The sequence below is a fragment of the Lepidochelys kempii genome, chromosome 2, assembly GCF_965140285.1.
Source record: "Lepidochelys kempii isolate rLepKem1 chromosome 2, rLepKem1.hap1, whole genome shotgun sequence".
Taxonomy (NCBI): Eukaryota; Metazoa; Chordata; order Testudines; family Cheloniidae; genus Lepidochelys; species Lepidochelys kempii.
Genome location: NC_136381.1, coordinates 210,514,759 through 210,758,551, shown reverse-complemented (window position 1 = coordinate 210,758,551; position 243,793 = coordinate 210,514,759). Strand labels below are relative to the sequence as shown.

At 43.3% G+C, this 243,793-nt stretch overlaps 2 protein-coding genes, 2 long non-coding RNA genes, 1 other non-coding gene and 1 pseudogene across 7 annotated transcripts; 3 read left to right on the top strand and 3 right to left on the bottom strand.

Moving 5' to 3' along the window:
* Positions 1 to 3,184: 3,184 nt before the first annotated feature.
* LOC140907548 (uncharacterized) lies at positions 3,185 to 127,246 on the bottom strand. Its single transcript, XR_012157530.1, has 6 exons — positions 127,109 to 127,246; positions 12,090 to 12,782; positions 7,972 to 8,043; positions 5,818 to 6,058; positions 5,535 to 5,712; positions 3,185 to 4,885 (listed from the first exon to the last, which is right to left on the bottom strand). It is a non-coding gene; the product is annotated as an uncharacterized LOC140907548 (long non-coding RNA).
* A 19,119-nt stretch (positions 127,247 to 146,365) lies between these two features.
* Positions 146,366 to 150,071, top strand: IL6 (interleukin 6). Its single transcript, XM_073333744.1, has 5 exons — positions 146,366 to 146,443; positions 146,564 to 146,751; positions 147,458 to 147,571; positions 147,745 to 147,891; positions 149,646 to 150,071. Exons 1-5 carry the CDS (start codon positions 146,425 to 146,427, stop codon positions 149,835 to 149,837), a joined length of 660 nt encoding a protein of 219 aa, XP_073189845.1. The 5' UTR covers positions 146,366 to 146,424; the 3' UTR covers positions 149,838 to 150,071.
* Positions 150,072 to 162,477: 12,406 nt separating this feature from the next.
* On the bottom strand, positions 162,478 to 179,597 carry TOMM7 (translocase of outer mitochondrial membrane 7). The gene is made up of 3 exons (XM_073333739.2): positions 179,362 to 179,597; positions 165,018 to 165,066; positions 162,478 to 162,708 (listed from the first exon to the last, which is right to left on the bottom strand). Exons 1-3 carry the CDS (start codon positions 179,462 to 179,464, stop codon positions 162,693 to 162,695), a joined length of 168 nt encoding a protein of 55 aa, XP_073189840.1. The 5' UTR covers positions 179,465 to 179,597; the 3' UTR covers positions 162,478 to 162,692.
* Positions 179,598 to 188,286: 8,689 nt separating this feature from the next.
* Positions 188,287 to 230,699, top strand: LOC140907544 (uncharacterized). 3 transcript variants are annotated; one of them, XR_013635393.1, is made up of 6 exons: positions 188,287 to 188,630; positions 190,647 to 190,703; positions 196,062 to 197,621; positions 206,852 to 217,188; positions 224,186 to 224,616; positions 225,058 to 230,699. It is a non-coding gene; the product is annotated as an uncharacterized LOC140907544 (long non-coding RNA). The 3 variants fall into 3 exon arrangements; XR_013635394.1 differs by lacking the exon at positions 206,852 to 217,188 and having other exon boundaries at positions 188,288 to 188,630; XR_013635395.1 differs by lacking the exons at positions 206,852 to 217,188; positions 224,186 to 224,616 and having other exon boundaries at positions 188,289 to 188,630.
* Positions 190,787 to 190,875, top strand: LOC140908005 (small nucleolar RNA SNORD93). Its single transcript, XR_012157716.1, has one exon. It is a non-coding gene; the product is annotated as a small nucleolar RNA SNORD93 (small nucleolar RNA).
* LOC140907543 (ferroportin pseudogene) lies at positions 205,353 to 207,164 on the bottom strand (annotated as a pseudogene).
* Positions 230,700 to 243,793: the final 13,094 nt, after the last annotated feature.

The window sequence follows — 243,793 nt, the reverse complement described above, 5'->3', positions numbered from 1 at the left end:
AGTTGCACTTTCATGATAAAGAGATTGCATTATGACACTTGTATGAGGTGAATTGAAAAATACTATTTATTTTGTTCATCATTTTTACAGTGTAAATATTTGTAATAAAAATAATATAAAGTGAGCACTGTATACTTTGTATTCTGTGTTTCAATTTAAATCAATATATTTGAAAATGTAGAAAAACATCAAAAAATAGCTAATAAATTTCAATTGGTATTCTATTGTTTAACAGTGCGATTAAAACTGCAATTAATTGTCATTAATTTTTTAAATCACAATTAATCTTTTTGAGTCAACTGTGATCAATCGACAGCCCTAATACAAAGTAAATATCCTTAAACTGAATTCTAGTAAGTTTTGAGGTAAGGTAATGCTGCTTATCTGTGAATTTTGATTATCAATGGAAATTTTTTTCAATCAATATGTGTGTACAGTGAAATTGATGTTCACCAACATTTACTGTTAAAAATCTAATTAATCCAACCCTAGTTACAAGGGAGGTCATTCCCCTGCACCTACTCTCCTGACCACCATCTAAAATGTTTTGTGTGGAATAAGGAGGCCTCTAAGCGCACCTACCAGATGGAGCCCTGTAGTGAGTTCATGGATCACAAGCAGAGATAGGCACCTCCTTGCAGCCCAGACTTAGATACCTTTCTCTGTGAGAGGGGAGGGGCTTAACACACACGCTGCCTTTTGTGGATCACATGCTAAGGCACCTATTTCTCCCTATTCTTTATATAGGAACCTAGGCTCTTCACTCAAAATTTGTTCAGTGCATTGTTGTTCTGTGATTTTCCAAGTTTTGTGACACTGGGGTCATAACAAATCCCTTTGTGGATCTGGGCCTTTGCGGTTTTCTGCAATTATGTTTTAAATAAAGTGATAGACCACCTATGCAACGTTATAGGTATCAGGTTGTATAGAGAGGGCTCCCTTGTCATTCAATAGAAACTTTGACTACAAAAGCTACAGCATTCATGCTAACTATGTTTGTTCTTCTAGTCATAGCCACATTCAACAGAGTGTTGGTCCGTTATGTGCATGTACATTTCAGCAGAGTGTGGGGACTCAAGGTCACATGACTGCAGCCAAAGTCTTGAAACAGGGCAATGGGAAATGCACATGCACCTAAGTACAAGCACTCAGTCATATCACATCAGCATGCATGCAAAATCAGTTAATGGAATCAGACTTAATTCACTATGGGCTCAGATCACTTCCCTAGATCTTACTATAAAAGGGACATGTGGTGGATCTCCCCTTGCCCATGTGAAAAGAGGGAGTGCTGTCACCACAGCACTGTCATCATCCCCCCTATTGGATCCCCAAGAAATGCCCATTTGCTGGGACTTTTCATGCAAGAGCTTCCACAGAAGTGTGAGCACAATTGAGACACATCAACCAATTGTTAACTCTTAACAACTGTAATTAAAAATTACACAGATATTATTAAATCATTTCTAACTTAACAGATCACATTAAAATAGGGTAATATCAAATCAGACTAATTGAATTAGGTTAAAATCAAATGGATTATTCCTATATATACTTGATCGAACAATTTGGGGAGGTAGCAATCTGTTTTGAAAACAGCTTAAACAGGGCACTATCATTGCCAATTTAATCTATATGTATATTCCAGGCAAAGGGTTTGGACTAAACTAATAAATCCCAAGCTAAAGCTAATTTTTGAATTACAGCTCTAATATTAGTTGTGGCTGCCTGCCTAGATTTTAGTGGTTAGATGACAGAAAATGGAGAAAATTGCTAGTATCTTGAGTCACACAAGATGTTGCAATACCATTTGTGAAAACGACTTAAGAAATCCACCTTGCTACCTTTAACAAAGATTTTCAGGTCAAAGATAATACAGTTTGTGGTTAAATATACATTTTTTTCTTTGATTCATAAACCTTTGACCTCTTCAAGGCAGCAAGAGGTTTAACAAAGCTCTACTATTTTCTTGAGCACCGTCCTCATATGGGTCTGCTGCTCAGTCACACATTCACTTCACCACGCTTGGTGGTGAAAACACAGAACAAAAACAAAGACTTAAAAATGAGAGAAAAAAACTTAAGTGGCCATTTGAATGTCTCAGATCTGATTCTCAGTTTTTCTAGAAAGGTATTTGCCACAGAAGATGGTCTTTGGGGATCGGTTGGTCATTCACTAGCTACCTGATCTTCTGGTTGAAGATCGATAGGCTAATCTGGCCTGCATGCAATGAGTCTTGATGTTGCTGGTGTTGTTAGTTTCCTCCACCTTGTCAATGGCTGGCTGGCCTAAACAGGAAGGAGCCTAGGCCTCAGTCATACAGCTCCTGAAGTGATGATGGTATGGCCAAGGAAACAAAGTTTGAAAAACTCCTTGTAAAGGATTATGAGTTTCTCCCCTCCCTGGAATGCCCTGACAAGTCAGAACAGGGCACACCTCCTGGAGTTACTAAACCCCTCATTTTATCAAATTTGATTATGAACATTAGGATTTTGGCAAGACAGCTTTTCTTCAAGTTAGCAGTCTAAAAATACTAAATGTTTCACATTGCACCCAGGTGGTTTATCCAGTGGTCTCCAGAAATAGTCAAGGTTCAGACAATTTTGAGTGTCATTCTGGCTCTAAGATAGAAGCACTCAGCCTCCAGCCTGGCTCCTCTGGAGTATCATTCTCAGCTCCTGCCAGGGTCGATTCCTTGCATCCTTCCTATCTCCGGTATAGAGCACTGGACCCACAGCCTGGTTCCCCTGGAGTACCCAGCCTCCTGCTGATCCTGGCTCAATGCTTCTATGAGAATCTGTCCACACCCCCCAGATTGCTCTATCAGTGCTTTGATGTGGCCCGGATGTCTATTAAGCGATCCCCTGAGCCACCTTAGTCCCACCCCCTTAGGCTGGAAAGCAGCTAGTCAGTTATGGCCCAGGTGGGGCTGTCCCCACCTTCCTTTAAAGGGGCCAGTACCCCTGGCTGTGACAGTCTGTTCCACAGCTGCTAGTCAGCCACTACAGGAGACCGAAACCGACAGCAATACAGCTCTGCTGGATAGACCAGAAGCAGGAGCCATCCATGCAGCTGTTTCATTTGCTTTTCTTGTTCTATACACAGTATTGAATCCCCTCTCAGAAAAAAAACCATAATACAAATCCATATACTAAGATGTTTATTATTTTTAACAAAAGTTGCATTGATTTCACAAGCACTGTATGAAGTTGTAATTGACAGTGTATCAATTGCAATCACTGCTGGATCTGTGACAAAAGAAGTGTTTGAATAACTTCAGCCAAAGTTAACAAATCTCTCAGCTACATTTGTATGATACATGAGTTTCACATTCCTCATCCCAGATATCAATAATGCACATTAATAAATCATACAAGCCGTGCATTCTTTTAGCTCCATCACAGAAAAATAAGATCCAGTAGAGAAGAGCAATAGCAGCTAACTCAAAGTTCAGAAGTTTTGGCCAGAACCAAACCTTTCTCCTCTACCCATTTGTCCTTTTTCTCTATTGTGATGCCATAAATCATATCTTTAGTCTGGAAGCAAAGAGAAGGTGATCTGTTTATGCAGCCAAACTATTAAAACTCCCCATCTAGCCATCAGTCACACTAGCTGGGCAAAGCAAGAACATTCACAATCATAGTTCATGGCCCTTGCCAGTAAGCAAAATAGAAGGGAAAGAATAAATCATTCCTTTAGCATATGGTTCAGCATACTAATGACTTCTGACCAAAATCTAAGCAAAAGACAACATTCAGAAATTAAAGTTCTTTAAAAGGTACCAGTTAAATATAGTTCTGCACTTTAACTGATCCAGAGGGCTTAATATAATTAACTTTACCGGTCTGTGTGGAGAAATTGATAATCCTAGCATTAACAGTTAACAATTCCCCAGCTACCCCTAAAGTTTGTTTCAGCTTCAGCATTCAAATCCTGTTCTTGGACATGACTTGAACCTTAACACAATACTGTAGTACAGAAGGCTTCTGGGAGCCCTTGTTAAAAGTTCTGCCACTAAACCAAAGGACGAGATAGGGCAATTTCCCTTATTCTGATGGAGACAGTCCTATATAGACACTGTTATTTACACCTGCCTGGGAACACTTATCCTTGGGGTTTATAAAAGTACTTTGAGGAGCCAACACTGCCTTTGGAATGAACTGGGTTGCACCAAATGATAGGTATTTTCAAAAACTTTGGCAAGGGAAGGTAAGCATAAATGTTGGCCGTCTGGTACATGGTGGGCTCATTGTCACAGACAAAGGAATCCAGCAGCGGATTAGAAGAGAGCATGCATAGGGCAGTGACATAGTAAAAATCTCTTAGGAAGCACTAAGGGGGAGGCTGTGGTGTCTACTCCAAACTGTAGTGGTAGGTTATGCAGATCCATTTATCATTTCCATCCTCTTGATGGGAACAGAGACTTCCAAGAAAGACAGGATCAAGCACTACTCTGTCCTGATAAGGGTCTCTCCGTTCTTAATCTCTGGCCTGATGTTTTCTCCAAAATCCACAGAAACAGTAAACAGGGACTTTGTTCCCCCTTATCAACTGCAGGGCCTTGAGATGATGGAATATAAGCTTAGAGCTCTAATAAAATTCTCATTTCCCTTGGAGCACTCCATTCAACTCTGCCAAACTTTAGTGTTGCTTCTATATTGGTTATTCCCTGTTCCCTTAGAGAAAAGTCCTTGGCTTTTGATTAGTTCAAGATGTCTCTGGAGACCTTACCCAGCTTTCCGTTGATTACCTTTTGAACAGCTGGGTTCTTGTAGATATAGTAATTGAATCCAAAACCAGTGCTCCAATCAGAAGTGTACAGGGCAGTTTTTGTCCTGGAGTCCTTGCTGCAACTGGGATTGTAGTTAGATGAGCCCCCTTGGATCTGTAAGGAAAGATTGATGGGCTCACAAGCAAACGGCAAACCCTCCGGGAGTTATATTGGTATTAGTGAAGCTTAAGTCCCAAGTTGCTGCAATACATTTCAATGGATTTTTCACTCCTCTTACAGTGAAACTTCAAATGGCTCATAGTGAAGTTTCACTCCATTATAATTAAGGTTAAGATTTTGTCACAGTTATTTTTAGTAAAAGTCACAGACAGGTCATGGGCAATAAACAAAACATCATGGGAATATGACCTGTGTGACTTTTACTAAAAATAACAGGGGAAGGGCACGGGGGGGAAGGGGCGAAAGGGAGGAGAGACTAACAGCTGGACTCCCATGGGGGGCAGAAATGACAGGCCAAGCCCCATGGCTTGGTGGGGGCAGAGCCCCTGGCCCCAGTGGCCATGCAGGGGCACATAACCCCAACTCTGGTCACAGCTGCTGACAGCTGAAGCCAAGGAAGTCACAGACATCTGGTAAAGTCATGGAATCCGTGACCTCCATAACTAAATCATACCCTTAATTATAATTGTGCACCACTGTGTTAATCCTCTTGCAGTTGAGCAAGCACCAGAAATCAGGAAAGTATTCCAATGGAGTTATCACCACATCCCCATCCCACACTTCTCTGAATGTTGCCACATACCATGAAAATGGGGTCAAGAGGAATCCGCTGTCTCCCATTCTTACTAGAGCTGCTTCCATTGGGCAGTGAGTGAGGCTAAGGCTTTATACAGCAACTTCTCCATCCCTAGTAAAGTTGCAGGGTGCACTGGCAGCAGGGGGTGAAGACACCAAAGCCAAGCCACTGCTTCCTGCCAACGCTGTGAGGGTGAAAATGATGGGGGTCTATTACCAAGTCACAAACTTGGGACCTCAGCATATGCTTGTGTTTTGCTGAATGAGGATGGACTTAATTATGTGCTTACATGCTTTGCTGAATTGGAGCCTCTAGTAGCAGATTTCTATCCTTATCGTAATGCCTTTGGGCCTGCAACAGGTAACATGTGGAGAACCTTACTGTGTCAGAATCCTTCACAATATCGCTTGCCTCCAGGAATATTTGGAAATTCTGCCACCATCTTTTCCAGTTCTTTAGCAAGTTACCATCCAGCCTGAAGGATTTGGGTGGCTTCATTTGCTCCACCTTTGCCCAAAATTTGTTTCTGTCTGACACCATGTAATAAAGAAAGCACACACAACAGACATGCTAGTAAGAAACTAAGTCTTTGAAGCAGGGACTTTCTTTTTATTCTGTGTTTGTACAGCGCCTAGCACAATGGGGTTCTGATCCATGACTACAGCAACATAAATAAATAATAATAATCCCTTATTTCCAGGTAACTGTCACTTGATGACGTTACAACATTACAAAAAGGACTATCACATGTCCCCTATCCATTAATTTCATTGGCTGTTACAATCATATTTTGTATGTGTTTTTCACTTATACTGTATAAGACAATGTGACAGTTACAATTTTACGTCTCACTGACAAAGCAATGCTGCTTTGTTTTCTGAATGATTGCACTTATTTTATTTGTTTCCAGAATGGCAGGTATGGTAAAGCACAGAGCACTTTTGTTGATTTTAGGAGCTGTCTATCTTTATAAGACATCGCTGCATCCAGGTTTTCAAAAGTGAGTGCATAGGCTGTATAGTTTCCTGGAATCTCTTTTGCTTCTGTGAATAAGGGGGAAGTAGTAGAATGTGAGAAGGAATCATCACAGCACTTACTGCTGCCATTTTTATTCTGGTCCCAGCAGAAGGATATGGTCAATTTTCAGGATATAGAGAGTTTTCTAAACCCTTTGCATGCACTTTCCTGCTGGATATTCTTTACAGGCTCTCACTTCCCTCAACAAAAAGGGAACTTGCCTTTCTTTGACGGAGTCAAACTGTATCCAACTTTAAAAAAAAAAAAACGCCAGAAACAAAGGTCTACGATAATTGTGTTTTCAGAGGAGTCTCAATAGGAGAAGAAATTAATATCGAGTTCATCATGCCCAGTGGCAGATTATCCACGGGGCCCATGCCCAAGGCCGCAGCCAATTGGGAGCCCCCAGAAAAAGAGGCACCCCAGTGGAAATCCACTGCAGAGTGGCAGGGAAAGCCCCAGGGGCAGCACCTGCCCCTTGTCCCCAGAAATGCCTGGTAGGTGGGGCAGCCCCCAGCGTTCCCCTAACCCCGGCACGGGGCAGCAGGCGAAGCCTGAACAGTAGGGGAAGCCCGCCATCCCCAGAAGTTCCTGGCAGGTGGGGCAGCGCCCAGCCCCCCCCCACCCTGTCCCCAGCAGAATCCTTGGGATGGGGGCAGACTCAGCCCCCCACTCTCCGGCAGAAGCCACAGGGTGGCAGGGGAAACCCCCGTGCCTAACCTTGCTCTCTGGCAGAAGTGCCAGGCAAGAGAACCCCAGCACCCCAACCCTGGTCCCCCCGTGGAAGCACAGGGGGTGGCAGGGAAAGCCCCAGCACCCAGACCCCACTGCAGCCCAGGGACTGGAGAAGCTCTCACTCTGCGCTGCGGCCCTGGGGCCGTGGTGCAGGGAAAGAGGAGAGAGGGGGGAGAGAAAGGAGCAAATGGGCATTATCTGGACCGGTGATCTGCTAGGTCACTCCAATCCTTGACTCTGGGAGCCAGCCTTACCCCGCTCTGCTGTGAGAACCCCCACTTCTGGGCTGTTCACACACAGCCTCTGGCATGTAAGCTGCTCCTTGGATTGTGCAACTGAATGACACTAGCCAATATCTCCTGTCCCAAACACAACCCTACGAACCTCTGTCTTGCAGTGTCCAGTTATGCCCACTGGACGCTGCAAGCTTATATGAATTCATCAATTTAACAAACAAATTGATATGCATCAATGATAGGCTTGTTATCCCAAGGGGAGTTTCTGAAATGCTTCAAACAAAACACACTGCTTCAGGTAGAATAAACAAGCAGATTTAGTAACTACAAAGATAAATTTTAAGTGATTATAAGTCAAAACATAAGTCAGATTTGGTCAAATGAAACAGAAGCAAAACACATTCTAAGCTGATCTTAACACTTTCAGTTCCCTTACAAACTTAGATGCTTCTCACCACAGGCTGGCTGGTTGCCCTTCAGCCAGGCTCTCTCCCTTGGTCAGCACTTCAGTCACTTGATGGTGATGTCTGTAGATAGAGGTGGAAGAGAGAGGAAGAGCATGGCAAACATCTCTCCCTTTTATCATGTTCTTTCCTCCCTCTTAGCTTCGCCCCACCATTCAGAGTCAGGTGAGTATTACCTCATTGCAGTCCCAAACCGACCAAAGGAAGGGGGGTGACTCACTTGAGAGTCCAACAGATCCTTTGTTGTTGCCTACGCCAGTGTCCTTTGTTCTTGTAAGGCTGGTCTGTGTTTGTCCCATACATGCCCTGATGAGGTGCGAACGGCCCCTCTGCTCTTGGAGTTTTTGCCTGGGCTTGCTTTAAACCATGAGGACACTTTTCAGCCTCATAACTATATACATGAAATTACAACCTATAACAATTACTATAACATTACCAAAAAGAAAAGGAGTACTTGTGGCACCTTAGAGACTAACCAATTTATTTTAGCATGAGCTTTCGTGAGCTACAGCTCACTTCATCGGATGCATTCAGTGGAAAATACAGTGGGGAGATTTGTATACACAGAGAACATGAAACAATGGGTGTTACCATACACACTGTAAGGAGAAAAGGAGTACTTGTGGCACCTTAGAGACTAACTAATTTATTTGAGCATGAGCTTTCGTGAGCTACAGCTCACTTCATCGGATGCATACCGTGGAAACTGCAGCAGACTTTATATCTACACAGAGAATATGAAACAATACCTCCTCCCACCCCACTGTCCTGCTGGTAATAGCTTATCTAAAGTGATCATCAGGTGGGCCATTTCCAGCACAAATCCAGGTTTTCTCACCCTCCACCCCCCCAACAACAAATTCACTCTCCTGCTGGTGATAGCCCATCCAAAGTGACAACTCTTTACACAATGTGCATGATAATCAAGTCGGGCTATTTCCTGCACAAATCCAGGTTTTCTCACATCCCCCCCACCCCCATACACACACAAACTCACTCTCCTGCTGGTAATAGCTCATCCAAACTGACCACTCTCCAAGTTTAAATCCAAGTTAAACCAGAACATCTGGGGGGGTGGGGTAGGAAAAAACAAGGGGAAATAGGCTACCTTGCATAATGACTTAGCCACTCCCAGTCTCTATTTAAGCCTAAATTAATAGTATCCAATTTGCAAATGAATTCCAATTCAGCAGTTTCTCGCTGGAGTCTGGATTTGAAGTTTTTTTGTTTTAAGATAGCGACCTTCATGTCTGTGATTGCGTGACCAGAGAGATTGAAGTGTTCTCCGACTGGTTTATGAATGTTATAATTCTTGACATCAATCGCTTAAGATGCTAATACCAGCAGGAGAGCGGGGGTGGGGGGTGTGAGAAAACCTTTTGTAGTGAAATGGCCCACCTTGATTATCACTAAAGATTTTCTCCCCACCACCACCCGCTCCCGCTCTCCTGCTGGTATTAGCTCATCTTAAGTGATCACTCTCCTTACAGTGTGTATGATAACACCTATTGTTTCATGTTCTCTGTGTATACAAATCTCCCCAGTGTATTTTCCACTGAATGCATTCGATGAAGTGAGCTGTAGCTCACGAAGCTTATGCTTAAATAAATTTGTTAGTCTCTAAGATGCCACAAGTACTCCTTTTCTTTTTGCGACTACAGACTAACACGGCTGCTACTCTGAAATATAACATTACCATAACAACAATGCTCAATACATCATGAGCCTTCCAAAGACACCTGACATGACAAACTTTGCATTAGATACCACACAATCATATTATAAGGATGAACATGGGGGTGTATGGTGTTCCCATGAGGTACAGAATGTCACAATGGGTTGGGACCCACCGTGGTGGGTGGAATGAGGGGACCCTGGGTGGAACAGGGACAGGGCAGCGGGGAGGGGCAGAACAGGGACGGGGCCACAGGTGGAAGGGGTGGGGGGCCCCCCACTTGCTCTGGCGCAGGGCCCCAGGAAACCTTAATCCATCTCTGATCATGCCCACCCCTAATGCTGGGTTCATTTTGTTTTTAGGGCTGGTCTGTGTTAGAAAAACTTGCACTTGTATAATAAATTGATTAAGTTACCGAGGTGCAAACCCACACAGTCACTCTTACACTGTTTTAAATTTCATGTATACCAGTTTGTCTTAAGTAAATCACTGTGCTTAAACCAGTTTAAATCCATGCCCATTAGAGGTTTGCATTGGTATAGACATAACCAGTTTAGATACACTAGGTTCAAAAAATCCATGGGCAGACTAGCCCTTACTGGACCTACAAACTATATACAAAATAAATGCCCTATTAGCTCCACCCTCAAACCAGGTTCTCTTTTACAGCATTTCAGCCATTATAAAAGCCCTGGATCAATATAACTATTTGTGGTAAATGTATCCATCATTATAAAGGACTTTCTTTTTAGACCACTCAGTCTTACAAGACTTGGCTTGTAAAATCTGAGCTAAAAAGAACACACAGTGTACGCAGCACTATTTTATTAGTCAGTAGGATACAATGCATTTTTATACAACGTACAATCTATACTTCTTGTTAGGGATACACTGAATACTGATACTTGCTTAACTGGGATGCTTCAAATATTGTGTGCCAGGTAATTAGGGTGAATGGAGGCTGAACAGACGTTCATGATCACCAAATTAAGGCTGGAGATAGGAGCACAGCTCAAGTGCTACTATTCACTGTTGCTCCAGGCAATGGTCCACAATCTGTCTCCACTGTCTCCTACTGGAGAGAACAATAAGATTCCACCAGACAGTGAAATATGAGTCAGGCATTTGGCCCATCCAGAATTTCACTCTCAGACAATTATAAAAGTGTTTTATGGCTGTGCTTAGTTGTCTGATGTGGTATTTGTGTTGTCTGCCAGTCTTCCCCCCATAATGTTTTTTTTAATGCCAATTAAATTTCCTCTTTTATCCATGGAGTCTGTTGGTTTAAAAAAAAAAAAACGCACAACATTTGGGTACTTTTCAGTTTCAGACTAGCAGAACAACCAAAAACTTTCCATTTGCAAAAACAATCTTGTGGCCTTGTTACATGTCAAAAGTTCTCAGGATGCTGCCGCCTGCCACATGCACTAGTTCAGAGGATGCATGAATCACAAAGCTTATCATTCAGCAGTGGATGGAGATTTGGGACAACAAGTTTGGACATGGTATGAAAACAAACAGTCATCTTGACTGTGAGACAAGGTCCACGGGAGTTGGGGTATTCACAGTTTAAAAGTCCACACTAGGTTTCAGGTTGTGGGCCAAATCATAAAAACAAAAAGCAAGAGGTAGTTTGTACATGCAGCAGAGTTGTACAGAAAACTCCCTCCTGCAGACGCCATATACTTGCTGCTCCGTGGAACTTACAGTACTGTGAAATTTGTAGTGCTGCAGCACCATTACTGAAAAGTGAGTTTTCTGTTGTGGGGATTCCACAAAGCAATACAAGCAAATTCCCCTTTTGTGAATGAGGATTTTTTTTAAAATGATTTTGTTACTACAGATTAGAGTTAGTCAGAAACCTAAATGTCTCTTCTGCGGGAAATTCCAACATTTTGAATTTTTTCTCATTCTGAATTGTAAAGAAAAGCCAAAGTTTCAAAATTTCCCACTACATTAAAAATCTGAAAAATTTAGATTTGGGACCATCAAAAACTTTTGCTTTGATAATGTTGAATTGTTTAATATGGATATGGTAAAAACACTTTATTTTGACTTTATCATTTTGATTAATTTCATTTAGACTTGTTTTATATTCAGATATTACATATAATATATAAATATATAGCAACATTAACATATTTAATATATTAAAAGTCCAAAACAAAATGAATCAAAACATCAAAATAAAATGCTTTTACTTTATCAAAACATTTTTACCTCATTGAAATGACAATATTCTGATTTAGACTTAATTGTGGTGTTGTTTTTTTTTTAAAGAAAACTGTTCTGTCAAAAAGGTTTTTGACCAGCTCCACTATAGATAACGCTGAAACGATAGGTGTGGGGAGGCCCTAGTAGAAATTGTGCACTGGGTACAGTGTGCCAGATGTGTGATTTGTGTTCTCCCTCATGCCCACAGATAGTAACTCACCTATCAAGCGTTGCACTGGTGCTGCTTCTCTTCATGTCAAGCACAGCGTCAAGATCCCAACAAGGGCAGTTGGGGCCATGGGTCAGAGTGGGAGCAAACCAGAGGCTGGGAGTAACAGAGGAGTTCATAGTCAGATTCCAGGCCAGGGTGAATACCAAGGGTCAGAGTCCGAGTCAGGTTTCAGGGTCCGAGTCAAGATGCAAAGTCCAAATCAAGCTCAGGTCAATCCAGGAAATCAAAAGCAAGGAACCGAACCAGTTGTGGCAGCTACAGAAGACCCACGCTGTGGCCTGGATACTTCCTGTAATGCCCCTTGGGTTTTTATAGAGCAGGGAGCCAATCAGGAGCCATGGGGCTGCTGGCTGTCAAACCCTTGAGGTGAAACTTCCCACGGGCTATATCCACAGAAGGCTACATCCACAGAAGGCTACTGGGGCAGCCAACAGCTGCTAGGTAGCACTACAGGCCTGGGTTTTTGTCGTAGCCTTGAGGAGGTGTTAAGAAGAGGTTAAACTCCCATCACTCCCTAGCAAGCAAAGCCATCCTCATCATAGTTCTAATATGGAGGTCAGGTGGAATGATCAGAACTTGCTCTTTCCTCAGTGAGCTCCTTTTCCACTGCAAGTCCTGAATTTGCTGCATCAAGGCTCTCCTGATGGGTCAGATAAGCAGTGGAAGAACTGATAAGGCTTTCTGAAATGACACAAATAAGTGAGAGATATGTTGATGCAGATGTCAACTGACAAAAGAGCTATTTACAAATGATGCATCTCCTCACTTACAAAATGATGCTAATTAAGTAGATTTGTGGTTAAATGGGAAAAATTAGTTGAAATGGAAAGTATTCCATAGCTTGTGATATTTTCTTAGGCTAATCAGAGTGAGAAAACCTACATCTTTGTTATAGGATGAATCATTCTAAGTTATTTTTCTATTTTTTAAAAAGTTTAGCATATGTTTTAAAGTCATGAAAGCACAATCCTTAAAGTGCAATTTTTTAAATGTATACGATTACGTACAATGCAGTTACAATTTAACGTGAAAAGTGCCTTATAATCCTTAAATAATGCAAATTATAAACTATTTCATTCTATTCTATATAGGTTTTTATACTACCCTCAATATCAAAATATCAGAGCACCTTCCTGTACTGTAATCAGCAACATGACTAACATCTGTCACATGCAGTTTGTTCCTTCTCTTTCATGATTATTCGTGATTTCTTTTGTCTGTTTAGACTTTGAAATATAAAAAGCCTAACTTCTTTTGTTAGAGACATTCAAATAAACAGGATGGTTTCTCTTTCCTCCAGTGATGACAGTCACATTAATCTGAATTCCCCTGTAAAAGGAGATTGCTATTGTTAATTACTAGGTTTTCCAGCAAACAAAATCAAACCCTTATTCTAAATGACTAAGTAAAACAATTTTGTCCAGATCCTGTTGGAAGAAACTCCTATTTGGTTTTAATTTTATCTAGTATCAGCAAATGTAATTTACACAACTATTCTTTAGGAACTGATACAAAGACTTTAGTCTGTGAGAGGATGTAAGCATTGTTTCTTTCCGGGCTGATTCTCTCTTCTTTTTTTTTTAAAAACAAGGTCATAAATCAAGGCTAAAGAGAGAACAAAATTTGCCCTTCTGAGTACAAAATAAACAGAAAAATCTGTCATTTGAAACAAATTCCTTTTTTCCAAAGTGCTAGCTCCCTGCTGTACAAATCAAAAGTGTGAGTAAAGATATAAAATCTTTTATTGAATGGGCCTTTCACTTGCATTTTAGTGGATCTTGCTGTGCATAGTAAAGATTCCTTTTAGTGACAGACAAGCAGAACTCTGCAATTAGGGCCAAATGCTCAATGCAGCACCCAGCCCGAGTACTTGGACTGGACAATGGGCAGATACACTGGGTATGGGAAGAGTAGCTTTCCATGTCTGTATGCACCTCAGTCATGGAGCAAATGATCCAGGCAGCAGTGGATGCTCTGACTTTGCTCCCTCTCTTCCCCCAGTCTATCCTCACACTACCCCACCTGCCTCTGTTGCTCTGCTGCACTGTAAGACCTCAGTGGGTGTAAACACACTGCATTACTCCTTCAAATCCTGGCCCCTTGCTCAGTGCAACTGTTTCAGTTCTGCTGCCACAGTTATCTCTGCAGCCCGGTATAGAATACACCTGTGTGGACATTTGAGGGTTGAAATAATTCCTTCATTTATAGATAAATTGTTGACATTCACATAACACAGGCAAGGCTGCCTTGGAAAGGGATCTGATCAATGCAGCTCACAAGGGAGCCTCCTCACAAACATATCTAGCGCCAGCCTTCAAAGCAGCCCCCTCAAGCCAAAAACAGAAAAAGTCTACAAAAGATATGCCTCCCCCAGCTACCGTGTAGCATCCCATGTTCTATCAGAAAGATAGCAATAGAAAATCTGCCCTAACTAGATTCAAGAAAGGCATTGAAGTAGACGCCTCTGGATTCCCTGGGAAACATAAAATACTCCAGTGAATATGAGAGAAACCTTTCTGCATGGTATATATGTTTAATAATGCAAAAGCTGTAGAGGCTTCATCCAAATATTTGTTTTATCCCCTTGTAGCTTAGTCTGGCACCGTTCTACAAACTAATCCTGCTTTACTGTCTGTCTTCAGCTTGGAATCCTTTCCTTATACTGTATTTTATTTTTCCTCTCTAATCACCATATTGTTTAGGCATCATAATTTAATCATGTCACTTCCAACTTTAGCCATAAATAGATCTGGTATTCCTTTTAAACCTTTCACCCTCAATAATTGTGTATATTGTAATGTCTTGACTGTATCTTGTTCTTGCTTGATATCAGTGATAAGCTGCTTGTCAATATTTGTATCAGTTTTAACTGTTTTGCTAATTTTCTTCTTTAAAAATATTTCGATAGCTTAATTTAAATGGAGAAGATACAACTCTAGTGTACAGTGCTGCATAACATGACTTTTCTTTATCCTGTACCTTTACATTTCTAAAGGTTTGTCTGGAGGGGCAGCTACCATTTTGTGAAGCAGTGTTGATGCAGTCAAGCAGATTCTTTAGAAAATAAAGGCACAGTATATGGAAAACAAAATCTTGACAGTTATGCAACTAGGTTCCAGATTCTTTAGTCTGTATTGTTTTTCATTCAAGTCTTTTACTGAAGTGGTCTCAGTCAGCCAAATCTATTTCTTAAATAAAGTTTAAGGAATAATTCTTCAGTAGTTTTCAGTAAAACAGATGTAAATCTATATGAGCACAGAATATTTGCAACATAATGTTGCTGAATTCTACCTTTCTTCCCTATTGTTCTTTTACGTTTCTGCACAATGATTTTCCTTCTGATTGTGTATCTGCTATCAGAAGCAATCGGGATAGTATATCAGCATTTGATGTTCCTGTGAAGATGTGTACCTGATATACTGATGTATGCAGCTAAGATCCAATTCCATTCCTGCATTCTAGCTGACACTGAATCTGAAATATTTGTTTTGGACTCAGTAACTTTACTAGGGACATCATTTGTGATTTGTGAAAATGGTGATTTTTTTTCCCCCTCTGCTTTTTCTCTGCAAGAAAAACACTGTCTTTCTATGGGGAACTGCAAAGGATAAGACAGGTAAAGCCTTTAGAAATGGCATTTTCACCACATGTAGATTTGCCATAAACAGTTGTCACTAAGCACACGTCCGAATTAAATATAGAACTATATTTTGCTTTTAATTCCCCCCACTAGACCTAATGTCTAGTACACAGAACTCTAATCTATTTTAGTCTTGTACAGTCAGTTTCTACCAATCAGTGAAAGCTCACTTCCTTCTGTCATAATTAACAAGAAGAATAAAAAGGTACCTTTGTAATAGTGACTTGCAAACATCCTATTACTATTTAATTGTTTATTCTCCCAATCTCTAGTTTATCAAATCTATCAGTTCCTTCCAGAAATCACATTCCACATCTCTGGTAATCAATTTCCATGCTCATTTGTACATAATTTATATTTACACTAAGCAAAGTACTTACAAAGCCCCCAACAACTTACCAGTCAGCACATCTCAAAAAATAAATAGTAACAAAACAATTTTTCTCTCCCTTCCCATAGATAGGGGAAACTTGCTTAGTAGAATATTTATTTTTCCTAAAATTTATGTGTTAGAGCAGTGGTGCACAGATAGTCCTGTGATGAGGGTGCTATCAGAACCTGAATATTAGAATAGAATAAAATAGAAAAGAATAGGCGAGCTGTGTGTCTGTGAAGAACAAGAACTCACTGTGGGAAAGCTTAGTCAAAGACAGGCATATTTACATTTAGTTTTGGATAAGAACTTATTAACAATCAATGCTGAGACAGCCCTCTGAAGAATCAATTTATTTTACATGGAGCAAGATCATGCTAGAACAGGACAAAGTAATGCATAATGGAACAGAACATGCAGATTCTGTCACTAAGGGCGCCAGCCAAGCATCAGGACCCCAATGTGTCAGTCACTGTTCCAGGCTGTGTTCCAAGCACTGGTAAAGATGCATGTATGTGAAGCTGCTAATTGTTTATCTTATAGAGCAGGTTGATTACTGCAAAAGCAGGGGTCACAAACATTAGCTGACATTCTGTCTGACTGTTCAGATTTGACCAGGACTGTGCTCCTTTTTATTCACTATTTGTGAACATTTGCACAAATGGATCTTGTCTGCATGAATGTTTGGGGAATAGCTGTTCTCCATATTCACCTGTGAAGGAGAGACAGCTCTCGCCCTTTCAAGGCATTCTGTAAGCAGGAAGTCAGTCAAACTGCCTTCCACGTCTGAGAGGAGCTCAGATAGGGAGAAACATAAGCTGTTTCTCATTCCTGAGGGGGCTGGGTTAACTTTGGAAACAAACGAGATGAGTAAGTTTTGGAGAACAAGTCTACTGATCCAAGGCTGGTTTCAGAGTAACAGCCGTGTTAGTCTGTATTTGCAAAAAGAAAAGGAGTACTTGTGGCACCTTAGAGACTAACCAATTTATTTGAGCATGAGCTTTCGTGAGCTACAGCTCACTTCATCGGATGCATGCCGTGGAAACTGTAGCAGACTTTATATATACACAGAGAATATGAGAAAATACCTCAATAAGGCTGAGGTACTGTAATTCAACTTTAGCATTTGGCCTTTACTGTTGTTAACCAATGCCTTCTATAGATTTGAATAATTGCCTATTAGTTAGTATGTGTGTTTGTATAGTGTGCGCCATCTACGCTCGTTATTTTACACATTGAATAAGCCCCACTGGGTTTTTTGTTTACTAGAGCTTGCTGAACCAAGTTCAGGCTTGGCAAACACCACTGATGTCAGCTTATGCCCGAGCTGAATTTGGTCCTTTGAGACAGTTTCCTGGCACTCTCTGCAGTAACTTCGGGCTTTACTGGAGGTACAGCCATAGGCAGCTCCACAGAGCAGATTTTGTTTATCACTGGCTTCAGTATGAATTCAGACAATATTAAAAGGCACATTACTCTATGTATTTTACATGTGTACCATAGTCCACACATGCACTACACACCCACAGTAAAAACACTTGTAACTTTTTTAGAAAGTCTGTTTTAATAATATGCAGGACTCACCTCTAAAACAATATATTTCAATTCATGATTTACAGGTTGGAAACAAATATGTCTGTCTTCTTCCCCCCTTAAGCATTTGATGTACTGCAAGTCTAAAACATTGGCATTTTCCAACGGATGATTTTTTTAAACAAATTTCCAAAAGCATTTAGCTCAGATTATAGGCTAATCCACTTCCAAATTTCACAATTCACTGTCAATGTTTTTTAGTTAAATGACTCTTCCCCACCCAAAAGCTCCAAACTCATTTTTCAAATTCTAAACAACCAAGTTGATTGGAATGATTTCTCTAGACCTGACAGGTGTCAGCCAGCCTGGAGCAAATTCCAATAGTAGTTACATAAATTCCTGAAGTAGGTATGCTTAGAGAAGAAATATGGACAGTCTGTTAACCACGGTTGTGTTACCACAGGTGTTACTATAATAAAATAAACAGCATATTTTAGTAACCCACATTTTAGCAATTCTAATTTAATCTTGGATTGATGTGATGTACAGAACTGCATGCTACATTTCTCCAATGTCCCAAATGTATCTTCAAGAAGACATTAAACAAATTTACCTTATCATATATACAGTATTTTCCATAACGACACAGTTGTTTCTCTTCCAGCATAATACAAATAAAAAGCAAAGTGTAATCAAGAAGTAAAATGATCTTTTTGCCAGTTTGGTTATGCAATAATCCAGTATCATTAACAGCCAATCCAGTATCACTAACAGTTGTCACTGCTGAAGGACTTTTACACTTGATTTTGCAGACTTAACACATTGTACGATGTTGTATTATGTTCTGTTCACACTTTGGTACAGAACATCGCTTTTTAGTAACTGGCAATTACTTGCAATACTTAAAAAAAATGTTTAACTACTCCACATGGGAGGGGAGAGAAAACTTGTTGTGCACAAAATAATTACTGCATTCATCACTTTAATTGATTCATTCATTTTGGTCACCGCAGTTCAACAGATTGTCCCAAGACACCTTGAACCACTAACGGTTTTATAATGGGCAAAAGAATTCTTGTCATGTAAGGTAAAACAATGTCTAGCTCAAGTGTATCAGGAGCCCCCTGAAAATCATTTCATTTATTTGCCTAGCGGCAAGGCCCAAGATTCAGTGTCTGTCTGACCCTTTCAGATCTCATACACCGTACAAACTGGGAGACACATGGGGGCTGTCAACACTGGGACATCCAGGAAAGTTAAGCCAACTGAACTAAAGGTGTGACGTCGATGCACATAAATTAAAGCACATAAAGTTAACTGTTAAACTACAGCAAACTAAGACCACTTCTCTCTGAAGGAAAGCATCCACATGGCGGTTTAATGAACTTTATGCACATTGTCCCTAATGTTCCTGAGTGTCCCAATGTAGACACGCTGATCCCATTGTGGGGAACAGGACTTGCATCAGGAATGTATGTGCATGGAGGGAGTTAGTGTAATAGAGGTTTCATGTTAAGCAGGCAGAGGGGGAATGTGCTACTGCCCAGTCAGGGGCATGATAGAAAGGGAGACCTCCTAATCCTCCCGTGGGCTCCATTTACCATGGCCCAGGTCTCAGTCAGCACAAAGCAGCATTGGAGCCTGAGTAGTGTTTGTCACACAAGTATGTTAGTCAGTCCCAGGGGTGGGGGAGTCTCCATCACCTAGGGACTTCCTGCAGGAGCAGAACTGTCAATGCTGTCTGTTTAGCCCCTCTGTTAAAGACAGTAGGGGTCAATCCCACACAAAATAGCATGACCACCTCGGCTGTAATTTCATGTTGGTTCTGAAAAGTGACCTCTTCAGCAAAAACACGAGTCTCCTCCCAAGCTGCTCAGAGGAAGCAGAACCCATAAATAAGATCCCTGCCTCCAGCACACCATGACTGTGGATTCTCTGGGTCAGTGCAGCCTGTAATTATTACCTAGGGAGGTACAAGCCCAGCATCCCGCCAGAGAGGCTCAAAAACGTCTCTCTTTTGGGTGTTGAGTGGGAGCGGCTTTCTGCCCTTTCCCCCGCTTGTTACCAGGGGAAATGCCTCAGATTGCTGTTGTTCTGCAAGTAGCGTGACCATATTTCCCAAAGGGAAAACAAGAAAGCGTATGAGGCTTGTCCAAGCCTCCATCCCCGCCCCACAGGGCTGGCCCGAGCCACTTGCCTGAGCCCCCTCCCCACCCTGTCCCCCTCAGGGCTGGCCCAAGCTGCTCACCCAAGCCTTGCCTGCCCTCCACACAAGGCTGGGGTTGCCGCTCACTCAAGTCCTGCCTGCCCCTGGTACTGAGCCCTGCCCCCACACATTCCTCTGCACCCCATTTTTGGACATATATTGACAAATATTGCTCGAGCATGCAGGAGTGAAATCAGGAAGGCCAAATCACACTTGGAGTTGCAGCTAGCAAGGTATGTTAAGAGTAACAAGAAGGGTTTCTACAGGTATGTTAGCTACAAGAAGAAGGTCAAGGAAAGTGTGGGCCCCTTACTGAATGGGGGAGGCAACCTACTGATAGAGGATGTGGAAAAAGCTAATGAACTCAATGCCTTTTTTGCCTCTGTCTTCACAAAGAAGGTCCGCTCCCAGACTACTGCACTGGGCAGCACAGTATGGGGAGGAGGTGACCAGCCCTCTGTGGAGAAAGGTGGTTAAGGACTATTTAGAAAAGCTGGACGAGCAGAAGTCCATGGGGCTGGATGTGCTGCCCCCGAGAGTGCTAAAGGAGTTGGCAGATGTGATTACAGAGCCATTGGCCATTATCTTTGAAAATTCATGGTGATCACGGGACGTCCCAGACGACTGGAAAAAGGCTAATGTAGTGCCCTTCTTTAAAAAAGGGAAGAAGAAGGATCCGAGGAACTACAGGCCAGTCAGCCTCACTTCAGTCCCTGGAAAAATCATGGAGCAGGTCCTCAAGGAATCAATTCTGAAGCACTTGGAGGAGAGGAAAGTGATCAGGAACAGTCAGCATGGATTCACCAAGGGCAAGTCATGCCTGACTAACCTACTTGCCTTCTATGATGAGATAACTGGCTCTGTGGATGAGGGGAAAGCACTGGACATGTTATTCCTTGACTTTAGCAAAGCTTTTGATACGATCTCCCACAGTATTCTTGCCAGCAAGGTAAAGAAGTATGGGCTGGATTAATGGACTATAAAATGGATAGAAAGCTGGCTAGATCACCAGGCTCAACAGGTAGTGATCAATGGCTCCATGTCTAGTTGGCAGTCAGTATCAAGCGGAGTGCCCCAAGGTTCGGTCCTGGGGCTGGCTTTGTTCAATATCTTCATTAATGATCTGGAGGATGGTGTGGGATTGCACCCTCAGCAAGTTTGCAGATGACACTAAACTGGGAGGAGTGGTAGATATGATGGAGGGTAGGGATAGGATACAGAGGGACCTAGACAAATTAGGGGATTGGGTCAAAAGAAATCTGATGAGGTTCAACAAGGACAAGTGCAGAGTCCTGCACTTAGGACGGAAGAATCCCATGCACTGCTACAGACTAGGGACCGAGTGGCTAGGCAGCAGTTCTGCAGAAAAGGACCTAGGGGTTACTGTGAACGAGAAGCTGGATATGAGTCAACAGTGTGCCCTTGTTGCCAAGAAGGCTAATGGCATTTTGGGCTGTATGAGTAGGAGCATTGTCAGCAGATGGAGGGATGTGATCATTCCCCTCTATTCGGCATTGGTGAGGCCTCATCTGGAGTACTGTGTCCAGTTTTGGGCCCCACACTACAAGAAGGATATGGAAAAATTGGAAAGAGTCCAGTGGAGGGCAACAAAAATTATTAGGGAACTGCAGCACATGATTTATGAGGAGAGGCTGAGGGAACTGGGATTATTTTGTCTGCAGAAGAGAAGGATGAGGGGGGGATTTGATAGCTGCTTTCAACTACCTGAAAGGTGGTTCCAAAAAGGGTGGAGCTAGACTTATTCTCAGTGGTACCAGATGACAGAACAAGGAGTAACAGTCTCAAGTTGCAGTGGGGGAGGTTTAGGTTGGATATTAGGAAGAACTTTTTCACTAGGAGGGTGGTGAAGCACTGGAATGGGTTACCTAGCCAGGTGGTGGAATCTCCTTCCTTAGAGGTTTTCAAGGTCAGGCTTGACAAAGCCCTGGATGGGATGATTTAGTTGGGGATTGGTCCTGCTTTGAGCAGGGGGTTGGACTAAATGACCTTCTGAGGTCACTGCCAACCCTGATATTCTATGAATCGTCCCGTTTGCTCTTGCCAACTGATCAAGTCAGCATGAGCAAGTGGGAAAAATGCCCACTTTTGTCAAAAAAGTCAGGACAGCTGGAACAGGATTTAAAAAGGGACTGTCCCAGCCAAAACAGGACATATGGTTACCCTAGCTGTAAGGGAGTCCCTCTTCTCTTTATTTATTTATTTTAGAGTGGATGGGGATATGGGAGGGAGGTCAATTATCAGGCCACATGGACTCATTCTTCTTCTCTTAGCTGTCTTAAATCTCTATTACAGAGCAGTCAGACAGAGGGAGTCTGGTAATCACAGCCTCCTTAAAATCCCTCCTTGCCTGACAGTCAGACAGTAGGAAAGAAATCGCATTTGGACACTGGGGACTTGCTCAGGGTATAACCATTCCCAGAGCCCATATGCTATATGCGTCACAGACATTACCCCTAGGAAGGGGAGCAGCTATGGATGCTTAATCCAATGTTCTACAGCTACCCTAAAAGGGTACTTATAAGAGCTGTGAAAACACTTCAGATTCCCAATAGATCTAGGATCAGCAACAACATCTGTTGGCTACATTTCATGTGTAATTTTACCTAGGGAGTTTGAACTCGATAGATTCCTTGAGGTTCTATGCGTTCGCAACATTGTTCAGGTTCAAACAAAATTGGATGAAAGAGGAGAGCCTTTATGGAAAATATGGTGTGTTTTGGGGTGAACTCAAGTGAAGAATAATTGTGGCGGGAGCGAGACATGACACAGGAGAAATACCACACGACTTTCACCATTGAACTAGCCCAGATGGAGAGGATTAAACTAGAAATGAACTAACAAAGAAAGCAGCTGAAATTGTTTGTCAGCATTGATACAGATCAAAATAACCCTATCCACTTTAACAAAAATTCCTCAGCTCCAAATATTTGTCGGACACTTGCTGTTGGTTAGTGAATGCAAATGGAACTTGATTCAGGGCTTATTTTAAGGGAATTTGAGATCCAGTGTTTCACACAGCTCTAATATTTACCCTTCAGCACAAGGCGTAGCCTCTTTGGATGTTGGCCCAGCAACCACAGAGGCTAATCGTGATAAGTATTTATGAACATTTGCATTAGCATTTTGTGAAGCTTGAATGTTAACATTTCCTTATTTAACATTAGGTGCATACATCTGCCTAATTAAATGCCAATTCAGACACACTGGATTTAAAAGCCTTGCAGCAGCCAGCTTTATCAAAAGCAAAGTGCTTATTTCTGCAAGTTTCCGAATTCATGAACTCATCTGAAAATGCAACAAATGTTATAATATTCTTCCAACCTTTAACTGCTCGTCTCTGTAATTTACATCATTAGTACTCTAAAAAGCTGCTGGGACTGACTACGCATGGCACAGGGGTGGCCAACCTGAGCCTGAGAAGGAGCCAAATTTACCAATGTACATTGCCAAAGAGCCACAGTAATATGTCAGCAACCCCGCATCCACTCCCCAGCGCCTCCTGCCTGCTGGCAGCCCCCACCAATCAGCGCCTACTCCCCCCTGCCCCCTGCCCACCGCAATCAGCTGTTTTACGTGCGCAGAAGCTAGGGGGGGAAGGGGGTAGGAGCGAGGGCATGCAAGGCTCAGGGGAAGGGGAAGGGATCTTGGGGGAAGGGGTGGAATGGGGGCAGGGCTTGGGGCAGAGCAGGGGGTAGAGCAGTGAGCACTCCCCAGCACACTGGAAAGTTAGCATCTATAGCTCCAGCCCCAGAATAAGTGCCTAGGTAAGGAGCCGTATATTAACCTCCGCATGCGGCTCCGGAGCCACAGGTTGGCAACCCCTGGCACAGCACTTCATTATTGTTGTTCTTGTCTTATTCCTGGGAGTGATGTTATGAGATGTGTCACTTTGAGAAGAAACAGAGCTATACAGGTTGCAGGAACCTTATTTACATGGTTATAATATCGCTTTGAAGGCCCATGTTCTAAAACTTCAAATGGAATTTTCCTCTGTAAGGGGGCGGGGGGCGAGCTGTAATATTATAAGTTATGATATCTGGCACTCAGTGTCTAAAAAAGCACACTGGGTATGTCTACACTGCAATGTAAGCTCTGGCTCAGACTCAGGTTTGAGACCAAGCTCCCCTTTTGTCTACACACAAATCTCTTGGACTTGGGCTCAAACCTTCCACCTTCATGGGGTCCTAGGACCCTGGGTCCAAGCCCAACTCAAGCCAGGACACAGGGTTCAAGATCTATCACTTTGCAGTGTAGATGCAGCCCCACCCTGGACTCAGGTCCTGGGAGTCTTCCAAAGGTATCCCACAATCCCATGGGCCAACTTCCTTCATCCTCTCCATCCCCAGAATCTCCAATCAACTCAAGAGAAACAGAAGCAACATCCCGTCTTGCTGTAGCATAGCAGCTCAGTGATTTGGCATTTAACCCTTCCGTTATATTCTGACCACCAAGCTGCAAAACACACCTTCAGAGAACCTTCTGAGTTTGCAACGGACACCAACCAGAAAAAAGTCCTTTGCAAAGCATGCTGCTTCATGGTCATGGGAGCACAGCCAGATTTTGGTTAAGCTCTGGTAAAAGGCAGGCAAAACAGTGGATTTTAGTGAGAGTACCAAGAATGACCACACATACCAGCAAACAGAGAAGAAGCTGGCAGCGTTGGAAATTTACCAGACCAGAGAAAAGTGTAGGGAGTGGATTAAGTGGCTCAAGACCAAATACCAGGAAACCAGGGACCAGAATCACACTCGCTGACATCATGCCTGGTTTATGAGGAGTTTGAAAGGGGGGTTGGTACTGCACCAAGCTTGGAACCAATGGCGGTGCACATTGACCTATCTCAGCTGGGAGGGCAACCTGCTGGCCTGAGAATCAAGCATGGAAACTGATCGGAGCCAGTAGCAGATGCTGAATGAAGCCAGTGAAGTGACTCTGCTGCCGACACTGCTGCCTCCCACAGGAGGCTTTGCCATAGAAGCAGCATTACATATCCTGGGGCCATACTCAGAGGAGATTTTTAATACCCCCCAACTCCTCAGGAGGAAAAGTCTGCCATGGAACCACCAGCAGAAACAGAAGAGGCAGAAGCCACCCCAGAGCCTGGTAAAATTTTGACTGCATTTTAACGTTTATGAATGTAGGAATGGGAGAGATTTCTGTTCTATGAACCAATGCAAAAGTTATTCCAAAGCCCGGCTAGCAGCATGTATCAACTAATGGCAGCTTGTATGCCAGCACCTTGGCATCCCCTGCCCTTTCCCCCTCCCGCTGTGGAATTCAAAATGGTGACCAGGAAATGCAAACATTAAAAAATGTCTTGAAAAGTGAATTTTTACTGGAAAGGCACAGATTTTTGCTAGGGCATTCCTGTTTGTTAAAAATCATAACCTTACGTTGCCATGCCTGTAAGTACACTGCTCTGTAACCCCTCAATGGTGTAACAAGCCATCTGAAAACAGTGAACTGGCAGGGGGGATGTGTTCAATTTACAAATCTAGTCAATTTCAGTTAAATGTAATCCATAGGTGACAAAATAATTTGTTCTAAATTCGACTGGGGGTTGAACTTTTGTTCACCAGAAATGTGCTGGTGGATGGAGGTGTGGTAAGGGGGATGGCAGTGGAGTTTTGTATGTTTTCATACAGTCATAACAGGCTACTCCATGTGGAAGCTAACCAGCATCCTGTTGATTCCCTCATGAATTCTGAAAGTTCTGATATCTGCAAATTTTTCTTTCAGCAGGAACTCCAGATAGGTAGTCACATTTTGGGGAAGGGCGTATTTTCCAGGGCCACGTACATGTGCTGTTCAGTCTCTATATGTTGGACTACTTCAGTGGCATACACTGCTGCTTTCCCGCCAGCAGCTTGGAATAACACTGCTCTTTGCCAGCCAGGCACCTCAAGAACTGTTATGTTCTCCAAAATGTGGAATGCCTGAAAAGATGGAGAAATCTTCTGTAACATAGTCACCAATTCCCCCCACCCCAAGTTATTCTGCAATTTTTAGGGGAAAAAAAATCAGCTGTGATTTTTTAAATTTACCATTGTTTCTGCACTTCTTTCACTGTGGTTAACCCAGCTCTGCCCAGGGAATTTCTATGCTCTGAAGCATCCCTCCCACAATACACTGAAGTTTAGTATGGAAAAGTAACATTTTATGTCCTTGAAATTCCACACTTTTTTTCTGTGTTCCTGCACTGAGCTATTTGAGACAATAACCCTCTGTGTCTTGTCCTGTTGCAGGCTCCTCAACCTCTAAGGGCTCTAATACCTCCACAAATTACCCATACTGTGCCAAAGCTTGGGCCAACGCACCTTCATGGACTGTTGCAAGAGGAAGCATTTCCATGATGAACTTATTCTTGAAATTCTGGACAGAGCCAACGAGCAGGTCCAGTACTAAAGACAGAGGGACTTATGGCAAGAGGAAAGGCTTGGAGAGAGTCAAGCAGAAAGGCTCAGGCTGGCTCCAAAAACCCTTGGCATCATGAATGTTTCCAGTGCAGCCCATGTTGACGTTCATAAATTGTCCTCTGTGGTGCACGAGAGCCTGCATAACAATAGAGTAGCACCATTTGCAGTTTATGTATGCATATACTTCTTGAGGAAGGCAAATTATGGAAATGAGTCCCATCAATGGTCCAGGTACAGTGGGAAACCACATTCTCTCAAAACCCTCAATTACTTCAGGCATATCTTTCATGCCTGCCACTTCGGGTAAACCAGATGCCTGCTTGCCTCAGGTGCCTCTGTCACCATTTTACCACAGTTGACTTTCCAACACAAAACTGATTGACAACAACAGACCTCTAGCAATCTGAGGTAGCCAGTTTCCAGACAGTTATAGCAATCCATTTCTGGATTGGCATGGCCACCCTCATGCATGTGTCCTTAAGGTGGAGGGTCAGGACTAGTTGCTCACAAAGCCCCAGAAATGTATCTTTCTTCTTGTGAAAATTTTGTACCCCCTGCTGGTTATCCCAGATCTCCAGGACGATGTGGTCCACCAGTCTGTGTTACTGCTCCAGAAGCATCAGTCACAGTAGGGGCATAAGCAGCTGTACCAAGTGTCATGAGAAGCATCATGGCAGACTTGAACTGACTATCTGTGTCTTCCTCCTCCTGCTCCATCATTAGCTCTGTCAGGGCCCTTTGGTGCATCAGAAAACATAAGCCCTGCCTGCATCCTGAAACAGAAGTGAAAGCAAGCAAAAGAAGTTCTTCAAATGGCATCTCCTCCATGTTGTTGGCTCTGTCTGCTAGGAGCATACAGACCAAAGAGACTGATGGGCAGGATATGTTGGCAGGCAGTTCAAACTTCCCGTAATATGCGAGGTGGACAGTCAAGTTTTCCTACACTGCATCACAAACAAAGGGCTAGAGTGGCCACATTTCAGGAGGGTGCTAAGAAATCTGGGATTTGGTTGGTGGGACTCAGGTGCTGCATTGTGGACATCAGAGTCCTGGGTTCAAGCCCTGCTCAGAAAATTCTTAACCATGGGTTGACAATCAGTATAGATGCTCAAGCCTTGGGTTTTCTAACTCAGGGTCTGCTGCCTGGTGTCCCACTAACCCTGGGCTTATGTTGCACAGTAGACATATCCATTGTGATCTGTATCCAAACTTACCTTAGTATTAATTGAGACCCAAAAAACGGTTAAGTGCAATTAACAAAAGATTGCGCAGTATTAGATCACTGATCAACATTATTTTGTAAGTAGAACCTTCAGTATCATAGTACCTCTTTGTAAAGCACATGTTAAAGACAAGTCAATTGAAATATTATAAAAGAAAATATCAATTAGCCATATCCAGCTCTGTACACTCCTCTAACTATTCTGCCCTTATTCCAGTTAGCAGCATTTCACACACAATCAGGACAAGCTGAAACTGGCTCCCAATTACAAACAAGCTAATTAGTTCAAATAAAAACAAAAACCAAAAACCTTTTTTCATGATTTAAAAAAAAATCATTTAATTTCCCCACACCCAGTTCCCCCATTTTTGCACCTAGGTCAATCTCCTGGTTCTCAGATCAGAGTGGACAACCAACACATTGCGAGAAAAGCCATTCTGAGATTATATCCAGTACAACCAAGACCTTACATTTCTATGCCTGTGTCAAAGCAGGTTTGAAGGTTTTAAGAACTGGAAATTCTCAACCAGCTGTTCATTGAGTTCTGGGCAGTCAGTGAAAGAGACACAAAATCAGAGAGAGTGTGGATTTTGATTACTGTCAGCAATGTATCTATGGCTGAGTATATATATTGAATAAGCCCCTTCTTTCCCTGCTGTGATTTCTCTACTTGAGATAAATCCCTCATCCCCACAGCAAATACATACAGTTAAGCATAGCTAATTCAGTAGCAGACAGACTTAGGGTATGTCTACGCTACGAAATTAGGTCGAATTTATAGAAGTCAGTTTTCTAGAAAGCATTTTTATGAAGTCGATTGTGTGTGTCCCCACACAAATGCTCTAAGTGCATTTAGTCAGCAGAGTGCGTCCACGGTACCAAGGCAACCGTCGACTTCCGGAGCATTGCACTGTGGGTAGCTATCCCACAGTTCCTGCAGTCTCCGCCGCCCATTTGAATTCTGGGTAGAAATCCCAATGCCTGATGGGGCAAAAACATTGTCGCAGGTGGTTCTGAGTACATATTGTCAGGCCCCCCCCTTCCCTCCCTCCCTCAGTGAAAGCAATGGCAGGCAATTGTTTTGTGCCTTTTTTCCTGGGTTACCTGTGCAGACGCCATACCACAGCAAGCATGGAGCCTGCTCAGCTCACGGTCACCGTATGTCTCCTGGGTGCTGGCAGACGCAGATACTGCATTGCTACACAGCTGCAGCTCATTGCCTTTTGGCAGCAGACAGTGCAGTATGACTGGTAGCCGTCATTGCCGTACTCCAGGGTGCTCTTTTAGCTGACCTTGGTGAGGTTGGTCGGGGCACCTGGGCAAACATGGGAGTGACTCAGCCCAGTCATTTCCCTTTTAAGTTTCTTCTCATGGCGATTCAGTCCTGCTGGCAGTCGTACTGCACTGTCTTCTAATGAGCAGCCAGGAGACGACGATGGCTAGCAGTCATACTGCACCATCTGCTGCCAGCAAGATGTATCAAGATAGATGAAGTGGATCAAAACAAAAAATAGACCAGATTTGTTTTGTATTCATTTTCTCCCTCCCTCCCTCCCTCCCTCCGTGAAATCAACAGCCTGCTAAACCCAAGGTTTTGAGTTCTATCCTTGAGGGGGCCATTCTGTTTCTCCTTGATGCAAAGCCACCCCCTTTGTTGATTTTAATTCCCTGTAAGCCAACCCTTTAAGCCATGTTGTCAGTCGCCCCTCCCTCCATCAAAGCAACAACAGACAATCATTTCGCACCTTTTTTCAGTGCAGACGCCATAGCACTGGGAACATGGAGCCTGCTCAGATCACCACAACAATTATGAGCACTATAAACACTGAACGCATTATCCAGCAGGATATGCAAAACCGTAACCTGCAAGAAAAGCGAAAGAAGTGACTGCAGCACGGTGATGAGAGTGATGAGGACATGGACATAGACTTCTCACAAAGTATGGGCCCCTGCAATGTGCACATCATGGTGTCAACTGGGCAGGTTCATGGCATGGAACACCAATTCTGTGCCTGGGAAACAAGCACAGACTGGTGGGACCACATAGGGTTGTGGGTCTGGGACAATTCCCAGTGGCTGCAAAACTTTCACATGTGTAAGGGCACTTTCATGGAACTTTGTGACTTGCTTTCCCCTGCCCTGAAGCGCAAGAATATCAAGATAAGAGCAGCCCTCACAGTTCACAAGTGAGTGGCGATAGCCCTGTGGAAGCTTGCAACGCCAGACAGCTACCGGTCAGTTGGGAATCAATTTGGAGTGGGCAAATCTACTGTGGGGGCTGCTGTGATGCAAGTAGCCAACGCAATCACTGAACTGCTGATATCAAGGGTAGTGACTCTGGGAAATGTGCGGGTCATAGTGGATGGCTTTGCTGCAATGGGATTCCCTAACTATGGTGGGGCGATAGATGGAACACATATCCCTATCTTGGGACCAGAGCACCAAGGCAGCCAGTACATAAACCGCAAGGGGTACTTTTCAGTGGTGCTGCAAGCACTGGTGGATCAGAAGGGACATTTCATCAATATCAACATGGGATGGCCAGGAAAGGTACATGACGCTCCTTCAGGAGCTCTGGTCTGTTTCAACAGCTGCAGCAACGGACTTACTTTCCAGACCAGAAAATAACCGTTGAGGATGTTGAAATGCCTATAGTTATCCTTGGGGACCCAGCCTACCCCTTAATGCCCTGGCTCATGAAGCCATATACATACACCCTGTACAGTAGTCAGGAGCTGTTCAACTATAGGCTGAGCAAGTGCAGAATGGTGGCAGAATGTGCATTTGGGTATTTAAAAGCGCGCTGGCGCAGTTTACTGAGTCATTTAGACCTCAGCAAAACCAATATTCCCATTGTTATTACTGCTTGCCGTGAGCACCACAATATCTGTGAGAGTAAGGGGGAGACGTTTATGGTAGGGTGGGAGGTTGAGGCAAATCACCTGGCCACTGATTATGCACAGCCAGACATCAGCGTGGTTAGAAGAGCACAGGAAAGTGTGGTGCACATCAGAGAAGCTTTGAAAACCAGTTTCAAAAAAGGCCAGGCTACGGTGTGAAAATTCTGTTTGTTTCTCCTTGATGGAAACCCTCCCCCGCCAGGTTCACTCTACTTTCCTGTAAGCTAAGTACCCTCCCCTCCCCCCTTTGATCACTGCTTGCAGAGGCAATAAAGTCATTGTTGATTCACATTCATGCATTCTTTATTTATTCATCACACAAATAGGGGGATAACTGCCAAAGTAGCACAGGAAGGGTGGTGGAGGAGGGAAGGACAAGGCCACATAGCACTTTAAAACATATTGAATGCCAGCCTTCTGTTGCTTGGGCAATCCTCTGGGGTGGAGTGGCTGGGTGGCCGGAGGCCCCCCCACCGCATTCTTGGACATCTGGGTGAGGAGGCTGTGGAACTTGGGGAGGAGGGCAGTTGGTTACACAGGGGCTGTAGTGGCGGTCTGTGCTCCTGCTACCTTTCCTGCAGCTCCACCATACGCTGGAGCATATCAGTTTGATCCTCCAGCAGCCTGAGCATTGACTCCTGCCTTCTTTCAGCATGCTGACACCACCTACCATCTTCAGCCCACCACCCCTCCTCACAGTCATGTTGTGTTTTCCTGCACTCTGAGATTGTCTGCCTCCACGTATTTTGCTGTGCTCTGTCAGTGTGGGAGGACAGCATGAGGTCAGAGAACATTTCATCTCGAGTGCGTTTTTTTTGCCTTCTAATCTTCACTAGCCTCTGGGAAGGAGAAACATATACAGCTGGTGGAGGAAAAAAAAATGGGAGAGTGGTAGTTAAAAAGACACATTTTATAGAACAATGGGTACACTCTTTTCATGGTAAACCTTGCTGTTAACATTACATAGCACATGTGCTTTCATTACAAGGTTGCATTTTCCCTTTTATTGAGGGTATGCCGGTTTGGTGTGAGAGATCACTCACGCAGGGCCGGGCAACAGAATTCGGCTTGCAGGCAGCCTTGGTAAGCCACAGTCTTTTGGCTTCTTTAACCTTCATAACATGTGGGAATGGTTTCAAAGTGCAGCGCCCTCATTTCCCATATGAAGTAGCCGTTGGGTTGGCCATTAAAAATGAGTTGGCAATTTAAAAGGAGGGGCTGCGGTTTCCAAGTTCACGTGCAGCAGAAACCCAACTAACTCCCCGGACACACACGCACACCCCCAATTCTCTGGGATGATGGCTTCATCCATCCCCCTACTGCGTGGCTAACAGCAGGGAAGATTTCTGTTCAGCCACAGGCAAACAGCCCAGCAGGAACGGACACCTCTGAATGTCTGCTTCCTAAAACCATCCTATTTCAACCAAGTAACCATGAATGATATCACTCTCCTGAGGGTAACAGAAAGAGATAAAGAACGGATGTTGTTTGAATGCCAGCAAACACTGGGACCATACACTGCAATGCTTTGTTATGCAATAATTCCTGACTACGTGCTACTGGGCTGGCGTGGTAAAGTGTCCTACCATGGAGGATGGAATAAGGCTGCCCTCCCCAGAAACCTTTTGCAAAGGCTTTGGGAGTACATCCAGGAGAGCTTTATTGAGATGTCCCTGGAGGATTTCCGCTCCATCCCCAGACACATTAACAGACTTTTCCAGTAGCTGTACTGGCCGCGAATGCCAGGGCAAATTAATCATTAAATACGCTTGCTTTTAAACCATGTATAATATTTACAAAGATACACTCACCAGAGGTCCCTCCTTTGCCTTCAGGGTCCAGGAGCCCACCTTGGGTGGGTTCAGGGGGTACTGGGTCCAGGTCCATGGTGATAAACAGATCCTGGCTGTTGGGGAAATTGATTTCTCTACTTCCTTGCTGTGAGCTATCTACAACCTCCTCCTCCTCCTCCTCCTCATCATCTCCTCGCCCCAAAACCCGCTTCCATGTTGCCTCCCACTCCTTGGATGGAGTAAAAGCACAGGTTTGGGGTAGTGGTGGCTGCACCCCCTAGAATGGCATGTAGCTCATCATAGAAGCGGCATGTCTGGGGCTCTGAACCAGAGTGGCCGTTTGCCTCTCTGGGTTTTTGGTAGGCTTGCCTGAGCTCCTTAATTTTCAGGAAGCAGTGCTGCAGGTCCCTGTTATAGCCTCTGTCCTTCATGCCGTTGGAGATTTTTTCAAATATTTGGCATTTCATCTTTTCGAACAGAGTTCTGCCGGTACGGATTCATCTCCCCATACAGCGATCAGATCCTGTACTTCCTGTTTGGTCCATGCTGGAGCTCTTCAGCGATTCTGGGACTGCATGGTCTGCTGTGATAATGAGCTCTGCATGGTGACCTGTGCAGGTGAGCTCGCCATGCTGGCCAACAGGAAATGAGATTCAAAAGTTCGCAGGCCTTTTCCTGTATACCTGGCCAGTGCATCTGAGTTGAGAGCGCTGTCCAGAGCGGTCGCAACTGAGCACTCTGGGATAGCTCCCGGAGGCCAATGTCATCAAATTGTGTCCACAGTACCGCAAATTCAACCTGGCAAGGCCGATTTCAGGGCTAATCCCCTCGTCGGGGTTGGAGTAAAGAAATTGATTTTAAGATCCCTTTAAGTAAAAAAAAGGGCTTCGTCGTAACCCTTTAGTTCAGGGTTAAATGGAGTTAACGCTGCTAAATTCGACCTAAACTCGTAGTGTAGATCAGGCCTGTGTCACAGCCAAGATTGCCACATGTCAAGACCCTGAGATGGACTTAGGCAAGATTCTAGGCAATGTATGTGAATTGGTTGTATTGGAGTGGGGTGTAAGTGTCAGGAAATGAAAACACAGCATTGAGGTGGAGGGGCATAGGAGTTATTATATGGATGTTAGGGTGATCAGCTAAATAGATGATTGTACTTGGAGATAGGACTGGGGAGTTAAACAAAAGAAGAATGGGGACTGTGGGAAGAGAGCATTTGAATGGATAAAGGAAGAGAAAGAGAGAGAGGAGCATGGGATGCAAGAAGAGGGAGGAAAGGAGAAGACTGACAGGTTTGGATACACTCTGATAAAGCTTTCAAAGGCTTATGCAAAGTGAAGTTCCACAGCTTTTAAGGTTGCCCATAATAGTTATCACCTGCCTTGTGCTCTGCACTACACCCTTGTGAGATTCCTTGCCTTTTCTTCCCACTTTGAACATTTGTGACAAAGTGACATCTTTGGCCCTAAGCAGGACAAGGGTAGAGCAGGCCCTTTGACTAGGAAGCATCAGCGTACGGTTACTGACACCCCTATGTAGTTGAGAAGGTGGAGGGCATCACCACTACTCTCAAGGGCACACTAGAAAACGGTTCAATGTTTTCCCCAGTTACACTGCTGTTTCCTTAAGCATTTCTTCAGAAAGGACATTTCTAACACATACATGGCAAATTTAATGAAAAAATCCTCCAGAAATTTCATATTTTAAAAAAATAGATGGCAGCCTGGATGGCTATGAGGTCAGGGGGATTAAATCACCAGCTGAAATGTGGTGCAGGTTGGTACTGAAAAAGCCACTCATTGCCATCTGACCTGACGATTCATGAGAAATGGGTTTGTGGCTTCTGGCCAATACAGAAGTTTCTATAACAAAATCCACCATTACACTTAGCACAAATTGGTGTCATTTGGGCAGCCTTAGAAGAGAGGCCCAGAACTGAATGGGCACAGAGACTGAAATACCCTCTTACCTCAAACAATGCTGTCGCTGGTTGGAGTTGATGAACTTTAATGGGATAGGTTTCAGAGGAACAGCCGTGTTAGTCTGTATTCGCAAAAAGAAAAGGAGTACTTGTGGCACCTTAGAGACTAACCAATTTATTTGAGCATGAGCTTTCGTGAGCTACAGCTCACTTCATCAGATGTTTACCGTGTTCTGGTTTAACTTGGATTTAAACCTGGAGAATGGTCAGTTTAGATGAGCTATTACCAGCAGGAGAGTGAGTTTGTGTGTGTATGGGGGTGGGGGGGATGTGAGAAAACCTTGATCTATGCAGGAAATAGCCCGACTTGATTATGTAAAGAGTTGTCACTTTGGATGGGCTAGCACCAGCAGGAGAGTGAATTTGTGTGGGGGGTGGAGGGTGAGAAAACCTGGATTTGTGCTGGAAATGGCCCACCTGTTGATCACTTTAGATAAGCTATTACCAGCAGGACAGTGGGGTGGGAGGAGGTATTGTTTCATGATTTCTGTGTGTATATAAAGTCTGCTGCAGTTTCCACGGTAAACATCTGATGAAGTGAGCTGTAGCTCACGAAAGCTCATGCTCAAATAAATTGGTTAGTCTCTAAGGTGCCACAAGTACTCCTTTTCTTTTAATGGGATAGTTTGGGGAAGCTTACACTCACCTTGCCAGTGTATAAACAGATGGATAAACAGAGGAAGAAGAGCCCAGGGTTAGGGCACTAGTCTGGGACTTGGGAGATGGGGATTCAATTCCCTGCTCCATCACAACCTCCCCTTGTGTGACTTTGAGAAAGTTACTTAGATTCTCTGTGCATCAGTTCCCCATCTGTCATATAGCGATAACAACGCCTCCCTACCTCACTGGGATGCTGTGAGGATGAATACAGTGAAGTGCTTTGAGATCTATTGGTGAAATCTCAGTATAAGAGCCAGGTGTTATTATAGTAACCAGGACTGTCAATTTGCCACCTTTCACCAGCACAAAATTCAATTTTAAAAGATGGAGCTTTGGGAGAGAAAATGAGACACTTTGCAAACTGCACACAGGTACTGAGAGACTTGCAACAACTATCAATAAAGAATGCCCAAGCCAAAAAGGGCCACCCACATACCCTGGGAGAACCTCTTTCAATACAGCAAAAAGAAACCCACTGACTGCACACCCCTTAGTGTCATGTACCACTCCACACTGGAACCCATATGGCGTATCAACAAACAATTACAATCCATATTAGAGGGAGACCATATCCTGAAAGAAGTTTTTCCTGAATTCCCTCTTCTAGCTTTCAAATAGGACATCCCCAGAATACAGGACATCCCTGTCCTCAGCAGCGTGACCAGGATTGAGGGGAAATTGGGCTAATAATAATGTATACAATTAAGAGAATGTGATGAGATTTGCATCTTATTAGAAAACACCATATTGCCTTGATTTTTCAAGTTATGTATGTTATTAAAAATCGATAGACCTGTAGGAAAAAATATAGGATGAGCCAGGAGTGTTAATATCACTCCAACCTCAAACCAAAAAATCCACTGTTAATGAAGCAATATCTCAACCAATCTGAGGCACAATTTAACTTGTCCAACAAAAAGCTTCAATCTGTCTTAGTCACAAGCTATTTGAACAAGATAGGGGATAACTGTGACAACTGCATGGCCTGTCACTGTGTGCCGATAAAAACTTTATTGCAAACAATCCACAAAAGGGTGGCTGTCAAGTTGCCTTTCCTGTTGTACATGGCGTGGTTGATTACAACCCAGCTAAAACTGTCCTGCAGAACAGGATGAGAACCAGCCCTCAAGGTCAGACACACACTGGCAGGCAATCCGCCATAGGCTTCAGACCATTTCCTTCATCAGACAGCTGTATCATTCTCACCAGAGCCAACAATTGTTAAAATATCAGTAATCAGCAAAGTGTTAATGTTTCCACTGTAGGCAGAAGGTGAGTGGTGTACAAAAGCCTAAAAGAGCTTCAGGCCCTGCTGGCTGATTATTTTCTGTGTAAAGCCAGAACTGAAATGCATGGAAGAATAAACCTTTCAGACTTATATTACACCTAGAAAGGACAAAAGATGCAGCCTGGAACAAAAGCTAGGCTGCTGAATGCAGACATATTTAATACTGCTAAGCAACTAGTGTAAACACCCGATAGATATATTGTAGCCAACGTACAGTTTTTCATTGCTAGAATAGATTAAATCAAAGATAAACTGATACACTTTTCATTGGATTAAAAGTTATTTTCTTTTTTCCACTCCTGTGGAGATTCATTAGGTTTTAAATACCATTTAAATGTAAATTTCAAACACAAACAAACCATGTTATCCTGCCTCATACAATACCAACCTGCCTCTCTGACATGTTGTCATGCAAACACTTACATAAGAAAAATAGTAATCAATAAAATTATATTGAATGTAGTGCTGAAAACAAAGACAGTATTCTTTGCAGGGTAACAGTTGACATCCTTTGAGTGTGTGCTCGTATTCAGACCTCATTAAATAAAAGTAGCATTGGATTAATTATTTGATGTCGGTTAAGATTTTTGAAGATGAAAGGTAATACTGTATATATCAGAGTTGAGTATTATTTATTTTAAAGATCTATATAGAGCTATATAGACATTTATTTTGGACCCAAGCAGCCCTCATGGACTTCAACCATGTACTTAAATGGAGTCGCAGTGTGTGTAAGGTCAGGGCAGAATTTGGTCTTTGACCTTTTTGAAAGTTTCCTTATTATCTATAGTTTTTCTGCCTTTACATTCTACCCTAAAGCACCTAAAACTAAGGAAACTATCCATTTTACATACACAAAGTTATTACATTCTGCAAACAGCTGACTTCCCTTATCTACAACTTCCTCATAAGCTATAAAATAATACAGTACTCTTCAAAAGGCAAGGGAGCTTAGACATCAACAAGAAATGTGAAACAAAACTTAATACAGAATAAGGGTATGGCCAACCAGAAATACTATTCAAATGATTGCCCTACTAACTCATGAATCAAGTACATAGGTCCTTGGTGGCTCTTCACAAAATATGATTTAGAGTCACCAATAATTATGGTGATGTCAAAAGGAAAGAGAAATGTTCACATACACTGTACGTAGGTTTGAAGGGATTAGATTTTTATCAGTAAATACTGGTAAAGATTGATTTCACCGTACACATGCCAATGAACAAAAACATTTCCATTCATAAAATTCACAATTTACAGATAAGCTAAGTAAGAAAAATATTGCTTGAGAACTTAGAGTTTGATTTAAAGCCATTTTCTCTGTATATTTTGACATGTAATGTTGACAATTTCTGTTTTAACAGATATAAATCTTTTAACTTTTTGAATCTCAACGTCTGCTGTCATTAAATAATTATTGTCTGACCCCCAATTTGTCTGACCCCTATAATTTCCTGTAATTTTGAAAATTTAAATAGATTTTAAAAATTAAATGCTTGAAAGTAAACATTGATATGGGATTGCCTTGACATAGTGAAATACTGGCTAGAAAGCTATCAACCAATGTAAATCATCCTGGACAAGTAACATTAGCCCCATCCTATGGCTCCTTAATAATTATACTGAGATTCTGGCCCCCTCCGCATTTCTTAGGCAAATGGCTGATGTTAGCTAGGATCATAGCCAACATACCTTTATATACCGAATGGCTAAAATCAATCATGCATATGTCATCCTTGGACGAATTCATCCACAAGACAAACTAGAAAAAAAAATCAGCAAAATGTAGGACCACTTCTTAGACTATATGAACTCCACGTAGAGAGACACTTCCTGAACCACACAAACATTTACCATTATCCTTTCATGCAAAATATACATGTAGGCAGCCCCTATTAATGTGTACGGACATAATTCATAAAGCCGAACCCCTGGGAGTGTCCATATAGATGACGAATGACTACATCTGCATCTGAAGAAGTCTGTGCAGCTCTCAGTCCCTTGGAGAAAATGTAAAATAAATGGTATGGTATTAGCCAATACATTAATATATTGAGCTAGTACTGTTTGCTACTTAGATATACCCCATGTATATCCACCTGTCTAATTTCTATGCAAAATCTCAAAGAAAATAAAATCTAACACTTTTTTAAAAGAGCTTTTCATTGACAACTGTTCAGCCAGATTGCTGAGAAGGCCAAATGTTTTGCTTTCTCTGAAAATTAGATTTCTTCACTCAGCCAAGAGGCTGCAGCATTCAGAAAATCTAGAGTATGGTTTACTACCACTGGGGATTCAGAAGCAACAGCAATTAGGCTTTTTATTTGTTATAGTAAATCCCCAACACCATTTTGTAGAAATCTCCCTATCAAGTGTGCATCAAAGGTCTCAAGGTAAACATTCGTCCAGAACATACTGAGGGAAACTGAGGCATTCTACTGCATTAATCAGGAAAGGATTCCTCAAGCCAGCTGCCTCAGGGCTCACAGAGATGCATTCCAAACACATACTGGATTTGTGTCTGAGGGGAAGGGCCCAATCTGGTGGAAAGTACAATTTTCCCCTGAACTAGCCATAGCCATCCCTCTCAGTGTATAAAGGGTCATCCCGCAGTCCAGCTGAGGCTGTGTCACATATTCCCTGAATTTTTTCCCCTGAATTAATCAGAGGTGGCATTTAAAAGTTATCTTGTTCCAAAGCCCAACCAGAGAAATGCTACCAAGTTGAGTGGAAGCCCTTGCAATCTAGGCCAACAGTCTAACTGGCTCTGGAAGATACTGAACCAAAGGAGCCCCTGGCTAGCATTCACAGAGGCTGTTTCTGGCTTTGAAATTCAGACATGAAAAGTAATGAGTTTTTCAGCTAATTCCAGTTTGGTTCACTGTTTAGTTCCAAAAACAGAGCTAAGTTTTATTTTCTTCCAACTCTGCTCTGCAGTTCTTAGCTGAGGAGCATTAAGGATATATCAAATGGCGGGGGTGGGGGAGGGGGAGAAGGGGAACCCAGTCATCATCAGGTGCTTTTGTTTCGCAAGCAATTTTTAAACAGATGTTCTGTTGTCGTAAAACACATCATGCTAGTGGGTTGGGCTCTGCTACAATGAATGGCCAAGGATGCAGCAACAATTGTACAGGATTGATTAAACTTCCTGGATGACCTCATTCAGAGGGCTCTGCAGAGGCCAGATAAGGATCAGACAGCTTTGGCAGAGAGCCTCAAAAGGGAAAGGAAAGGGAGGGAAGGGACTTTCCGTAAATGTGTACTTCTTTCTCCGGTTTGTGCTTCAGAACACCTGCAGTAACCAGACACAGCATGAGGCCTTTATGGGTGTTCTTAGTACATTTAAACAAAGAGAGCCAAATAGGTCATATGTAGGAACAGAAGAGCATGGGCAACCTTGTGACCTTATAATGATGCACCATGGAGCTGCATTCCACCTCCTCTTTCTCAAGTATTTGTTTTAGTTTAGCTAAATGCTTTGCACTTATGTAGCACTTCTCATCCAAAGATCTCAAAGGTCTTTGCAAGCAGTAGCTAAGCTCTACAACAGGGCTGAGAGGTAAGTAACACAGTAGCATGTGCACAAAAGGATTTCAGGAGTTGGCCCTAACCAGGACAGGTCTACACTAGAAAATTGTGTCATCTTAACTACATTGCTCAGAGGTGTGAAAAATCCACACTCCTGAGTGGCATAGTTAAACCAACCTAACCCTGGTGCAGACAAAATTCTTTCATTTACCTAACTATCACCTCTTGGGGAAGTGGATTACCTACGCTGATGGGAGAACCTCTCCCGTCAGCATAGGTAGTGTCTATCAATGGCTATTAGCCAGGATGGGCAGGAATGGTGTCTCTAGCCTCTGTCTGACAGAAGCTGGGAATGAGCGACTGGGGATGGATGACTTGATGATTACCTATTCTGTTCGATTCCCTCTGGAGCACCTGGCACTGGCCACTGTCAGAAGACAGGATATTGGGCTAGATGGACCTTTGGTCTGACCCAGTAGGGCCATTCTTATGTTCTTATGTACACTGGAGCACTACAGTGGTACAGTTCTGCTGCTGTAGCATTTCAAGTGTAGACAAGCCCTCAGACTTTAGTTATTCCTCATTCAGGCAAAACTGCCATTGGCTTCAGTGGGAGTTTTGTCCAGAGTCAGGATTCAAAGAACACTTAGGATATAGTCCCTAGTATTTAGAATGTCCTCCAGTGGTAGTTTTAATTATCATAATTCTTAGTATAGGGAATGCCTGTTGGCCTATATTACCCAGAATCCTTAAGAGGATATTGGCTGTGTCTGTTTGGAGAGTGAAAAATAAAGCACTGTGGATTGTTAGTAGCTCACCTTAAGGTCTGTTTTTCTTTAAATAAAATTTCTATATTATTATGCATTCACAATATACTACTAGGTAGTGATGTGTTATCTCCATTTTACTGCTGGCGAAGCAGAGATAGAGAAGGGTTAAATGACTTGCTAAAAGCCAAACAGCAAGTCACTGGCAGAGTCAAGAAGAGTACCCAGGGCGAGATCCTGGCCCCATTGAAACCAATGACAAAACTCCCACTGATTTCAATAGGGCCAGGACTTCACTCTAACTTCTAATCCCCTGTTGTAGCCATACAGCACACCAGGTTACTTTGTGAGCAGCTGTTCTATTTCTGACTGACAAGGCATTCAAACACTTGGAATACAACTTGAAAGGAGATTTATATTATGTTTTTAAACATTGTTAAATGAAACAAGTCTAGTGCCCACTGCAGACTTCAAAACAAGAAGAGGAAAAATGTTTATATTTCCCCAGTTTTATCATTCCTATATTATTCATGGATCAAATCCTGCATTCCTTATAGAATCCAAAATTCAGGAGAAATCATTGGCTTCAACTAGAGTTACAGTTTTCCTTAAATAAGGATTACAGGATTTGGCCCTATAATTATTACAGTACTAAATTCAAATAGGGCTAACCAATTCCATGAAACTTTTAACTTGGATCTAACCATCTCATGCTATTGTCTAAGAATTTTTCTTCTCATAAAAATGAGTCTGTGTGTTAGCAAGAAGTTTTTTTGGTACAAATTATAAGAATCCACTCTCCTTAAATATGACAAAAATATCACTATGTGGTCTCTTTTGACAAGTTGCTTTCTAAGTCAAGGAAAATGCAACATTTCAATAATGATACAGTGAGAAATTATCAGTAGTACATCCTCCTTCAAGCCATAAAATAACAGCATCCATGTCCCTAGTTATTTGGTATTAAAGAGATAGTGTCATTGGAATAGAAAGTGTCACAGAACACATTTCCAGCTTTGAATATGTCAGAGCTATTTGCTCTACCAAAGGTTTTAATTAAAGTTTAACTAAAACGTTTAATTTAATTAAAAGCATGCACACTGAAGCTGACCAACCTCATTTGGATTATGTATGACTGGAGTTTAGCACGAGGCACAGACATTCTCAGTTACAATGGAGGTTTATGAAAAGCAATTCAAGGAAATTAAAAAAACAACAATATTGAAGCTGTAATTCATTTGTTAAAAACAGTCTGTTAAATTTACATCAAATCCAGAGATATAGTGCGCTCTTACACACACACACAGTCTGATTCTGATCTCACTTCACCAGTGTAAATCAGGAGTAACTTCCACTGAAGTCATGGATGTTAATTAAATGGAATTAGTCTGAGAGACTCAAATGCTGATCACTGTCCAATTTGGTAAAATAGTAATTATGGAAACACAGTTGAATCCAGAGATGCCCTCAGATGAGAAATTCATATTGGGTGGGAATTTATGCGAAGGCCAAAGGTGTTGGGTTCCAAAGTTCCAGTTCAGACCCATCTCTAGAAGTATCGAACTTGTTGCTCTTACACTGAAAGCCACCTGTATTTTAAATATCCTTAGCTTTATCAAAAGCCCACTGTATAACATATCAGTATGCCCAAATCCTTCAGTCCTTATGTAGTGGAGAGTACTCCATTGCCTTCAGTGGGGCTTTGGCCTCAGTGACTTCAGCAAATGTTTTTCTTGAATATGGACCACCAATTTCAACCCATAATGAAACAATCAATATAAATAAACTGATTAACTAAAAATACCAAAAACTCATGGTTTTTTTAGCTATTTAGATAGCCTTTAAATATAATCAGCTTTGTCACCTATATTCAAAATGACTCAGATAAAATAAGAGTCCCAAACCATCTGAGTCTTTGCACAAAACTCAGACCCAATTTCAACCTTCTTGGAGTTTTGAAAAAAAGGCTGCTTAACTTTTCCACTATTATTTTTCTTTGATGAGCTCCATTGCCCTTCTAGGTGCCACACTGACTGGCAGCAGGAAATACTGTAAATTGCACAAGGAAACCTGTTCCAGTGAGATTTCCAGCCCAAATTTTGCAGAACCAAACAGTTCAGATAAGCTTTAGATAAGCATCCAAATTTTTGCTTATCTGAACCAAACCGCAAACCTTTTGAAATTCTCCCCAGCACCATATTTTACATTGCTGTCCCTGCCAGAGCATAAATGTCCATTTGAAATTGTCTGGATTCTTCCATGTGACTGCAGGATTACATGACATTCCTGAGCAGGATGACTTCCAGGGATTTTCTACAACTCTGTGTTGTTACCTCCATGGCTACTATAACCCTTCTCCTATCTAGAAACTAACGGTGGTCAACTGGCCTTGGCCAAACCTGCATTGATTTACTTTTTGCAGAAAATAGAGCAGAAGTGAAAGGTAGAAAATTCTGGTGTTTGCTGGGAAATGGAAGCAGTCAAATTTCAATAGAAAAATCTTAGAGAAAAATCTGTCCTCCTTCAGATGAAGATTACATGCCATTTCTTTTAGAAATGTTTCCTGTAAAACAGATTCTTTAGTGTAAAGCCCAAATGGAGAGCAGATAAAACTCTTCTTAGTATCGCCATTGGCTGAGGCACCTAAGAAGATGGTGGGATCTGTCAGAATAGCAGCATATTAGATAGGGTCTCACAGAGTTACAATCTGTGTCACTAGGTGAGATTTCTGAGTCCTAGTCTACACTTAAAAGTGTTGTCAATATAGCTATAGCAACACAGCCATGCCAGCAAAACCCTCTTAGTGTAAATGCAGAAAGGATGCTTTTTTCTGGTATAGCTTACACCAGTTCACCAAGTGAATTAAGCTATGTTAGCAAATGCACCTATATGTCAATATAACTGAGTCTACACTAGGGTTTTTGCCTCAAATATTGCACACCCAAAAAATCACATCCCTCACTGACATTGCTATACCAGCAAAATTTTGTAGTGTAGACCTAGCCTGAGACTGGACCCATTCCAGTTAGAAGGATTTCAAATTTACAGTGTCAGCAAAAAATCATCTGAAGCATTTCTAGATTTTCTTGTTGGTTCAGATTGTTTTTGGGATTTTTTTTTTTTAAATTGGAACAAAGATTTTTTTCCTGGGAAATCAATTCTCATCCTCCCAACCTTACATTATGTATGTTTTTAATATGTTAAATAGGTAAGTTATTATTAGTTTGAGCAGATATCCTCTATACTCAAAAAGTGGTATATCTGTTCAAACTAGCAATAACTGGCCTGACCTTTAAAAAGCTAAAAGAAAACTTTTCAACTGCTTTCATGCATGGGTGATAGGGTGACCAGACATCCCAATAAAATCGGGACTGTCCCAATTTTTAGGTCTTTTGTCCCGATTTGTCCCGATATTGCGGCTTTGGTCGCTCTGGCATTTTTTTTTCTTTTTTTGTGTGTGTGTTGCTTCCCTCGTGTGTCCCGATATTTTCTCCGTTGAATCTGGTCACCCTAATGGGTAAGCATGCTCTTCCTAACAAATGGGCCTCTGCCTAGATCTTTAATAAATGTGTCAGTTCACTGTAGTGTCTAAGGGTCTATTTAAATAATTAGCAGTTATTTGATATGGTCCCTTTAAGAGGAATGAGCTAGAAGCAGTTCAGAAATAGGATGCAGGCTAGTCTTTCTGGGGGCAGTTTTGTGTTACAGTTCAACAAGCACTGTTATGCTAGCCCAGTTCTCCAAGTGCAGTCTCTTCTTTATGTACTAACCTCAGCAAATATAACATTCACTTTGGCATTTATCAAGCAGTGTGAGAAGGAACCCAATAACACTTTCTATTTCATTACAGTCGTTTCCTGGAACACGCTGGAAATTTTGTGTGGCACCAACTGCACTAATTTAAAAGTTTTAGTCACACCATTCCATGATTAGTACCATTCCCCATTAGTACTAGAACATGTGAAAGAACAATTACTTGTCAATCACTCAGCAGCAATGCCTCTATCTTCTTGCCAATGGGGCACATGTCCCCACACCAATTTTTCCTGCTTCTTTTAAGTGCCACGGCATACTTCTTGCCTCAAAGCATCGGCCTGATCTGTTCTGCTTCTTGGAGATGCTGTTGCATTGCAGCAAGGTAGAGAGAATTCTAGGGTGCATCTTTCCCAGAATGCTCTTTGCTCTTCAAACATGTGCCAGCCTTGCAGTTCTTTCCATTGGCATGAGTGCCCTGCTGCGGATGTATTAGTTCAGTACACAAAATCAGTGAGAAGCAGCAGCAGATACAAAAGGAAGCAGTCAACAGAAGTCAGACCAACAGGATTTTTACAGATCTTTTTACAGATTCTACAGATCAAGGGTTCTCAACCTTTTTCTTGACAAGGCCCCTCCAATATACTATAAAAACTCCACCGCCCAGCTGCGCCAGGTGTTAGGGGGTAGCAAGAAGGGCAATTGTCCAGGACTCTACACCATAGGGGGCACCACAAAGCTAAGTTGCTCAGACTTTGGCTTTAGCCCCAGGTAGTGGGGCTTAGCCCTGGGCTGCAGCTTCAGCTTTTTGCCCAGGGCCCTAGTGAGTCGAATGCCAGCTGTCCTTGGCGGACCCCCTGAAACCTGCTTGTGGCCCTCCCAGGGGGCCCCAAGCCCCTGGTTGAGAACCACTGCTATAGATCATAGTCTTGTCAGCTAGCCTGAACTTTAACAAAACATCAGAGAAGCAGTTAGCCAGAGGGAAGCACCTGCAGTCCCTTCATGGGCCCTCAGCTTCGAGTTTGAACTTCTTTGTTTCTGTGCTTTAAATTAGACTATTCATCAGTAACATGCTGCAAGTTTTAACAAGTGGCTTCTAGAAAAATGTGGCATCTTAGCCTGCGATAAACCCCATGTCACAAAGATGCATGTGCTGAACAGAAGAGCGGGTGAGGGACAGTGGAATCTATTCACTTGTTTTCACATTTAAACAAAAACTCCTCATCCATAACCAAGAAGGGAGGGAACAATACTGTGCAAACAAGCTGGGCAAAACTACTGGATATGTATGTCTATTTTTCAGGAACAAAGTGTAGAGTATATTGTTAGTATAGCACATCATTCACACAGGGGAACAGGAATGTGTGTGAAGACACTGGGGGATGGGGGGGGTAAATCTGGGAAAATCAGCCTAACCTTCCCTTCAGTCTGACAGCAGAATTTTAACCAGGAGCAGAGCCCCCATTGCCCACTCCAGTGTATCTGAACTATTAGTACAAGATTTTAAATAAATGGAGAAAACATTTTACACTATCTGCCCCCTATGGGCACTTATCCAGAGGGAGAAAGGGCTATTGAACTATCTTCTTCAGTCATGTTATTTCCTCTGCAGCCATATTTCATTCATTAATCCCACAGATCATTCTGCACTGGTTTAATCAGAGATTGGAGTGAGATGCTCTGGCTGGGGAAGGCCTGAAAAAAACAGAATATTTTAGAGCTCTGTTTTTTAAAATATGTGCATTTCAATACTTTGGGAGCCAGAATCTAATGAAGCAGCATCAAAGTGATGTATTTCTTCTAGCAGCTAACACTGAACCTTCGGCTATATTCCATTTCAACCCATGAGCTTTGTGTGCTAGGAGAACTTTTTTTCTGAAAGATAGAAAAAACCTTCCGAAAAACCAAAGTAAGCTATTGTCTGAAAACAGATGCATGGATATTTCCAAGGGCATCTTCCTACTTCTTAAGCCCCAGCAACATACACTATATTAAATTACTTTTGTTGCATTTATTTGCTTTAAATGATACTTATGATGACCATCTATAAAGAGAGGGCACTGTTTTAGCTTCTTGAGTTTCACACTACATGCATACTCAGGGACCACATAGGGGTCATGTGAACATTCAGTGAACCATGTGAGCATGTGCTACATGACTATAGGGGCATATTTGTAGGTGTGCGCAAGATGCCCCTAGGATACCAAATCAGTTATAAGATTTATATAGATCTTAATCATGCCAAGCATTAACTCTTATCATGTCAGTTCTGTCACAAAAAGGAATATGTTCACGAGCTTTTCTATTAGATGATTCCCAGTGGCCCAGGGTTGCGCAATCACAAGTGATTTAGTAACAAAGTAAGGACCTATATAGTTTTAAAATATATTATTAAACATTTGGATGACAGCCATTCCAGGAGGGACCCATGACGGTCTATGCAAGCAAGAGCAGCATCGGGCCCATTTGTTGAAAACCTGACCATGTCCCTTTAAATATTTATTGTGCTTAGTTATCAAGAAGACACAGTGATTCAAGCTTCCAGCACATTGAATCCACTGGATTCATTTTATAGTCATCTTCTCACTAATATGACACAAAGCCAGAGGTGAAAGTAAGCCAGTACGGTACGGCATACCAGCAAGAGCTAGTACGCCGTGCCAGACCGGACCAGCTTCCCTAGGCTGGCGCTTTAAAGGGCACTGGGCTCCCGCAGCGGCCAGAGCCCCGAGCCCCGCTGCTGGAGCCCCTGGGGTAGCGGCGGCAGGGCTCTGGCAGTGATTTAAAGGGCCCGGAGCACTGCTGCAGTAGCGGCGGCCGGAGCCCGGGGCCCTTTAAATCACCCCTGAGCTCCCAGCTACCTCTGCAGCTGGTAGCTCTGGGAGTGATTTAAAGGCCCGGGAGCTCCCAGCCACAGCCAGGCCCTGGGGCCTTTAAATCTTGATTTAAAGGGCTCGGGTCTTTAAAGGCCCCACCTCTTCCTGTTGAGACCATGTCTCTTCCGGTTGAGGCCACGCCCCCCTGCTCAGGATTCTGGCGTACCAGTAAGTCCTTTAAGTTACTTTCAGCCGTGCACAAAGCTACAAATATGAAACCTTAAGCTTCTTGGACTTAAAGGAGAGAGATCGAACAAGAATATAAGTAAAAGACAATCTCTCACAAAATGGACTTTAACAATCAGTAGAAAAAATTACTCCAGGAATATGAATTTATTTAGTGCAATATAACAATTAAGAATTAGAGTGTTTTCACTGGACCAGATTCACAGAAGCTGAGGCAGGGAGCTATAAATTCTATCTCCCTGTACCAGTGCAGTCTCCTGGGGTTGCCAGCACTACCCTTTCCTGGGGTTTTTCACCTAGGGGAGGTGGTTGGGAGGGCAGTTTTATGTTATATAGTCAGGAATAAAGCCCTGCCAGCATCTGTCTACTCTGCAGCTGGAAGTGAACCTCCGAGCCTGGGGCAGACAGACTCCTGCTAACAGTGCTTGAGCTAGCATGCTAAAAATAGCCGTGTGGACATTACAGGTGGGCTGCAACTCAGGTTCTCGAGTCTAGGAGTGTGGGTTGGGCTTGAGAGCCTGAGCTGCAGCCTGAGCCACAACATCCACACTGCTGTTTTTAGCTCAAGCACTGTTAGCACAAGCCTGTCTACCCCGGGCTCGGAGGCTCGGCCCTAGCTGCAATGTGGACATACCGCCAGTTGCCCAGTGGGCCCCTTGGTGGAGGAGAACTTGTGACTACGTACATCTCCCTCAATCTCTATTCTCCAGTGACTTTCCATTTCTGGAGTCCTGAGCTTTGGCTTACACTGGCAGCAGCTGATGTAAACCCAGACTGAATCTAGCACACAATATTTCGTACCCTCCACAAGTTTTGAGCCCACTGTGTCAAGCTATCAGGTTCTAGGCCTCTGCCTGACACACAGGGTTACTCTGCTGATTCATGCTGGCAGTCAGACCAGTTGGATCTCATTAGCTCCAATTTCTGAGCACTAGAGGGTTTGTACGTCTCTCTGAGTCAGACAGGACTAGGGGTGAGACAGGTGGTCTTCTGGAGAAAAACCCCTAAAAACAGCCTACTCTGGGAGAAGCCCAAGTGAAGATTTATATTTGTGGTTCTCAAGTTAAGAATAAAGGAAAATCACAACTAGTGAAGGGAGCACTGTGCGTGCTGTTTTGAGGAGAGTAAGGGCTTAGTTCATATACACTCACAGCACTGCCAGCCAGCAATGCAGCCCATGGCGCCAAACTGACACAGCCAATTTTATAAAAACCATAGCCAGCGACAGTAGATGAATAGACAAAGGATTTATGTACTAACCTTTTACCCCTAGAGCCCTGCACATATATACCACTTAGATAGGACACACATGAAATTGAATTTTTGAGGTCTCATCCCAGCTTCATGTACCTGTTTGTCCACATCATAAAACTGCCCATAGTTTGGTACTTTTGCCACTATCTGATAGGCAAATGTCAAGGACTGTAGCTAGCATGGGTTAAGAAAAAGAGTAATTAACTGTGTAGGGAAGATATAAAGTACAAATTTTCAACAGTGAGGGTAGTTAACTATTAGAATAATTTACCTAGGGATGTGGTGAATTCTCTGCCTAATGATGTCTTTAAATCAAGATTGGATCTCTCTCTTAAGGACATAATCTAGTTCTAAAGCATATAATGAAGTTATGGGTGATGCAGGAATTACTGAGTAAGGTTTTATTGCCTATGTTATGCAGGGTGTCAGTCCAGATGATCACAATGGCCCCTTCTGGCCTTGAATCAGCTGCCTACACCATGCTTAGATGTAGCCAGCTTTGTTATGTTTGTCTACCCCAGGAAAATGGCACATCAACTATGGTTGTTAACAACAGGTTCCCCCTTTTACTGATATTTGAAAACGGTTTAGATGGGACACAATCTATTTTTAATACAGTTCCTGAAAGCATGAGGTCATCATGATCCACCAGGACTTTATCACACTTTCAGTAATGCTGTTAAAATGGATTTTGTCCTATTTAGCAGGTAAACATTCTCCTTTATTATCTAGGCCAAAGGAGACCTGTTATTGACAGCTGTTCTCAACAAGATGAACATTTTCCTAGTGTGGATGAACTGTGAGCTTTGTCTACACCAGAGAGCTCAATGAATTGTAATTGATGTGATTGGTTGGTCTCTATTGAAGGACAAATGGTTCAGTGTATCTACAGTAGCCATGCTGAATCATAATAAGAATCACTAGCACTTTTGCCTGCACTACTAAACCAATACAACTCTCTGGGATATTAGTTCCCAGTACAGCTGCCAGAAGTAGTGCATTCTGGGATACTTTCAGTAACCATTGTGGGATACTCCTGGCGGCTGAGAAAAACTGTGGGAGCAGAGCACTTCTCCTGTTGGGTAGGGGTTTTCCCATATAGTACAGTTACATAGCTGTGAATGTAGGTGGCCTAAATATGCTACAATATAGTCTCTAGCTTATATAGTTAGCAACAGACTCAACTCTTCCATGCACCTCATGTAGTCATTTATACCTGTGCAAAGTGAATACAGAGAGGATGTAAACCACAGACAAATCTTTCACTCACATTAGTTTGCAGTAATGTATTTCACCTTCTTAGCACATGTTATGATACATGGTGCAAAGCAATGGCAAATCAGGCCCAACTAAAACCTCTCCAGCGCATCATCAAAGATCTACATCCTATCCTGAAAAATGATCCCTCACTCTCAAAGATCTTGGGAGACAGACCAGTCCTCGCTTACAGACAGCCCCCAAACCTGAAGCAAATACTCTCCAGCAACCACAAACCACACAACAAAAACACTAACCCAGGAACCTATCCTTGCAACAAAGCTCGATGCCAACTTTGTCCACATATTTATTCAAGTGACACCATCATAGGACCTAATCACATTAGCCACGCAATCAGGGGCTCGTTCACCTGCACATCTTCCAATGTGATATATGCCATCATGTGCCAGCAATGCCCTTCTGCCATGTACATTGGCCAAACCGGACAGTTTCTAAGCAAAAGAATAAATGGACACAAAGCTGACATCAGGAATCATAACATTCAAAAACCAGTAGGAGAGCACTTCAACCTCTCTGGCCACTCAGTAAAAGACTTAAGGGTGGCAATTCTGCGACAGAAAAGCTTCAAAAACAGACTCCAAGGAGAAACTGCTGAGCTTGAATTAATATGCAAAGTAGATACCATTAACTTGGGTTTGAATAGAGACTGGGAGTGGCTGGGTCATTACACATATTGAATCTATTTCCCCATGTTAAGTATCCTCACACCTTCTTGTCAACTGTCTAAATGGGCCATCTTGATTATCACTACAAAAGTTTTTTTTCTCCTGCTGGTAAGAGCTCAACTTAATTAATTAGCCTCTTACAGTTGGTATGGCTACTTCCACCTTTTCATGTTCTCTGTATATATATCTTCCTACTGTATGTTCCATTCTATGCATCCGATGAAGTGGGCTGTAGCCCACGAAAGCTTATGCTCAAATACATTTGTCAGTCTCTAAGATGCCACAAGTACTCCTGTTCTTTTTGCAGGCCCTTAATGTGCACTACGCGGTGTAAGTATTCTTTACTGTATATTTCTTATAAATGACTATCATGGACTGACACACAGAGTTGGACTATAAAGCTGCACAGTGGCAATTTGAATGTTATTTTTGCTGAACTCCAGCGTGATACAATTTGAAGATGAACAGCATTTAAACACGCACATTCAGATATGGCTGTAGCTATGAACACCCATTCAACAAACAGTATTCAGTGAAACAGAAATATGGTCCAGTCAGCATTCAAAGTAAAAATAGTTGCTAATGAGATTAAATGGAGGCTCCTAAACTCAGCAGCAAGCAGTTCTGTAACTAATAGAGCTCTGACTTCTCATCTCAGGTGATCAGTCTTTGTAACATTTCAAACTCTTTGTTCTACATTTCAATATTTTAATATTAATGTATTCTAATGCAGTCTCAAGTGAATAATGAATGATAGAGTGTGGTTTTAAAAAAGCCCAACTTTACACACATGTGGATCAGCCTGACCTAGTTATTCCAAGAAAGAGAATACAGAGGAAACATTACAAAATACCTTCATGTCCCATTTACCTTCCAGGGGTTTTTGATGCTGGCAGATCAGGTGCCAGCTCGTGCTAAGGCCCCAGGCCTCACTAAAACTGACAAATGCATAGCTGAAAACCAGTCTGGCGTTTACCTGTGGGTAGTATAGTTAAAATAGATATTAGTATTATAAGAATGTGTTTAGACTCATAGAATGCTGCATGTATTAACCCTACTTATAATATCTGTATCCCATGCTATAAGGTAATACTTAAATGTTTGCTCTACACAGGTAAAGTGTTTGTTCTGAAACTCTCAAAAAGAAAAGGAGTACTTGTGGCACCTTAGAGACTAACCAATTTATTTGAGCATAAGCTTTCGTGAGCTACAGCTCACTTTGAAGTGAACTGTAGCTCACGAAAGCTTATGCTCAAATAAATTGGTTAGTCTCTAAGGTGCCACAAGTACTCCTTTTCTTTTTGTGAATACAGACTAACACGGCTGTTACTCTGATTCTGAAACTCTGTAACTCACCAAATGGGAAAAACTGCACCTAATGCAAAATGCTAGATTGGGTTATCTCCTGCCCATCAGGAAGGACTATTGATTCCAAATGGGCCATTGTGGAACAAAGACTTTGCCGATTGCTCCCCCCACTCACCCATGAAGCAACTTGGACTCTAGGGAAATGGTTGATAAAAATCCCTGACCAGAAGGAATTGGGGTCTTTTTATGCTTTTTGAACTCTAAGGGCAAGGATACCCTACAAAATTAAGTCTACCTAAGATACATTGACATACAGCCACCAAAATAATGAAATTGCTTTTGCATTTCCACACTACGCTACTTGTGTCAGTGGTCCTCACCAGGAGCACTTGCACTGATTTAACTGCCAGTGTGGGGCATTGTGGGAGGGCTTCTGAAAGGCAGCAACAGTCGATGTAAGCAACACAGTGTCTACACTGACACTGCATTGACCTAACTACATTGACCTAAGCACTATGCCTCTTGCAGAAGTAGAATTATTATGTTGGTGTAGTGGGCAAGTTACATCTATGGGAGCTACAGTTTAGTATAGACGCTTATAGAGTTAGGTCAACGTAAGCTGCCTTATGTGGACCTAACTCTGTAGTGTAGACCAGGACTAAGGGGCAAAGATTCCTAAACATAAACAAGAGATCCGTAAGACTAACCTGGGTTAGCTCTAATGGACATATAGAGCTGGCATATTTCAGCAATTCTATCACTATCTGAAACGCATTTGTGTGTATAGTTATCTGTTTTAACCTTGTAAATAGCTCATTTATTTTTCCTAGTTAATACATATTTAGTTAGTTTATTACAGAATTGGCTATACCTGTTGTCTTTGGTGCGAGATCTAAGGTGCAAATTGACCTGCAGTAAGTGACCATCCTTTGTTGTGTGATCTTTGAGGTAAGGTGACCATCTATCACAGAGTCAAGCTTGCCTGGTAGGAAGATAGTTCAGAATGCCCAAGAGGACTATCTGACTCTATGTTAAGGCTGTATATTGCTTAAGGCGTTTACACTTGTTACTTGGTTGGTGAAATCAAATTATAGAACTCATAACCAGGTTGGGGTTTTTATATAAGAACTGAGGGGGCGTCCAGACCCATGAGTTCCAGGACCAGCTGACCCTACCTAGTATAGGGGGAAAACCAACATACCCCAGTAGGATCTCAGGTAAAGGGAATTGACTGACCACCCCCACCAGATTGAGTGAACTCTGGTGCAATGCTCTGTCTGGCCAAAGATGGGGCTATTGCATCAACACACCAACTCATATGGCCAATCACATGTTCCTGGAATACTGGACATTCTGGCACTTCCAGGAATGGCATGACCCCATCCCTGCCTGCATGACCTTGTACACACATTTTCAAGAGCATGCTGCCCTGCCCCCACCGGCCTGCGTGTACAAGGTCATGCTGGAGGGGGCAGAGTGGGGCACTGTTTAAAATGGTGTCTCCTGTCTGACAGACAAAACCACATCTGGTTTTCTCCCAATACCTGATGGGGGACAAACTTGCCAAAAAGAGGACTGTCCAGTATAAAACTGGACAAGTGCCCTCCCCCTCTATGAGATTGTAGTTAGGGGAAGTTGATAATAAAACACAGGCATTCAGACCTGCAGGAAGCTTCTTCATTGAAGGCTCTTCCTCTGTCCCCCCCTCCTCAGCAGTTTAAAAAGAGAGGAATTGGCAAGATTCCTTGGCCCTGAGTCCATTATGAGCGATTGGTTTGCTCTCCCCTTGCTCTGCTGTCAGAACAGAGAAGCTGTCAAACTACTTTTCCTTCTGCTGGTGGGAACTGCAAGCTGTGCAGAAAAGACCCCAACATCAGATGGAAGCGATTTCTCCTTAGTGGAAAGCACAATGTTGTGACAATACAAAATCTAAAACAACCCTCATAACGTATTTGAGTAATTTCCCTAGATGCCACTGGTTACAACCGTGGTGTTGTGCTGTAGAATACTGTTGACTACAAAAAGCACTCTGTAAAGTATACTTTAACACAGGTAATAAAGGCTTAACATTCTTCTAGTCAACATAGGCCTGATTCTCCTTTGCCTTGCACCTCGTTTTCTCATTTACACCAGTGTATGCATCTAGCTACCCCTGTTTTCAGTGCATGGAGATTTCTGATTTGATAGCATTTTAAAATTCACATTGTACAACTGTAAAATGACTACATGAGGTGCAAGACCGTGGAGAGATGGTCCCCTGGTTTAAACCAAGCACTAGTTCTTACTGGTCAAGTGCCAATAGTTAAACCATTTGTAATGTGGGCAGAAAGAGGAGGTCGGCTCTTAGAAATGCTATAATGTAAAAACAGTAGCACGTGGACACAACTGGATGTGCCACTGATGCAATGAAAATACATTTCAACAATTAATTAGCTTTAACTTTTATGCCACAAAATGTAATTGGGGCAGCAGATTTGTATACTTTTTGGTGGTTCCCAGAATGGGTCCAAGCTCCCCCCACCACATACACACCCCTGCCTAAGGCTCTGGGCGGGAGTTTGGGTGCAGGAGGAGGTTTGGGGTGCGGGCTCTGGGAGGAAGTTTGGGTGTGGGAGGGGTGCAGGCTCGGGACAGAGTTTGGGTGCAGGCTCTGGGATGGGATGGGAGTTTGGATGCGGGAGGGGGGTTTGGGGTGCTGGGTGCAGGCTCTGGGCTGGGACAGAGGATTGAGGTACAGGAGGGGGTGTGGGGCATGGGGCTGAGCCGGGGATGATGAGTTTGGGGTGCAGCAGGCAGGCTGCCCCAGGGCTGGGGCAAGGGGCCAGAGAGGAGGAATCCTTCCCAGCCCTCTCCCTGCCGGCAGCAGCAAGCTCCAGGAAAGAGCGGGCCCCTCTCCAACCCCCTGGCATGACACTCACCCAAGCCTCCACAGACTGCTGCTCAGGAGGTCCAGCCAGGATAAACCCCCCCTTCGGGGTCAACTCAGAGTTGCCTGCTGGGGTGGGGGTGTTTTGCGCCTTCTCCCTCTGCAGGCACAGCAACCACCTCAGTCTTCCCCGGCACCACTTCCTTGCAGCCGGCAGTGGCCTGCGAGGGAGTGCAGTGCAGAGCTGCAGGGGGCAGCTGCCTGCTGCCCAGGGCAGGCAGGGATGCTTGGAGGAGGGGGCGAGCGAGGATGGCAGGCGGGACTAGGGGAGAGACCTGGCTCCTAACATTGGTGGAGCCAGGCCCCCCGGACCCTGAATATGCTGGAGCCCGGGCACCACAGTCCCATACAACTCGTTGCCCCTGAATGTAATTACAATTTAATGGTTTCAGAGTAACAGCCGTGTTAGTCTGTATTCGCAAAAAGAAAAGGAGGACTTGTGGCACCTTAGAGACTAACCAATTTATTTGAGCATAAGCTTTCGTGAGCTGATGAAGTGAAGTGAGCTGTAGCTCACGAAAGCTTATGCTCAAATAAATTGGTTAGTCTCTAAGGTGCCACAAGTACTCCTTTTCTTTTTACAATTTAATGCAATCTAACTCACAGCTCCCTTAGCTGTATGGAGCTTCCAGAGTTCGTTCTAACCCTTAGCAAAGCTCTTTAGTACTAGCTTTCTCTAACGTTCATTTCTCAGTTTCTACTTTCAGGCCACTTTCTCCCTTCTCTCTCCCTACAGAGTATAGAGTCTCTATTTCTGTTCCAGGCTCCAATCTTATCTTTACTTCTCTTTCCCAGTGCTGCTTGAGGTCTGCTTCCTTTTGAAAGACAATGCTTTTCTTTCTTCTAACACTGTTCACATAAAGGAAATATTTTTTCTGAGTAGTCAGTGGAGTTAATGCACGTGAATCTCAGAGGAGAATTTAGCTCATTATACATAATTACAACATTCAAAAGGACTCCCAAGTAGCTCAGTGAAGTCATGCCATTGTTGCTGAACATATTCAGATATATAGCCCCATCTGCCCTTTTAGTGAATGGCATCCATGCAGGAAAAAGTTACACATGAATGCTTACAGGACCTACCTTCAGGGTAGAAGCGACCTTTCAAAAAGCCCAATTCTAAGGAAATTTCAAACCTATAAAAAACAGGTGGATTCAAAATTTGCTTGAATGGGTTCCATGGTCCATAAGAGGCCATTTCAGCTCATAGAACAGCCCTTTTGCTTTTCTCTTGTGTACCTTCTAGCCCTATTGAGTTCTCCCATTTACTGTCTTTTGGGGGTCACCTTTATTAAAAAAAATAATAAAATGAAAAAATCTCAGTAATCGTTAATAATGGATTGAATTTTCACATCACCTAGGTCCTCTTTTGGCACCTATTGCCAAAATATGTGAGCACTTCAAGAGTTAAATGAACAACCATCTCTCTCTCTCTTTTACTTTCCCAGCAGATGTGTAGTAAGAATTTATTTATTTATTTAAGGGCATTGGGAGAGGCATCAGGAGGAGGAAGGATATTGTATTTGCAAGTGAGAAGAGATATGGAGGGAAAGCTAAGTGGAAAAGATGAGTTTTATATTAAGTTTGAACATTGCAGGTCTGTGGGTATTTTTAGCTCTTTGGGTAGCGAGTTTCACAGGAGCCAGATCTAGACTGGAATTTCTGTCTCCTGCATTCACCAGTCTGCCCCTATTTGTCAATAGGTTTCATTGTTTCAGTGGAATATAGCTGTGGTGGGAGGCCAGGGTGGGAGAGGTGGTAACAGGAAACTAGGATTTACCCCATGAAGAACACTCAATAGTTTGTAAGTAGAGCCCACCCCCAGCCCTGAGCCCCCTCCTTTGCCCCAAACCCCTCATCCCTGTCCCCACCCCAGAGCCCACACTCCCAGCCAGAGCCATCACCCCCTCCCGCACCCCAAACCCCTCATCCCTGGCCCCACCTCAGACCCCTCCCCCCACTCCCACACCCTAACCCCCACCCCCTGCCCCCGCTCGGGGAAAGCGAGTGAGGGTAGGGAGGGAAGGAAAAGCGACAGAGGGAGGGGGGATGGAGTGAGCAGGGGCAGGGCCTCAGGGTAGCGGTGGGGAAGGGGGCAGGGCGGGGCAGAGGTGTTCGGTTTTGTGCAATTAGAAAGTTAGCAGCCCTAGTCAGTTTGCTGTTAGTGATGTCCTGTGAGATCACCCACATGCAAGTGATCTTCTCTGTGAAGTAAAATAATTCCTTGCAGCAAGAGTGTTGGTTTCTGTGGTTAAGTGGAGACAGTCTAGGTTTATAGTCTTCCATTGTGAACTTGCTGCTTCTATGTCAGAAAATCAATATCTCTGTATGGCAATGGCATAGGTTTGCAGAAACTTCTTTCATACAAGTCTGTTTGCGTCAGCAGATACTTTTTATCACTGACACTTGAGAGAACTGTAGTGTTCTGGACTCACATGAACTATTTAATTCAAGAATGAGCCTTCATGATAGTGGTGGTGGAAATGGATAATTTCCAGCTATTGAAATCAATGGCAGTTACATTTAGCAAACTGCACGTTTTGGAGCTCACCCTGGGAACTGCTGGCCTCCACAACAACTGCTGCTGCATCTTATGAAAGACTACTCGATTTCTGTGCAGCAATGCCTCATATTCTTTATGAGTCGTGTTTTAAAAGAGAGTTACCTTACAATAAATAATTATCCAGCCACAACTTAACCCAGAAACCACAATTCCAAATAGAGAAGATGCACAATAAAAAGACAAGGGTTTCAATCCAGCCCTCTTTTACTCTGTGCAATCCGACTGGCTGCACAGCTTGTGAAGTCAGCATGCAATGCTCTCAAGGGTTTCACACTATACAGTAGTGCATATCTATGTGGCTGAGGCGTGGCTCAACCCCTTAGTGTTGCAGGTATATTGCAGGGTGTTTTGATGCTTGCACAAGGTATTACTCAAATGAATAATTAATACTCCCCACACACCACAGCGAAATGGTAAATCTCACTCTAATTATCAAAGTCATGTCTTGGTTTCCAGGGATCATTTTGAGATTTGTTTTATAAACTTTGTTGCAAAGTCATAATATTTTAAAATGTCTTATTAAAAGGTTTGTTTTCTCATTACACTATGAGGGGGTCTTTTCTCCATTCAGTGCTTGCCCATTAGGGTGAAAAAGAATTACACACCCACATCAAAGAAAGACTAGTCCCCTACACAGTCCCCTAGAGCTATAGATCACCCTGCTGCTCCATGTCTGGCAGTCACTCCACTCTGCAGGTCAGAATTGAACAGACATCACTCCTGAGTAGCCAACACTCTTCCCTCTGTTCTTCCTGTTTTGGGGCTAATTTCCTAGTGATTTTTACAGACAACTTTTTGAGATTTTAAAACAGGGCAAGGAAGTAACTAGCTTAGTAGGGCTAGCATGCTACTAATACGTAAACTTGTTGCTCCACAAACTGACGAGAGTTGTGTTACTCTCAATCCTCGACTCTCCCAACTCTATTACGCTTCAATAATACACACAAGTTTGTATTATTCAATATGTCAGATGGAGAACTATCCAAGCACTTAAGGTCAAGATTTTTAAAAGTCCCTACTGATTTGGGGTGCTCCAGTTGAGACCACTGAGATTTTCAGATTGCAGGTGCTCAGCATTTTATTATAATTAGGGCCCTTATAAACGGTCTCCAGTTGGATTTCCCACAAATTGATATACCCACAAATTACTAGTCACTTGCGAAAAACTTGGCCAAAACCCTTTGATGCAGTAAAGTGTTTGAGGGAAAGAAAGCATGTTTGTAAAACACGCTGGAGAATTTGTTCAGAAACAGTTCACCCTAGCAGAAAAATTTTGATTTAAGATTCTGCCAGAAATCAGGGGAAGCCTGTATTATAAACCACATATGTGCCAGCTATGTATATTTTTATTCCTGTCAATTCATATATGAATATAATAGCTACATGTGTTAGTAGAGCCTGAAAGGAGAAATTTAAGATTCCACATGCTTGCTCGTTAGGAGATGAAAAACTACATAGAAAAAAATTCTAATAATATTCTTACATTGGCCTTTCTATCCCAAAGGATTCCAGGGCACTTTACAAATTTCAGTGGGGCTCTGTGCAGATTCAGGTGTTCCATTCATGGTGTTTGGGGCCTAAACTCAGATCCCCAATAAGGCAATCCATAGACCAGGGCTGGCCTCACTCCACACACATCTGTAACTTTTTTGCATAGGTATATGCTTTGATCACAAGATCATGGAGAGTCAAAGAGAGAGAAGAAAAGACAACCAAAGATGACTAAAACCAGTAACTAATGTCAATCCTCTATTGCAGGGATTCTCAAACTTCATTGCTCCGCAACCCCTTTCTGAAAACAAAAATTACTACACAACCCCAGGATGGGGGACTAAAGCCTGAGCCCTGCTGCCCCGGGGGGCAAAGCCGAAGCCCAAGGGCTTCAGCCCTAAGCAGGGGGCCTGTAATATGCCCAGGGCTGAAGCTCTCGGGCTTCGCCCACAAGCCCCAGCAAGTCTAAGCCAGCCCTGGCGACCTCATTAAAATGTGGCCGCAACCCATTCTGGGGTCCCGGCCCACAGTTTGAGAACCACTGCTCTACTGCTTTCCCACCAATGAAAGCAGAGATTTTAGTTCTTCCTTTCTTGATCTGTATCAATGGGAATAAAATGAGGATAAACCACCAGAGAACTCTATTTGTAGAGGTAAGCATAAGTAGTCATTTGCTTTACAGGCATCTCCACTTGCTATCAAGTTATTTCTTACATAACAGGTTTTGATTACTGCTTGATACTGCAGTCATGTATGACCAATTTTATGAAAGGAAACACTAAGCATTTTTCACTCTGCAGTATACAACCTCTAGATAGTGACCACCAGTAATGTTACTGATCTAAATCTGAACCTGCTCTTAAAGTTAATACCATTTTATCTTCAGACTGAGTTCTCAACACTAATCATGCTTCATTAGCACTCCTGACCTTTAGGAATTAAGTTAGAAAAGACATCTAGAATATAGGGGAAAGGAGAAATACCCAGTAGAAATAATCTTTAAGAAGTTTATTATATGAGAGTAGCTCAAGATTTATGATATGATAAGCAAAAATCTTAACAGTTGAAGGAATTCCTGAAACAATCTGGCATAAGACCTAGAGAACATTTCAGTTGAATCACATATGTGAAGCAAGTGATGTGAATGGCAAAAGTTAGGAGTAAACAAGCTAAGAATGATCTGAGTGAGGTTTTTATACCTCCTGAAGGCAAGAGACATTTCTGGGAAGTTCTATAACCTTGCACCTTGAGTTTTTATCAGAAACTCAAGACAGTGAATCTGAATGTTGGGGAAAATAGTTGGAACAATGGTTGTTGGGTGGGGAGATGTCAGAGAGGGGTTTATGTGACAGCAAGAATATGCTCCATTGAAAGGAAGAACAACAATGGCATACAACACTGTAAACTATGCACATTAGCCCTACATTGTAAGACAAGACTCCTGATTTATGCAATGAACTAAAGTAGTGTTTATTGAATAATTTTAATCAATTATCTTTTTTTTTAAAATAATTCTAAATGCACCAAAATGTTGAAATGACTCACGGGTGCTATGTCTTTGTCCTGCAGCATGGAATAACTTTCCAGGGAGACTCAGGAGCACAGCAGGAGAGATCTCAGTTTTGGACGGTACAGCCAGCTGAGGAAGCTGGCTGTACCATTGAATATTTACCAATGCATCTTGTGTCCTGTTAGCATAGCCTTGCATGCATCTACACTCAAATTGGAGTCCTGACAACACCCGAACTTCTGTCAGTGAAGTTAAACCACTTCCCTGAGTGACAGAAGTCTCTACTGGTATTCTTCTACGGGGACAATGCCTGTGCGGATGCTATGCTATGTGTATCAATACAAACATTCCTCCAGAAACAAGCCTACAATGCCACTGTCCCCTCAGCGGTAACAGCTGGGGTGGAATTTTGAACTCTGCTGCCCAGGCAGCAAAAAAATATGGTGCTGTCCCCCAGACCTGTCTCTACTATGCAGTGCTAGATGCCATACTGATCGGGGATCCCACCTGTGAGTTGTAGCAGACACCTCGTGGTACCCAGAATCAGGCACCCTAGAATTGCACAGTGAGGAAGAGCTTACTGAGGAGGGGTCCATGGAGGATTCAGAACCAGGCAACCAGGACCTCTTCAAGACCAAGTTGAACCCAGAGAGAACACACTAAGAAAAGGGACAGGGGCTCCAACTGGTGTGGTTTATTGCCCTGGTTAATGCACTTTTTTCCTCCATAGCCTGAGAAATTTTATCCCTGTTTCCTTCCCTGCCCTCCCCTTCTCATAATGGCAGCTGACTTCACATGGTCAGGGAGCAAAGGAATTCTGTTTTAAAGTAGCCAGTTTATTTTAAGAGCATGCACTGTCAATACAATGCACAAAAAAAAACAAAAAACCAACCACCTATAGAAAGAAAACAGGATATATACTTTTGCAAATACCTTAGGTGCATTCAAAGCACCTCTGCAGGCAAACCTCTGCAGGCAAAATAATTCAAATAAAATTACAAAATGCAACTAATAGTCAATGCATTCAGAACAACAACAAAAAAGAAATACTTCCAGTGATTGGAAGCTACATGAACCAACACCTGAGCATTCAAATTAAACACACTGAGAATTCAAAAGAATGTTTCCAAGCAAGCCAGTAACGGGGAATTCAAACTACATAAGTTGGCAGGAAAAAAAAAAAACCACTAACAATATTTAAGTCCAAAACAAATTACTTGCTGTGGTCAGATTCAGGAAAAAGAGAGAACAATTTGTGGCTGGTTTAGGGGGCTTGTCTTGGATAGGCTCACAAAGCTAGTCAGCACTCATGACCTTCCTCCACTTGCAGCGATGCAAATTTGTCTTGATCTGGACATCTTTCCTGTTCTCTGGCACAATTTCACTGAACTTTTCAAGCAAGTAGCATTTGAGCTTTGCTCACACATTTCTAGCCAGAGCAGCCTTTTTGCTCCTGCTATTGTAGGGCACTCCACAATGAGCTCTGGGAGGACATGGGGCTGGTGGTATATGGGCCCAGGCAGCCATGAGCCATCTCAAGCGACTGCCTTTTCTGGGCCTTTGGAACCCTTATGAGTGATATATTTGCAGGACCCCTACTTCCAGTAATAAGTTTAGCAGTGTTTACTACACTATCCCCAAAGTTACCCAGTCCACCAATTCCTAACAACCAGTGGGATTGAAAAGTGCCCCCGTATACTCACCACACTGTATGCTGTTCCATGGCCCTGAAGCAAGCGGTGGTGAGTGTGACCTTGTCCATATTTTTACAAACATCTATATGGGAAAAGTTTGAGGGAGTTTTGCCACTTATCTTTTGATGTCTGCTGACCCCCTTAAATCTAACAGTGGGTGTCTATTTGGCTATTTATAAGTGACTACTGGTGTGGCATCCTTGAGAGCAAATCCCCTCCGCATTTGCTGAAAGATTGACCTGGTTAAGGAGGAAAATCACATGGACTAGAGAGGATGTGCTTATGTAACCCACTCACCTCCAGGTGTGGTGTTCTGTCCCATCTAGTGGCACCAAGACCACTTAGAGAGAGAGTTAAATGAGTCTGCTCTACAGCCTTAGCTAAGAGCCAGGTGGCTTTTAGCTCATGCGGTAGAGGCTCATGCACTAAGCTCCAGAGGTCCCAGGTTCAGTCCTGAAGATTGGGGTCTGTCACCGTTACACTCAGAACTACTAGAGTTCTGAATCCAGAGCACATGAGGCCAGGTAATGGAGGAAATGCATGCTAGAGGAAAGACAAAGACTGAGAGGTGCACCAAGGTATCACGAAGCCCCTCAGATTCCAAATTTGAATGAACTGCCCTCACCATAGATTTTCCAACACCAAACACTGCCCACTGACCAACAGCAATCTAAGGTTACAAGCTTTCAGAGCCTGATCACCACCCATTTCTGCACTGTCAAAGCAGCTCTCATTTTGATGTCTCTATACTGTGGGGTTGGGCCAAGCTCAGCACACAACTCCAGGAATGTGGCCTTCCACATCCAAAAGTTCTGCAGCCATTACAGGTCATCCCAGGTTTGCATACGATTTTCTTGGTGCTTGTTTTATGGGCCCAGAATTGCTCCTCCACCATATGCGGCCGGTGAGTGAATGCCTGCAGCAGCTGTCCCCTTTCATTCTCCATCCATGTCATCCACTCCATCTCAATATTCTCAGGGTCTCTGCTGCATGACGGGTGGCTGTGGTAGTGGTTGTGATTCCACAAGTACAAAAGAAACAGGCACCGTGTTTGTAAAATGGACAAGAGATCTCTGTTGATCCGTTTTGCATGCATATTTCTGACCGCAAGATGGTGGAGAGATTGAAAACTGATGAGAAAATAGTTTATGGAATGGAACAGGGAGACCTATGGAAATTTTAAAAAGGGTGCAAAAAAGAGAAGATTATGGGATGGAACAGAGGGAATTGTGGGAACTTGACCCCAAACTCCCACATTTCTGAGAGGCTTGCTGGTAACCTATAATACACTGCAAACATTTCCTACAATGCAGTGGGCCAGATTCAGGGGATGCTGGGAGCCTACCCACATTGCCGCACGTCTTTTGCCAATACAACCCGGCACTGTGAGGACATGCTGTACTGGTAATGGCAGTCAAATGTGACTACATTCTGCTGAAATAGCTATATCAGCACCTGTATGCTGGCAAAACTTTCTAGTGTAGACAAGGCGAGAGCATGGGCTATGCTGCACCAGGAGGAATAGAAGTGCTGAAGCAGTATCTTGGGAAGAGCAAGCATCTGCTATCTAGGACATCTATATAAGTGGCCTATTTGGACCATCACCGGGGTCTGAACCCTGGACCTTCAGCACTAAACACGTGAGCCTTTACCATTTGAGTTCCCTTAACTGGGAGCTGTAGTAAACTATTATTCTCTTATATGGACCAAGTGATTAAAAGTTGCCAGAGTTAAGCAGAAGATGATGAAATAGAAGTCATGCTCAGAGGTGTGCAGTACAATGATCATTTGCAGTGAAATATATTCATTTTTGTAACAGTCTTATAGCCTTGGGACACCATCACTCAGCTTCCAAGAGTTCTATCTAGAATGAAAGCCAGATTTTGCAGGTCCACTGCTGATGACAGCAATAGGCCTTCATATAAAGCTCCACACTACAAACTACCAAGCAGAGCACCGCCCTTGAATCCCCATTCATGGCCGGTCTGACTTCCCTACCTGCCTCGATGACTTTCTTTCTCTTCTTCCTTTTCCCTATCCTTCAGCTTTGTTTTCTGGCTTGCTGACTATCTTGCCTGCCCCAGCAACATTGGCATATCAGTAGCCTGTGCAAACTCCAGGGCTGCTGAATTCCATATGTAGAATTCCAGACTTCCTTAAAAACAGGAGAAAATAACTACAGAAGCACAGAGCTTGAATTCTCTTTGTTTAGTGAGGCCCACACCCTGTCCAGATCTCTGTCTAGCACATTGAAACAGTGAGTGGCTGAATAAGATATTGCAAATAAACATATGGGTGTCCAAGCTGGCATGTATATCAGGAGCCAATGGGTCAGCTGGATGAAGCAGTGTAAGTCAGCCACAGCCTGCAGTGGACGTCACATCATTTGATGGCAGTAATGGTTCCCAGTCCTAGATCACTCATCATATCTGACAGGGCGTTACATTGTACAACTAGTCCTCTTGTCTCACCTCGCTGCTTTTGTCCTCCAACCAACCGCCTGGAGCTGAGAATCACTTTTTGCTTGTTTATGTTTTAAATTCCCCTAGACCTATTACCAAATTGACCAATTACTCTGGTCTGTAGGTTTAAACCCAAACACAATATACAGTAATGTTGGGCTTTGGTTTTAGTTTAGGCATAACTAATTTCAGAAATATGATGAATTCTTGTTTTCCCTCTTATCTCATGTGAGGCTTCAGGAGGCAGCTGAGAGAGGTATTAGGGCTTATTGAAAAATTTCCATCAAAACTGTTTTTCAATATCACATTTGATTTTCCACAAAACAATTTTTTTCCACTAAAAAAGTGTCAACTTTCCAATTTTAACTTTTTTGACACACCGCACCCCTCTGCAGACCTAAACCTTTTCAGTTGAAAACCTGAAAATTTTCTTTGGAAGTTCGGCTGAAATGCCTCATGGACGTTGTAGTTTGGATGCTCAGTGGTTTGAGCATTGGCCTGCTAAACCCAGGGTTGTGAGTTCAATCCTTGAGGGGGCCATTTAGGGATCTGGGGCAAAAATTGGGGATTGGCCATGCTTTGAGCAGGGGGTTGGACTAGATGACTTCCTGAGGTCCCTTCCAACCCTAATATTCTATGATTCTATGAATCCCCAGTATGGGTGCTTTATGTCACCATTCTCCTCTATGAATGGTACACTCCCCAGCCAGACTACATCTCCCATGAAGCAATGCAGCCATGAGACTACCATGACGTATGGGGTGGATCAGCAAGGCAGGAAACTATGGCCCACCATGGAAGAAGTCACCTGGCCAGGAAGTGGCCCACCTAGAGGAGAGTCGGGACATCAGTCACCTGCGCTACAATTCCATAAGGCACCGCAACAGCATTTCTGAATCAAAATATTTGGTTAGTGTTGCGGTTCAAATACAAGACAGCACAAAGCTTTTAGCAAGCAAACAGGCTGGTCTGCCAATGGACTGGTCCTGTCAGCTTTCCACCCTCTCCTTTATTCTTTCTCTGCTCCCGCGCATTACATTCTCCAACAGATAAAAGGAATACACTGGCTTTGTTTAACATTCTTATTTACCAGTTTCTGTCTACTGCATTCCTTGCTCTCGGGCCTTGAGCCCAGTCCTGGGAGGCTTCCCACGGTTCATGTCATCTGGGCGAGATTCCAAGGTTCATGCCCTTGAGAGGAGCTGTGTGTGCACAGCTCCTACACAACACTCCGGGTGTGCCCTGAATGTTGCTGAGTGCCTGAACCTTGTATGAATGCTACAGGTTAGCAAATTAAACTTTTGGTTTTCTGTAAAAATTTTGATGAAAAAATTGCTTATGGGGAAAAACTCCATTTTCTGACCAGCTCTAGTGTCCTTGCCTAGTTGGAGGTGAAGCAGTTTTATTTCACATAGTACCCAGCAAAATTAAGTGACCCCTCTGATCATAGAATACTCAACATTGGATTGATGGGCATAGCTGAAAAGACGAATTCAAAATTATCTCCATTTCCTTTCATTTCCCTTTTAAGTCTTCCTCTTTGTCTCAATTAATAGCACTTTCTTTGCATTTTTGTCTCAGGTTATTTTTCTCTGGATCATTTGTCTCCAACTGATTTCATCCCTTCTGGAGCAGATGCATAGAAAATGCTTTTAAATTAGTCCAGAGGGGCTTGTTTTCCCCCCCTATTAATTCTTCTTCATTCAACCTATCACAGTAATATCCTATAAACTGTGGCCTAGTGTTTGTAATAAGCTTGTCTTGACCTTAAACGTTCTTTCATGGGAAACATTTCCAGAACCTGTTTGTGTTTTCTTCATCAGTGGCATGGTGTAAGCGGGTCAACGACTCACCGGTGCGGTGCCTCCTGCTGGTCATCTGGGAATTAGCTCTTTTCCAGCATACAGAACTCACTCTGCTGGCCAGTGTCTCACCTACCTGAGGCCCTGTGTCCCTCCTGGACCCCGGTGCCCCTTTCCTTGGTGTTCTGCCCCACAGCAGTCCCCATGCTCAGGGTCTCCCCTCCCAGGGGAGCCTCCAACCTTCTATCCCCACATTGCTTCAGTGGTTACTGCCAGTCATCATCTAGCCCCCTTTCACTGGGGCAGACTGCAGTCTGTAATGGCCACTCATCATTGGCAAGGGGATTAAGACCTGCTGCCTTTGCCTATTACCAGGCTGTATCTGTGCAGCCCCAGTATCTCTTGTAGGCCTTCAACAAGGCCTGCAGCCTGAGGTTTTACCAGGCTGGAGCTCCCCAGCCCTATTCCCCAATATTGCTCCAGTTCAGGTACTTTCCTCTCAGGCAGCTAGCCTTTCTCCCTCCAGGGCTGGAGAGAGACTCCTCTAGCTCCTGGCCCCACAGCCCTTTTGTCAGGGCCAGCTGGGCCCTGTTTGAGCTGGCCACAGTTGTGGCTGCTTCCCCAATTAATCTAGTTTGGCTGCTTTTAACCCCTGCTTATCGGAGTGGGGCAGGCGCCCCACTACACATGGGGACACGTGTTTTTCCCTTATTACTCACCCTGGCCAAGCTGTGCAGAAGAGACTACTGATTTTGGGTGCTCAATGTGAGAGCTTAAGGAGCTGATTTTCAGAAAGCACTGAGCATCAAGCCACTGAAAATCAGGTCCCTTTATGGTTTGTTAAGATGAGCAGCCAAAAGTCACTTGAAAATCTTGGCACTTGTGAACCCATGTTTTAAACACTGACATTACTCAAGCTTTTAATATATGGATTTCTATCTCCTTACTGGTCTCCTTACTGTAACTAGGGTTGTCAACTTTCTACTCACACAAAACCCAAATACCCTTGCCCCGCCCCGCCACCAAGGCTGGGCAGGAGGCTGGGGTATGGGCTCTGGTGTGGGGCCAGGGATGAGGGATCTGGGGTGCAAGAGGGTGCTCCGGGCAGGGACCAAGGGATTCAGAGGGTGGGAGGGGGATCAGAGCTGGGGCAGGTGGTTAGGGCATGGGGAGGGTGTGAGGGCTCTGGCTTGGGGTGCAGGCTCTGGGGTGGGGCTGGGCATGAGGGGTTTGGGGTGCAGGAGGGTGCTCTCAGCTAGGACTAAGGGGTTCGGAGGGCAGGAGGGGGATCAGGGCTGGGGCAGGATGTTGGGGTGCAGGGGTTGGGGTAAGGAGTGCAGGTTCTGGATGGTGTTTACCTCAAGCAGCTCCCGAAAGCAGCAGCATCTCCCTCCTCCGGATCCTACCCAGAGGCACGGCCATGTGGCTCTGTGCACTGCCCCATCCACGGGCATCGCCCCCGCAGCTCCCAATGGCTGCTGTTTCCGGCCAATGGGAGCTGCAGGGCCGGTGCTTGGGGCGGGGGAGTGTGCGGAGCCCTCTGGCTGCCCCTACACATAGGAGCCGGAGGGGGGACATGCCACTGCTTCCAGGAGCTGTGCGGAGCCATGGCAGGCAAGGATCCTGCCTTAGCCTTGCTGCGCCACCAACCGGACCTTTAATGACCCAGTCAGCAGTGCTGACCGGAGCCACCAGGGTCCCTTTTCGACTGGGCGTTCCAGTCAAAAACCAGACACCTTGCAACCCTACCTGTAACCTCAAAACGTATCCTCTAGTTACCTTTCATGCTAAAGGCTAGAATTTAGTTACTAATTCATTTGAAATTTTAACTGATTCCACTGCTAAAGAAATTCATACACCCTCAAAGCACTAATAAAATGAACATCAGACAAGTCCACAGCATCGGGAAGGAAATGTCAAAGATATAAAAACAAAGTAAATCAGAATACATTTTTACTGTGCAATCCTGCAATAAATGTTCATAGAATAAGACCTGGATGAGGAGCTGCCATAGGGAAAATGGTTGCTGGACACAAAGGCAACAGAACAGCAGCAGCAGCTGCATTGGGCTTGTCTTTTATTGGAAAAAGCCTTTCAACATCTGTGCTTCTGGCTTCCATTGCTTTCATTCAGCTTTTGTAACCCCTTCCTAGAGTGAACAGCCAGCAAGCTAGCACCACCTGGTGTTCAGAATGCACAAGGCTCACATCGATTACACAGAGAAAACTAGGAATTTTCTTCAGGCTATTTGCTGAATACAGCTCATCAGCTAGTCTCCTATGTTGAGGCTCCAAGTTAGTGTGGATTTCAAGAATACTGAATGCTGTGCAGTGTGGAAGGGAACCCAGCTGCTGACAGTACCATAGTGGTTCCCTGCAGAAGGGAGAAGTGGCTATGCTGAATGGTTCTTCCTTCTTATAACCATATTTCCCTGTCTCCACAAAAATTCACAAACCCAAATGGCCATGACAGACCAGTGTGGGGCTGGGGAGAGTTGGGCAGCATCCACACAAAACGGTGTGCAACCTCTCACCAACAACTCCCCATATTTACAATAAAGTATGCACTAACTCTGTTTCAAGTTTGCCCCCGCTGCTTACTTTATGACCCCAGCTCAGAGGGGGCTCAGAGATGCACTGTTGCCAACTTCCACAGTTTTATGGAGAGTCTCATGATGTTTGGTGCTTTCATTAAAGCCCCTTCTCCCAGAGTTATGTAATTGTGCGAGAATCTCAGGTTTTATTTAAAATGAAAATTAAGTTTCTAGCCCTCTTGGTTACAGGGAAAAGCTGGAAAACATGACCCGAGTGTAGCCTAAAGCCTTAAAAACCAAAAGGCAAATAAGAAGAACCCAGCATTTAGTATTCTCTTTTTTAAAAATGTTTATGATCTGGGGGGCTTGACTCGTGATTTTTTAATGTTTGGGCTCGGCCATGTGGGAGATGGGGCAGCATCTAATGACATTATAGTTACTGGTCTGCCACAGCTGGCTCAAGGTGAAGAGGAGTAGAGAGGCCCTAGATGTGGCTGGCTAAGATCCATAGGCTTGTGGACCTATATACTGTATTTGTCAATCCCCAGCCTTCCTGTCATGTTTTGGCCCCTCTCTCAAGTCCATTTGCAGCCTGAGTGCCTTGTGGCCCTGGAGTGAAGACAGGAATGCAGTGGATTGCCCTTTTCAGGACTTGACTACACAGGGATTGGTGCACAGCAAACTGGGATGTAAATCTACAGAAATCTAGCCTGCAGCGCACTGCTACTGTACACTAAAAGTTCCATAGTTAGAGCAGAAGATCAAAGCTCACGATGGAACTTGTTTGGTATTCACACCCCAGCTTGCCACACCCTGCTCTCTGTATAGACAAGCCTTTAAGTGATCTGCTTTCCCTCCTCCCTACTTTTGGCCTGGAGACAAGTGTAAAAGGCTAAGTGACCTATAGTAATATCTAGCAGTATCACACTGCTTTGTTTTTAACACCTGTTCAAATTTTCCTCTGTCTCTCCTTTATTTTCCTCTTTTTTAAAGAAAATGGTTTCTTATGCTTGTTTTTTTATCTGAACTATGTAAGATTTCATAGGACCTAATCACATCAGCTACACCATCAGGGGCTCATTCACCTGCATATCTACCAATGTGATATATGCCATCATGTGCCAGCAGTGCCCCTCTGCCATGTACATTGGCCAAACCAGACAGTCTCTGTGCAAAAGAATAAATGGACACAAATCAGACATCAAGAATTATAACATTCAAAAACCAGTCAGAGAACACTTCAACCTCCCTGGACACTTAATTTCAGACCTAAAAGTGGCAATTCTTCAACAAAAAAACTTCAAAAACAGACTCCAACGAGAAACTGCAGAACTGGAATTAATTTGCAAACTGGACACCATTAAATTAGGCTTGAATAAAGACTGGGAGTGGATGGGTCATTAAACAAACTAAAAACTATTTCCCCGTGCTAATTTCCCCCCTACTGTTACTCACACCTTCATGTCAACTGTTTGAAATGGGCCATCCTGATTATCACTACAAAAGTTTTTTTTTCTCCTGCTGATAATAGCCCACCTTAGTTGATTAATCTCATTAGAGTTGGTATGGCAACCCCCATTTTTTCTTGTTCTCTGTATATATATTTTTCCTATTGTATTTTCCACTGCATGCATCTGATGAAGTGGGTTTTAGTCCATGAAAGCTTATGCCCAAATAAATTTGTTAGTCTCTAAGGTGCCACAAATACTCCTCATTCTTTCAACCTGTATTTGGCTCCCTTTTTATCCTGTTCTAGCTTTATTTTCAGTAATGTGGGGGCACTCACAGCTTCCATTGACTATAGTGATCAAAGCTCCTACACAAGACAAGTCATACTAACATTTAATTTTATGCAGAGATTTTTCCATTCCATTCAGCCCCTTGTTTGGTCTTCATTTTTTTGCACATTTCTCTGTTTATTGTTTGTAGGTGAGGGTAGATCGTACCTGCCTCTTGTCTCTTCCAAAGGTTCTCTCGCCAATGTTTCTATGCTTTCAGATAATTAGCATTAATCCTATAAGATTTTCCCCCCAAGGCAGCTCACTGAACTGGAGAGAATATCATACTGAGATCTTTCAGCGCTTTAGTCCTATTTGTTATTCTAATGGGACACTCAACATGCACGGGAGCTAGCCTTGAACTGAACACCCACAGAACCTACAATGAAATACAGAACAAATAATCTTTAGTCTGAATCTTTGTTGCCCCATGTGTATTTGTAGTATTGCTGCTATATAACATATATAAGGATTCACAGGTTACCTGTAATTATATTAACAATTTCCATAAAATAAAGTCAGTGAAGATTTTCTACAAAGTCTCTTCCCAACATGCTTACCCTATTTCCACTGTGTGACAGACTGACAATATTCTGGACTCATCTTATGGAATAAAGATAAACTTTACTGAATGAAGTTAAACCTTATTGAATTGGGTTCAATACTTTTGGGGTCCAATGTATTAAAAATGCAATTGTGTATGTATTTTTGGGAAATGGTATGCAACTCCTTGAGAAGGGGAGTGCTAATACAATTCCTCTGTGTGACAGGGCAACATCCCGCTCCTGTCTCCTGCTCTGTCCACAGACCCAGGCACCTTGAGTTATTAAACACCTCAGGGCAGTTTATTGACATTTCCTCTTCTCCCCACCGCAATGATTCATACACCATAATTAAGGCTGCAAGTTTGTCACGGAGGTCACAGATTCTGTGACTTTCCGTGACTTCTGCAGTGGCCAGTGCAGCTGGCGCTGCCTGAGCAGTTCAGGCAGTCCCTGGGCCAGTCGCACAGGCCACTGCTGGGGCAGTTTTGAGCCATTGCCCCCCCCCACCACCACCACCACCAGCAGGAGTTTGGGTGTGGGGATCTGGGGCTGAGGGTTGGGGCATGGGAGGAGGTGAGGGCTCTGGGCAGCGCTTACCTTGGGAGGAGTTCCCAGGAAATGGCAGCATGTCCTTCCCTCAGCTCCTAGCTCCACATGCTGTCTCCACCCACAGGCATCACCTCCGCAGCTCCCGTTGGCCACGCTATCCGGCCAGTGGGAGCTGCGGAGCTGGCAGCATGCGGAGCTAAGAGCTTAGGGAGTGACATGTCGGTGCTTCTGAGAAGCTGGGTAAAAAGCCTGGCAGCCCCGCCTACCCCACCACCGCACCAGTGGGAGTCCCGGGCTGCTCCTACCGGAGCACCCGTGGCGCCCCCCTGCCTGCCCCGCCTAGTACTCATGGCACCCCCCGGATAGGGCTACCAACTTTCTAATGGCACAAAACCGAACACCCATGCTGCATCCCCTGCCCCGCCCCTTCTCTGAGGCCCCAGGCCCGCTCACTCTATCCCCCACTCCCTCCATCGCTTGCTCACCCCCAACCTTTTCTCACTTTCACTGGGCTGGGGAAGGGGGCTGGGGTGCGAGGGGGGTGAGGTCTGCAGCTGGGGGTGTGGGCTCTGGGGTGGGGTAAAGGATGAGGGGTTTGGGGTGTGGGAGGGGTCTCAGGGCTGGGGCAGGGGGTTGGGTGCGGGTGGGGTTTTGGAGTCCTGGCAGCGCTTACTGTGGCTCCCAGGAAGCAGCCGCCAGGTCCCTGCACCCCCTAAATGTACGGGCAGCCATGGAGGCTCCTTGTACCGCCCTCACACCCACAGGCACTGCCCCCGCAGCTGCCATTGGTCATGGTTCCCAGCCTATGGGAGCTGCGGAGCCGGCCCTCGGGGTGGGGATAGCACACAGAGCCTCTCTGGCTGCCCATAAGAATATAAGAATGATCATACTGGGTCAGACCAAAGGTCCGTCCAGCCCAGTATCCTGTCTACGGACAGTGGCCAATGCCAAGTACCCCAGAGGGAGTGAACCTAACAGGTAATGATCAAGTGACCTCTCTCCTGCCATCCATCTCCACCCTCTGACAAATAGAGACTAGGGACACCATTCCTTACCCATCCTGGCTAATAGCCATTAATGGACTTAGGAGCCACAAGGACCTGGTGGCTGATTCCAGGAGCCGTGCAGAGCTAGGGCAGGCAAGGAGCCTGCCTTAGACCCGGGCCCCCGCTGCGCAGCCATCCGGACTTTTAACGGCCCAGTCGGCACCTGGGTCCCTTTTCAACCGGGCATTCCAGTCAAAAACTGGACACTTGGCAACCCTACCCCCAGTCCGCCTGCCCCCAGTACCTGTACACCCCATCTGAGCACTCGTAGCACCCCCCCGGGCCATCCACCCCAACACTCACAGTGCCCCCCAGGCCATCCCCCCAGCACCTGAACTGCCCCCCCGCGCACCCACACCACCCTCCCCCCCAGCACCCACAGCATCCCTCCCTCCCTTCCCCCCGCTCGAGAACATGCACAGCCCCCCCACGAACACCCACAGTACTCCCAAGATTTAGTCAGGGGTATAGTACAAGTCATGGACAGGTCACATGTTATGAATTTTTGTTTACTGCCTCTGACCTGTCTATGACTTTTACTAAAATTACCCGTGACTAAAACAGCCTTACCCATAATTATTTACAGTTACAGTTTCTCCTCAGTTCTCTGTGGAGACGAGAGGGGAGAGGGAAGAGGGCTCGGGCTCGGGCTCGGGCTCGGGCTCTCTTTCATCTGTGGGTCCTTCCTGTGCCTTCTTATACCTCCTGTGTCAATGGGCCAATTTGCTCATTAGTCCTCCCCCATCCCATTTTAATCTACTAATTAGGCCTCTTCAGGTCCACTTTGTGGGGAATGAATTGGTGTTTAAGTGACAAGAGTACCTTTCCTCAGGCTTTTGTTCTCTTGCTGGACCTGTTACAGCACCTGAGTCTCTCCTTGCCCCTGGCATGGTCCTCTGGGGTCCCCTTGTGGGGTCCACCCATTCTCTACCCACAGAAATAGCATTTGGTAGGCAGAGGTCCCCCCCGACAATTCTGTTTCTGCCTGTGTTGTGAGGACATGTGGGCAACCTAGGGAACCAGCCTCTTTACCGTCAACTCATTTAATTTGTGGTGGGCATGTGGCCTCCCCAACTTTGCCTGGCTGCTCGGGGTCCCTATCTCTCCCACCCTTCTGAACTGTGTTTGGTGATGGGGTGGGGGGGCACAAGGGAGGTTCTGATGACTCTTTGACCCCAGCCACCAAGCGCGGGATATTTGTTTCTCCTCCCTCTATGTTATACCAATAAAATAAAAACCAGCAGGATCTTATTAAAGGGGAAAAGACAAAATACCACATTTATTGTGAATACAGAAAGAATCACAGTAAGCAGTTAGTTATATCTATAATATTCCATTCAATCTCATATTTATTCACATATTCATTCATACACACACACACACACACAGGTTCTGCAAGGTTGTTATCATAGTTACCAGCCTTAGAGTTGCTCATGCCAAGCCACTGGCCAGGTGGCCTGGACATGAGGAGGGAGCAGGGCCTTGTCAGGTGCACATCTGATGCTCCTGGAAGTTGGTTTGCAGAATCAGACCCCCCAACGTTCTCACTTTCTAGAGTCCATTTTTATAGGAATTTCTTCCTATGCCAGTCTATAGGAATTGCTTCATCATGCTGTTGCTGAATCAATCAGCAGATGGCACATTCCTGATGGCTCCATGTGCCAGATGTTATCTTGTTCTTTGGTTCTGCCATTCTTGAGGCTGTTGGGTGGATTCCAGTCTGCCCTCCGGGGGTCCTCTGGTTATTTCCACTTGACGCCTTCTTCAGCCGATGGACACTGGATTCTTAGGTTGGCACCTCCCTGATCATTCAGTTATTATCCACACCAAGCATCCATCCACATACATCCTATATCTCTATTTTAATCACAATTGTTAACAAAACGAGATGAATACAACAAAAGGGTGGGGAGTCTCTGGGTGCTGTTTCTGTTGTTACAGAGTATTGCTTTGAGTCTCTCTCTGTGTGAGTAGTTGTTACAAAGAATTGCTTTGAGAACAGACTCTGTCTTAGAATGTACTAACACAATTAGCAGCTTGCAAGTTTCACACATAGAGGGAGAGAAACAGTACTAAAAATCAAGAGACCTCTTAATTAGTAATACCCTGGAATTTAAACTATGGGGAATCAAACTCATTTGTGATTTTAATATAGAACTTCTTTAATATGATCCAACATCTATTTCCATACGCATTTTTCTTCTCCTCTCCCTCTGTTTCTCAGGGGACTCTGCTTTCTTTCCCTTCCTGATAGCTTGTCCTAGGTTTGGTGTTTACCAACCTGTCTCCTCCAAGTTTCAGTATTTTCTCCTCCTCAGGTTTTATCTCCTCCTGCCTGGTTTCGTTTTCCAATGCGTGGGCCCCCTGGCATCACACTGCTTCCCAAATGGGAATGGGCTCCAATCTGTGCCCAATACAGCAGAGTGGGGCAACTGCCTACTACCCCAAGCCGTTTTCACCAAAATCTCCCTTGGACCTCCACAGGTACCTCAGCCATAGAGCAGTACTTCTTATCCCCATATACACATTCCAGTTCTCGCCTCCCTCCTAGAATCATTGTGGGTTTCACCAGCTTCCGTCAGACTAGCGAACAGGCAGAGCCCATATCCACCAGGCCTCTTAGCCTCCTCAATCCCACCATTACAGGCATGGTTGACAGATTCTTTTTATTTCCCTGCCCAGCCACAGAACCCATCCCAGCTACATTCCATTTTACATGCCCCTGACACCCAGACGGAAATGGCCCGAGTCCCTGAGGAGTTCTCTTGGACTCTTCCTTTTTTCCTCTCCTGGTCTTTTCCAATAGCAAGTTCCCCTGCCTTACTCCCCTGGTCTAACCCCCTAAATGGTTGGCCCTCTTTCCTGGGAAGGTCCGCATCTATGAATTCTTCCATCAGTTTAAATGTTGTGTTCAGTGTGTCAGGCTGAAGTTGTCTGACCCATACTTGGCTGTTCTTGGGGAGGCTCTGTAGAAATTGCTCAAGGATCAGACCATCAATAATCTCCCCCTGCCCCCTCCCCCCACTCTTGGCGTCTGATCTCAGTCAATGGGTGGCCCAGTCCATCAGCTTCTGGGCAAAAGCCTAGGGCCAGACTCCCCCAATCCATCTCGCAGTTAAAAATTTTTGTCTGTATTTTTCAGCGGATAGCCCCACCCAATCCAGGATGGCCGCCTTTATCAACTCAGAGTCTCTCATTTGCTCGTTTGTTAGAGCTATAGAGGCCAACTGCATCTCCCCAGCCAAATAGGGTGCTAGACATGGGGCCCAGGTCTCCTTGGCCCAGTGCACACCCACAGCTACCCTCTCAATGGCACTTACGGACACATTTGGGTCATCCACAAGGCCCATCTTACACAGACCCATTCCCTGTGCCCGGTTACAGCCAAGTCAGCACCAAGGGGAGCCGGGCACGGGCTCACGGGCTGTGCTGGCAGCTGCATTGACACCTTCCCGATGGCGTCCTGCCCAGGGCTCCCTGCCTGGCTGGGTGCAGTGCCGCCAACAGCCCAGAGCGTCACCTGTGAGCAGGCAGACCTGGAGCACCACGCCAGAGGTGGGCAGGTGGGAGGAGGCCAAGCAGGGGCAGGACCTCGGGGAAGAGCGTGGGCTGAGTGTGGGCAGGGCCATGGTCCGAGTACCAGTGACTACCCTTCTTCTAGGGAGCTTCCAGCGCTCCTGGCCAACACAAAGGTGGAGGGCCAGAGCGCCTCCAAAGGGATGTGATCTGTGCCACATCTGGCATTTGCCCCCTGCATAGCCAGCCTTTTTGATTTTGGGGAGGCTTAGCCTCCCCAAGACTCTTATACATGGTGCCCATTGTTACACTTCTCTAATCTCATTCGCACTGCACTGTGTGGTTCTCTGTAGAAGAGTCTGTGATCGTTTTCTATGCAGAACTCCCACTGATTGTCCACTGTGCAGGTCAGAGGGAAGAAATTTGGATTATAATGTAGCTAGTACATTTTAATATATTCATTTTAGCCTGACAGTTTCACTTTACCATCAGACATTGGCTACATTTACAATGTGCTACCAGCAGAGAGTGACAATCAATGCTATTTAGAAGTAGAAACTGCTGTAAATACTTGCAAGGCGGTTGATTTACCAGCTCATTTCTGAGAATGAAGGAGAATTAATTCTCCTAAGTAAATAATGTCTCTAACTGAACAGAAATAGAAGAGGGTTATGCACAGTTTGTTCTGCTTCTTACAGCACAGAGGGTTGGTTCTTTTTTATAAAGTGGTAGCTGGGCTAAGCCAATGAAGCCAGTTTGGAGCTGCAGTATGCACAGATTCCAGCACTTGACATTCCATTTTACACTGGAAATCTTCTACTTCAAGTCAGGCAAATCCCCTTTTGGATTTCTGATGCTCATTCCTGAACTCCTATTTCATGCTTCCCTGGGTACAAGTGTGTGTATGTGGGAGCGGGGGTAACCTTTGGAAAGAAGGGAGATACGTTTGGGTGTAGCCCAGCCTTCTTTGATGCTCCTCTCTTGTTTGAAAAGCAAATAAAGCTTTTGTTTACAAATCAATCATTTTTTATTCCTCTAAAGTGTGGGGGGAGGGGAGGAAAGAGATAAACAAGGAAACAGGAATGGAGGATGCTTTCAGGGTGACTCTTCACAGCGTTAATGGTCGCATGCCTCAAAAGGAAACTATTAAATGATTTATATAGCATCTGGAAGATACCTTTGTAACTGTGCCTCCATCCCTTCCAACAAAAGGCATCATTAATAGTACCTGTATACAGGAACAGTGGGCCATATTCAGAAGTGCAAGTGTACAGGGAGACTAGGCTGGTGCAGTTCACACCTTTTTGCAGCCCTTCCAACATTCATGTTACACTAGTTTAGATTTGTTTTCTAGTCTCACTGAGGGCTTGCTTCACCCAAATGTTGCATTGGTTTAAGTAAAACGGGGTTTCATTTCAAACTATTTAAACTGGTGCAAAATGTTATGTGGACATTTAGTGCAATATAAGCCTGGTTTATATCGATTTAGTTTAAGGAATCGACTTTAGCTAAAATCAATACAAGCCAGGATGAAATCAAATGAGACGTGTCCATACAGAGTTTTTACCAGTTAACTAAATTGATTTAGAAGCATGCTTTTGGCTAAACAATTTTGTCATTAGACTGCACCTGAGATTTATAGTCACTTAGCTCATGTCTATATGTACAGCACTGCAGCAGCACAGCTATGCCGATGCAGCTGCAGACAAGTTCTCCCGTCAGCATAAAAAACCCATTTCCACTAGTGACAGAAGCTATGCGGGTGGGAGCAGCTCTCCCACCAACACAGAGCTGTGCACACGAATGCTTATGCTGGCGTAATTTATGTCGCTGGGGGGCGTTATTCATACCCCTGAGTGACATAAATTATGCCTGCATAGGCTGTTAAACAGTACTACAGTAATGAACCCAAACTGGAGGATGATTGTAGTCTTACTGTGGGGCCTGGAGTTATTAATGTAAGATACTGGAAGATTTTAAAAAATCATTTATTGTATATTGTCAGAAAATGACACAGAACTTTGCAAAAGTGCAAGCAAGTAGTGGTTCCCATAACGGAGTCCACCAGGACCACGAACCTGCATGGCAGTGGTCTTGGGAGGCCAGCTGCCTAAGAAAGCCATTTGAGAGCAGGCATATCAGCCATTTTCGCATTCCTTGATAGGCCATGTATTTGTAGGATACACAGGGGATACACAGCTCCTGAGATGCCAAGGACTGCAGTGATGACTTGAAAGGAACCTGGTGACTATGTTCTTTTTGATAAAAAATAAACACCCTTTCTCTCTTAGTTCTTGTTTCCTCCTCCACAGAGGAGGAATAGAAACTGGTGCTTGGTTCTTCTGGCCTCTGGGCTACATTCTGGGGCCCCTAACGTAAAAAATTGCTTTGTCTGGTTTCTCTAGCTGTCGTTCTCATAAGCGTGTCCTGCATGCAGCTGCCTGTGCTGCCAGTGGAAGCCACACTGAGCCCCTGTGGTGATGGGTGCTGACAGGAGCCCAGGGGTGAACCTACTGCTGTGATAGCTGGTGGGGGTGAAGTGCAGAGGGTTTGTGGACTTTGTGTGGGTGTGAGAATGGGGTACATGTGCAGTGGCTCTCAGAGCATGGGGGGGGGGGGGAGAGAGTGTACGCCCAGCCCACCAGATCTGTCCATTTGGCCATTGCTTCCTTGCCCAGAGAACCCAGGCCTTGGCTGTAGTGGGGCAGTGAGAAAGAGAGGTGGGGTCAGGGAGGCAACATCCTCACACCCTGAGGTAGGGTGGGGAGGGGCAGAGAACCCCTCACCTCACACCCTGGGACAGGACAAGCTGGGGTGGAGCTGGGACCCCCTCACATCCTGGGGTGGGGCAAGCGGGGGCTGGGCAGAGACCCCCTTTGTATCCTGGGGTGGGACGGGACAGAGAACCCCCCTCACGCCCTGGGGTGGGGCTGGGACTCCCCCCCACCTTGGGACAGGTCAAGGTGGGGCAGGACAGAGAACCCGCTTCGTGTCCTGGGGCGGGCCCAACAGCAAAGAAATCCTGCCCCCACACGACTGGCTTCTCTCCCTCCCTCCTTCCCCCTTCTTCTCTTGTGCTTGCCCTCGCCCTGCCCTCATGAATATTCATGAGCTGCGCCCCTGCCACGTGGTGCTGCAGTGGTCGTTCTGCCCTTTGCGCCTCTAACCGGTGGGCGTGGCACGTGGCGGGGTGGCCATAGACTTGCCGGAGTGCAGCTGGTCTGAGCGGGACACTGCCTGCCTGGCGCACAGCGTGAGTGGGATCGGCCCAGCCCCGCAGGAAGCCCTTCCCCTCAGCGCCCGTCAGCCCTGGGCCCCCTTAACCATTATCCCATCCTGTCCCACTCAATCCCCGTTACCCTGTCTCCCTTGCAGCAATAGTGTAAAAAAAATTTTTGGGCACAGCTTTTTGGTGCCCCCAAATCTTGGCACCCTAGGCGGCCGCCTAGTTCACATTGTCGTAACACCGGCCCTGGCTGTAGTGTAGACATAACCTCGGTTACATGTAATTTACTCAATACACTCTCAGCTCTCAGACACATTGTCTCTGAATATGCCCCACTGAATCAGACTGACAGGGAGGCTAAGGCCCTATCTATTAAACCCATTTAGTTAAATCGGTAGAACTTCTACATGTAAACAGGGCCTAAATTGGAGTCAGTCACATGCTGAGGGATCGAATAGAGGAGTAAAGTGAGAGGCAGTTTGTCAGGAGTTAAGTATAAACTATATATATTCTGATATATATATATCAGAATGCCATGTATTCTGTCTTACAACTCTTTTGTGTGTAAATGACACCAGTTTAAGCTCCCTTATACAATACATGTTCTACGGGTATGTCTATACTGTAGCTGGGAGCAAGAGTCAGAGTAGCCAGAGCTAGCAGACCTCGAGCTAGTGCTCTAAGGGTAGACTTTACAGCTGGGCTGGAGCTTGGGCTCTTAAGCTCACCTCCAGGGCTTGAGCCACCTAGTGTGAGTCTGTCTACTCAGGTGGGGAGGCTCACTACATGCTACAGTATAGACCTACTATATAAGGCTTGATTATTCATTGCGATATCGCCCCTATATGCCATGCTATGTCACAATGCCAAAAGATTGGTCCACTGGTTAACACCGCTTGTGTAGACCCTTCTCTATACTAAAGTCTTAGAAAGTATCAAGTAATGTTCTAACTAAGATGCCTTTAAATCTTAGTCTAGGGAAACCCTACAATACCACAATACACAATACCCTACAATGCCACAATACACAAAACAGTGATTTGGGAATTGGCTCAGTGGTATGAGGTGCTTTTGGAATCTGAGGAGTAGCAGTTACAGACGACAGTGCAAATTTGTCTTGGAAAGGGATTGGAGACAGCATGGGTGGCAGGTGAATCATGCCTTTGAGGAGGCTAGACCCCCCAGCCGAACCACTTCCACCCAAGACCCCACCCCTTGCCCACTGGAAGCCCAAGCTGCCCACCCACCCCTCCACATGGCCAGATGAGCCCCAGCCATCCCACCCCAGCTGGGCCGGTGAGCCCAAGCCACCCCAGTTGTGCCAACTGGCCTGACCCCAGGCCAGCCCGAGCCACCAGACGGCCTGATCACTGGCCCAAGCTGCTCCTGGCCACCGGCCCAAGCCCCAAGCTCCAGTCCGCCAGCTAGAGCTGAACTCCCGCCGGCTTCAGAGGAGAGGGGAAGCAAGGGCAGGACCTTGGGGTGGAGAATGGGTGGGGCCATGCCTGGGTTAGGGGAGGCTTAGCCTCCCCTGGCCCTCAATACCCACTGCTCATGGGAGACAGGATTGGAGAAATTTGTTGCAAAACCACCAATGTAAGACAACTAGTGAAGGCTCCCATGAGAGGTCACAAGCAGGGTGAACACTGCTGAACAATTACAGATATATCAATTTGGATGATTGTGTTTTTATTTTCCCAAAGCCTTTTAATACCTCAAGGTGCCATTTATAGTGACCTGATGTCTCCCAACCATTCCAATTTCTTTTGAACATGTTTTGTTGGTTTTTTTGGTTTTGTTTTTGTTTTTTTGCTTCCTGACAAATTATTTTGTGGTAATGCAGGAGGTCTTGGGGTCTGATACAGCATCCATTGACTTCAATGACTGTTGGATAGAACTTTTAAATAGCTGCCCTGTTTCATCCCAGAAACTGGCTGCGCTTCATTTGCAAGGGAAGTGCTTCATGCACAACAATTTCCCAATTTGTGCTGAACTCCCATTGACTATCCGCTGTACAGATCAGGGAGGAGAAATCTGGCCAAAAGCCAAATTTCTCCTCCCTGATCTGTACAGCGGATAGTCAATGGGAGTTCAGCACAAAGGTTAAATGCAAGCTCTGCAACAGAGAACCACACTGTGCAGTCTGACACAGACAGCAGAACTGCACCCAGGAAGTTTGTAAAGAACTCTTGGGTTCTTTAGGATGAAAGGTACTATATTAAAATGTTATTTTTTAAATATCAATAAGCCAAACAACTAACAACAGCAGGTTTGCTACCAATATATTTTACTTCAATTTCTTTTTGCTGGGAATGGATGCATGTATCAGTATTCCTGTGGCTTTGAGCAATAAAGGGTGTTTTTTTCAGTATTAAAAGGTTTGCTTTTAAGTGGATGGTTTGCTTTAAATTACATTACAAGGGAGGAGGGGTTGATGTACTCAATGCCCATTTACAGTAATGTCTCTTTTCAGATCAGACATTATTATTTACAAGCCATTAACTCTCAATTTATGAAGAGGACACCCTTAGATATGTTTATAATGAAAACTGCTAAGAAACTCAAATAGTCTCTTCCTAACTGGCATAAGAGTTTGCTCTCCACATTTGATCCCCCATCCTGGGCTTAGCGGATAGGTGAGACTGAGATGTAGGGAGCTCATTGTCGATGAGCTATAGAAGTATTTTCCAGCTATTTAAAAATTAGTCTGCAGTGGTCAGTGCCTGGTTTACAATGGCTCCATGGAGCCGGGCCCATGCTCAGAAGGGGCCCCAGCCTGCTCCGCTTGCACTGCACCCCAAGACCCCACTGGCTCCCCGTGCCCATCACGTGCTCCTCTCAGGCTGCCTGCCAGCTGGCCGAGGGCTCCTCTCCACCCCCTGGCTCCACCCCCTGCTCCTCTCAGCCCCCTGGCTGAACGCCACTGCACCTCCGGCTCTGGCCAGTTGCTGCTTCCCACCACCTGTGTGGCCCCACCTGTCTTCCTGGAGCTGAGCCGCCTGGGATTGGTGCAGAAGCCTGGCCAGTCTCAGCCAGGGGTGGGGGTGAGGTTGGGGATCAGTGTGGAGGGCTTGGCTGGACCGCTCCAGGCAAGTGCGTCTTGAGGGATCCTGGCGGGGGCAGGTCCTGACCTGGCTGATCACGCCACTCCCAAGGGGATGGAGCGATTCCCGGCCCTGGGACCAGCCTTGGCTGCACTGCCAGCTCAGCCCGCAGACACAATCACCTCCCAGCAGGGCCGGTGCGTGCAGCCAGGAGGCAGGGCTTGTGGGAGTGGGTCTGTGGGGAGTCTGCGGGGGTGCTGGGATGTGAAGGGGCATGGAAGATCTGTGTGTGTTGGGGCACTAGAGAGTGGGAGTTCTGTGCGGGGTGCTGGGCAGTTGTGGTGGGGCTGTGGGCAGGGGTGGTGTTGTGTAGGGTGTGGTGTTGTGCATTTGTGGGTGGGTCTGGGGGCCGCTGGGCATAGTGGGTCCGGGGGGGCTCTGGCCATAGGGAGTCAGGGGGTGTTGGGCAGGGGGGCTGTGAGGCATGGAATGGGCCTGCCCCTGAGGGGAAGGGGCATGCTGGCAGCAGAGGGCCAGGCAGGCCACTGTGCGTCTGGCAACTGCTGATTTGTAAATAGTGCCCTCGCATTGGGCGGAGAAGGGCTGCCCCTGTCATGCCATGCCCCATTGCCTCTGGCTGGCCCCTCGCTCTGGGGACTGACCTCCCTGTGCCATGCTCCATTGCCTCCATGGGGGCCCACAAATATGTTTGGCGCTGGGCTCACAAAAGGTTAATCCGACCCTGGCAGTGGTCTGCAAGCATAAAATCCGTCTCGGTTAATTCTAAGCATTGCAACATTCTGGGCTCCTATAGGCTGAATCAATCCCTTGTTCAGGTTGGCTTCCATGGAACTATTCAGATTTTTGAAGTTAAGCACATTCTTATGAGCTTTGCTGGCTCTGGACCAAGGTCTCCATCTTGTTGATGTTTCTATTTTTGTGTTTCTCAGGCTGGAAAACTGCTGTGGAATTAGCCTGTAAAATATAAACTAAAATCAGGGACTTGGGTTTCTATTTTTTTCCTAAAGTAGTAGTTGATTTATTGATCCATCTACACTGGCATTTGCAAAGAGACTGAGGGCCTGATTCTTCACTGTCTTGTGCATTCATTCCTACACGTGCAGAGTCAGTGCAAAATGTGACCAAGCCAGCATGGCAGCAATTTACAGAGATGCAAATGACAACACAAGGAGCCAGGTGGTGGACAATGGGCCCCAGTGTGGTTCCGACAGGCACAAGGCCTCTGGGAGTATGGGGGAAACATATGGAAGGGAGCGTTCATGAGGATGTTATTGATTTAATGCGATATGTGGCACTGGGAAAGGGTGGTCCCACAACCCACTACAATTATATTCAAGGAATGCACAGTCACACTTTCTCTGAAGTCTCTGAATCCCCCTTTAAAGTTTTTTTTCTTCTAAGGCTCAGCAGGTTATTTATAAAATTGAGTAAGACTCAGCAGGAAAATCTTTGAAGTAATAAAGAAACTGAGAAATATTCCCTCACTTTAAGCATTCTGAGTCCAGTGTTCAGTGAGAATATAGTGGAGAGTTAAGATTCACTTGTAGAGATGGGCCCAAACTGGAACCTTCAAACAGAATTCCTCTCCAGCATCCTGAATTTTGGGCAAGAGCAGCTCCATTTCCAAATCTGAACTCATCTTGGGCCCATATGCAATGGACACAAACCAGAGTCCAGAATCAACACCCCAGCTTTGCTGGTGAAAGATACAGTTGCAGCAGTTTTAGTACCACCATCTGTTGAAGGCAGGATGTAATTTAGGTGTGATTGTGTAATGTGTGTGGAGGGGTCATTGTAATTAGAGAGCCTTATTGCTATGGTGAGAGATGCTATATTAATTAAATAAAACTGGGACTCTTCATCTTGGAAAAGAGACGACTAAGGGGGGATATGATAGAGGTCTATAAAATCATGATTGGTGCGGAGAAAGTAAATAAGGAAGTGTTATTTACTCCATCTCAGAACACACGAACTAGGGGTCATCAAATGAAATTAATAGGCAGCAGTTTAAAACAAACAAAAGGAAGTATTTCTTCACACAATGCACAGTCAACCTGTGGAACTCTTTGCCAGAGGATGTTGTGAAGGCCAAGACTATAACAGGGTCCAAAAAAGAATTAGATAAATTCATGGAGGATAGGTCCATCAATGGCTATTAGCCAGGAGGGACAGGGATGGTGTCCCTAGTTTCTGTTTGCCAGAAGCTGGGACTGGGTATCAGGGCATGGATCACTTGATGATTTCGTGTTCTATTCATTCCCTCTGGGGCACCTGGCATTGGCCACTGTCGGAAAACAGGATACTGGGATAGATGGACCTTTGGTCTGACCCAGTATGGCCGTTCTTATGTTCTTAAAAATAAATACATGTAATGGAATAACTGCTCCGGGGAAAACCCAGCACAAAACCTGGACAATGTTTACGCCATAAACTTACGCATGCAAACATCTCTCACCTCTTAAAATGCAGAAAAATATTTTCCTTTATGAGCTGTAATGTTTTTGAAGATGTAGAGATTGCAGCATCTTATGTAACCACTTAAAGAGGAAGAAAAATAGAGGAAGAAAAAACCCACCAAAATTAGATCTCCCTGCATATTACTTTAAGCTCTGACGTCTGTTATATTCTGGTCCAAAAAATGTGAAAGGGAAAATACATTGAAATGACAAATCCTTTGAATAGCAAACAGGGTAATTACAATGATTTGGGGGGGAAATCACATTTAATTTTGTGAATAAAAAACAGATTTTAAAAAAAGTGCTTCCTACTCATTTGGATAGCCTTTTTATTTTTGGAATGTCTAAAAAAATCCCACATTTTATTGCAGTGCAAAGACATGACTTCAATGACATTCAGCACTAGCAATGGAATTACACTGGTCTACCAAGCATGATCCCTGTGAATATAGCACTAGCATCCTAGTGCTCTCCCAAGTAAATTCTGTGGCCCCGATCCTGCAAATAATTATGCACATGTTTAACTTAACTACTGTGAGTAGTTCTACTGACTTCTCTCTATGATCCTTGGAGTGGTTCTATGTGAACGCCAGCCCAGGCATAAATTAGAGCAGCCTTCAGTCTGTTCTAATCTACTGTGGATGGCTATGGCTCCCCAAAGGGCCATCTGCTAGCCAGGGATTGCTGAAGTGCAGCATGCTCTGGCCATGTCCCCTCACTACCTCCAACACATCCCCTACATGCAGAACCACATGTACCCTACATGCCAGTGGTCTCTGGAGCCAGCTGAACCAGCTATATGCATGCTGGGGATTAAAGAGCGCAAAACTGGATTTTTTTTTTAAGGATTTGGGTAAAAAGGAAATTGTGATGGTAGAACTTCATTGAAGTTATCAAGGTCTAGATGACCTCCTGAGGTCCCTTCCAACCCTGATATTCTATGATTCTATGATTTGTCATCTCAAGATTGAATCACTAAAATGCACTGTGCATGGAGCTATGGGGTAGAAACAGAAGCTGATTCAGAAGGCTGCAGCTTGCTTCTTAAGCTGAGTTTCACACTGGGAGCATGTTACACCAGTGCTCTGCAACCTCTCATAGCTGCCAGTAAGTTTCAGGGTGAAATTAAAGCTATTGGTATTAAACAAGGTTACCAGTTTTGGTTGGAGGTTTCATCACGACATAATCTTTAATTAAAGATTAATCTTCGATTCCTGGAGACTCCAGGACAATCCTGGAGAGCTGGCAACACTAGTATTAAATTATCCATCTCCCTGAATAGTTTGAGACTTGGTTACTTGAGAGATCATGTCTTCTTCCCATGACACACTACCACCTCTGAGATCAGTAGATGTGTTTGAGTTGGTACTTCCTCAATATTATGATGATCACCTGCCATGAGTCACCAGATCTTTTAACCTACAAGCATAGGTTGCTGTTCAAAATATTCTTTGTGGGGGATGAGCCCATCCTGCATTCCCCTCACAGTAGTGGCTCCTATCCTGCAGGTCAGGGCCTGGCTCCCTACTTTGGTCTGTTGGTTTTCCCACCACTCACCCTCCCCCCAGGCTTCTCAGGATCTCCTCCTTTCCCTGGGCCTTCTCTTCCCCCTCAATATCCCCCTCCTGCCCAGGACTTCCCTTCCCCCAGTCCTCTCAGGATCCCCTCTTCCCCCAGGACTCCCCTCCCCCCAATCCCCTCAGGATCTGCTTTCTCCTCAGGAACCCTTTTTATACCCCAATCCTCTCAGGATTGCCCCTTCCAAAGGGACTCCCACCCCATCCCAGAGAACGTCATCACAATCCCCATCCCCAACATAGGGACTCAACTCTCCACTCTGCATCAGCTCCATCTCCTCCTCCCAGGAACCCCCAGATCCCCACTCAGTCAGGTCTCTCCTGCCCACCTACTGGGGCTCCTCAGACACCATTGCTCCTCCTTCCCCATGGCCTGCTTCACAAGTTGCTCCTGAGCCTCCCCATCTGGCAGAGCCCCCCCCCCCCCCCCCTGCAACCTATGCTTTGCAAAATTCAATCTTCCCAGGAAGTGCCTCTCAAGAGCCAGCACCCTCTGCTGGGAGTGAGGGATCTACCTCCACCTACCAGGAATCTGGCATGCAGTTGGGGCCCTCCCACTATGATACCCCGCCCTGCCCTCTCCCTTTTCTGGCCATGGCACCGCAGGATGTGGCCGAGCTGGGCATGCATGTGGCCAGTACGGTGACAGTGCAGAGATAGATTTTGGGGTCTGAGCCTTGGCCCTAGTCGCCCACTGCCTATGCCAACAGGGGTCATTACAAGGCTCCTTTTTGCTTCCAAGCATTTGGGGACATTTCCTCCTAAACTTGATGATTGATCCTGCACCCATTGAAATCAATAGCAAAGCTCCCATTGACTTCAAATGGGCACAGGGTCAGATCATGGGGGAAAAAATGAGTTGAGGGCTGGAGAGGACTATTGTTTGGTGGGGGTTATTGTAGCTGTTTTATGTAATTATTACACATTGGGAGAGCCATCCATTGTTTTGGGGTGTCAGTAATAAACAAAATTATACAAAGGCACCTGGACACTAGGATGGCCTCCTTTATGTTTTTTTATACAAATCGTAAATAATTTTAAAAAATACAAAAACAGAGTTGTACATTTGCCAGGAGACAAACCCACTGACACAGTGTGCCATCCAACAGGAAGACCTCTGGTATGTCTAAGTGTTAGTGACAAGTTCTTTCTGTTGCATACTCGGTTGTGTTTTCTGCACTTCTCTGCACTAAAGATATTACATCTGACACCTCATTTATACTGAGACACTTTAGAAGCTCTCCCACTGGTCACGTCTAGACTAGGAAAATAGCTTGTTAGCCAACATGTTTTCAAATATCATCTTTTTCACACGAATGTAGACAGAGTTTTACACCTCTTAACATGTGTTAACTGGTTGTGGTCAACCCTATGTGGAGCTTCAGACTGGCCACAAGAAGCTAACCTATTTTAGAGGTGATCAACCTGACTACATTAGTGTTTGAAAACGTATACCGTCTTTTTCCTAGTCTAGTTCTACCCCCTGTTGGTCAAACACAAGTGCAGCTTTGCAGGTGATTGTGGGAGTGTAGACTAGATGCAGGTATTTTTACCATCATGTAGCCTACACCTGATCAGAACATGGCCAAGAAAGTTAAAAATGTTGCGGGCTATTCAGCGTGAGTATTTGTGCTGTGTGCCAGCACCACCAGAGCTGTCCTTGTGCTGCAGCCAGAGGGGGAGTTTCTGAAAAAAACTCATTACTGACACAGGCTGAGAAATTTGGCCTGATCTACGATGATCCCTCACAATCATTTCTCAAGGTGGCAGCTGAAGGTCTTATTTTTCCCAGGTCAGAAAAAAGGAGTGTTACTGTACAATCAACTTGCTGCCACTGATTATACAATCATTCAAACACTGAGGAAAAATGGTTTTTATTTTTAAAAGCAATATGCCAAACCATTACATTAATATTACAATAATGTTACTTTATTCTGCATTAAGTTAAAAACTTGTTAAAGATTAGGATGGCAGGAGTGGTTGATCCAGGAATCAGCTTTCAATGGGAGTGTGTTAGGAGATTGCTATAGAAGGCTGTAAAATTATTAATCTGATAATCAGATGACAAGATATGGTACAGTTAATATTTTTAAAATTCTGTAAAAAAATAACAAAAGTGTGCTTCAATAAAGAGAAAGTTGGCTCAGTGAATAGCAGGCAGAAATCCCCTTATTGCCTGGCAAGCGACCATCATGGTTTCATTTCACTGTTGCAACTTTCTACAGTCACAGAATTAACCACAGAATAACCTGAATTTCCATTTCTTTTAACTAAGCAAATCCCTCACCTCTCCCCAAACAAAACAGGATATAAATCTTTCAGAATTTCTGTCCTACCTTTTGCAATGCTCCTGATTCACATATTTTAGTTTTGGTTACTCTTGCAAGTCTACAGGAAGATAACGTGCTCTGAACAGAAATTAGTCTGCCAACTTCATTTTCTTATTGCAGATTTTGAGGCATGGTGTCAGGGCAGGAAAGAGGGATTTTTTGGTGATCTACAATATTGACCAATATGTTCCCATTACTTCCTACTTCCCATTACTTTGATGTCTTAAATTTTAGTTTCAGAAAACCAACTAAAAAATTGCCTCCAAATGATGTTGTATTTTAACATTTCTTTTATCAGCGATATAATACTGTTTCTGGCTAGTGGGCTGCCACATCTTCTCAAGTCTCTGCTCTTGGATACACATGCCACCATAAAAAGTACTTGCTGTGCACATGTGGTCCTCTGCTACATACCACATGCTGTGTAGTGAAGATCTCAATCTGACTTGAACTGTGTCTTATCTTAAAGTGACTTGCAAGGGAAAAACAAATAGAGGCTTTTTCTTCACGATGTATAACTATTTTTAAAAAGAAGTTTGGGGTTTTAATTTTTGGGGATTTTTTGCTTCGGGCAACCCTAAACTCTGACTGCCAGATGCCAGGACAAGAAGGCAGGGGTGGATCACTCCAATCACCCTGTTCTGTGCATTCTCCCTGTTGCTCTGGTATTGGCCACTGTCAGAAGACAGGCTCCTGGGCTAGACAGACCATTGGTCTGACCCAGTATGGCCATTCTTATGTTCTTAATACCCAGAATACTTGGCTTTCAGTGAAAGTGATTAAACTGGAAGTCTCGGGGCAGGTTATCAAACACTGTTCCTCTCAGATCTCATTCTTAATCTTCTGCTTCCTTTCACAATTCATTTCCAGCAATGGCCAAAGTCCTAATGAGAAACGAACCTAGGTAATGGTACATGACTCCCTGCAGTCTTGTACTGACCAAACCAAGGGAGAGTCATTCTGCTGACTCACCTCCTAATAACACATTGTACGGTATGATAATCACTCTCCCTCACTCATTTTACTTTTCCTTTCATTTGGCAGATGTACATGTATGTGTGGGATTTTACGTGACTGGCTGCCAACTATGCAATAGAAGTTATTTCCAACTTGTACTTTCAGTTTGTAAGGGCTAAAACAACATTGTTTGGAGCTTGATACTTTGCTGCTGATTTACGGGAACAGGATTTAATCAGGACTTCAAGGGAGGACATTTAAAAAAAGAATAAATTAAAGGCAGTGTGTCAGTTCCATATTCTGATGAGTCACTGCAACAAAGTTTACACTAATGTGAAAGGATAAGTAACAAAAATGCCTCAATTTACAATCTGAAAAGCTTCAGTGTTATCACTCCTATCCCCCAGCCCTCCCTCCTCTCACTCCCCCCAGGAAACCAGCTAAAAGTAGGAAGCAACTGCCTACTGGGTGTCAATTTCTGTAACTCAGCTACATTTCTCTAGTCAATGGACATTTGTGCTTTCTTTGCCAAAACATTGGGAATATGACAATGTGAATTTCACCCAGAACACTTACCAGAAGCATTCGTGCTGAATAAATGACCAGGTTGTAAAAACGTACATTAACCCGCACATAGAGGAATTTTAGTATTATCTGGAGTTACTAAGCAGAAAGCATGACTCACTCTAAAATGGATTGGACCAAGGATTATGTATTCCCCAAATGTCTTTTTAAGAGGCTTTTAAACCAACCCTAATAAGCACAGACAGACCTTTTTCAGATCAAAGGTTGAAAAGTGCCCTTAAGAAACAATACTTACATAAATTATCCCTCCTCTCTTCTATATTCACAATGCGTTGTATTCCTCGTGATCATGGCTGCTGCATTCTAGTGTAATCATTAGATTTTTGTGGGTGTTTCAATATAAGAGAAAATGAAGGTTCTACAAAACACTGAATTAAATGTTTTTTTGTAGAGTATGAATGTACAGGCCATAATTTGGATGAAGAAGATTAACTAATAAGTGGCAGGTGTATTCAGCCTATTCAGCAAAGTTAAAAGAGTACAAAGGAATTCTGATACTTTTGGAAGACTTTTCTTAATAAATACAACTCATGCAATTAAAAGAATAATAAAAATATTATGTAAAGGTACAAATCTCATATATTAGAAATGCTCAAGAGTAAATGAAAATGTTTTGAAATTCTTAACTAAACATGAGCCCCTTATTTAGAGTAGACACATTTTACTTAAAAAGCATAAATAAAATTAGCTGTTTTGTGGCTTTTGATAGAAATCATCAGTAGATTATCCAATTGCTTCTTATGTATGTTATCATAAGGACCAAGGGATTTGGAACCCAGAGCTACAGAGCCTGGGACAGCGGACAGTGCCACTGGGAGGCCATACAGAGAGGCACAGCTAAAGAGGAGGGGCCATAGGAAGTACCGCCCAAAAGACCCAGAGTAACAGTATCCTGCAGCCACTGACTGGCTAAGAGCCCTATTTAACCCCATGGGTTGCTCCAGGAAGTTGTCTGGGCAACCAGACAGACTTTGGCCTGCTCCAATGCCAGACTTTGGTTGATCTCCTGATCGCCGGTCTCCCAGATAGACTCTGGCCCTGATTCCTGCCTTGATTCTTACCTGGTACTGTCTCTGATCTCTGGCTTCTGACTCCTGCCTGACTCTGATCCTGCTTCTCGCCTCCTAATTCCAGCCTGGTACTACCTCTGATCTCTGGTTTCCAATCCTGGCCTGACTCTGACCCCAACTCTATTTACAGGACCTGGCTGTCACGATTCCTCCATTTCCTGCCTGGTGACTACCATCCATGGTGGGCAGACCTCAGCCCAGCTGTGACCACTAGACCAGACCACCTATGCCCCGGTCTCTTACAGAAAGATAAGTAAAGCTTCTTTTGGCATGAATACAATGCTTTACAGTTACAAAAGTAGTATGTCCAAGTTCCTGTCTTTTCATACCCTAGTCAGCTATGTCAGTTTGAAAAGCAAGCCATTCCTAAGAACCAGAAACACTTTTGAATGTCTGAGAAGCAAATGTTTTTGGAACAGATTTTCTCCAGAGCATCTTTTCACTGCCAGAAAAAAAAACAAAAAACAAAAAACCCAAATGGTGGAATCCAAATAAACTCATTTGGGGAAATGATGTATTCGCTTGATCATGCGGATCTTTTTACAATTCTAGTAACAGAGGGCCAAATTCATTCCTGGTGTATCTTCACTAATCCACAATGGCTATAAGTTAACATTGGCTATTGCTCTGTCTGCCTTCCCCCATCCAAACTAAGGCAGTCTCATTAGCTGGAATCTGTTGCCATTTTTATAGGATAGTGTTGGTTTTACTGATTAAGTTTGCTTGCTCACTGCACAGAGAACAGTCTGTTAGACCTATGTTTTTGTCATTCTTTCTGTCCTAACACATCAAATGTCATTTTCAGCATCTTCTACAACCCTTTAATTTCCTTGCAACACCATAACTAAGTACAAGAGGCAATGCAAAACATTGGTAGACCTCAAATTTTACTGTGAGGTCCAATAAATATCATGGGACTGATTCTCCATTGTGCTGCATAGCATGTGATTATTTGCACCAGTGAAAAGCAGGTGTACAGTGCTACCATTCCGATTCAGTAGCATTGTACATGCCCTTCTCACTCACTTTGCACTGGCATCATTTTTTTTTTAATTTATTTTTAACAAACAATGCAGAGCACCAGAGAATCAGTCCCTAGCTCTTAAAAGGGAGGGATCACATCTTGTGTGTTTGTCTAACACAATAAGGGCCTCATAGTGACTGGGACTTTTAAGTGGAATTCTAATATTAATGTGTTTAAATATATAGAGACGTGGTGAATGTACACAGCATCAATTAGAAATAATTTACATTAATCCAGTGACCCCAAAACTCTGCAGAGAAGATAGAGGGAGCTCCCAATGCAGGCTTTAGGCTGAATAGTGGGTATAGAGGGTTCACTTATAGCCTCATAGCCTACCTGCAAATTGGGGGCTGAATTCATTGCATTCTACCACTCTGTGCAGCAAAATTAGCAGGACAAATTCCTACCTACAGCAGCCTACATTACATTGGTTTTAGACTGATACTTTTTGTTTCTGTAAAAATGCTTCATTCCACTGCTATTATTTCTTCTATATCAGGTCCAAGAACAATTCTTGTTCACTTCCACCTCTTACGGCAAGTCTGGCAATCATACCACGTAGTAACCAATACAATGATTTATTCCAGAGAGTTTTTGCGTGTGCATGTGTCCGCCACAACTATTTATGATTAACATTTTGCTTTTAAAGAGTGATTCATGAGTTGGGCTGGCAAGCAGAGAGTACGTGCAGAACTTTTACAGTGTACATTGGGCTATTCCTGGTAAATGGCTCACTTCTGACTTCAGAGGCTGACACAGCCAAAACTGTACAGATCAGAACAGACACTTGCACAAAACTTTTTACACAAAACTACTATCAAGGAGTCACATGGTCAGAGAGGAGCCCCAGTAATTCTGTCACTAACTATATGCAACATGTAAGGACTAACTACATACCTACACTGCAGCTCTGGCAGGGTGCTGGTAGCTTTAAAATAAGATGGTGAGGGCCGCTAGAGGGCTCAAACTATTAAAAGGGATACTACCCAATTCCTAGACACTACATAATATTCTCCTGCTGTTTGTCCTCCAAAGTGAGCCACTAGTTTTAATAATTGCTAAACTGATCCACAATACCATAGCATAACTTGATCAACCATCCCGATGTGCAGAAAGAATAGCAAATATGAAAGGCGACCAGCTTGGCTTAACAGTGAAATCTTTGGTGAGCTTAAACACAAAAAGGAAGCTTACAAGTGAAAACTTGGACAGATGGCTAGGGAGGAGTACAAAAATATTGCTTGAGCTTGCAGGGGTATAATCAGGAAAGCCAAAACACGACTGGAGTTGCAGCTAGCAAGGGATATGAAGGGTAACAAGAAGGGTTTCTACAGGTATGTTAGCAACAAGAAAAAGGTCAGGGAAAGTGTGGGACACTTACTGAATGGGGAAGGCAACCTAGTGACAGATGATGCGGGAAAAGCTGAAGTACTCAATGCTTTTTTTTGCCTCAGTCTTCACAGACAAGGTCAGCTGCCACACTGCTGTCCTGGGCAACACAGTATGGGGAGAAGGTGAGCAGCCCTCAGTGGTAAAAGAACAGGTTAAGGACTATTCAGAAAAGCTGGACATACACAAGTCCATTGGTCCAGATCTAATGCATCCAAGGGTACTGAGGGAATTGGCTGATGTGATTGCAGCGCCACTGGCCATTATCTTTGAAAACTTGTGGCGATCGGAGGAGGTCATGGATGATTGGAAAAAGACAAATATAGTGCCCATCTTTAAAAAAGGAGAAACCGGGGAACTACAGAGGGGTCAGCCTCACCTCAGTCCCTGGAAAAATCATGGAGCAGGACCTCAAGGAAAACATTTTGAAGCACCTGGAGGAGAGGAAGGTGATCAGGAACAGTCAACCAAGATTCACCAAGAGCAAGTCATTCCTGACCAACCTGATTGCCTTCTATGATGAGATACCAGGCTCTGTGGATATGTGGGGAAAGCAGTGGACGTGATCTATCTTGACTTTAGCAAAGCTTCTGATACCGTCTCCCACAGTATACTTTCCAGCAAGTTAAAAAGTATGGACTGGATGAATGGACTAGAAGGTGGATAGAAAGCTGGCTAGATTGTTGGGCTCAATGGGTAGTGATCAACGGCTTGATGTTTAATTGGCAGCCGGTATCAAGCGGAGTTCTCCAGGGGTTGGTCCTGGGGCCAGTTTTATTCAACATCTTTATTAATGATCTGGATGATGGGATGGATTGCACCCTCAGCAAGTTCGCAAATAACACCAAGCTGGGAGGAGAGGAGATAAGCTGGAGGGTAGGGATAGGGTCCAGAGTGACCTAGACAAATTGGAGGATTGGGCCAAAAGAAATCTGATGAGGTTCAACAAGGACAAGTGCAGAGTCCTGCACTTAGGATAGAAGAATCCCATGCACCACTACAGGGTGGGGACAAACTGACTAAGCAGCAGTTCTGCAGAAAAGTACTTGGGGATTACAGTGGATGAGAAGCTGATATGAGTCAGCAGTGTACCCTTGTTGCCAAGAAGGCTAATAGGATATTGGGCTGCAGTAGTAGGAGCATTGTCAGCAGATTGAGGGAAGTGATTATTCCCCTCTATTTGGCACTGGTGAGGCCACATCTGAAGTATTATTTTGGGCCCCCGCACTACAGAAAGGATGTGGACAAACTGGAGAGAGTCCAGTGGAGGGCAACGAAAATGATCAGGGGGCTGGGGCACATGACTTACGAGAGAGGCGGGGGGAACTGGGGTTATTTAGTCTGCAGAAGAGTGAGGGGGGATTTGATAGCAGCCTTCAACTACCTGAAGGGGGGTTCCAAAGAGGATGGAGCTCAGCTGTTCTCAGTTATGGCAGATGACAGAACAAGGAGCAATGGTCTCACGTTGTAGTGGGGGAGGTCTAGGTTGGCTATTAGGAAACACTATTTCACTAGGAGGGTGGTGAAGCACTGGAATGGGTTACCTAGGGAGGTGGTGGAATCTCCAGCCTTTGTGGTTTATAAAGCCCTGGCTGGGATGATTTAATTGGGGTTGGTCCTGCTTTGAGCAGGACTCTTCCAACCCTAATTGTCTATGATTCTAACTCTAAATATTTTGAGGATGGAATAAGAGAAGTGGAAAACATAATAGAAGCTGAAAATACTTACCAGTTGGAAAGGAGGGCAGAACATCCTCTAGCAGTCAGCAGTACCAGGCCCACACATTATGGACCCATCTACACAGCCGGGTCTGGCTCCTCGCCTGGGGCAGTCCAGAGCCCAGGCCTTGCTATGTGAGTGGCTCCCAGTCAGCAGGTCCCACTCACTTGTAGGAGTCTTGCCACGCAGCAGCTAGGCTCTGCCATGTGGGCTGGGCAGGGCTGCTGGCCCAATGGGTGCAGTCGAGCCGGGCAGGCTCTCGGAGGGTGTGTTCCAGGGGTCTGCCCCACTCTCCAATAGGTCTCTGCTGCCCACCCCCTGCGGGGCCCTACCAATCTCCCCAGGGCCAAACTACCTAGGATGGCTGCAGAGGCCAGGCTGGATTTGGCCAGTGGTGGGTGGGGGGTGAGTAGTGCAGAGGGCTCAGCCAGCCCCTCCAGGAAAGTGGGTCCTGAGGGAGCTGGGCCTGGGCAGGCACTGCTCCCGCTCTGCCTGTCTGATTTTGCCACTCCCGAGGGGCTGAAGTGATCCCTGACTGGGACTGGCCCTGGCCCCATTGCCGGCTCAGCCCTGTGGTCATGGTCACCTCCCACCAGGGCTGGTGAGTGTGGGCAGGGTGTGGGACAGTGGGTGACTGAGGGGCCTGTGGGGGGGGTACTGTGCAGTGAGGGGGCATGGGGCACTAGGCAATGGGGGAGGTTTGCGTATTTTAGGGTGCTGGGTGTAGGGGAATCTGTGGGGGGCACTGAACAATGGGGGGTGGGGGAGGTTTGTATGTGTTTGGGCACTGGACAGTCGGGGAGGTCCATGTGGGGCACTGTGCAGTTGTGGCGGTGGAGCTATGAGGGGTGCTGGGCAGTGGGGGGGGGGTCTGTGGGTTAGGGGGCACTGGGCATAGCAGGTCTGGGGTCTGATGGGCATAGGAGTCTGTGGGAGGGACTCTGGGCTGGGAGGCACTGGGCTAGGAGGATGCTGGGGAGGGGTGGTGGCACACAGCGTGGGCCCACCGAGGGGAAGGGGTGCACTGGCAGCACAAGGCCAGGCAGGCCAGTGTGCATCTGGCCGCTGCTGCTTTGTAAACAATGCCCCCATACTGGACTGGGTGGAGTGGGGCCACCCCCACCGCAACATGCCCAATTGCCCCTGGCCAGACCCTCACTCCAGGGACTGACCTCTCACTCTGGGGACTAACCCCTCCAACTGCCCCGGCCATACCCCATTGCCCCGATGGGGGCCCACAAATATATTTGACACCGGGCCCACAAAAGTGAGATGCAAGAACTGCGTCTCCCAGATTTAAAGGACTGGCTGACAGTGTTCCCTCTAATTTTTTATGTCCATGTGCAGAATGAATTTTATTATGTGCACCAATACAGAGGAGATGTGTGGTGGGGGTGGGGCTGAGGGATTTGGAGTGTGGGATGGGGCAGAGGGTTGAGCTATGGGGGGGATGAGGGCTCTGGCTGGGGGTGCGGACTCTGGGGTAGTGCCAGGGATGAGGGGTTTGGGGTGCAGGCTGCCCCGGGGCTGCAGCGGGGAGAGAGAGGACTCCCCCCAGCTATCTCTCACCACAGTAGCTCAGGGCCAGGTGAGAAGTGTTTCTCCTCAGCTGCAGCAGCTCTGGCAGGGTTGGGCCACTGGAGGGGCTCCTCTCCCCGGAAGCTCCGGTGGGCCTGGACCCAGCTCGGGGAGAGGCTCCTTTCCCCTGCAACTCTGGCAAGGCTGGGCTGGGCCGGGGCGGATCTCTTCTCCCCACCTGCGCTGCCCTTGATTGCCTGGACATGCAGCTTACAGGGAATTTAGCTGGCTGCCAAAACTGCATCCTGGGAAGCATCTATAAAAGGCTGAATCCATACTGGAAGTTCACTGGTGAGCAGGCAATAATTAGAGGAAGTTGTTTCTGAGAGCTGAATCTGGGTAGAAGACACTGAAATTTTCAAAGCTAGACTTGAGTGCGTTATGGTTATTTTCTTTAATACTATGAATCTAATATAAAATCTATGTGCTTTTTAGATAGTAAACACTTCTATTGCTTAAAATTTGCCAATACTGCATCACATGCCCAGAAGAGTGATGTACAGTGAAATTACAAATTAGAACTGAATTATATACACAAGTCAGAAGAATTAATTCCAGTACAGATGAAGACCCATATAGTACTGCCCCCTTTCACCATTGAAAAGCTTACATATCAACTAAGGGTATGTGCTCCTCTGGCTTATAATCTTTCATAGCTTTCCTTATCTAAAGGCTCCCCAAAGGAATAACACTGCACCATTTACTCTGCTGATATCACAGCAGAAAAGATCATCACTTCTATGAAATCGTGTCAGACAGCGGCATTCCTGGTTGGGTGAGAAAACCCAGGAAAGATGACTGTGCCCAGGATGAAAAGTATGGAAAAACCTGTGTGTTCAAAAAATTCAGACATACCCAAAGCAATCCTTGAGACTGTGATCATATACATACAGTACAAAGGAAAGCTGAAATGGGCTAAAAAGGGGTGCGTATTTAGCAGGACAACACAAGGGAAGATTATATGGTGGGGAGGAATCATCTAAAAATCTATTTTGTAAGAAACTGTTAGAAGCTGTTAAGTACTCAAAAAACCATATGTTCACTAATTGACACATACTCTGGGGACATAACAGTTTTCAAGTACATAAAAGGCTTTTCAAGGAGGAGGGAGAAAAATTGTTCTTCTTAACTTCTGAGGATAGGACAAGAAGCAATGGGCTTAAATTGCAGGAAGGGAGGTTTAGATTGGACATTAGGAAAAACTTCCTAACTGTCAGGATGGCTGAGCAGTGGAATAAATTGCCTGGGGAGGTTGTAGAATCTCCATCATTGGAGATATTTAAGAGCAGGTTAGACAAACACCTGTCAGGAATGATCTAGAGAATACCTAATCCTGCCATGAGCGCAGGGGATTGGACTAGATGACCTCTTGAGGTCCCTTCCTGTCCTATGATTCTATGGTTCTGTACAATGTTAAATTACATGACAATCTAACATAGCATTTGACTGGAGCAAAGCATTTGGAAGGAAGGACAGCTTCGTGACTAAGGCATACATCAGGTATTTTGGAGACATGCATTCTATTCCCAGCTCTGCCTTAGTCTCCCCATCAGCAATATGTGGATGATTATAGCTCTGTGACAGGGATGCTGAAAGGCTTAATTGAGTAATGTTTGAAAAAGCTGTTGGAAGGTGCTATGTAACCAATGTGAATGTGGTAGGTCCTGTGCTTTTTCTTGATGTGGTGGATCAGGGCACCAACCCTGCCTTATTCTTGGGCTCCACTAGTGCCCTGGAGGGGGACGAAGGGGAAGAGAAGGGGAGTGGGGACAGGACCCAGGTCCACCCTGGCCCTGCTGTATCACACATTCCCCCCCGCCACCCCACTCAACACCATGGGGTTGGGCTACTTGGGACGAGAGGCAGTGCTGTTGAGACAGGCCATCAGTGTAGCCAAGTTGGCTTCCAGCCCTATGCTGTACCTGGAATTGAAAGGGTTGCAGGGATAGGAACCATCTAGTCACTCTTGTGTTCTCCTTGTTTCTGTGCATCTTCTGGAGCGGAGTGTGGTCTGTCACGAGGGTGAACTGCCACCCCAATAAGTAGGATCAGAGAGTCTCCGTAGCCAGACATTCCTTTTCAACGATGGCGTACTGCTGCTCCCTGGGGAGGAGTTTCTGGCTAAGGTACAGGATCGGGTGCTCCTCCTCCCCCAACATCTACAAGAGGACGGCCCCTAGCCCTAACTCTGAGGCATCCATCTGTAGGATGAATTCCTTCCAAAGTTTGGGGCTATGAGCACTGGATGACTGCAAAGGGCCATCCTTAAGTTTGTGAATGCTTCTTCTGCCACATTGGTCCACTTTACTATTTGTTGACCCCAAGCTTTTATCAGGTCCATCAGCAGCCATACCCTCATGGCGAAGTGAGAGATGAGCCTGCAAAAGTACCTCACTATCCCTAAAAATGCTCTGACTTGCTTCTTGAGGACTGGTCAGGGCCAACCCTGTATTGCCTCTACTTTGTTCCATTGGGGTGTCACCAAGACCCTTCCTACTACATACCCGAAGTATCTAGCCTCAGCCAGCCCTACCGCACACTTGGGAGGGTTGGCGGTGAGGCTGGCCTGTCTAAGGGCATCTAGTACCGCTTCTACTTTTCCTAGGTGCGTCTCCCAGTCAGGGTTATGGATGACTAAATAAGCGGCAGCATACTTGGCATGGGACCACAGTAATTTGTCCATTAGTCATTGGAATGTTGCGGGGCCCCCATGAAGTCCAAAAGGGAGAATGGTGTATTGGAAGAGGCCAGAGGGTGTAGAGGTGGTGGTCTTCTCCTTGGCATCCTCGGTCAGGGGGATTTGCCAATAGGCTTTGGTCAAATCCAAGGTGGTCAAGTATCGGGCCTTGCCTAACTGATCAACTAGCTCAATGTGTGGTATCGAGTAGGCATCGAATTGGGATTTCGTTCAACTTCCAGAGGTTCTTACAAAACCTCAGGGTGTCATCAGGCTTGGGGACTAGGACAAGGGGCTGGACCACTGGCTGTGGGATTCTTCAATAGCCCCAAGTTAAAGCATCCTCCTCATCTCCATCCTATCTTCTTCCCTTTTGGCCTCCGGTATTCAGTATGGTTTTATCATTACCCTTACTCCAGGACAGGTGACAGTATGGTGTTGGACCATCGTTGTATGTCCTGGCTGCGCAGAGAACACATTTTGGTTCCGCTGGATCATATCAATGACCTCTGTTTGTTGTGTCAGGGTTAATTCAGGGGATATCCTCACCTGTGCTTGTGGGACCTCTGCCTGAGGTGGAGCTCCCTGGGTGACCAGGCACATCTCCTGGTTGCGCCAGGGCTTCAGTAAGTTAACATGGTAGATCTGCTCTGGCCTTCAGCAGTCCAGTTGCTTTACCTTGTAGTCCAACTCCCCGTGGCATCCTGTCATAAATATAAAGGGAAGGGTAAACCCCTTTGAAATCCCTCCTGGCCAGGGGAAAGCTCCTCTCACCTGTAAAGGGTTAAGAAGCTAAAGGTAACCTCGCTGGCACCTGACCAAAATGACCAATGAGGAGACAAGATACTTTCAAAAGCTGGGAGGAGGGAGAGAAACAAAGGGTCTGTGTCTGTCTGTATGCTGGTTTCTGCCAGGGATAGACCAGGAATGGAGCCTTAGAACTTTTAGTAAGTAATCTAGCTAGGTATGTGTTAGATTATGATTTCTTTAAATGGCTGAGAAAAGAATTGTGCTGAATAGAATAACTATTTCTGTCTGTGTATCTTTTTTGTAACTTAAGGTTTTGCCTAGAGGGGTTCTCTATGTTTTTGAATCTAATTACCCTGTAAGATATCTACCATCCTGATTTTACAGGGGGGATTTCTTCATTTCTATTTACTTCTATTTTTATTAAAAGTCTTCTTGTAAGAAACTGAATGCTTTTTCATTGTTCTCAGATCCAAGGGTCTGGATCTGTAGTCACCTAGGCAAATTGGTGAGGCTTTTACCAAACCTTGTCCAGGAAGTGGGGTGCAAGGTTTTGGGAAGTAGTTTGGGGGGGAAAGACGCGTCCAAACAGCTCTTCCCCAGTAACCAGTATTAGTTTGGTGGTGGTAGCGGCCAGTCCAAGGACAACGGGTGGAATACTTTGTACCTTGGGGAAGTTTTGACCTAAGCTGGTAAAGATAAGCTTAGGAGATTTTTCATGCAGGTCCCCACATCTGTACCCTAGAGTTCAGAGTGGGGGAGGAACCTTGACACATCCGCTATCTTATATGGCCCATGCCAGCCAGCCAGCAGCTTGCTTTCTTCTGTCAGTACCAGCACCCGTTCTCCTGGCTGACATCTCCATGTTTTTGCCTGGCAATTGTAGTAAATCTGCTGGACCTCTTGTGCTTTTTCCAAATGCTCTCGTACTATGGGGGTCACCTGGGCTATTCGATCTCTAATCTGTGCCACATGCTCAATGACATTCTTCCCTGAGTTGGGCTGTTCTTCCCAATCTTCATGGCGATATCTAATATGCCGCGTGGGTGGCATCCGTATAGTAGCTCAAAGGGCAAGAATCCCATTGATGCCTGAGGGACCTCCCATATCGCAAACATCAGGTATGGTAGCAGGGTATTCCAGTCTTTTCCGTCCCGGGCCACCATCTTCCAGATCATGCTTTTGAGGGTATGATTAAATCGCTTGATCAGGCCATCCGTTTGAGGCAGACTAAGGTCCGCGAGGTCTGGATGAGGAGCAGGGTACATAAGTCCCTCATTAATTTTGACATAAAGGGAGTTCCTTGGTCAGTCAGGATTTCTTTAGGGATGATCACACTATCAAAAACCTGGATCAGTTCTTTTGCTATTGCCTTGGACGTGGGATTTCTTAGGCAAATGGCTTCTGGATACCGTGTGGCATAGTCAAGGATGACGAATAAGCTTCAGTGGCCCTGGGCCGATCTTTCTAGCAGGCCCACTAGGTCCATGGCTATTCTTTCAAAAGGGACTTAAATAACAGGCAAAGGCACCAATGGGGCCCATAAATGAGGTAGGGGCTGTGCAACTCACATTCTGGGTAGGAGGTGCAATAGTGCTAGACTTCCGCCCGTACTCCTGGCCAGTAAAACCTCCTTAGGACTCTATCCAGGGTCTTATCTACTCCTAGATGTCCCCCAAATAAATGGCTGTGAGCTAGCTCTAACACTGCTCTTGTGTGTTTACGTGGTACTAAGAGCTGCTCTACTTCCTCCCCCCATATTTGCGTTACTCAGTACAATAGATCACTTTTGACCACTTAGTATGGCCCTGGGCCTTTGGTTTTCCCCTCGACAGGCCGCTGTTTACCTCCACTACCCCCTCCCTCACGTTTCCATATGGCGGGTCACAGGCTTGGTCCTACCTGAAATTTTCATGTGCAGGGCCAATCTGGCCTAATTTTGTGGGGCTGGTTTCAACTCCACCCTGAGTTGCTCCTATTGGTGCTGGGGACCGCCTCCGGGTCCTCACTGGTCCAAGCTGTCTCCTGGCTTCCCAGACAAGTTTGCCTACCAACCAAGGCGGCTTTCTGGTTCCCTGCCAAAATCCTGGTTCCTAACCTTTTATCTGCCCTCCTTTCCCACCTAGATTTCTGGGGCTTTTCCCAGGGTGAAAATAATTCTGGGGCAAGTCTGGCAAAAATTGGGACAGGACTATCCGTGGGTGCCTTGATCTCAGTCCGGGGGTTGCTACCCTCCCCAGCTCTACTGGGGGGAGTAGATTCTTGAATCCTGAGACGTCCCTACCGATTAAGACTGGGCAGGGGCGTCTGGGAACCACCCCTGTGGTCACCCTGGTAGTATTTCCCTGGATCTCAATCCATAGTGGGATTGTGGGGTAGAAATTTATGGTGCCATGGACACACATTACTCCTCTGTTTTTGGCCCGGGTCAGTTGGTCTTGCCCTACTGACTTCCCCGAGACCAGCATGACAGCACTCCCAGAATCCACGAAAGCTGTGGTCTTGATGCCATTCAATTTTACTGGCCTGGTGTACCCATGTGGGATCATTGTGACCCCCACCAAGCCAATTAGGCTACATGGCTCCCCATGATCCCCTAGATTGCACTGCATGGGCTTCTCCCTGTTGGGGCACTGGGCTGCTATGTGCCCTAATTCCCCACACTCGTAACACCAATACCTTACCCCGGTTGTCGCCCTCTGCCTTGGGCTATTTGGCCTGCCCCAGCCCTCTCCCCCCAAACCCCCAGGTCCCTTCAGGATCTCAAGCTGTTCCTTGGTCCCCTTCCTCCTGGAGTTCTTGATAATCCAGGGCCTTGGGGTTGGGACTGGCTTCCTGGTCTGCCCTGTCTCCTCTCCTGGGGTCTGGAACAGTTCACAGGCTGCCAGCTGTCTCTCTATAAGGGTTACCAACTCATCATAGATGGAAGGGTCATTCTGGCCAACCCAGGCTTGGAGACCCAAGGGTAGCCCCCTCGTATACCAGTCGAGTACCAGGAGCTCCCTCATTTTCTCTGAGCTGAGGGCCTCAGGGAGTAGCCACTTCCAGGTCAGGTGGATTAGGTCAAACAGTTGCGACCGGGGGCCCATGTCCTCACTATACCGCTACTCATGGAATCTCTGGGCTCGCAATGCCATTGTTACCTCAAATCTGGCGAGAATCTCTGCTTTCAGCTGGGGGTAGTCTGCCGCAGCCTCCACAGCCATATAGTAGTAGGGCTATTGGGCCTCCCCACATAGGAACGGGGTGAGGATGCCAGACCACTCATCTCTGGGCCAGGCCTCCTGCAGGGCTGCCCTCTTCAAGGCCAGGAGATACACCTTCACATCATCCTCCTGCGTCATTTTCTGCAGGCAGTTGCTCGCCCGCATGGTCCGCGTCCTGTTGTAGCTGCGGCTCAGCTCCGTGAGGGCCTTCACCTGGTTCACCACTTCCTTCAGCACGGCGCAGTCCTGGGCAGCCTGGCTCATAAGTAGGTGATTGGTCTCCTGCTGCAGCCTTACTGCCTCCTTTTGGGCTGCTGCCTGGACCCAGGTAGCCTCCTGTTGGGCTGCTGTGGCTTGCACCGATGCCTTGACCATGTCATCCATCTTGGGGATGGATGGGATGGTGTTAGCTCACCCTGGATTAAATCCATGGCACAGTAATCCCACTCCTGACACCATGTGTGACAAATGACCAATGCTATTGTGGTGGGTCTTGAGCTTTTCCTTGGTATGGTGGATCAGAGCGCTGGCCCTGCCCCTATTTTTGGGCTCCGCTAGTGCCCTGGAGGGGGAGAGAAGGGGAGTGGGGAAGGGACCCAGGTCTGCTCCCTACTCCAGTCCCAGCCCCTTCAGCTTTGCAGGCTTCTTACCCTCTTTCTCCTTGGGCAGGGTTTCTCTCGGTCCTATGAGCTGGGGGAATCCCTTTACCCTGCTTGGGCAGGGTCTCCCTTCCCCTGGTCCTCTGGTTAACAACAGTACTCCTCCAAACTACAGTCAGCTCTCCATCCCTTCTCCTGTCTAAGTGAAGCAGGGGGTTTTATTAGGTCTTGGGTGGAGCCTTAATTGGCTCCAGGTGCTCTAATTAACCTGTAGTAACCTCTCCTTAGTCCAAAGGAAATAAGGCTCTGATCATCCTGAGGTTTATATGCCACCCATGGAGCACTCTCCTGCTGCCCTCTGGCTCTGCTGTATCATAGTGCAAAGTATCATTTAACATAGCCCTGATCCCAAACATTCTGTTTAGTGGCATTTAAATTATCTGTGTAGCAGGCAATGCATTTCTTTGTTATTTATTTTTTTCATCAAAGGCCTATTAATCCAGTGTAAATGTCATCATATCATTAGCCTGTTGCTAACTTGGCACACATGTTAAGGGACATCCTTTATATTGATTGTGGTCTAGTAGTATTCACAGTAAGCAAAATGAAACTACTGTGTAACTGTTAACAGTCATAAGGGAATTGTAAGAGGGTTGGAAAACGAGCTGATTTTACACTAGGCAGCAATCTGTAATGCTTCCAATGCACTGCTACAGACTAGGGACCGAATGGCTAGGCAGTAGTTCTGCGGAAAAGGACCTAGGGGTGACAGTGGACGAGAAGCTGGATATGAGTCAACAGTGTGCCCTTGTTGCCAAGAAGGCCAATGGCATTTTGGGATGTATAAGTAGGGGCATAGCCAGCAGATCGAGGGACGTGATCGTTCCCCTCTATTCGACATTGGTGAGGCCTCATCTGGAGTACTGTGTCCAGTTTTGGGCCCCACACTACAAGAAGGATGTGGAAAAATTGGAGAGAGTCCAGCGAAGGGCAACAAAAATGATTAGGGGTCTGGAACACATGACTTATGAGGAGAGGCTGGCTGAGGGAACTGGAATTGTTTAGTCTGCAGAAGAGAAGAATGAGGGGGGATTTGATAGCTGCTTTCAACTACCTGAGAGGTGGTTCCAAAGAGGATGGTTCTAGACTATTCTCAGTGGTAGAAGATGATAGGACAAGGAGTTATGGTCTCAAGTTGCAGTGTGGGAGGTTTAGGTTGGATATTAGAAAAAACTTTTTCACTAGGAGGGTGGTGAAACACTGGAATGCGTTACCTAGGGAGGTGGCAGAATCTCCTTCCTTAGAAGTTTTTAAGGTCAGGCTTGACAAAGCCCTGGCTGGGATGATTTAATTGGGGATTGGTCCTGCTTTGAGCAGGGGGTTGGACTAGATGACCTCCTGAGGTCCCTTCCAACCCTGATATTCTCTGATTCTATGTAAAACCTGCTTCATTCAAAAAAGATGAAACATGAGACCATATTTACAAAGTTCTACAGACCTATTCTACTTATTCTTTATAAGTCCGGACCGTCCTCACTTTAATGCCACTGCAATCATGAGTGCCAGGTTTGTATAATATTTGGTGGTGCCCAGAACGGGTCCAAGTCCCGCCTCCTCTCCCCCCCTCCCGCCAACCTGCCTTGTAAGCCAATAAATATTTTTAAAAATAATGTAAAAATGGACTAGAAACAGTAAGCATTTAACAGTTTCCCTATGCTGCACAATGTGGGGGATGTGGGTGGATGAGGGCTCTGAGTGGGGGTGAAGGCTCTGGGGTGGGGCTGGGGATGAGCGGTTCAGGAGGGGGCTCAGGGCTGGAGCAGAGGATTGAGGTGCCAGGGGGTGAGGGCTCTGGCTGGGGCTGTGTGCTCTGGAGTGGGGCAGGGGATGAGGAGTTTGGGGTGCAGGCAGGCTGCTCTGGGGCTGGGGCCAGGGGACGACTCCCCCCAGCCCTCTCCCCACCAATAGCAGTGAGCTCTGGGGGAGGGGCCCGCCGACGGGGTGGGGAGGTAAAGGGGGCAATTACCCAGGGGCTCGGGCAATTTAAAAAGGCCCGGTGCCCCCGGCCGCTGCAGCTCTGCCTGCTCTGGGGAAAAGCATCTCTTGATTCAAAGACACTTTTGATATGCCCTGTGCAAGTTCCGAGTCAGTTGAGGCAGCAGAGAAGCAAATACCGCTGCCTCAGCTCTCCCAGAACCTGCATGGGGCATATCAAAAGTGTCTTTGAATAAATAGATGCTGTGGCTTTTCCTCAGAGCAGGTTGGGGCGGTGCAGCTTCCCTGGGGCTCCTCCAGGCAGGTGGGGGATGGGGCTGCAGCTGAGGAAGGGGGGCAAGGAGCCCACTGATTGATATGCCCTGGGGCCCAGAATTACTGTCAGCGGACCTGATGCTGACAGCACACTCACCCCGCACCACACTGCATGTGCTCCTGGGGCCCCCCTCCGCTGGCCCCCCATGGCGCTGTGTGCACGCTGCCCAGTGCCGGCGGGGGGAGGGAAGGAGGATGCGCCCCGTCATCTAGTAGCCTGACTGGTGAAGGGTCAGGGCCCTGGGAGGGCTGCCATCACATCACGTGTGCCTCCTCCCTCCGCAGACTGCAGCAGCAGCAGCCACCCTGCTCCCTTACAGCCGGAGCAGTAGAGCGGCGCGGGTGGCCGCAGTGTGAAAGGAGCCTGCCAGTGGCTGGTGAGGGAGGGCAGCGCGGGGAGTGGCAGCCAGCCCAGGGATGCTCCGGGGGAGGTGTGTGGGGGCAGCATGTGGGGATGGGGGAGGGGCCCAGCCCCAAACATTGGTGGAGCCGGGTCCCCATGCTCTGAATATTGGTGGAGTACGGGCACCACGGGCCCATATAACTCGCCACCTATGGCTGCAATAAGTCTCTTCCTGCAGACGGCAAGCTGTAAAAAAAAAAGTTATTCACCTTCTCGTAACTGTTGTTCTTCGAGATGTGGTGTTCACGGCCATTCCAATCAGGCGTGGGCGAGCCGCATGCATGTTTGGACGCGTCCTTCCCCCCAAAATACTTCCCAAAACCTTGCACCCCACTTCCTGGACAAGGTTTGGTAAAAAGCCTCACCAATTTGCCTAGGTGACTACAGACCCAGACCCTTGGATCTTAAGAACAATGAACAATCCTCCCAACACTTGCACCCCCCCTTTCCTGGGAAATGTTGGATAAAAAGCCTCACCAATTTGCATAGGTGACCACAGACCCAAATCCTTGGATCTGAGAACAATGAAAAAGCATTCAGTTTTCTTACAAGAAGACTTTTAATAAAAATAGAAGTAAATAGAAATAAAGAAATCCCCCCTGTAAAATCAGGATGGTAGATATCTTGCAGGGTAATTAGATTCAAAAACATAGAGAACCCCTCTAGGCAAAACCTTAAGTTACAAAAAAGATACACAGACAGAAATAGTTATTCTATTCAGCACAATTCTTTTCTCAGCCATTTAAAGAAATCATAATCTAACACATACCTAGCTAGATTACTTACTAAAAGTTCTAAGTCTCCATTCCTGGTCTATCCCCGGTAAAGACCAGCATATAGACAGACACACAGACCCTTTGTTTCTCTCCCTCCTCCCAGCTTTTGAAAGTATCTTGTCTCCTCATTGGTCATTTTGGTCAGGTGCCAGCGAGGTTACCTTAGCTTCTTAACCCTTTATAGGTGAGAGGAGCTTTCCCCTGGCCAGGAGGGATTTCAAAGGGGTTTACCCTTCCCTTTATATTTATGACAGCTGTGTCCCCAGTGCCGGGCATGTTCCCACTGGACTCGGTGCCGGGACGTGATGTCACAGTGACAGAGATTGGGAACGGTGCCAGGCGCGGTCTCAGTCCGGCAACTGAGAGCACCGCATCATGGTGGGCTTGCCTCTGGACGATACTTGTCTCAACAGTACCAGAGGCTTCTCCCTAATAACCGAGGGCTGAGCCGCAGTCATCTCTCTGAGATCGCTTGCAGCTTCAAAAGTGTCCAGAGTGGAGGCGGTTCCAACAACTCCACCTGGCACTGCCCTGCCAGAGAGTAGCTATGTGCCAGACTCGACGGTGCCTTCTGGGGTGCCGAAGTTGACGGCATCGACTCTTACTGTCCGGGAGCCGGGTCCTTCCTCACTGGTAGTCCTGCAGCTCTCTTAGAAGAGCGCCCTCTCTCAGTCTTTTTATGCTGCTTGTGGGGCACTGGGGAAGTAGAGCAGTGCCGGGCTGCTGCTCCCTGTTGCGGAGCTGGGGATCACCAGTGCCGAGTGTCTTTCGCACTATAGTCCTTCCTCAGCCCCGAGTCGTGAACCGATGCCGGAGAGCTCCGCACTGAAGTGCTCAGGCCCGAGCCTTGGCTGTTTGAAGCCAATGGACAAAGTGCGGATTCCATGAGCAGCTGCTTCAAATGGAAATCCTGCTCCTTTTTTGTCCTAGGTTTAAAAGCCCTGCAGATTTTGCAGTGCTTGGTCTGATGCGCCTCCCCCAGACACCTCAGGCAAGAGTCGTTGAGGGGGGTCACTATTTGGCATGGGCTTATGGCATGCACTACAAGACTTAAAGCCTTGGGCTTGCAGCATGCCCTGAAGCCCAAGAAGGGGTGAGAGGATAGGGAAGATCTGGCTCACAAACACCTATACTAACTATAACTATACTAACAACTACAAAACAAGAAACAAGAAGAACTAGACTAGGTAACTATGCTAAGGGAGCACTTGCAAAGCAAGTGAGTTGCAGTTCCAACAGTAAGAAGGAACTGAAGGGCGGTCGAATCGGCAGGGTCATATATTGAGTGTCATGAAGGCGCCACTCCAGGGGGCTCCCGAGCCGACCTGATGCGAGCTGCTAAGGGAAAAACTTTCTGACGACCGTGCACGCGGTGCGCGCACACCTCATTGGAATCCACTTGAACAAGCACTCGAAGAACCCATAAATCTTTTCCCAGACTTCATCCAATCTCCTCCCATAACCCCAAGCTCTCCTTGTAACCTGAATGTTTCTACTAACCTTGCAAATCATTGACAATGTTGACATCTAACTATATAATGTTAGTCTTCAGAGCAAACACCCCTTCAGGTGAATGGAAGCAGCTCATATTTAAACTAATGGGTCAGATTCCTCCCTGCTGTATCTCTTTTGACATCTGTAAGACAGCACCCATTCATTCAGATTTTAATGCATAAGGGCTAGAAACTTAATATTTTTAAAAATTAAAGCTTAAATTCATTCTGCAGAAACTAACAAGACCTTCTGAAAAGCAGGGGAACGGTGTCTTTCCCACCATATATGGTTTTAATTTGATCCTTCCCTTAAAGCTATAGTGAGGGTGGAAGATTTCTTGAAACTTGGTCCAAAGTCATTCAAAAGATTCACGAAGCTCAGCCTACCTTTTAATTGCCATGAGTAGACTTTCAGGTTTGTAACAATACCTGAAATCAAGACAGTTGTGTGTAATTTTCAGTTCCACAACAGAAAGCTCATCCAACCCTAATGAATATGTAATAAGAGTCCAGATGCCAGTCAGTCACTTATAATTTAGTGCTGTGAATATTAAGAAAAGGTTTGTTATAATGAGTCTAATTAACGGCTTTGGGTGATGCAACAATTTCTTTACAGCAATGTGCTCTGTCTCTGTTCTGATTAAGGCTGAGGAAAAGTTCAGACAGGAATTCTAGACTTTCTGCTAGGGCTGTTTTCTAGCCTATACCACCTAACCCAAATGTATGCATTTACATTCAGTGCAAGTAGCATCAGGATGCAGCTATAACATTAGGAGACTCTTCCCACTGAAGCATCATCTGTGGAGCACAGGTAGGCATTCAAGATTGGGTTCAGATTCATTGCCTTTAGTCATTAACCATAAGGCCTCACTGAGCTGTCCCACCCTTAATTCTAATGTCAAACACCTTGGTGTACATAGTCATATAGTTTGAAAAATCAGGAGCTGTGTGTGTCCATACAAAGGAGAAGTAAAAGGATTTTGTAGATGTGTAGCGATGCATGCAGGCATTTGAAATTAGCATTGGCCTTGAGAGGCAGTGTAATTTAGTGCAAATTCTAAACCTGGCTCTGGCACTAACTCATTATGTGGCTTTGGACAAGACACTTAATGTCTCTGTGCCTTAGGTTCTCCTCATATAAAATGAGGATAGTATAGTACCTAACTGAGAAAGGACTGTGAGGATTAATGTTTGTATCTAGTTCTGAAACTGTAAAGTAATGAGCTATATAACAGAATCTAATGACTGTTACTGATCTTATAAATAGCTCACAAGTTCACGTACGTTGTAATATTACTACAGTTAGTGGTTGCTAAATCATCCAGGGATTAGGGATATAGGGACAGTCCAGATATTTGCGGCTTTTTTTTAATATGGGCTCCTATTACCCCCCACCCCCGTGCCAATTTTTCACACTTGCTATCTGGTCACCTTACCAGGGATCTTCTCTACACTCACCAGATTCACTAGTCATATAGTGCACCGCAGAGCAGATTTCACACAGACAGGACACTGAAGAGGCCCCGCAAAACCTAGGAGTTATTCAACCAAGACAGAACCCTCGGTCAGGGTTTTGCAATCACTTCCTGATGGTGTGCTCTGTTCAACTGCCTTTTACATATATTGCTGTCTTGGTTATTCAGAGCTCTCTTGAAGCCTTTCGATAACTAAGGGTGCAGGCTCAACTATACATAAGAGCTGGCTCAATTACCCAAGGCCAGACAGTGTAGCAGTAGGAACCTCAGAAACAGAACAGGAGGGAGCGGGACTGAGTTGACTGAAGCCCTCCTGTCTCCTCACTGCCTCCCCTCTGGAAATAAGTTGAGTGCATAGTGTTTCAACCGACTGTGGGTTTTGGTGCTTGTTTGTGTTGGTTCAGGCAGACCTGGGTCTTTTGAGCAGGGCACATCCAGTTTCTTGTGTGACTGCACTTTTTCTATTCAGTGTACTTTTTAGGGAACTTAGGCAGCTGCAAAGAAGTAAGAATGAAGACATAAGCAGAGAAGCTTCCCCTCGTGCGAGTTAGATACTGCACACAGATTTACTGGAGTGGAATAGCACATGTATTCTCTTCGGACATTTATCTGGCATTCTGGAATGTCACAATAATGTAGAATTTATCCTATTGCAATTGCTATGCTGACCAGCGAGCTTCTGGTCATCCGACATTCATTCCTAATTACATCTTACATTGGTTTGATTTTGTTGCCTCTTATGTCCAGTGACTGTGGCATGTGAGAAACATTGAAGATTTGAAAGACATTACTGATGCCGTCTACATTTTGGCTATTTCATAATTTCACAATGACAACTGCTAAATTTCAATCATGAATTTTTCCCCCTTCTCCTTCTGCAGCCAAGCATTAGCTGTTATACTCTTAGGTATACTCCCCTCCAGCTTCCCATGTTAAAAATTCGATCTGTGGAAATGTGACAGCTGTTTTTCATATCATTCTTTAAGGACTGGAAGGTTTCAAACAAAGCAGACAAATAAAACAGATAGGAAGTGGTAGGATCTTGCAACAGAGTTTCTTTGTACATATTAAGGAAACTGAGGGTCATGACTTGACTCGATTCCATGTTCAGTTGGGTGAATTGTCAGGGATTTCCATTTTTTTAAACCATGTATTTTTGAATGATGTTTCAAGTTTTTACTGCTACTTCTTCTTTTTTATTTTTAGTCGGTGGCTGACTGCAATAAGTCCCTTACTCCTTACAATACTCTGCAGCTCAGTCCCAAAGATAAAATGCAAATGAAATCAACAAAGCCTTCCATGTCAAAGACTTCCATTCTCAAAACTTTCCGCCCAGTTGTGAAGGAGTGTGACTCTGGTGTGCATGCGTGCGTGCACACACAAACACATGCAGCATTTTTTGTTATCTTTTGTCCTTAATGTAAAGGGTGACAATATATTATGTGGAAATTGCTTATAGGCTGGTGTAATGTACAGTAGGAGCAGAAAATGCAACAACAGGAACATTTGGATATTATAACAAAGGGTGCTAGAGAAAACCTAGACAGAAAGCATCTGGCACTGCCCTCTGTCACAAGGTAGTTGAACAAGTGGCCTGATCCAATATAATAGGATTTTAATAGCAGCCAAGAAGAAGGCGGAGATGTAATATAGAGGGAGCAGAATCTGTATTTTCCCAGACATGGCCTACTTTACCCAGGCCAGGAAACACACTCTTTACTTTTCAAAAAAGAGTTTAGAGGCAGCTTTGCTACTTTTTTTCCTAATTAAACTCTGGGTCAAAGATGAATGGGAAAAAGTCTGAGTTTTGAGGATTATGAATCTGCAGAAAAATTATCTGTTTGACTAGCTAATGTACCTGGAGAACATGACTGGGATGCAGGAGCAGAGTCAGAGAAGATTGGAATTTAACATATGGACTTTCTCTCGTGCTTACTTTGTTATACCAATAAAATAAAAACCAGCAGGATCTTATTAAAGGGGAAAAGGCAATATACCACATTTATTGTGAATACAGAAAGAATCATAGTAAGCAGTTAGTTATAGCTGTAACATTCCATTTAATCTCATATTTATTCACACATTCATTCATACAAACACACACACACACTCAGGTTCTGCAAGGTTGTTATCATAGTTACCAACGTTAGAGTTGCTCATGCCAAGCCACTGGCCAGGTGGCCTGGACATGAGGAGGGAGCAGGGCCTTGTCAGATGCTCATCTGATGCTCCTGGAAGTTGGTTTGCAGAATCAGACCCCCAAAATTCTCACTTTCCAGAATCCATTTTTATAGGAATTTCTTCCTATGCCAGTCTATGGGAATTGCTTCATCATGCTGTTGCTGAATCAATCAGCAGATGGCACATTCCTGACAGCTCCGTGCTGCCAGATGTTATCTTGTTCTTTGGTTCTGCCATTCTTGAGGCTGTTGGGTGGATTCCAGTCTGCCCTCCGGGGGTCCTCTGGTTATTTCCACTTGACGCCTTCTTCAGCCGATGGACACTGGATTCTTAGGCTGGCACCTCCCTGATCATTCAGTTATTATCCACACCAAGCATCCATCCACATACATCCTCTATCTCTATTTTAATCACAATTGTTAATACAACAAGAGGGCGGGGAGTCTCTGGGTGCTGTTTCTGTTGTTACAGAGTATTGCTTTGAGTCTCTCTCTGTGTGAATTGCTTTGAGAACAGACTCTGTCTTAGAATGTACTAACGCAATTAGCAGCTTGCAAGTTTCACACATAGAGGGAGAGAAACAGTACCAAAAACCAAGAGACCTCTTAATTAGTAATACCCTGGAATTTAAACTATGGGGAATCAAACTCATTTTAATTTTTATTTTAATTTTAATTTTTGTGATTTTAATACAGAACTTCTTTAATATGATCCAACAACTTTTCTTCTGGTCTTTAATTTTTTATTTTACGTTTTTGAGCACACAGTGATAAGAGGAAACAATTCAAAAGCATAAATAGAAAGGCAATGATAGTGTTGATCTCTGTAGTCAGTATGAGGTAAGATGCCCCAGTAGAAATGGAAACAATGGTTATATTGTTCGTGTTTTGTCAAGTACATTTAATCATAGATTTTCTAACTATTCTAAGTTCCTCAGGGCAGGGACCTTGTATTCCTATATGTTTGTACAGTTCCTAGGCCAAGGGATCCTGAGCCAGACAAGGGCTTCTGGGCACTGTAGCAATTGAAATAAACAATCATCATAATGGCCCAGATAACCCCTTCCTATAGTAGATCCCACAGAAAGGAACTGTGGGGAGGTAACAGAAGGGAACTCAAGGGGGATGGGATTTACCCCACCAGTGAACAGGTCATGAACCTTTCCCAAACTTGGGAGATCATGGCCATCTGCACTGAGACATTGTGCCTGTACCTCAGTTCTGGCTCCCAGTCCCCCCAGCTCCCGGGCAGCACAGTTCCATTGGCTCTGTGCTATCAGAATTCCCCCTGGCTACAGTGGTCCCTGGTATTTTAGGGGGATGCTCTACAGAAGAAATAATATGTCCCCAGGTTTTTTCATCATTTCCAGGAATCCCCACAAGATTAGTAGGTCATTGATATGTTTCCCCAATGTGCCCACCCCAACTACTTCTCCCCTCCTCTCGGGGAGAGGTCTCTGTATGGCCCAGAGAGGAGAGGGATGATAATCATGAAGGTGGCTGAGTCCCCATCCATGTGGTGGAAAGGATTCATATGAAAATAATCCCTCCATATGTGGATCTAGGAAGTCTGCTCTACCTAATAGTTCTCTCCTTTCTGACTCATTAAAGGCAATGAAGCAACGTGGGCTGGTCTCTTGGGTATGTCTACATTGAGATTTAAAAAAAAAAAAACCATGGCACCAAGTATCAGAGCCTGGGTCACCTGACTGGGGCTCACAGGGCTCAGGGCTGAAGGGCTATAAAGTTGCAGTATATACACTGAGGCTTGGACTGGAGCCCAGCTCTGGGACCCTTCCCCATAAAAGGACTCCGAGCCCAGGCTCCAGCCCAGGCCCAAACATTTACACTACAATTTTATAGCCCCACAGCCTGTGCTCTGCACGTCCAAGTCAGTGGACTCAAGCCAACCATGGCCATGCCGTAGGTCTTTTACTGTAGTGTAGACATACCCTAAGTTTAAGCGTGTTGTTAAATCCTGTTGAAATTAGAGACATTCTTTAAATGTTGTTGTGAATAGGAATGCTTTCCTGAATTGGGGCCATAAAGCCATAGAGTATATGCTTAATTCATTAACCATCTCTTTTATTTCTGTGGTCCATACTAAATTAGAATCATACTCTAGTAATTTAGGGCCCCAGTTTTAAACTTGGGTACCTAAAGTTATCTATATATTTAGGTATCTAAATAACAATTTAGGTGCCTAAAGTTAGGCACCTAACTTGAAATTTGGGCTTTATGCTGCCTTGCATATAGTTAAAGACCAACATGAAACATTAAGACATAGAAGATCTGTTTACCCTCCAGCTGGTCTACATTTTTATAAAAGCAGTAATCTACGTCAAAGCGAGCTAAGCAGAGCAGTCAGCATCGTAAATTAAAATTTCCCATTCTTTGATATAGATTACCGCTTTTACAAAAATGCAGAACAGCTGTAGGCTAAATAAATTACCTAACATTTAATTCTTCATGTTGTGTTTATGTATATAAAATTCAATGGAAGTATTGCAATATGACCCTCGTTTGGCAATCAAGTGGTTATATACTAATAAATTGTGTTTATTTATCTGTTTAAAGTTCATTTTAAATGACACTTTGGAATAGAGACTGCATAAACATTAACTGGTAGCTGCTTCTGGGAATGTAAGTTTGGTTTAAATCTACAGTGAAAAGAAAACTATAATTTTAGTCCTTGATCCTACAAACATTTACTTAAGTTTTTCCACATGTAAGTATGCAGGATTGGGGCCTTATTTTGAAACTTTATTATACCTTTGTTTAATTTAGAAATATGTAAATTTACAATATTTTGTGAATAATAATTAAATATAATATTTAAGTACTAAAGGAATGGCCTCATTTTGGCTTGGCTGCTGACACATTTTAGGATAAGAAGTTCTTTTCATCAGATGAAGACATGAGAGAGACTAGAAATTTTCACAGCTTTTTAAAAATTAATTATAATTTTCTAAATTTAACCTTGGTTTCCGATGAATTAAATGGAGCTATTTTCTATATCTTCTTAGAGTCATTAAAGGTAAAAAAGGAAGCAAATATACACGACTCCTCCACATACCTCATCCTACAATCATTACCTAGGCAAAAATTTTCATTGTCTTTGTTTGGATTCAGTAACAAAAAATGTACAGAAACTCCTGTATCTTGACAAGGCAGGACGGTTCAAGTGGATTAGTGGAATGTTCTCCTTACTACTGCTCCAAAATGGATTGGCATGTACTCCCTACCCCTTCTCCCCAAGGTGGCAGTGAGTACAAGGACCTGGGGGCCTTACCGTGAAGTCAAAGCAGGCTACTACATCCTCTTGAGATTGTAGAACACAGTTTAGAGCTCAAGGGGGATAATTTTCACCCTCCTCTATCCTCAATTTCTTCTTGTTTTGGGTCTGGCCTTATTCAGGGACATTGACACACTGGAGGAAGAAACCACCTCGAGGACACAGGTTTGTTCCCCTGTTTCTTCTACAAGCCAGCACACTCATTCCCCAGTACCAATAGCTCTATCAGTTGAACAGGATCCTTGTTGTTCAAATTAATTGTGTTAAGTATCTGGTTGCAATTTATCTTTTTAGTAAAGACTGATGCAAAACAGGCATTACACACTTCAGCCTTCTTGATATCATCTGTTATTAAGTCATCTTTCTAGCTAAGTAGTGGACTTACACTTGCCTTCATCTTTTTCTTGCTCATAATGTATTCATAAGACCTCTTCTTATTGCCTTTTATGTCCCTTGCTAGGTGTAACTCATTTACGTGCCTTAGCCTTTCTGATTTTGTCCCTACATGTTGGTGCTATTATTTTGTACTTCTTAGCAATCTGTCCATGTTTCCACTTTTTGTAGGATTCCTTTTTGATTTTCAGGTCAAATTAAAGAGCTTCTGGTGGCACCATATTGGCCTCTTCCTATCCTTCCTTTGTGTTGGAATAATTGCCTTCACCCTTCACATTTCCAAGAATTCCTCCCTGTTAGTTAGAATCAAGTCTAAAATGGCTGCCTCCTCAACCCCCCTCCCTCCCCGCCGCCCCAGTTACTTCCTCCACATTCTGAAACAAGAAGCTGTCTCCATATTCCAAGAACTTATTGGACATTTTGCCATATTACTTTTCCAACAGATGTCTGGGTAGTTAAAGTCCCCCATTACTACCAGGTCTTGTGTTTTGGATATTTTGGTTATTTGTTCTAGAAATCCCTCATTCACCTCCTCCTGCTGATTTGATGGTCTATAGTAGATGCCTACCATGATGTCATCCCTATTTTTCTCCTTTTATCTTCACCCAGAGACTTTCAACTCGTCTGCCTCTCACCTCCTTATGGATGTCAGGACAAGAGTATCTATTCTTGGTGTATAATGTAACACCTCCTCCCTTTTTTCCCTTCCTGAACAAGCTATACTCCTCTATACCAATATTTCGGTCAGGATGAGACAGGGTTGGTGTCCTTAGCCTCTGTTTGCCAGAAGCTGGAAATGAGCGATATGGGATGGATCACTTGATGATTACCTGTTCTGTTCATTCCCTCTGAAGCACCTGGTATTGGCCACTGTCAGAAGACAGGATACTGGGCTAGATGGACCTTTGGTTTGACCCAGTATGGCCGTTCTTATGTTCAGAGTTCCACATGAGCAGTGAACCAGCAGAGGGACTTTCTTGGATTCAGGTGAGAGGGGAGGAAGTGATGACCCAGGAACCCAGGGCTCCATTCTCTTCTCTGGACATGCTTATCAGCTACTTTTGGCTGGCAGGAGAGCACCTTTCATCCCCCATCATGCCTAAAAGTGGAGGGGAGGATGTGACCAAAGCACCTATAAAAATAAAATACCCATTTACAGTAAATTAGAATGTGCTCACGTATTTCAGCAGCTCTATTAGTTTTGTATTTGGGAGATTGAAGGGGAAATACCACTTGGCATTTTCTTTTAAATGCTACTCTCTGAATGTGTTCATTAAACTCTGGTTACAGAAGCTGGCACTGAAGCATGCCACATGGATTTTGAAATTCAAATTGAATAGAGCTTTACACAGAGATGTTCAAGGTTTTATTATGCCTCCTTCAAATTTTTTCTTGCCCATAGTTTAAATAATGTTATGTGGGACTCTGCCGGGGAGATTTTCAGGTGAGAGTGAAGTAGTGGCAAATGGAATTTGCGTTTCTGAGACGAAACACATGAATAGTACAGCATTTGCATGAATGAGTCAATCTATAGTCCTGTAGCTTGGTTTTCAGCTATTCATGATATTGCTTGACTAAATAAAGCTTAAGACCATTATTGCAAATGCAGCTGGAAGACGAGGTAAAATGCTTTGCTTTGGTGCTTCCTCTTGCCCTGTATTTTCTGCGTCTGATTCATGTTTTGGCAAGTAACCAGAGAACCAACTGTATACTTTGGCACTTTGATGCAGGAAACATTTGTCAGCAGAAATCTTGAAAAAGCCAGTGTTGCTCATATTAATCGCCTTTCAAGAGATGCTATGATGCTGAGTAATGAGCAGTGGTGGTGGTGGTAGGCATAAGCAGATGAAACACTTGCTTAGGGCCCCACCATACTGTTCATCTTATTTAACATGGACTTCAATAAGTGTATTAATATGTGTCTGTGACGCTGGTAAACCACGTGCCAGCTCTTGCCAAGTCTGTAAGCGTTAGCTGAACACTGACAAATTCATAGCTGGAAACAAGACCAGCTCACCTATATGTTAATATTGTTCATTTATGAACTTGTAAGAATGTGTTTTAGCGTTTAGACTCTATGAAATGCTTGTAAGTTGCTGCATGCATTGAACTTATTTGTAATGTCTGTATCCCATGCATTAAAGTAATATGTAAGTTTTGCTTTATAATTGTACAAATGCCTGCTCTAAACTTGTGAACCCAAGAAAGAAAAGTGGTTTCCCCGCCCACCCAGAAGAATTCTCAAGACTAAGCGGGCCATTGTGGAACATCACAACACAAAGATTGGTTTAATGGCCCTTACACCAATTAGTGCTATGTGAGAGAAAGCTCGTCCCATCAGTTTGAATTATGGAAAAGGAAAATAAAGATAGCTGACATGATGATTTGTTCTCTCTTTGCTGTTTGGACTCTCGTAAGGGCAGGAGCTAAGAAATAAAAGGCAGATATTCCCAGGGTCAACTTGGGTTAGCCCTAAAAAGACATTCAGCATTGACAGATTACTATATCTCTGTCACTTTTGGGAACAATAGACTAACTCATTTGTGTATATATGTTGCCTGCTTTAACCTGTAAATAACTTTCTAATTTCTGTGGCAAATCACCGGTACGATTATGATGGGTCCCGCGCTTCCTCTTCTTGGTGGGGCTTCAGGGCACAGTTTCCTGCCCTTGAACTAGGATATCTACTGTCCCACTAGTAACCCAGAGAAGGGTAGTGGAGAGGGAGGGATCTGGGCCCGCCCTCTACCCCTGGTCCCAGCCCAGGGCCCCTAGGGATAGTGGTAAACCACTTGAACTAGTGCTTCCTTCCCTGGGCTACTTCCCTCTCCTGCTCATCAGCTTGTGAGGCTTCATGCTCTCTCTCTCTGCACAGGTAGGGTGTCTCTTTACCTAGGATCTTGGTGTTCTAGCCAGCCACGGCACTTCTCCAAACTCTCCTCTTCTTCAACTCCTTCGTACTGCACTCTGCTCCTACTCCTCCTGGTCTGAGTGAAGCAGGGGGTTTTTATCATATGATTGGCTTCAGGTGCTTTAATTAGTCTATAGCAAACTTTCTTCCCTCTACAAGGAATAAGGCTCCCTTCTAGTACTCTTCTGCTGCCCCCTGGCCATGCTGTATCACATTTCTTTTTCCTAGTTAATGAACCCTTAATTAGTTTCCTATAGGTTTGACTACAAGCATTGTCTTTGGTGTGAGATCTGAGATACAACTGATCTGGGGTAAGTGACTGGTCTATTGGGACAGGAACAACCTGAATATTTTGTGATTTTGGGTGTAAGTGACCATTTATCATTAAGACCAGCTTGCCTGGGTGGCAAGATAGATGCAGAACTCAAGGGGACTGTCTGTGATTCTGTAGTAAGACTGTTACCGTGATCCAGGAGTTCACATTTGTTACTGGGTTAAGGAAATCTAATTACAGAACATACAACCAGTTTGTGGGTGTCCGCCCTGCTTTTTGACAGTCTGCCCTGAGGTTGGCACTTGTCGTGGTGAGCCACTCCAGACAGCGGGACAGTGTTGTATTGTTTTTTTGTTTTGTTTAGTTTGCAGAAATAATGCGATTAGTGTTTTTAAGAGGAGTATGATGGGCAAGGGAGCCCCCAAAATATTCCAGTTTAGGATCCCCAATGGACTTCTGGTAATAAGACTCAAAAGCCTCAGAGTGAGATTGTGTAATGGAAAAAAAGACTGTTAATGATGTTAATTAAAATAATATGTATGAATCTAAAAAAACCCCTTCACTCTTGGTTTTATACATCGCACAATATAGAAATTCATAAAGCCATCGTATTATTCTCCTCTAAATCCCCCTGTGCTGTGCTGTTTTCAAATCACCACCATCCAGCAAGAACTCATGACACTGAGACTTCTGTGATTACTAACTCATGCAACCATACTGTCACAGTGGTCTCTGCTGTTCCGTTGTCCTCCCACTCCCTCTCCCTTTGCTTGTCTGTTTAACTGCCTGTTCCATATTGTCTAAATCATAGCCTGAGTTCTCTGGGGCAGGGACTCCCTTCATGTTATTTGTACAGTACCTGCTACTGTGGGGCCCTAATCCGCGATTGGGGTCCCCAGCCTGTATTGTAACAGAAAATAATAAGAAATAAAAATGGTTCCATATGGAACCATCTACAGGGGTTAGGGAAATTTACGATTTACTCCAGTGGGAGCAGGATGATGCCCTTAATATTCTGACAGTGCAGCGTATCTGCACAAGTATAACTGCCAAGCTAATTGTAAACCATATGTCATCATAGCTTATCAAGAGGCACAGGCATAGTGTTTAAGTATTCAGTGTGGTAAAGGAGTCTAGCTTCTTCTTGTGCACCATGTTCTGGCTTACTCTTGTCTCATTAAGGCCTAGATCCCCAGCCAGGGGTCCTTTACTGTAGATGCAAATCAGTAGTTAGCAATGCAATTGCTAAAAATAGCAGATGCAATTTTGGTGACACCTGCAAAAAGGAAGTCAGGCCCTTGAGAATCTGGACCTAAAAACAAAACAGGGTAATTGTGTTCCCAGGTTAAAGAACATGCTTAACTACTGTCCAGAACAGCAATGGACTTAAGCACATGGTTAAGTGGTTTCCTGATGTTGGGCCATCGGGTCATACCTTACAATGCAAGTAATAACACTGAAATCACTGAGATATATCTTGTATAGTACAGTAAACTCCCAGCATGTACAAATCTGACAAAATCAGGTCCTTAATTTGCAGCATCCACAGGATCATATTAACATAGCGGGGAGCAGATCTTCAGCTGGTATGAATTGTCAGAGCTCCATTGACTTTGATAGAGCTCTGACAATTTACACCAGATGTAGATCTGCCCCCTGAAGTTATATTTATTGTTTTAAAGGTAAAATCCCTTTTAATTCCATGGAGTTACATCACCAGAGAATTTAGCCCCTGATAAATGAATTTTGTAGTGTGTATCTAATGTTCAGTGGAAAAATGTCCACATCACAAAAACCACTGCATTAACTGGGACCTTTGTCTTTCTACCTGCAGCAGTTATCTACAGCTGATTGTTTACAGACCATTCCTTTGGGAAATGGCCCCGTTTTCCTTCAGAGTGGCTGTAAAAGCTTCTGGGGACAAACACATAGTGGTGGCACCCATAGACGACTCGTGCCTCCCCATACTGGAGGGGCACAATCTAAAAGGGAGGACACGTGACTGCCCCAGGTGTCTCCCCTGCCCTGTGACCCCCCCTGCCCTGCACCCAGCCCGGGACCGCTGTGCTCTCCCCACCCTCCAAGAGTTACCTGCGGGGTGGGGGTCTGAACTTCTGCTGCTGGCCTGCCTCCCGGCACGTTTGGCTGCTCTTCCCAGTAGCCAGGCCTGGGCAGAGGGTGGCCTGCTGTTGCCTTCCCAGATGGGCTCTCTCTGAGGCACAGAGCAGCGACTCAATACCCAGCATGAGAAGTGGCTGGTCCTGCCTCTTCCACTCCCGGCCCAGGATGCCTACCAGGGCCGAGCGTGCCAAGAGGCAGACGCAGCGGGAGAAGACAGATCCCCTCTCCCTGCCCCGTTGCAGGCCAAGCAGAAATCGGGGGGGGGGGGCACACTTGACTCCACATGCCCCCCCTGTGCATCGTCTCTGGTGGTACTGGTCACCGCCTAACCTCCGCTTTGCATAATTTGTTTTATTACTAAGGGTTTCATGACTATACCGAGTTGTACTGCCATAACTGGGTTTTATTATCAAACCAAGCAACCTCTTCTTTAATGCTTTCACTCTTTAACATTTCTACACCCTGAACTGTTTAATTCCCTCCAAACTCTTAACTCCTCACTCTCTTGCCTTAAATCAGTTATCTCCCACAATGATGCATTTATCAGCTGATTTTGGCAGCTCTGAGTTTACCTTTGTGCTTTTTTGCACTCATTCTTTAGCTACAATTACTGTTTTCTCCATGGCCACCCACAGGCCTTACTCTTTAAAATTTCAGTAGCATTCAATGGACCTCTGTGGTGCTCTGCCCCAGAGGATAGATTGCTACCCCTTCACCCTGGGAGTTTAGAACAACTGAAATTAGTGTTTTTCCTATACCGCTGTCACCAGAATGTTGGAATTATTATTATTTATGAAGGGTATTACCACAGACACTAATTTAACCATAAATTTCTTTATTAAATCCAAAGGCTGCATAATATTTGTTCAATTGCTCTGAACATGCCTAAAAAGCCTAAATCCTAAGTGATTTTCTATATCCAAACATTTACAAAACATTTATAAGTATTTGATCAAGATACTTACAAATGAGCCAGACTCACCTTATTGGTCAGCTCTAACTTTGTCAGGCAGATATTAGCAATGAATTCTTTTGGGATTTACAGATCTACTAGCTGCTGATCATCAGGGAGTGGAGGCAGAAAAACAGCAAAGGGAATGTGATGAGACAGTAACAAATGTGCCATTCAGCACTATATGCTTAAAATTTGAGAGAAATGCGAGTCAGTGACTCCCTCTTTGATGTTGCAATAGCTTTGCAGTTTCATCTTTGGAACTTGTACTTAAAAAATCAGTTACTGTGGGAATGCAGGTGATAGATTGGCCAACAGTACCCTAGATTTCAATTTCCCTTGAAATCACTTGCCCTCCTAAGAGATGTTTGTCAATCCCAGTTGCATTAGCCCATTTAATGAGTTTTCCAGGCAAATTTTTATAGTCACTGCTTTTATGGAACCAGTAGCTAAAGCAGTTTTAAACTACGGAAAAAGGCTAAGAGATGATGAACTGTATTATCCCAGTCCTGATACTATTGAAATCAATGGCAAAGATCTCACTGATGTCAGTGAGTCTGTCCCTCTGTAATCAGTCCCTATGTAATATTAGTTTTACAGATACATTTTCACTCTGGTGTACAGGGATTTAGTTCCATTAACATTTAATAAGTCCCATTTTATAAGTTCCAAATACCATTTTGAATAGAATTCCCATATCTTACATTAAAGACATATCCTAAATTACTATAATCTACCTTAGTAGGAAATTTGAAATTTCTGCCTGGCAAGTTAAACCAGACATGCAATGAGTAGACTCAAAATTGGTCTGTAACATGGATAGGACTTTATCTTAAGAACCATTTCTTAACCCTTCTGTATGCAGGTTACCAGAGAAGACATGCTGTAGACTTCCAGGTAATGCACAATTTATTCAGTAAAAAAAATCTACACACCAGAAAGGATCCACACACATTTCTTTCACCTATAAAATCTCTCATGAAGCCACCTTTTAAAAGAAGTCTAACCCTCTACTCCAGCTCTGGAATAAAATATACTAGCCTTAAAAATTCATTGTGAAGTCAATGGTATTCAATAAAAGAAACTGATACCTACATACCATGAATTGTTTAAGAGGGATTCAACCCCACCATTGGTCAGATGCAACAAAAAAAGGCAGAGGAACAGAGTTAGAAGTTAGTTGAGAGGAATGGACACAGGCCATAAGTATTACGTATGTAATGGTTAGATGTAATAGGATCAGACAGACTAATTTTTGTGTGCATCACAAATGATTTCTTATGCCTAAGCATTTTCGCTTATTCCACAGTATTACTATCTCAAGTGGCGCAAGGTTACTTCTTTGCCTCACACTCTCTGGAGATGCTCTCGGGTTCAGGCTTTTGGAGAGGTTGCAATTACTTTCAGGAAGCATTTAACACATTCCTGACATATTCTGCAAAATTCTGCCTCTTGGAATGAGTAGCTAAGTCCTTGTTGTCTGCTCAGTGAATGGCAGGAAGGTTCTTTTTGCTAATGACAGCTGAGAAATGTATGGGTTTCAGACATGCAGCCCCCAGAAAAAGCCTGATTGTAACAGAGCTCCAGTCCTGCACTTCCATGTGTTCTTCATCTTTACACACGAGTAGTCCCCAGGACGTCAGTGCTTAGCTCACACACTTAAAGTTAAGTCCATGCAAAAGTATTTGCAGAACTACAAGGCTAATGTAAGCTAAAACTTATCACTATATTTTGATAAAAAGAAAAGGAGTACTTGTGGCACCTTAGAGACTAACCAATTTATTTGAGCATAAGCTTTCGTGAGCTACAGCTCACTTCATCGGATGTATACTGTGGAAACTGCAGAAGACATTATATACACAGAGACCATGAAACAATGCCTCCTCTCACCCCACTCTCCTGCTGGTAATAGCTTATCTAAAGTGATCACTCTCCTTACAATGTGTATGATAATCAAGTTGGGCCATTTCCAGCACAAATCCAGGTTTTCTCACCCCCCACTCCTTTTCCAAAAACCACACACACAACCAGCAGGAGAGTGAGTTTGTGTGTGAGGGGGCGGAGGGTGAGAGAACCTGGATTTGTGCTGGAAATGGCCCAACTTGATTATCATACACATTGTAAGGAGAGTGATCACTTTAGATAAGCTATTACCAGCAGGAGGGTGGGGTGGGAGGAGGTATTGTTTCATGGTCTCTGTGTATATAATGTCTTCTGCAGTTTCCACAGTATACATCCAATGAAGTGAGCTGTAGCTCACGAAAGCTTATGCTCAAATAAATTGGTTAGTCTCTAAGGTGCCACAAGTACTCCTTTTCTTTTTGCGAATACAGACTAACACGGCTGTTACTCTGAAACCTGTATATTTTGATAGGAGCTGGAGAAATCAAATGAAAAATAACTGAAAGAAACCTCAGTGTCTTGAGCTGGGCACCCAAAAATTGAGTCACTCAAAATTAGCCAGATTCTTTTTTTAAATGTCCACTAAGTGATTTGCCCAAGGCTACTCAGCAAGTCAGTCTCAGAGCCAGGATTAGAAATCACGGTACTAAGCACCTCACTACATCTCAGTTTCAATCTGTATAAAATGAGTTGGTATTATTATTTATCCACTTCACAGAGGAGGTAGAGAGTTAATTCCTGTTGCTCTGAATATATAAAATGCTACATATATGCTAACAATCATTGCTATCATCCTGCTCCAATGAATCTGAGAGGCTCATCTGAGCACTTTGAGAGAGGAAGGAAGTGGTGATGAAACTAACCAGCTGTCAAATTGATTTCACTTCTGCTGAGCAGGGGGATTAGAGGTTACAGAATCAGCCAATGAACGTCCACTGACACTGTGTTGTTGTTTCTGGAAGCACCCATTTTTGTTGAGTGTTGGGGAGGGGGCAACATTTTCACTGAGGACAATATTAGAGATGTCAGGAGTTGCAGTTCAGGATTATTGTCATTATTATTATCTGACTTGAGGTGATGCCTTGGAACTCCAATTAAGGACTGGGGCCCTATTGTACTAAGCCCTGCAGAGGCAGGTAGCAAAGACAGTTCCTGCCCCAAAGAGCTCATAGTCTAAGTGTAATAAAAGAAAGGAAGTCACTCACGGTAGGACAAAGCAAGAGACACAGAGAGCAGTTTATCCTATTGCAAAGGTTAGTTATGCCATCATAGATATGCAGCCAATGCAGGCTTCTGAATATCCAACATCTCATAGGTACCAAGTTACAACCACCACCACGAAGTTGCAAACAAAACACTACGGCACCTCTATTCTCTAACTCACTTTCTGATGAAACTGAGCACATCTAGAATCAATTTCAGCTGCCATCTGTACTGTAGCTATTTTGAGGACACAGGCAAGTCTCCTATTGTTATGAGATCCTTCCCCAGCTGAACAGCAGGGCTCCCTATTTCACATTAACTACCTCTATTTTACTAAAACACATGCCACGTAAGCAAAGAGTGACCCATTTGGAAGAGAGGATAAATAACCTACAACTAACATTAAAATCTCTTTTGAAAGACTGCCCAGTGACCTTGGCCTACTGTGGAATAACATAAAGATACTTTTCACTGACAGTGGGCAGGGAGAGTGGGAGGGGACAGCGGGCAGAGAAGAGGATGGGGCAAGGGACTGTGGGGAGGGCATCGGGAAGAGAAGGGGTCACGGGAATGGGCTGGGGTAAGAAGGTGCCTGGCTTGTGGTGTCTGCTTGACAGCAACAGCAGCCTCAGCAGGTACGCAGCTGCAGCAGCACCAGAGCAGCGACATCGCTGCTGCAACCGGTGCCAGGATGGCTGCAGGCAGCAGCTGGGGTCCCCTGTTAACTTGGCCCATCTCCCCTGCCCCGCAGCACCAGCAGCCCAGGTACCACTCCAGTAGGGGGAGAGAGGCAGTGAGCCAAGGGAACCGGCTACAGTGTGCACGTTCATGGCACACCCCTGCTTTGCCTCCCCAAATATAGCAGTCAAACTATGCCTATGGGAGGGGGCAGAGCGGAGAGAGCGGGGTCACCTCAGGGGAGGGGATGCAGCTGGGGCAGGAAGAGGTGGAGCAAGGGCAGGGCCTCAAGGGACGAGGCCGAGTGAGGGTGGAACACCCACCAGGAAAAACAAAAGTCAGCACGTGTGCCCTTCAGTCACCCACTTACCTCAGTTGCCAGAGGCTCCTAGGTCTCCTCCACAGTCTCCCTTGGCCGTAGGGACAGTGCTTACTCCCTGGTGGCTGCCTTGGCTGGCAAGCTAGTGATCCTTCCCCTCAGGAAGAAAAGCAGCTAGCTCCTGCTCTTCGCCTGTCAGCCCTGAACTGAGCCAAGTTCTTCCCTTTTTTCCCTGCTCCAGGCCTGGCATTGGCTGCAGGTGTAACAGGGTGCAGCTAGCTGGTCCAATGGCTCTCTTTAATCTCTGCCATGCTGGCAGGCAATTTCTCCCTTCATCACACTCTGCTAGACTGAAAAATCCATTATTAAATATTTGTTCCCCCATGTAGATGTTTACAGACTATAATCAAGTCATCCCTTAACATTCTCTTAGTTAAGCTAAGTAGATTAATCTCCTTGAGTCTATCATTATAAGGCATGTTTTCTCATCCTTTAATTATTCTGGTGGCTCTCCAATTCATCAACATCTTTCTTGCATTGTGGCCACCAGAACTGGACACAGTATTCCAGCAACAGATGCACCAGTGCTAGATACAGAGATAAAATAGCCTTCTACTTGAGATTGCCCTGTTTATGCATCCCAGGATCACATTAACTCTTTTGGCCACAGCATCACACAGGGAGCTCATGTTCAGCTGATTATGCACCATGATCCCCAAATCTTTTTCAGAGTCACTGCTTCCCAGGATAGAGACTGCCATCCTGTAAGTATGGACTAAATTTTTTGTTCCTAGCTGTATACATTTTCATCTAGCCGTATTAAAACACATATTGTTTGCTTGTGCCCAGTTTACCAAGCAATGTAGTTTACTCTGAATCAGTGATGGGTCCTTTTCATTATTTACCAGCTTCCCCTCTGCCTCTTTCCCTCCTCCCACCTAAGTTTGTGTGTCACCTGCAAACTGTATCAGTGATGATTTTATGGTTTTTTCCGGGGCTTTGATAAAAGTGTAAAAATCATTGGTGAACTAATAGCTATCTCCTTCTGGAGCCCCACTTTGGATACGCACATTCTTCTTTGGAAAAAAAGAAATGTCAAGTCAGACTAATCCTCTGGTAAGCAGGAGGAGGCCATGATGTCTGCTAGTGGGACAGAGTTTGCCTTCTAGTGAGCTATTGTCTTGAAGAGAGAAAAGTGACAAGGTGAAAAGTGATCATGGTTAGGTAGATAGTCACATATCTACCTATTAGTAAAATTTTCAAAAGCACCTAAGTGACTTAGGAGTCTAAATTCTATTTTAAAAGTGATTTCGGAGCCTAAGACACTTAGGCACTTTTGAAGATGTTTCCTATAGGTTAAAAAACCCCTATTTGACGTGATATGTAGATTGGCTCTGGGCATACCTAGATGATAACCACATGTTCTTATTAGTGTTGTCCTTGTCCTCCTTCCCTCTTTCTTTCCCATGGACCTGACCCAGAGCCCACTGAAGCTAAGGGGAGTCTTTCTATTGATCATGGCAATTGCTTAAACTTACAGGGGTGCTGGAACAATTTTTATAGTGTGGGGGTGCTGAGAGCCATTGAACCAAACTGTACACCCTGTAAATAATAGAAACCACTTCAAGCCAGGGGGTGTGGCAGCAACCCCAGCACCTCTAGTTCCAGCACCTATGTAAGCTTATGCCTTAATTTAAATCGTGAGCTCTTCCAGGCAAGGGCTGTCTCTTATCTGGATCCAAACTTTCAAGTTTCAGGGATGTTTAGGTCCACAGATTGGTTCAAGCCACCTCCAGTTGTGAAGTTGTCCCTGTCTTTTTGGCATATTTATTTTTCTAGTTCACTTGTCTATACTTTCAGCTTGCATGCATCAGAACCATTTTACCCCAGCAGCTTTATGGCAAGACACAACACTTAACAAAAGTGTCTCCAAAATACAGATTCATGTATAAGAATGGGTGGATGGGGGAAGTGAATGGAATCTGAGGCTCTCAGCACCAATACTAACAGAAACATGTAGTGCCAGCTTTTACTGGTTTTCTACTTGCATTGCCGTATACTGCATAAATACTTTAGTTCACAGGAAACTGAATCTGTTTGACAAATATTAATAAGAACTGGCAGTGGTCATGGTGTTTAAATCTTTCAGTTCCACATAATCATTTATATTCATCTGCAAGAACACTATGACTTGTTTAGAAATAATATTAAGGGCCAAATTGTCAATGAACCTCTACTAATTCAAAGATGGGATGAAGGATCAGGCAGTGACACTCTTGCATTAGCTCAGCTGACCAGTGGGAATGGTGAACAAGAGGACTTCAAGATTTACTATACCATTTGATCCTTTTCTGACATAATTGGACATATTTTATTGTACAGTAGCCAAAAAAGTATATGTTTATGAATAGTTAGTTAAATGTGTCAGGGTTCCTTCCCCCTCTGAACTCTGGGGTACAGATGTGGGGACCCACATGAAAGACCCCCTAAGCTTATTTTTACCAGCTTAGGTTAAAAACTTTCCCAAGGCAAAAATTCCACCTTGTCCTTAGAACAGTATGCTGCCACCACCAAGTGATTTAGACAAAGAACCAGGGAAAGGACCACTTGGAGTCCTATTCCCCCAAAATATTCCCCCACATCCTACACTCCCTTTCCTGGGGAAGGCTTGAGAATAATATCCTCACCAATTGCTACAGGTGAACACATACCCAAATCCTTGGAACTTAAGAACAATTAAAAAACAATCAGGTTCTTAAAAGAAGAATTTTATTTAAAGAAGAAGTAAAAGAATCACCTCTGTAAAATCAGGATGGTAAATACTTTACAGGGTAATCAGATTCAAAACCCAGAGGATTCCCCTCTAGGCAAAACCTTAAAGTTACAAAAAAACGGGATAAATCTTCCTGTTGCAAAGGGAAAATTCACAAGTTGAAAACAAAAGGTAATCTAACATGCCTTGCCTTATTTACTTACTCTTTTTCTAATATCAGAGACTTGTACAGGATGGTTTATAGGAGAAGGAGTTTTTGACCTGATGCTTCTCTGCTTTCTCCAGAGAGCACACCAACAAAGCCTCCCCTGCAAGATTTGAAAGTATCTTCTTTCCCCATTGGTCCTTTCGGTCAGGTGCCAACCAAGTTATTTGAGCTTCTTAACCCCTTACAGGTAAGGAGGAATTCTAGGCTACTCTTAGCTGTATGGTTATGACAACATGTATTAAGATTTGTTGCATTACTGCTTGTTTAGAGATTTTTGTATAGGCATGATGATAAATAGCTCAAGTTAAGCAGAGATTTAATAAACTGTGGTGAGTAAGGGAGGAGAGTGGGGTTATTCCAACTTTTTCCCTTTGTATCTCCTCCCTATACCACATGAGGTTCATTCTGAAGTCAGTAGGAGTTTTGCCATTGACTACAATTGGAGAAGAATCAACTCATTAAATTAGTTTTACAGTACATTGTCCCTGTTTTATATCAACTTCCCCTACACCTGCCACTGGCCTTTCACTCTTGTGTTTACAGAATATTCATTTTCATTGTATATTTCCAACAAAACATATTAAAAACACCCACAGATTTGCCCAATAAACACATAATGGAAAAAAGAAGTATGAAATCAGTTTTAAGGGATGGTTAAGAGAATAGCAATTCTAGAGAATCTGAAGACTGATTCCCTCCCACACACACATCAAAAAATCTGGTCTGTTTCTTAAGGCTGCTATAACACAGGATGCCAGAAAAAGCCATTTTTTTTCTCCCTTAACAATTAGAGGCTTAGGATTCTACAATGAATCCCAGCAAGTCAGAGAATGGAGACAGTTCTTGCGATATCATCCATCTATGTGCTAAAGCCCATTTTTAAAGCTCTGATTTCCAGAAGTTATGGTTCATTCTTATAAAAGTTGTAGGTTTTTTAGAGGACTCTGCAGCCATGTCAAATTTTCAAATTAGCATCAAATTTTCAGTTGTGGGCTCAATTGTTTAGGTTGCAGACTGGCACAGACTATTTTTTGTGCCTGCAACACTCTGAGCTTGATTCTCCTTTCACTTACGGTGATGTAAGGTCAGGAGTGATTCCATCGGAGTCAGTGGAGTTGCACCAATGTAAATCTCCATTGTTGTTAAGGTGCCTATTACTATGGCAAATGGGCTACCAGTTACCCGATTTGCATACCCAATTTCAAGTGTACATGCAACTTTGCAGATGCATTCCTGCAAGAGCAAAACTTGGAGGTTGGTTTGAGATCAGCTGAAAAGTTGTCCCTTTTAGAGCACCAAAATACTGACTTTATTTATTTACTTATTATTTGTATTGCCCTCTGAGCCACGAACACAAATCAGGGCACTGTGCAAATAGATTATAAAAAGAGGGACCCTGCCCTAAAGAGCTTACAGATTAGTATAAAACAGAAAATAACAGAAGGCTACAACAAACAAGCAAGGGAAATTGAGATAGTAACGGCCCTCCACATTACCTGCTATTATGTTATGAAAAACTATTGAAGAAATCCTCTCTTTTAATTGTATAGTTAAAAAGCATTTGGAAAATAGCAATTTTACATTTTATAAACTATGGTGAAATTTCAAACTGGAAAAATTTCCCATGTGATCTTGCATTTTGTGGAGCAAGAAACAAAAGTCTCCCATAGAAGTGCATGTAGTTATGAACAGAGCCTTTGCTCTTGTTTCATATTTTTCAACATGTATTACTCTTAAAGGAAATACACAAAACAGGCTTTGCTGCCAGATACATTTAAAAAAAATAATCACCTCTCACAATGATTCTTTCTAAGCAGTCCTGACAAGCAGAGAAACTACTTTAGAGTGTGGAATTCCCAAAGTTTGTGCCCTCATAAAATAACAAGGACCACGTTCTAAGTAACAGCAGCAAGGTGTGATGCCTGAGGCTTTTGAGTTGCATACCGAATTAAGGAGAGCTCTATTCCCACTACACATCATACTTGCCATAATTATATATGGTAGTCAGGGGGTTTCTCCTAGTTTAACATATCCTTTTAAAACCAGCTCAGAAATTTTTAAACATTCTCTGTATTTTGTCACCATTCTTCCATTTGCACCTCTCTAAAGTAACGAAAAGTCTATATTTTTAAATGTTTTTCAGCCCAGAAATACATAACATCATGTAATACACTAATTGTTTTAAGGCAATGAAAAACAACAAGAATGATCTGGACTTCTCCAGCACCTTTCTGAGAAGTTCAAAGTGCTTTCTGATTCATTAAAGTTCACATTTCTGTGAGGGCATTTGATATACGAGGATTGCAGCACTTGCCATGAAAATGGGGTCATTCCAGCTACATGAAAAGAAGTGAAAAAGAATTTTATATGTAGGAAAGATAAGTAGGTGGAACATAATTATCAAGTTGGAATTTGCCCAGGATTAATGCCAGGGTTAATGCCCCATCCTTGCCAAAAGCAAGTTGTCAGGAGCTCTGTTTGAATCTGATTACAGAGACAGCATCTTCTGAAACATAGACTATGTTTACACTTGTACTTTTGTAGGTAAAACTTTTGTCTGTCAGGGGTGTGAAAAAAACACACCCCAACCAACATAAGTTTCACCGACAAAAGCGCCAGTGTGGATAGCGCTATGTTGGCGGGAGATGCTTTCCTGCCGACATAGTTGGTGGTTTAATTACGCCAACAGGAGAGCTCTCTCCTGTCACTATAGAGCAGCTACACAGGATATCTTACAGCAGCGCAGCTGTGCAGTTGTACGGTCTGTAGTGTAAATAGCCTAAGACTATTTAGGTATTTATATTGCCGTTATTACCAAGGTATCTGAGTGCCTCATGATCATTAATGAATCAGCACCCCTGGGAGGCAGGGAAATATTAGTCTCATTTTACAGTTGAGGAATTGAAGAACAAGGTAGATTAGGTGACTTGCCCAAGTTTATACACAAAGCCTGAGTTTGAGTTCACAACTCCAAAACCAGAGCTCTGTTCACAAGATCACCCTTCTATAAGGTAATCTAAACCCATGTTGTGGCCTTGATTCAGCAGTAACCAAGAGTGAAGCATGACAGCTACCAACATAACTTTCCGCAGAACCTATTATCACCATGTTATTACACTGGACACATTTATAAAGCTCTCTTCACTATAGAATCTAAGCACTATTTGCAAAATTCAGTTCAAAATACACTCATTTACCGAAATAGGGAGAATATATTACTCTAGACATTTCCCCACCAAAAGTGAGACCTTCCTTAGAGCCAGAGATAACCAACCAAGAAGCCACTTCCGAAGGGGAATAGCAAGGCTGTACCAGGCACCACCACCATAAGTATCGCATCACAGCCTCAGAGATTTATGAATTTAATGATTCATAAGCAACATTCAGAGGCCAATTGTACAATGGCAATGACAAGAGCCCCAGAACACGTCCATCATGATGGCATTGGATTCATATCATCAACAATAAAAACATCATGCAAATAAACTGTTTTTCAGTTATGTATATCAGTTGTTTTTAAACAATATTTCTCCCCCAAAATACTGTAACACAAATCCTCAACATATATCCAGAGCCTGCAAAATATTATCTACCAAAATTATGCTTTTAACAGCTAAAGCTCACTCAGATAGTGCCTCTGCTTGATGCAATGGAGTTGTACCCCCTTTTACCAGGACTGAATTTGATCCATTGTTGTTGGTTATTACTGCTCTATATCTTAAAAGAAGCAGCATGACCATTTTATATCATATGTAAAAAAATTTTGGCTGACAGTCTACATTCCTAGTTACCGAGATATGATATGAAGTTATGATAATAATTTCATCATCATAATTTGATATTAACCATCTTCCCACATCCCACTATAGGATAAAGAAACAAAGTCTGATATTTCTTCACTACTGCAACATTGTTAGACATGACATCACAAAAGAGCTTTCTGTAGTACTCTGCATTTTACATATCCACAAAACATTTTCTATGTAGAAACAGGCAGTCTGTGTCATTTTGAATATGATGGACAAAAATAGCCCTCATTATATCCTAGCTTCTATTCTCAGTACTATTCAGAAAAAGAAGAACTAAGCCAAATAAATAAATACAAGACATACCAATGACCTAGAAGAGGACTAAACAATATATGACATTGCAGAACGCTTGTCCCTCTCACCAACAGAAATTGATCTAATAAAAGAGATCACCTTGACACTCTAATATCCTGGGACCTACATGGCTACAACAACACTGCATTACAGATGGCATGAAATTATAAAAGTTGGTCATTAGTAAAGACAGAGAGAGACTGAATTGCAAGGGAGCTGAATAACCTGATAAGGAGCTTATGGTACCTAATAAAGGTTATTTATTAATGGGAATTTGGTAAAAACCAAAGACACCAAGATTTTATATATATAAAGTAGTTCATATCCAATAAAATGGTAATTAAAATGGATCTAGGTGAGATTGTGAATACAGCATTCATAAAATGGGAAGCTTAAAGGATGGTAACACTTTCCGAAAACTACAACTAAACCACAGTATACAGAGCAAGAGGATTTATTGAGAAAAACATAATGGAACTATAGAAGAACGATAAAACCAACAGTATCAAGGACTGAGAATAAAGCCATTGTCTGTGTTAATTGAGGACATATCCCCTGTAAATTGCACAGGTTTAATTTAAACTAGTTTTTAAACTGATTCAGTTAAACTGGCATAAACCCCTAAATGGACACTTACTTCCCTTAAGAGTGGCTTATTTCAGTTTAGGTTAAACCTGTTCCTAGTTGATTTGGCTATCTCGCTACTGGAAAGAAAAAAAGATGTATTTTCATATAGAGATAGCTATCCTAGTGGAGACAAGACAGAGGTATTTTTTATTTGAGTGTAGCTAATTGAGGTCAACCCTAGATCCCCTCCCCACCTGGGGCTGACCTCAACTAATTACACTGAGGTAAAATCTACGTGTTCTTTCTGTCTGCTAGGATTTTACATTCAGAGAGGTTTCAGAGTAGCAGCTGTGTTAGTCTGTATCCGCAAAAAGAAAAGGAGTACTTGTGGCACCTTAGAGACTAACAAATTTATTTGAGCATAAGCTTTCGTGAGCTACAGCTCACTTTATCGTTCATTCAACGCTACCAGCATTCCCAGCTATCTTTGAGACACCACTCACTTCCTGAGGAAACTACAATCCATCGGTGATCTTCCTGAAAACACCATCCTGGCCACTGTGGATGTAGAAGCCCTCTACAGCAACATTCCACACAAAGATGGACTACAAGACGTCAGGAATAGTATCCCTGATAATGTCACGGCAAACCTGGTGGCTGAACTTTGTGACTTTGTCCTCACCCATAACTATTTCACTATTTGGGGACAATGTATACCTTCAAATCAGCAGTGCTGCGATGGGTACCCACATGGCCCCACAGTATGCCAACATTTTTATGGCTGACTTAGAACAACGCTTCCTCAGCTCTCGTCCCCTAATGCCCCTACTCTGCTTGTGTTGCATTGATGACATCTTCATCATCTGGATCCATGGAAAAGAAGCCCTTGAGGAATTCCACCATGATTTCAACTATTTCCATCCCACCATCAACCTCAGCCTGGACCAGTCCACAAAAGAGATCCATTTCCTGGACACTATGGTCACATAAACACCACCCTATACTGGAAACCTACTGACTGCTATACCTACCTACATGCTGCCAGCTTTCATCCAGACCACACCACACGATCCATTGTCTACAGCCAAGCTCTTTGATACATTTGCTCCAACCCCTCAGACAGAAACAAACACCTACAACCCCTCAGACAGAAACAAACACCTACAAGATCTCTATCAAGCATTCTGACAACTACAATACCCACCTGCTGAAGTGAAGAAACAGACTGACAGAGCCAGAAAAGTACCCAGAAGTCACCTACTACAGGACAGGCCTAACAAAGAAAATAACAGAATGCCACTAGCCGTCACCTTCAGCCCCCAACTAACCCTCTCCAACACATCATCAAAGATCTACAACCTATGCTGAAGGACGACCCATCACTCTCACAGATCTTGGGAGACAGGCCAGTCCTTGCTTACAGACAGCCCCCCAACCTGAAGCAAATACTCACCAGCAACCACACACCACACAACAGAACCACTAACCCAGGAAACTATCCTTGCAACAAAGCCCGTTGCCAACTGTGTCCACACGTCTATTCAGGGGACACCATCATAGGGCCTAATCACATCAGCCATACTATCAGAGGCTCATTCACCTGCACATCTACCAATGTGATATATGCCATCATGTGCCAGCAATGCCCCTCTGCCATGTACATTGGTCAAACTGGACAGTCTCTATGTAAAAGAATAAATGGACACAAATCAGAATAAATGAATAGAATGGACACAAGTCAAGAAAAAATGGACACAAGTCAAGAATTATAACATTCAAAAACCAGTCAGAGAACAATTCAATCTCTTTGGTCACTCGATTACAGACCTATGATGAAGTGAGCTGTAGCTCACAAAAGCTTATGCTCAAATAAATTTGTTAGTCTCTAAGGTGCCAAGTACTCCTTTTCTTTTTTACATTCAGTTAGATGTCTCAATGTGAAACATAATTTTTTGTAGTACAGACGTAGCTTTCAGACAAAGTGAAGTAAGCCTGCTTTTACACATGGAAGAATGCCCATCCATGTTACCGCTAAGCTGTGTGGCTATGCAGCAAGCTATCAAGGGCTATGCAGGCAGGGAGCGGCACCTCTCCCCCAGCCCTGGAGCTGCCGTGGCTGGGGAGAGGCACCTCTCTCCCAGCCCCGGAGCTGCAGCGGTGGGAGAGAGGTGCCTCTCTCCTGGCCCCAGAGCTGCAGCGGTGTGGGAGCAAGTCCTCTCCCCTGGCCCCGGCGCTGCCCTGGCCGGAAGAGGCGCTCTCCCCTGGCCCCAGGCTGCTGTGTCGAGAGAGGGCTGGGGTGAGTCCTCTCTCCCTGCCGCAGCCCTGAGGCAGCCTGCACCCCAAACCCCTCATCCCCTGACACAGCCCAGAGCCCGCCCTCCCAGCCAGGGCCCTCCCCCTCCACACCGCAACCCTCTGCCCTAGCCGTGAGTCCTCTCCTACACCCCAAACCCCACATCCCCAGGCCCACCCCAGAGCCCGCCCCCCCACTCCAACCCTCTGCCCCGCCACTGAGTCCACTCCCACACTCTGAACCCCTCGACCACACCCCCCGCAACACATCACCTCCATATTGGTGCACATAACAAAATTCGTTCGACACACAGATGTAAAAAATTAGAGGGAACGTTAATGCTCACACAGGCCTTTGTGTTTTAATCACACCTTTAACTAAACTGGTTCAAAGGAAGAGTGAGTTCTGATGCGCCGGGTGAGAGGCACAATACAGGACACGCGGCCCATAAGGATGCAGGAGAGACAAGATTGTCTAAGTTAGAACCTCCTTCCTGGGATCACTGCATCACTGAGTACTCTGGCACTGCCCCGACACGTCTTTCTCGCCCCAACCTCTCAGCCAGCATCCCCCCTACAGTAGGGTTTGTTAGGACAGTCCTCCCAGAGCAGCCTTATAGCCGTCCTCCACGGTACCAGCACCAGGAAAATCCTTCCCAAGCTGGACATGGAGTTTAGCATCCTCTTATGCCACTTTGGCCCTTTTAGCTGGCATAAAGGAGCCAGAGCAGAGATATGGATCTCATCTGTCAAATGTAGCTAGAAACAAAGGCTTAGATCATCCAACTGAGATATGCCTAGCTCAGGGCAGTGGGGCTAAAATGGTTTAAAGCTGGGGCCAATTTGGCCCCCAGAATAGGTTAGATCAGCCTTAGAGATGAAAGCACATTATATTACCATTGTTGATTTTTATAATGTTAGTCGTGGGGGTGATGCTGTGAACGCTATCAGCTAGTAAATGACAAATACTCTGGAAAACACTTGAACAAAATCTTAAGTGATTTTTCCAGTTTAGTCAAATTCTAACCATTGAAGCTTGTTGAAAACTAGGGCATTTCTTTCAATATTTTCAGAAACGTTTGCCCTCAACGTTTTGAAATGAAAAATTTCATTCAAATTCCAAAATGCAAATAATTCCATGCAACTTTATTTGGTCAAAATGGGAAAATAAATTAGCAAAAAAATTATTTCAATTTTCTCCCTTTTTAGTATGTGAAAATTTAAATCACTTCTAATGAATAGGAATGTCTCCTTGGGATAAAAGGGAATATATTGAACATGATTACATTATCCTGCCACAGTTTTCCAATGTATTCAGTTTATTAAAACTTATATAAATATTGAATATATGAATAAAATAAAATGGTGTCCACATTCTACATGATCCAGCTCCGTATTACTCAAATGGTTCAATAACATTAAAGATATTTTAAATATGGAAAAATTGACAATAATTAATAAACTCTTGAATGCATGCCCAAAATATAATTAGTATTATAATATTCTTAATAGTTTATTCATATCTGGTTGGTCTCTGTTCATGTAACTCATGAGGACATTGGCCTCCCTCTTTTTGTCTGTTAATTATATGAAGCATATTTGTGGTTTTATATAGGAAGGTGCTAAAGTTTAATTGAAGGCTTTTCTCTTATAAGAAACTAGAGGTGATAATCCAGCTATACATATATCCATTTAGCTATGGGTTTAAAATTGCAAGGATAATTTAAAAAATCACTTTTCTTTGTTGTAGCTTGAATTTGCAGTGCAGTGTGCATCTGTATCCTGCTTATCTTGTTTCATTGTAATGTCTTGTACAATAATTCCCTTTCCCAGAAAGAGCTGAAATAACAATAAGAAAGACATTTAAATGAACCCATCATCTCATTGTCTTGGCAGTAGATATAAAAGCAAACAAGAGAAGGAAATGGGAAATAAAGTCTTGCACTGCAGGATGATGCAAGGTTCATTGAATAGGAAGACTCCCATTAACCTCAGTGAGCTCTGGATCATGTTCTATGGAGCTGATTCTTCTACTTTTGAAGTCAGTGGCAAAACTCCCACTGACTTCAAAGATAGAGGATTGAGCTCTATGTGAATAAAACTGGTGATATCACTAGACACAGACCGTATAGGTGCCATTTGATGGCAACTCAGCAAGCATATTCTGTAAGTGGAAAAGTTGCAAACAGTATAATTAGGATGTAAAATGGACATAGGAATTATAGCCAGGTAGAAGGATTAGGAAAGTTAGGTGAGCATTCCTTTAAAAAAGAAAAGGAGTTTAAAAAGAAATATTGACTGATACACATACACTTGTAAGAGGTGGATGCCCCAAAGGAAGTATGACTGCCTCAAAATCAAGACGGCACAAACAAACTGAAGCTTATAAAGCACTAAACACCTGGGGAATTTAGGAAAAATGCATTTTATATAGAAATGAATCAGTGTGTGGGCAGCAAAGGGAAGCTGCAACTCTGAATGCAGTGGATCCAGTGAAAATGCTCAAGAGTGAAATCACAGTGCTTAGAAGTGTCTGTGAATGCACATATTTTTATGCTTTTTATGTTCCTTTCGATTTGAGTAAGCTCTTTGGGGGAAGAGAGCTTGGCCTTTTGTAAAGTGCCACTGACATGTAAAGTGTTATATAAACTATACATAATAAAAAATCTAATTATCTTCTCAATAAAAAATGCTTACTGTTCTGAGATGAACTTCTGTATCACCCACATTTATATTGATTGCATTGTCCTTGTTTGTCTTTCATCTCAACATTCGCCCTCCCAACTTCTCTTTGTCACAAATTTTCAGAACTAACACTTTATATTTACAAAGCAATCCCAAGAAGAAACTGAAAGGTTTCTCAAAGACAAGTGAAACTTGAAGTCGGATTATTTTTAACTGAGTTGTTTCTTTGGAAATGATGGGCTTACTTCCTATGGAAACTAGACAAATCACTATTCATACGCAATTCTCACAAAATGGGGCCTTTTGACAAACAAGTCTTATGACTCAGTGAGTGATCTTATAGTCATTATGAATAAGCCAAAAATGATCAGAAAGTCAACACTGAATACTAGGGTATAAAGCAGATACCCAGATAGCAAATGTAAAACAGTTATAACAACACTGCATCTTAGAGGCAGGCATTTAAGAAGTGTGTGAATTTCATAATCATGAAAAAGATGGACAGCCCTGGAGATTGCTATGCTGCTCAGCCAATGTGCACAAATATTATCCTGAAACGACCATCTGCATAGGTGAGGAGATTAAATTATCTCCATTGCCCATCCCAATGTTAGCCTCTGTCAGGGGCACCAATTGTAATTATACTTTGACTATATGGATACCTATCACTAAGAACTAGACAGCAACCATTAACTCATTTTGCTGATACAGATGTTATCAGCTTCTGTCAATACTGACCTGGATTGAATTTGAACCAGTTACCTAACGAATGGAGCTATGCCTATTTGCATCAGCTAAGGATCTGCCCATTGAATTTCATCTGCCATCATGCTGCCTGGTCGCTTCGTTTTCTCAGGTCTCTCTAGCATTCTTCATAGATGCATGATGTTTAATTGTAACCATCAGGCCAAGTCTACCTTAAAAATTGTTGCTGGCATAGCTAGATGGGACAGGGGTTGTGAAGAGGTGTGAGCCTTGACCTGCGCTGGACAAAGCCCTACTGTAGATACAACTGTACTGCCAAAACTTGCTCCCACTGTGGACCTAGCCTCCGTGACAAGTGGTTCAAGAGCAAAAATGACTGTAACACGATTACCACTTGATTAGCCTGGCACTAGAAAGCACTTTGTAGCCTGAGAGTCTACAAAAGGGTATCTATCATCCCTTACACACTCTCCTCCTCTGATTTTGTGACAACTTTGATTTGAGAGGCACTCCATTACAAAACTCAGTCTCTTTAAATTGCCCAGTGTTCCCTGAGAGTAGTTGTCTCTATGGCCTTTTTTCATCTACAGCAGCCTACAAAACAGGATTGGCTTAGGGGAAACATAGAACTTGTCCAGAAGAATGAATGACAAAAATTCTCCTCTTGAGTTAGCAGGCAAATCTGGAAAACCACCGTACAAACTTTAAGATGACCAAGGACTTCTCTCCCAAACTAAAGGCTTCTCTCATAACACCACCATCCAGACATAGACAAGCAAGGGAATCCAAACAGTTTGCATATGCGGCTGGTTGAAATGCTCAGAGAGGAAATTTCTGACTGTCTTTCACTAGGCCTGTGGTTTTAAAATGATGAGAATGTGCTAAAAGGGGAGAAAAATGTTTACTCCCCTGCACTTTTTGTGCAAAAATCCCAAATGCCTCTGCAGTTCCCCTAAGAGCTGGCAAATAATCAACAAGTAAAATGCAATGCAGCAAAATGACTTCTCTTAATGAAAAGGAATCCTTTGGTGTACATTTTCAAATGAAGAAATCCCTCTGGCTATGAACTGTGCTAAGACAGGACAGTAAAGGACCTGTTTACTTCAGCTGTGTCACAAGGCACCTTGGTTTAATGCTGCCTCATTCAATAGCACCCAACAGAGCCAATGGAGATTTATTTGGAAATACTTGGGAGTAGAAATTCTCCCAGTTCTTGAAGCTCGGTATTTTTTTATGGAGGCAGTTTCTGGCTGAGGTTATCATACTTAGCTTCCATGGATCCTCAGAAGACTGAGGAAGAGAACCAGTTCTGGGCACCAACAGGACCTGCAACTTCAGGGACTATAAGCACAAAGGCTCCTCAATAGAAAGAAGTTTGTCTTGTTGAGGGTGCAAGGACCCCTAATTCAATATTCACAGGAGTCCTGTATAAATGCTGCGGAAACTATCTGAGAATATAAATCAAAACTATGTCAGTGAAATTGGCTTCAATTCCCTCTCAAGAGACGGTCAGCCATGTATATGCCATTTGTTCATTCTTTATTCTGATCCCAATTTTCATGGGCTACAAATGATGGAGGGACTCTTCCACACTCTGAACAGATTTCTCTATAGAAGCACAAAACTACATGCTTAGTAGCATTCCTACTTTTATTAAAAGTATTATAGTATCCTATAGTAATAGGCTCAAATAATGCAATAAGCACATCCCAAACTGTAGTGGTTTGGATCATTACTGTAGAATATTGGAGATTTTTTTAAAAACAGAATGTAAATAAAGTAGAGTGGAATATATAGCAGCTCTAGCAGTAGTTTTTCAAATCTTTATTCAATCACTTCTTTTCTATACAGAAATGGCAATTATTTATCCATTTATTTTACTCATTTAGCAGACACCCTTCTTTTGCTGACATTAGCATTGTTTTCTGTCTCCACCCTTGTTTGAGCTTCTTCTAAGCATGCATCTGACAGCTGACATGCTCTGACTTCTACACCTCAGCATTCTTTAGAATTTTCCGATGGTATTACCATTTTCTCTGAGGGTAGCAACCTTGGGAGTAACCCACACTTCCCCTCATCCTTATGAAAAAAACATTTGTATTCAGAGTTACCTTTGTGAACATCAGTAGTTAAAAAGGGCAGGGGGGACTAGGGTATGGTTTTTAAAAGCTCTTAGTATTGGCCTACCTCTGCAGCCATTTAAATTAATGGTAGAACTCCCATTGATTGCACGGGAGTTGAGTAAGGCCAACAATGAGTACTTTTGAAAATCCCACCCTTACGGAGTTTTTATCCTATAAACATGTAGGTGTTATGTTCTACTGTACGGATAACAGATGGCCTCCATTTCACCTGATATGGTCCCTTGAAATATGTGTTAACTATTTATCCTAAACAATATTTGCCACCTTGCATTTAGCTGTGATACACTGAGCCACGACTACACTAAACCTACATCGGTATAACTATGTCACTCAGGAGTGTGAAAAATCCACCCCCCTGAGCGACGTAGTTATACCAACTTAATCCCCATGTAAACAGCTACGTCGATGGGAGAAGCTCTCCGCCTCTCGGGGAGGTGTATTAACTATACTGACATGAGAAGTTCTCCCATCAGCCTAGCAGTGTCTTCACTAAACCACTGCAGTGGCGCAGCTGCAGCATGGTACATGAAGACAAGCCCTAAGTTTCCCAGACCTAAAACTTGTCTCTCTCACCAAGAGAAGTTGGTCCAATAACAGATACTACCTCACCCATCTTGTCTCTCTTCCATATCCTGGGACCGACATGGTTACAACACCACTGCAAACACTGATCATGTTACACAAAATTAATCTGCAAAACTCCTTGCCATAAGATAGTAATGAAGAAAAATGCTTAAAATAATTCTAAAAAAATATTGGATTTTTATATGAATAATAAGAATACCTTCAATTTCACTAGGTAGGACAAAATATATATATAAGGGATCTCAACTTCCAGGCTTCAGATCAACCACTTATTGTCTGTGATTAGTAAGAAACTTTCCTCTTAGGCATAACTGTCCATGCCTGTGGCTGTGTGTTTTATGCCTTCCTCTGAATTGGCCAGTCTCAGAGAGAGAATACCAGACTGAATACCATCTGGCCACCAGTCTGATCTGGTTCTAATGTTCTGATACATTAGATTATATAATGTCAGTGTTACATTTATATATATGCATTGATCATATGAAATTAATGCTATGAATTAAGGGGGTATCGGAGGGCTTTGTGTCACAGAAGGTCATTGCTCTGGCTTCTCAACTAGAGTTCAAATGGCTCCAGTCAGATTTATGGTCAAGTAAAAATGGGTTTGGTGGTCTCTGAACTTTGCCACAAGGGGGTTGTTGACCACATTTCCACACTGCAGCAAATTATGTACAATTACTACAATGCACTTTCCTATAAATTGCCAGTATGACATTAAATATTGTAGCACTTTTTGTAAGAACAGCTGAATGTGTTTTGAAGAAAAGGGAAGCATTGTCCGTCCTTAACACTCACTTGTCCCATGATACATATAGAAAGTAAATTAATATTTTATTAGGGCTGTCAAGCAATTAAAAAAATTAATCGCGATTCGTCTCACGATGAATCGCACTGCTAAACAATAATAGAATACCATTCATTTAAATATTTTTAGATATTTTCTACATTTTCAAATATATTGATTTAAATTACAACACAGAATACAAAGTGTACAGTGCTCACTTTATATTATCGTTTTTATTACAAATATTTGCACCGTAAGAAACAAAAGAGAGTATTTTTCAATTCACCTCATACAAGTACTGTAGTGCAATATCTTTATCATGAAAGTTGAACTTAAAAATGTAGAATTATGTACAAAAAAGTAACTACACTCAAAAATAAAACAATGTAAAACTTTAGAACTTACAAGTCCATTCAGTTCTACTTCTTGTTCAGCCAATCGCTCAAACAAGTTTCAAGGAGATAATGCTGCCTGCTTCATGTTTACAATGTCACCTGAAAGTAAGAACAGGTGTTTGCATGGCACTGTTGTAGCTGGTATCACAAGATATTTATGTGCCAGATGCACTGAAGATTCATATGTCCCTCCATGCTTCAACCTCCATTCCAGAAGACACATGTCCATGCTGATGATGGGTTCTGCTAGATAATGGTCCAAAGCAGTGCAAACCGACGCACATTCATTTTCATTATCTGAGTCAGATGCCACCAGCAGAAGGTTCATTTTCTTTTTCGGTGGTTTGGGTTCTGAAGTTTCCGCATCGGAGTGTTGCTCTTTTAACTCTTCTGAAAGCATGTTCCACACCTCCTGCCTCTCAGATTTTGGAAGGCACTTCAGATTCTTAAACCTTGGGTCAAGTGCTTTAGAAATCTCACAGTGGTACCTTCTTTGTGTTTTATCAAATATGCAGTAAAAGTGTTCTTAAAATGAACAACATGTGCAAGGTCATCATCCAAGACTGCTATAACACGAAATATATGGCAGAATTCAGGTAAAACAGCAGGAGACATGCAATTCTCCCCCAAGGAGTTCAGTCACAAATTTAATCAATGCATTCTCTTTTAACGAGCATCATCAGCATGAAAGCATGTCCTCTAGAATGGTGGCTGAAGCATGAAGGGGTATATGAATGTTTAGCATATCTGGCAAGTAAATACATTGTAATACTGGCTATAAAAGTGCCATGCGAATGCCTGTTCTCACTTTTAGGTGACATTGTAAATAATAAGCTGGCAGCATTATCTCCCGTAAATGTAAACAAACTTGTTTGTCTTAACAATTAGCTGAACAAGAATTAGGACTGAGTGGACTTGTAGGCTCTAAAGATTAACATTGTTTTGTTTTTTGAGTGCAGTTATGTAAAAAAATAATCTACATTTGTAAGTTGCACTTTCATAATGAAAAGATTGCACTACAGTACTTGTATGAGGTGAATTGAAAAATATGATTTCTTTTATCATTTTTACAGTGCAAATATTTGTAATAAAAATTATAATATAAAGTGAGCACTGTACACTTGGTATTCTATTCTGTAATAGAAATCAATATATTTGAAAATGTAGAAAAGCATCCAAAGATATTTAATAAATTTCAATTGGTATTCTACTGTCTTTAGTGAAGAAAATGTGTTTTTATGGTCTTCTCCACATGAAAAAACTGTGCCAATTTCAACAAATCTCTTTAGAAACTGATTTAGCTAAAATCACTTTATTATAAGGCACTCTTAAACCCAAATAAGAGTATCCACACACTAGGCTCAACCAACTTAAATCAATTTCTCAAGCCATTTAGTTAAACCAGCAAAATTTTCTCATTTATACCAGGCCTAAATGTACTTTGACATGCCTACCACACTACTGGATTCTGTAAAAATAATTAACAGTAACTGATACTCACTGCTATCCATCATCTACCATCTAATTCATCCTTTTGAGAATTACAGTCTTTTTTTATTTGTATATTTTTATGAGTTGTATTTTTTTCTGAATGGTCTACCAATTATTTAGGGAATTAAATTATGCTTCCTTTCCCTTAAAAGGATGACTGCTTCTGCTGCACATGACATAATAATTATTAAATGTCTGTTTTCTCCCAAGAATGTATTTGCTTCTTGGGATAGCTGCACCCTTGGTTTAATGCCAAGTAAAAGGGGTGAAATGAGTATCCAGAGCAAGTGATGGAAGCCTGCTGCTTGAGTCATTTACTGTAGTCCAGAACACATTGCAGGGGCGTTTCTGTCTTATTACTATTTTTCCATCCTTAATTCATTATTATAATGAGCTCAGTTTCCTGAAGTGTTTCACAATAGTATCCTATACCTCCCCTTCATTAGAAGCCCAATAACAGTTTTCATTACAACAAAAGACAAAAAAGTTTTTTTCTAATACTGGATTTTCCCAGTGACCAGTGGCAATGAATATAAATATGCCCAAGATCAGGGATTCCTGCATCTCATTCTGCTCTCCAGCCCTCTGGCCAGCAACTATTTTGAAAGAGCAAAGGGGGGAAAAAAGAGAAGGAAATGAATTATCTTCGGGGATGTAAGTAACACAGATGCTCAGCAGCAGAGTGAGCTAGTCTCTCCCACTGTCTTTTTGACAGTGTGTGTAACTTAATTGGCAGGATTTCACTCCACTCCCTTGTCTATTTCCTCTTCTCAGACTCTCTCTTGGCAGCGGCAGCCCTGACATTGCTCGTCGGGACCAAAGCTGTCCCCCTCCCAGATTCCTCCGGGGAAGAGGAACTTGTTGATGATCCCTTGGACTCGCTTGCCAGAAGCCCCTTGCTGCCTGATTGTGAATCCCTGGCATGGCTGCTGCACAGCAAAGCGGCCAAGCTGAAGGACGAGGTGGGTAATACACGGAGGCAGCTGGGACTGGGATCCCAACCTGAGTTAGTCAGTTCTTTGCTGCACTTGGCAGGTTTTAACAGCAAAGGGGACTATCTGGTGTTTTATGCCTCTCCTTCCCTCCAGCTGTTTTATCTGGGATATTGTTGTCATTTGTCTTGAGCTTGGCCATGGAATTGGCCACCTCTCTGTCTGATTGGGCTGCAGGGTGGCTTATGCTGGTTTCCCATGGGCAAGGCCTAAGAGAGCATGGAAGTGAATTCCTTTTAGTCCTGAAAAGCTCGTGGGCCACGAAGATATTTGTCAAAAGTGGAGTGAGTGTAGGCAGGCACAATGCACAGCCACCCAGAGCATTTTTATTTACAGGACATGCAGTCTCCTGACCTTCTACAGGAGCAAATATTTGAGACATACATCTTAGAAAACATACCAATCTGCATTAGTGTAACCATGCTGTGTATCAGACAGACTAGTGCAAATTGTTTCTGATGGGAGATTATGAAAAGCATAGAAAATGTAACAGTGATTTCTAATTAGTTAGGACAACATATTCTGCTAAATAATTTTAAACGCTGATTAAAAAAACATTTTTGTGGAGATTTCAGTAATGCACAAGGCCTTTCTACTGACATAGTTATACAGTGCCTTTTGCCTGGGAAATGGTAATGTGATAAAGGTGTAATAAAATATCTGTATTTACTCCCAGATGTGTGAGAAGTTTACTGTGTGTGACAGCAGTATGGAGATGCTTGCCCAAAACAATCTGAACCTCCCCAAGATCACAGAGAAAGATGGATGTCTACTCTCTGGATTCAATGAGGCAAGGAATCAATAACTTTTATAATAAATTAATAACCCCATACATAGGGCCTTATCTGAAGCTCACTGAAGCACTGTATAAACATTAGCTAGTTAACTGATACATAGAAACAATATTTTCATCAAATAATGTTTTCTGCAATAAGTAATTTCCTTACCCTTCTCTCATTTTAGGAAAAATGCTTGAGAGGAATCTCCAGTGGACTTTTTACATTTCAGACATACCTGGAATATGTACGAGAAACATTTATTAGTGAAAAGCAAAAAGTGGAATCCATATGTTATGGTACAAAGCATCTGGCAAATACTGTGAGGCAGATGGTGAGTTATTTTTATGTTTACCCATACATAATTGTTTTGACTTTGATTTGAAAAGGAGACAGAAATATTATGCTCTGAAAAATACGTAGACACTGATAGTGATCCCATTGGTTACAATGGAAGCAGGCTGGCTCCACAAATCCATGCTCTCAATATTTATCAGAAAGGATATCAATGGTAAATTACAGATTTTACAAATATTTTCTGACAATTAGATTGTTCTTTCTACAGCTTATTGTTATCTCTAATTTGCACACCAGCTCTAGCAAGTAAATGTGCCACATTATTTTGCAAATGACACAAAAAAGTAGATGCTGGATTGGTGACAAAGAGAAATCTGCTTTCTGTTAATTTTTTCCTAGTAGTTGTAGAATTAGGACTCAATCCTGCAGTCTCTTCATGCCCAAAACTCCCACTGAAGTAAAAAACAAATACTCTTAAAGTGACCCAGAGAAAGACTAGAGAATACCTTTAACAAACAATATAAATATTTAAAATCTCATAAAAGCAAGCTTTCATGCAGGATCGTATGATATGATTAAAAATTTTCAGTTTAAAATCAAATGTACAAGTTATAGAATTACTGATAAACACAACCTATAGGTTAATGACTTGGCTGAATAACAAGTGCCACCTACAGAGAAACACTTGCTTTTTGCATCACATTTGATAACACCGTAACATTTTACAAAAGCCTGAATATTTGTGGACTCAGAAAATTAAATGCTATTCAGTTCTAATAGCTGTTCTGGATGTTTTGCAATACCTTGAAAGGACACATTAGCTGTGCTTGTATGTCTTGCAATACTTTGAAATGTAACTCTTTAAAATTCACTCCATTCCTGCAATTCTTACTTGCACTAATAGCTCTTCATGTGAATAGATTCTTTGTAGTCAGTGGAGCTACCCGGTGAATAAGAACCACTTAAGTGAGTGAGTGTTGCAGGATCAAGAATTATGGAAACTATAGGCCATTATTTCCTACAAGCTATTTTTAATGCCTTGAAAAGCCATTTGTATATATAAAATAAATGTTGTATAGTATTTATTTTCATCATTTTTAGATGAATGGGAGCTGAACTTTTTCCACACAATGATAACCTAGAATAATAGTCCTGTTATGGAAAGATAATGGACCATTGATTTCACCTGTATATCTTGAAAACATTGATTTATGGCAATTGTTTGTGTTGCTCTATAGCTGGATGAACTCAGTGAGACTTTAGCCTTCATGAAAGTGAGAAACTGATTGAACTGGCTGGAACTAAACATAATGCCTAACAAAAAGCTCACAAGTAAAACCTGTGCCTGTGGGAACGATGAGAGATCCTGGGGAGTAGAAATAGAGTCTGCCTTCCCAATTAGGAAGTGGGGCCTGGACCACCCATACAGCCAAACTGCCCTAGCTGCTACTGAGTATGGGGATGACTTTGGGACATAGCCTATTGCTCACCTGTTGTTAGTTTGTGGTCAAGTAGATCCATAGAACCATTGCCAGGTCAGATTCCGAAAAAGATTCCCTAGCACAAGTAGTACAGGCTACAAATGAAACTCAAGTACCATAGATTACAGTGGGGATAAATAAGGTTATATAGCCCCATCAGACTATCTGCTGACCCAGTAGTACAGCAAAGAAAAGCATGTGCTTTCTTGTAAGCATCTTTTACATTTTTCACACGCATAAAGGCAGATCCTGTCCATCAAGAGCATTTTATAGTATTGTAACCAATGTATTTTTATTTTCTTTTTCATAGGTGAAAAATCCTGATGCAGTGATCATGCCAGACCCAGCTACCCAGAGCACACTTTTTGCAAAACTGAAGTCAAATAAAAAATGGATAGAGAAAATCAGCACCCATCTCATCCTCCGAGACTTTACTTCATTCATGGAGAAAACTGTGAGGGCTGTTCGATATCTGAAAAACATCAGGAATCTCAGTGTTTGAATGTTTTAATTCAGGCACATTTCTTCATCACAAAATCTGTCATGTGGCAGATGATGGTGTTGTTCTATTTTAAGAACCAGAAGTAATCAGAATAGTTTATATTTTATTAAGATTTCCTTTTACAAATGTATTTATTGTTTTTTAAAATATTTATTTTTTTAAAAATATTGCCTATTTATTTTTCCAGGATTTAGAGATAATTTAAACAGAGCCTAGTTTATTTCAATATTTACTTCCACTACCAGTATTTATTACCACTATTTACAATACAAACTGATTTCACTTAATATTCAAGAAAAAGAAATTCACTTGAGACGGTTGTATGTAGAATGAAAACACAGACTAATTTATGCTTTGAAAATGTGTGAGAGAGTATTTAACTTCTATTTATATTTAAAGAAAAATAAAAGCAGATTAAAAAACAACTAGCTTGTATGTATTTAAATAAAAGTATGGAATTCTGCTATATCCAAACTTCACCCCTAGAATTATTTATATTCTACATTGCCTTCATTCAGCAGCCATTCTGGAAGATTATTATTTTTTGGGTAACTAGATCAAAGTTTCTAAAAACAGCTATATAAAGAGTCAAATTATTAAAAAGAATGATAAATATCAGCCTAACAGGAGTAAACTCTAATTCAGTGGTTCTCAACCTGCGGTCCACGGGCCACGTGCAGCCCAATAAGCACACACCTATAGCCCGTGTGACATCCTCAGGGCCACACAGATAGTGTATATATTGTGTAGATGTGGCCAGCATAACACATAGAGAGCTGCATATGTGGCCCACAAAGGTAATTAGGTTGAGAACCACTACTGTAATCCCACATTGTTAGACTAAAGCTGAAAACCATTAACAAAAACACCTATGGCAACTTGCCTCAAATGATCCACATGCAGATATTAAAAAAATATATCCCACTGCCAGCAAACAATCTACAGCAGCACATATAAAGGAAACAGGAGTCTTGACCCTTGCCCTAATGGAGGACAAACACAGTCCAGGGTAACAGATCTGATGTATAAAGTTCTTTTCTGGAGTCTATATAAAACATTCTAATGAGCACTTCCAAAGCTATACTTAAAACCTATTGGGGCCAGGTGAAGAAGGGACAGATGGAAATTTCTTGTGTCTTCAAGGTAAGGGACTGCCTCTTCCCATGTTCTTATATTATCTAACACAAAGCATCTTATAATTTTATTTATTTTGTAAGTAATATAAAAAATTTTCACTGTGTAAAATGCTCAGATACCACAGTAACACCCTTAATCTAAAACCTACAGGCTGATTATTAGATTTATAGCAGTCATTCAAAAGAATTTACTGAACTTCAGCAAAGTCCCTTTCAACAGACCAAATATTTTACAGGAGAAAGTATCTGGATTTTTTCCATGCACAGTGTTCATCTGTAATGAGTTGCTCTTTTTATTTTTATTGATTTGACATGGTAGATGAGAAAAAAAGTCAGGGAAACATGATTTACCATATCATTCTTAATTCTACCTGATTGTTCCCAGATAATACCATATACAGAGCCCAATCCTGCTCCCATTAAAGTCAGTGCCAAAATTCCCATTGGGTTCAAGCAAGTCCACATTTGATTGCTAAAGGGATCTATACCACTGAAAAAATATTTAACAAAGCCTCTATATGCTGTACCATATATAAAAAAGGGATCCATTTGATGTACAAATATTTTATTTGCCATTTGTACTTCCCAGTGTAAAGTAGGTAATTTGGAGAGGGAATGTGAGAGGCTTTCCTTCCAGGTTCAGCTTTACATGGTGACCAGCAATGAACCTGGAACAGATGTCCCATGTTTTCTTTCCTGTCTGAAGCCGGAAGGGACTTCCTGTGCATAAAGTGCAATTTTGTGACTGTACTGGAAGAAAAAATTCTTGGACTGGAAGGTCAAGTGGAAGCGCTACGGAGAATCAGAGAAGCTGAGGAGTTCCTAGACACCCAGGTTTGAGTAACACCAGTACCCCAGGTTCAAGGACAGCCACCAAAAAGTCAGAGAGAGAGAGGAAGTCAGAGAAGAGGCTTGACAGTGTATAACCACCAGAGGCAAGAGGTCACAGCAGCATTCTGCATGACTGGAAACAGACAAGGATGGGGGGGCTGTGGCCACCAGAAAAAAGAGGGCCAAGAGGAATTCCAGAGCTAGAAGTTTCCAATCAATGCCAGGTCCTCAGTATGGAAACTGTGGAAGATCTCTCTCAAAATCCAACTGGCCCGAGAGACTGGAGGGATGTTTGGGTCTCTCCTGTGGATGGCAGCTCAGCCCAAACTAAAAAAATCAAGCAGGCACAAAAAGAGATCTTCAACTGCCCCAGGAAGACGGATGATCCTTGTTGGGCATTTAGTACTCAGAAGAATCAAAAGCACATTCTGCAAAGACAGGCAGACAACAGGACAGTGTTCCGTCTTTCTGGAGCCGTCAGTCTAGACTGGATAGGCTTCTGAAGTCAATGGGCAAGGATCCATTGGGGAGAGAGTTTATAGTGGTGCTAATGATGCGCTGTCATGGGATATCTCACAGATAAGAGAGAACTTCAGGGAACTCAGAAGCATGCTAAAGAAGAATATCCAAGCGATCTTCTCAGAGATCCTTCCTGTTCCATAAGCAAAGGAACACAGAAATTTCTGAAAGTGAACTGCTGGCTAGGTAAGTGGCAGAACATGGAGGGTTTGGGTTTTGTATAACATTGGTCCATCTTCTGTGAGGAGAGGGAGCTGTACAGTTTGGATGGCATCCATCTCACTGAAGGAGAACCGACTTTTTCAGGCTGGCTAGTATAGTCAGGAGGGATAATAACAAAAGGGAAGAGTAAACAGAGGGAAAACCATGACCACTCATTTAGCACAAAATTGAGATGTTAAGAGAACAAAATTAATCAAAGGACAAGAAAAGAAGAAATTCTTTAATTGCCTATACATCAATGCTAGGGAACCTGGTTAACAATCAAGAGGAGTTGGCATTGCTCATTTATGAGCACATATTTGATCCAGTTGATTTTACTGCAACCTGATGGGATGATTCACATAGTTGGACTATTAAAATCAATTGTTATAACCTAGTTATAAAGGATCAATTGGGTAAAATGTAAAAAAATGGCATTACCTGTTTCTGAGTAGCTGACAACTCAGAAGAAAATGATTTTGAATGCTTACAGATCAATGCCCTAACAGAAAGCACAAGAGGGGGTATTAGTTACAGACCACCAAATAACATATAACAAATGGAAGAAAGGGGAAGTCAATAGTAATTAATATAAAACTGAAGCTAGGAATTCTATAAAATTGGTAAGAGAAGCAAAGGGATACACAGAGATATCTATCTCCAGCAGAGTTAAGGACAATAAGGAATTTTTTAAACCTACATTATGAACAAAGAATCCTAACAACAGTACTGGTCAATTCTACCATTTGCATCTTGGAATGATCAATAATAATAATAATGCAGAAATGGCAGAAGTGTTCAATAAATATTTCTGTTCTGTATTAGGGAAAAATATGATGTAGTCATATCATATGAAAATGTTCTTTCCATTCCACTAGCATCTCATAAGGAAGTTAAAGAGCAGCTACTAAAATTAGACATTTATAAATCAGCAGGTTCAGATAACTTGTATCCAAGAGTTTTAAAACAGCTGGCTGAGAAGCATGGATTGTTAATGTTAATGAACAACATTGTTAATATTGATTTTCAATAAGTCTTGGAACAGTGGAGAAAGAAAGCTAATGTTGTACCAATATTTTAAAAGTATAGATGGGATGAGTTCGGTAATTCTAGGCCTGTCAGTCTGACATCAATCCTGGGCAAAATATCGGAGCAGCTGATATGAGTCTTTATCAAAAATTAAAGGAGAGTAATATAATTAATGCCAATCAATATGGGTTTATGGAAAATAGATCCTTTCAAACTAACTTGATTTTTTATGAGATTACAAGTTTGGTCAATAAAGGTAATAGCATTGACATAATATACTTAGACTTCTTTTAAGACATTTGACTTGGTACTGAATGACATTTTGATTAAAAAGCTAGAATGATATAAAATTAACACAACACACATTAAATGAATTGAAAGTTAATTAACTGAGAAGTCTCAAAATGTCATTGTAAATGGGAAATCATCTTTGAGAGGGTGTTTTGCTTGGGGTTCTGGATTAGTTCTTGGCCCTACACTATTTTGACATTTTTGTCAATGAACTGGAAGAAAACATAAAATCAATTATAAAGTTTGCAGATGACACAAAAATTCGGACTGGTAAATAATGAAGAAAACAGGTCACCCATACAGAGATTGCTGGATTGCTTGGTAAACAAGGCACAAATAAACAATATGTATTTTAATAAACAGTGACCAAGATTTTGGTGTCATAGTGGATAATCAGCTGGACATGAACTCCCAGTACAATGCTGTGGCCAACAGGGCTAATTCAATCCTTGGATGTATAACAAGGAATCTCAAATCTCTACATTTGGCACTGGTGTAACCGCAGCTGAACACTGTCCTGTACTGGTGTCTACAATTCAAAAAGGATGTTGATAAATAGAATAAGGTTCAGAGAACCATGAGAATGATTAAAGAATTTGAAAAGATGCTTTACAGCACAGGTTTTCAAACTTTTTAGGCTGTGTACCCCTTTCCAAATAATGTAGTCTTACTGCATACTCCAATCTGAGATAGGGTCATAATATACCTATGATTAGATTGCCAAGTCTTACTAAATAAAGTGCGTTGTTCGCCACTGCAGGATTTTTCTTGCGTACCCCCTGACAAGAGCTCACATAGCCCTAGGGGTACGTGTATTCCAGTTTGAAAACCACTGCCTTATAGTGACAGAGTCAAGGAGCTCAGTTTATTTAGTTTAACAAAGAGACGGTTAAGGAGTGACTTGATCACAAAGTACCTACAGGGGGGAAAAATATTTGATAATGGACTCTTCAGTCTATCAAAGAAAGGTATAACATGATCCAATGACTGGAAGTTGAAGCTAGACTGGCAATGTTTAATTCAAGCTTGGAGATTTTCTAAAAGATATGAGTAAGGCTGCATGTTTGTCGAGGAAGGGACATGTCACCACTTCCGGGGAGCCACAAGGAGCCAGCCAGCCCCGCCCAACCACCACCACCCCTCTGAGCACCTGTGGCTCCCCCTCCAGCATCCCCCCAGGCTGCCCCAAGATTTAGTAAGGGGTATATAGTACAAGTCATGGACCGGTCACGAGCCATGAATTTTTGTTTTCTGCTTGTGACCTGTCCATGACTTTTATTAAAAATACCGTTGACTAAAACGTAGCCTTAGATATGAGGAATCATTTGAGGGAAGTTCCATTGACTATGTTATACAGGAAGTCAGACTAGATGATCACAGGCCCAACTTGATGATCACTTTATTACCAGCAGGAGAGTGAGTTTGTGCCCTGGTCTACACTAGGACTTTAGGTCGAATTTAGCAGCGTTAAATCGATTTAAACCTGCACCCGTCCACACAGTGAAGCCCTTTAATTCGACTTAAAGGGCTCTTAAAATCTATTTCCTTACTCCACCCCTGACAAGTGGATTAGCGCTTAAATCGACGTTCCCAGCTCGAATTTGGGGTACTGTGGACACAATTCGATGTTATTGGCCTCCGGGAGCTATCCCAGAGTGCTCCATTCTGACCGCTCTGGACAGCACTCTCAACTCAGATGCACTGGCCAGGTAGACAGGAAAAGAACCGCGAACTTTTGAATCTCATTTCCTGTTTGGCCAGCGTGGCAAGCTGCAGGTGACCATGCAGAGCTCATCAGCACAGGTGACCATGATGGAGTCCCAGAATCGCAAAAGAGCTCCAGCATGGACCGAACGGGAGGTACGGGATCTGATCGCTGTTTGGGGAGAGGAATCCGTGCTATCAGAACTCCGTTCCAGTTTTCGAAATGCCAAAACCTTTGTGAAAATCTCCCAGGGCATGAAGGACAGAGGCCATAACAGGGACCCGAAGCAGTGCCGCGTGAAACTGAAGGAGCTGAGGCAAGCCTACCAGAAAACCAGAGAGGCGAACAGCCGCTCTGGGTCAGAGCCCCAAACATGCCGCTTCTATGATGAGCTGCATGCCATTTTAGGGGGTTCAGCCACCACTATCCCAGCCGTGTTGTTTGACTCCTTCAATGGAGATGGAGGCAATACGGAAGCAGGTTTTGGGGACGAAGAAGATGAGGAGGAGGAGGAGGTTGTAGATGGCTCACAGCAAGCAAGCGGAGAAACCGGTTTTCCCGACAGCCAGGAACTGTTTCTCACCCTAGACCTGGAGCCAGTACCCCCCGAACCCACCCAAGGCTGCCTCCTGGACCCAGCAGGCGGAGAAGGGACCTCTGGTGAGTGTACCTTTTAAAATGCTATACATGGTTTAAAAGCAAGCATGTGAAAGGATTACTTTGCCCTGGCATTTGCGGTTCTCCTAGATGTAGTCCTAAAGCCTTTGCAAAAGGTTTCTGGGGAGGGCAGCCTTATTTCGTCCTTCATGGTAGGACACTTTTATCACTCCAGGCCCGTAACACATACTCGGGAATCACTGTAGAACAAAGCATTGCAGTGTATGTTTGCTGGCATTCAACCAAAATCCGTTCTTTCTCTCTCTGTGTTATCCTCAGGAGAGTGAGATATAATTCATGGTCACCTGGTTGAAATAGGGTGCTTTTCTTCAGGGACACATTCCTGCTGGGCTGTTTGCCTGTGGCTGAACAGAAATGTTCCCCGCTGTTAGCCACGGCGAGGGGGGATGGTTGAGGGGGTAGTCACGCGGTGGGAGGAGGCAAAATGCGACCTTGTAACGAAAGCACATGTGCTATGTATGTAATGTTAACAGCAAGGTTTACCCTGAAAGAGTGTAGCCACTGTTTTATAAAATGTGTGTTTTTAAATACCGCTGTCCCTTTTTTTTTCTCCACCAGCTGGATGTGTTTCAATGATCACAGGATCTTCTCCTTCCCAGAGGCTAGTGAAGCTTAGAAAGAAAAAAAAATGCACTCGAGATGAAATGTTCTCCGAGCTAATGCTGTCCTCCCACACTGACAGAGCACAGACGAATGCGTGGAGGCAAATAATGTCAGAGTGCAGGAAAGCACAAAATGACCGGGAGGAGAAGTGGCGGGCTGAAGAGAGTAAGTGGCGGGCAGAAGACAGGGCTGAAGCTCAAATGTCGCGGCAGCGTGATGAGAGAAGGCAGGATTCAATGCTGAGGCTGCTGCAGGACCAAACCAGAATGCTCCAGTGTATGGTTGAGCTGCAGCAAAGGCAGCTGGAGCACAGACTGCCACTGCTGCCCCTCTGTAACCAACCGCCCTCCTCCCCAAGTTCCATAGCCTCCACACCCAGACGCCCAAGAACGCGGTGGGGGGGCCTCCGGCCAACCAGCGACTCCACAACAGGGGATTGCCCAAAAAAAAGAAGGCTGTCATTCAATAAATTTTAAAGTTGTAAACTTTTAAAGTGCTGTGCTTAATGTGCTGTGTGGCATTTTCCTTCCCTCCTCCACCACCCCTCCTGGGATACCTTGGTAGTCATCCCCCTATTTGTGTGATGAATGAATAACGAATGCATGACTGTGAAGCAGCAATGACTTTATTGCCTCTGCAAGCGGTGATTAAAGGGAGGAGGGGAGGGTGGTTAGCTTACAGGGAAGTAGAGTGAACCAAGGGGCGGGGGGTTTCATCAGGGAGAAACAAACAGAACTTTCACACTGTAGCCTGGCCAGTCATGAAACTGGTTTTCAAAGCTTCTCTGATGCGTGCCGCGCCCTCCTGAGCTCTTCTAACCGCCCTGGTGTCTGGCTGCGCGTAACCAGCAGCCAGGCGATTTGCCTCAATCTCCCACCCCGCCATAAACGTCTCCCCCTTACTCTCACAGATATTGTGGAGCACACAGCAAGCAGTAATAACAGTGGGAATATTGGTTTCGCTGAGGTCTAAGCGAGTCAGTAAACTGCGCCAGCACGCCTTTAAACGTCCAAATGCACATTCTACCACCATTCTGCACTTGCTCAGCCTGTAGTTGAACAGCTCCTGACCACTGTCCAGGCTGCCTGTGTACGGCTTCATGAGCCATGGCATTAAGGGGTAGGCTGGGTCCCCAAGGATACATATAGGCATTTCAACATCCCCAACAGTTATTTTCTGGTCTGGGAAGAAAGTCCCTTCCTGCAGCTTTTGAAACAGACCAGAGTTCCTGAAGATGCGAGCGTCATGCACCTTTCCCGGCCATCCCACGTTGATGTTGGTGAAACGTCCCTTGTGATCCACCAGAGCTTGCAGCACTATCGAAAAGTACCCCTTGCGGTTTATGTACTCGCCAGCTTGGTGCTCTGGTGCCAAGATAGGGATATGGGTTCCGTCTATAGCCCCACCACAGTTAGGGAATCTCATTGCAGCAAAGCCATCCACTATGACCTGCACATTTCCCAGGGTCACTACCCTTGATATCAGCAGATCTTTGATTGCGTGAGCTACTTGCATCACAGCAGCCCCCACAGTAGATTTGCCCACTCCAAATTGATTCCCAACTGACCGGTAGCTGTCTGGCGTTGCAAGCTTCCACAGGGCTATCGCCACTCGCTTCTCAACTGTGAGGGCTGCTCTCATCCTGGTATTCATGCGCTTCAGGGCAGGGGAAAGCAAGTCACAAAGTTCCATGAAAGTGCCCTTACGCATGCGAAAGTTTCGCAGCCACTGGGAATCGTCCCAGACCTGCAACACTATGCGGTCCCACCAGTCTGTGCTTGTTTCCCGAGCCCAGAGTCGGCGTTCCACAGCATGAACCTGCCCCATTAGCACCATGATGCATGCATTGGCAGGGCCCATGCTTTCAGAGAAATCTGTGTCCATGTCCTGATCACTCACGGGACCGCGCTGACGTCGCCTCCTCGCCCGGTATCGCGTTGCCATGTTCTGGTGCTGCATATATTGCTGGATAATGCGTGTGGTGTTTAATGTGCTCCTAATTGCCAAAATGAGCTCAGCGGCCTCCATGCTTGCCTTGGTATGGCGTCCGCACAGAAAGAAGGCGCGGAACGATTGTCTGCCGTTGCTCTGACGGAGGGAGGGGCGACTGACGACACGGCTTACAGGGTTGGCTTCAGGGAGCTAAAATCAACAAAGGGTGTGCCTGTACATCAAGGAGTATTTCAGGCAGGACTGCACGGAGGGTTCCAATAAGAAATGGTGCACCAAAGTTATCGTTCTTATTGGAACAAGGAGGTTAGCCTGGCCTCTGATTGATACATGGCTAGATTAACCTCACTGCGCCTTCTCTGTGACTGACTGCAGTGTGATCTAGACAGGGGAGGAGGAAAATGAGTCCAAAACAAATCTGGTCTATGTCTTGTTCTGACCCACTCCATCGATCCTTTACATCTTTGGCTGGCAGCAGACAAAAAAGGCGCGAAATGATTGTCTGCCCTTGCTTTCACGGGGGGAGGGAGGGTGGGAACGGGGTCCTGACGACATGTACCCAGAACCACCTGCGACAATGTTTTTTGCCGCATCAGGCATTGGGATATCAACCCAGAATTCCAATGGGCAGCGGAGACTGCGGGAACTGTGGGATAGCTACCCACAGTGCAACGCTCCAGAAGTCGACGCTTGCCTCGGTACTGTGGAAGCGCTCCGCTGAGTTAATGCACTTAATGCACTTTAGAGCATTTTCTGTGGGGACACACACACTCGAATATATAAAACCGATTTCAAAAAAACCGACTTCTATAAATTCGACCTAATTTCGTAGTGTAGACATACCCAAATGTGTGTATGGGGGAGGGGGGGTGAGAAAACCTGGATTTGTGCTGGAAATGGCCCACCTTGATTATCATGCACATTGTAGGAAGAGTGGTCACTTTGGATAAGCTATTACCAGCAGGAGAGTGCATTTGTGTGTGTGGTTTTTGGAGGGGGGTGAGGGAGTGAGAGAACCTGGATTTGTGCAGGAAATGGCCCACCTTGATTATCATACACATTGTGAAGAGAGTGGTCACTTTGGATGGGCTATTACCAGCAGAAGAGTGAGTTTGGGGGGGGGGGGGCAGAGGGTGAGAAAACCTGGATTTGTGCTGGAAATGGCCCAACTTGATGATCACTTTAGATAAGCTATTACCAGCAGGACAGTGGGGTGGGAGGAGGTATTGTTTCATGGTCTCTGTGTGTATATGTCTTCTGCAGTTTCTACGGTATGCATCCGATGAAGTGAGCTGTAGCTCACGAAAGCTCATGCTCAAATAAATTGGTTAGTCTCTAAGGTGCCACAAGTACTCCTTTTCTTTTTAGATGATCACAGTTATCCCTTCTGGCCTTGGAATCTTATGGCATAGGAGGAAGAGCATGTACTTTCTGGAAAGACTGCAACCAAGTATAGTGGGCTAAGCGTGATCCTGTTTGGGAATCGTCTTTAATAAACCAACTCTCAGAACAGGGATTTGAATTGAACTAGAGTCTGCACTTTATTTGACCTCGCTGGCTGGTGTATTTGAACGCGGCTTTTAACTCAAAAAAGCCCTTTTGAACAGTTAATTTCATGCCCAAAAGGAAGTACATGTCCTTGTTCTTCTAATCAATGACCTTCTCTTGCTCTGCATATCCATCTCCCAAATGGAAAATACTAAATTAATGTACGTAGAACCTAGAAATAATGTATGCAAGCTCATACTTTACGAATTTAAGGACTGGCCATTGCACAGCACAAAAGTGAGGGCAAGGGCTCTTAGAAATGTATTAAACAAGTCACTTGTAAAAATTAAATCAGTCATGCAACTTAACAGGATGTGGTCTTTAATCCACGCGGGGGGGGGGGAATTATTTCCAACTTTTTTTGGTAGATAGCAGCATAGGGTTAGTTCCAACTTTCCAAAAGGGTATTTCCAAAACCACTTAAAGCATGTTTATATAACCTATTCTACATTTTAAGAATTTTTAGTCACAAGGAATGTGTAATAGTGTTTTACAATACTGCATTAGAAATACTGTATTTTCCACTGAATGCATCCGATGAAGTGAGCTGTAGCTCACGAAAGCTTATGCTCAAATAAATTTGTTAGTCTCTAAGGTGCCACAAGTACTCCTTTTATGTTTTGTGCACTCATCCAGCCCATTGTTTTTACATAAAAGACATCCATGTAAGACATATAATTTTGTATGTTATACATTTCCACAAACGTACTCTTCTTATTTTAATATAGACTAAGAGCTTGTACTTGCTGTGACCAAATTTTTACTTAAACATGGATTTTAAACAGTTTTAGTTTACAACGTTCTAAATTTAAACGCTATTGGCTGTAAAGCTAGTAAGGCTTTTTCTGATGAGAGTTGGAGAAAACAAAAAAACATACTTTGTTTAATAGTGAAGTGCAAGTACACTTCATATCTTTAATTTCATTGGGGGTTTGCAAATAATGGAGAAATTCAAGGAATATCTGATTGACTGGCAAAAAATTGTTAAATAATTCCTAGATTCATTTTTCTAAAAGAGCAATTATTATTTTGTATTTTTAAACTTTCATGGGCCAAATGTTCTGCATATCTATTCACAGTAATGGCAAACAACACACAGACTAAGGTAGATTAAATAAGGTCTTATGGTTGGTATGATTAAGAAGCAGTCTTTAGAAAGTTACTTTCTGCAAAGCAGATATGAAAAGTGTTTTTATGTTCTAGCTCAGACTTTAATCCAGATGTATACTGTTCAGCTAAACTGTGGAAACTGTTTCTTAATTTTCACCACATTACATTCACTAACTTCAAATTCAGACATTATGTTACTGCTATAATTCTAGCACACATATTCAATATACTTGTATGATCTTCTAAGAAACCTTAGAGAAGACAGCAGTTACAGGTGCTTTAACAACATCCAGCCAACACAGCTTTGAGGAAACTAAGAGCTATCAACATAAGGCTCATTGACATCCTACTCTCAAAGTCTGAGGACAATTCTGACACATAGGGCAGGTCTACACTACAGCCAGGATTGACGCTCTGAGATCAATCCACTGGCGGTCAATTTAGCTGGTCTAGTGAAGACCCACCAAATCGACAGCTGATCGCTCTCCAGTCGACCCCTGTACTCTACCCGCAATGAGGAGATTTTCTCCCGTCGACTGCACCTGGTAACTCAACCTAAGGTTGACTCCAGCTACGTTATTCACATAGCTGGAGTTGTGTAGCATAGGTCAACTTACTGAGGTAGTGTAGACATAGCCTTAGATTACAAAAGTAAGATAATTATAGCTTTATACTTCATAATACTCAAAGGACTACTCTTAAGTGATGGAAGATAGAGCAGCCTGTGCTTGGAAGGTCACAATAAGCAAGAATTAAGTAGAAGGGTTGAACGATCAAGTGCCTTAGAAGACAGCAATAGGTTAGAGACATACTAATAGTAATTTAGTTAAAATAACAGAAACTAATTTGTAGTGAACTTGTATTCTGAAGCTTCAAGACACACCCTGGTGTTAAGAAGCATAGCACTGTAGATTAAAAGGATCAATACACTTACTAAAACGCCTGATATTCAATTTAAAAATAATTACTTTTTAAACTCAAAAAAGCAAGATTTCCCCCATTATACTAATTAACCTTAAAGGATTAGAGACTATACACATGGATTCAAACTGTATTTATTTAATTTCACTGTAAACCAAATAAATTAGGTCAATATAAATTCCATTTTGTTGTATGTACATCTATGCCATCAGGAAGCTGTTCAGGCCAGCTAATGTAATAGTGATAAAGTGTACTCCTTCCTTAGCCTTGTGAAGGTTCACATCTTCATTTTCTCTGTCCATCAAATGGTTCCTGTACAGTATGGCCAATCTTTCATCCCCAAAGTAGACTAAAATAGACAGAAAATTAAAGTTAGATTTGTAATATATATATATATATATATAAAGTAACATGGAAGTAACATGGGTCTTTCTAAACACAAGACAGGATGTACAACTCTAGCTCAATGCACATTACTACACCTGGGGGAAAGCTGCGCCACTACGCAATCAAGAATTTTGCAGAAATTCATGCTGAATTCCCCCCCCCCCCCCAGAAATGGGCTGCAGCGCTGTTGGCCGCCACTAGGGGGCGCTGGACTCTGCAGAGGCCAGCTCACACATGGAAGACACTGCAGGGGGGAGGGGAAGGGAGCTAGAGGGCTCCCAGCAGCTGCAGTTCCCAGCACGCTCTGAGGGAAGGAGATGGCAGCATGCAGGAAACTCCACACAAGCCTGGGGTGGAGCATCAGGCTGTTTCTCCCTCTGAATCCCTGGGCTCTGAGGGGTAGAGGGGGTGGGTGTCTGGGCTCGGGGGTCCACAGGTGGTCTCTGGGAAGAAGCGGGGGGCTCTGTGGCTGGGCTCTGGGGGGGGGGGGGAAGGGTTGTGGGTATCTGGCCCCCCAGGTAGGCTCGATATTATCTTAGTATACTCTCCCTTTATATTAATCAGTTTCGATACAGTATTACTAAGTTACTGGCACCACAACAAAGACATCTGTCAATATTTTCCACTTCATTTTATTCAGTACTTAAAACAAATAATAGTGTTGGCCTTCTTCCATGAATGTCTTTTAATAAACAAAAGAGTTACAGTGAAGCATTTGTCTAACAATCATCATCAAATCACTTAACTTCTCTGCTCTGCACCTGTTTCCTCATTTATAAAGCAGGTATAGAATGTCCTATCTCAAGGATGTTGTAAGGCTTACTCTTCGTAAATTGTTTGAAGATCCTCAGAAAAAACCCAATATTTACATATGAAGCATTAATATTTCCTCAAAAGACAGTATTTGGAGAACATTACCTAGGGAGGTGGTGGAATCTCCTTCTTAGATATTTTTAAGATCAGGCTTGACAAAGCCCTGGCTGGGATGATTTAGTTGGGGATTGGTCCTGCTTTGAGCAGGGGGTTGGACTAGATGACCTCCTGAGGTCCCTTCCAACCCTGATATTCAATGATTCTATGAATTAAAATTAATCAAAGGTAGGAATGAAACAATGTTAACTCTTTCCCCTTGTGTTCGTACATTGATACAATCTTTTTACAGTATCATCTACTGTTTCTCAAATTCAATATATGCCTCATATAACTTACAAGATATCCATTAAATGAAGCAGGCACCTTTTCTCATTCCCTGTGTGCTTTATAATCATATTACATTATATCAACCATCTCCCAGTCATATCAGTTCAAGAGCTGCGTGGGTTAAAAAAAAGTAGTGAAAGCGTTACGTCAGCTGATCGTTATAGAATGGCTCTCATTTACCCCATTCCAAAAAGCAGCAAATAATACACATCAATGCACTTTTTGTAGTTTAAGACACTTTCACATAAATGATTCTCTCCTAAAGTTTTAATAATATATAATTACCCAGTCTTCTAGTCTTGGTATGTAATGGAGGACTTGGAAAGCTGCTTGTGTAGTTGGCCTATCTATTCAGAAGTATGGGCCAGTTTGCAGTACATGGCACTATCCCCACTCTAGAATGTGTGTGTGTGTGTGTGTGGGTTTTTTTTTAAATTTACAGTAGAAAGCAGTGGAGCTGTTCAGAGGTGCAGGATGAAGAGCTCGCATAAAAAGAATGCATAATAAACAGAGGAGCTATGAAAACTCTAAATGAGCCATAAACCCCCAGGCTTAAGAGGGGAAATGTGAAGTGTCCCAAATCACTGTTGTCTTTTAAAAAAAAAAAAAATCAGTTGGAGAACTTTGCATGGGTGGAGAGATACTCTCTCCCACCATTTGCAATGCATGGAGAGAGATACTCTAGGACAAGATTAGGGGCACCTTCCCTCCTTATCAGGAGGAGAGATAAATATCCTCCTGTAGCACATCCTGACTTTTCACTGTACAAACTTCATTTCAGACTTGTTGGAGCACAGTGGTGGTGCTTAAATAATTTTAAAAGTTCTTTCATGACTTACCATTTCTCCCTTTCACTATCAATCTTAATGACTAGCAAGCTAATTAAAAATTCACTTTTGACAAGAAGCCCATAATGAAGGAAGTTCTCAAACTATGATGACAATGATCAAAGACGACAGGATTTCCTGGCAGTTAACGCCTAGATGGAGGGGACAGCTGAGCCTAAAGTTTTATTTTCTTTCCTAGCTTTCTGCACTGTTTTTGCATGTGTATTTACAGATGTATACGTACCTCAAAACAGTTGGCTCAGGCATTCCAGGATCTGCACCTCTCTTAAAACCTGAAGTAACAAATATATACATATATCAGCAGCTAACCAACACAAAGTTGGGGTTCTTTCCCCACTCTCAAATTCAGTAAATTAAAAAAATCTGTCAAAAAAACAATTATATATACACAAATCATACCCTAACCAGTATAGAAACCTCACATTCTTCTCAATATTTTAAGATTAGCACATCTTGTTAGCAGTATTTTAATGGACTGTGTCTTTGCCCTATAATTTCATAGTGACTAACCTCTATCACCCGTGCTAAAGCTACATCTTCTGTTATCTTGTTTAGAAAGCAACATAACATTTAGAGGAAGACATTCAGATTACTTCTAGCTAGCATTAGCATCCCCAGCTGTTAATCATAACATGAATTGTGCAGGGAACAGAACCAATGGGTAAAGTTAATGGAGTGAAACAAGAAAGAAATGGGAAAACCCATTTAAGGTCCCTCTGAAACTCTCTTTCATTAATATGTCATGAAACAAGATTTTCCTTTCTTTTCTTTTAAGCAAACAGGAGGGAACAGAAAATCCACTCAGAAAACTATAGGTCAAGAAGAGGAAAGTATAAGACAAGGCTATATTTTCTTTCTCACCACCTCTGCCCGAGTACTTCCAAAAATTTAAATTGGTATGCATGGGTTTATTCAGTTTTAGCAAGTTATACAACTCTCCAAATAGCCAATCACATTATATATTTTCCCACAATATTTTTAAACACATTACCTTTGTACTCTAACAAGCAATGTTTATCAGATGCAGGATTTATGTAGCACTTGAAGTATATTTGAATATAAACCAGGGTTGTCAATTAATCGCAGTTATCTCACGCAATTAACTGAAAAAAATAATCACGATTAATCACACTTTTAATCACATTGTTTTAGAATACCAATTGAAAATTTATTAAATATTGTGGATGTTTTTCTACATTTTCATACATAGTGCACTCTGTATTGTAATTGAAATCAAAGTGTGTATTATTTTTGATTATAGATATTTGCACTATAAAAATGATAAAGAAATAGTATTTTTCAATTCACCTCATACAAGTACTGTAGTGCAATCTCTCTTTTTTTTTTTTATGGTGAAAGTGAAACTTACAAATGTAGACTTTTTTTTGTTACATAATTGCACTCAAAAACAAAACAATGCAAAACTTCAGAGCCTAGTTCACCCAATCCTACTTCTTGTTCAGCCAATCGCTAAGACAAACAAGTTTGTTTACATTTACAGGAGATAATGCTGCCCTCTTCTTATTTACAATGTCACCAGAAAGTGAGAGCATGGCATTTCTGTAGCCGGCATTGCAAAGTATTTAAGTGCCAGATATGCTAAACATTTGTATGCCCATTCATGTTTCGGCCACCATTCCAAAGGACATGCTTCCATGCTGATGACACTTGTTAAAAAAATAATGCTTTAATTAAATTTGTGACTGAACTCCTTGGAAGAGAATTGTATGTCCACTGCTCTGTTTTACCCGCATTCTGCCATATATTTCATGTTCTTGCAGTCTCGGACCCAGCACATGTTCAATTTAAGAACCCTTTCACTGCAGATTTCACAAAATTCAAAGAAGGTACCAATGTGGGAATTCTAAAGATAGCTACAACACTCGACCCAAGGTTTAAGAATCTGAAATGCCTTCCAAAATCTGAGAGAGATGAGGTGTGGAGCATGCTTTCAGAAGTCTTAAAAGAGCAACACTCCAATGCAGAAACTATAGAATCCGAACAACCAAATAAGAAAATCAACCTTCTACTAGTGGCATCTGACTCAGATAATTAAAATGAACATGTGTCTGTCTGCACTGCTTTGGATTATTATCGAGCAGAACCCGTCTTCAGCATGGACCCATGTCCTCTGGCTACAACACTGCCATGAGAACACCTGTTCTTACTTTCAGGGGACATTGTAAAGCAAGTAGCATTATCACCTGCAAATGGAAACAAAATTGTTTGTCTGAGTGATTGGCTGAACAAATAGGACGACTGAGTGGACTTCCAGGCTCTAAAATTTTACACTGTTTTATTTTGGAATGCAGTTTTTTGTACATAATTCTACATTTGTAAGTTCAACTTTCATGATAAAGAGATTGTGCTACAGTACTTGAATTAGGTGAATTGAAAAAATACTATTTCTTTTGTTTTTTTAAAGTGCAAATACTTGTAATCAAAAATAAATATAAAGTGAGCACTGTACGCTTCGTATTCTGTTGTAATTGAAATAAATATATTTGAAAATGTAGAAAACATCCAAAAATATCTAAATAAATGGTATTCTATTATTGTTTAATCAAGTAATTAATTGTGATTAATTTTTTAATCGCTTGACAACCCTAATTTAAATGAATTAAAAATTGTTAGCATCATTCATAACACAATAAAAAATGATTGTGCCAGCACTAAAAATAAACTCTTCAAATCCTACATTACTACTAGTGCTATTTACTGTGATTAGTAAAGAAAATAAGATACTTGACAGGTTTCAGAGTAGCAGCCGTGTTAGTCTGTATCTGCAAAAAGAAAAGGAGTAGTTGTTGCACCTTAGAGACTAACAAATTTATTTGAGCATAAACATGGGGAAATAGTTTTACCCTATGTAATGACACATCCACTCCCAGTCTTTATTCAAGCCTAAGTTAATTGTATCCAGTTTGCAAATTAATTCCAATTCAGCAGTCTCTTGTTAGAGTCTGTTTTTGAAGTTTTTTTTGTTGAAGAATTGCCACTTTTAGGTCTGTAATCGAGTGACCAAAGAGACTGAAGTGTTCTCCGACTGGTTTTGGAATGTTATAATTCTTGACGTCTGATTTGTTTCTATTTATTCTTTTACGCAGAGACTATCCAGTTTGGCCAATGTACATGGCAGAGGGGCATTGCTGGCACATGATGGCATATATCACATTGGTAGATGTGCAAGTGAACGAGCCTGATAGTGTGACTGATGTGATTAGGCCCTATGATGGTGTTCCCTGAATAGATATGTGGACACAGTTGGCAACAGGCTTTGTTGCAATGATAGGTTCCTGGGTTAGTGTTTTTGTTGTGTGGTGTGTGGTTGCTGGTGAGAATTTGCTTCAGGTTGGGGGGCTGTCTGTAAGCAAAGACTGGCCTGTCTCCCAAGATCTGTGAGAGTGATGGGTCGTCCTTCAGCATAGGTTGTAGATCCTTGATGATGCGTTGGAGAGGTTTTAGTTGGGGGTTGAAGGTGATGGCTAGTGGCGTTCTGTTATTTTTTTGTTGGGCCTGTCCTGTAATAGGTAACTTCTGGGTACTCTTCTGGCTCTGTCAATCTGTTTCTTCAATTCAGCAGGTGGGTACTGTAATTGTAAGAACGCTTGATAGTGGATGTGTCATTACACAAAGTAAAACTATTTCCCCATTTTTATTTCCTCCCCCCTACTGTTCCTCAGACGTTCTTGTCAACTGCTGGAAATGGCCCACCTTGATTATCACTACAAAAGGTTTCCCCCACCCACCCCTTCTCTCCTGCTGGTAATAGCTCACCTTACCTGATCACTCTTGTTAGTGTGTATGGTAACACCCATTGTTTTATGTTCTCTGTGTTATAAATCTCCCCACTGTATTTTCCACTGCATGCATCCGATGAAGTGAGCTGTAGCTCACAAGCTTATGCTCAAATAAATTTGTTAGTCTCTAAGGTGCCACAACTACTCCTTGTCTTTTTAAGATACTTGACAATCTGCTAATGCACCGTTTTTAAAAAAGAAATTTGTATTGGGGATTAACTCTTTCAACTAGAATTCAAAAAATTCTAATTTATTAAAGTAACCTTATGCTACAAAAAAGCATGCTTTTTTGTTCCAAAGGCACTGAATATATTGACCAAATTTCAAATTGATAGTAAAGTTTGGAAAACAGAAGTGAAGCACATGCAATGTCTAAAACTTATTTTACACAACATCCTGTACCATTTCTATAGAGAAAGGTCTTTCCCCTCTCTGTTAGATTCACAGGCCATTGAAGTCAATGGGAAGACCTCCACTGATTTCAGCGGGCTTTAGATCAGGCCTTGAACAAACAGCCAAAGTATCATCTGAGAATGCAAGGAAGAATCTGACCCATTAACTTTCAATTGCTGTATTTTCCACTTTGGGCTGCTGACAGTTATTAAAGGGAAAACTCATAGAGCTGATTCTCCTATACAAGATGTGACTTAAAGCTAGATTTAAGTCAGCAAGCAGAAAACTTTGATCAAAATCATTATTTTAATTTCATTTCACATTTGTCCTTTTTATTTCCCTCTAGAGAAAAATTGATTCTCACTGGTTGGTAAACATTAAAACATGTTGATTTTCAACTAACTATAGCCTTTACACAAAATTTGCTACTGTTTGCTAACCAGGCAAATACATTATTATTTATACACTTTTTTTTAAGCAATTGTATTGCTTAACATTCATTTATTCAGATTCTTAATTTTCACATTTTTCTTATGTCAGAAAATGGTGAATGAAGCATTTTTTATTTACTAGGTTACTAATTTTTTACTCATGATGTGTGTCAAGCTGCATTTGGATAGAAACTGGAATTCAATTATAAAAAGGTACAAAACTACATTTTCAAATTTGTTTTTAATTAGCCAACTAAAGCAATCTTAAATGTATTGGATACATAAGGGAAAATAGTTTTAAATGCACATGTTTTATCAAGCTAAGTAATAGATCATCGTCTCACACCTCTTTTTTTTATTCATCGCTTGAAAGAAGAAAACAAGCTTTCCTGCTTTTTCAATTTCCAATACCTTTCTCAACTCTGAATAATCAGGTTGAATAAATTGAAGAAAATAGAAAAGGAGGACTTATGGCACCTTAGAGACTAACAAATTTATTTGATCATAAGCTTTCGTGAGCTACAGCTCACTTCTTCGGTAGTCTCTTCACACCTGCCAGAGGCTACTGCTGTCAGAAACTAGTTTAATATTTTAACAAATTCTAGTTCCAGTTGCTTAGCCAGCGACTTCCACCAATTCAGTGGTTTGATTTTCTTAAAACTTTGACAAACATGTACTGCTTGAATACTGTTTTTTATTCAAGTCAAACGACAATAATAGATGATAGTAAGTTTGAATTAATGAAGGTTGTCAGTTTCAAATTTTAAACAGGTTTATTCTTTTAAAAATATATCTAAAATAAATCCAATTTAAATAAAAAAACTAAGGCCCTGTCTACACCGCCACTTACAGAGCTGAAACTTTCTTTGCTCAAGGGAGTGAAAAAACACATCCCTGAGCAATGCAAGTTTGTGGCAGTGTACATAGCACTCCCAGCGCTGGTAGCTATTCCCCTCATGTAGGTGGTTTTATTACAGCGCTAGGAGAGCTCTCTCCCAGTGCTGGAGCCGCGACTACACAGCCACATTAAAGCACTACCATGGCAGCGCTTTAACGTCGGCTGTCTAGACATACCCTAATTTTTTAATTTAAAAATATCATTTAATTTTATCCATTGTGATCCTATATTTGGATCCTATATTATCAGGGCAATAATATTTAATTTGCATTTGATTTTATCAGAAGTATAAATAATAGATTCATTTAAATGTTAATTCAGATGTTAAAATCCCACAAGACATAAAGGAAACTAACAAAATTCTAAGATGAAGTCTGCACTTCAACCTCTCATTTTGAACTAATATACTTTATAACAGCATTAAGGATATTTCCTTCAGAAAACTTAATACCAGTCTATTAAATTTCTTAAAACAAAAAATACACCTCTACCAACAAAAAGACAATCACTTTATAGCAGGAACATGACACTCCTTTCTAACACTGTTTTCACAGAATCATAGACTATCAGGGTTGGAAGGGACCTCAGGAGGTCATCTAGTCCAACCCCCTGCTCAAAGCAGGACCAATCCCTAATTTTTGCCCCAGATCCCAAATGGCCCCCTCAAGGATTGAACTCACAACCCTGGGTTTAGTAGGCCAATGCTCAAACCACTGAGCTATCCCTCCTTGCTTACAACTTTCACTTTTCATACTGAAGTTTCCTAGTCTGGTTCTTTACCTGACAAAAGATCTGCTTTGCAGTTTTAACATAACAGTTCAGTTGCTTAGGGCAAAACATTTGTTTACTACTATAAAAAAAATTTATAACACTGATTTTGCCTTATTAGAAAGTTCAGTTTGTGCAAGGAGTTAGTCTAGGGAGCATTCCAGTGATATCCGTTTTTTAATTAACAGATTCACAGGAGTTAGGGGAAGAGTGCATTTTATGCATACACAGTATTTGTGGAATGATTTTTTTAAAAAAAAATACTTTTCACCAATTATCTAAGCAAAGGAAGGCTGTGCACAAATGTACTGAACTAGTTTAGTTACTTAGTGTGTGGAAGAACGCTGCCGCCTCAAACATATTCTTTTCACACTTAAAAATGCAGCGAGACAGGAGACTTCCTTCATTATGTGCATAATTTATTCCAGATTATGGACTTTCTTTTTTAAAAAGTCTAAGCAGTTCTGTCAAAGAAACTAGAATAAGGTTACACAATTAAGGCTTCCCAAATAAAGACATACCAAAGATACATGCAACCTTAACTGTGCCCTTTTTTGTGTATACATTACTATCATTTAATCCAGGGGTGGGCAAACTTTTTGGTCCAAAGGCCACATCTGGGTGGGGAAATTGCATGCAGGGCCATGAATGTAGAGCTGGGGCAAGGGTGCAGGAGGGAGTGCAGGGTGTGGGAGGGGGTGTGGTGTGCAAGAAGGGGCTCAGGGCAAGGGTCTGGGGTGCAGGGTGTGGCAGGGGGCTCAGGGCAGGGGGTTGGAGGCTCAGGGTGCGGCAGGGGCTCAGGACAGGAGGTTGGGATGCAGGAGGGGTGCAGGGTGTGGCAGGGGGTTGGGATGCGGGCTCCGGCCCGGCACAGCTTACCTTGAGCGGCTCTGGGTGGCAGCGGCACGCAGCAGGGCTAAGGCAGGCTCCCTGCTTGCCCCGGCCCCGCACCACTCCTGGAAGCGGACGGCACCACATCCCTGCAGCCCCTGGAGGAGGGGGGTCAGAGGGCTCCGCGCACTCCCCTCGTCTGCAGATACCGCCCCCGAAGCTCCCATCGGCCATGGTTCCCTGTTCCCAGACAATGGGAGCTGCGGGGGGCGGTGCCTGCAGTCGAGGGCAGTGCACATAGCCCTCTGTCCCCTCCCCACAGGGACGTGGGGCTGGCTGCTTCCTGGAGCGGCATGGGGCCAGGACAGGCAGGAAGCCTACCTGAGCCCCGCTGTGCCACAGGGCTGGCAATCCCATGGGCCAGATACAAAGCCCTGATGAGCCGGATCCGGTCCGTAGTTTGCCTATCCCTGATTTAATCACATAAGCACATTCTAGCTCTCAAAAAATACGCTATACTATTTTTTTCACTAGCTTTACTTACACATATATAGCATATGTGTCCATCAGACAACAGCCAATAAGAGTAATTCTTAAAAGTAAGAAGTCATATTTTAACATGCTAAAAACCAGGTATACAAAATACACTACAGATAATACAAGCACGGTTTACTATGTTTTTTGCATAAATAAATGCCATACACTATTTGTCTGGAATACAAATATACAATATTAAAGTTTGATCCTCAAGTGCTGTGTGGACATTTTGCACTGCACTGCTGATGGATTCCAATCATAAATCCTTCATTTTCTGGTGCAAAAGGAATCCTCCAACACCACCGAACTATCACAGCCATTCCCAGTACTACTGCCAAAACAGGCGACATGGTCAGAGAAAAGGAACATGACCAAGATGCTCCTAAACTGCACTAACTCCCACCTTTCACTTTGGTCCTCGGAGACCACTGGAGCAGCTCTCACTTACCCAGCCTTGAGTGCCCCAAGATCAGGAAAGCGCAAAGTTTTATGCTACCTATGCACTCTGCATTTTACTTGTACTTTTTGTTCCTCAGCTCCCAATGAAAAAAAAAATTTACAACTTTAAGTATGTGATCAGGGCACCCTTATATGTGTCTTTTCCTGAGTGCTTAGCCATGCAATCTTAATTTTTTCGAATACATTTAGCATACATTTGTTTTCTGTTTCTGAATAATCAAACCACTTGTCATTAGTAGGCTTGTAATGATATTCTGTTTTCAGATACGATACATGCTGTTTGCCACATTACAATTTTAGTTAATTATTGTGAAGCTAAAGATACACCAGATGAGAGATAGTGTGTTATTTTGATGGCTAAGATTCCAAAAGATGGAAAGAGTTGTGTGCATTTTTGATTTTCCAGCACACCATAGGATAACAGTTCCAACTCTTCACCTAATATTGCTGAGTGGAACTCAACATTTTCAGCAAAAGTTTAGAGGAGATTCAGAAACAATTGCACAATAAGTATTAAGTTTGAAAATTTAGACTCAAAATTAGGCAGCAGGATTAAAGAAATAACTGGAGTCTTTTAAAAAAAAGACATAACATGGGACAAGAGAGAAGGTCCTCTCATGGATCAGTATCTTGCTAAAATATAGTAACAAAGGGTAGGAATAAATGGTCAGTTTTTAGAATGGAGAGAGGTAAATAGTGGTGTCCCCAGGGGTCTGTACTAGGGACCAGTACTATTCAACATATTCATAAATGTTCTGGAAAAAGGAGTAAACAGTGAGGTGGCAAAATTTGCAGATGATACAAAACTACTCAAGATAGTTAAGTCCAAAGCAGACTGCGAAGAGTTCCAAAGGGATCTTACAAAACTGGGTGACTAGGCAATAAAACGGCAGATGAAATTCAATGCTGATAAATGCAAAGTAATGCACATTGGAAAACATAATCCCAACTAAAAGAAAAGGAGTACTTGTGGCACCTTAAGGTACTTGTGGCACCACAAGTACTCCTTTTCTTGCGGATACAGACTAACACGGCTGCTACTCTGAAACATAATTCCAACTATACATATAAAATGATGGGGTCTAAAGTAGCTGTTACCACTCAAAAAAGAGATCTTGCAGTCATTGTTGATAGTTCTCTGAAAATATCCCACTCAATGTGCAGCGGCAGTAAAAAAAAAAAAAAGCTAACAGAACGTTGGGAATCATTAAGAAAGGGATTGATACTAAAACAGAAAATATCATATTGCTTCTATATAAATCCATGGTATGCCCACATCTTGAATAACGCGTGCAGATGTGATCACCCTATCTCAAAAAAGATATATTGGAATTGGAAAGGTTCAGAAAAGGGCAACAAAATGATTAATAAAACTGGGATTGATCAGCTTGGAAAAGAGACAACAAAGAGGGGATACGATAGAGGTCTATTAAATCAGGTATGGAGAAAGTAAATAAGGATCTTCTCATAACACAAGAACTAGGGGTTACCAAATGAAATGAATAGGCAGCAAGTTTAAAACAAAAGGAAGTATTTCTTCACACAACACACAGTCAACCTGTGGAACACTTTCCCAGAGGATGTTGTGAAGGCCAAAACTATAACAGGGTTCAAAAAAGAACTAGATAAATTCATGGAGGATCGATCCACCAACGGCTATTAGCCAGGATGGGCAGGGATGGTGTCCCTATCCTATTTGCCAAAAGCTGGGAATGGGTGACAAAGGATGGATGACTTGATTATTACCTCTTCTGTTCATTCCCTCTTAAGCACCACTGTTGAAAGACAGGATACTGGGCTAGATGGATCTTTGGTCTGACCCAGAATGGCTGTTCTTATGTAAAAACTTCCCAATGTACATTCAATAAACAAAGAGTAACACACAGAATGCACTGAGGTGTACACAAAAGGAAGTAAGTGGTTTCTGATCCACTTTAAAATAGATGTATTACCAATTATCTCAAACATAAGTATGTTATAAAACAGATTTTAGATTAATGAGTTGAGATAAATCTGTTTCAATAATATACTTGCCAAATAAATTGTGACAAGAAATAGATAAAGCTGCTATGGAAATATGTCATGTTGCTTGTCAACATATTTATTCACTGCTTTCTTGACATATTTAATGTATACAACAGTCCAAAGATTTGGGCACTACCATGGGAATTGGGAGCTCTGGGTTCAGTTCCCAGCTCCGTCACAAACTTCCTATGTGATCTTGGGCATGTCACTTAAGCCCGGTCTACATGCTCATTTTACACTGATTTAACTATTTCTGTTAGAAATGTGATTCTTTTGTAAAATCAATTCTTCTGATACAAGTTATGGAGTGGATGCAGCTACACCAACATATCGGTGTAGCTAAAGCAGTACAACTTGTTTGTGTAGACAAGCAGTGAGGCAGAGACAGGCCAATGCTGAGTGATTTTGAGTAATTTCCTAGGATGGGATTTTCAATGTCAATTCAGGTGATTTACATATACAATTTTAAATATTAAGTTTTTAAATTTAAACTGATCATAAATGTGTTTTATCCACAAAATTGTAAATAGATTTAACATATGCAATTGTTAAAGAGTACATGGGGGACACAGAAGACCTAATTTTACCAGTGACTTATTAATTGGAAAACAAAGGCCTTTTAATCAGACTTCCATGCTGCATTTCAATCATAACAACCCATCATTTCTCCTACCATGAACAAACTTTTTTTCTAAGGCTAAGCTCCCTGGGGCAGAGACTTTGCCTCATTTGTTTTCAAATTTGACCAGCATACTTTGGTGCTATGCAAACAAAGCTCTTCTGCTGGGCATGGCTTTTCACTATGGCCATGTCTACATGACAGTGACACTGCACCCATGTCACCATAGTGTAGACACTTCCTACATTCACAGAAGGTTTTCTTCCATCACCACAGTTATCTACTTCTTCCAGCGGTGGCAGTGAGGTTGACAGAATAATCCATCAATCAACCTAGCTGCATCTACAGTGACGGTTAGGTTGGCCTAACTACATCGCATAGGGCGCAATATTTTTCAAAGCCAAGAGTGACATAGCTAGGTCAATCTAATTTTTAAGAGTAGACTAGGACTAAGTTTGTAGCTTGCAGCCAGAATCTAAGGCAGAGGTGGGCAAACTATGGCCCGCGGGATTGTCCTACCTGGTTGCGGAGCTCCCAGCCAGGGAGGCTAGCCCCTGGCCTCTCCCCCGCAGCTTCCTGGCGGGCAGCGCGGGTGGCATGGCTGGCTCCTGCAGGGTTGTGAGCTCCTGCCGCTCTGAGCGGCATGGGAATGGGTGGGGGGGTGTTGGATAAGGGGCAGGAGGTTCCGGGGGACAGACGGGGATGGGGAACGGGGGGGAGGGGAACGGGGGGCTGGATAGGCGTGGGAACCCAGGGCGGTCTGTCAGGGGGTGGGGGTGTGGATAAGGGTCAGTGGAGTCAGAGGACAGGCAGCAGGGAGGGCTGGATAGGGGATGGGGTTCCGGGGGTCAGTTAGGGTCAGGGGGCTCTCAGGAGATGGCGGTCAGGGGAAAAGGAGCAGAGGGGGTTGGATGGGTTGGGGATTCTGAGGGGGTCAGGAAGTGGGAGGGGGTGGATAGGGGGCAGGGGCCAGGCCATTTGGGGAGGCACAGTCTTCCCTACCCGGCCCTCCATAGAGTTTCACAACGCTGATGTGGCCCTTGGGCCAAAAAGTTTGCCCACCCCTGACCTAAAGCCTTGTCTTTACTAACTAAAACTTAGCATTTATAAAAATTACACTCCCCTCCCCAACACAGCTATGGCCTAAAGCAGTGGTTTTCAGGGTACACATATCCTGGGGGTACGCAGAAGTCTTCCATAGGGTCATCAACTCCTCTAGATATTTGCCTAGTTTTACAACAGGCTACATAAAAAGCACTCGCAAAGTCAGTATAAACTAAAATTTCATACAGACAAAAAGAGAAAGTAAGCAATTTTTCAGTAATCGTGTAATGTGACAATTGCATTTTCAAGTCTGATTTTGTAAGCAAGCAGGTTTTTAAGTGAGGTGAAACATGGAGGTACGCAAGACAAATCAGACTCCAGGAAGGGATAGAGTATAGAATCATAGAATATCAGGGTTGGAAGGGACCTCAGGAGGTCATCTAGTCCAACCCCCTGCTCAAAGCAGGACCAATCCCCAACTAAATCATCCCAGCCAGGGCTTTGTCAAACCTGACCTTAAAAACCTCAAAAGAAGGAGATTCCACCACCTCCCTAGGTAACGCATTCCAGTGTTTCACCACCCTCCTAGTGAAAAAGTTTTTCCTAATATCCAACCTAAACCTCCCCCACTGCAACTTGAGACCGTTACTCCTTGTTCTGTCATCAGCTACCACTGAGAACAGTCCAGATCCATCCTCTTTGGAACCCCCTTTCAGGTAGTTGAAAGCAGCTATCAAAGTAGTCTGGAAAGTCCCCATATCTATTCTAGCAACACCATCAGAAGACCCAACCACATCAGCCACACCATCAGAGGCTCATTCACCTGCATGTCTACTAATGTGATATATGCCATCATATGCCAGCAATGCCCCTCTGCCATGTACACTGGCCAAACCGGACAGTCCCTACGTAAAAAAAATAAATGGACACAAATCGGACATCAGGAACGGTAACATACAAAAGCCAGTAGGAGAACACTTCAATCTTCCTGGACATTCAATAAGAGATTTGAAAGTAGTTATACTTGAACAAAAAAACTTCAGAAACAGATGTCAAAGAGAAACAGCAGAACTAAAATTCATTTTCAAATTTAACACCATTAATTTGGGCTTGAATAGGGACTGGGAGTGGCTGGCTCATTACAAAAGTAGCTTTGCCTCTCCTGGAATTGCCACCTCCTCATCTATTATTGGGAGTGGACTACATCGACCCTGATCGAATTGGCCCTGTCAACACTGGTTCTCCACTTGTGAGGTAACTCCCTTCTCTTCATGTGCCAGTATATTTATGTCTGCATCTGTAATTTTCACTCCATGTATCTGAAGTAGTAGGGTTTTTACCCACGAAAGCTTATGCTCAAATAAATCTGTTAGTCTTTAAGGTGCCACCAGACTCCTTGTTGGTTTTGTGGATACAGACTAACAGCGCTATCCCCGATACTTGTTACGTGTCAAACTCCACCCTATTGCTCCAGAGGTTTCTGGGTCACCAGACCAGACCAATTTGGGCACCCAATCAGCTGCTTGGAGGTGAGAGAGCGAGACACGGCCCCACTTATCAAGCCTGCAACTACTGGGAGCAGCAGTTCTGGAGCACATGTGGCGGGGGCGGGGCTTGACTCCCTCCAGCGGCCACTGGAAGGGGCGGGTCTGGGCGCTCTCCCCCCAGCAACAACAGCCGTTGGAAGGGGCGGTTCTGGAGCGGCGAAGCCTTGCCTGTCCCTTCCACCCAGCGGCCGTTGGAAGGGGCGGTTCTGGAGCGGCGAAGCCTTGCCTGTCCCTTCCACCCAGCGGCCGTTGGAAGGGGCGGTTCTGGAGCGGCGAGGCCTTGCCTGTCCCTTCCACCCAGCGGCCCTTGGAAGGGGCGGTTCTGGAGCGGCGGGGCCTTGCCTGTCCCTTCCACCCAGCGGCCGTTGGAAGGGGCGGTTCTGGAGCGGCGGGGCCTTGCCTGTCCCTTCCACCCAGCGGCCCTTGGAAGGGGCGGTTCTGGAGCGGCGGGGCCTTGCCTGTCCCTTCCACCCAGCGGCCCTTGGAAGGGGCGGTTCTGGAGCGGCGAGGCCTTGCCTGTCCCTTCCACCCAGCGGCCCTTGGAAGGGGCGGTTCTGGAGCGGCGGGGCCTTGCCTGTCCCTTCCACCCAGCGGCCCTTGGAAGGGGCGGTTCTGGAGCGGCGGGGCCTTGCCTGTCCCTTCCACCCAGCGGCCCTTGGAAGGGGCGGTTCTGGAGCGGCGGGGCCTTGCCTGTCCCTTCCACCCAGCTGCCCTTGGAAGGGGCAGTTCTGGAGCGGCGGGGCCTTGCCTGTCCCTTCCACCCAGCGGCCCTTGGAAGGGGCGGTTCTGGAGCGGCGGGGCCTTGCCTGTCCCTTCCACCCAGCGGCCCTTGGAAGGGGCGGTTCTGGAGTGCGGCGGCTGCTCTGCCCCAGCGGGCTAAAAGCTAAACAACGCTCCGCGGGCTCCAGAGCGGCTTTCTCCAACGGCAGCTAGAAGGGAGGAGTCAGGCGAGGCCCCAGGCCCGAACGCACCGGCTCCTCCGCCCTAAACTGCTGGGGATGCGGGGCTGGCTCGCGTGACCCAGAATCTCCCTCTGTCCGACCCTCCCGACCGGTGAGGGGAACCCCCGCGTGCGCCAGCCCGCGCCCCGGCTAACTGGGGATGGCGCCGTGTTCCTTCCCCGGGCCCCACGCGGCCAAGCAGGCCTCGTGACCAGGCAGGCTCCCCGAGCGGGGACAGCGCGGCTCGGCTCCGTTCCCCTGCCCTGGCACTGACCTAGATAGAGCACGACGGGGATGAAGCCCCAGCGGATGGCGAACTGGCCGCCCTTGAAGAGCTGCTGCAGCCGCAGCTTGGCCTCTTTGCTCAGCTTCGGCATCCCGGCAGCGCGAGAAAGGGACCTGTGCGCGCGGCCGCAGGACTTGTAACTGCGCAGGCGCGGCGGCCGCGGGACAGACGGGACGTAGCTACCTGCTCGGGCACCTCCAGGCCACAGTGCGCGGGGGAGGCGGGGTCGCGCGCATACACTCGTGACGGGCGCGGGGTAGAAGACACTGTCAGCGTCTCGTTCCCGCCTTTAGTCCTTTTATCTGAAGCGGAACGAGGTCTGGCTGGACTCCCCGCAGGCTCGTCCCAGTCTCCCCCGGAACGCGCTGTAGCAACCGCACCCGCGGGCTGCCTCGGCGCAGGCTGGGGCCTCGCTGCAGCCGTGGGCTTGAGTCCCGGCCTGGACCTCGGCTCCAGGGCCCTGGGAGCAATTACGGTCACTGTTGTTGAGCCCAGCTCGGTTCCTGGAGGTGCAGAGTGGAGCTTGTCATCCACCTTACCAGTCACAAGCCTTCCAAACCCACATCTGAGGCCCCCCTGAATCACGATGTGACTAGAAAAGGAGGACTTGTGGCACCTTAGAGACTAACCCATTTATTTGAGCATAAGCTTTCGTGAGCTACAGCTCACTTCATCGGATGCACCAGTGTAGCTCACGAAAGCTTATGCTCAAATAAATGGGTTAGTCTCTAAGGTGCTCCTTTTCTTTTTGCGAATACAGACTAACACGGCTGCTACTCTGAAACCTGTCATGATGTAAATAGTAAAAGCTGGGCTCTTTTCATTTGCCTTCTGGGCCCTGAGCCTTTAGGCTGTGATCAGGTCACATTGTCAGGCATTCCTCTGCAATCATAAGAAAAGTAGACTTCTAGGGGTCATTTATTCCAGCCCCCTCATCTGGGACAGGGCCAAGTACACCTAGACCACACCTAGCTGATGTTTGTTCAACATGTTTTTAAAACCTCTAGTGATGGTTGTTGGATTGAAATTCACCACTCAGCAGATGGGTCTAACATCTCTATTAAGGCAAAATACTACCAAACTGTATCAGTTACTTACAAGTGGGAAGCACATTAAGACAATCTCACCATAGTCCCTTCCAATACTGGACAATTCACAGCTTCATCTTCCCTTTGTTGCAAAGATTATGTATAACGTTTTGATATCTTTTCTTATACATATGTATTAGAGCAAGTCTACACGTGCAGTGGTGTAACGCATCTGGTGAAGAGGCTCTCTATGCAGACAGGAAAGAGCTCTCCCAGTGGCATAATAAAATGAGCGTCAGAGCTTCTCCCGCCGACATAGTGCTATCCGTACCGACGCTTATGTTGGTGTAACTTCTGTCACTTGGGATGGTTTATTCCGGGGATGAAAGTAATTTAAAGGACTTACCGGTACACCGGACTCCTGAACAGGGGCGGGGCCTCAAGCGGAAGAGGCAGGGCCTTTAGAGCCCCGGGCCCTTCAAATCAAAATTTAAAGGGCCCAGGGCTCCGGCTGCAGTAAAGGGGACTAGGAGCCCCAGCCCTTTAAATCACTGCTGGAGCTACCAGCTGCGGAGACGTCTGGGAGCCCCAGGGCTCAGGGGCCATTTAAAGGGCTCCGACGGTGATTTAAAGGGCCCAGGGCTTCTGGCCACCGTTACCGCAGCAGAGCCCCGGGCCCTTTAAATTGCCGAAGGAACCCGAGGGGTTCCCAGCTGCCACCACTACCCCAGGGCTTGGGGCTCGGGGCTCTGGCAGAGATGTAAAGGGTCCAGGGCTCCACTGCGGTAGCAGCGGCTGGGAGCCCTGGGCCCTTTAAATCACCAGTGGAGCCCCGCCACTGCTACCGTAGGGCTCCGGCAGTGGGGCTCCGGCAGCAATTTAAAGGGCCCGAGGCTCTTGCTGCTGCTACCGCCCCAGGCCCTTTAAATCGTTGACGGAGCCCTGGGCCTCCCAGCCACCTCCACTACCCGGGGACTCCAGCAGTGGGACTCTGGCAGCAATTTAAAGGGCCTGGGACTCCAGCCGCTGCTGGGAGACCCAGGCCCTTTAAATCGCTGCCTGGGGAAGCCGGTCCAGTACAGTGCACCGGCTCTTACCGGTATACCAGACCGGACCGGACCGGCTTACTTTCACCTCTGGTTTATTCACACCCCTGAGCAACTAAGTTCTGCTGACATAAACAGTAGTGTAGACAGCCAAAGTCTCTTGTTTTCTTATAAACTCTCCTCTCCTGTCAGTACAAGCTTTATGCTCACTCAAACCAGTTTCTTCTAGTTTTGTGGTTACTTTATCTTTTGTTTTCCTCACAGACATGAGGAGATGGATGAGTCATTTCTTGGAAGAAATAGCCAAAACAGCAGACATGTTTGTAGTGGAGCACTTTACCTACCCAGCCATGGTGGGTGTGACCAGTAGTCATCACCAATATGGCCAGTCCCACAGTCTATGAAGTGGAATTAAAGTGGGCACCAGACCACCTTGCCAAAGAGTATATAAACCGCAAGGGGTACTTCTCAGTGGTGTTGCAAGCACTAGTGGATCATCGACATCAACGTGGGATGGTCAGGAAAGGTGCATGATGCTTGCATCTTTAGGAACTCTGGTCTCTTCAGAAAGGTGCAAGAAGGAACTTTCTTCTGATACCGGAAAATTACCGTTGGTGACATTGAAATGCCAATAGTTATCCTTGGAGTCCCAGCCTACCCCTTGCTCCCACAGCTCATGAAGTGGTACACAGGCAGCCTGGACAGCAGTAAGGAGCAGTTCAACCATAGGCTTAGCAAGTGCAGAATAGTAGTAGAATGTGCCTTTGGATATCTAAAGGGGCGCTGGCGCAGTTTACTCGCTAGGTTAGACGAAAATAATATTCCCATTGTTGTTGCTTCTCACTGTGTGCTCCATAATATCTGTGAAGGTAAGGGGGAAAAGTTTCTGGTGGGGTAGGGGGCTAAGGCAGATCGCCTGGCTGCTAATTATGAGCAGCCAGACACCAGGGCAATAATAAGAGCACGTTGAGATGCTTTGAAAATCAGTTTCATAAATGACCTAACACTGATGTGACAGTTCTGTGTGTTGTTCCTTACCAAGCTGCCCCCTTTCTTGCATGTACTGCCCTGTAAACTAAACCCCCACCAACCACAGTGTGCACAGTGAATAAAGAGCCTCTTGTCCTCAATCCATGCATTTTTATTATGCCAACAAACACTGAACAGAGACAGCAATGAATAACAAAGACAACCCGGGTCTAAGGGCCTGATAACATGGGGGCAGGGAGGGGCAAGGACACATAACTTATTACAGTTCCACTGCCTAGCAATCAAAGCTGTGGGAAGGAGAGCCTTCTGCTCCATGAACCATCCCCTGGAGCATTCTAGGATGTCTGGGAGAGGAGGATATGGAACTTGGTGAGGAGGGCAGCTGGTACATCATTGGGTGCAGCGGGATTCTAAGATCTAGGTGACTTTCCTGCACCTCAATCAGATGCCTCAACATGTCTCTTTGCTCCCCTAAAACCGCAACATGTCGTCTTGCATGTTACATTCTTGTTCCCTGCATGCTTTCCTGCCCTCTTGATTTTTAGAAGCCCTTTAGGTCAGTGGAAAGGGCTCAGTAGTAAAGATATGCACATTATAAATTAGACATAATACGGCATATGTCGACTTAATGCCATAGTGTAGACATGGCCTCAGTCAATGGAAACATTTATTTTTGGAACTCTTGGCAGATGTGTTACCTGCATATTAACAGGGCTCATGGCCAGAGACAAACCTTGCATATATAGGTCTCTAAATTTAGCATTATTATATTGCACAGTACCATTTACTATTGGACCCAAGCCTGCCAACCAATACAACAGTTTTTTTCTTAGCATATACTTTTCTGGTCTCTCAGCTGGCAATCGTTTTTCAGAATATGCTTTACCCATAACATTGTCACAAAGGAAATACAGTTTTACCACACTTGCATACACCTGAGCCAATTCACCATGTGGGTCCAACATCATACTCTGTGGCAGTGCATTATAGTCCTTTAATGACATGCATTCTCTCATTATGACCACAGTATCCTCCTTACTCAACTTAGGAGTGGCACTTAACCTGGCCAACCAGTTCAGAACAGTGTCTTTATTTAACAGATCCATTTTCTTTCCAAAAGCTCTTGTTTGTTCGGGAGTCAGAGCTTTTATTTCGTATTTGGTCTCTGAGGCCCAATTAGGGCCATATTGAGTTACCTTTGTTACCACTGGAGCAAAAGGAGGTGCTCCTGACTTGGCTCCTCATAGCAAATGGGTGCTGAGGGTGTGGGCCTGCCCGCAGTGGAGTACTGTGGTGGTGGATCTCTGTTTTCTGAGTCTTAGTCAGACTCAGTATTTATTACCCATGATGAATCCAGTTAGGGGGTTAGATTCGATAGCATTAATCATTCCCCTAGATAACTGCAGTTGTTTCTGTAGCTTATTGATGCAGTGCTGACATACCGCATGATCCACTGTACCACCTTCCCTGGCCCGCGGGACCTCTTTTAAGAGCTGCCACACAATGGCCTGCGACTCCTCTAGCTCTTTCGCCTTGATCTCACTCTCTCTTTCAGCAGCAATAAGCTGGGTATTGAGGCTTTTTAGCTGTTCCTCCAACTGTGTGACCTGGTTAGTTAGGCTGGTCACTGAAGCAGTTGCTGCTTGTTGGGCAGCCTGCTTTTCAAAGTCTTGTTTTAGATCTTGCTTTTCTGCCAGAGCCGTCTCCGTCTGCTGCTTCAGCAGCTGCACCTGGCAGTTCAGCTCTCAGCCGACCATGGCCAAGCCATAGAGCAAGGCGCATTTCTGTGCCTTTCTTTTAGGAATCGGTTTACAGATTTTGTATCTTTTCCGTAGCTGGGATAGTTTTTGTAGGGAGTCTTCCCCTGCCAGGAACTCCTCACTCCAGGTGTTCTGATTCTTTCCAAACAAAGCCACACTGTATTCAGTGTTATTTTTATTGCTCAGCTTGTTCCACCCCAGAAAGCTGAAGACCTGCTGCGTCCTGGTGGTGCTATTCGGTTGCTTGATTGCTTACCCAACAACCGGTTAGTAGGCAAAAGTCAAAAGGCAGCACACGGCTCTCTTGGGAAAGTCAAAGCCACAACAATGCAGCACAAAGTCCCTTTAGGAGAGTCAATACTGCTGAAAGAGGTACGCAGCTTTTTGGGCAAATGCACCACTCCGTATCTAGCTTATACCAGTCAGATACTAGTGGTTCCAGAGGAGGTCCACTGGTTTACCACTACCTGCTTTCCTGATCAGTCTGTTACCAGGAAAACAGGTAGTGGTAAACCAGTGCAAGCCCTCTGGAACCACTAGACCCGACTGCTTTGACGGTCCATAGACTCGGGGAGGGAACTTCTTCGGATACTGCGGGTGAGCACATATGTTGTGGCCCCACAGGAGACCGGCCTGAAAAGCCGAAGTAGCTCCATGGTGGGTGAGGTGTGTCCGCAGGGGGCTGGAGTTGAGGCTGAAAACCTCAGCGAGATCCAGCTACCACCCTTCCCATTCCTTTGGGGCAATCAGGGCCTTTGGGATCTCCGAAAAGGATTTTCTATTACAGGGCGGGAAAACTCCCAGATCCTTTTCGGGGATCCCAAAGGCCCTGATTGCCCCAAGGGAATGGGAAGGGTGGTAGCTGGATCTCGTTCAGGTTTTCAGCCTCAACTCCAGCCCCCTGCGGACGCACCTCACCCACCATGGAGCTACTTCGGCTTTTCAGGCCGGTCTCCTGTGGGGCCACAAGATATGTGCTCACCCACGGTATCCAAAGAAGTTCTCTCCCCGAGTCTATGGACCGTCAAAGCAGTCACTGTTGCAACTTAAAAACAAACCAACAGAAATTCCCAACAGGACCTGAGTGGGTTAGCTACTCCCAAACAAACTGCCGCGGTCGCCACAACTGTAACCAGGGAAAATCAAAACTAAATGAACCCCAATATGCCTCTCTGTTTCTGTTTTACGGGTACAGGTTCTTGGTCTTGTTATCAGGGTCTGTCACCTGAGGAAGCAGCTACTGTGTCCCACTCTCCTTCACAAGTATGGTGTAGGAAAGAGGAGGAGAGACAAAAGTTACTTTTGAAACAGGTAAGTAGTGTATTAAGGATTGGTTACATGAAAGAGAACACACATAAACACATAAAACTCAGCAAACGGTGGACTGCAACTAAGGAGCTTGAAGCTCAGACCCAAGCTCAGACCCCTCCCTCTTGGCAACAAGAATATAACAAATCCCCAGTATAGCCTACTGCTAGTCAGATGTCATAGAATCATAGAATCATCATAGAATATCAGGGTTGGAAGGGACCCCAGAAGGTCATCTAGTCCAACCCCCTGCTCGAAGCAGGACCAATTCCCAGTTAAATCATCCCAGCCAGGGCTTTGTCAAGCCTGACCTTAAAAACCTCTAAGGAAGGAGATTCTACCACCTCCCTAGGTAACGCATTCCAGTGTTTCACCACCCTCTTAGTGAAAAAGTTTTTCCTAATATCCAATCTAAACCTCCCCCACTGCAACTTGAGACCATTACTCCTCGTTCTGTCATCTGCTACCATTGAGAACAGTCTAGAGCCATCCTCTTTGGAACCCCCTTTCAGGTAGTTGAAAGCAGCTATCAAATCCCCCCTCATTCTTCTCTTCTGCAGGCTAAACAATCCCAGCTCCCTCAGCCTCTCCTCATAACTCATGTGTTCCAGACCCCTAATCATTTTTGTTGCCCTTCGCTGGACTCTCTCCAATTTATCCACATCCTTCTTGAAGTGTGGGGCCCAAAACTGCACACAGTACTCCAGATGAGGCCTCACCAATGTCGAATAGAGGGGAACGATCACGTCCCTCGATCTGCTCGCTATGCCCCTACTTATACATCCCAAAATGCCATTGGCCTTCTTGGCAACAAGGGCACACTGCTGACTCATATCCAGCTTTTCGTCCACTGTAACCCCTAGGTCCTTTTCTGCAGAACTGCTGCCTAGCCATTCGGTCCCTAGTCTGTCATCTTATGTCTTATGTCATCTTATGACCTTATGTCATCTATGGTCAGGTCGGATGGTAGTGAGTGGTGGGTCCAGGACCTTCTACCTTCGGCCAAATGCTGGCCTTTGGGGAGGAACACTGGGTCTCGGCTGCTAGACTGAAGTTGCTGGCTGGTGGACCAAAGGACCCTGGATGGCAGGTAAGTCAATAATGTCACAGGATCCTTCACAGCTCTTGATCCGGAGACCCGTGCAAAAGCCCAACCACGTACGGCTGCTTCCTGGACGGACAGCCCCGTGACGACGTGGCACAGTTCCTTATAAGGAGTGAGTGGCGGGAAAGTTCTGAGGGGATGGCAGTTACAAGTCAGTTGCAACTGGTTTGAACCAGCCCTCGTGCCACAGCTTTCGCACCTTAATTTTCCACCTTTGGGGACAAAATGGAAATTCGACTCCATACTGAAAAATACCAAAGTCCATATGGGTGAGGGGAAACAATATAAAAACCTTATCCTAAACATTTTCAATCACTTATATAAAATCACCAACAATATCAGTTAACATTCTTCTTTGAGTGATTGTACATGTCCATTCTACTTTAGGTGTATGCACCCAGTACACAGTTGTCAGAGATTTTTCCCTCAGAAAAACAGGGATTGCAGGGAGTTAAGCTGGAAGCAATGCAGTCCCACAGAGCAGTGCAGAGCGTTTAATAAAATTCTACTTGTTCATCTTAATCTGCATTCAGCTTCACTCCTTGCAAATGAAACAGTATCCTAGCCATGCTAAAATGACATGATAAAATGGGGCACAGCTATATTGAAATTGGATTCTCAACTGGGTGCCCTCAACACTGTTGTAATGTTAGTGTATTTGGAATCTAAAAAAGCAAATGCAATCCAGATGATGCGCTGGAGAGGTCTTACGAATCTAAAAAAGCAAATACAATCCAGCAGTTGATCCAGTAGGAGGAAGAGCTGTTGTTCCCTCTGAGACAGAATTTGTTTTCACTGTAGCAAGTTTTATGCAATATCTTAACTGTGGGTTTTAATGCTTGTGGGGGAGGGTATGCACAAGAGAGTGCCACATGTGCAGCAGCTGCTTCCCTCTGTTTTCACTCACCCATTTGAATTCAAAGAATGAGCTTCCCAGCCAAGAGACTTGCCCACTGTATCTTATCACCTCCACTTGTGTATAATCTAACTAAAAGCTGCTGTGAGGCTTGCGTCACACGCCTATCAAGTCACAAACTAGCCGCACCAAGCTGGAGTGTAATACACACCTCTCATTTAGCTTGCTGGGGGTGTGTGGCAAAGAATTGTTATTTATAGTGCAGCACACAGTGGCGTTCAAACAATTTTTATAGTGCGGGGCACTGAAAGTCATTGAACAAAACTGTAAACCCTGAATATGATGGAAACAACTTCAAGCCCGGGGGTGCTGCCATACCCCCATCATCCCTAGTTCCAGCACCCCGATGGCACACACACTTTTCAGACAAATAAGAGAAAGCCTAGTTTGAATAGCTAATCATCTAAATTTAGGCAGATATTTTAAATTGATCATGGGGGAGGTGAAGAGATAGCTGTAAATTAGAGGAAAGGGGAAAAGTTGCTTTCTATCTCTATCAAGACTCAAGTTCTAACACTGTATTATAAGCTGTATAATATACTGCTTTACAATGGGGTGTTTTTTCTTATCCTTTAGCGCCTGTCTTTGATCTCATTGATTAGGATAACAATGAGAAACTGACCTAGTAAGACATTTGAGTTGTAAAGAGTGTTCTGTAGGAATAACTTGTGCTGGTAAGGTTGTGCAAACTGGAAAAAACAGGGAGTGCCTAATGTAAAAATATCTACTTCGTCCAGCAGTTACATCTTCCCATATATGGCTACTGTTATACCTCGCATGCCAGACAGACAAGCGGCTGCACAGTTTGTTATTGAGATAACAGCCCTGAGGACAGGAGAGAGAATGATGAGCCACCTTCCAAACAGATTTGAACTGGTGTGAGATAATGGTAAAAACGTATTTTAGAAACTGGTCTAACCTAGCCCATAAGAAAGAGTGGTAGGTGTGGATTCAAAAAAAGACCGTCACATACTAAGGAGAAAGGGAGCTGGACTAACCAGAAACTGTGGCTGCAACTGCCAGCGAAACAAATACCATGAGGATTCATTATGAGGCAGCTTTGCCCAAAGAAGAGGGTCAGAGACAGAACTTTGCAGCCATTCTGTAGGTATTATTTCATATTTATAACTTAAAGCTCTATCCCTTTTAGTGATATATTAGTCTGGGGAGTAGCTACGTTTACTTAACTTTATTTGGTTATTTTTTCTCTCTGTTTTTAAGGAAAGCAAACTGACTTTGCAATGAGTGACAAGTATCGTGCAAAAAGAATGAGGAGTACTTGTGGCACCTTAGAGACTAACAAATTTATTTGAGCATAAGCTTTCGTGGGCTAAAACCCACTTCATCAGATGCATTCAGTGGAAAATACAGTAGGAAGATATACTCTCATTATAGTGGGTATGGCAACACCCATTTTTTCATGTTCTCTGTGTCTGTATGTGTGTATATATATATATATACACACATACAGACACAGAGAACATGAAAAAATGGGTGTTGCCATACCCACTATAATGAGAGTGATCAGTTAAGGTGAGCTATTATCAGCAGGAGGAAAAAAACAAAAAAAACTATCTTTTGTAGTGATAATCAGGATGGCCCATTTCCAACAGTTGACAAGAGGGTGTGAGTAACAGCAGGGGAAAAAAATAAGCATGGGGAAATAGTTTTACTTTGTGTAATGACGCATCCACTCCCAGTCTTTATTCAAGCCTCATTTAATGGTGTCCAGTTTGCAAATTAATTCCAATTCAGCAGTTTCTTATTGGAGTCTGTTTTTGAAGTTTTTTTTGCTGTAGTTTTGACAATTTTAGGTCTGTAATTGAGTGACCAGGGAGATTGAAGTGTTCTCCGACTGGTTTTGGAATGTTATAATTCTTGACGTCTGATTTGTGTCTATTTATTCTTTTACCTAGATACTGTCCGGTTTGGCCAATGTACATGGCAGAGGGGCATTACTGGCACATGATGGCATATATGACATTGGTAGATGTGCAGGTGAACAAGCCTCTGATAGTGTGGCTGATGTGATTAGGTTCTATGATGATGTCCCCTGAATAGATATGTGGACACAGTTGGCAACGGGCTTTGTTGCAAGGATAAGTTCCTGGGTTAGTGGTTCTGTTGTGTGGTGTGTGGTTGCTGGTGAGTATTTGCTTCAGGTTGGGAGACTGTCTCTAAGCCTGTCTCCCAAGATCTGTGAGAGTGAGGGATCGTCCTTCAGGATAGGTTGTAGATCCTTGATGATGCGCTGGAGAGGTTTTAGTTGGGGGCTGAAGGTGACGGCTAGTGGCATTCTGTTACTTTCTTTGTTGGGCCTCTTCTGTAGTAGGTGACTTCTGGGTACTCTTCTGGCTCTGTCAGTCTGCTGCACCATGAGCTGTGGAATATGTGTTGCTGGTTTGCAGAGATCACACTTCTCAAAATGGCTAAGTGATGGCTGAGGTGCTGTGATCTCCCCAGAGACTTCTTAGGTAGGGATCAAAATGGGCAGAACTCGTGTTGTGTGGGAAATGTCAACTTAATGATGCATTTCTTGTTTTTCTCATGTAATGCTACATGTCTTATAAGAGGACATTAGTGCTGCATTTCTTGGTTTTTCAGATGTTTTGGGAATTATCACATTCTGAAAGGGTACGAGGAGCACAGACAGTGCTGAGTTACTACAACCTTAACTCCGTGTTAAATATTTTTGCTTATGAAATTGTGTTTGGTGCCCACTGGATGCTGATAGTCACATTTGCTATTGCACACTTGAAAAAGAGGTACTGTGAAATGCCTAATAAAAAGTTACTGATGCGATCAGGGAAGAGGAAAAATAAGCAGAATGTTTGGCTGCCTATTTAATAAAATATGAGAGCCCAAATTAAACTAGCTAGGTATAAAAAATGAAGCTGACAGTTAAGCACGGTTTGCATTTAAATCCATTAAGAGAATGAAGCTATTCTTTACAGTCACTGAAACCAGTGAGAGAAACACCTGTCTGAGGTAAGCCAGTACTCAGCAATATTTCACAGTGATCTTATGAGAAAAGCTGCTGTCTAATTGATTATTAACTAATAAATTCCTGCACAAAGTGTTCTAATGCAAAACTCAACTTTCTCTCTCCCCACCCTCCAGATTCAGTCATGAAGATGAAAATAGTTGTTTAATATTCAACTGCTGCTTCCAGTGAAGGTATATCTCACTAGAATTTACTTACCTTTAAATGCAACACCTTATTAAATATTGTAAATGTATGGTATTGTGAATGGAATTTCTGGTCAAGGATGAAAACCATGATCTGATTGCATACCTCTTTACAATGATATGCCCAAGTCTGATGGGTTAAAGGATTTACCTGAGGCCAGACTGACATCCATAAGATATTTAAGTATTTTTGTTTTTAAATTAAACCTTTTAAAATTATTATTTGCCCTTCTGCTAGTGAAAGCATGACATATTTATGTTGTTTTACAGTGTTTTAAAAGATTTTTCTGTTAGAATACCTAGTTGTAAATTATTTGCTTACAAGACTAGCAAATGGAACTTCTGGATCTGAAGAAAAAATTGCTATAACAGCTGGTATATAGATTGTACAGGATTAAGTAGAGCACATTTATTTTCAGCTGTGTTTTTGCTATGAGCTAGAAAAGTACAGACAAACCTTGACTACCCTGTAGGCCTAAAGACAACTTTGCTATTAACCTAGTTAGTGTTTATACCAATCCCACTCTTGGTATAGTGTATTGACATAATGCACTTTAAAAATAACTGGGTAAATAAAGCACTGCAATTGATTTGCTTTTATATGTGTTGACTACATTTCAAAATTGCACACAAAATATTACACAACTATGGCCTACATGTGCCTTGATATAATAAGGATATAGAATTGGAGCGCTTGAAAATCAAAAATTGTATTTAAAAATGCACATTCAGTTTCATTATTTCAACACACACTTATTGTAATTGTCATTCTCTAGCCTCTGTGAATAACAAACAAGATGATGCTAAAGAGAGAACACTCTGACAGTGATAAGGCATTTTTAAGTCAGGGAACTGATTGCTACATGAAAGTATTTGCCCTCCAGTTGCATCATTGTTTTAAAAATGTTTTTAGGTAAAGGCTTTTTGAGTTTGTCAGGGGATGGACTTCTAAAAAGTCCCACAGTAACTAGAAAATGGAACAAGAAGTTTTGGGAGGGAAAGTATTGTGTGGAGGAGGAGAGGGAAGAGTGAAAGAATAACCTCAAAGATTTGCAACATCTCAAGTGCAACAGGAATGGGCATTACTGGATGATTTTTGCTATGGCTTGAATTTGGTTATTTTTAAAAGGACACTATCAGCTTCAAATCTAGCCAATGTAAAAAAAAAAAATAGTTCGGCAGTTACAGTTACTACCAATATTCTGGAGTCCCCCTGCAAAGAGAACATGTTGTTAAAATGAGGAGTTTGTTATTCATAATTTAGGCTGAGAGTTTGTCACAGAATTCACAGGTTCTGTGACTTTCCATGACTTTACAATGTCTGGGGGCAGCTCAGGCACCGGATTAACCATTAGGCTAATAAGGCTATAGCCCTCCTATTTTTTAGGCCCTACTAGTCAGGCAGGCGGTTCGGTCAGGGCTGGGTGAGGGGAGGGCGAGCTTGCTCACACAGCCCTGCTGGAGTGCTCCTGCCAGCCAGAAAGGCAAAGCAGCCGCCTGTGGCTTGGAAGGAGCTCAGCCAGCAGCCTGTTGCTTCCGCTCCCTCCCGTCTGCCTCTCCCCCAGACTGCAGGAACACACTGCCAGGTATCCAGTTACCACTGGTGACCAGACACTAAAAATCCGGTTACCACGGGAACTCGCGTCAGCCGTGGGTGTAGTTTGAGCAGGCATTGTGTGTGTCCTCCCCACCCCTGATTCCTCCGGAGCTCTGCTTAGCTGTCAGGGAGAGAAGACGCTCCCTCTGCCCTCTCCTTGGCTGAGGCTGGCAGGCAGCTCCTGGGTCCCAGTGCCCATCCCTGTCATCTTCTATGTGTGCCTGGTCCCGTTTCTGGACAACTGGCGAGTGCCTATGGGGGAGGACGGGGACGGGGAGAGGCAGTACCAGAGCAGTAGGGTGGGAAGCTTGCACAGAACCTGCACACACACTACCCAGCTCCAGCCAGAACTACTGCCTCTCCCATGTATAAGGAACAAATTTCAGATTTATGATGCAGTGTGTTCAGCACTATGTTGAACTGTACTAAAAATCAAAGAAATCCAATTTTTTTCTTGGATGTATTTTTTCTGTACTGGGATGCCCAGGCAACCAAGTTCTTTCCTTATGCTCAGTCTAGTTCCACAGGTGAACGCATCTTTGTACTTTTAAGGGTTTGCAAAAGCACTGGAGGAAGCTCAATACACAGTGTTGTAGGTTGCTCTCTCCCTTCTCCCTCAAGGATTTTAAATCCGCTTCTTAGCAGGCTATGATAGAAAGAGTGGCTGAATAAGCTAAAGGCAGGTTCTGTCCATTTGCTGGTTCTCTAGCAGTTCAATCCATCATAAAAGTACCTCACATCTGATTTCTTTAGAGGTTCATTCCAAAAACTTAAAGCTAAATAAACCTGAAGTTATCCCTCATTTTTCTGCCCCAACTCAAACTAACTTCTTTCCCAAATGGAAAATGTTGGATAAGCATGGAATGTGATTCAAGAAGGGAATGAGAACACAGGCCAATTCCGACTGACAGTTACACCTGTGTAGCCTTATTGACTTCAAGGAGAACAGATTTTTGCACAAAAATAGATTTTGGTCCCTTCTGCTTTTCCACATCTGGTATAAGCAGAATCTCATTCACTTTCCTCCCCTAAACTTTGAGCACTTTAAGGAAAAAAATTAAACAAGGTCTGCTTGATTTACACATGCAAATGAAACAGGAAGCTCTCCTTTCTTTCTACACCAGCTTTAAACAAACAAACAGGCCTGATGTAACAAGCAAGGGTGTCACAACAGCAGCCTAGGTTGGACTGTTCTTTTGAAAGATCCTTAATGGTTCTTTTAAGATGCAGATTTTCACTGAAGTCTTTTTGTTCAGGGGGGCAGAGAACACAACAGGGAATAGCTCTGTTTTGTCAACTCCTAGTCATTCAAAAGCTGAAAGGCTTTAGCTTGTTTGTTTAATGTTTGTACAGTGATTTTGAAGAGCTAACATAGGACAGAAGTGCTAAATATTATGTCTGGGCAACCATTTAAAGATCTGTGTCATTTCTAGCTGTTATCTTTTTCTTACAAAAAGCTTAAAACAAACAAATGCAAAGTGTAGGGGGCTGGGGCACACAGAACTCATGCTTAACACATTCTAGAATAGATAATACTTAGTCCTGCCATGAGTGCAGGGAACCGGACTAGATGACCGCTCAAGGTCCCTTCTAGTCCTATGATTTTATTCTAATTGTGGAAGAGCTTGGTGATAGAACGGCCTGATGTGGTGAATAATTGGAGATTAACTACACAAATGGGGGTATCATCCCACAAATAATATTTGGGTTCAGTGTGAAAACAGTAATTCATTGTCCTCAGCCAGTGCAACACTGGGAGGCAGCTTTCAGGGCAAGACAGCCTAAAATACACTGCCACCCAATGTAACTTTCCCACTACTACTTCTTCTACTTCCATGGATTTTACACCTGAGTGGTTTTCTTTTACATAATAAAAGCTGGCTGCAGTCAGAGTGAGATAGGGTATGTGGTGTGCTGTAGACAGAGTCCATAGTTTGGGGAAAACACCTGCAGGCTTGGCTTTGCACTGTGCCATGTGGAGGGTTGAGGGCAGAAGCACAAGGTTGAAAGAGGTAAGCGGGATGGGGAATGTTGCGGTGTTCACCCTCATGAAGAAGAGCACTCCACTACCTAGGAGGAAGGAGGCCTAAGAGAAGGATAGTGTAGCATCCCTCAAGCTACCTCTTACTCAGAAGTATCTGTTTGAAGAATTGAGTGTAGTAAGAGTAGAATAAACTTGTTAATTTTATATAAATAAATAATATGTATGTAGAGAAATGTTTGATGACTTCATACTTTTTTTTTCAATATGTAATTCATACTTAGGCCCCTCATAACCTTAATCCAGCCCTGTCTCGGGTCACCGCAACCCCCACCCCAGCAGCTGAGTTTGGGTGTGGGAGGGGGCAGGAGGCTGGGGCACGGGATGGAGTGAGGCGGGCTCTGGGCAGTGCTTCCATGGATGGCTCCCTGGAAGCAGTGACATCCCCCTCACTCAGCTCCTAGGCGGGGGCATGGCCAGGCAGCTCTGCATGCTGCCTCCACCTGCAGGCACCGCACCTGCAGCTCCCATTGGCCACTGTTCCCAGCCAATGGAAGCTGCGAAGTCAGCGCTCTAGGCGGAGGCAGAAGGCAGAGCTGCCTGGCCACACCTCCACCTAGGAGCTAAGTGAGGGGGATGTCGCCGCTTCTGGGGAATCCCCCAGGTAAGCACCACCCAGAGCCCACCTCACCCCATCCAGTGCCCCAACCCCCAGCCCTCTCCCACACCCAAAGTCTGCTGCTGCTGGGGGTTAGGGGGAGAGCACAGAACGAGGTAGGGAGTTTGCTGGCTCCACCCCCTCCAGCACAGGCAGGGGTCCTGGGCCACTCCCCAGCACCCACCCAAGTTTTAGTCAGGGGCATATAGTAAAAGTCATGGACAAGTCACAGGCCATGAATTTTTGTTTACTGCCAGTGACCTGTCCCTGACTTTTACTAAAAATACTTGTGACTAAAACGTAGCCTTATTCATAATCTACCTTGTTTCCCATACGACCTCCATCACTGAGATATCTGAGTATCCAATATTAGGTCTGATCTGTACCCCGTATGCTAGCAAAGTTCCTCTTCAAATGAACAGAATTCTTGCTTGACTTAAGTGTATAGAATCTATTTAAACAGAACAACTGACATATCTAAACACAATTTTAAATTATAAACAGCACTTTAATTAAAAATACACATCTTTAATAATTGCAGGAAATACCTTTTGCTTTTATGAGCTAACTCAAGGACAGTAATAAAAATCTATATAATCCATTTTTATTTAATGTTGATAATAGGATTTCCTTCCAGAGGCGACTAGAATGCAATAAGAAAAGGTTAAAGTAATTCAATATCTTTTAAAAATTTCACTATGATTATCTTATCAAGTACACACATCTGATAGTTATATTAATAGAATTTAAAGCAACCTTTAACATATTAAAACCTTGAACAAACTATTTGAATTAATACATGCATTGAGCTTTAATACCTGAAATTGATTGTTCTCGTTGAGCCTGAGCCAAATCCCATTGATTTCGTAGGCTTTGGATCAGGCCCTTACCAGCATGCTAATGAAACATGGTCTGCAAAGGTGACCTGCAAAGGAGAAAAAAATGCATGTGCCCTCTTTTGTGTCTTTATCGTGTTTGAAGGAGAATCTGAAGATTTCCTTGCCACCCCCTTGACTCCCAGGAAAAACATTGTTTGTTATTATAACTTGAGGAATATCAAGCTCTCTCTTCCCCCCCTCCCCACCCTCTTTTTTTTTTTTTTGGCTGCAGATCTTCGTGGAGAATCTGAGTGGGACCTTTTCCAAGCTTCAACAGAAAGGGCAGAGGTTTGAAAGCCTCAAAATATCACAAAATACTTTTCTCCTAAATGTTTGTCGGGACTGAGTTAAATAGATGTTAACAAAAATATCCAAAGAGTTTTAAACAGCCTGATTAATTTTTTTCCCTTCGCAGCAGCTTAGATTTCACTTTATTGTGCTGTCTTTGTTCCACTAGTTATTCAATACACACAGCAGTCAAGACGTGGTAATCCATGTATTATAAAATCAAGCTAGCTAATAAAACAGTTCAGGCCTATTTTATACATCAAAAAGAACAGCAGACATTTTCCCCCATTACAGGTCACCTTTAATAAACTATCGGGATTAAATGCAGTGTAACTGATAGCTAGAAATTATAGATAGATTGAAATTCTGACAATTTCATTAAAAATAGAAAATTTAGCTAAAAATCGGTAACTTTGTTTTTAAATGCTGTCAGAGTTTTTGCTTCCTGTGCAACAAAACTTATCTAGGCTATCTTCATCCATTTTTACACAACCACCAACCACCTACAATCCACGTATGAGTAAGCTAGCTAGTGTAAGCAATTTTTTTTAAAAAAAAGAACAGGCACTTTCAAGAGAGTACAACCAATAATTTTAGAGATCTTTAATCTTGGCATAGCCTGTTTTGCCAGTGCAATGAGCACAATTACCTTATAGGACACTATCCAGCAATGTATCCTCTATCTGTTTAAAGATTAAAAAACAGTAGTTAGAGGCACTGGGACAGTACTTGTTTTTAGATGCTATTTTGGTTTCGATCCATTAGATAGCAGTACAAAATGGGGGGGGGTGTTGTAAAGTAAAAAAATACTACACTGGTAATCTGATTTCAATAGCTTGCATAAAAAGACAGCAGCGGCTAGGGTCACATGTGCTTTCCATTGCTTCCTGTAAAATGCTGTGTTGGCTCCTAAAGCAAAGTTTTTCGCATGAGATGGCCATATGAACTAGCATATTGAGACTGAGCTTAATCTGGGAAAATGTTATATATTACATGTGCTTGCATGGCCTTTTGGAAAAAATACTTAGAAGTACACAGCTTGGAAAGGCAAATTATTCAAAATGATTCATTTATATATCACAGGTCAGGTGGTCAGATCCTCAGCTGGTGTGAACTGTCATAACTCCATTGACACTGGCAGAAGCTCTGTCCCCAGCTCATACAGTTCTTCAGATATTTGAAAGGCCAAAACGAGCCACTCTCCTTACTACTTTATCACAAAGGGGTAAAAAGCATGAACAATAATTTATAATTAAGTGCAAATTAAAGCCATCACATTTTTCATCTTCATTTTAGGTCTGAATAAGTGAGAGTGGCAATGTTATGATTTCCTCAGAGATCTTTTCCATTCGGCTTACCCAGAACACCTCTCCAGTTCTGGGATAATACTTTATCCAGCTCTCTCGAATCCAAGAAATCAGCTCAACTCTGGACTCATCACTGAGGTTTCAGTATTGGCATACAATCAAACTACACTTGAGTTGATTAGGCTCAAGTGTAGCAGGTGGGTACAGGGTATACCGCACCTTCAATGTACATAATCATAAGTTAGCTTTTATACACTCTTTTACTTAATACTATTGGTTACTGTCACTTTATGATTGGTCTACTAATTTTGGTACCAATCTCTCTACAGATAATGAACTGTCCACAAGCTACAAAGTATGCTAGTAAGCAAAGCTGCAGCTGCAAGTTTATCACACATTAACTCTTCTTACTATTTCTTTATCTACTAACTACATGTTATTTACAAGGCCACTTGGGCGTTTATGCTTTGTCCAGTGTTAACCTCTGTTTTCTTACTTCTGTTCTGTTTTATTGTTCATGCAAGGCTTACAGGCAGGAGATTAGATGGGGAGATGGATGCACCAGACAGCTTTCAGCTGGATGGCATCTGCATGCAGGGGTAGCCTTTGCATTCCTAAAGCAAATGTTACCCTGGGATTTAAAGAGTGGCTAGACATATGTATACATCAATAAGTCTAGCCTAGACAGCACCTTAATTAGGAGGTTAACTAAAAAAAAAAAAAAAAAAAAAAATGAAGGAAGGAAAGAACCCTCATGCTTTAGGGTAAAAGGTAATTCACTGTTGGATTTTGGAAGGAATTTTCTTTCCTTTAAAATAAGTTTAAATACAATAATAAAGGTTTTATACTGTCCATTCATGCATCAGGTGTCAGGCCACTGCTGGAGAATGGATGCTAAACTAGATTGATACCGGTCTGTTTTAACATGGCAGTATCTGAAGTGTACATGTGGCTATAATATTACCCTAATGTACTATGGTTCCACAACAATACAGTCAGTGATGAGCTGCCAAAATCTTAACAACCGGTTCCCTATAAAAAGTTCTGATTTAAGGGATGTGCGCCAGTATGTATTTTTTGTACCAACAGGGTTACAATACATCCGTATTTTCCCGGGAGGAATTTTTAAATTTTAAAAATTCCTCCCAGACGGCGATTTAAGAACCAAAAAGCCTGACCTGTCTGGGAAAATACGGATGTATGTTAACCCTGCCTAAAGTTCTTTTTTAAAAAGATGGGCCTGAACTAGAAATGAGCTCCGTTTCACATGTGTGGGTCCCCGCCACTCCGTGGGGGTGTGCTAGGGTGACCAGATGTCCCGATTTTATAGGGACAGTCTCGTTTTGGGGTCTTTTTCTTATATCGGCTCCTATTACCCCCCACCCCCTGTCCTGATTTTTCACACTTGCTGTCTGGTCACCCTAGGGTGTGCACGTGTGGGTCCCAGCTGCTCCCTGCCCCCCTCATTGAAGCAGGTGTGCAGGGTTACTGCCCTGGGAACTGCAGGGCACCAGTGGATGTGGGGCCAGCTGCAGACAGGGGCGTGGGGCAGGGCTAGCTGGAGGCAGGGGGTGCAGGGCTGGCTGTGGGCAGGGCAGGGGATGCGGAGCTGGCTGGAGACAGGAGGGTGCAGGGTTGGCTGGAGGCAAGGGGGTGCGGGGCTGGCTGCGGGCAGGGCAAGGGGTGCGGAGCTGGCTGGAGACAGGCGCCCCCGGTGGCCGGAGCAGGAATTACATCACTTCCCAGCCAGAGCCCATCAAAGCCTCAGCGCCCCCTACAGGGAAGCAGGTTAACAACCAGTTCTAAAACTGCTTCAAAATTTAACAACCGATTCACGCAAACCGGCTCCAGCTCACCACTGAATACAGTATATAACACACTTTAGCAACAATAGCTGCATTCTTGCAAAATAGTTTCCCCTCACTTCCCCTGCCTCCATTCTATTCAGCTGGAGTAGGCGGACGCATAGAGCAATTACTTTCAATTCTGTTTGTTAGGTTAAGGAATAAAATACTATTATGACTGAAGCTCATAACGTGCCAGAGAAGCTATATGAGACTTGAATACCCATGACCTATGGGGAAAGCAGCGAGTCTCAGAAAGCAAATTGCCACAGTAAAAAGTGAAACACTGAATACTAATAAATCTTGCTAATTAACAAGTCATGTCAACTTCCTTCAAGTTAGTTCTTCTCACCCTCAAGCTAACACTTCACCAAGATTTATTAGCAGTGTTCCTTTAAAACCATTGGATGGCAAACTTGAACTGGAAGCTATTTTTGTTATTTTAAGTTACTGTAACTGAAAGTACCAGTTAGTCCCTTGTGTTCAGAGCTGACAGTACCCTCATCAGTTCTCCACTACTCTAATTATTCTGGTGCTTGATAAACCCCACTTTACAACTGCTGCTTTGACAAAGGGAGAGAGTTGTGCTGTGTGTGTTTAAATAAAGATGTTAACGGGGGAGTGGGTGACTCACTGTATTAGCAGCCGCATATTATTCACAAAAGAGAATCCACACAGTTTACTTATTAATTATACATATCTCAAAGCATTTTACAAAGCAAGTCTATATCATTCTTCTCATTTTACAGCTGGGAAAATGGGCACAGAGAGGTGACATGACTTGCTGGTTACCCAGAACGCAACTGGCAGAGCCAGGAGTACAGCCAAGATCATCCATTTCCCATATGCTCTATTCACTAAGATGCTCTGTGCTTCTTTGTCAAGGAGTGAAAACTCCATGTCATGAACAAGTCTTTAAAGGAAACCATACCTATAGCCTCTATTTTATGCTCCAATAGTAATCTGACCAACATACACAGCCACATATTTAAACTTTGAAAACATCACTTTATTTTAAAAAAGAGAAACTGCATTCAAGAAAGCTTTAGTGAAGAAATAATTGCCCATGCAGTCACTAACTTGTTTGAACAGTTGGATGCTGAGCCAGTTTTTTTGCATTCAAAAATAAAACCAAAGTATGAAAGAAAGAGGTGCCGCAAAAAACCCTAAATCACCTAGTATAATAACTTCAATGAACCTTTCAAATAAAGGGAAAATATTTATATGCAATAAAGGGGTCAGTATTCGGCCACTCCAAAGTAAAAAATACAGTATTTCTTAGTGATAAGTTGAACACAATGTGCTGGCTGTAAATGAGTTATTGGTTTCTACGAACTATCTAGGAAGACACATTCCTGTCGCTCCATCTCATGTGATGGAAAAGATGGTTAAAAAAATAACGACAGTATCATTTGCTTAGGAAGGGCAGGTTGTGATGTGCAAATTGTGAATTGTGTTTTAATGTTCTCTACATATGGAAAACAAAGGGGAAAATAGTTGCCTTGTCATTTTCATCTGGAACCCTGAGTATAGGCTTTGTGTGTCCTTGAAAAGAGTTGATTGTAAAAACTAAGCACATACAGAAATGAGACGGTCCTTTAAAAAACACAATCTTTAATTGTTTTGAAATAAGTCTTTCATTTAGTATTTTGTTCTTTATTTCTCATGATATAGCAGTGTGTTTGGGGTGGGAATAGAAACAGAGGAACATTTTGGCTAGTGTGTTGAGTTTAGTCAACATTTTTATGCAAGTAACCTATACTCCATGAATGATAGGATAATTTTAAAATAAAGGATTATGAGACTTTCAGACAGAGGGATTCTGTGGCTTCCTCTCTGAGTTTGTTGGTATCACAGTTTCTTTAATTTTATATTTTTTAGCATAAATAAAATACATGACATGTCCAGTTATCACAAACAGTAAGGAAATTATCACCAGCAGCCCAAATTGTTGCGGTTGAGGAGCTAGAATAACCATAATGAAATGTACAAGGTCCATCAAGTAGTTCATAGAGCTCTGCACACCATTGACTATCCCACGCTCTGATTCTGGAATGTTCTCCTGTAGAAGCTGGGTCACAGTCAAGTCAAATGACCAAAGACCTGCAAGAGAACAGTAAAACTCAAGTGCTGTAAATTGTGCATGAATTTGTCCTTTGAATTGTATAATATTCTCCTAAGGGAATGGAAAGCCCCATCTATGTAAAACATTTCAAACTACATTGAACATTATACTAGAAAATAGATTGTAAGTAGCTGTCCACTATTGGCAGGGAAAAGACCAAATACCCTAATGGGTTCCCAGCCCGCATCTTTAAATTTAGCGATTTCAAATTAGGAGAGCTACAGCAGGCTACCCACATATGGAAGTCCATTGAGCCACACTACATATTGTGGCCCTGTCCACCAGTATTCAGATGATAAACCAGTGACTTCTGTTAAATGATGGAAGAATTGTGAAAAAGCTAAGAGTGTAATGACCTCAAAATACCCATTGTAATATCACTGGAATAACTATATATTTCTGTTCTCTTATATCCCATCTGAAGGACACAAGATAATTTTTTTTTAAATTATAACAAAATGCATAGAATTTCTCTAATGCACGCACCTTACACTGTACCTACAAAAACTAGTTTCTTCTCCCTTCTTAGGAAAGGATTAATAGGAGGGTGCTTTTATGAGGCATCACATTACTAAATCTTATAATAGGCACTCTACCATTTTGTGTAAGAAACTAATTTCAATTGTTAAAATAAGAATGTGCATTTCATAATGCATTATTTCCTCATTTCCTTTTTTGCTAAAAAATTGTAATGGGGGTATTAGTTGTTAGTGCCGATTAGCAAGGTTCTATGATAGTCTCTCTTGATAGTAGAGATCGTTATGAGTGATATAAAAAGAATTACACTAGGAAACTGCAAGTTAAAATATGGAAGGACCATCTCAGCTCTTTGTTTTTGTCAAACTCTAGACCTCCTTCATGTAACTTTTCTATTACTTTTGTGTTCATATTTAGTATAATTCCCAGACAAAAACTATGTTAAAATGGAGTTAATGTTGTGAGTATATATCAATACTTTAGGGTAAACTACATTAAAGGGATGTTGTAATGATCTCAAAACCAAGCACTGTAAACTTAAGAAATTCACAGTGAAGATTAAATGTAGAAGAAATCCAAACTTGATAGAGTATAGAAATGTACAATTAGGGCAACCAAAATGAATTAACTGTTGAAACGTTCCATATACTTAAAACTCACTGAGTTCTTGTGTGCTTGATTTTTTTCTTTTGATTAATGGTAATTTTTCCTTGTAATTCATCCTATAGTTGTCAGGAAGAATTGCCCTATTTCAAAATGGCCACCTTCTCCTAATGTTCTCAATGGGACTGAAGGCACTGCAGCCCATAGGGAAGATGATTTCTTCATACGCTCAATCCCATGCAGAACAAGAGAGTTTTACACCATTCCCAAAATGGCCACCAACTGAGGGCAGCTGTAGTTTTGGTCTTACTGAGAACAATAGAAGATGTCAGCCATTTTGAAAGAGGGTAGTTCTTCATTGATGTCTCTGAACTAAAGTAAACTATTGTATCCTGCAGCTTCTCATGAAGGAGAAATTTTCATTTATGCACAACAGGAAAAAATGACCATTAGATCATTTTCTTTAGTGAAAAGAGATCTGACACTAAATTTCTTAAAAGCCCCTTTTTCAATTAATTTTAATTCCTAAACTAATTACCCCAATTTATTCGTAACTTTAGAGAAAATTGCGTACTCAAAGAGCAAGTGCTGTAATTGGGGGAAGGACATGCATATTTACCATACAGGGTTGATCCTTGCTTTATGTTCAAAATTCAACTCAACCTTAACTATAGAGTAGTTACCAATCCCTCCATAATACGTTTAGACTTTTATAAAATCAAAACAAAGCCAAAAAGACTCGTTACATGAAATAAGAATAATATGTAATGGATGTACCAAATTTATATTTAAAAATGCACTAAACTGTGAAAAAAAAAACCCCATGAATAGACTCACTGGATAATTCTTCATGATACAATCTCCATAAGTTTCAGCACACAGCTATACCTAAATGCTAACCTACAGTGGCTTTGCTATTGCATCATGGGCTGCTCTTGAACAGGCTGCCAGTTTATACCAATTATAGTTTTGTGGATGAAAACTAAATATGGCCCTGAAATGAGACTACCTTTCTTCATTTATGAATTAATACAGATTTGAACCTAGACCTCCAGTGGTGCCAGGCTAGCATGCTGAGCAGTTGAGTCACCTACTTCCTCTTTCCTCCCTCCCCCGCCTTGTAATTTGGTTTACTAAAATAGGATTTATAGGAGAAGTATAGCCTTTGAGATGCTACTTCTCCCCCATCCTTTCTATTTCTGCAGCATACTTAGGATTCCATGAAAATGCTAAATTTAAGTCAGCTAACAATGCTATAATAGTAGCATGAAATGTCATTGTCATGTAGATCAGTGTTGTTCCTCTGAGCAGCCCTACCAATAATTACAGGGGGAAATCCTGGGGATGCAACATAACTGTTTTATTAAAACACAGATATGCTAAAGGTAGTCAAACTGACTAGAAATCTTTGGTAGATGTCTATTAATGAAGACTCAGATGCATAAATGACATGCACTATCTGCATAAAATAGTTGAAAAACATGCTGAATTGGCATGTGCATGAGAGAAACTAAAATTACATTTTTATTGACAAGTAGTTCACGTAATCCTGGGTAACAATAGTGAAGGAATATATAAAGGCATCTCAATATGGATGCAGTATGAATACACAAAATGTAGTTGTGACTGAATACACCCCTGTATTCACACCCTACAGATTATTGTAATAACCTTTGTGCAAAATATGCTTGTGATATCATTTGAAAACTAATAACTCGCTGGTCAATAATATCATGATGAAATGTGTGTAGTAACATTATATGTAAAGTTATAAACATAAGTTGAAATCAGGTCTGAAGTGCGTTTACCAGATTAGTTTGGATAAACCTGTTTCCCAAAGACATAGGACAAGCTGATGTGTCATCTAGCCATGTGTCATCAAAATTGATGGGCCATCATCTGTCAAGTGGCTGTTCTTTGGCAAAGAAGGATGGCAGTAACAGATCCATATACATTTTAGCAAACAACACATGGAACCTCTTTCACCACAACACTCCCTGACTCCATCCTCACAGCAGGAAAGGGGGACTGGACTATAAAGTGAGGGACAAAAACACCCCAAGTTATCTCTCTCACACACACACAAACACCTAAGAAGACAAAAGAAACAGCCTTTGAACTTTGGGAGCAGATCCTGTCTGCTCCCTATAAGGCTGCTATGTTTAACAAAAATCCCTATACCACACAATCAACTACTTTGCATTCATACTTAAAAATAAGGTTCTGAATGGTGGAGCAGAAATGCAATTACAAGGCTCTGAAAATTAGTGCCTGCTATGCCAAGGTGCTAAGCATCCTTAATTAGGCCCTCGCTTTCCACCAGCCCTAGAGTAAATTAAGTATGTTTATGCCTATACAGTCATTAACTTGATGAAAACAGGATATTCTTTCTGAAAGTATTGACTAGAAAGTGATTTCATTCCAAATGGCATCTCTTTGGAAGCCTCAACATCCTCCCCACCCGTCTACCCCCACCCCTTACAAACCTTTGTTTGTGGAATGGTGCTACCTGTGAGGAGATTCATATTAAATTATCTGAATTTTCTTACCTTAAGTACTAATTACTAATTCTGCTTCTTACATATTTAAGCATACAGCAGTCTGGCACAACTGCTGTTGTACTTTCTGTGCTTTCATTTACAGGGATTTTTTTGACTGGCTCTAAGCCAATGGAACATCCATTTGCTCAGATGAATTTGTTCTTAAGATTAGATTAGAGAGATTTTGTTCCTGGTTATTTCTGTTTCCAAGCCTGTTATATATGTTTGTACTACACCCTAATACTTACGAAGGTTGCTGTATTAGTAAATTAGTAGCAACTATATATATGTATATATTTAAAAGCTAATGCATTGCTAACATGTAAGAGGAAGGCACTGTCCAATGGTTAGGGTGCTAGCCTGGTGGCTGGAGACGATGGTTTGATTCCCTGGTGTGCCACAGACTTCTGATGTGACCTTGGGCTAGTCCTTGTGTTTCAGTTCTCCATCTGAAAGGATCAGCAGGACTTGATCCTGAGCCTGCAGACACAGCTAACCAACATCCCCACACTGCCACCTGGGAGTAGCTGGAAACTAGCTGACCCCTATGACCCACAATTTGCAGAGGCTGTACGCCATGGGAAGTCCCACCTCGAGTGATCCAACTGATAGTTGTTTTAGCAATCCCACATTGGTTCCTGTATCTTATATAAGCCATACTAGGGCATACTAGGAAGCGTCCAGGCAACAATATGGATCCCTAGCTAGCTGCCATGACTGCCCTGCTTTTGAACTGTCTCCAGGTATTGACTTTGGCTCTGACCTGGATTCTGCCTCCCAATTGACCCCCCACCAGAAACCCAACACTGACCTTGATAGCTGGTCTTGACCCTCATAGCTGGTCTTGACCCTCGGCCTGACTCTGCCTCCAGCTCTGACCCTCATATTGTCTCCTGACTCGGACTCTGGCTTTGACTATAAGCTCGACTCTTGACTCTGACACTGGCTCTGACCCTGGCTCTTAAGCTCCTGCCACTAGTCCTGCCTACCTTCACCCAGAATGCCAACACCATCTTTAGAAGGGGTATAACAGCACTTCCCTATCAATCAGGGGTGTGGTGAGGATATATATATTAGACTGTGAGACGGTCAATACTATGATGATGTGGGCCATATGAAACAGAGAGATCATCACATCTGGTTTTTGTTCACAGAATATTTTACCCAGTGAAGCGACTCTGCATGTGGTGGCAAATTGCATGTATACTTACCAATTCTGGCTAGTATCACTCCTGAGAACAAAAGAATGATTGAAATATAGGATTCTGGGTGATTGTCCCCATGCACGCTGTCCAACAGCACTGTATTATTAGTCCAATGAATTGAAGAACGATCTGGCAGTATGGGTTGGTTGATGTTTCTTTGGAATGGGTAAATATGCAGCTGGTTCTTTTGTAGTGTCTCGTGGTTTAAGGAAGAGTTCTTACTTGTGAGAAGAGAGAAAATACCCAAGTCAAAAGGACTGCCGGAGGCAAAGACTGAAAACACACACAGCATTAAACAGCTTACATGGAGGAGGCTGGATACAACTCCTGTGACAGCCAAGCCATAATGCTTCCTTAGCTTAGTAAACAAAATCGTGCCCATTAGTCCTGAGAAGGCAGAAAGAGCCATGAGTATGCTGAGAAGAGAGCCACTGATCCCCTGCGTGTAGGCGTACCCTGTAGTGATACAGTCAAAGCCAAGCACTGTGGTGTACAAGAAGGCTAAACCCAAGCCTGCTAAAAAGACAGACTGCCTGTAATATGCTTTCCAGCCATCTCTGCACGTACACAGCATCCTGTGCATTTTTCTGAAGCAAAGAGGCAGTTTTGTGATTGACTTGCGTTGCATTTCAGGACTGGATTTCTGCTCCGTCGGTGCTTCTGGAATCCCAGGTTTGTTGATGAATTCAACAACAGCTGAGCAAATGGGAAGATCCCCTGTAAAATACCAGTCAGAAGGTTTTAATGATTCTGGTGGCAACTGCTCCACTGTGCAGTAAGCTGCAATAAGAATTCCTGCTTTCTCGGGAAGAGTGGACCCCAACTGATCTGTTCAAAGCAGCTGCTAGAAGGCAAATATTAAAGGCATTAAAAGCATCAAACAACAAAGGGAGTTGAAAGTGGACCTGTTATTAATTGGCCTTGAATTACTTCATTTGACCTTTTCGGGTGCAGGCATAGTCTTACATCTTATCCAGAGAGTGGCGTGACAAACTGAATTACAAGTCTCTCTACTGTGTCGGTAGCTACATTATGAAAGAAAGCCATTGACACTGTCTATATATTGGTTACGCCAAAATATTTTAAAGAGGAACAAAACATCTCATACTAGTTTGGCTGTTTGCCACGCACGTTCACATGCACACACACAAAATAAAGTTAAAGTAAGGTAAGAGAAAGCAAGTTTTAATCAGAACTAATGAACTTAAAGGGGAACTTGTTAAGCAAAGGTTTCTGGCTCTGTTACTACTCTTTTGGTTCAGACATTCAAAATGGCACCAGATCCAGTATGGGATTTATTGCACACACAAAAAAGAAACATTAGCTGGAAATGCAATATCCAGTTCATCCTCATCTATATTTCAAGCTTAGAAAAAAAGAATAATGTTTTGATACAACTACAAAATAAAGATTTAAATGTAAATTAGATACATCTCAGACATGGTTAACTTCATTGTGCAGATTTTGGTTCTTAAGATTGTTTTTAAGCTCCGTTATTGGAGCTAAATATGATGACTATGATCGAATGAGCTGAGGAGAAGACTAGGACCCAGAAACTCTTGAGTTATAATTTTGGTGCTAATACTGAGTCCCTGGGTAAATTACTTATGTTTCTCTCAGATTTCCCATTTATAAAAGTGCGATAATACTATTTTCAAACTTTTAGGGCTTTCGTGAAGATTTGACACTTAGTTCTTACAAAGAACTTTGAAGGTGTAGAGCACTACCAGCTACTCCTATAATATACATGCAGTTTTATTTGCCCCATCAAAGGTATTTCATTTTTAAAAGGCATATGATACTTTTTTCTATGAAAGAATAACAGTTCTCAGAAAATGTAAATTCTTCTCATATTTATAATCAGTTTCAATTACCTCCAGCTAATTCCGTCTAAGTGATCATATCATCCATCAAGAGTAAGTTAGTTTAATTACTATTAATGTTTGTAGAGTACTTTGCAAATGTAAGTGCTAAGTGCTAATTACCCTGTGTGTGAGAAAGATGATTGTAAAAATGTCATTGTGGGGCTCATATTTCAGTGCATAAATATATATCTCATATGTCATACAAAAATAACTACATTGAAAGAATATTAAGGATGGCACTCAAGCACTCAAAAGTTAAGAAATGCCAGAATTAATGCTTTCAGTGCAACCTTAATTCAATCCCCTTGTGCATATGCATTATGATACAGTCTTTAATTACATGATCACATACTATTTGTTCCACAAGATCCAGTCCCTTGTTCAGTAAATGGGTGTTTATTCAATATTTCTTTTTATCCTTCTCATTCAATGTGTGGTCCAAGGACTTATTTAACACACATCATCCAAATGCTGCACTGGATACAAAATTATTAATTTTCTCACGGATGTTTCTGGAGTGCCCTCACCATAGTATCTGAGTGCTCCACAAACATTAATTCACTTATCTTCACAACAACCTTGTGAGATTAGGAGGCATTATCCTCCTCATTTTACTGATGGGGAACAGAAACACAATGAGATCAAGGCCAAAATTGTCTAGAGTATCCACTATTTTTGGGTGTCCAACTTGAAACAACTAGGTCATGATTTTTCAGAGTACTTAGCATTTTCTGTCACTTTAACATATTCAAATCATAAACTCAATTGACTCCAGTTGCAGCTGTGAATGCTGAGCCCTTCTGCAAACCTGGTCTCAGGTGTTGGCATCCAGAAAATTAGGAACATACAGTTAGTGGTCACCTGTGAACATTTTGGTTTAGGGCTCTGGGACAGAGGTAGGGATAGAATCCAGTTCTCCAAGTTCTTCACTTGTCTTAACCAAGGTGGGGTGGGGTGAAGGGGTGGGAACAGAACCTTTGTGTTGGGGGTGGATAGGAGCAGAGGGCACAGTGAACAGATGCCAGAGGGATGGGCAATCAGATAGATAAGACCATGCTTTCTTCTCCTGAAAATCCCTGCCTCATTCACTACCACACCTTCCAATTTCTGCAATAAACAAGACAGGCGTCCTACAGACAACAGTCTCCCGCATACACAGCCCCGATTCTTCCCCAGAGCACCATCAGTCCAGTGCACTGAATGAGGCAGGGATCCCCATGGGAAAAATTAGTATGTGATCATGTCACTGAAGACTGTATCATAATGCATACGCACAAGACGGTCAAATTAAGATTGCCCAAGTAATTTTAATTCTGGCATTTCCTAATCTGTGCTCAACTATACAGCCTTAGCATACTGTTAATATAATTTCTTTTTTAATGTACTGTCTAGAACCTAAGTAAAAAGTGAAAACACTGAAATTCTATTATGTGCAAGCACACTAATTCCCCCCCCCTGCCCCCACTTGCATCAGCAGCATGATTTGAACCGTTAGACCCACTGCATGGACCTCTACCACTTGAGCTAATAGAATAACTGGTAGCCATAGTAGGCTGTTATCCTCTATGTGAAACAAGCAGAGTGCGGAATGAGACACATACTTTGCCATTGGGTTTCACAGCTGCTTAGAATAATGTAGAGACTCGGGACTCCTGGATTCAATTCCAGGTTTTGTAGGGGAGCATGTTCTAATGGTTAGACCCTTCTACCACTGTGATCCTAGGCTGTGTCTGTGTCCCTCTGCTCCTCCAATCCCTTACCCTGCTCCCTCAGCTTTCCTGTCCCCTCCCCTTCTACTCCTATCCAGTCTCCCCACCCCTTCCCTGGCTCCTCCCCCCTCTGTTCCTATCTAACTGCCCATTTCTCTGACTCCTGTTCACCTCCCCCTCTGCTCCTATTCAACCCCCACTCCTGCATCCCATTCACCTCCCCCTCTGTTATTCCTGCCATCCACCCCACACATAGAGATGTCTGTTCTTACGGAAAAACCCTTGTGGATGGCTAGTATGTTCTCATTAGTATAGTCAACAGAGGGTCTGTCTACCCTACAGTGGCTACAGCAGCACAGCTATGGCACTGCAGCTGTGCCACTGTGTGTAGATGCTTCCAATATTGCCAGAAAGGGTTTTTCTGTCAAGGTAGTTAATCCACCTTTCCAAGAGGAGGTCATAGGCACTGACTCTGGGGAGCATCCCTGGAAAAAATATTAGCACCCACCGGCAATCCCGCCATCAGCGCCTCCCACCCACCGGCAGCCCCACCAATCAGCGCCTCCCCATCTCCCCAGCGCCTGCCACCTGCCGTGATCAGCTGTTCTGCGGCGTGCAGGAGGCACTGGGGGAAGGAACGAGGGCTGGGAGCATTCAGGGGAGGGGGCGGAATAGGGCAGGAAGAGGCGGGGCAGAGGCAGAGCGGGGCAGGAAGAGGCGGGGGGTAGGACCTGGGAGGAAGGGGTGGAGTGGAGGTAGACCTGGGCTAGAAACTCGGTGCCTATGGAGGAGGTAGCTAGGTCAATGGAAGAATTATTCTATCAACCTAGCCACATCTAGTAGATCGATCTAACTTCTGCAGTCAGGGTATGAAATTTTTCACAGCCCTGAGCTATGTAGCCATCTTGATCTAACAGGTAGACCGGGCTGAACAGGCACATTTGTAGCAGAATTGCACAGGAGGTCCATCTGCAGGTGGTTTGCTTGGTATTTAAAAAAAATTCTTCATCAATAATGGATGAAGAATGTCCTAAATAGTAGGGAGTGAACAATTGCACAGGATACTTTTCCTCAGTGAGAACAATGTGTTAGCCTGAATATCACATACAAGAGCTTGGGGAGTGCAGGTTAGTATAAAACAGATTTCAGCTAATCATCACTGCACCAATTGTGTAACAAACAAATCATGACTAAGGCTTGGTCTACACTACAGAGTTAGGCTGACATAAGGCAGCCTATGCTGACCTATGTCAGTGTCTACACTACAGCCTTGCTCCCACTGATGTAAGTGCCCTACGGCACCGACATAATAACTCCACCTCCACAAGAGGTGTAGGGCTTATGTCGGGGTGGTTAGGGTGACGCAGTGTCCGCGTAGACACTGCATTTCTTACATCAGCTGTTGGCTGTGTTGTCAATTTAATGGCCGGAGTCGTGAAATTGACAAAAAAGCTGGGGGAGTTCCTAGTGGAGAGCTGCCCCCCTACACTGCCCCTCTTCAGTCAGTGTGTCACCAGGAGCACACACACCACCGACAGAAGGAGGGTAGTGTGGACCTAACACAGGTCGACTTAAGATTGCAGTGTAGACATGCCCTAATTTGTGATTTTACTGTCTTTTTTCTTAAAATGTCTAAAGGCATCAAGAAGTATTATGTCCCAACTCTAGCTGCTAGTACAGACTCACCCCCCATTGATACGGCATCTGATGATTAGTATTAGTAAGGCTCAGCTCCAGGGAGTAAGGTCGATGTCAGAGGAGTTGTCTTGTTGTCATAAGTCATCTAATCTCCTGGTATAAGCTGGGTAAAACCTTGTTATGGGTTGGGGTAAAACCCCACTGAGGTTGATGGGTGTGAACTCACTCTTCAATTAACATCACTGTAAATATGAGCCCCACGGAAAACAAAAGGTGTGTGTGAGCCTGCTGAGAAGCTTTTGGGCTGAGTTTTGGTTTTGGTATGTGTGTATGAGAGTGTGAGAAAAAACACTGCTTTTGAAATGATTGATATGGCAGACAAGAACAGAGAAAGGCAGAGGAAAAAAGGAAAGAAAAGCCAAGCAGGAGCCTGTAAGCACAGTGTGGCCCTGGAAGAAGCTAGAGAGAGGGCTTTGGGGTTGGGTGCTGGCTACAGAGACTTGAACTCTGTAAGGTAAGAAGCTGATCCTTTTGTTACTCGATTCCTCCTGTGTTCAGAGACACAGGAGTTTGTATATAAATAAAACTGCATACCTGACTATCACCAATTTCTCCCTCCAACTTGTACATCTGAAGGGCCCCAAACTTTGATGAGCGGTTCAGGTCAAAAATGGGCAACAGTACTTACGCATAATTTCCATTGTCATTAGTAGAAGATGGCCATGTACAATGAGGCAGGAATTGACCCCATGGAGAACCACTAAAACAGGAAGATGGTCACTGGGGATACAATACTCTTTTTAAAAGAGTAGCAAAAATAAACTGAATATTAGGGATTACATGCATTAAATCATTCTTCACTGACTTCTTTTCTTTTAGCATCTTGAATTGCTATGACAACCATCATTCTAAATGAGTATCAGTGGTTCAGTGACATGCTGCAGGATAGTGCTCTATACCAAGGAGCACATAATGCAGACAGATGGATTCATTAAACTGTCTTTAAATCTGCCTGGTAAGGTATTAAACAATGGAGGATCTGCTATTCTCACACCCACCATTGCGAGTTGTGTATGTAAATCACCCTCGTACCTGGATTTGGAGAATTGACCCCCGCATATTTGCTACTTAGCTTTTCTCTTTTCTTTTTATAGTAATTTTATTATCTTCATACAGTTCCTGTGGACTGACTCATTGGATACCCTTTAGTACTCTAATTATTTCATGTGTAATTCAACATTTTGGATGCAAGCCTGTATTTCAATAGTAATACATTTTTAACATGTTGGTGGGAGGCTGTTCTCCTATTGAACACTACTTACCTTGCACATCTGTAAGTTCCATTTGTCTTTCTATAGCATATTCTCCTGCATTCTGTTGAGGTTTCACAGCCAAAGGAGGCACTAGTTGATACACCCTGGATAGGAATATAAATTCTACCAGAAGAGAGATCAAGTTCCATCCAAGAATAAATCCACAGCCAATGACATTAGAGGCCCAGGTCATAACCTGCCCCACAGACAGAGGAGCGAAGATATTTATGACTTGATCCATTCTTCTTATAGCTGCATTCATTCCTAAACATGGTGTAAAGACAGAATGCATTTCACTCTACATATATACAGACGCACGCGTGCATCAGTACTGATGTGATAATTTTTCCACCCTTTGTTTGCCTAATAACACTAAAAGCTCTACAGGCAGGGACTGTCTCATACTATATACTTATACAGCATCTTATGGAGTCCGAATTTCACTCAGGTCCTCTAAGTGCTACTGTGATACAACCAATAATATTAATAATAAATTATCACTTAAGATATTCAGAAGGAGCAAGATATTTTACATAAGACCACATGAAAAATAAAGTGATTGCGTGGTGGGGAGGACAGATAAAGATGTGCTCATGAAAGCCAGGGACTAACAACAGGGGTTTGAGTCCAGGAGAGCATGGAGAGACATGTATGCTTCCTTGCTCAGCTTTGGCAGTGCACTTTAATCTTGATTTACAAGAACCCTTCCTAACTTAGACCTGTGATGCTGCCATAGAGAGATTTCCAAGAGAGCATAATTGCAGTACATGGTGGTGGTGTGAAGTACACAGACAGAGTCTTGGATATGTCCTTTCACTTATGATTCGTGCCAGGGTTTGAATCAGGTCTCCCAAAGCAGAAGACAAGTGTAACTAAACTATTGTGCCCTGTAGGCTCCTGTCTAAAAAGATGTTGTCAATTCTCAGTAGTTACTTCACCTGAAATAACTTTGCTACTTTTACTTGTTAATAAAAGCTCATTATTAATAAGCACAGTCCTATATTTTTTTATCTGATCAACCAGAAAACCAGGGGGGAGGGATAGCTCAGTGGTTTGAGCATTGGCCTGCTAAACCCAGAGTTGTGAGTTCAATCCTTAAGGGGGCCATTTAGGGATCTGGGGCAAAAATTGGGATTGGTCCTGCTTTGGGCAGGGGGGTTGGACTAGATGATCTCCTGCTGTCCCTTCCAATCCTGATATTCTATGATTCTATGAAATTGGTGAAAAACTGAAATCTTTGTCATCTGTACATTACCAGGCTTTCTCCTGAGAGGACTGAACATTAGATACTGCTTTGAACACAACTCTATTTAATCTTCTTAGACTCTTATTAAGGAATGAAATTAGAGATTTGTTTCTAAATAAATATGTAACTATGTTTCTTCTATTAAATAAAATATAGCTTTGGCTATATGAACATAAACCATATCTAGCTCACCAGCCAGTTGGCCTCTGTTATCACCTGTGATGACCACAATCCAGTCTTTCTGAATGGTTATCGTCAGCGCTGTGCTTGCCAGGTTTGCCAGATCGGCTAAGATGATTACCACTGCATAACAGAACACCTTGTTGGAAGTGAATAAAAGCCAGGGGTTGGAATCCAAGAATCAAGGTTACTCAGCTATTGCTGGCTGGAACATTACGCAAAGTCTGAATAAGGATGGAAGCTTTCAGAGATAGGTTAAGTTTGCCACAGGAGTGAGTACATTTTTGCTAATTTGAGCAGCAGAAGCTGCTTTTCCATTAACACTATGAGCCAGATTCTGTTCTCAGTTAAACCTCCCGAAAGCCAGGGTGAACCCGTTGCCTTCAGTGGAGTCGCTCTAGATTTAAAGGGGTAAATGAAAGCAGAATTTGCCCCTAAACCTTATAATCTTCTGCCATTATATCGAGAGGTGACTTTGCCTCAAATCAAAGGTTAACACTAGAGGGAAACATGTTAAAGAGGCTCAATTCACCAAGGCCCAGAGCCTCAGCTCCAACCAAGAAATGCAGAGTGTTAAAGGGTGGGAGCAGGTGCAATGGCGGTTTAAGGCCCCCAACTCCTGGGGCAGGCTGGTCCCCCTGAGAGCTGCTTTAACTTGCCCTGGCTGCTAACAGCTCCAAAAGGCCAATACAACAGCTGGGGCTCACCAGGATACAAGGAAAGACCAGCTGCACGCCTTACACTCAAAGCCGAGGGTGCAGGAGGGGGATGGGGAGACGGAGGGAGAGGAAGAGCTGCTTCATTGGCTCTTCCCCATCATGGGATCCTCTCTGTGAGGATACCCTGTGGCTGATTATACTGGCTTTCTGGCTGCTTTGCTGGTGGTACTGTGTACAACAGCCACAGCACAGAGGATATTCTGGCCCACAGTCAGTCTCTATGATTAAAGCAAATACTTTACATGCATTATTAACCTACATAAAGAACCCAAGACTGAAATATTCAAAGTATCATTTAGACACTTACACTAAACCAGCCGTGCCACATTTGCTCAATCTCGGTTTTGTAAGAGAATACCAACATCAGTACTACGCAGCAGCCAGTGACAGAGGAGTTCTGAATGAACAGCGATGCATGAGCAACTGCAAAATGAAATAGCTCTTGATCTGATATATATCTGATTGATTTTAAAAGACTCTCACAAATTCTGTCACTTAATACAAACAATCTGACAAAACCCTAGCAGCCACCTGAACAGACTTTTCTAATAAGAAATGTCTCAGCTTTGTATGAAAGACAAAGAATGACACCTCATTCTCACTATAGAACAGAAATTGTGTTTTCTGACCAGAGCTAATTATAAGGAACATTATTTAACATTTTGCAAATTCTGAGAGGCATGATCTAGTGAGGAACTCCTACTCCCAGCTTGTCTTCTGTGGCCTTGGGGAAGTCGCACTGGCTTTAGGCTTCTATATCACTTAGGCACTGTTTTACCCTTAATCTCTCCTTCTCAGTTTCTCTGTTCAGTTAGGATGATATAATGCTTCCCTCCTTCATAGGAAAGGTGTAAGAAATTATTAATATTTTTAAAGCACCCTGAAGAAGATAGCACTTATAAGCATTATTAAATCACATGGATAGTAATTATATTCAAGAGTTTGTATCTCCTAGTTAGGAATATCAAAATCAACGCAGACAATTACCTTTATTTCTTGGTTTTCTATCAATCCAATCTCCAATTAAGGCCCCAAACACCAGTACAGAGCCAGCTACCACTAACCCAAAAACAGCTGTTAGAAGGAGATTATGTCCATACAATTCTATCAGGAATACAGACATGGCAAAGTGCCACATTCGATCTCCCTGAAAAACAGAAGAGACAAAACTTTATTTTGATTTTAGCCTCACAAAATAAAGCAATACCATGGACTAAATAAATGCAAGTACAGAAAATGGGGCAGTCTGAATATTTTAATTTGATCCATTTCTAAATACGTTTCCAGATGTACTACAGTGCTTCCAGAAATACAAATGCTTCTCAAACCAGGCTTCTCTTGATCATTTACAATGCAATAATTTTATCTGAGCTTATCTTACCCATATAGAAAGTGCACAGCTTGCATAAACCAGAAATCTTGGACCCATGAGGTAGCTCAGCACTGCATCTGAAACACATACACAGAAACCAAATACACTTGAAAGTAAATTTTGTATGTACACATGTGCATGTGCATCTGTGTGTGATTGATGTGGCTGGTGCTGTATAGCCAAGTAAAAAAGTGTACCTCACCCATAGGAAAGTACAGTCTCACTACACACATTCACAGACAAAAGGGATAAAATTCTGCCCTCATGGAAGTCAAAGGCAAAACTCTGATTGATTTCACTGTGGCCAGGATTTCATCCAAGATATCCCATGATGGAAACCAGAATAACACTTCTCAATTCTCACAGGTGGGAACACTGTTGCACAAAACACCACATCAGAACGTTAAACGGGATAAACAAAAGATCTCCCTAGTGATGGAGCAAAGCAGAGAGGTGACTAAATGAGGTCATGTTGGCGCAAATCAGTTAAAATGGAAAATGATGTTCTTCTTTTCACCACAGAGGCTTTTGCACATAGTGTGTAATTTACTTTATTGGGAATAACTGGCTATGTGTGTTGTGTTTTCAGAGAAGATGCTTTTGGTTGTAAAACTCATGGGATTAATTGGTAATTCTCAAACTTTTAACATCAAAGGGCCTCATTTAAAAGTAGGCTATGCCAGGCCTCTAATTTGCACCCACAACATTGCACTCTTAATTAATGCGGGAGTAAGTGCTGGCATTTAGACACCTCTTCTAGTTACCTGATTTGCAGGGACAGACGGGAAGATGTTTGTTTAAAATTCTTTATTTTCTCCTGCAGTTCATGATGTCTGGAATTCTGTACCCACAATCAACTAAAGGACCAAACTCAGAAGCCATTTTTAAAAAATGAAGTCTTTTATACTTATTTTCAAAGAAATATTAGGTATCATTGTGGAGCTTTTATTCTAATTGACTATCAAATTGATCAGTCTGAGGAATTGTATCCCTTACCTTTAGTCTGGCTAACAATGTAGTGCCTGATTCTCCATTGTGTGGCCTGTTGTGCAGTCATTGGTGCTAGATGGGGATATGTTATCATTCTGATTTGGTAGTGTTTTATACCCAATTTCCACAGGTAGAAATGCCCACATGAGGTGCAAGGCAATGGAGTATCAGGCCCTTAGCAATTCAGTCTAGTATATCTTCCCTATGGCCTATATATATGTTTTAATCTTCCATATCAGCTCCACTCTCTATAAAGCTCAATCTCTAAAAATCATATTCTCCATCAGTGTCTGTAGTTAGAGGGGGTGACATTTATGCTTCTCATGCCTGGAACTCTGACTTCATTTTCATGTTTAGTTGTCACAGCTGCAGCCCCACACATCATCCTTCTGACCTGAAACTGTATCATGAGAGGCGGAATAGTCATGTGTATGAAAACAGTAGAAGGGCACATTTGGAAGACAGATTCAGTTGCTAAGCAGCATTTAAGTTAGGCAGTCATTTCATATTGCTGAATAAAGAACAAATATCTGAGAAAAGTATCTGTCTTATGCATTTCTGCAGTGCTCAGTGGACAGACAAAATTGCATAGAGTTCTGATTAATTTAAAGTGGCAGAGAGATTACTTCAGTTCAAGAACAAGGCCTAGATAAAATGATATGACAAGCTGATAATGTTCAGCAGAATTACACCTGGCAACAGTCATTTTCATCTCTTTGGGAGATTTACCAATAAATCTGTTCTCTCTCCTGATGGATGTTTCTGTCCATATTCTCTGACTTCCAGAGTCTTTTAGGTCTTCTGAGTCTTCCACCATTCTTTCTTACTGCAAATAAAGGTTACACACATTGAAAATATATGCAAATTGCAACTACACTGGCATGAAGTGTGGGACATCAGGTCTAATTTCAATAGAAATCAGATCCTCCAATTGTCTGAATGAAGACACTGTTATGCCTTTACACAAGTCATTCTTTAAATTATATATGTGAACTTTTTGCTTTCAGCTATAGCCAGATTATCAACAAATGGACATGTACTAATAAATTCCCTAAATACCCTTTGTCTAAGTGCAAATTATATATGACTAAATAAATATACGCACACTGTAATTAACTGTTCTAACTTACCACAAATAGGAAATAGTCTATGTTTTATACTAAATGAGCCCGATTTCTTTTCAGCCCTGCAGTAGGCGACTGTTAAACATTTCTACATTAGCATACATTTAAAAAAAATCTTTCCATTCTCCCATAGCATTATAGTTACTATAATTAATGCAAATTAAATACGAAGAGAAAACGATCGTTTCATTTATATAATCCATGGGCATTCAAAAAGTTGGGTATTTTCACTTCTATTCCACTAGCTAACATGCTATAGAAATCAGTTGCAACCAACAACTCCCTTAGTCAATTATACATTTATTTTTACTTACCATGCATGAACAGCAGGACCAAAATTTTCATGTGTTCTAGCTTTATTGTTTAGTTGATTCAGTCACTTGCTGTACAACTCTATGGAAAGATGATTTTTTTAAAAAAAGGAAGAGCTCAGTTTATGAAACTTACACATACACTTGCTAACATGTATAGCGTTGTGTGAAAAATGCTGGAGGTGCAAATGTTTCATGTTTGTTGTCAAAAGAAAAGCCAGCATTTTCTGTCACATGTGACAAGCTAGTACAATGTGCTTTTCTACGGGTCATTCGGTGCGATGTAAATTAGCCCACTGGGAAAAGACTAATCCTGGGAGTGCACTGCATCTCACGTCTGGCATGAAAAGGGCAGAAAGGCAAAGCCTAGCTAACACAGATGCTGACTGCTTTATTTGCCCCGAGCATTTCATTTTGATTTACACGTCAAAACAGTGCAGAGATTAGAGGGCTTGACTTCAGTGGAGCTATGATCATGTACTCTAGTCCCCATGTGCTGTATTCTTCAGTGAAGCCTCAGGAGAGAATACATGCTATTTTAAACATTGCAATACTGGCTATGTGTTGTCCTTTTAGAGGAGATGCTTTTGGCTGTAAGAGGAGTATCATTTAACTGTTTTAATTGCAGTAATAATTAAGAATACAATTTCATGTATTGAATTCAAAGCATCATGTGACTTCAATTTTTATCTGAACACATAAGCAGAGAGATTTGATGGTTTTCTGCAGGCTTGTGTATCAATTTCACTTGAATCCCTATGCTTAAACTGCTGTTTATCAATCTTATGGGATGTTCTTTACAAAGTATTCACCAAAAAACTGAAAAAAATATTAGATGACTTTCGTAGGATTCTGAGAATTCACCAACAGTTGTCAAACTGCAATGTCATTTTGTGAGATGTTTGTGGAATTTCCTTAGTAGTTAGTTGCAGAGGATTTTCATAACTGTCCATTCATTTTGTGTGTCTAACTTGAGACATCCAGGGCCTGATTTTCAGAGGTGGTGAGCACCTGCAGCTCCCACTAACTTCAACAACTCTGGTGACTGGACTCACATGCCTCAGGTTGGGCACCCAAAAGTTGAAGCAGGCAAAATGAAAATGTCTAAAAGCAAGATGCATCTGTACTCTTGGGGAGTGCAGTGGCTCTGGAAGGGCTCACTCACAGTACAGCCGTGATTCTCAGCCAGGGGTATGTGTACCCCTGGGGGTACGCAGAGGTCTTCCACGGGGAACATCAACTCATCTAGATATTTACCTAGTTTTACAACAGGCTACATAAAAAGCACTAGCGAAGTCAGCACAAACTAAAATTTCATTCAGACAATGACTTGTTTATACTGCTTTATATACTATACACTAAAATAGAAATACAATATTTATATTCCAATTGATTTATTTTATAATTATATGGTAAAAAAGAGAAAGTAAGCAATTTTTCAGTACTAGTGTGTGGTGACACTTCTGCATTTTAATGTTTGATTTTGTAAGCAAGTAGTTGTTATAAGAGGTGAAACTTGGGGGTACGCAATACAAATCAGATTTCCGAAAGGGTTACAGTAGTCAGGAAAGGTTGAGAGACACTGCAGTACAGGAAGACAGACAGGGACTTCCCATAATGCTAAGGAATTCCATTAGGTTTGGCCAAAGCGCCAGGGAAAGTGAATGTGATGTGACAGTCAAAGGAGCAGAGGAGACTAAGTACTTACATCAGAATTCATGGCATTGTAGTTCTGCTTGGAAGAGGGAGACAACGTCCCTGTCTTCATTGGGCTGAGAACAATGTTCGCAAAACCACTTTAAAGGAGGTGTTAAAATCAAGTTAGTGTGAACCTGCTTAAACACTAGAGTATTGAACACTAGGTAGAACACTAGAGTATTGAACCACTTATTATGTAGCTGTTTGGACATAAAAACACACATATATCAAAAAAGCCAAAACAGATGAGAGGCAGGTGCCAAGACAAGACCTACCTCTTGACAAACACAGAAGAGACTTTCCATCTCATCTGCCCTCAGGAATGAAGCATACTTAATGAGAGTACTTTAGGCTCTTGCATTCTCTGCCTGGCTGCTCAGTAGGGCAGGGCACAAGCAGCCTACTGGCCCTCCCACTGGTGTGAGGAGTTAGTGAGAAGATTGGGCTTTCTTGCAATCCCACCCCATAGCACTAATCCATATGTCTGAAATAAATGAACTAAGCCTCACAATACTTCCATGCAAGAGGAAGCATTACTAGATCCATTCTACAGATAGGTAAAATGAGGCCCAGAGGGGTTAAGCAATTTCACAGTTTCATAGATTTTAAGGCCAGAAAGGACCATTAGATCATCTCGTCTGGTCTCCTGCAGAACCGGCTATAGAATTTCTTCCAGTTATTCCTAGCGCCCAATAACTTGTATTTGACTAAAGCATATAATTTTCTCAAGGTAAGTGAATCAGCTACAGAGCTGGGAATACAACCCAGGAGTCCTGACTCCCAGGGTTCTAATGACTCAGCCCCCTTCATTTAAAAATAAAGGTCCTAATGAAACCACAGTTGGCTGCTGGCTCTGCAGATGAGGTGCCAGCTTTGGCGATCCCATCAGAAGTAAAACCTTGTCTTTAAAAATGTTTTAATAGTTCATTAGGAGTAACTGTAATTCTAATACCATTGGGGCATTTTTCTTTTGCTTACCTGAGACAGACCTATTGCATTTCAGAAAGGTACATGGTTCAGCATTCAAAGCCAGCCTTATATCCTTGTTCCTTCCTGTGGCTTCCATGTGTGTTTACAATTATTTCACTAGCAAAATTACAAAAACATTGTTTTCATCCCAAAGGCTGCCTGTACACAAAGCATTTTCAGAAATGCTCACACCAGCTCTTGAAGACAGTGGTAAAAAGCCTGTGGCCAATCTCCATCAATGCTATATAATACTTGAGGGCCTCCATCACCAAAGTATCTGAGCACTTCACAAACATGAATGAAATCATCCTGACAACATCCCTGTTACAGGATTGTAATCCCCATTTTAACAGATGGGCAACTTTAGTACAGAGAGATTGCATGACTTACTCAAGATCCTAGAAAGTCTGTGGCAGAGCCAGGAATTGAATCCAGATCTGCTAAATCCAATCCAGTGTCTTAATCACAAGAGCATCCTTTCTTGGCTCTTCACTGATGTTAGACCAATGACAGGAGAATTTGTGAAAACATACAGAGTATGCAAGACCAGAGAACAGGGGCAGGAGCAGCACCCCTGTGCAATTTATCTAAAAACTCAGAGCACTCAGCCATTTATATTAGTGCCCCTACCATTCATAATGCTTGATTCCCCAACATTTTAAATCACTTTTATATATCAGCTACAAAACAGCATATGGCAAAGTGCCTGGTTTTCCAAGATATCAGCAAGTGTTGGATGTGAGGCAAAAATTATCGCAGCTTTGACCAAACAGAAGAGAAGGAAAAGGCAGAGGGAAGATTTTAAGCTTTGTTCCATCATGCACCGTTTATTTGAAACAGAATTTCAAGAATAACTAGCTCAATTATTTTAGAAGTTCCTGAAACAGAAAAACTGTTAGAGCAGGATTGTGTTCATGCATATTTTGGGAACACCAGGAACCTAGATGCCTCACACAACTGTTTAATCTACCAAATTCCCACCAGAAAGAACCCCATCTCCACTATTCAGTTTCTGTTATTAAGGGTTTAACATTAAATTAGACCCTCTCCCAAAACACAAACAAAACATTTAAAGAAATGTTGATTGGTGTTAAAGATGTCCAGAGAACAATTTTGGCTAAGAGTTATTGTCTTGGTAGTGTTACAAAGGTCCTTCCATTTGGTTTTGGTCATAAGTAATACTATTCTTGACACTAAGAGAAAGTCAAGAATATAGTCAATGGACAAATAAGGTTACAATAGACTTAGGCAGCTCACAGAAACCTTTTCTTTCCCAATTAATTTATTTCTAGATAAGTATCATAATATCCATCACAAATGTACATCTCACAGTGTATAGGGTGTTCTCCAATGTGTACAATGCACTCAACAGGGAAAAGAAACCCCAGCCTAAAGAGCTCACAATTTAAAGTCATTAACAGGGACAATGTCATGAACAATATACATTGGCTTTACAGCTGAAAAGTTTTGTGGAAAGGTGCCTTTTCAGCAGGAGGGAACTGAGGAGGTTTAAGCATTCATTGGAATACTGTTCAAATGTAAAGGTGGCATGAAAGAAGACAGAAAGATAGAATGAGCGAAGTAGAAAAAGAGAACTGTAAAGAAAGCAGCTTGGGCAGAGTGTAAGTTGCTGGAGGTTGTGTAAAAGGAGATGACACTTTTTGTTGAACCTTGAAGCAAACAAGTCTACACGGGGCCAAGCCCAACTGCAAAAGATGACTTGTACTACTTGACCCATCAAGGACCACTCATGCCTCTGAGAACTGTCTGAGATAATCTGCCAGAATATTGCTCTCCCCTGCTAAATGCTCGGCTGCCAGATAGATCTTGTGAAGGATACATAGTACCATAGACTGGTTGCTTGAGCAGATAACTGGAAGAATGAGCAACCCCATCGTGTTTGTTCATGTATTGTCCATTGCTGCCCGAAAAAACTTTCCCCTCTCTATGAGAACATACCATACTCGTAGCAAGGAATGGTCAAGTCAAACAAATGGCTCTCAATTCCAACACATTTAGATGCAAGTTCTTTTCCTGAAAAGCCCAGTGACCTTGGATTGTAAAATGACCCAAATGTACTCCACATCTATTATAATGACCAATGATGAAGGGAATAAAAAAGGACACTTCTGAGAACATTTAATCTGTCCATCCACCACCTCAACGAATTTAGAACCTTTTGAGGTATGGTGGCAAACATTTGAACACTCTCTAGATTGGGTCTGTAGACTTGAGCTCTAGTGCTGCATTTGCCTTATTCTGAGAGGAGCAAAAGTGGTAGCGACCATCAAATCCAGGAGACCTGGGAAAACCATCACTTTCCAGGTCTGACAGATTCAAATTTAAAAAAACAGCTTGCTCTATTTTTAGAAACTTGTCCTCTGGGAGAAAGGCTTTCCCTGCCACAAAGTCCAAGTGTTTTGAATAAAAACCCTGACCACACTGATGTTTTGGTACCCTCTTGACAGTTCCTATTTGGAGTAATTTCTGTACTTCCAAAAGTAGTCATGTGAAAGTTCCCTGAAAAGGAAAGGTAGGGGGAATTTGAAAGGGGATAGTTTTTCAAACTGAATACCATAGTCCTTCTCCATAACTTCTAGGGTCCATACATCCGATGTAATAAGACTATCTGTTGAATCAGGCTAGCCTGTCTCCAGATAAAGAAAGGGATGAGTCCTCACTGATTGGTCAATGACTTTTCAACCTCACATCAAGTCTGAGGCCTGGTGTTCAAGGAAGACAGAGGATGGATCAGGTTGTTTCATCTTAGGGTTGTTTTGTTTTTTGTATTTTTTACTAACGCTAACTCTATCTAAAAGCTATTTCTTAACAGTTTTAGGGAGAAGTGCTAACATTGCCCCTTTGCTCCATCTTCAGCCGAGGATGGTTGAGGGGAACTGGTGGGCTTGGGTCGTGCTCATGCTCCACGTGGCACCAACGGCACTGCAAGATGCCTACTGCACATGCGTGACCCACATGGACACTGCTACCATAAATCTCCAATCGACGGCACTGGGACGCACTGCCACCTGAAGTGGAGCACTCACAGGGACACTACTCAAAGAAGAACCAAGGATTTCTGAGCCATCATATCCTTATCAGATAAAACATTTCCTCTCCATCCATGAGGATGATTCAAAAAATGTTGTGGCGGAACCCATTAGGGTCATGGAGACCAGGATAGCCAGTCTCTCCAATAGCTAGGATCTGGAAACATACCCATAGGAGGAGGAGCAAAGGAGTGAGGGAACCCAGGATGAAGAGGTATGAACCAGGATGAATCAGGTCTCTTAACTCTTCCTTTATCCTTCTCTAAATGAGGATCTGACCTCAGAACTGCTATGGACTACACCAGAGACAACAATGGTACTGGAAGGTTGAGAGAGATATAAGATCAGAAAGATCTGACAGGGGGAGAGGGGTTCTCAAATGGAGGTCAAGACCCCTCAGGAGGATCGTGAGGTTATTATATGGGGGTCGCAAGCTGTCAGCCTGCACCCCAAACCTGCTTTGCATCCAGCATTTATAATGGTGTTAAATATAAAAAAGAGTGTTTTTAATTTATAAGGGGGTCGCACTCAGAGGCTTGCTATGTGAAAGGGGTCACCAGTACAAAAGTTTGAGAACCACTGCTGTAGGAGTCTTAGGAAGCATAGATGGATCTTGAGAAAGGCTAAATCTCCTCTGCTCTTCTTCCCTCTTCAGGTGAAGATGCAGACCTCAGAACCCACAATTCCAGTCTCTTCCTCATCACCATCTTCCTCTCACTCAGCCCAAGGAATGTTCAGACTCATATCAACCACTAGTGTAAAAGTTCCCTTTGGATCTAAGGATGGTCCCAGTACAGGAGCAGAGACCTGGGAAGCATCAGATCCAGAAAAATACTCAGCTCTTCAAAGTTAAATGGAGTCAGATGGAGCCTAACATCCTGGAATGTTTAGGCAGCTTAGTCCTGGAGGAAGCCACAGGAGCCAAATCCAGTATCTTAGGCTTTGGATCTGATATCCATCCGGAACCAGAGGGTTTAGCAGATAGAGCTTCCTAAAGAACTCTATTCTTCCTCTCTTTGCATGCTCTGAGTGTGCAGCAAATGGGACACCCAGAAATTGAATGACCTTCCCCCAGGCACTTCAGGCACCTAACAGTTGTCTGATGCCAGGAAGACAGTTGGGCACGAAGCACATCTCTTAAATCCCAGCTTTTTCTTCGGTTCCACCATCCTACCAACTATACTAAACTATCTACACTTATCAGTATGCTTAAACTATACTACATGCTAAGAACTACAACAACTGAAACTAAGAAAGGGACTGTCAATGGAAAACAAAACCTGGATCCAAAGGGACTGGAGTGGTTCACTTCCATATGTTGCAGCAGTTGGAAGCTATATATATATACACCTTTTTGATGCCACCGAATAGAAGTGCCTGGAAATAGGGGGAAATCTCACTGATTCCAAAAAGGCCATGAACAGCTGTAGGCTCTCAGTGACCTACTGGCCAACCACTCGACGGTACTTTTTTGACAGGATCCATGGAAGGGTGGAAACACCTAGAGGAGATGTAGTGAGAGTTGCTCCAACGATGGTAAATGTACGACCCAATCTCTGACATGGAAGAAGCTGACTTTCCTTGTGCTGACCACAGAGGCGCAGTTCTAGAAGGTGCTGGAGATCAGAGCCAAAGTGGAGAGGCCTTCAGAGAAGCAAGCATCATGGGTTATCCCTTTGATGGTACTGAAGGGCATGCCTACATGAGGCTGGCAAGATACCCAGCACTGTAGCAATTCTGCTGGTTCTCTTGTGTCTGCCAGTGCTGATAGTGTCAACTCTTGTACTGCCAATGGCCAACTCTTGTACCGGCACTGACAGAGTCAGGGTGTCCCTGGCAGCTGCAAACGCCTCCAGTGGGGTTGGTACTGAGAGAGTGTCAGTATTGTGTAGTGCTGTGGACGTGGAAGGAGCCACTCTGGCTCTAGACTTGACAGAACCTGCCTAGGCACAGGATTCAATGTTGCCATCTTCTGTGGTACTGAATAGACTGCACTGTACTCTTAACACCATGCGTAGCAAACTTTGGAGCCAGGGATCTCCTGCTTTGATCAGACTGCTTCTTGTGCCTCTTGTTAGGCACTGGGGATGGTGAATGCTGGCACTCAGGCATGGCAGGAGGCAAACTCCTTACCAACGCTGAGGCACTCAGCGCCAAGTCTGACTGACCTGGCTCAGATGGAGGTCTCAAGGCTGCCTCCACAAGTAGAAATTTTAGGCTGGCTTCTACTCACAATCTTTCTTTGTGTGAGACTTAAAAATCACTGCAAATTTGGCAACACTCCTCTGTATGAGCTTCCCCAAGGCACTTCAAGCAACTTGAGTGTGGGTTGCTTATGGGCATAGCATTACTGCAGGAAACATAGGGACCTGAAGCCGGGTGACTGAGGCATCCCTCGGCACCAGGAATCAATCAAAACCCTAAAAAGCTAACTAACTCAACAAACACTGAACTATTTACAATAAACTACAAGAGAATACAGTCCACTGAGAGCACCTGCAAAAGCAAGAGCAGGAGCTTCAGCAAGTCTCACAGGCAGTGAGGCCTTGTCTACACTACAGGGGGGAGATCGATCTAAGTTACACAACTTCAGCTATGTGAATAACATAGCTGAAGTCAATGTACTTAGATCTACTTACCATGGGGTCCACATTATGCTATGTCAATAGGAGACTCTCTCCCGTTGACACCCCTTGCGCTTCTTGTTGAGATGAGTACAGGAATCGACGGGAGAGTGATCTGCGGTCAATTTAGTAGGTCTTCACTAGACCTGCTAAATCGACCATTGATACATCAGTCGCCACGTGTCGATCCCCTGGTAAATGTAGACAAGCCCTAAGAAGGCACTGAGGGGGCTCAGGATCGGATGGGCCTATATATTGATGCAAGTGGCACACAGCAGCAGATAGCACTTGAGCTGCCCTGATGGGTACCACTGAGGGAAAAATTTCCGGCGACTGTACTCAGAGCACATCTGCATGCAAGAATGGAATGCACATGTGCAATCACTCAAACAGGAAAACAGTGTAACATGTATGCAACACTCAAATTCAGGGCTGGCCTTACCATGAGGCGAACTGAGGCAGCCGCCTCAGGTGCCAGACTTGGGGGGGAGGACCGGAGGGGTGCCACTAGGACCCAGAGTGTAGAAAATTGTCTCTGCTGCTGGTGCATATGTATTCTCTCTGCTCTAGATGCACAGAGATGGTGGAGTGCTGTGCTGGAAGAAGGAGGGCACAAGAGACATAACAGGCACGCAGGAGAAAAGGTGAGAGGGAATAACAGAAAGCAGCAGGAGCTGCAGGGAGAGAGAGGAGGAGCCTCTTATATATCTTTCTAGCACCCCCAGGAGCCTGGACTGATTAACACCAGCTTCTCAGGGAGCTTCCTGTTTCCTGTTGCTTCCCTGAACCCACTTGAGGAGAACAGGCAGTCAACTGAAGTAGTAGGAGCCAGTTAGGCCCTTAAGACGCTGATATCTTCCCTCACTCAGGCCCTGCTACCAGCCTGCTTATTTGTCCTCTTCAACTGAGTGTTGAGAGCCACTGTAGCTGGCACAGAACAGCAGTCATGAGTGAAAGAAGAAAATGCCCCTCTGGGGCAGCATTCAGAAAAAGAAAAAAAGCAAAGGAAACTTTTCTATCTAAGCAGGAAGGAGCTCTCCTGAGATACATAGACACAAATGTTCACAGTGAGTCTTCCCGCCCCAGTGAGGATGTGAGGGTGAGGAGATGCCTGATCTTCCAATTAGTCAGAGTGCAGGTGACCTGGCAGCTTCTGCAGCAGCCATACCTCCATCTCAAATGGATGTAACCATGCACATTCCTGAACAAAAGTGTAGATCAGAGAAACTTGTGGTGGAGGCACAAGAAACAGCTGCTGCTGAGTTTAGTTTCTTAAGTCTAGTTGATCCAGGACCGTGGACCCACTTGAGCAGTAGCCTGAGGGACTTCCTTGTACTTCATGGGCCACAGCAAGTGAAAAACTTCATGTTCCCCAAAGACCATGAAAATAGAAGTTTTCATCCAACATATTACTGGCGTGAAATCCCCAATGGTGACAAAATGGAGAGGCCATGGCTTATGTACTCAAAAACCCAGAATGCTGCATACTGTTTTTGTTGCAAACTCTTCCAGCCACATCGGGTTCTACTGGAACAAAGGACTGGAAAAATCTGGCTAGAAATCTGGCATGAGAAGGCAGCAAATCACCAGAGAGCATTCCAGAGGTGGAAAGAGCTTGAGATGAGACTAAGGTTAAAGGCCACCATAGATGATCAGCATCAAGAGAAGATTGCATCAGTCTCCTTACTGGCAAAATGTTCTGAAAAGGATCATTGCCATTGTGAGACTGCTTGCTATCCAAAACCCTAGCACTGTGGGGCACTTCAGATCAGCTGTATGTACTGAACAATGGAAACTTCCTTAAAATTGTGGAGTTGATGGCTGAGTTTGATGCTGTACTCCAGGAGCATCTAAGAAGGGTCATCACCCAAGAAATTTACACACACCACTACCGTGGAAAAACAATTCAAAATGAGATCATACAGTTACTGGCAACAAAAGTCAAACAGAAGATTGTGGCAGATCTGAAGTCAGCAAGATATTACTTTGTTATTCTGGACTGCACACCTGACATCAGCCATACGGAACAAATGACTTTAATGGTGCGTTTTGTAACAACAATGGAACGTAGTGAAAATGTCCCTGCAATGGTGACTGTCAGAGAGCATTTTCTAGAATTTATTGGCACTGATGATACTACAGGAGCTGGTATGACAAATGTGCTTCTTAAAAAGCTGGAAGATACGGGAATTGCGATAGCTGACATGAGAGGTCAGGGCTACGATAATGGTGCCAACATGAGAGGAAAGATCAGAGGAGTGCAGCCACGGATCGGAGAGTTAAACCCGCGAGCTTTTTTTGTCCCATGCAGTTCTCATTCATTGAACTTGGTGGTCAGTGATGCATCATCAGCTTCTAGTAAGGCTGCTGAATTTTTAAATGTAATTCAAAGCATCTATGTATTTTTCTCTGCATCAACCCATTGATGGCAAATTTTGAAGCAACATCTGGGAACATCCTCTCTGACACTGAAAACACTGAGTGCCACACGATGGGAAAGTCGAGTGGAGGCAATAAAGCCTATCAAACACCAAATTGGAAAGATAGATGATGCCATAATTGCCATTATGGAGGATCATGCTATGACAGGAACTGTTTGTGGGAGAACAGTGGCAGAGGGAAATGGAATTACCAAAAACATACATAACTTCAAATTTCTGTGTGGCTTAGTGTTGTGGTATGACATACTGTTTGAAATAAATGTTGTAAGCAAGAGACTCCAAGGTGTTGACTTTGAAATATCTGGAGCAATGAAACATCTGGAGAAAGCAAAGTCATACCTACAGTCTTACCAGTCAGATGAGGGATTTCAAAACGTTCTGAAGAGTGCACAGAAGTTGGCGGAGGAACTTCACACTGAAGCTATTTTCCCACCCATTCAAGAATACAAGAATCACCAAAGACGACAACATTTTGATTACGAGGCACGGGATAATTCCATAAGAGACCCCAAACAACAATTCAAAGCTGAATTCTTTAACCAGGTGCTAGATTGTGCAATACAGTCAGTTGAAGAATGTTTCATGTAGCTCAAGGAACACAGCAGTATATTTGGGACATTGTATGATATTCCAAAACTCCTCACTATACCCGAAGAAGACCTACACCAGCAATGCATTGCACTAGAGACAGTGTTGACACAAAATGACATGCGTGATATTGATGCGAGTGGTTTAGGTGATGAACTGAAAGCCTTTTCATGATACATTTCAGCAGGATCAACTCCAAAGACTGTTCTGGAATATATGTGCACAAATAAGATGACCACCCTCTTTCCAAATGCTTTTGTTGCTCTGGGCATACTCCTAATACTTCTTGTAACAGTTGCCACTGGAGAACGCAGCTTCTCCAAGCTGAAGTTAATAAAAACACATCTATGCTCCACAATGACACAGGAGAGGCTGGTCGGCCTTGCACCCATCTCAATAGAGCATAAGCTGGCCCAGACTGTGGACGTTCAGCAGTTCAAATCTTTGCAACCAAGAAGGCACGGAAAGCTCCACTTTGATTATTCAAACAAATAAAAATGCCAATGTTTACTATGCAGACAAGAAAAGTTACATTTCCTGTTCAGGCATTTGAAAGTTAAGTGTTACTTAAAATTTTTGAACGAGGCATTTTAAGTTGTTAGTTCTTTTTTATTGGGATAGGTAGCAGAGCAGTACCATGAGAGTAGAAGAACAGGAAGAAGGCAGAATCGAGACCTTTCAAAGTTTTGGCCCAAGCAAGGTGGCATGGGGGCATCATTTGAGCTCCCCGCCCCAGGTGCCAAAATGTTGTGGGCTGGTCCTGCTCAAATTACACTGAATTGCTCCTTTGCTTAAAGGCCTTATCTATCTACAGCATGAGCAAGATCTGGAAGCAGCTCGGAAAGCTTCTGTTGTAGTGAAGCAGCCTCCAACAAGTTGAGCCTACCTTGAAAATGCAGCAAGTTAAGCAGCTGCAGATTGTGAAAACTCTTGGAAGCTATTTAATCCAAGATCTATTCATAGATTTAATTATGAAAATCAGAGGTTTCTGTCATGTGTATATACATGAGTAACAGATTGTAATGTAAAAGTATGAATCCTTCTGGGCTTTAGAAAAGAGCAATGTGGCTGAATAAATTCACTACATCATAGTGAAAAAGTGAAGGTAACAAAATATTACATGGAATTATTTGTGTTGCAGCAGCACCTAAAAATTCCCCTCAGGATTAGGGCCCCATTGGGATAGGTGCTGTCCATATATGCAGGAAGCCACATCACACAGTCCAATTACACAAAAGATAGACTATGGCTGGAGGAAAGGGATAAGAATATATAAGCAAAGCGATTGGGGGGGATGATAGGTATGTGTTTTTATTTGTCTTTGTTAAAAACCAACCGAACGTAGGCCAACCACTGCTGGTGTTTGAAGCACAGTATCTTCTAATGCTGCTCAATGCAGAGCTTGCCGCCAAACCAGCTTATGCTAAAATGTTTAAGAAATATAAGAAAGGATGAACTTAACTAGAATTTCTATGTGTGATGGTTCTGCTACGCAGCAGACAACAACTGCCATCAGCCCCTCCCCACTGCACATCCCTTCATACAGACCAACATTTTCAAATTAATTTCAAGGAGCATCCTTCTCCCCGCCCCACCAACACGCCCACTGCTAGCCCCACCTCCCTCCAGCCCCATCAACACTGCCATGCCCTTGCTTCCCCCACTAATGCCCCCATTCAGTCTCAACCTCCACCCCTACCCAGTGCCTTACATACCATAGAACACACAGTGAGGTGAGCAGAGTTGTCATCCCCTCCCGCCGTGCAGGGCCCCATCCCAGCAGGGCTATACACTTGGCTATAGGCAGTATTTGGGGAGGAAGGCAGGCAGGGCTGCTGTTACACCTGGGGAAGCAGAGACAGTTGCTCTCAGGAGAATGCATGTAGCAGAAAAGAACCAACCCTGCCCCCTCTATGCCGCAGCAAGTCCCAGGAGAGGAAGGGGCATTATCTCCTCTCCAATCACCCTCCCACTGCACCCAAAGATTTTGGGAGAAAATGGCATGAACCCTTTGCCTGATCTCCAAGACCCCATACTACACTGAGTTCTAGGGTGAGTGGGGCTGTTCTCCCCGCCCTGAACATCCGTTCCTCCCCTGCTGCAGCCAAGGCCTGGGCAAGAATAGGGCATGACTCCCCCCAAGCTTCACTGCACCTGCCCCTCCCCGCCCCCTTCCACCTCATGCTGTGCAACACCATTGCAGCCCCAAACTTCAAATCTGCCCTCCTCCACCTGCCATTGGCCACTGAGCCCAGCCAACTATGCCCCTTCTGCACTGGAAGAATCAGCAAAAACAGAGCAGAGATCAACTACATTACCCAGAATCTTGTACTTCAGCCACACCAGTCTCTCTCCTGATTCAAAGAGAGGGAAGGGGGCTGATGCACTTGTGTGACTGACATACAATTCTGGGTAATTTAGTTTTTATGCAGGAGATAACATTATTAAATCAGGAGCTGGGAATTTTCTGGTTGCCAATGGGAGTCTCCTTAACATACTGGGAGACTTGGTCAGTCTGATCCCACTTGTGTAGGCCAAAACATGAATGGGAAGAAATTGTCTCAAGTAAAATTGTACTCCATTTTGCTAGTTTTGAATTAGTAAGAAGAAATTGTTCTGAGTTTATTTTTTTCTGATTGTGTTTACATGTGTTCTTAGAAGAAGTTTTATGGCTGTAATTGCCTTATTTACTATTTGGTGTGACTGTATGGTAATTAACTGAGAAAGGACAACTGGGCCAGGTGGTCAAGAAGGGAGTGGAGGAGTCAAGAGGCATCAACTTAATTATCAATTACCCAGATGGCAGATTGACGACCCTAAAGCAAAGGCATATGCCCCAAGGACAAGATAAGGAGTTGAGCCAAAGAGACGAGATAAGAAACAGCTGCGGATCCTCCCAGTAACAACTCAAAATAATGCTAAGTAAGAGGAACCTTGAATACCTCGTGATTGACAGCTCCGGTGTGATACAGCAAGGTCACATGTATGGGAACTTATCACTATAAAAGAAGGGTGTATTGCCATGGGCCTGTGTGTGTGTGTGAGAGAGAATGGAAGCATATGCTGATTTTAATGCTTAAATTGTACTCTCAATAAACACAGCTTACGGCCTTATCCCCTTTAAAAAGATTCCATTTGCTTCTTATAAGCATAACACTTGCTCCTGGCCAGGTAGGAGCAAGGATGAGGGCCCAGGAAATTACCAGGAACTTTTGGACAAGAAACTACATTTCCCATCAGCCCCCTCCTCACTATGCTTCCTTTTCCCCTGGCCAAGAAGGAGTAAGGACCTTGACTGGGAAGTGACTGGGGGCTTTTGGGAAGCAGCAGCTGTGTGGCTGGGTAGCTCAAGACAAGGTTTATAGGGGAGCAGTTGTGACTGGGCAGGGAGCCAATGCTGAGGGGTCTCTTTGAGAGAGACACCACTAACGCCTGGTCTACAGTAGAAAATTAGGTCCTCATAACTACATTGCTCAGGGATGGGAAGAATCCACACCCTTGTGCAGCGTAGGTAACCCAACATAATGCTCTGTCTGGACAGCACCAGGTCAATGGAAGAATTCTGCCGCCAAGCAGAATCCCTCCTGTCGACATAGGTAACGCGTACGCTGAAGTGCCACCTTCCCCTGTGGCATTTTAAGTATAGACGATGTTAGCCTGGCCTGGAAACTGGCAAGCTCCTATTTGCCTGAAATAGAGACTTGACTGGCAAAGCAGCCTAGGCAGTAGGGCTGATGAGTCCTAATTTTCAGTTGAACTGCCTCAGGAACTCATAGAACCATTGCTGCTCACTTTGAACTGTAACTGTTTAAGCCTCTGTACCGTGGGTATCTGCAACCTTTTCCTGACAATGCTACTAATATACTGTTTCCCTTAGGACTTTGTCTGAGTGGTTATTGGGACCCACCAGCACTAGTGCTTATAAGGCCTAGCTACTGAAGGACCTACAGTACTTGCCTGAGTCACAGTACACCTGGCAAGCTATTGGCATCTTTGAGGTTTGGTTTATTCCAGCACTGAACAGCTAGAATAATGACATATGTTTAATCAGCAAAAAGTACCATTGATTCTGGCAAGAAGAAAAGTTACGAAGCCAATTAAAAGTAGCTTCCTTTTTCTCATTTTGTCTTAAAAAATAAAAATCACAAAATCCAAGTAGCATGGGGGCGGGGGTGTCATGCCTCTACTCTTGATTATGCAGAGGGAAATTCAGATACTCTTAGAAGTAGATTACAAATTGGATCTGAAACCAAGAACATCTGGTTTCAAGCTCTTTGCTTTGGGTAATCATCTGCAACTAAGAGAACTAAAGGAATAAGAAGCCACTTATCCCAGAAAAGAGCATTCCAGCCTGTCTTCATTCACCTACTTGCTTTTTCCAGCATGTAATCGTCTCCTTTCAAAAGGCAATCTAAGGTCACATGCTCTCCCACACATGGGTATTTTTTGCTTCAATCACCTTTTGATAACGTGTCGTATTTTAAACGTTTGCATGAAGCAGTCCTACCAGACCACCTCCTCCCCCCACCACCTTCTGCTTTCCTAATTTGTTCTATTTTGGAACTCCTTATTAGAGTGAAAAGAGGTAACACATTTTTATCTTCCAATCCCTTTTATAAAAAAGGAAACTGCTAGGCCACCCCAAAATTTCCCCCCTTAACAGCAAGCCATTCTCTTTTCCTATACAAGTTTATATGTTTATATGTTCAGATATTGTCTGTCTATTGCTCTCTGTTACATCTTCTCATAAAGCAATAATGACCAAGGTAATGTATCTGGACATTGAACGGTTGATTATTCATTATTTACCACCTTGTTTTGCAGTGTTAAATATGCACATGTATTTATCTGTGTAATATGACATCCTAGAACATATTAATAAAAGAAGATAGTTTTGCGTGCTTGCACAGGATGCATAAATATGGTAAAAGGAACAGGACTTATCTGATCATACAATTTTCCATTTGCCAAATACAAAGTCCATATAAAAAGGTGATGGGCATACTATTAGCTTTGTTCTTTAAAGGCCGTGTTCTTTAAAAGCCATGTGGTTGAGGCGTTGTACAGAACTACTGGTAGCTGTAAGGAATCCCATGTTCCAGTTCCTAGAGTGTCAATGGCACTGCCCACATCTCTGCCCCAACGTTCCCATTTGTGAAATACAAAAACTTAGCCACATTTGAGATCTTTAGGGGAAAAAGTGTTCTGTAACAATGCACAGTATATTTCAACACACTAATGACAAATTATTAAAGAGAATCAAGCATACTTGCTTCTGAAGATTTCAGATTGGTTAAATCCTGCAATCTATGTACATGTTGCATTTAGACAGTTTGTGGTCAGCACATTTAGGTATCAGTCCATAAAGATTCATAGACTCATAGAATATCAGGGACCTCAGGAGGTCATCTTGTCCAACCCCCTGCTCAAAGCAGGACCTAATCCCCAACTAAATCATCCCATCCAGGGCTTTGTCAAGCCTAACTTTAAAAACCTTTAAGGAAGGGGATTCCATCACCTCCCTAGGTAACCCATTCCAGTGCTTCACCACCCTCCTAGTTAAAAAGTTCTTCCTAATATCCAACCTAAACCTCCCCCACTGCAACTTGAGACCATTACTCCTCATTCTGTCAACTGCTACCACTGAGAACAGTCTAGAGCCATCCTCTTTGGAACCCCCTTTCAGGTAGTTTAAAGCAGCTATCAAATCCCCCCTCATTCTTCTCTTCTGCAGACTAAATAATCCCTGTTCCCTCAGCCTCTCCTCATAAATCATGTGCTCCAGCCCCCTAATCATTTTTGTTGCCCTCCGCTGGACTCTTTCCAATTTTTCCACATCCTTCTTGTAGTGTGGGGCCCAAAAGTGGACACAGTACTCCAGATGAGGCCTCACCAATGCCGAATAGAGGGGAATGATCACGTCCCTCCATCTGCTGGCAATGCTCCTACTTATACAGCCCAAAATGCCATTAGGCATCTTGGCAACAAGGGCACACTGTTGACTCATATCCAGCTTCTCGTCCACCATAACCTCTAGGTCCTTTCCTGCAGAACTGCTGCCTAGCCACTCGGTCCCTAGTCTGTAGCAGTGCCTGGCAGTCTTCCTCCCGAAATGAGGACTCTGCACTTGTCCTCGTTGAACCTCATCAGATTTCTTTTGGCCCAATCCTCTAATTTGTCTAGGTCCCTCTGTATCCTATCCCTACCCTCCAGCGTATCTAACACTCCTCCCATTTTAGTATCATCTGCAAACTTGCTGAGGGTGCAATCCACGCCATCCTCCAGATCATTAATTTTGGTTATATTATTTACTGTATCGTGAACCAGAGTTGGGAATTAATAACTCAGGACTAGAACTGAACAATTACAGCAAAAAAGTGCTTACTATGAGCATTCCCTTGAATTTAAAAATGAATGTGCTTTGACTGTAACTGCTAGGGCCCAACCAAATTCATGGTCCATTTCACGGTCATAGGAATTTTAAAATAAATTTCATGATTTCAGCCATCTAAATCTGAAATTTCAGTGTTGTAATTTTAGGGGTCTTGACCTAAAAAGGAGTTGTGGGGTGGTCACAAGGTTATTGTAGGGGGGGTTGTGGTACTGCTACCCTTATTTCTGTGCTGTGCTGGCAGGAGTGCTGCCTTCAGAGCTGGGCAGCTGGAGAGTCAGAGCCACTGCCAGCAGCAGGGCAGAAGTAAGGATGGCATGCTATGGCCACCCTTACTTTTGAGCTACTGCCTGCAGAGCTGGGCTCACAGTAAGCAGCCACCATTCTCCGGCCGCCCAGCTCTGAAGGCAGCAGCACAGGAGAAAGGGTTGTACGGTATTGCATTGCCACCCTTACTTCTGCACTGCTGCTGGCGGGGTGCTGCCTTCAGACCTGGGCACCCAGCCAACAGCTGCCACTTTCTGGCCGCCCAGCTCTGAAGGAAGTGCAGAAATAAGAGTGGCAATACCACGACCCCCCTAAAATTACCTTGCAACCCCTGCAACTCCCTTTTCAGTCAGGACCCCCAATTTGAGAAATGCTGGTCTCCCCTGTGAAATCTGTATAATATAAGGTAAAAGCACACAAAGGACCAGATTTCTCAGTCTGTGTTTTTCATGGCCGTGAATTTGGTAGGGCCCTAGTAATTGCACAGCTTGTGTGTTTTCCTGGACAGTCAAGTGATAGAATTTTAGTTAAGACTATTTATAAAATCAAAGTTTTAAGCTTGTATGTTTGAGTATTCTCATTGGAAAGGATATGGTTAATATCCTTTGAGACTCTGCTCATTCTTGCCTTACCCCAGTGAAGCAGAAAAAGAGAGAGTGCTGAATCTGACTTTCTGAAATAAAAAAGCAAGCTGAGAAAGGAAGAAATGTACAGAGTTCCCAAAATTTGTTTTGAAACCTTAAAAACACACCTCTGCTCTTAAATGGCTTTGGATGAAAATGATCAGCTACATTCTGTGCAGTAAGTGCAATGGATTTTAAGCAGTAACTGCAACTTTATTAAACTTGACACAGGGAAGGGACACTACCCACCCTGTCACCCATACTCTCACATACCAGGCATTTTAAGTGGTTGCAGTACAGGGATTATAGAACTCCCACAGAGAACTCATAACTCAGAATACAGGTTTCAGAGTAACAGCCGTGTTAGTCTGTATTCGCAAAAAGAAAAGGAGTACTTGTGGCACCTTAGAGACTAACCAATTTATTTGAGCATGAGCTTTTGTGAGCTACAGCTCACTTCATCAGATGCATACCGTGGAAACTGCAGCAGACTTTATATACACACAGAGATCATAAAACAATACCTCCTCCTACCCCACTGTCCTGCTGGTAATAGCTTATCTAAAGTGATCATCAAGTTGGGCCATTTCCAGCACAAATCCAGGTTTTCTCACCCTCCACCCCCCCGCCCCCCCACACAAACTCACTCTCCTGCTGGTAATAGCCCATCCAAAGTGACAACTCTCTACACAATGTGCATGATAATCAAGGTGGGCCATTTCCAGCACAAATCCAGGTTTTCTCACCCCCACCCCCACCCCCATACACACACAAACTCACTCTCCTGCTGGTAATAGCTCATCCAAAGTGACCACTGTCCCTACAATGTGCATGGTAATCAAAGTGGGCCATGTCCAGCACAAATCCAGGCTCTCACCCCCCCCCCCTTTTTTTTTCCCCCCGGGGGACACACACACACACACAAACTCACTCTCCTGCTGGTAATAGCTCATCCAAACTGACCACTCTCCAAGTTTAAATCCAAGTTTAACCAGAATGTCTGGGGGGGGGTAGGAAAAAACAAGGGGAAATAGGCTACCTTGCATAATGACTTAGCCACTCCCAGTCTCTATTTAAGCCTAAATTAATAGTATCCAATTTGCAAATGAATTCCAATTCAGCAGTTTCTCGCTGGAGTCTGGATTTGAAGTTTTTTTGTTTTAAGATAGCGACCTTCATGTCTGTGATTGCGTGACCAGAGAGATTGAAGTGTTCTCCAACTGGCTTATGAATGTTATAATTCTTGACATCTGATTTGTGTCCATTTATTCTTTTACGTAGAGACTGTCCAGTTTGACCAATGTAAATGGCAGAGGGGCATTGCTGGCACATGATGGCATATATCACATTGGTGGATGTGCAGGTGAACGAGCCTCTGATAGCGTGGCTGATGTTATTAGGCCCTATGATGGTCTGTCTCCCAAGACAGTCCTTGCCTACAGACAGCCCTGCAACCTGAAGCAAATACTCACCAGCAACCACATACCACACAACAGAACCACTAACCCAGGAACTTATCCTTGCAACAAAGCCCGTTGCCAACTGTGCCCACATATCTATTCAGGGGACACCATCACGCAATCACAGACATGAAGGTCGCTATTTTAAAACAAAAAAACTTCAAATCCAGACTTCAGCGAGAAACTGCTGAATTGGAATTCATTTGCAAATTGGATACTATTAATTTAGGCTTAAATAGAGACTGGGAGTGGCTAAGTCATTATGCAAGGTAGCCTATTTCCCCTTATTTTTTCCTACCCCCCCCCCAGACGTTCTGGTTAAACTTGGATTTAAACTTGGAGAGTGGTCAGTTTGGATGAGCTATTACCAGCAGGAGAGTGAGTGAGTTTGTGTGTGTGTGTGTGTGTGTGTGTGTGTGTGTGTGTGTCCCGGGGGGGAAAAAAAAGGGGGGGTGAGAAAGCCTGGATTTGTGCTGGACATGGCCCACTTTGATTACCATGCACATTGTAGGGACAGTGGTCACTTTGGATGAGCTATTACCAGCAGGAGAGTGAGTTTGTGTGTGTATGGGGGTGGAGGGGGTGAGAAAACCTGGATTTGTGCTGGAAATGGCCCACCTTGATTATCATGCACATTGTGTAGAGAGTTGTCACTTTGGATGGGCTATTACCAGCAGGAGAGTGAGTTTGTGTGTGGGGGGGTGGAGGGTGAGAAAACCTGGATTTGTGCTGGAAATGGCCCAACTTGATGATCACTTTAGATAAGCTATTACCAGCAGGACAGTGGGGTGGGAGGAGGTATTGTTTTATGATCTCTGTGTGTATATAAAATCTGCTGCAGTTTCCACGGTATGCATCCGATGAAGTGAGCTGTAGCTCACGAAAGCTCATGCTCAAATAAATTGGTTAGTCTCTAAGGTGCCACAAGTACTCCTTTTCTTATAACTCAGAATAAACTCTTCTCAATCTACCCCTAGAATTTAGCTTACTCTTCTGAATCCTTTCACTGCTGCCCACCCTTCCCCTGCCTGTGAGGGGGACAGAGGGTACTAAAAAGGTCAGGACTCCCCTATCCCATAAACACAAGGTCAATTAGCAAAATCCCAGGTCTTACTTCTGGGAGTGGCCCTTTTAGCCTCTTAACTACACTGGAAACGGGCTGCAAGTTATGACAAACTAACATCCCTATCCTGTACTATCACTAATTAGCTAAATCCTACTCCTGTTTAATTTAACTATGCCTCCCAGATGCTGTGTGTACGGTGGAAAAACTTCACCAAGCCTCTGTCAATTTGGCCCCATGAGGAAGAAAAATTCCTTTCCTGATGCCCATAACAGGTGATCAGTCAGACCCACAGCATCTGCAAAAACACAGTTCTGAGACTAATTACAAGGAGAAAGAGTTTGCTGAAACAGAGGCTTCGAAGGAAGGAACAGGTTCCCCCAAGGACTGAGGCTAAGGTTTAAATTAATGAAAGGGGAAAGTGAGGGGCTAATCAGTTCTTCTCCTCCAGCTGGTCCATTGATGGATAGAGCCTCCAGAGGATGAGGAGGGCCAACCTGCATTCTCCCGGCATGTGCTCCCACCTCCACCTCATTTCCTTCTGGGGCTTGGGATGCTAATCCCATCCAAAAAGAAAAGGAGGACTTGTGGCACCTTAGAGACTAACCAATTTGAGCATAAGCTTTCGTGAGCTACAGCTCACTTCATCGGATGCATATTGTGGAGAATACTTTCCACAGTATGCATCCGATGAAGTGAGCTGTAGCTCACGAAAACTTATGCTCAAATAAATTGGTTAGTCTCTAAGGTGCCACAAGTACTCCTTTTCTTTTTGCGAATACAGACTAACACAGCTGTTACTCTGAAACTAGTGCCATCCAGTTCCCCATCCACTAAGCTAAGCACAGTGGTGGTATTTGAAGGAGACTCTTCAGCCAGGAACTTGCTTATATGGAAATAAGAGTTTGCTTTACACTGTCTGATTCCCAAATATGAAGTCCAATAGGAATAAATAATAATTTAGCAATTAGGGTGATGAGTATGAACCTAATGCTAGAGATACATGGCATAGCTGTATCAACTATACTTAAGAAAACTCTAAACACGTCAAATAAGTTAGGCAGCTCTTAAGTGTGACCTCTATTCTGGATAGCAACACACTAAAAACAAGAAAAAAGTAAACATTTATACTAATCCACCTGAACACAAAGTATTTCCTTCCTAAAGATGCTTTTTACATCTTGTTTCCTAGTCACAGAAGGAAGAAGAGAAGAGTTCAGGTAGTTTTAAAAACATTAAATAATGGACATCATTCAATGGCATTAGCTTGATACTAGCTCAATGCTACATTAAGTCCTACTGTATACCTTCCTTTCCATGCAGCATTACCAGCTGATAGCAAACACCACCACTAACATTACCTCTCTACTCATGCTACCAACTCAACTCCTCAAGCTACATCAAAAAGAGAAGTGGGTGAGGAATGTACACCAGTACTAAGTCCATTTACTCTGAACTGCCTGCTTGATCGTGTTTGCTTCTTTACTGCAGCAGTACAAAAACTATTGGACTGGAGAGATAGTGAAGGCACCCTGTGTATATTATGGCTATCAGTTCTGGCAAAATAAGGACCCGAAATTCAGCACGGTTGCAGCTCTACCAGTTGTGACTGTTCTGTAGACAGGACTGATATTTTAGCACCATGTTGCCATCAGTGGAGCTGCACTGCTAGTGAAAAATAAAATCTAATTTTCCTAGTGTAGGCCAGGCTTACAAATCTTTGCCACTGTTGACATGCTTACAGACATTTGTTGTCCAGCATATTTATTTGCAGTGTAGATAGGACAACATGGCCACAGTATATACCATATGTAGAGCCCAGGGTATGCATGAATATACCCCAAGTTACCCCATCGTAGTAGCATGATCAGTCCTATTGCAATTTTAGATTCTTTGTTTTAGATTTCTAAATCTTTCTTTAGATTCTTTCATACAAACGTGAACAAGTGTTTTGAGAAGTATAATCTCACCACTCAAGATTTATTTCAACAAAACCTGTCAATGAGGGAAAACTCTGCTATGAAAAATGTGGAGTACTAAAGTATTTATAAATGTATACAACTTGAAAAACAAAATTCCAGTTTGTTTATTCCAATGGCCAAAAATATTAAACACAAAACAATGCAAATTCATGGTTTATACTTCAGGAATATTAACTCTAGAGTACAATTTAAAACATATTTTACTATATAGAAAATGAAACACTACATTACCAAAATAGAAGACAGAAAAATAATCACACAAACGATGCAAAACATGAAAAATATGAAAAAGTGTGGCACCTTCATTTCAACTTAACCTTTCAAGTTAAGACTGAGAACACCTGTGAACTGATGCAGTTATTCCATAGACCTGTGTTACTAAAAATATACATCTAGTCCATTGTTGCAGTCTTTTAGAAATGGAGTTACACAGATACAAAATCCAATATGTTACACATCTATATACAGCATTTTAAACCTCAAAAATTAAACTTTGACTAAAGAAATATTTGCCATAATTACTAAACTAAAAACTTGTATAATCCTTATGCTAATCAAAAGGAGTCTGGTTACCTCTAGAAAGTTTTTTTTTTTTTAAGTATTACTTTTTCTAGCAATAGGAACTCCAATAACCTTTCATGAATGTCAACAATTTCTCAACAAAAAAAATTACTACAGAACATAGCTACACAAGGTGGTTAAAATGTCTACAATCTTTGCACAAAAGTGTCCTAGTTCTAGACAACAGGAAATAGTAGTTCACTGTTAATCTTTAGGTAATCAAATACTTTGATGTTAGATTTTGCTGTGTTAATGCAGCACTGGAAACATTTCCATTTGATATAATGAAATGGAGTTCAAACCTAAGTGTAAGCATTAGCTATTTTTTTCTTTAGTATCACTTATTTGAGTTTTTTGTTTTTAAATGAGATCTCTTGTTTACTTCTACAGAATATTCTATTAAATGGTGGTAACTCCTGAAATGTATTCATTCAAAATGAACTCTACATTGTACAATATAGATGTAATTTCTTAAGACTACAATAACATTTACTTTAAAAAAAGAAAACTTTTATATTCTCAATGCAAACTTGATTAGTATAAAATTTAAGTTTAAAAACTCTCGAGATTCACTAATTAACACTGTCTCCAAGTAGAAGTCTTGGTGGGTATTTGGACAGTCTCAGACACTAAGCTAAACATACGTATTCCTAAAACTTTCCTGCAGTTGTTTAAATAATACAGTTATAAGTTTAAATACTTATGGTTATAAAAAGGTTGTTAGAGTAAAATTTCAGTATTGCCAGGACCTAGGTTGTGGCAGTTACACAAAATGTACTCAATGAATAAACCATATAGATAGGCTTATAAAGACTTATGTACATAAAGCTGCATGTGTAAGTACAAGCAGTAGCCCTTTAGCATTAAGAAATCTTTCCTTTAAATCACATTTACTTGAAAACCATAAAACCTTATATAAATTCTATTGTATAAGAGGAATGTGGGTTTTATCATTTTGTTTTAACATTTATTTAAGCCTAGGAAGAAAAAAAACCAACAGCCAAAGTTAGAATGATTAAATGTGCAAGATAAAACCAGTTTACCCTTTTAAAAAATACCATTTGATCTGTAGTTTGGAGAACAGTCAAGTGACAGCTTTGTAAACATTAAAGTTACTCATTTGTATCCCTGGCATTTCAAATACACTTCTAAAAAAGACAGTTAATTCGGTTACTCTGTAGCTTCAAACTTAAATGGCTGGATCTTCCAGTATAGCAAAATCTTTTCTACCACTATTGAATCAAAAAGGGGGTTTAACTATTATGGAGACAATTTTTTAAAAAAATCACAATTTCTCTAGAAAAGAAACTACTTAAAATACAAATTTATTCTTAAAGCTAATCCATGCTTAATACTGTCATGATAAAAAGTTTACTGGAATTACAGTTTAA

Bases quoted from the DNA above. Each gene is read 5' to 3' on its own strand.
- IL6 (XM_073333744.1), top strand. The intron at 146,752-147,457 runs GTGGGTAATACA...ATTTACTCCCAG, and splicing joins CGGCCAAGCTGAAGGACGAG to ATGTGTGAGAAGTTTACTGT. The intron at 147,572-147,744 runs GCAAGGAATCAA...CTCTCATTTTAG, and splicing joins TACTCTCTGGATTCAATGAG to GAAAAATGCTTGAGAGGAAT.
- TOMM7 (XM_073333739.2), bottom strand. From the start codon at position 179,464: ATGCCGAAGCTGAGCAAAGAGGCCAAGCTGCGGCTGCAGCAGCTCTTC. The intron at 165,067-179,361 runs GTCAGTGCCAGG...TTGTTACTTCAG, and splicing joins CCCCGTCGTGCTCTATCTAG to GTTTTAAGAGAGGTGCAGAT.